At 41.7% G+C, this 288,358-nt stretch overlaps 6 protein-coding genes across 10 annotated transcripts; 3 read left to right on the top strand and 3 right to left on the bottom strand.

Annotated features, from left to right (window-relative positions):
- Nucleotides 1-149,162: 149,162 nt before the first annotated feature.
- Nucleotides 149,163-152,799, top strand: LOC124129568 (multimerin-2-like). Its single transcript, XM_046493007.2, has 3 exons — nucleotides 149,163-149,344; nucleotides 149,778-149,882; nucleotides 152,366-152,799. Exons 1-3 carry the CDS (start codon nucleotides 149,176-149,178, stop codon nucleotides 152,761-152,763), a joined length of 672 nt encoding a protein of 223 aa, XP_046348963.2. The 5' UTR covers nucleotides 149,163-149,175; the 3' UTR covers nucleotides 152,764-152,799.
- A 7,732-nt stretch (nucleotides 152,800-160,531) lies between these two features.
- On the bottom strand, nucleotides 160,532-166,418 carry LOC124136766 (glyoxylate reductase/hydroxypyruvate reductase-like). The gene is made up of 3 exons (XM_046502785.2): nucleotides 166,174-166,418; nucleotides 161,934-162,104; nucleotides 160,532-161,361 (listed from the first exon to the last, which is right to left on the bottom strand). The coding sequence occupies exons 1-3, from the start codon at nucleotides 166,397-166,399 to the stop codon at nucleotides 160,760-160,762; spliced, it is 999 nt and encodes a 332-aa protein (XP_046358741.2). The 5' UTR covers nucleotides 166,400-166,418; the 3' UTR covers nucleotides 160,532-160,759.
- A 3,438-nt stretch (nucleotides 166,419-169,856) lies between these two features.
- LOC124136768 (solute carrier family 49 member 4 homolog) lies at nucleotides 169,857-188,902 on the bottom strand. Of its 2 annotated transcripts, XM_046502786.2 has the most exons (11): nucleotides 188,269-188,901; nucleotides 187,606-187,696; nucleotides 184,082-184,245; nucleotides 180,212-180,272; nucleotides 179,694-179,788; nucleotides 179,457-179,586; nucleotides 178,236-178,344; nucleotides 177,690-177,757; nucleotides 176,708-176,826; nucleotides 175,634-175,816; nucleotides 169,857-170,426 (listed from the first exon to the last, which is right to left on the bottom strand). In XM_046502786.2, exons 1-11 carry the CDS (start codon nucleotides 188,603-188,605, stop codon nucleotides 170,302-170,304), a joined length of 1,482 nt encoding a protein of 493 aa, XP_046358742.2. In that variant the 5' UTR covers nucleotides 188,606-188,901; the 3' UTR covers nucleotides 169,857-170,301. The 2 variants fall into 2 exon arrangements, with proteins under 2 accessions (XP_046358742.2, XP_048236573.1); XM_048380616.1 differs by lacking the exon at nucleotides 169,857-170,426 and having other exon boundaries at nucleotides 175,678-176,437; nucleotides 188,269-188,902.
- A 1,339-nt stretch (nucleotides 188,903-190,241) lies between these two features.
- On the top strand, nucleotides 190,242-214,661 carry LOC124136769 (sodium-dependent multivitamin transporter-like). 3 transcript variants are annotated; one of them, XM_048380611.1, is made up of 17 exons: nucleotides 190,242-190,406; nucleotides 195,762-196,121; nucleotides 196,793-196,861; nucleotides 197,203-197,254; nucleotides 197,696-197,763; nucleotides 198,448-198,528; nucleotides 199,584-199,657; nucleotides 200,745-200,882; nucleotides 201,577-201,712; nucleotides 202,231-202,319; nucleotides 204,452-204,564; nucleotides 208,191-208,264; nucleotides 208,612-208,698; nucleotides 210,016-210,248; nucleotides 210,689-210,789; nucleotides 211,173-211,300; nucleotides 213,814-214,661. In XM_048380611.1, exons 2-17 carry the CDS (start codon nucleotides 195,774-195,776, stop codon nucleotides 213,895-213,897), a joined length of 1,875 nt encoding a protein of 624 aa, XP_048236568.1. In that variant the 5' UTR covers nucleotides 190,242-190,406; nucleotides 195,762-195,773; the 3' UTR covers nucleotides 213,898-214,661. The 3 variants fall into 3 exon arrangements, with proteins under 3 accessions (XP_048236568.1, XP_048236569.1, XP_048236567.1); XM_048380612.1 differs by lacking the exon at nucleotides 190,242-190,406 and adding an exon at nucleotides 191,224-191,377; XM_048380610.1 differs by lacking the exon at nucleotides 190,242-190,406 and adding an exon at nucleotides 192,622-192,895.
- A 7,734-nt stretch (nucleotides 214,662-222,395) lies between these two features.
- Nucleotides 222,396-240,239, top strand: LOC124136770. 2 transcript variants are annotated; one of them, XM_046502793.2, is made up of 11 exons: nucleotides 222,396-222,708; nucleotides 222,864-222,924; nucleotides 225,750-225,923; nucleotides 226,695-226,828; nucleotides 231,262-231,394; nucleotides 232,131-232,277; nucleotides 233,284-233,454; nucleotides 234,565-234,708; nucleotides 236,627-237,187; nucleotides 238,020-238,113; nucleotides 238,963-240,239. In XM_046502793.2, exons 2-11 carry the CDS (start codon nucleotides 222,864-222,866, stop codon nucleotides 239,366-239,368), a joined length of 2,025 nt encoding a protein of 674 aa, XP_046358749.2. In that variant the 5' UTR covers nucleotides 222,396-222,708; the 3' UTR covers nucleotides 239,369-240,239. The 2 variants fall into 2 exon arrangements, with proteins under 2 accessions (XP_046358749.2, XP_046358748.2); XM_046502792.2 differs by having other exon boundaries at nucleotides 222,397-222,708; nucleotides 236,594-237,187.
- Nucleotides 239,950-288,047, bottom strand: LOC124136771. The gene is made up of 15 exons (XM_048380529.1): nucleotides 287,839-288,047; nucleotides 282,522-282,591; nucleotides 280,798-280,913; nucleotides 279,551-279,754; nucleotides 278,765-278,946; nucleotides 277,282-277,441; nucleotides 274,817-274,940; nucleotides 261,174-261,291; nucleotides 258,258-258,429; nucleotides 255,971-256,146; nucleotides 254,779-254,913; nucleotides 249,267-249,311; nucleotides 244,801-244,938; nucleotides 244,129-244,242; nucleotides 239,950-242,928 (listed from the first exon to the last, which is right to left on the bottom strand). Exons 2-15 carry the CDS (start codon nucleotides 282,539-282,541, stop codon nucleotides 242,773-242,775), a joined length of 1,860 nt encoding a protein of 619 aa, XP_048236486.1. The 5' UTR covers nucleotides 282,542-282,591; nucleotides 287,839-288,047; the 3' UTR covers nucleotides 239,950-242,772.
- Nucleotides 288,048-288,358: the final 311 nt, after the last annotated feature.

The following is a 288,358-nucleotide window of genomic DNA, read 5'->3' as shown; positions in this document are numbered from 1 at the left end:
TCACTCGCTCACTCTCTCCCGTCACGTTTATCGTGTCGGTCCTTTGTCGTCGCATACTTGATGTGAATGTATTCCGGCGCACAATCATTATTGTTGCCGTACTGATACAATTCTTAACAGGCCTTTCTCATTTAATGATGATATTATTTGAATCTTTTTGTTGAAACCAAACAACGACAATTATTACTGAGGAGCAATTTCAACATCCATGTTCTAAGGCTGTCACTGTAAACATGAAGTCACACGTACTGAAGGAAACTGTGTTTACATCATTCGATGTATTACATCGTGATATTAAAAAAAAATAAGACTTTGTTATGAACCTTCATTAAACGAAGGCCAGCCTGTCTAGGGAGCAGTGTAAACTTGATGGTGGGTGTCATCTGAAATGTGTATTCAGATGGAAAACCCACATCATGATTCGCCGCGAAACGAAACGACAGTTTTTACTATAACGTATCTGTCCCCTGTGGGGAACCACTTCCACACCAGGAAGTTAACTGCATCTCATGCACAGATTTAGCCTCACGTCTGTACCATGTCTTTGGACCTTAGTCACACATCTTTACCATGTCACGATCTTATCAAGGTCCGTTCGTGCAATGTGCCTTAAATCTGGATGTTCGGGTGGTAAAGGTGCTTTTCATATTATCGCAATATCATTGCAATAATATCACACTAGTATGCCTGTAACAAAACCAAAACAATACCAGAAAAACTTACATACTGCTAAACTCGGCGTAGGTCTCCTATGCCCCATGCCTACATACTCATATTATCAGCCATGTTCACAATCCAACGTTTGAGCTATTATGTCTTGGAACCAAACTCATCCATTGTTAGACCACTGTCTGATAATGTCCTATTTACACAAGTTGCCATTCTCTTATAACATCAGATAAAGGACATTGTAGAGTACTAACTTACTTTGCTAAGTTGCTTCGTGGTTACAGATGACATGACATCCACTTTGAATATAATTCATGGCGAACCAAAATGCACTGGATACCTTGGCTTATAAAATTCCATATATATATATATATATATATATATATATATATATATATATATATATATATATATATATATATATTTGTTGGGATTTTTTCTTATGATTATCGATATAGCCGCTTACAAGCTTTAGGATCGCCTGTGTTTGTATATGCATATGTGTATGCCTGTATTTCCCAAATAGAAAACTGAACTCTTTAGAGGGATCATGATCAGTTCAAATATTAGGATCCATCGTTGAGATATTAACGTACAAATCAAGCGTTTGCATCGGCAGCTGTTGACGTGCAAAGATATATGTCTTGTTGAGGTCGAGTCCCACGTTAATATGCTTCTGATTCCAGAAGAGACATTCACTTAATCTTCCCTGAATGTGCATCACCAGGCAAGTAATTACTGACAGGTTTCGACCCAACAACCGCCCCTAACCCGGAGTTCTGTCTGTCATCATTACCGCTGCTGCACACACGGTGAGACGGGAACTGCATACCTTACATCATCTCGACATGTTACAGTGACAGCTTATTTTGTACGTAGCTACTGCTTCTCGTGGTTACTAGCGATCGATATGTAGAACAAATAGTCATAATCTGTAATCATAAGATCTCTGTTGTAAGTTTAGCCCATTGTATGACTTCTGGTAGATATGAGTAAGTGTTCATAAATAGCTATCACATAGTTATGATACCGGCGTAATGTTTCAAAATGTTCCACATTTCGCTGTTCTTGACATGGATGATTCTGACCACTTTTCCCTGTCGTGTAATTTCCAGGTAGATATTCCGAAATTTTCAAATGATTAATTTGTCCCCGAATTCACTATTGATAAATATGTAGGGAAATACAAGCAGGAAAACCTTATTTGATATCTTGGCTGACCATCAATCCGTAAAACATGTATAAAACAAAGGTATATATTCAGGGAGTGAAGTAGATATTAGTAAATTAAAGTTGTTGAAAGTTTGAACAAGTTGTATCAAAGAGCGGCTGCAGATATGAGGCGATGTCAATGTAGGTCACGTGACTGCTCATCACAACCGCCATGGTTGGATGAGGAGTGTGAACGCTCAAAGCTCTCTGCTTTAGATATGTTTAGACAATCACTGATAGAGATTTGCAAATTTATAAATGTTTTCAAGAAAAAAATAAGAAGGTTTTTAAACGAAGAAAGAAAAGTTAAAATTTTTTTATAAAGGCATGCCAGAAATTCCTATTAAAGGAAATTCGCAAGCTTAAACGTACGAGAGTAACTAGTTATATATCTGCGCATAAATGGTATTCTTATTTTCAAGAAATTCTAAATCATGTCGATGTATCTTCTTTCCTATCAGACCTGGTTTATACATAATTATATCATTATGGCCTTCCTTTGTAATGATTGCACTCCAAGTAATCCAATGATTTGAAATTGTAACATCACTAAAGACGAAATCTAGACAAATATTATTAACATGAAAAGTAAAAACATCCGCCGGATTTGATGGACTACCATTTGAATTATTTAAACATTCGCTTCACCATATCGTACCAATCTGTCATAAACTATTAAATAGTATTCTTGTCAATGGTGTGTACCCGTGTTCTGGTGTAAAGATGTTATCTGTCCTCCACATAACAAGGGTTTCACTACAAATGTAGATTACTATCAGGGTATTGCATTACTTTCTGTATAGGGAAAAGTGTTCACAGCCATCCTTAATGAAAGACTAAATACATGGACAGATGAATGTGGTAATATTACAAAAAATCAGTTTGGTTTCGGTAAAGGCTGTTCGACAACAGATCGTATGTTTACCCTTCATGGCATGATTTGTAAATATCTAACAAAATCTAAAGGTAGATTTGATTGCTTTTCCATTAATTTTAGTAAGGCGTTTAATTGTGTAAATCATACTCTAAATACTTTATTTACTTGTTTGATCTATTATGGATTACCTTGGCAACGTTTTTACTGTTTTACGTGATATATATTCTTAACTAAAATCATGTGTCAAAACTGAAAATGGAGTAGCAGATTTCTTTGATAGTTTTATCGACACTTGCCAAGGCTGTATGATAACCCCAAATATGTTCCTATTTTTATCAAAGAATTGGTTTCAGAGTTAACAACCTGTAGAGGCCTTTGTTCAAATGATGTACCACATATCTGTTCTCTTCTTTTTGCAGACGATGTTGTTAACTCACCTGATACTATTGGGCGCCTTCGGGAACAAATTGATTGTATTGACACATTCTGTGATAAATAGGGAATGAAACTGAATCTATATAAGTAAAAAACTATTGGCAATCTATCTTGGATAGAGGCAATTAAATAGAAACCGTTTCATTTTTATAAGTGTCTTCGTATTACTTTTACTCCAGAATTAATCTTGACTCTTGTAGTAAGTACTCTTTCACAACAAGCTGAAAGGGTATGTCAACAAATTTATAAAGTACACTATTTATGTGATGGTTTGTGTTTGGAATGCGCAGCAAAAATGTTTGACAGCATTGTTTTGCCCGTATTAACATACGTTGCCGAGATTTAGAGATATCAAAGATATGATGAAATGGAAAGGGTTCAAATAAAATATTGAATTTACCACATTCAGTTAGTAACGGTGCTGTCCTCGGAGAATATGGAAGACAAACGATTTATACATAGCGTGCCACTAAAATAATAAAATATTGGATAAAACTAATCTCTATGAACACTAATAAATTGCCAAAGCAAACATATTTAGTGCTCAATAGATTGGATGAATTGGACAGATCTTCTAGGGTAACATTTATTAAAACTTTTTATTCGAACATGGTTATACATGGATACGAGACTGTGGGGATTGTGAAATATTTATTAGACAAATTAAGCAACGTATTAACGATTGCGGCCAACAAAACTGGCACGATAGTTTAACACAAAACTCGAAAATAACAGCATTTGGTTGATATAAATCTTTATTACGAATAGAAACTTATCTTACTTGTGTGAAAATAATACGTTTCGGTTGTCACTTTTAAATTTTAGATGAAGCAACCGTAATATAGAAATAGATAAAGAGAGATACATGTTGAAAACAGAACCTGTACTTATTGTGAACGTTATGGTTTTAATTATGTTGGAAATGAATACCATTTTCTTTTCGTGTACACTGCATTCACGGAACTTAGACGCCGCTATTAAACCACCGATGTATCACAACAAACCCTGTTTAAATAAGTTCGTATCTATTGTGTCTACTGCAAATACTTAATGTTTGTCAGACCTACTTTGCTTTTAAACTGAGAAAATAAATACTAATTGAGATAGATAAACATGAACTGCACCTTGCTCAAATTTAGTCAGATTATTCCCATATTTGTACATTTCACCAAATATTTTATACTTTGGCCCGAGGCCTTTATAACTTTGACTTATATATATATATATATATATATATATATATATATATATATATATATATATATATATATATATATATATTGCCCAAAGTATCAGCGTATCCTGCCCCATTAGTTCCACACGCAACGGCAAGCCAATTGTTCACCTGAAACAAAAGTCAAGGGAAAGTTACAAGTGTAAATAGGTCATTGCATCAGACATCTGCTTGGTCGAATTTAGATATATCCTCCACACGCTCACCTCCAAAGTTTTAGCAAGAGTCATATGACACTCTTTGAAATCTACCTAGAAAGAGCATGACTGTACCTCAAAAGTAGATAAATGTAGACAACTGGCGCTGCTGTGAAATTGGCCAACATTAACGGAAAGTGGACGACATCCCTCTCGTCATACAATCTTGTGAATATTTTCTTGTCACGCGGAATCGTTAAGCATATGCAACCGATGACGCGGCTTCACTGGTCAATTGTTGAAGTGGATGGGAATTTGCTATTTGATCAAACACTCAAACTATTAAACTATATATTATTAAAACATATCAGATCATTGATGTGCCTGAGGCCCAATATCAACTTCTTGAGCAAATTCCTTTGTTTTGATTCTGTAAATCCGAGAAGAAATTCTGATTCACATGCATAAAGATACCGCGTACACTTAGCGCCCATGGGTGTGCCTTCTACTTGACTGAATGTCTCATCCCCAGATCTTACACAGATGTTATCTATGCGAAAGTCCCGCATTTCACATATTGTTTTCTCTCTCAATGATGACATTTGCTATTGATTTTGACACATTGTTCTGAACCCGTGAATCTAGAGATGTAACTCTATCTACGGTCCCTATGTTTAGTCACACATATCCAATGGTTCAAGCATTTGAAATCGTGTTACTCAATGCTTATCAATGTGATTATATAAAGCAGATACAAGGCTGATGATGTCATACTGGTATATATTAAGCTCTTCAGGGGTCCAAGGACGTACAAATGCGAATCGTCGCCAGTCAACAACCAGCCTCGACCATCCGCCGAAACAGATGCCACGGGGCTCACGTGACCGCCGGATGTTTTGGTCAAAAGAGAATGAAATATGATGCATGATTCGATATCAGTGTGACGCATTATACCGTCCATAAATCGTTTACAACAGCAAAACATTTCCTTTCTCTCTTAGAAACCGGGTTTGGAAAAAAAATATATCGGTCAAACAGATGAGAAAGGAAATTAATTTTCCTTCTGGGCTGACAGTCTTAAAAACTGAACTCATGAGGATTAATCAGAGGCATCCTAAATCTGTGTTATTCCAAGGTCAGTATAGTTTCAGCGTGTGATATATCGAGGATGTTTTTTCGGTCGGCTGTAAAAACAATAAACTAAAGAACGCCGTTGTCATCGAGCCTAGAATGAACACATCAGTCATCTTGTATCTTCAGTAAGTGTGTGAGACACACTGCCTCAGTTGGTGGAAACTTGCGATGTGTGTTATCTCCAGTAGCTGTAGGTGTGTGGGTATCATCAGTATGTATAGAACCAGTAGATGTAGGACCCGCCACCTCAGGTGTGTGGTGTTAAAGTGTATCACCTTTGAGCATGGCAACCATGCAAGCTCACTTCCTTCTGCAGGAATTAAGTCATCATTGTCTGGTCAGGAATCCATTTCTTAAAACAGCTGCCATATGAATGTTCTCTGGTTTCGAAAATAACGAAATAGGAACAACATCCACCCTTCATGTTATATATTATGGTATATTATCATACGTATACCTTTTCTAGATATACGAATATTTTAAGCAACACTTTAACCATATATATATATATATATATATATATATATATATATATATATATATATATATATATGGTTATAGTGTTGCCTAAAATATATATATAGTTGTAGCGGTGCTTAAAATGTTCGACCAATTCGTAATGTCTTTCAGTGAATATCGGCATAAAACGCATCATCATATATGTCGGGCCCACGGCATAACGCAATATGTCACATGTAGATAAATGTTAAACAATTGGATGCTGTTTCTTTGATGCCAAATGGTTGGAGGAATTACGGAAATTCACAGTGTCCATGTTATCTCCAAGACTTAACATGTTTGGTTAACGACGAGTCACACATCATCCGTGTAGAATGTGAATAATAATATGATGATGACATGTTTTCATAAAAACTTACTTTGTGTATTTGTTTTATTTTCACATTTGGTTCTTTTGTCAAAAAAGTAACAATCGTATCTACTGAATGAGTGACATCATAAGTAATAACACAATATTGTCATTCACAACGTTTTCGATATTTTGTTTATTGAGCATTCTGGATCAGATCACATGGTTAGCATTTTAAAACAACTGCAAAAGTTGACATTGTTAATCAACAAATATTATTAGACATGTCCATCCAGTTACAGAATACGAGACGTACGCAAGATCATTACGTGTACAGTTAGTGAGCGAATGATTATTGCTGCAACGAGAGCGTTACAACATTCTGACGTGTATTTCACATGCATGAATCTAGTACATTGCATCCACAGCTGGCAACACAACAGTAAACTGTCACTCAGCACGACCTGCAACTCAAGATCCTGAGCAAAAAGATATTACGAATCCGCTATCGATTGAGTCAATCAGCTGTACGACACGAGCTGAAGGACTCTTTGTGAGGAGGACACGTCGTCTAGATGGAACATCAAAGCATCCATATCTGAGGAGGCAAAACGTCATACCTGCTTAGTATCATTCAATCTAGACAAATGGGCTTGGCCGAAAAGTAAAGAGTCCCAGAAAATGCTTGAAAAGAAATCATGCTTCGGACTGTTAAAAAAAAGACATTGTAATTGTCTGCAACAAAAAATACATCCATGCAATATGTCTTTTGAGAAAAAATATTATGCTGATAGATTGAATAAAAAAACATATCTTGTTTTTCAGCTGTTGCTGAAAAAGTTGTCAGTCTCCATACAAAATCCCAGCCCAACAGAATACCAAATGTTCGGTCTCTAATGCTACTTACTCAATTGTGACGGTTATCAATAGGGTAGGATTTTAGCTCATTATTTAAAGGTCGGTCAGATATATGTACTTGTTATTACTACTGTACATGGAAAAATTGTTTTGAAACGTTTGTTAGAGAGAGAGAGAGAATGTCAGCGTATCCCGCATCCGTCACAAACACATGCAAAGGGACGTCAATTTTTTACCTGCACAACACGGGAACACATTTGAATCTGATATTATTTTAGTCACTGATGATGATGATGATGATGATGATGATGATGATGATGAGAGAGAGAGTTTAGCAGCCCTTCAGCAACCATGTGATTAAATGATAATCATCAAAGACTGACCTGAACTCCGACTCCCCCATATGAAAACTCCTTTCTGCCCCAACAGAACACAATTGGATCCACCTTGTGAGTGTTGTTTAATGCTGATTACTCTTCGATGCACTTACATGTATGTTCTTTATTGATTTTACTTCTGTTTTGGACGATAAAAGTTTCATGCTTATAATGTTATTGTATGATTTGTGATATTAACGTATAACACAGCAATGTGGCTCCACATGACCGTTATTATAAACAAAACAACATGATTTTATGTTACTGTCTGCAAAATTGTTTAATGCAAATCTTATACACAGGCAACCGGGCTAACGAAACGCACTGTGGGAAGGAATACTAAACAACCTGGTCTGATTATCGAATAGCATGTGTTTCGCTAGATATATGGGATGTACAGGTACTTTGCTAGGCTTCCTTAAAACGTTTAGGCTATTGCTTTTGCTGGCAACGATGAATCACTTTATCTAAAACTCCATGCTTGATAAAAGTCATTGATGAAATGAGAGTTACATGTTTTACATATTACCAATTTACATTATAGAAGGGCAATGATTAAATTTAGAAGTCGATGCAATTCTTTCCGAATACAGAAATGTCTTAGAGTCAGTACGTCATAATGGGATAGAAGTGTTGTGTCCACTGTGTACAGTGCTGACAATTTAGGTACACTCGAGCATGTTGAGAACAATTCCAAATTTGACGCATCAGTGAAAAATCATGTGCGATGCAATTCCTTATGGTGATTGTACCATATTTTCTCGTGTTGGTTTCAGATGAACAATTGACTTGCCCTTGTGTGTATTTGTGACGGGTGCCACCGGCGGGGCAGGATATGCTTACCTCTTCGCTAATACCAGGTATCATCACTATTTGATAGTGATTCATGAACACATGCTCATGATATAGTCGGAATCGTACAATCGACGATTTCTTATGAATATGGAAAGGGCTTTGTTACTTTTATTTGCAATATGAAAATGCGTCTATGTAACATGTGAGAAATGTGAATATACAACAGAATAACCAATCCTGATTATCCACCGAAACAGATTCTATTTGGCGTAATAGGAAAATAGCTGTAACAATTAAACTTGCCTTAATATAGTCTGAAGTGTAATATATGTTTCAGTGATCCATTTTGCTGCAGAATATTGAGATCGTTTATTGGCTGGCTTATACATTTATGTTATTATGGATCAAACTAGAACTGACAACACATCCCTGTCCCCTCAACAGTGTGTCCCCTAACACCATCCCTGAAAACGATCTTTGAAGAATAACTTGACCAGTATGTGTATATGTGAGAGGAAATAAGAGGAAATTATTTCCAAACATTTGTGGAATAAAATATATGACTGGAAATAAACAACTGAAATATTGTTTTGAGTTTTATTTGTTTGAGCACAGTCCCCTTGCAGTTAAGTATCAATGCTCCAACTATTCCTTAATGGTAAAAGGTCAAGTCTCGTATGTCATCCATGAGTTCACAACAGCAATCAATACACGGTGCCCGTTAAATGTCTAAACACCCAAAAATTCTTTTTCAACTTTGAAAACCGGTGGTAGTTACTTGGTGCCAGAACTGGGGATAAATAAAATGCGGTTGAAACTCTTCCTGTCAACACCCATGACAACATGTCTGGTGGAAACTGGAGCAATGTCCTAAATGAGCAGATCGCCGCGGTAAAGTTTACCGCGGCGATACTCTTTGACAGAGTTTGAATAAGTTGGTATAATATTCACGATGCATGGTTGTTCTTCATGGCAATTAAGCAGTGTGAAGTATGCCCTTGCTGCCCCAACAGTCCCACTGGATCTTGTTGCTTTACACGTCTTCTTTTAGGGAAGTGTTTCTCTTCGAAGGAATAATAGTGATGGATTCCTGTCTCATAACATGACACTTACCAAAATTATTAATCTTCTAGGGTGTTATTTTATCTGACCTACATCCGATTGCATTTATGGAACCCACCGGGCACCAATAGTTGACGTATGTATGTAGGAATGTTTCTACTGACCCATTACAGAAGTCTGCAGTTTCCTCAAAACTCATGGAGTGTAATACGTCTATTGCTCAGTAATAAATTGTGGAAGGCATCAACGCCAGCTTTTCTAGTGCTGGTAGTGGATCGACCAGCGCGGCGTAATGTTCCACACTGTGTCTCCCACTCTGAAATCCCTTCACTCAACGTTCAATAGTTGTATATGCCCATAAGAGCCACCCCAGAGACACCATGAACCGTTCATCAACATTCTTTGTTGGCTGACACTCCAGGGTACACATTTATCACTATTCTATGCCTAGTTTCTTCTTTTGAAATGCCAAATAATAGGTATTTGAGAGGCGAAGTGAGTTGTCAGCAAGTCACAGGACCGAAGCACGCGATCTCATGACAGATGGCTATGAAACACAGGTCATTACAAACACGTCACACGTGACAACAACCTAGATAGGCTCAAGACTGATATGTTCACGTCAAGGACGATAGCCTGAATCTGATATACATGTATATATGTTCCTGGAATGTCATTCTGCCTTAATGGGCACATCTAGAACATTTGGCATACTATTTACACAACTATTCATTTTCTAATGGCTTCCATTAGCGCGACATCACAATACAATAATGTACGTCTACATGTGTTTGCGTTGGTGTCAATGACCACGTCAGTAGCCATGCATGACTCAATACTGTGATCGACTTTCCAGAGAAACAGTTCCATTCCTACATGCATGCACTACATCATCAATAAGAAGACTGTCTAGACTGTTGACGTCAGACTCGTCTATTGATTACTCTGAACAAGAATTAATTCCTGCTCTTGAGATTTAAGTTTTGTTTGTGGTAATGAATTTCAATAGAATGGGGGCTCTCATATTTCTGATTGACAAATGATATCCAATGAAGCTGATGTGTTCATGTTCACACGCGTACGTTGTTTGGTGCATCGATAATTCTGAAAACGGGATCCGTTCCACAAAGAGATATAAGCACTACGATGATGGGGAATAAAGCATCATAACACTTTCCATCCGAACAATCTGGTAACGCATATTTTATCGTACGATTCTGACTAAATCACAAGCATACATGTTAATGAATACTTTTGACAATAATCACATTCGGCTTTGGCACAAAAACAGTATCCTAAGCGACATTATGGAGTGGCTCGATCTTTTTATTACCGTCTTCGCCACGTTTGTGGTTTTGTCTCAGAGGTCCGTCCATGGTACAACCCAGACTATGTTGAGGGCGTCATGGAAAATGATAAATACTAAATTCTTTGGTATAGGCTCGTACACAGCCTCAGACGTATCCGGGCCAACAAACTGACCTTGTCTTTTTTTATAAATCTAATGCAATGATTTATATCATTGAATTTTCTGTCCCTTTTGACACAAATGTGATTGAGGAAAAACATGGCAAATATGCGGACATCGCTTTCGAAATGTCACGTTTGCATCCCAAGTACCAAGTTGTCCGACTCCCCATTGTTCTCGATACCTTAGGTTTGGTACCTCCCAATCTGTTGACTGCAATTGGGAGAGCACCTGATTTGTGGCTTATACTAGAACCACGTGCCACTACTATTTGATCAATAAACATATCCGTGTCATATTTTTGGAATCGTACAATGGCCTGTGAAGATTGGTTTTGTCACTTTGATCTGCGTAAGACCAATACGCCGTGGAATTATATTCGGTTTGTTGAAAAGCCCCCTTGGTAATTCCGCTGTAGAATTTGTCCCAAATAACATAAACTTAATGGATCGCTGGTAAGGCTCAGTGACGCGACTGGCTGACAGCTTGTCAACGTACCCGGAGAGCGTGAATCGTTGTTCAAAATATCAATCACAGGTTTCTCTGGTTGATACTCGATTATTAGAATGTCGGCGTCATATGGTACTCTTATAATCGTTGATTGCTGCGTTTACCATACAGAGAGCAGCTGCAAAATGAAACTTCCCCCAGGTATAAATTTGACGGCCAATGATAAGGCATCTATTCGTATTTTTGCAGTTTGTGTCAGAGCACACACACACACACACACACACACACACACACACACACACACACACACACACAGAGGTACAAACGTATATGTATGGAATGTCCCTTATGGTCTAAATATCTACAGGTTTCTTTTGTCGCCAATTTGTCACGAGGATAACCCATTCCATATATTTCCTTGCACTGAGCACACAAGGCTGAATCATTTCTTGCCTTCTCTGCTTTGATAAAATGGCACGTATCAATCACGGAGGGCAATTTAGACATTTGGCTGTAAAATACTCTTCTTCTTTGTACGAATAACAGGTTTTATATGTCTTGAGCATTAGCTACAATTTGAACAATTACCTTTACATGTCCTCGGCAGAAAATACTTTACGGTTAACATGCGTTTGTAAAACCATACAGAACCAGATGAAAAGCACAAGTTTTACTTTACAAGAATGTCATATAAATTAAAGTTTCAGAAGTAGCAAGGTATGGTTTTATGGTTCAATCCAATTTGCAATGCTCACAGGAAGGCTGTGTTGGTATTAAAGGCTCTAATGCACATTTGTGTTTCATTTCTTTCATAAACAGTTTAAAGAATCTATACGAGTTTTCTCTTCAAAGCTGTGTCTTATATTTTTCAGAAACAAATTTGTGTTAATTCCCCTTTCAGTGACTATTACAATCAAGAAAAAGTCAAATTTGCAAGTTTCATGCGCATAACTGCTTTCACTTCGATGTTGCTTACGGTCCTGATTACAGGTCATGTGACCGAAGGAGAGAATGTCACCCTTTGGCTTGCTTCCTGTCGACACAGAGATTGCTTATAATAATTATCATTATCTCTCAGATGCATCTCTTGTGTCAGGGTATGTTCGAAGCGATATCATAATTGTGTGTTTCTGTTTTCAACTGTACAAAATCAGACAGTAGGTGAGTTAAAGTTTAGAGTCACCATGGAAATATTTCAGTCATTGTGTACATTTGATGTTTGCCCTTGAAACCAGGGATTCCTTGTCTATTATGAAAGCACAACTATTTTACAACAACTGAAAGGGCAAGATCAGTCAAAAACTAATTTGCCCATAACGGAACCCTGAGATGACGACAAAAAGGTCTGCGCGCTTATTGATTATTTTTGCAAGCTTGCCGATGCCACTCAACATGTTCTGCCACTTTTGTTCCTATCCAATTCTTCCACATCATAGCCCCACTAAATAGTTCCTGCGTTAAAACGATGTTCTTGTCAAGGCTCCCAAGACACCGGCCGACGGTATAACGTTACCCGTTATGATGCCAAGTCAGTTTGAGTTGTTGCAGTCACAATATCTACGGTGATTCTGAATGTCACTGAATGGTCCTTTGCTACACGCAAATGGCGCCTGTATTACCGATAAAAACAGATGAGCCATACAAAGTGTATGGAACTTTGAACATACGACTACAGTCGATTTTCCGATACCAAAAGGAACATCCGGTAAAATCAGCCCGTTGGAGAAACCAGATCAATGTGGATTTCAATGTGTGACCTGATGTACTGTGTCGCCGTGCCCCGACGGCGTGGCTGGTGTGTCTGGTATAAAAGAAAACTACTGAAAGGCGGTCTTGCTGCACAAGAATAACTATTCATTCATTAATTCCCTATACTGGGCTAGAGCAATGAAGATGTTACCATATGTTTGTTTTTATCGGACCCTCACAGTAGTAGTCTTTAATATAGAGACTTGTTTTCGTACATATAAATATAAAAATATCATAATATTGCTTTGTTGAAAATATCAGCAATGGTTACATAGCAACAGCTGTGAACATATGCATTGGCATACAATCTTTAAAAAGACGACAATGCGACCTGCCACTTCAATAAAGACCAATCTAATTGTAGAACGTCAACGCATGAGAACAATCAGTCTCGGCCACCCGCCGAAACAGACTCCACTCAGCCTAAAGGGCGGGCGAACTGGCAGAGAAACTTACATCAATGGACCACTGAAAGTCAGTGCAAATCAGGACTTCTATTTTCTGAATAGTTTATTGATTAAGTAGGTACACTGCGCGGACACCTATAAAAAGACAGATTGAAGACACGTACTTCACAGAAGACTTAACTTCAGGAAGAAAGAAATGTCAGAGATGATAAATGTCACTCAACAATTGTGAACAAGCTCAATGCTCTAATTCATTTTGGATTATTATGTAGTCTACATGAACATGAAGTGGAGTAGAGATCCAGTGATCAATGGACCAGCAGTCGTTTTCCGTCCCAGGGATATGTATCTTGATTTGCTCAGCGGTAGACATTTTGATCCAAGTTTGCAGTCTCAAATTATAATAAAAGTATTTCCCAGTTCATGTTATGGCTTTGCCAAGGTGATTTTGTTACTTAGCCACAGAAAAAACAATCAAAAGAGACTTTCACCGATTGTAATATATTATTGCTATTAATACAATTTTACGATACCTCTGAAGATTAGAAAATAAGAACTTGAAAGCAAAATTTACTTTGTTCACAAAATATTAGTTTGTTCCCAATTTGCCTGATTAAAATCGCTGAATTTAGAATATGATCAAACAAGAACATTCTTCAGAGAAGACGTCTCCGACTGTCAAACTGCAAAAATTCAAATAATTTGCACAATTTACATTTGTCTTTTGTCAACAATTATTACTAATTCGGATTGGCGTTTAAAGGGGGGATTAAAGTAAAAGTTTAATGTTTGATGTTTACAGAATGTTGGGAAAAAAGACATCCATGCTGCACAACCAAAGGTGAGAGGAGGAATTCGAGGAACGGCAGAATATGAGATGTTTGAAGATGAAGGAAACCATGTGTATTCATTCCAGGTTCTCGTTCATTCTGCTCAGAAATAGCCATCTGGCAGTCTGCACACTTAACACCAAATCATCGGATCTCCTTGTCTCGACCACAATGATAACAAAATTGTGTAGCGCCTCAACAGGAACCTACATTGTACGTGGCCACCGAAACTATTGACTTTTGTTGAGTTGAAAAACCCTTCTCCTCTCTCTAAATCTATCTAACGGATGCAAAATCTACGTCCGACAGGGTATGCACTGATGTAATGTTACCTGGTATAACTGGTATGGTCGCAGTGTATGCTGAAGCGTTTTTGGGTAGAGAGTGTGCGAGCAGAAAGATTTACTTCAAGATCAACTATACCTTAACGGCGACTGCGTTCTTATTTTGACAGGGATAGGCAGTGTATAACTTAACAATATATCCCATATGGACAGGCTTGATAACACTCGTTGTATGTTTAAGTGTGGGTCTCAGAAACGAACAAGTCGAGCGGTTTTGAGACAATGTTGCTACGTTATTTAATGTAATATTTTGAATCAAGATGTCGACATTAATGAATATTATAGCTACAAGGTTGCCACGTAATTGAACATAAAGCTTCAAGCAATACAATCGTGAAAGGTTGACAATGTCTATGCATAATTGTAAAACACAAGATGTAAAAAAAACATTACACTTTTTGCAAAGCTATTTCATTGACTGACGTAGCACTGGTAAGGGATCACAACTAGTGCCAGCCACTTCATTGAAGGTCCCCTCTGGGTCAGCGGAATTGAGTTACGAAAGAATTAACTAGCCATAAACAGCATGTTTACCGCATCGACTTCGTGCTAGGTGTAAATCAACGCCTGACTTAGGGTGGCCCAGTCGTCTCAGGCTCCACGATTCGCTGTGCAGAGTTGCATGCCGTGCCACAATCTGTATGATCGTGAGTCGGAATCCCGGTTCGACCAGACTGTGTTTCTTGTTTATCAGCACCATACCCGGCACGTGGCGAACATCATTTCGGGCTTTCCTTCTACATGAAGCTTACACGCCGTCATGTAGCTGAGATACTGCTTAGTGTTAAGCCAAACTCACTTACTCAATCACTTGAATCAACATAATGTTATTTCCTAAGAACTGTTGACTTGAGTGAACGATGCAGCAGTGAGAACTTTAATTTGATGATGATGATGATGTACGTTGATTATGATGAGTGAGTGAATGAGTTAGGTTTTACGTTGCTTTTAGCAATATTCCAGCAATATCACGGCGGGGGGAACCAGAAATGGGCTTCACACAATATTCCCATTAAAGGAATCGAACCCGGGTCTTGGGCCTGACGAGCGAACGCTTTAACCACTAGGCTACCCGACCGCCCCGTCTTTTTGACTACGCAAAGTCTCCTCAATGAATCTGATTTATAAGACAGCTGCTTCCATCATCCAGCGAGGAGTCAGGGTGGCCAGGTCGTCTACGGAAGAGTTGCGTCCCTTGGGCACTCTCGAAACCTATGTTTGTGGGTTCGAATCCCGGTTTGCACAGATTATGTTTCTAAGTTTGTCAGCACCATACCCGACCTCGTGGGTTTCACCAAAGTGGTAAACGTCTGAGACCCGCATCAACTTCGGCTATCCTCCCACATTTAGCTGACACGCCTTGAGATATGACTAGAATATTGTCCAAAACGGCGTTAAACTAAATTCACTCACTCATGATCGAACAGAAAATAATCAGAACGTAAAGTGTATCTGAAGGTAAGCTATTTAAAATGGCATAGAGGATTAATTATAGGATAAGCCACTCGTGGAAAATATGTCACTAGTGAAATTAATGTTTTCATTTCCGAGCTTTAGCTGACATCTTTTCGGTAATTACTGGTACCGAGTGGGTTAATCTATTTGTTACCGACAACCATAATAAGGACATTTTCAAGAAAAAGTAAAAATAATGTCGTCGATCAAGAATCAGCTGTTTTGCATCAATCAGTGTGTGACACTGTCCTCGCTCCAATCGCATTACTCATTTAACATGTTGTTACGCGTTTAACGTAAACATATAGTTCTGTTAAAAAACTTTAAGGATCACATTGTTGTTATATTTATGTTTGATTTACACAGCGAACACAGTTTTTTTTATATCAAGGCTTGTTTTGAGCAAGATTTCGTCATAGAGAGACAGCCGCCTTCATGCATGGACATGCATTTCATATAGAGAAAAGCTGTCAATTGTTTCATGTGTCATTCGACAAAAATCCCAAACCTGTAAGAACAACATAGAAGAAATGGACAGACGTCATGTTTGTCAGAGAAAAGTTACGAAAAGTAGGTAAGCTTTGAAAAGTAAGATTGCTGTCACAGTGTCGGTATGAATGACCCGACTTGACCCAGATATGAGACAGCCGAAACTAGGAACGACAACAGAACCGGTGTTACAACAAGTTCTGTTGACTACTCAGTGCCAGAATCCATGAGCATTGTCTCCTTGGGACCTGTAGATGACTGTCGACAGAGGAGTAATCCGAGTCATTAGAAATGGTAAAATTGAAAGCCCCTCGATGTATGGACCCCGGGAACGTGCCCCATGTGCAGGGGATGGAGATTGTGTGTGATTTGAGACAAGTGTGACTGATGGGAAATATGGCACTGTGCAGGTTGATGGGGAATGGGTTTATCTGGGATTTTAGGAGGATTTGTCAAACACGCTTGTGGAGTGGACATAGAAGTTAACAGGTGTTTATTGATACTTTTTTTATGTTGTGATTCGTTAATTGTCAAATAGATGTTGACAGACTGGACGTTCTTATGACCAGAAACTTGCATGATCTGATTCGCTCGGACACCGTTGTCCTATAAAATTTGGATCATTCTTTTGTCTGTGGACGGTCCATCCCTGTATGCCATGGTCTTCATAGGGGAGCCAGTGTTTACCCCGAACTGTGTGTTGGGTGCAAGATAAAATGGACTGTCGAAAGTGGCTCGGGTGGTCATCCATATACAACTTGTCAAAAGCCAACGGACAACCTTCGTCTCCAGCTTGAGCCCACGCCTTAGGTGCCAAGTCACGGGATTGATCATCCTGTCGTGTTTTTGACTGACGTGCCAAATCCTGTAAATATTCCTTTATATCGGAATCTGTTTTGCGTATGACGTCGCCCCACTGCGTGCGTCGGTTTGCGTTGCCGATCTCAGTCCACAGTAGATTGTATTGTTCTACCATAATGTGTTTAACACAACACAACAAGTGCAATAGATCCCGCAAGCAGATCTTTGTAATCACGTCGCTTAAGGTAACGCTCTATGCTACCCTTGATCCCTTTCAAATGAAACTGTTCGTATTCTGAACCATCTTATTTGCGTGCCGAAATGAAACAAATGCAAAGAATAATTGTTTATTTCACAGAGGCGAATTTCTGTCACCGTTCTTGTGTCATTTAAACTTTCCTGTATAAATTTATGAACTATATTCATGTCAAGTTTAGGTTTTTGCATTTTGTTTTTTCATTTTCATTGGCAGTTAAGAACATATCGATGTCGTCATCGTTCACAAGGCAAACCTGTCTGCATTCTGTCCGAGTTTGGATTCGGGGCTGGGGTCGAAAAAGTCGTCAAACAGCAAGTCCTCTTGCACAGACGCTGGCAAACCCGGACATAGTGGTGTTGATCTTGGCGCACTGGGACACTCGCAATCTGAATCTATGAACTACAACCTGGCCATGTGCATTTTTAACAACAAAGACATTAAATGTGTTCAGGGGTTGAATAATACGAATTACTACGTCATTTACTTAGACAGATGTCAAATGACCAGCCTTGTTTCTTTGCCACGTTGTTTTTAATGTGAAATCATGTTGTTGATATATTATTTGTTGTTTGTGTCATTGGTTGTTTGTGCATCATTCGTTGGTCGTGTATCATTGGTTGTTTGTGCATCAATGTTTGGTTGAGCACTATTGGTTTGTCGTGTATCATTCGTTGGTCGTGTGTCATTAGTTGTGTGTTCTTCATTGGTTGGCTGTGCATCATTCGTTGTTCATGTATCATTGGTTATTTGTGCATCATTGGTTGGCTCTGCATCATTGGTTATTTGTGCATCATTGGTTGGCTGTGCATCATTCGTTGTTCATGTATCATTGGTTATTTGTGCATCATTGGTTGGCTCTGCATCATTGGTTATTTGTGCATCATTGGTTGGTTATGCATCATTCGTTGGTCGTCCATCATTGGTTGGTTGTGCATCATTGGTTGTTTGTGCATCATTGGTTGGTTATGCATCATTCGTTGGTCGTCCATCATTGGTTGGTTGTGCATCATTGGTTGTTTGTGCATCACTGGTTGGTTGTGTATCATTGGTTGTTAATGCATCATTGGTTGGTTGTGTATCATTGGTTGTCAGTGCATCATTGGTTTGTTGTGCGTCATTAGTTGCGTGTGCATCATTGGTTGGTTATGCATCTTTTGTTGGTTGAGCTTTATTGGTTTGTTGCGCATCATTGGTTGCTTGTGCATAATTAGTTGTGCATCATTGGTTGGTTATGCATCCTTTGTTGGTTGAGCATCATTGGTTGGTTGCGCATCATTGGTTGGCTGTGTTTAACAGACACATAACACACAATTATTTGGATGTAACAGAAGCTGTAGCATATTGCACTGAATAAATCCTGTTACAGGAAGGTCCGAGTGAGTTAATGTTTTACACCACATATTTCAAGCCATATACCGTCAGCCTGTAAATTGTCTTTTCAGGGCTAGGTAAACAATTAGTCGCAATCCATATGGTTGGACAAGCTGACACACATCACCCATGCCAGTTCCCACATCGTAATCAGCATTTGCTCTTCAGTCGGCTCCTCCTACAAGCGGAAGCTACCTGGTCTGACCCAGTTCATGTTCCAGGAGATCTAAGAAGCAGCGGAAGCTTCTTTGTATTTCTGGAGGTGAGCTCTGTGATTTCAAAGTAACCTTCTATACATGTGAAGGAGCAAAACCATATATGCACTCATACACCAAGTTTCAAAAGGGCATAGCACTCGTCACCATTGACACTGTCGCATAGAGGACATCCAAACACATCACCAAAATAGAAACAAAGAAAACGCTTTGGTGCAAGCACTGTATTGCAGTACACAAAATAATTTAACAGCTTCTTTGTTCTTTTTTTGGGTAGTTTTCTTGCTCCTAACATTGTTGTTATGTTCAAAAGGGGCTCCCTAGTGCTCAATTGATACATCCTGCTAATTATTCAATAATTGTTATTAGTTCAGCTAATATTATTTAGTAGCTTTGGCCCGTCTACAAACATGTTGTTGTCTTGCCAGTTATGTCACTTTGACCTTTTCTTCGGCGGCAAGCTTCACTTTAAACACCACTGTGCAAACTACATTTGTGTAATAAGAAGTGCGAAAGTAAATATTTATCTTTCCAACCATTATGACCTTGTGATTGCCAAATCTCTGTGCCAGTGATTTATTAAAAATACATTTCTTTGGTTTGTATTCAATGTTACTCATCTAATTATACTTTTAGAGTTTGCATTTATAACCATACACGTTAAACTAATTGCGTGTAGCAGGACCGAAATGTATGTTTTATGTGTGAGTTAGGAGATTGATTATATGTCTGTGGCATTAGCAATTAGTTATTATTATATAAAGTCAGTTTTAAAAAAGAGCATAAAAAGGCAAATTATTTTATATCCATGACACTTCATTGATAACAGCATTTTATATGCAGATCTTGGCAGCAGATTGGAATCCTTCAGGAAATGCGAACTACGGTCTAAACAATGTATGAACGTAACAATCATCATGCGTCCATGTATTATCTGTCATGTGACGACTGAATATGTCGTCGTTGGTGTAGAGATTACTTTTGTAATCTTGCTGGGATGATTGTTTGAGACAGGAGATATTTTCGGTCCTTGCATAGCAAAATACTTCGTATGCCCTGAACTGGGAGTCAGATATTTGTTATTTTTACACAACAGGTTTTTCCAATCCAACGAAAACATGATCAGACTCAGTTATACGCCGGGATGGCTTGTAAAAGTAAAAAAGTTGTAATTATGATATCATGAAAGGATCAGTGAAAATCAGGGATGACATCAGATGTTTTTGCGAAAAGGGTAAGCATTCCCTAAGAGAAGCACACACCACTCCCACCACAATTTGCATAAAAAGTAAGTGTTTGTTTGTTGCTTGACGCTGCACAAATCCCAACGCAAAATTATGATTCCAGTATTTTCTGAAACATTTGTGTGTACGGCATCAATGCCAAGCCCCACCTGGTTCCATTGTTAAACCTGTGTGATCATGTGTACCGGGCGGTATGCTGACATGGGGAGCGCGCTGCGTTCTATCGGAAACACATCGATTTGAAAAGTACGTGAAGCTGCGATAATGATACTGTCACATAAGGAGTTATCTTTATGACACAACAATTACGACTGACGTTATCACACACAGGGGAGCGGCAACAGAGATCAGTGTTTGATAATTACAAATATATTTCGTCGTTTGTAACAGAGTTGACAGGTAACAAAACAATGGACTGATATGTCATTGTAGGCTATCACCTTCCAGGTCATTAGACTTACGTGGAGCACTTATACATATATATATATATATATATATATATATATATATATATATATATATATATATATATATATATATATTCTCAAATCGGATATAGAAGAAGAAGAAGAAGAAGAAGAAGAAGAAGAAGAAGAAGAAAATTGTTTTATTAAAGTGTCACATGCTGCAGTACTAAATATATGGACATATAAACATTTCATTAAAAAACAGCACCCGGCCAGTTGGCCTACGAGACACTAATTACATAATGGTACATTTAAAATATATAAAAAAAGAAAGGAAAAAATTAGTTGCAACTTTGTATATTACTACACCCACACCCACACCCACACCCACACCCACACCCACACCCACACCGATACACCAACACCCACAACGATACACCCACACACACATCCCCATTAAAATCCCGCTCAAAGCATTCAAACAGGTAAGCATACAAACAGGTAAGCATACAGGACGCTCACAGCAATCTCATACAGGACACTCACAGCAGTCTCATACAAAACACTCACAGCAGTCTCATTCAGAACACTCACAACAATTTCATACAGAACACTCACAACAATCTCATTCAGAACACTTGCAGCAATCTCATACAAAACACTCACGGCAAATTCATACATGTCATACATCTATACACATATGCGTCCATATACACACAACTTAATTCATCAATCGTGTATACTAACCCACATGTATAACCAGCATACATACTAACATACCAACCTACATACATACCTATATCCATCAAATATAAATCAATCCGTATTATACATACACAGGTCCATCCATACCTATGTCCGTTCAAACACACCTCAATCCAAATATACTAACACACATACAACCATACATCCATACCTATATCCATCCATACACATATCGATCCATATATACATACACACATACAACCATACCTATATCCATCCATTCACACCTCAGTCCATACATACATACACACATACAACCATGCAAGTGTCGTACTGAATACAGTATGAACATACATTAAATACAACAGATGATATAAATGAGAGGATATACACGTGAATTATGAGTGCAAAATGCATCCTTCTTTATTGCAATGTTTCAGTAATTTTCGTGAGAGATGGACACAGGTGTTTCGACGACAGAATTTAAGAATAGCATCATATAACAAAAAGATTATCAGGTTTGTTGGATGGTAAATGTCCTGTACATGTATTAGGAAAACACATCAGATTAAGCGAGGATATTATTCCATTCGAAACACAAAAGCGTGATAACCTCTATGAATCATGTATGCAAATTGCATGATACATTATCTTTCCGGGATTAAACTTGTTTTGAATGAGACGGATTTCATTCCGTATATCAATTGTTTTTCACCTGACAGAAGACACAGTAATACTCCTACTAATGAATTTATTATCAAGTAGGAACATATTTGCTTCAGCTCCAGCTCCTGTGTTGGGGGCCATTAGCATGGAGAAGACATTTCCAGCAGCGAACTACAGCATTTGAAATTGAAAATTGAAAAGTTTGAGAAATGTAAGCTCCTACAAAATGGATAGCACAAATATGCATTTATATAGGAAACAGGCGCGCAAAATTACATTACAAATAACTGACTAATACTATCCCGTAACATTAACTTCATAAATATATAGTAATGCAAATCAATTTCTGTTGCAGTTGTAGGATCGATGTGAGCCAGTTTATGCATGACAACACAAGTTGTAGTTTCATGTTCTTCCAGCGACTATAATGTTTAAGCACAACAAAGGCAAATTGATATTTACTCCTGGTCATTCTAATTGATTAGGTCAGCAGCTTAATTGATATCACAGTGTACCTAATGCAGTCTGCTGTTTACCCAGAAAGGCTAAATATGTACTGAGCCTTTCAAGGTAATTGCCTGTCTCAAGTATGTTGTCAGTGGGGCTGGCTGGGCAACACATCAATCGGCTGTAGTCAACACGATGTTTGTATTCCAGTCAGTCAACAAACTCTCACCCTTGCGAACACTGCGTTATTCTGCCACTATGCCCTCCACACAACAAAACACCTCTTTCACCGTTTCACTGTTGTGGCGCATGTAATGAGCAAACAGACTTGATGCGCTAATCTATCATCCTTTACCTAATTTGACGAGATTTGTACGTTTTAACAGCTTTGAAGTTATGATTCGATACCCTGTAGTGCAAAGTTATGACAACAATATTTTTGTTAGTGAAATATCATTTAATTCATCGATTCCTCGATGAATTAAGGCGTATTCAGGGTAGAGTACATACTGTCTGAAATATTTTCATTTATGTGCATGGGTTTACGCATTCTGAAATTCAGATGTTGATGCAACAATCATTTGATGACGCCTAACTATTAATGTTGAGGACACAGGTGACAATTGCGTTGAAAGATATTTCGTTTGAAATAGAAAGTTTCAGTAGGATTACAACGTTGATGGAGTATTATCGCTTTCATAATGGCGTTTATGGATGCAAAAACACGTGGTATGGTGCTTGAAATGTACTTCCCCTTCATAACAGCTGCCTGACATTGAAATGTGAAGCACCCCTTGGATGTTCAGCGCTGTGTGAGGAAGCTGTTGTACATTATCAAATAAGCTTTAAGCTCTGTGTGAGAGAAATATGTTGTATATTATCCAATAATCGTTCAGCGTGAGTGAGAGGAAGAGTGAGTGAGTTTGATTTTACGCCACTTTTAGCAATATTGCAGCACGGCAGGGGACACTAGAAACTGGCTTCACACATTGTACCGATGTCGGGAATCGAACCCGGGTCTTCGGCGCACGGCCGCCCCATGAGAGAGAGATGTTGTAAATTATCCAATAAGCGTTCTGCACTGTGTGAAAGGAAGATGTAGATTACCCAATAAGCGTTCAGCGCTGTGTGCTGAATACGTGGTGTAAGTGTTTAGCGCTGTGTGTATGGAGGATGTTGCATATTATATGATTTATTGTAACGTGCAATATGTGACACGTAAATAAAATATGTTTCTTATTATTATTATTTCAGCATTGATCGGGTACAAATATAGACACTAGTAACCTACGCTTGTCGTAAGAGGCGACCAAATGGATCGTCGGTAAGGCTCAGTGATTTGATTGATTGTATGTCATTGCATCCCAACGGCATTAATCGATGGCAATGATGTCCATAACGTGATATGCCTGGTCTAGACTCGATTATGTACAGGTGCTTAGACAGTTTCAAGCATTTCTAAGCATACATCTAAACACAAAGGAAACGTCTTGTTCAACATACACAGAACGAGAGATACCAGATATGATCCTCAATTATGTTGTATAAATCTTATGGAATGTACAAATATTTGGAGATCCCAAGCACACTTACAAAGCCACAGTGCAAAGGCCACTTTAACGCATAATTATGTGCTGATAGAAGAATTGGTATTAACCAAGAACAGTTTGTGTATCCAGCTGCAAGGGAGACGTACTCTGTAAACCAGCCTGATTTCAAATCGGGGGTACTGTGTCAAATGTTTTATCTTATAAGAAGATTGAATTGCCAATGAGTTTCTTAAGATGTGTCCATTCTCACTACATTGTTCAACAAAAGTCTGCTTTTTTGGTGCAAATGTATTTTTGTCCAATATTAAATCGGGCGAAAGGGAAGACCACAATACTTATAAAAGGTGTCTCACTAAATGACTTGAATATTTCCAATTTGCATATTTGTTGTCGAAGATAATGCTATTTGAGAGCATCCTTTTTACAAATGTATTTGTATGGGATTTGAATGTCTTTTAGAACAATCTATTTTTCCTCAATTGTTCAACTGTTCATTTTCTGAGCATCATCTAACATTCTATTATTCTCACTATTAACACAAGAAGTTTGACGCCCATTTATTATCCACAAAACAAACTATCCATATGTGTCCACACTGCGATCAAACTAATCATTATGGGCAAATTGCTGAACTTACTAATCATTTAAATCATCTTAATGCGATGAGAGCACGTTAATAAGCATTAAAACAGTAGGTTAAACATCACAATTAAATAACAGAACAAACCTGATCAAAAGTAAAACAAATCATTATTCAGTATATAGCAAATTCAGTTTGTGGACCACCACCAAGCAAGGCTGGATCACCATGTTTGGGGGTCATGGGGACTTACAGTAACACTGCTTCATGCATGATTCCCCAGCAGGATTTATGACACCAGTTTGGTAAGTTGTACGAAATGTCCACCAATATAAAATATCAAAGTAATGAAGCGCGATCTCGGGGATTAACTCGTTAACCAGAGGTACCACTGCCCACGATCACCCCACACCATAGCATATCAGAGTGAATAAACAATTAGTTTATTATAAACTACGGTATCATTTTATGTCAGCTTTTAACAATAGAATGTTTATAATCAATTCTTGGAGAATGTTTACGATCAATTATGTGTATGCATATGTACCAAGAACATCAGATGAATATGGTATAGAAGGATTGACATTGGTTGATACCTATTGAATTATACATAGCATGGTCTGTATTCAAAACACAACCGTTTGCATTCCATTGATTATAATATACTCGACACACTCTTACTAACACATTACCCGAGAGTGCATTCCCACAAAATACATACAATGTTAGTCACATTACATATTCCAAGGTAAACAACGTAATAAAGTTAAAAAGAAATGACATAATCACTTCACAGCAGTATTCCAACGAGAATATATAAGATATACACAAAAGTATAACATCTCCCAAAGACCACATGAACATGCACGTATTGCCAAATGTAATAGTGAATCTTTATTATAGCACAAGACAGTAACGTTTCTTACCTGAGTGGGGGCGGTCGGGTAGCCTAGTGGTTAAAGCGTTCGCTCGTCACGCCGAAGACCCGGGTTCGATTCCCATTTCTGGTGTCCCCCGCCGTGATATTGCTGGAATATTGCTAAAAGCGGCGTAAAACCATACTCACTCACTCACTCACTCTTACCTGAGTGAATAAACAGTGAGTTTGCTAGTCAGCCACTGGCTCTTCAAATCTGGACTGACTTCACAACAGTTAGGTTGGTTTGATGTGATGTGTCATTATCTACCTTAGCGTCACATTTATGTTATATTTGATCTCTGGTGTACCTTCTAATAATGAGTTTGTAGTCACTGAATGGGATCAGAAGTGAGGTGATTGAGTTGGTGAGCGCTGCGTTTGCAGCAGCAGAAACATCCGTTGTGTTACCAGAGATTCCATCATTGGCTGGGTAACCAAAGAAATACAATGTTACACCGGTCAGAAGCAAGATTATAATATGATTCAACACTTTCTAGTAAACGATGCTGATGATGTCATTAATTACATTTTCCCTCAGGACACCAGACAGAGTCGGAAACATTTGATGAGTTGTGGAAAGGTCAGATGATGATCAGACGCGATACCCAATAACTATGTACAACTTTATTTAAAACTAGCCTTTTGAAACTATTCCTGAGTCTTCTGTAAGGTATTGCATGGTCTACAAATTTGTATAAAATTAGTTTTGGATTTTCAGAATTTAGACACATTTTTAAAAAACAACACTTTTTTGCCTTTCAGCAGTATTAATTTTCCTGTTAGTTAAAGAAATGTTAAAATCATAGAGAGATCCATCAACTGAGACGTTAAAACCGTTGAGAGCTTATTTATGTTTTTTCTACCCAACATGACAGATTAAATACTACCTTGCGGGCCCTGATAATAGTAATAATGATAATTGAAGCAAACAGCCTCTCAATCTAATGTTATGTTTATATATCAAACTGCCATGTTTCCATGTTGTGTCATATGTTCTTGTGTTGATAGAAAAGGTTATACACTGCCTTTTGAGTGTTTATGATCGCATTTGTCACAAATGTCTGTTATTCTAACTAAATTGTCGACGATTGTCAAATTATTGGATGAAAGTAATTCAAACAAAGGCCGAATTGCTTTAGTAAACTTTCAATGTTTATAATGTTGAAGACAGAATATGTGATTGAGTCAAAGGTTTTAAAATGGAAGGAAAAGATCACTTCTGCAGATGTTTGCGTGGACGGGCCATTTAAACCCATTACGTCATTCTGAATCCGTAAGTATCTGTACCGGAATGTAGATACGTTTTATATCCATCATTATACATACATAAGTCGTTGTTGGAATGCCATCTTCTAAAATCTCCCCCTCAACCCGTGTGATTCTACTCAAAAGTGGATTGTCCCCATTTAAATAACCCATACTGATACAGGATTTGGGGAGTTGATCAGGGAGAGCCTAAGGATCACACTACCGAAAAGAAGGTGGAATATCCGGAGAGCAAAAGATGGAAACAGGATGCAAAGTTACACAGAATGCAACAGCCGGTTGTGAGAGGAACAGGGCTATGGGTGACGCAATGATTCATTCCGACTAAAGCCCCTCCAGCGCCTTTGGACCTGGGTGTGAAAAGAAATTGCAAGAATATTCCCACTTATATCAAATGTGTCAATGTTTTGTTTTGATAAGTATATATTTCTTGTAAACATAATTATGATGGTTCCAGGTCTTGTGCTAACAGGTGTATATTAGTCCTGTTCCCCGCTGTATTATGTTTTCTGATTGCGTCATTGTGTCTCAACTTGTAACCTCTGAAGTGAACGTGGGGAGGTAGAACTCCTCCCGTTACTTTGAGACACCTCTATGTCCAACGGAGTTGTCGGGAAATACCGAAAACAGGGAGTAATGTGCGTTTGATTTGTTAAATGTTACTGTCTCTTTCCATCATGGCATTCGTTCTGAAAAGGCTAATTCTACTGAATTGTCTGAGATAGAATCTGAGTCTCAAACGCGGTGTAAGATGCTGCTGCGAATAAGCAGTAGGAGACATCCAGCTGAACGACAGGCGTAGTTTCAGTAGGTCGGACAGATTTGAAACCATGTCCACTATGTCCGACCCACAACAGATGTAGTTTTAGCAGAACCGAGGACAGCGGCAGCATGATGGCGAGGTACAGGAGGTGTTGACTGATGACAATAAGTTTACTACTGTCTGCAAAAGAGCTCCACAAACAGGCAAATGTGAATAAATAATATTCCTCATTCTTTCTGGTAAAACATTTAACATGTTTAAAACATTGCGTTTTAAGTTCCGTCACTCTTTCTTCTTCTGAAAATGTCCTGCCACAGTCCTGTGCGCAGAAACAGCAACCTCAACATTGTTAAAGTGAAAGATTATAGATTGATTGAGGGACGTAGCTTTGTTACATCTTTTTACCTCTCCACGATATCCATGTATTGATTTCGAAATAACAAAGGTATGTAGCTTAATGTATATCTTTGATCACAAGCACTTACAAGCAATCCGCCTCATCAGGTGAACATCTGTCCAAATGTCTTCCTTTTTTAACCTGAAAGATACTGAGCAGTGATGAAAGAAATATGTTCAGCACCCAGCTTCCGACCCACAATGGCGTGTCAACAAGGACAGTAAACTGCTTTTGCTATCCAATCTTCAAACACCAGGATATTGGGGTGAAAAATGTTTTGCTCCATCAAATATGACACTAATTTCTTTATTCGTATACCAATGACATCAAACCCAGAATCCCCTCCACTGACGCAAGACCTTTACCCGCGGCAAGCGGGTTACTGAATTAAGTTGCCCGTAACGAATGTCAGCGTGGTGCTGGGGGCACATTTTACCCCTTCGTCCCCTAGGGGGTGTATATGTAAAGATTTAAGGAATGATGAGGGTTTCATTTTATGCCCCTAATGTAAATCAGTCATTCATGTATTCTCATGGAAAGAGAGCGTGATAAAGACGTATTTATCACACCTGACTAGCCTAGTGGTTAAAGTGTTCGCACGTCACGCCAAAAGCCAGGTTTGATTCCCAACATTGGGACAATGTTAAGCTCATTTCTGGTGTCCCCCGCCGTGATATTGCTGGAATATTACTAAAAACAGCGTAAAACAATACTCACTCACTCACCCACTTGTCACGCCTGCCAATTTCGTGCAATGCTTTAGAAAACAAGGGAATCTCCCATTGTAAAAGTATTGAAACTGTACAGATAAACTGCTTGATAAGCATACCATAGAAGTTGAAGGATGACAAAAGTAGACACAATTTAGGGATAACGGTAAGTAAAGAAGTTGTTGTCCATAAATTGTGTCTACTTTGTACAGATAAGCGTTTGTAAATACATCTTAAGAATTGGCCGTGCATGTTTTGTTTGTTTGTTGTTTATCGCCGCACTCAGCAATATTCCAGGGATATGACAGTGGTCTGTAAATAATCGATTCTGGACCAGACGATCCAGTGATTGTCATCATGAGCATCGATCCATGCAATTGGGATACGATGACATGCATCAACCAAGTCAGCGAGTCTGACCACCATACCCCGTTAGTCGCCTCATACGACAAGCATAGAAGTCTTTTACGGCAAGCATGGGTTGACAGAGCATGTAATGTCATGGTCCTAAGTGAATGTTGATGATTCCCATTGAAACTCACTTACTTGATACAAGTCATACAATATTAGTGTATATTTATTCAACCTCAACTAAACCAGGAGGCACGGGGAGCCAAGTCGTCTTAGGAGCCGCAATTCTCTTTGCAGAGTTGCGACCCTTGTGCACGCCAGATTTGTGCTCGTGATTTTCACCGAAGTGGTAAACGTCTTCACTTTTTACCTGGCACGCTGTGATATAACTTGACTACTGTTCTAAGTGGTTGTAAAAACCCACCTCATTCACTCAACAAAATTGATTATGCTTAACTTAAAGTTAGAATTGATGCTATGAATCTTTGCTTGTCGTAAATTGCGGGTTAATGTTTCTTGCGGTCAGGCTCCGTGAATTGGTGGGTTGCGTGTCACCAGATCCCGACAGAGTGGGATATAGTTTTAATATCAGTCACTGGCTTAATTAAAGCCAATAAATTTTAGAGATGTAAAGACCGCAATCATATGACGAGAAATGTTTATTGTGGCGGTAAACAACAAACACACAAGCTAGCCATAGCATGCAGAGGGGTATTTCGAAACAGATAGTCCCGCCCATTCCTCTATTCATTTAAGTAGTATGAAAGCAACTGTGCAAATTAGAATTATTTTCTGAAGAAAAGCTGCGTAATTTCGTTATCATAAAGGGTAAATCATTATTCATTGTAAACACCTTACTGTTATAAAAAGTCTGATACAAGGGATCATTGTGCTCAGTGTGTGTATCAAGATTGATCAATATATATTAAAACTTCAGTGCCTAAGAAGGCGTCGCTAGCCGTATACATATATATGCAATATGCATTCAGTGCTTTCACTCGAGAGAGTGAGAGTCGATATCTCAGCCACCAGGTGTAACGAGCTCTTCCACCCACTGACGACACTATACTGCCGAATAAAGAATAATGTCGAAAAATGAATTGTGCACAGGCGGAACACCATTAAGGAAAATGTCCGTACATGATATGGGTATTATCGAACAGTGGTGATTTCGACTGACATCACGTCGTTTTGGGTCATGTAATCGATATCTGACAGTATATTTCAGGAAAGAATGACACTTGCAGTCATTACACTGGCCACTTCTCATTGATATGAATTTCAGCGTGGAAGAGGTGGTTCCGGGGCAATTACCATTTTCCTCTACGACAGGAAAGTAATTTACCAAACCTTTTCTGACTCAGAAGCCCATAGACATTCCGTCAATAATATTTACCCCACCACTACGTATTTATTGCTTTCACGCCCCCGACAGTAGATAGTGCTACAGCAGCTCTAAGGGCTAATACAAGGTTAATTTTTGCAAGGCATAACGCTAGTTGTTAGATTTGACCTTAAGTGGACGAATAACATTGTTGCAAATGAATCCAATTATCAGTGTAAAGTTAAAGTGATTCGTAAGAGACGCTAATTGAATTTGATGAAACTGTGTCCCACTCCTCGTGAGACGAAAATATGGATATACCTGGGACCTGGTGATGGATGATCATATACTAAATAGATATTACGTAAATGTTCCTTGACAGCGCATGAACTTGAACGTGGCTGCTTTTGTTTGTAAATAAAAGCGACAGAAACTCAGAGTCCATTGTACGGTTTCAATTACATCATCTTCGTGTGTTTACGAACCACTGTCAACTGGTGATGATTCCACAAACACTCCGGATGAGTCTCGTTTGTTACCGGTGGGGCAGAGTGCGCTCACCTTTTGGCGAACCACTGCTGTCAGCACTATTTGACAGTGGTTTATAAACACATGCTCATGATATAACTCTGACTAATTATGGATACAACTGATACAACCAGTTCTGGTAATTATGTCCACGGGTGGATTCACTTTCCATCAAGCTGCAAGAAGAAAGAGTAGTATAAGTTTCCCTTCGAATGACAAACAAATGCATCGTGTTTCCTAAATACAGGGTAAACATTCACATATGCAAAAGTCATTGAAGAAACAGCTCACTTTAATCTATAGTGAGTGAGTGAGTATGGTTTTACGCCGCTTTTAGCAATATTCCAGCAATATCACGGCGGGGGACACCAGAAATGAGCTTCACACATTGTACCCATGTCGGGAATCGAACCCGGGTCTTCGGCGTGACGAGCGAACGCTTTAACCACTAGGCTACCCGACCGCCCCTATAGATGATATTATTATCATAAGAATAATAAAAGCGGACGTTATTCTGAATTATAAGTGAGCTAAATATTTGATGAAGTGACGTTTGGATCAATGATTCAGAATAAATTGTACAACACAACAGGTCTGAATGCACATTTGTGAACTTTGTGTCAAACATGAAACATGCACGCAGTGCTATACAGTTAAGAGGCCAGGGCGTGAAGGGCATAAAGAACGATCATAAAGTTATCGTTAACATCAGCGTCACGCAAGGAAATAATTGATGCAATTTGCTCGTGTTCGGCATGAGCCTAATGGTTATATAGGTGACACACTGGATTACTGATGAAATAGTTTGCATCAGAATACAAGCACATAAACAGGGATAAGGCACCAGGTAACTTCTGATTTGGATCTATTATGTATAATTATTTCTCAAGGGAACACTAACAGGGACATAATATGTTTCCGCAAAGAATATCAGTTACATTTTAAATGCAGGTAGCAGTCACGTGTTACAGCAATACTCCCCTGGTGTGTGTGGAGCCTAATTTGTATCCGACGTTTTACTTCCATGAATCTCACGGCGTTTGAGTTATGTGTGCAAAAACAAAGCATCATGCTATGAATCATTTCTAGGTTAATTCCCACTTATTAGTTTAATTCCTGAAAGCGGTCATTTCCACCCAACGAGACTTGTTCAAAAGGTACTTGACATATTTTGCGAACACGAATGCTTTAACGTCGATGTGTCTTTCGGTGAACACCAGGAGGAGGAACCATTTTCAATGCATAAAAAACTTCGATAACGGTTTGGTGAGTGGGGACAAAATTAAAATGTTCATTATGGTTAATCAACCTTAAATCTCGAACCGCGGATAACTCGAACCTTTTTCGATGCCTGATTTACCCATCTGACATAATAAAAGGGACAGGTTAATCCACCTCATCTGTTTTATGTTTCGATCAAATGCTTTCAACAATTGTATAGTAAACATGTTCGATTAGAAGCATCAGTGACTGTAATGATATGAGATTCCGATGTGTTCCCGCGTTTTGCAGGTGAAATATTGACGTGCCTTTGCATGTGTTTGTGACGGAAGCGGGACAATCTTACATTGCCACTATTTGATAGTGATTTCATAAATACATGGGAAATCGTATAATGGACATAGTTCCTATGATTGTATTGGAAATTATATATGACAGACCAAATATGCGGGAAGAGGATATGAACAACATTAAAAAATTGTTCGGCTTTAGGTGTGTCCCACGATTTATGTAGAACACCAGTGTTCTGTAAGTTAAAATGTTTTGATTGAAATGTGTTGTGCAAAATGTCAATCGTCAACGATATAATGACGGAGGTGAGGTGAGGTGAAATTGGGTTTAACGTCGCGTCCAAGATTATTGCACTTATGTAGTGACGTGCATGCACGTATGTGTGTGTGTGTGTGTGTGGCTGCTTGTACTACTCCGGACTAATGCTGATTTATAGTGCTAGCTCACTGAGATACCATGCCGCAGTTTAATAACATGAATACCCCATTCAGGCACAGCATACCGAGCCGACCAGTCCTTGTTTTAGCCCATTTAACAACAACAAGTTCCATCTTTTAACGTCCTTTGGTATGACGAGACCGGGCGGACGCTCTACCACCAGACCACGGAGGCGGTCATATAATAACGGGAGGAATAAGGTTGACAATATAAGCGTTAAACGACCCGTAAAGATCCATGTTAGAATGCCACCCATCTTTGTCGTAAGAGGCGACTACTGGCTGACTTCGTTGATGCGAGTCATCGTGTCCCAATTGCATAGATCGATGCTCATGATATCAATCAATGGCTTGTCTGGTCTAGACTCGAGTATTTACAGACTGCCGTGCGACGTTAACCTACAAACAAATAATCAATAAATGTAAACATATCACATATGAGATTTACATGCTTACTCGATACCCTGCCTCACATTAACCATATGTTGAGCTATTTGTCCAGAGGGCGGTCGGATAGCCTAGTGGTTAAAGCGTTCGCACGTCACACCGAAGACCCGGGTTCGATTCCCGACATGGGTACAATGTGTGAAGCCCATTTCTGGTGTCCCCCGCCGTGATATTGCTGGAATATTGCTAAAAGCGGCGTAAAACCATACTCACTCACTCACTATTTGTCCAGAACAAATTAATGTGTGTATAGTGCTGTTAGCAATAAACTCATCATCGATGTCAGTTACATTTATTTCATACAAAACAAGAAGGATTGTTTCATTTATCATCATTGATCATTTGCCATTTTAGATCAATCGTTGTATTGTGCATATATAGTCACGTGACACTGATGCGAGTCGGGAAACCTCCAGGGCATTGACCTTTTATTTTTCCATTCGTAACTGCAACATGATGACGTTTATTCGAGGCCTGCAGTCATGATTATAGTGCCGTACACACACATTCTACATGTGTCTTCGAAACCTTGGCTCTCAAATGTTATTACTCCGCAGGATGAAGACAACTGTGCACATCAGTTTCGCTGATATTACCACTCCAGTGAAATAAACCTATACATTTTCTTTTAATCACAAACATTTTGAATTTATGTTATTCCCACATGTGTGATGCTTGAATTTTACAGTGACAGCTTATTTCATCACTTCATCTCCTGGGTGGTTTCGATGACGGTGTATTGTACAGGTGAATCTTGATCAGTGTGTCTGAAGGTTCTGGGAGGCTGGGGTCCGTTCTTTTTGCTCCCCCAGCCAAACCCCGATGCATAACTTACCTTCCATCTGAATTCCCAATGCCATGTTGGGCTTCAGGGTTAATGACAGTTCATCTTTTTACATTTCTTCAATAAAGGTTAAATAGAAAATTCCCATCCACTGGTTGAAGGTGAATGTATCCTGCCTCACCTGCCCGTTATCACATGTCAAAACACGTGCAACGGTAATTCAAAACTAAACAAGGGAATGAATGAACGTGAAAATAGGGAATTGCATCGGACATAATGTTATTACTGACACTATTTGGAAGTAACCCTCAAGTGTCTATTATACAAACTTTTAAAAACTTTACTGAGGCATTGAATGTTGTGACCCTGATCAAACAACTTTTGAGCAAGAGACGCTCTCTATTTGTAAGAGCAATCCCCTATTCGTCACGAGGCACGATAACCCCTTCCATATATTTCTATGCACTGAGCACACAAGGCTGAAATATTTCTTGCCTTTCCTGATTGTGCTTTGAAAAAGTGGCACGTATCGATCACGGAAGGCAAATTTAAACATTTAGCTGTAAAATAATATTCTTCTTTCTACGAATAACCGAGTTTTTAATGTCTTAAGCATTAGCTACAATTTGAACAATTACCCTTAAAAGCCCATGGCCATGAATACGGTGAACATTCGTTTGTAAAACACAGAGCCAGATGAAAAACTAGAGTTGAGTGAGAAACCAAATCGTGCCTGCAACCTGTTTGTTGTGGATGAGTAGATGTTTGTTTTCCGCTTGTGTTCCTGACCTATCCTAAACATTCCCATAGTCATTGAGGAAATACGTTCTTGGTTTCTCCAAACAGGTAAGTGCCGGTGACCTTGACCTCAAGCGGAAAAGCCGTGGGACTGACCTAACGTTCAAAGCGTTTTGTTCTACCTCGGTCATTGACGTACTCATTATCCAATATCTTGTTGAGGTCAACTTCGCTAGATCATAAAATAACATATGTGCAGTGATTATTCATCACACTTCACGTACTAACAAGACACTTTTTTACACACAGTCTTGAATACCACCTCATATAAATGATCAAACGTCTTGTTGATTTAAACCTTCAACATGTGAGACGTAGTAATAATATATTGTACTTTAAATGTGCATCGTTTGTGATATGATCCAAGACTTGGACTACGTTGTGCAGTCGGTCACATATTTGATCGGAAAGACGTCCACGATCATCTAGTTCAAAGGAGCAGGACATTGAAAACAATGCCGTGGTGAAAGAACGTGGACAATGACTAAATACTAAGTGGTCACAAATTGGTGTCAATATAAACACCGATATTTACAATATTGACAAGCATGAAAATGTTCTGTTCAGAAGTTAAAGAACCGATTGGACAGAAGGTGGAAATTATGAACAATAACATGAAATCAAATATATTTACATGCATTTGCACTATTGTTCAAATCGAATTGAGGCAGCTATTCACACCGATTAGAGCAAACACTTAACCTCAGTAAATACCTGCATGAGAATGATCCATCAATGGCAGCTCACTGCTCCTTGTTTAGGTATTTGTTCCCAGTGCGTTTCCATAGAATTGTGTTTGCTGAGGTGTTTCAGTCTTGTGTCGGGAAAAGGACGAAGCAGGTTAGTTAACTTTTGATTGAGACATGGTATTTGTTTTCAAAGCTCTTTAACATTCCACATGTTATTGATCAACATTGTAAAACGAATGGGGCTGGTGCCGGAATATGATTGGTCGAAAATGGTTTTAATGGTATTCGAAGGCTGGGAATCTCCTGCACTATTCATTGTGCCTGAATATAGTCTACTGCTAAATTACCCCAACCCAAATTTGGAAAAACGCAGCGCTGGGCTGGGCAACAAACATACCGCATCCATTACATATTGATTTTGATCCACACCTCTCAGAAAAACTTCGATTTAGCCGATTTTTCCTTGAATTCTACAAACAAGGCTGATTGAGTTGTGTTGGAAGCATATGGTATGACTTCATAGTATTACTGATTCATTTTAATATTTTACAATGTCTATAAATGGTATGTGTTTTGAAAAAATGCGAATTTTATTGAGTATTCTTCTATTTTATTGATGGATGATATAATTTAACTGCTTATTGTTTCTAAAATGGAAGTGGTTAATGAGCGATAACCACTTCCGATTTTAGGGCCGCTTCACATAGCGTTGGAATAATATATGCATGCGATGACCGAGGCACAGAAATTATCGATAGTATTTTCCGTCGGCGACATTAATGCCATTTGAGACATGGATGGAAATTGTGAATTAGAGTCGACATGGTTCAACGAAGATATGGAATTTTCAGAATAGATGCAGACGAAAACATTGCAGGTACCATGATTTTCGTCACGCATACTTTTAACTTCGTCCAATATAAATGGCCATACATGCGTTCAGTCGAATGCAAAATTGCAAACTTGTGCATTTAAAAAACATTTAAAGTTATTCTGAATTATTTTAATTTTAGTAACTATTCATGTAAATTTTGATGTAATTCTATAATCCTTATTTCATACCTAAATTTCGATTTCTTATTAGATTATTTCTTATTCAGAATGGCGGAAGGGTCTGAGTTCGAAATTCTGTCACCGGACCCATTCAACGCTTTCTTGAAGCGTGTATATGCCGATCTGTGGAACAAGTTATTCCAAATTGTCTTATGATGGACTAAGGGCGGCTATCCACACACACTTCTGACAGCTTCCCTTCAAGCGGAGCTTTCACATTTTGCTGGACCAGGAATTTCATTTGGCGAACAATGTCTTCACTGCCATATCTAAGATCATATTGCAGTTAGCGTTGGATAATTCAACATTTAGTATGTCAACTTCTAGGTTGGATTTAGTTCACATCCGTGAACACGGAAATGTAGGCAAACCTATTCACATCCAGGGAAAAGTTTGATTTGATTTTTGGACCAAGTGTGTTTGAAACTCCGCCCGACCGCGAGTGTCGTCCCGATTCATTTCCGTAGAAACCTCGCAGGCTCGAATTTCATCCGTTGACCAACACTGAAGCCGGGGCGGTCGGGTAGCCTAGTTCAAGCGTTCGCTAGTCACGCCGAAGACCCGGGGTCGATTCCCCACATTGGTTCAATGTGTGAAGCCCATTTCTGGTGTTCCCCGTCGTAATAATGCTGAAATATGGCTAAAAGCGGCGTCAAACCATACTCATTCACAGTGAAGCCGCCTTGAATCACCCGGATTGGATTTGGGGTAAAGATGTTCGTTTATTCAGCTGTCAATCGCTTTTGTCAAGTCTCTCCAATCACGAAAAGCTTTTAATATTAAATCCCAAATTTCATGTTTTTGTCAGCACCCCTGCATGGCAGAAGAATTTATGACACAGTTTCTTATACAACCAAGCTATTAGGGCACAGCACCTTACACGATGAAGTGACTTTCTCAAGAATATATCAGACGGAGCACCATTTAAACCAATCACCGCGAAATTAGACAAACTTTGTCACCATACACCCCAGTTTCAACGGCCGCTCACAAACGCCAGTACTTGTCTATCGTGCACAATGTTGATTAAGTTAGGCCCAACAATGTACTGTTCCTGTCACAGGCCTGTCAGGCCCTTCCTCAACATCAACATCAATGTTGCCTCTTTCCATGTATTCAGACGGGAATGTCTGGCCTTCCTAAATTGCTGACAGTACTGACTACTACTTTCGCGCGGGAGTTTAAACTTCTCGCAGGTCTTGCTCTAGGTCATAGTTGATTCTATTTGAAATTAAGGGCGTTGGGCTTTTACCGATCGCGCTTTGCAAAACTAGATACATTTATCAATTGAATTTTATGTCGTTCTTGTAGGGTACATCAGATGAAATGCCTCCTATTTTAAGTTGAGTCGAGCACTTTAATAAGCATTCAGATCAGAATAGGCCCCAAATTCCCGATCCTTGTAAAGCGCAAGGACAGCCCTTAAGTCTCTGTGTCATCCTGCTCTTAAGGAAGGAACCGCCCCTTACATTCCTTGGTTTGACCTGTCCAGGCTGAATTGATTATAGGCCACCGTAACTCGCTAGATATTGCTGACTACTGTACAAACCCTGACTTTTCGCCTCATATTTGGCTTATCTTGTGATTTTAACCCTATTAATAGGAACACTATGTCATGTCAAATGACAGTAGAACTAAAATCTGGATCTACGCAATGATCATCTGATACTCTGAACAAAGGTTAATTACAATATGATAATTTATGTGTTTTAGATCAGTGAATTTTTTTTTTCAGTTTGAAAGCTTACGATGTCTTATCATAACTATGAACAGGTAGAACTGATTATAACCGTAATTATTCATATTTTAGCCCCTCAAAAAACAGTCAAAACTCGATATCGGATGTTACATGTACCTCCACAAGTCTATATTGAGTATACTTGACTAAAACATTCTCCCCATTCACACGTATTGCTCTGTAGTCATTAACTAACCCTTTAAAGTAAATCTGTCACTTTTCACCTCACAAAATCTCGCAAATCGTGACGCTACACCAAGCACAAAGTGGACTAAAACGTAACTGTGACACATACGTGAAGGGAACAAAGATTCGCATTCCAGCTGACAAGGTCAAATTAAGACCATGCGCATGGTTCTCCAATAGAGATGGCTGCACAGCCTGTCTCCGAGACATTACATTTAAATGATGAAGAGGATTCGACATTTGTCACCCTGGTAACGTTGTGATTTCCATGATCAAGATTGATGGTGAGGACAGCTTTCTATTAGCATGTAAATTTATCTTACCTATCGCGCGACTGTGATAGACTGTTCAGGAACTATCTGTACACAAAATCTGTCTGCCTGTAACTACCCTACATTTTGCCAATAACGCTACGCGTAATGCGTAAATGACGTTGACGTTGAGATAGCGTTGGTTTCCATACACCAAATATCGTGGTTCGCTCTGATTATGTTTCTTGGTTTGCCAGCACCATACCCGTGCTCCTGGGTTTCACCAAAGTGGTAAGTGTCTGAGACCTGCATCACTTTCTCCCGCATTAGGCTGACACTGGAATAACTGGAATACTGTTAAAAGCTGCGTTGAACCCAACTCACTCACTCCATAAACCTTTCTCCTTCTTCATGTTAGGAGCACAATAACGTAATGGCATTAATGTAAGTTGCATGACATTTGTACAAGTACCGTGATGAAGGAAAGTCAGGTATATATAGCAATATTTTCCTCACTTTCCACTAAAAGCAGATTGAAGAAATAATCCTCCACAGACACCGGAAACCGGTGCTCATGATGACAATCAATGGACTATCTACTATCTAGTCAAAACTAGATTATTTACAGACCGCTGGGATATCGCTGGAATATTACTGTGTGAGCGTTAAGCAACAAACAAACAAACCTTGCTTATTTGTACGTATTATTCAACAGGAAGACACACATACAGACAAGAAATATGTATTGACACATATACCATTTAAGAGTTCTTCCATTATGGCATTATCTATTTCAAAACCGAAAACCTCCTCATGGGTTCCGAAATTAGTTTGGGGAAAATATCATCAGACATTTTGGTTTGCCTTGAAAATACTAGTTTCATTTATTTATTCATACGCAGTTAAGAGGTTAATGTGTATTTGTGGGTATCGAATGATAATCGACGAGGTAGGTTAACCAATCTGATGGCGGGGACCACAATATCACAATTTACCATGTGTGACATGAGGTTTGTAACATGTCACATTTACTCACCGTGGTCATAAAAACAAGGATGACTCCAGGATGGTTGGGGTCGAATTCTCGATTAAATGACAGAGACATATTACAGAGCCAATGCGATAATTTGTTTAACTTTCAAATCACTGAGCCACAAACACGATCATTTCCTCCCAATCTATTATGGTAAGTTCGCTGGTTGTTTCATTTGTCTGAGTGACTAGACTGGGAACATGTTAACCCAGGCAGGCCCCGGAAGACAGAGTTGGATGTGGACAATAACGAAGTGAATATGGGTTTGGTGATGCATCTGTTAGATACGTAAAGGTTGAACCACGTTTTTTTTCTGTCTGAGACCTTAAACTTTCACTTCATATTTGAATTATGTTTCTGGAATTGTCATTACAGTTCTCGCCGTCGGCTTAAAACAGTAGAGCCTCGATTGCCTACACTGTAGACCAGGAGGCGCTGACGCATCAGCCAGAGCAGCGTGTGACGGAAGCTTGTAACGCTCCATCTCATGATAATGATTCTGCATATGCCAAAAAAATCACGTTTTCTCATTGTATGCTTCTTTGTGATAAGTTCAAACTAAATATGTTCAAATTGCCTTTTTACCTTTTTACGCAGGTCGCCGCGGGTAACAATCCGTTATCCCGTACCGATGTAGAAGGCTCAAATGACTCCCCAGGCTCAGACGACTCTATAGTATTTGAGCCTAGGCTCAGATGACTCCCCTTTGCCCCGACTACCCCGTCGAAGGCTTAGATAGCTCAAGAATCGGATATAGAATGGGGGAGTAGTTTGAGCATAATATTAAAGAATTGGATATAGAATAGGGGGAGTAGTTTGAGCCTGATACTCAAGAATTCGATGTATGACACAGGGTGTATTCTGAAAATAAATTATAGGATAAGAAAAGTATAGTGATTTCAGAGAGGCCCCTGGAGTTTTTTTCTCAATAAAGTTAAATATAAAACTGCAATAAAATAACTGGTACTAAAGGTTGAAAACCTTTATAATTCAAAATATGTTTGATCATTTTAGTTCAAAACAAGGGTTGGTTGGTTGGTTGGTTTGTTGTTTAACGCCGCACTCAGCAATATTCCAGCTATATGACGGCGGTCTGTAAATAATCGAGTCTGGACCAGACAATGCAGTGATTGATATCATGAGCCTCGATCAACGCATTTTTGATCGATGACATGTATCAACCAAGTCGCGAGCCTGACCACCCGATCCCGTTAGTCGCCTTTTACGACAAGCATAGTCACCTTTTATGGCAAGCATGGGTTGCTGAAGACCTATTCTACACCGGAATCTTCACGGGGCTCAAAACAAGGGGCGTCAATTGGGCCCAATAGGGGAGTTAGCCGAGCCTAGAGGGAGTATTTTGAGCCTGGCTAGAGTCATGTGAGGCCAATATGTCTCAGGAGTCAAATTTAGGGGGATTCGTTTGAGCCTACTACACCGGCAAGTTTGTGTAGATCGTGTGAGATGTGCTTCGTTACCCCGTGGAAATATGCAGGTATACATTTATTGTATGCTTAAACAGCCTAGTTGTTAAAGCTTTCGCTCATCACTCCGATTCCCTACATGTGTACAATATGTGAAGTCCATTTCTGGTGTCCCCCGCCTTGATATTGCTGGAATATTGCTAAAAGCGGCGTAAAAACCATTCTCACTCACTCACCCTATTTGATAGTGATTCGTATACACATGCTTATGATAAAGTCGAGAACGTACAATGACGTCTGGTTTCAGCTGATATTTCTTGTGATTATTGAAAGGGTTTTGTCGCTTTTTTTCACCCAATGACAGAAAGCTGTTGAGATGCAGCTTGCAACTGGGAAACAGGGCAAAACACGTACTTGTTAGAATTTGGGATTCTATAATTTAGTTGCGGTGTCACAAACCTCAACCAACCAGACATCTGATCTGTTTAATGTAGTGCAACTGCGACACAAAGATTCCCTATTGCTTGGAATTCAATCTCAGATACCAGTTGTAAACATATCAATATAAAAAATAGTGAAAGATTCTGTTCCCAGACAGAAACAATAGCGAGCCTCAAGTTACCTAGATTTATCAAACCTGATGCATCCGCAAACCCATATTCGCTTTGTTACTGTCTAAATCAAACTACCTCTTCCAGAGTGTGGCTGGCTTAACATGCCAATAGTCTGGCCACTCAGACAAATGAAACATCCAGTGAACTTACAATAAAGGATGGCCAAGAAATGATCGTGTTCGGGACTCAGTGACATGATAAGTACGAAAAATAAATCGTTGCATGAGTAATACATATCTGTCACCTGACTGCTTCCAAGAGAGATTAACTTGAACCAAAATTGAGTCTTTACTGAAATTAAGAATGTGATATTCAAGTCATTCTCAAAATACGGAAAAGCATCGTGCACTATTTTTGTCACTGATGCGTCAAATTTGGAAATATCTCACCATAAAACGATTTTAAAGATTTGATAGTTGCAACCACGATAAAACCAAATAGCGCGGTTTGAAAACATCTTAGTAGAACGAGCATATTCGATTGCATCTCATAAGCTGAAGTTGCTGGAATGTTCCTCGATATGAAGTGGAAAGGGATAGTTCTTGTCACTCTGCATTTTAATACCTTGACGTATTTATGAAATAGGTGAGGCGGTGTCAGGGGTTTCTTTTTTCTAGTTCAGGTGGGTAAATCAGTGGAAGGGAATTGCTTATTTAACTGTTATTGATCGATATGTGTTTATCGAAACACCTAAAGCTGAAGTTATAACTTCAAATTTCGGTTTCGTTCGCGCCAATACGAGTAGAAATTCCGATACATATGCATAACGAACAGGCTGCCGTTGTTAAGAGCGATCTTAGCGCTGAAGTGATCCTAACTCCAATACCTTAACATAGACTTACGACTGTCGTAGCGCTAAGGTTGTTTCGTACAAGAAAGAGGCGAAGAAAGGGGTGATGCCCATTGGGATGCTTACATCTTGTCGAAATGTCTTCTCCCCAATTGTCACCAATGTCTTGTCATCAATGAGGAAGTCTGCCATTTCGCTCGTTGTTTTCTCAGTGTACACTTCAGATGAATCATTTATCATGTGTTAAAATGTGCATCCTTTGCAATGGTATGAGAATCATATGAATGACCACAAACAATTCTTATAATCTAAATAAAGATCGGCTAAAGCAAAGACGACGGAAAGTCGCTTCCATCCCCCGCATGCTTACACAGTGTGTCCTGGAATAGTTAAGATATAGTTGCACTGATTGGCAACTCCCGCTGATGTCGACTAGTTCTGAAATATGGCGCCAGCTAGAATTGTGTCCAATTTGTATGTTGATTGCTGCTATGATTGGTGCATGACGTTGATGTCATGGCGAACTATTACAACAGAAGAAGCTTCACACAGGTTATGAGCCTAAGCTCGACCCCATCGTGTTTGTAATGGTGAACTGGTGCTGACGTTGGTGCCAGGTAGCTATTGGTTGCTTTTTTTACATTAGTGTAGTTTCTTTTTTAAAACGTTTCATATTTGACCAGGTTAGAGTGTGCATGGTTACGACAGATGATCAGTGACAATTCTTTAGTAGTCCAGGACATGATCTCGCTGTAGCCATAACATATGATGGAAAAACATGAACGCATGAATTCAAAGAGAAAATCAGGTTGCTACCAAGGAGAACAAGACTGGACCCGCCGCCAAACTCGGAGGAGTCTGGACTCATGGCTGAACATGGTAAACAGGACGTGAATTCCGGACGTCATACCACCGCAAACATTCACACGTTAACGTCTAGGCACATTCTGTTGTTTTGTTCCTGCTCTGAACTCATCGTTCACTTGTGACGATGATTTAAAGCAATACCGAAAAGGAACGAGCCTTATTTCGCGATCGTCACAGAGGCTGTTTAGGGCTTTTGTCCACGATCACGTAGCACCACATTGTCCACTAGTTGTCTATCAAGGTTCCACAGTCGTGGCACCACACTGACCGACTTCCGGACCCATGTTCCAGTTAACTGCCATTTCGGTTTGACGGTACATGTGGACATTGCATTCATGTTTACACCACATCATTGACACACAGTTTCCACGTGCACGTTCGTTTGATTGCTGCGTTTAGTCGCACTAACTGCAGTGGTATGTTTGCCATCTCCTGTCGATAGCTGGGATGTTACCATATTCATTGCTTCATAAGATATGCGTGCGTGACGGGTGTCACCCGTCGGGTAGGATACGCTCACCTTTTCGCGAACAACTGGTGTCGTCACTATTTGATAGTGATTCATGAACACATGCTTATGATATAGCCGGAATCGAGTAAAGCAATGAATATGGAAAGGGCGTGTCGCTTTTATTTACAGTCATGACGTTGGCCAAATCTAATTTATATATATCTCGACATAGAAATGATTGTTCCGGGCCAATTACCATTTCCTCAATGTCAGGCAAAGTGATCATCCGAAAGACTAATAATTAAACATGGAAACATATCAGTTCTATTGTTAAAGACTTTTAGGAGAAGGTTGGTAAAGCAGTTATCCAGTCCTCATCAGGAGCATGTAGCACTCAGCGTCAGTCTCTGGTAGTCTGTCGCCTGTACACGTGTCCTGTCAACGCTATATTAAGTCTTGTTCTTGTGACAAACTGACAGTTTGCATGGTGAACAAGTCCGGCTCTTTTACGAAATGTTTCCTTTTTGCGGAGGTGTTGTCTAGACGTTAAGCTAATGGACTGATTGTGGCTTCAAAACGATGCTATACAATAGTTGGAACTGTACAATCGACACTGCTTTCGGCAGAAATTTCTTACGAATATGGAACGGGTTTTGTCGCCTTTATTTCCATGACAAATACGTGCCTTTATTTTTTTTCCATCCGTATATACTGCCGTTGAAAAGGAAATTATAACACACTGATTAGTTACTATACTGATAATAGTATTAATAATGTTCACGTATAGCGCCATGTGTACATTCGTATTATTTTCTCATCCACGGAGTTTACAACTCAGTAGAAACGCCAGATTAGTGTTTTCAAATACTGTATGTCATGAAATGAATGCACCACCAATCATGAAATGAATGCACCACAAGCCTAAATTGCATCATGACATTACCAAGAATAAAGACGCCGTCATTCCCCGGCAACAATCATGGACCACCTTGACGCGAAACGTGGTGCTATATAAGCACTATCCAAAGCGCGCCCTTAATTGCATTGTATATTTAAGCTTTGTTATAGTGTCATTGTTTCACCAAGTGCAGTGAACCTGAAATGACAATATCTAAGAAATAATGTTTGTTCTACCCCCATGTATAGTTTAATGAAGTAGATTTGCCCTGAACTATTACAGCTAAAGCACGACGACGCTTACTTTTCTAAGATGGCGAAGATTGTTATGAGCGGTGGCCTGAATTAAAAATCCATGGCAAGGGCTAACTGACGGTGTTCCATCTAAATGCTTGTACCCTTACGGTTAGCGATATATTTACGTTCTAAACATAATGCAACGCCACTAAAATGGGTAGTTTATCATATAAATAGGTCATATTTTATTATCTGCTCAGTGCGTGGTTATCCATAAACCCATGCAGCAAAAATGGGATTTTAAATGTATTTTTGTAAATATATATTATTTTTTAAATTTTATTCTTAATAATCTCATATCACGTAAGATTCATTGTGGGGCTGAGCTAACATGTAAACACAGCCTGATTACGGTGTCGCTGGTGATTGTGAGGTGAGGTCCTTCCTGTTGTATAAGTTGCAACTTAATCTCCGCCACTTATGTCAGCAAACTGCAGCAACTGCAAGCCGTGAAATACTGTGCCAACCGAGCTGGTTGCACTACATGATACCGTAATCGACGTGAATCGACGACCCGGGGCGTGATGTGGCGTTTGACTGTCGTATATTGTTAAATGCCGTACGCTAGCAACAGGCGAACATGTGGTTACGAAACCTTTCAAGGAGTCCAAATTTACTACCCGGGTACCCGACCTCCAATTACCCGACCCTGCCCGGGTACCCACTGCAGTTTTCAAGAGTTGGGAACAAAATGTCAAAAGTCAAAAGGAATGTGTGCATCGTCAGAAAGAAATGGGATTGGCGACTTGTAGTGTAACCACTGAGCAATTGTGAGTTTTTGTTAATAATATATCACGTGACTAACCACGGGTCCGGGCATTCCTGTGGGTACGCGGGTCCTACTCAGGACCCATCCGACCCGTGCACATTCCGTTGCCCTGAGAGACATCCATAATTCTTAGGGCACCAACGCCAGCCTCGGACAGTTTTGGCTACTGCGGCACGCACATAGTGGTTTGAGCATATGTTAATAACCCTGCGGCATGGCAATTAGATGACATCACCTTGCCATATTTCTTCCCAGGAAATAATATTCAAATATTCGACAAGTTTAGAGACATTATTACACGGAAAATGAATGTGGGTGCGAAATCATGCATGAAATATGATGAAAAAACGATGTTACCAAGAAAGATCACGAGGAAGGTTATTTGAACAACGCCATGACGTCTGTATATTATGACGTAACTCAAAAGTTTACTTTTTCGCAGGCGCATTTGATCTTTTAGCAAAGCATCTTGGAAATTACAATATTTTAAGATACGAATACGTCACTGTAGTAAAGCAGGCAAGGGATACTCGCATTTTCATATCACGTTCTTGTTCGCATCATGTTTATGATGTCTCAATTACCATGACTTCATACACCGTACCAGTACCCAGTCACTGCCGTGTCGTGACATTTATAGGGTCAACTGTGCACTTTGTGATTATAGCATGAAACTTGGCACAGTTGTAGGTTACGACATTCCAAATATTTTCATATCTGGAGCCACCCTAGAAAATCCAATATGGCCGCCAAATTAACTATATCCGCCATGGCGGAATGGAACTCAAGTATATCTCATGTGAACATGACCCACAACCGAAACAAAAAAAGGAAAATGAAAACTTTTTGGAATATGTTTTCTCAACACTACATCTGTATTGTAAACGATGGCATCATAATGAACCATTAATTTTGATTTGGGTCTAAAATGTGAAAGCTACTTAGACGGATGGTGTCAGGACCAGACATTTCTGAGAAAAAGACCGGACTGTTTAAGTTCTTGGCTGAACAAGCTTTTTCATTAGAATGTTACGCACTTACAGTAAACAGGTTCTGTACAACAAAGGGTCAGATGTTGTCATTGATCTGCATCCATGTTCAGATGGAGAAGGTGACACAGGACCTTTTAGCACATGTCTAATGCTGTTTTGACAGACCTTTTATTCGAAAAGTTGATACTGATGTCATTGTCCTGGTCATTGCATTGTTTGACAGAATATATGTGTCTCACCTCTGCATAGCTTTTGGAGCTGGCAGACAATTCAGATATTTGGCTGTTCATGTTCTTGTTGGATTCCATGGACCAGAGAAAGCCTGTTCACTTCGAGCTTATACTGGCTGTGACCAGACATCTTTCTTTGCAGGACAAGCAAACGAAATCTCTGGCGGGAACGATCGAATGTGTATGATGAAGCAACAGAGGCTTTCAAATTCATTGGTGATGTGCCATCCAGACAGGTTTTGATGAACATGATGCCAGTCATTCAGTGTTTTGTGGTAGTAATGACTGATTGGCCAGTATTTGTACAAGAGTTGATGAGTAACGCAAAGACTAATTCACTTAGAAAGGAAGAGCAATTGGTTCCATTCCGCCTGTATAAGCTGCATTGTACCAATATGTCAAAAGAGCTACATTTCAAACTGGCCACTGTTTGGGGACGAAGTCTGGAGGCCGAAACAAACCTTCACACACCAACTCATAAGGGATGGGTAATATCAGTAGCACATGGCTATAAGCCCTCGTGGACTACACTACCACAAGCTTCTAAGTCATGCCAGGAGCTTCTGAGATGTAGTTGTAAGTATGAAAGGGTGCAGAGCAAGGTGTGACTGTGTTGTGCCACATTTAATCCACCAGTTTGCAAATGTGATCACATTTAGTAGTCACTTACCAACCAAAACATAAACCATGTACAAGCATATTTCAATAAATACAAAACGATATTTAAATATGCTGTTATTTACCATATGAGTATGCGATATTGGTATAGTTAATTGGCTTTAGATGTTTGTCTTAAAGATATCCCGAAAGAGTAAGATAGGCATATTCTTTTACTTTTTTGACACTTCAGATTACCTATAAATCAAAACAAATAGTCTACTAAAATATAATTATTTACTTTAGCGATATAGTGTTGTAGTAAATTCATTCCAAAATGTTAATTTTTCATAATATATTCAGGTTGTTGGCCATGTTCACACGAGATATACTAGAATTTCATTCCTCCATGGCGGCCATATTGGATATGTTTGGGTGTACCCATATCTGAAAATAGTTGGAATGTCCTTCATTACCTACAACTGTGCCCAGTTCATGTTTTTATTACAAAGGGTAAACTTTTTCACGAAACGGCTGTACTAAAGCAGAGACATAAACCTGGGGTTACACTGCTACCTTATTTCCAACCAGCATTTAGATATACGATAGATGCTGTGATTCCGCATGAGTTTAATGCTTAGATCAGTGATCAGTCGTATCGCGGCGTGTCAGCTTGATGTGCGAGGAGAGCCCAATGTGCTGCAGGTCTTACACGTTTACCACTTTGATGAAACCCACGAACACGTGTATGATGCTGAGAAACCTAGAAACATTATCGGGGCGAAACGTCTTTCGAACCCACAACCATAGGTTTCTGGCGTGCATATGGGAAGCAACTCTGCACACCGAATTGTGGCACTTAGACGACTGGGCCACTCGTGCCCCCTAATGCAGCATGATGCAAACGTAACGTCATCTTTTTATCAAATATCGCTATGATATGAGCAATAGTACTACAGGATTTAATACTGGCACAGTGTATCATCGAGAGATTTAATAGCATTACAGTCCAGATATAGTGCATATTTGATTACATATGTTATGCCGTGTCATTTATTCGTTGGAATTCGGAGTTATGTATTTGAACTATAGTTTTAGAACATCCTTATCTGCTCTGCATAATTAAGAAACCACACACAAGGCGTAGACATGTGTATATGGACGTTTAGTTTAAGGTGACATGACCGTAACCAATGTCAACGATCTAAAATGTGTATGTGTGGTATTAACACATTGACTAGCGTCTAGTATTGTACCTGTGCAATCAACACCTATTGGTGTGAACTACAGTGCATATAATTAAGCTCGTCGTTATCCGTGAAATAATTGGCAGCCCTTTCTAGAATGTAATGCATTTCTAATGCCTTTCCAATATTGATAAGTCATTAGAACAATTACGGTACATGGTTGTAGTCAAAACAGCCACAAGAAAGTTAAAATATCCACAAAGTCATAGTAAAAGAAGGCCACATAAAAAGCCATGACGGATACAACTTTTTGGTGTGGCCCATATGACCTTGGTTGTGGCCGTTTTGACTATGGGTTGTGGCCGTTTCTACGCTACCTTTTCAGGCCGTTCTGACAAGGTTTTTTTTGGCCAGTTCCCTGTAGCGTTAGTTGTAAATGTTTTCACAGTTGCCAGGAGTTAGATACTATGAATACCCGCTACACCACTTAGAAGCGTTTTATTATATTACTAAAAAAGGCTATGACATCAGTACAGTACTTTACGAATGTGAAGGCCGGTCATCCGGAATAAACCAAGACATTCTCTTATGTGTCCACACTTTCATCACAAATTCTGGTAGATTTGAACTTAACATATACTCCAAAAACTCACATACATTATATGTATCTTGTGCACATTATGTTGTCATTAATATTATAATAATAATAAAAATATGTATAATCTTACTATTCTGACTATGAAAATCGAACAGCGTTGATTATGTTTGCCATCTGACCACCAAGGTATATCTTGTAAAATCATTATGATTGCACCCTGACTATCTTTTGATGCTTGTTGTTATATGTGGAGAGGTACATGTATAAAGATAAGCGTTGCCTTGTTTACCGATCACAATTTTCAGTCGAAATGAAGATATGTTTAAATAAACTCAACTATTTCGATTTACGCTTTCAACGTTGCGCAATAGCTCCAAACATCTAAGGGTTTAGCTGATTCCATCACAGAGGTAGCGGCAATCCATTGTCTGGTAGTGTATGGGGGAGAGAGAGAGAGATTCTTTATTTCCTCCAGAAGTTAATCCGAAGATTATACATAATTAATCAAACGTATTCACACAAACTCATATTACCTGTACATATATACAATAAAAGACTGTAGCACCAGTGTCATGCCATTCACACAGTACAAAAGGCTAGATCAGATGACATAATCAAGGTAAGGCTTTAGTGTAAGTACATAAGCAGAAAATATCAGTATAACAGATTCCCATGTTAAAGCAAAATTTGCCCAGGTATTATTGTATATTGTTTTAAAAAGTATTCTTGTGGATGGCTGTCTTAATATGTGTTTTGCACGCGTTTCTACGCTGGTCTTTGATTTTGTCCCTTTAAGAATATTTTGCAATGACTAACACAAGGTAATAAACTCCTTATTTAGCATTGTCATTTAGTAGGTTTGAGACAGCGAAAATGTCAAAGGACATTTCACATTGCAGGTCATAACAAACATTCGACATGGCGGAAGTTGACACGTACGTTGTCACATAAACTGATCGTGTCACTACAAGACACACAGGAAGCTGACAGCATAAACACACACGCAGAGCACGATGTCACACAATCACAGCGAGGCAGTATGAATAAGTTCAAGAATGGCGCAGGTGTCGACACGCATGAGGGACTCGAGCCTACGACAAACGTTTACTGAGTGTCATCTTTACATTATATACCATATACATAAAACACTGATGTTAATCGTTAGACAAGTAGCATGTACAGTGATGGAAGCGTATACCCTGGCATTGCGAACTCAAAGCTAAACTGTTGAATATGTCATACTGGCATTATTGTTTCATGTCATTTGTGTGATATGTGATAGTTTTAGATGGTGAAATTATTGCTTCGGTAATAATATTTATTGAAATGTTTAGTAATATTAATGTGAAATCGTTTTTATAAACTTCAGTTTGTGTTGTGCTGGGCAATACCCAAAGTGCCTTAGGTAGTGACATTTATCACTTAGGTGAAGCCAACGAGCAGTTATGATACATGGCGAGATTCGAACTCACGACGATTGGTGTCTGGTTCAACTGATCATGAGGACGCAATCTTGTACAGCAATTGCGGCGCCTTGGTAGTCTGGACACAGATTCCCCCGACCCCCGACCCCCGACCCCCTTTGCTGATATGTATCTTTATGAAAAAGGTTTTGTACCCTTTCATTTAAAAACGAACGCCAAGCATGCGCCAGAAGGTTAATCTTAAGTAACTTGTGACTGAATAACATTTGTTGATCCGCATTGTAAAATGCACTTAATTCAATAAATAAAAGCGACAAAAAAACATTTCCATATTTATAAGAAATCTATGAGAAATGTACGCCCACCTTAGCATGCACAAATATTTTATTAAATTAAAATATGTTCACACAAAAGAAAAGTTACCGGCGCGCTTAACTTCGTGCTACAAATAGACGTTTTGTATTGATTTTGATGTATTTTGCATATCAAGTGGCCGTCAGTGGGCAGGTCGCCAGTTTGAAGCTTGTCATAAGTACTTTATGTTACAGGTTTATGTTAGAGGAAGAAATATTATTCAGTTTAGGAAAGAAGATAATGTGATAAGATTATTTATTTAATTATACCGCTGATGAACAGTGCAGTGTCCATGAATGACGTACAGTATATGGCCCAGCGAGGGGGACCTTCACCCAGACTGGACACAGGTCTGCAGATGTACTTTTCCATCCTGAAAAACCTGACGCATAATCGATGCAGTATTAGACTGCATCCGTCTCTTCATAATCTCAAAAAGTAAGTTCCATTGCCATTTAATTGCTCTGTAAATAAAAGCAACACAGCTGGAATTTTGAGACAGAATTACAATCGGCTGTGGAAAACAATATATCCTCTGAAGGCAAGAGCTAAACATTTCTTAGTGACCAACAGCACATTGTCTCTTACTACATCCATTATGGCAAACGACTTAAAATTTGGGGGTAAAACCTGACAGCAAATAATTTTTAAAGCATTTTCGAGAACGGATTACGTTTTTCAAAAAGACAAATTATAATTTCGCATTTGTTCATCCTGCATGAGTGACATATATGATTATAAGCACCGAATCGATCCTGGTAGGTCGGGCAGGATCGGATAGTTTAATTTAAAATTGTAGAAATGTCGAAGTCTTCGAGAAAAGTATCTAATTGCCATCAAACAGTAAATATCCTTCACAGTGACATTGAGTAAACAATCTCACCATTGTTGATGTCATGGAACAAACGTCTTTCATCAACACTGAAATTGACGTACTTACATCGGGTTTAGGAGTACATGTACGTTGGTGGTGTTAATACTATTGGCGTATTGGAAGACGTTTGGTGGATCCCTTTACCTTTCAGTAAATGGTAATTTGTTCCGGAACCGGAGCTTCCAGGCTGTGATTGACACGACGCTAACTGACCAACACAATGTCGGCAAGTCTCGTTCCCGAAATTGTCTATGGGTGATCGATCTTCGGATTAAATCTAATGTCAGTGGAAATCACCACTGATATATATCGCCGATGTCAAGCATGAATATTTCCCCAATGAATTCGGCGAGCAAACCCTTACATGCGCATTTGATACACTGTATACTAGCCAGAGAACGGAAATATGTGGCGTGGAGTGGAATGTTTTCGCCCTCGCCCCTAATTATCTATAACTATCTAATTAAAAATAAATATTCGAAAACAATTCCAGTTAACTCACTTACATTTTAAGTACGAAAGAAATGTAGTTTTATTTATGTATTTACTGACGTGGTATAACTTGTAGTTAAAAACGCACACAGTCATTCCCGCCTTGTTGCCATGGATAGAGTGTATTATATTTGACATAATAATGTTTGAAGCCAAGATACCAAAATGAAATAGTTATCCAGTCTTCCTAAAATAGACCGCCTTTGTGGTCTAGTGGTAGAGCGGAAGGTCCGGGGTTCGATCCCCGGCCGCGTCCTACCAAAAGACGTTAAAAGATGGTACTTGTTGTTACTTGTCTGGCCCTCGGCATTAAGGGGCTAAAACAAGGACTGGTCAGCTCGGAGTCAGTATACTGTGTCTGACTGGGGTATTCATGTCAAACTGCGGCATGGTATCTCAGTGTGCTAGCACTATAAATCGGCATCAGTCCGGACTAGTACAAGCAGCCACACACACACACGTGCATGCACGTCGCTATATAAGTGCAATAATCTTTGACGCGACGTTAAACCCCATTTCACGTCACCTCACATCTTCCTAAAATAATGTGTTGCTCTCAAGGATCGGGAGATAATTCTTTTCTACCAAGAGCGTAATACGACTCTTGCCCAGAAATTGTTAAATCAAGGTTACATGATTCACGGCCCCAGTAAAGCTTTCAAAAAGATTTATGGTGGGCATGTGCAGGGCATTTTCAGCTTCGACGTATCAGTGACAAGAATCATGTCCGATGCAATTCCCTTTTTTGACTTGTACCATATGTTCCCGTGTTGTTTCAGGCGAACAATTGACTTGTCTTTGCATGTGTTTGTGACGGGTGCCACCGATGGTGTCATTCTCACCTTTTCGCGAACACCTGGTATCGTTACTATTTGATAATGATTCATAAACACAGGCTCATAATGAATGAATGGATGAATGAATGAATGAATGAATGAATGAATGAATGAATGAATGAATGAATGATCTTTATGCTCCATCTTGTTTTCGGAGAGTACAAGTGCATATGCATGTATATGTTATATATATATTTAGACATTATATCAATACAGAGACGATTGAAAGAAAATCAGAAGCATATGATATATAACTCAATTTGTTGTGCTAGATACAGCCATCCCAGGGTTTCTCATTGGGTTTATTTACACACTGTATGTAAATGTATTGTAACGCGTCGACGATCCTGCAAAATTAGCTGTTGCTGAACCGGAAAACTGATTTAAACTTCAAGAACGTTGATGTTCAATTTCCTGGAGATTCAAAACGTGACTGCTCTAGGTGTGTTCATATTCGTACTTCCGTCACGAGAAAATAACATTTCTAATAACACGGAGCCGACAGGTGCCACTCCTTTCACCAGGCTGGTCGTAGCAGCCCCAAGAGCATCAATCTATATGGAGACGTTGTTGACAATAGTCGCATCTATACTATGTATTGGAGGCACGAATTCAATTACATGGGTAGGTCAGATAACTATGATGTTGTTGATAGTTCGCCATAACCCACTGAAATATAAACAACCCAACCCAGGTGACAATTGCCTTGCCTTTGCATGTACAGTAAACTACGGTTATAACGAACACGCTTATGACGAACTGACCGATATAACAAACTTATTTTGTAGTCCCGTCTATGTGTTGTATATATGCTATATATATGCTTATAACGAACTACGGTTATAACGAACTAAAATAAATAGTCCCTTTGAGTTCGTTATAACCGTAGTTTACTGTATATGAGACGAGTGTAGCCAGTGGGAAAGAATACGCTCATCATTTCGCTATTATCTGTTAACATTCTCTCTTTGGTGGTGATCCACAAACACATGTTCAGGATATAGTCGGAATCGTACAATCGACTCTGCTTTTAGCAGATTTCTTGTGAACAGGGGGCACGGGTGGCCCAGTCGTCTAAGGCGCCGCGATTCGCTGTGCAGAGTCGCGTCCCTTGGCACGCCAGAAACCTATGATTGTGGGTTCGAATCCCGGTTCGCCCCGATTATGTTTCTAGGTTTGTCAGCACCATACCCGTGCTCGTGGGTTTCACAGAAGTGGTAAACGTCTGAGACCTGCATCACTTCGGGCTTTCCTCCCACATTAAGCTGACACGCCGTGATATAACTGGAATACTGTTAAAAGCGGCGTTAAACCCAACTCACTCACTCACTCACTCTTGTGAACATGAAAAGGGTTTTGTCGCTTTTATCAACATTTATATGTTCAACAGCACCGTTGTTGTCCATTTAATTCTAGGATTTACATACGTGGGATTTACTTTAACATTTGTGTAATCTGTGCTAACAGTCATGATGTAACACAAAAAGGTATTCATTGCCCTACTTCATACAGTTGGGAGGTCAGTGGCTGCATCCCCTTGAAAGTATTGTAGACGTTGGCTCTGAAAGTGGGGACCACAGCAGGCGTATAAATCAGTTTGTTTTTCTATGGGATGCTTTGTGACATTTCTCAAATTATTTTTACGAGGTTGGATAACCTTCAGTACACAAATGCTGTTGACTTGGAAGGATTGATTTGTTGGTCTGTAATCTCATTCTGACAGTATGTTTGTGACAATCAATTATTATGAAGCGTCTGCACATATTTAGCCTTTCTGTGCAAGTCCCGACTGTGTGAAGGTACACAACTCTCTCAATTACATGGCCGATCTAATCAATGACCATGATCCCGAGTAAATATCAGTTAGCCTTTGTTGTGTAGTACAACTGTACCGTGGCTTGCAATTGGTGGTTCCAATGGCGACCAATCTCAACGATGACCATTTTGCTACAAGCGGAAATTGTGCACTGCTAGTGATTGTAATTGATGCCTGTTGGTTTGTTATTGATGCGTGTTGGTTTGTTATAAATGATACCGCTTATGGAATGGTTGATATAATACGATACTAGTATACGGAAATTAATTGCTGATTATCGTACAAATTACTCTTATAATCTAATCATTAATCAAAATTGTCAATTTTACTTCAGCTCTATTACTCTACTACGTTATTCTGACATGGACAATATTTACAATAAAAAGATGAATTGTGGTAAACAAACACAACACTGATATAAATTATACACGGACTTATTGTAACAAATGGTAACTTAGTATTGTATTCGACGCGTAAGTGTCATTTCACGCTTGTATTCACATGCTTATTTTAAGGAAGGCCGAAACAGATAAACAAGTCCACACAATCAATTAAAATCTAAAACACTGTTAATATGCCCTGTCATGTCCAAACCGAAATTCTAGTAACTAAGTTCCACACGACGATGCCTTACCTGATTCATGAGAAGTCCTGTAAAACCTTTGAAATTAAAGTAGTATTGAGTATGTTCATTATAGCAAGTTTGTATGTTATGAATACACAATGTCATTTCGAAAGTGACCAGATGTAACGAATGTCATATTTGGGATGTCACTTTCTCAGTAAAGTACTGTTCTTGTGTTTTGGGGGGGTTGTCGGACTTTCATTTTGTGGAAGCCTCGGTCGCTGTGTGCTGGCGATTAGGTGCCTCACTCTGAGAGTGTGGGTTCGAATCCTGGAAGGGATTCAGCCCCCAAAAGGACTGGAATCTGCACTTTACTAAGAAAGTGTTATGCCAAATATAACATTTGTGTGAGTGTGTGTGTGTGTGTGTGTGTCCTCGTCGTCATTGTTATCCTTAGACAAGTTGTCAGTGAACCATTCTGAACATAAGAATTTCATTAGGCATTCCGATGAAGATTCATAACATTTACCTTCATTTCTCAGAAAATGCATCTTAAGCACCAATAATCTATCCAGGGAAATGAATAAATGAGCATATAATGACGTACTAAACGAACCATTATTATAATTGAATGGGTAAAGTATGTTAATATCGCCTCTATCGCATGCATAAAACTTACTCGAGAAAACCTAATGATCTGTTGATGAGATTTGGGGACTCATAACACACCTCCATAATAGGCATTTGGTCATTTAGGTGACAAGTGATATTTTGCACTTTACCCTTTGATTGATTGATTGAAGGAACGGGAAGACGTACCCTAATGGACAACAACGACTCTACTCTTTGTCGCAACGAGTGTGAGGTGAATATGATCACCTACGCGTTCAGATAATATTATATATATATACACTGAACCAAATTAAAAACTTCACAATCCTTAAAATTTTAACATTTTGACCAGTTATCATTATGGGCCCTTATTGTTTATTTAAACAGTAATGGCCACGTATTGTCTTCAGATAACACCCGTTTTCGTGCAGGTGAATCGATCAAAATCATGTGCACAGCACTATAGTGGAAAAGTGTTTTTTCACGTGCAACTGGTCATGTGGCCATAATACCGCACGTGTTTTCAGCCATACTTGTTAGCAGTCATTAACATAAAAAGAAAAACAGAAGAAAACAAAAGTCTTTACGACCATTTGTCATGCCACGCCTTTCAAATGTGCAACGTTAACGTGCCATCGGCATGTTGCAGACGGGAACGTCCGTAGATGAAGTCGCAAGGACGATGGGTTGTAGTCGACAGACTGTTTATGATTTACAGACGCGTCTACAGCAAACGGGTACCACCGCTGATCGCCCTCGGCCAGGTCGATCACGTGTGACGTCACATGCAGCGGATCGTCAGATTGTCTTACGTCACCTCCGTAACCGATTTTTGACGGCTACATCAACCAGAAATGAACTGTTTAGGGGTAGACTGAGTGCGCAAACTGTTCGAAACCGTCTGAGAACTGCTCACCTTCAAGCACGACGGCCATACTGCGGGCCGATTCTGACTCAATTACACAGACGTCAATGTCAATTGTGGGCACTTACGATGGACTCAGAGGAATTGGAATCAAGTCGTCTTCAGTGATGAATCCCGATTTAATCTTCAATTTGCTGATGGTAGGGCGAGGGTGTGGAGGCGCCGTCATGAACGTTACGCCCAGTGTTGTGTACAGGAAGTTGACAGATTTCGAGGCGGAAGTGTCATGGTGTGGGGTGCTTTCTGTGGCAATGCACGTTCCAGGCTTCTTGTCATCCGTGGCAACCTCAACGCTGCTGCTTACCGCGACCAGGTACTGGCACCAGAACTTCTGCCTTCTATGGCAGCACATATGCATGGACCCGGTTTGATCTTCCAACACGACAATGCCAGACCCCACACAGCAAATTTGACAAGGAATTTCCTTCAGAATGCGGGAGTCAACGTCATGGACTGGCCGTCAAGGTCTCCCGACCTCAATCCCATCGAACACGTCTGGGATGCTCTTGGCAGAAGTCTGCACACTCAACAGAACCAACCACAGAATTTGCAAGATCTTGGCACCATTTTGCAGCAACAATGTCGTCGTCTTCCCAATCATGTGTTCACAAGTATTACAAGGTCCATGCGGAGGCGTTGTGTGGCAGTTGTCAACGCACATGGTGGCTATACACGCTACTGAACTTGTGTGCCATCAGATTCTCGTGCTTTGGACTTATGATTTAAACTGTTGATGTTATTACCGAATACCGTAGGTGCTAGGAACAAATGATGGTTACCATCGTTAATTAAAATCCTTCTTTGGACATTAATGATTAAAAATTACCTTCTCTGATTCATTTGTCCGTTGTATATCATATATGGGATTACTTTTAAAAATGTGAAGTTTTTAATTTGACTCAGTATATATATATATTATATATTTCCTGATCTGTGTACACTTTGTGTAGACTTGGTGAGGATAATGTACGGACCTTACGAGTTGAGAGTAACTGCAGATACAAGCAATCCCTCTCAGATCTTTCTTGTATACTCGCGCAGGACCGCAGTACCTTCAAAGTCATCTTCACGAGACTTTAAAAATCCAGTTTTCACCCTTGCCGAACTAGGCCGGAATTCCAGGGCTCGATCGTAGCACCACCAGCGGCTATTACGAGTTATGTCCCTTCTAAGCCTCTCCTTTGGACCAATCAGATTCCACCTCTCTTATCACTTGCATTTGCTTCAAACAAAATGGCAAGTCAAGACGATCTGATCGATAATCAAGATCTTTATTGTGATACAACGGGTCTTACATCGTGAAGTGCATCTAATCACGTGAGCACGTTGATTGGACCATGCATAGACTCGTTAGTCCAGCCGAAATATAATTCCACAATACCAGCCTTGTTTGGCAACGGTGGAAACTGGACTTTTATACTCAGATAACTCTCTTTCCCCGGGAAGAAGCTGCAAAGTTTGTCGCACTATCACTGAAAGAGGAAACGGCCTACATTATCGATCAGTGAATCCAGCATCTTTGTTAACATACTTCATGAATCCCACCCCACCGGCCGTATGGGCAACTGGAGGGTTGTGGAACTCTTCTAAACTGGAGAAGCCTTCCATCTCCTACGAGGATAGATAGATAGATAGATGGATAGATGGATGGATGGATGGATGGATGATGGATGGATGGATGGATGGATGGATGGATGGATGGATAGATGGATGGATAGATAGATAGATAGATAGACAGACCTGTATCACATAAAGCTTTCCCTCCACATTATTCTGTGATATAAATGAAGTACTGATTAAAGGGGTATTCTCACTCACTCACTCACTCACTCACTCACTCACTCACTCACTCACTACGGCTTAATGTGCTAAGCGTTCATTGATCCGGTTGGCCTCTCAGTTATCTCGTTATCTTCGTCCAGATAGATAGATGGACAGGCAGATAGGCAGGCAGGCACTTTCTCAGTATTTGTACCTCATGAATAGACAGGAAGTAGCCCTAAAACGATGTGACATTCAATAAATTAGTACTTTGTGTTATCCACTAAACTTTCGTGGCTTCTTCATATTTTTCATTTTGTACACATTTATCAGGATATGATGACGACGATCGAACAAGTTTAACAGAACTATAATACACGTTTGAAATTCAGTTGATGTTGTACCGTTTAATCCGTATCGTAGGATTCAAATTGGATTCACACAAATGTTTTATCCTGGACTTTCTAACGATCACCTGATTTGACTGATTAAGTAGTAATGGAAACTGTTTTCCATTTCAAGGGGCTACACAGTGACGCCATTATCTGCCACTACTGCACTTGCTGTGGATTGTTGGAACTGCGGATGACGTGAAAACATGTGGGCTTCACTACCGGTGTGATTTTCTAGCTGCGATCGATTGATGGATGCGATCTTCTGACAAAAGAAGATTGAGGTGGCACCAGCCCTATGGTGCAACTGCTGACATTACGCTCATTAACTGGGGGGCGTTTGGTAGTATAAAACATGTTGTTTCAGAACCAATATTTCTTTACTCCCATGCCACATCCTACGACATATATAGGGCATTGCAGTTGTCCACAACATAACATGGCAAATCTGCAACCTTTCAGTGTATGAACCGAAAATCCCAGTTCGAGCCTTACAACGGACACATTCATTGAAATTTCAAGGGTCACACTTCATGCTGTTAAACCGTCAACGTCTGGTCCACGTGAAAGTGACTATGGAGAAAGTCACAATATATATTGTCCAATTTTAGACACTTCGTATGGACATGTGAAACAAGCATGTTTTCTCCTTCAAGTCACTCGGCCTCGTTCACATGACGTGTGAATTTACATCGCAGGAAAACAACATGAACGTCTTGCAGAAGAGGGCACCAACACGGAGCCAGAAGATTGTTTTATTACCTGTGAAATAGTCAATACGGAGGCTACACACATCTATGTGAACACAGTTTAGCCAGGGGTCGAGCCAGAAAGATCAGTATGACATTACATTCCAGGCTGATGTCATGGTTGTCACACAACTGGGAGAGGTCACCAATAAATTACTGTTTAGTTTCGTATTTCTCACTGTCGCTAAACATCATGTGTGTTTCAAATGTGCGCGACTGATTGAATATTTGAAGCCAGGATGTTGCAAAGGAAATTACCGGCCAGTAATCTCAATTGAGAAATGTCGGCTGATTTATACTGGTTAATGCATATGCAATTTTCTTAATTCTTCACATGGGTATTATTGAACACAGAGCAAAAACTTATAATACTGTAAATACAAACGTCTATAAAATATTCTACACCTAATCAAATCAACTTTTGTTAAAAAAGACGCAATTTATATGTAAACCTCGATAATTATGTAAACATTACTTACAGAGTGCTTTGGAGCAGAAGAGACGGAAATGGGTTTGGGAGGTAGCTTTTCCAGATCAAAGATAACGGTAATTGGGCAGGAAACGCTGCTTTTATAAGAATGACAATCGCTTGTAATGTACTGACTTTAAAAGGCGTTCATTCATCAATACACAATCAGTACCATTAGATATCCTACAAAACGTTGTTGATAAATGTTAGACATGGCATTTTCACTAATGGTTTTCATATATCGAATGTGCTCTGGAATGGCCCATGGCAGTCACAGAAAACGATGCCATTTAATATTGGCATTTTCAGACAAGAATGGTCACGCGTCAAGATGATTGACTTGTTTCTTTATAATAGGCAGCGTGGTTATATGTTTGATGAACAGTCTATGCATTTTATAAGTAAATCTATGAACTAGATAAAACGTGTCCATGCTATGAATGGGAATAACGCTTGTTTCATGCCTGACAGGTCATTCAGTAGTTACATTTACAAAATGACGTAACTAACATTTTCTTCAAAGCAGCGTTAAAGCAACGTTTTATATTCAAGAAACGTTTATCCAGACGTCTTGTGGTGCTCCTCCATCGTGTAGGGATCACATACACAATGTAGCAGTAAGCATTCAATATAAAAAGTCATAATTTTGACGTGGAGTACTTTTTCAGTAAACATTTTCTACCCAGAAACTATCTTGCTCATACTTTATTAAATTGATAGTCATTTGCAAGTGTGTAGTATGTTAAGCGCGAGGCTTCCTTAGGATCTTCATCAGCTTTGAAGTTGGCATGATCAAACGGTGTCTGTGCAAGGAAAACATGCATAAGATAGCATGCTGTGACATATCTGCCAAGTACACCAGTGGTTGTGATCCTTCAGTTGTCTTCTAGCACCTGCCTCTTATTGGTGTTCAGAAATGCCTATATCTAGACCCGCTCACCGCCGACTGGATAACATTAACTGGTCGATATCTGCATTCTCAAGTCAATCATTTCATATGCAGAACAACAGATTTTGTTTCTCGCCATACATTTATAAATCGGCAAAAACACTTTCTTATTTGGAGAGAGTTAATGCAGATTTAGGATCGCTTCACAACAAATTGATCAAAGTGAATGGGATGTTGATGTAAGTCTATGTCCGTGTTTATGAGAGGGTTCGCATCTGGGTAAACCCTTCGTCTGTCTGTAAATATCCGTGTCTTATAGGTTGTGGAACATGACATGCTGACCTTCCTGACACTCCTGAACACCAGCTTCTCTTATGTTGACAGATGTGGCAGACAAACCTGAAGCACTGAAACATTGGTCCACAGGTAATCACGATACAGTTTCAGCATGTCCTAGACATGGGGTAAAACATATGTTGTTCTTGAAAGGAATGTTCTTAAGCAAGGGTCATGCCATTACTTGTTTATGGAGGGAGTAGGGTGGGTGGGGACTTACTTTTTTAAAGTCATACCCCCAAAATTCTTTCCCCAAATCATGGAAATAATAGCAGGTAAATAAAACCCACCCCCTACCCCCACCCCCACACCCACACCCACACCCACACCCACACCCACACCCACACCCACACCCACAACCCACTCTAGTCAATTCAGACAATATGTACAATGGCTAGGATTTTGATTTAGAGGACCAAGCTTCAATATGCGTTACTTAGATTTCGAAGCCGAATAAAACCGTCCAATAATTTACTCTGTTTCAAAATCATTTTCCATCTATGAACAGTTTAAAGTTCAACGTCACTTGTAAAGCATCGTTTTGAAGCCACAATTAATCCATTAGTAGCTTAACGTCTAGAGAACACCTCCTCAAAAAAAGAAAACAATTATACAAAAGCCGTACCTGTTCACCACGCACACAGTCTGTTTGACACAAGAACAATACTTAATAAAGCGGGGATACAGGACACGTGTACAGGCGACAGATTACAAGAGACTGACGCTCAGTGCTACATGCTCCTGAAGAGGACTAGATAACTGCTTGATGAACCTTCAACCAAAAGCCCTTAACAATAGAACTGATAGAACTAATATGTTGTTGGTATTTTGTGAATCGGTTCATACAGCCACAGACCACCAGTTAATAGTAAGTGAGTGAGTGAGTTTGGTTTAACGCCGCTTTTAACAATATTCCAGTTATATCACGGCGTATCAGCTTTATGTGGAAGGAAAGCCCGAGGTGATGCAGGTCTCAGACGTTTACCACTTCTGTGAAACCCACGAGCATGGGTATGGTGCTGACAAACCTGGAAACATAATCGGGGCGAACCGGGATTCGAACCCAAAATCATAGGTTTCTGGCGTGCCCAAGGGACGCAACTCTGCACAGCGAATCGCGGCGCCTTAGACGACTGGGCCACTCGTGCCTTCGCCAGTTAATATATACATTGTAAATAAAATATTATATACGGGCGTGTTTCAGTGCTTCTTTATCATTTCGAAGGATCACTTTGGCTGACATTGAGGAAATGGTAATGGGCCCGGAACAGTCGTATCTATGTCGAGATTTTCTTATATGAGGTTTGGCCAATGTAATGACTGTAAGTGGCGTTTTTTGCAAAAATGTATACCACTTATCTGTCAGTTGATCGGTCGCACGACTTGATGTCAGTTATAAGCACCACAGATAAATAATATTAATGTCGTTTTCATTAATGGGCTTCGTTGTGATGATAATAATCTATACTGACCCCTGACAGCGTGAAAGGGATTGCGAGGATTACGTTGTGTTAACGCTACACTGATTCGGATCAAAGGAAAACGTCATGTATTGATTTGTATGGGTTCTGATGATGGATCCACTAAGATTATCAACAAAGTCGGGGTCATAATATACTTGATTGTAACCTTTTGATTGTTCGACTTTGAACTACACAGCCACCCAATAGTTTCATGCCACGATAATCCTTGTCAATGTTGCAGAATAACCTTACATTCGTTACAGAGAATGACGCAGCAACAACAAAGCGCTTCAGTTAAAGCGTGAGTGAGATGGGTTTAACGTCGTATTGTAGACTAAACAAATATTTACTTTGTTTCAGAGTCAGTCACCCAGTTCTGGAGGACTGGCCCTCATGTCACAGATTGTATTTGTGTACAACTTTAGAAAGAGACATGTAGTACTGACTGACCAAGTTTATTGTACTTATATACTCACGTGAATGCATGTGTGTGGTTGTGCTGATCTAGACTAATGCTGGTTTTATATTGGTAACCTACTGAAAGACCATGCCGCAGTTTTAACGTTAATACCCTACTCAGACACAGTACACTGACCCATCTTTATTTCATCCCCTTCTTGTCGAGCGCCATTCAGAGTAACAACAAGTACCAACTTTTTTCGACATGCTGGGGCCACCTGTTGAACTACCGACCTTTAGCGCTCACTTTCAAACCAGAGAATTACCACGCCTCTTTAAGAAGTGTGTCTGTCCTTAGCTAGGTGAGATACACCCACGGGCAGTAATTGTAAATATATTCTACCCTGACTCTGTCTGTCCTACCCAGTTAATAATAAAAGTCAAAGCCCATTTAATATATCGCACGTTAGCTAGACAACCACCCGGTCGAACCGACGTACTAAATATAAACATAGATACTTAATTGAAAGAGATCAATACATTTGATGGTCACAGTCAGTAAATACGTAACAGAGACGTATGCTTCATTGATGTACCGTCTATGCGCTTTAGACTCTATGTTGGATCACATCCGGGACTGAGACCAAATGCTTATTGGCTCAGAATCGATGCCTCTATGTCGACATTAATTTTAATGAGATTTGACTAGTGTACTGATCATACGTAGCTTTCTTACCTGAAATAATTGATTGATCACTTATCGATCTTTGTATCAGATGTAAGACTTGAAGTCAACTGAAATAATTATCATCAATCCTCGCCATGTCTTATTAACCCTATATTGTCCTTGCGTGTGGCAGGTGATGGTGTTTTGAAGCTATCAATCTCCTTGACACTGGTAAACGACGTTTGTTAATTGACAAATCTCAACCGCGGTGTAAACACGGCAAAGCGGGAGTTGTGGCAAACATGACTCAAGTTGCTTTGAGAATATGCATTATAAAGTGGCATACTGTACTTTGATTGACTTGCAGAACGACTGTTGCATTACACAGTAGAGTACATTTGGTACAACACACACAATTCTAAACTCCATCGAATTAAGGGTATAACCTCAATGGGCACCTTGTTGTAGAAAACACAACAGTAAAATAACAATGGTGGATACACGAGAATATCAGCAATGTATCCATAGATGTAAGAGCTTAATTCTTTATATTGCTGTTACCCGTTATCTTTGTTGACCCACATGTTCCGTGCAAGTCTTGGCGAAGTACATGATTGACTGGCTATTACAAAAGAAATGCTTCAGGTTATTGTAGAAAAAAAGGTTGATCTTGCAAATCTTACAAAAAATGTTTATTATTTATGTAACACGTTAAATATTCATATCAATAGTTACAAGTCATGCCAATTTTGAATAATTGCAAAAGAAGGTTTATATTTTTTGGGTGTACTTTTTTTTCCAGTTTTAGAATATTGAATTGCTTCTCTCCAACTCCAAAGATAATACGTTAGTTATAATTAGCTACTTACATGTAGGTTGTCTATATGGAGGAATACGTACATGCTCGCTGCCCATGCCAACCAATGTGATCGGAGAATGTAAAACGACTCTATGTACAACACACCAAAGATAAACTTTGCAGAGTGATACTGTTTATTAGTTGTCACGATAAACCTCTTGATCTTTACCCAGCTGAACTGACATGTGCTACTCTGACTTCTCTGAAACCTATATTTGGCAACACACATGGTAAATATATGATATCGTGAATATTAAAGACAAACCTTCAAAATAAGAAATATCGTACGATTCCGACTATAAGCAGAAGGGTGAGGGTATTAGGGACCGACCATTTGATATTAGGGGCTGCCGGATCAGATTGTTTTATAAACTGAAACCATTAACGTAAATAGGAAAAAAATAAATTTGTTCTCAACGGTTTGAAGCATTTTCGTTAATATCATTTGAATATCCAATGGTCAGTCTATTAACTGGTCGGTGGACCGATGAAAAAACTAGCAGTAGGCAGTGTAGCATACTAATTAGTCGTTGGGGCACATGAACTAGTCGCTGGAGCACATGAACTAGTCACAGAATCATATACGCTAGTTGCTGTAACATACTGATTAGTCGTTAGAGTACATCAAACTAGTCGCTGAAGCACATGAACTAGTCCCAGAATCATATAAGCTAGTCGATGTAGCATACTGATTAGTCGTTGGAGTACATCAACTAGTCGCTGGAGCACATGAACTAGTAACAGGATCATATAAGCTAGTCGATGTAGCATACTGATTTATCTTTGGAGTACATCAACTAGTCCCAGAATCATATAAGCTAGTCAATGTAGCATACTAATTAGTCGTTGGAGTAGATCAAGTAGTCGTTGGAGCAAATTAACTAGTCACGGGATCATATAAGCTAGTCGATGTAGCATATTAATTAGTCATTGAAGCACATTTACCTAGAGGGTATAACATATTAACTGGTCGACGGAATACACTAACTAGTCAGAGGACCACATTGACTTGACAATGTAGTTTACTACTTAGTCGTTGGAGCACACAAATTAATCAGTTGAAGACATTAACTAGTCAATGTCGCATACTAATTAGTCGATGGAGCACAGATTGTCTAGATAGTCGATAGTGGAAGACATTAACTGGTCGACGGAATGCACTAAATAGTCAGAGGACCACATAAACTGGACAGAGTAGTTACTACTGGAGTTAGCTCCAGTGTTGATTCGTTGAATGTGTCTTTGTCTCTCTCTATATATTGACAAATCCACCGTTCAGTATCATGGATACGAACATTAGCCACATATCTACTTTGTTTACATGATTATCGAAATCTGGACCGTTACAAGGTACTCTTGCGATGATCTTGTCTATACTTGCTAATACGCCTGGCAGGTGACACTGAATCGAACTTTGGTCCATTAAGTGAGGTTCTGGAAGATATCAAATCTGCAATTATTCGGCAAATCAAAGCATCTGAAGTTGCGCTGTGATGTCACATGTCTGCGAAATTTGCGTTCGAAGTGTTGAGAATACAATATTAGTCGGGTTGGTGTGGGTGCTGTCTGCCAAAATCTAGACAAAGGTTATCATGATTTCGACAATCCTGATATCCTGGAGAGAAATGGTCGACGAAATAATATCATGTCGTATGGTATTCCAGAGGGATAGAGCAAATCATATGAACATTAAACTTTGTAAGTGTTGAACAAAGGCAGAAGGGAGCGAATAGAATAGATCTGCCTGTTCCTAGAGGTATTGGGTGGGTACATGGAATAGGTCAGCATATGCCTGATATTGCGCCCTCTGATCGCTGACTTGATCACTGGGAGCATAAGTTAAAGTCATTGAGTCGGAGAGCGTCCTTAAGGATATGGAATTGCACATGACTAAACTTTGAAAGGCTAGAATTAAAGAAACGAGAAGATGAAGATCCAACTAAAACATTATTTTGATAAAGGTGGTAAACTTGTGTCAGCACCAAAACAGGTTTGAACAACAGTTTGGATGGGAGAAGAGGTGGGGACTGTGACAGAAGCAATAGTCCACCCAGGGACGAGTGGAGTTCGCGTCCCACTTCCCGCCGTCAGGCTACCAGCTCCAAGGAGAGCCAGCTGGACCGTACTACATGTACCTAGGGTGTGGCTGGGGACGATACCAAGACTCGTAAAGTATGAACAGAGATGACTCTCATGCTGTAAAGCTCTTAACTGGAATATATTTGGGTTGAAGACTACATTAGAGGATTGTGACTTTGTGTTTTATTTACATTCATTTGACATTGTTGGTCTAACAAAGACATGGATTCAGAAGTGGGACTTTCAAAACACGTTTTCTGATTATCTGTACTAAAATAGACAAAGTGCAAAGCCAAGAAGACTATCTGGCAGTATTATAGTTATGGTTCGAAAACAGCTTAAAAAGTATTTTAAACGGACTTGCGAGAAAGACACTGGTATGTACGTTCCAATAGATAACTAACTATTTGGTACTTAAAAAATATGAGCTGTGCTGTTGTGTGTATATACACCATTAATGTTCAACTTCTTATCATTAAAGCGCAACTTCTAGAAAGGGTGTATTGATGATATAGCATATGGATATATTAAATGAGATCGATGACGATCGATGCATTTATTTTTTAATAGCTTAATATTTTTTTAAGTTTAATAAATCTTTGCTCTGTCTTTGATATTCATATTAGAATGGTCGCCGTGACAGTGACCCCAGCACTGGGGAGTATGCATTCATTTGTAGTACAGGATCAGCTATTGCTATCATACAAAACTGTTTACCTCTGTGAATAATGCGACAAAACCCTTTCCATATCCAATAGAAATCTATGCTAAAAGCAGAGTCGACTGAACGATTCCGACTATATCATGAGCATGTGTTTATGAATCACTATACCAGGTGTTCTCGAAAAGGTGTGCGTATTCTACTGCCCCACCGGTGGCACCCGTCACAAACACATGCAAAGTCAAGTGAATCGTTCACACGGCAGCATATGGTACAAGTCAAAATCATGGGACATACGTTTTGTCACGGATAAGTCAAATTTGGAAATGTTCTCCACATGTCCACAGTAAAACCTTTTAAAAGCTTCAGGCTTTCGACATAGACACGTGTCACGGGTCGCAACACGTTTCATTAGGAATGTCTTTACGTGCGCTTCATTCTGGCATTGATGGTAATGATGAATCATGCAAGGTTATTTGGATTCAAATTAATACTGAGAAAGAAGATTTCTTTCTTTGTCATTTGTCTTCGGAGACGGTATTACCTCTTGTTGAAGAAGCAGTTCAAGCATTAAGGACAACTATTGGTGAAAACATAGCCCATGCAAGAGGTTAACTCCAATGCCTGTGGTGAAATGAAGAAAGTAGTTCATATTTATAAGAGAACCCAGCATTGTTTCACTGGGAATGCCAATAATAAAAATATAGATGTAATGCCTCAACGAATTCAGAAGAGACAAAGATTTACAATCGTTAAGAAGAATATACAAGAACGAGAAATCTTAACAAAACCACATGCAGGAAAAAGAAACTCGTATTTCTTGAAAGAAAAAACAATACCCCCGATGCTGAACTTGTATTGTGCTGACGTGATTACTCAAGGTAAAACCTCTTCCTATCTGAGGCTTCTAATATAATTAAAGATGGAGATCGGTTGAAATTTGATAACACCTTAATCACTTAATGCCAAGTCATGTTGTGTATTATATGAACACAATTTTTATGTGTTGCTTTTGGAAAACCTATACAACATTTCACTGTGCCAATCTATAACTGAAAGCCGACCCTGACTGTAAGCCAAAACATACCAGGGATGGATGTGCTTATGTGTCCTGCTCACGTGAACCGTAGCGTCAATCGGAAATGAATCAGTTTCATACTTCCATCTCTGGGATATTTACCAGGGTATATTGTGAAAAATGTGTTAGCTTATGCAATGAAATGAGTCATAATGTCAATTAGGTCCAATCCACAATCGAACAACTAATCCTAATCGATTCATATACTATAAATCATCTGTAAACAATAACACGTTCAGCGTACATGGTATTACCGGAATCAATGTATGCCGCGGCAGACAAATCAAGTCGACACTGAAACTTTCCCTGAGGAGATGGATGTGCTACGTGCATCCGATGAGAGATAATTCTGGCAGTAATAGTTTATCAATAGTTAAGTCATTATTTACGGCACCTATTGTATGGTGGCAGCGGAAATATTATTACTGAAATGAGTTTGTGCTTCTTAGTCTGAAGACTCTTGGTGGATCTTATCCGAGGCACAGAGCGAATGGTCCGGAATCGTTGCGCCTGTATCACGAAGATTTGACCAGTGTCTGGACTGTCAGTGTTGTTCCTCCTCACCACACACTCTCGCGATCCGTTGATCTGCAGCACTTAATGTTAATGTCACAATCGATCAATACACTATTAACAGTATGTCTATTCTGTTATCCACATTGTTACAATTCAACTTTTCCATTCACACGTTTTGTTAACTTATGTTTGATTTGTTCGCCGTTGTAAGTGATATTTACAGGAACAGGACGGTTCCACTCGTTACACCCATTTGGGAAACCTTGGGAAACGTCTGAACCATAATTCAGCATAGTCGTCATTTTTAATAACTGATATTATGGTGTAAATCAAGAGAAAAAGTAACAAAGAATAATATTGTGTATAATATGATCTCAGTTTCGTTCTTTGAAACGCCTTTATACCAGTAACCTTTTCACCTTTAACAAATGTCCAATCCTAGTGTTTATAAGCTTTTCAACCAAATATTAACAATATTTGTGTCTGACTTTGGGTCATAACCGCGGCACATCTAGGATTCGAACACATGTTCTACCATCTGGTCTGAACGTCATTGCGTTTTCCTCCTATTGTGTTTCAGTTCAATTAGTGACTTAACTACACTAACTTTTCCCTTCTCTTAGCCAAGCCTTTAATCCATTTGAGAAAGGGGATTGTGAACATAACAAATTTACAAATGCAGCATTTATAGTCGTTGGTCAAAAGTCAGCATAGACGACCGGTCATTTCGGACAAAAGTATCACAATATGGGAAATATTTATCAAAGCCTGAAATAATCTTCGTTATTACAATGAAACCCCAGATCTGAGCTATTCCGCTCCCTTGAACTGTTCAGGGTTTGTATGGTGGCATTCAACAGATGCTAAAATTCAGACCAAATGCTGGTAAGCTACTCACGTTTAATATTCTTGCTTTCATACATAAATAAATAATATTAAGTCCACTGTTTCTGGGGAGAAAAGTTTGAAGGAGTCTCCACGGGAAGAGTTGTCAAGTCCGTGCGATATGCAGTAGACACAATGACTGTAGTCGATTCATTAACAATAATTAACTTTATATGCAGCTTATATCTGCATGCTTTTGGAATCACAGTCTTGACCACAATAGGACCTTACTTCGACATTTTCGCCGCCGCCATCAGGACTGTCTTGTTAAAAGTAAATATAAAATAAAATCAACTAGTGCTTCAATCATTTTATTTGTGTGAAGTACTTTGTAGTGAGTGAGTATGGTTTTACGTCGCTTTTAGCAATGTTCCAGTAATATCACGGCAGGGGACACCTGTAATGGGCTTCATACATTATACCCATACCGGGAATAGAACCCGGGTGACTCGGCGTGATGAGCGAACGCTTTAACCACCAGGCTTCCCGACCACACCGAAGCACATTGGAAGGCATATACATGTACATCCCTTGGCATGGACGAGTGTCATATCAACCCTCTGGGTACAGTTGACGTGTACTGTTGCAGTGAAGTCTGAGTGCTACCGGACAATGAAGTTGTGTAGATGTTATTAACAACAACCTAGTATTTTGTTATCGTTTGATCAATGTTTTATCATGACAAATTCAGTCACAAAACCCGTACTTGGTAACAGGAGACTTGGTAAAAGAGGGTGGTGTAAGAACGCAATAAACCAGTTGCGTTGGTACAGGCGAGGACATGGCAGTGCTTGAAGACACCAAGTGATTGTTCCAAGTGAGCTTGCGTTACAGGCCGGTTCTGATCCTGTCGTATGCGTCTCTCATTCTCATCCATTTTCTATGTGGGAGAGTGCAGCAATGGTATGTTGGCTCAAAACATCTACAACAAGAGCAACATTTTGACGGGTATTATCATCCTGAGATGTGATTTATGCTTCCACCCTCACACCGACAACTTTGCTTGTTTCGATGAAAATTAAAATGTGTGTCAATTCTTGTTGGGCCATTCCTGCTTGCAACATACCCACGGCACGAAGACGCTGATTTTTAGCAAGCCGCGGTATTGCGTAAGCTTCATTTATGGATAAACGAAAGTGTTTCTTTATGACCGCCTGTTAGCTAAACAATCATTATTTGCTGTTCACTCTTAAACAACACTTATGTGAGTACCATGCTCCCAACAAACACGCAAACATCAAAATAGTGTGCCATGCATGAACATGCACTTGCGATCTATGAATCACGACCATCACGTATATATACATATATGTTTGTCCTATGAGAGATGATTGCGTGTCACCGTACCCGACGAATACTGATTTGATTACAGGCCTGATAAGTGACAGGTGAGGTGACATGGGGTTTAACTAATATGGATTTTCTTATTTGTAATTGCTTTACAATTGTTTTTCCTTGGTGTTAATTAATGTTGCTCCCAAGATGACTTTCTTTGATCTAAACGGAAAAAGGTATCAGCCAGTTTATTGTAGTTTAAATTTTCGAAAGAAAACGTGGAACCGTGGAACCAGGAAGTACATATTATGTCTGTGGCACCACAGGGTTGGAGTCCGATCACTCTGCTGTATAAGTGTCCAAAGACTCAAAATGTGTTAGTGAGTGAGAATGGTTTTACGCCAGTGTCAGCAATATTCGGGTGATATCACGGCGGGGGACATCGGACATGGTCTTCATTCAGTAAACCTATGTGTATGTATGTTTCTGTGTGTGTGACTGTGTGTGTGTATGTGTCCATTCGTATCAAAGAATTTGTTTTGATAAATTGAAGCCTTATTTCAAGTCAAACAACTTTCACTCCCTCACTCATTCAAATCAATTACTCGTTTCAGAAGTGTACACAGTATACCTTTTCTATTGCCGGACTTAATAATTCTAACAAAGAACTTGGCCTTTGGGGGTTACATTCGGTCAGGTCACACATTGTAAGCTCCAAATCCAAGACGGGAACAGGAGATATATAAATGGTGTCATTTACTTTTAGCGATCCATTCATGTAATGTCATCATTGTCATTCATTGTAATGACATTACGGCCTATGAAATCCGTTTCGGCAGATAATCGAGAGTGATTATCCTCTGACATTGATGTTGTACATGTGGTATGTCGTATTCCCTGTTCCATGTCAACCTCATGAGATTAACGCTAAACACCCTCTTCATCATCGTTTAAAGCATCTCATCCTTGGTAGTGTGTGTATCCTCGTCGGCATTGTTAACCTTAGACGAGTTGTCAGTGAACCATGTTCAACATAAGAATTGCATCAGGCATTCTGATGAACATTCATAACATTTACCTTTATTTCTAAGTATATTTATCTTCAACATGAGAAAATAATCCAGGAAATGAATAAAGGAGACATTAACGAAAGTATAATAACGTACCAAACCAACCATTACTATAATATAATGAGTGAAGTATGTTAATATCGCACTGTAGCATGAATAAAACTTACGTTAGAAAGCCTAATAAACTGTTGATGAGATCTGGGGTCTCATAACACACCTCCACAATCAGCTTATGACCATTTAGTTGACGTATACCCTAATCTTGTTGCTCACTTTAGTCTACTTGAGTGATGTTTCGAAATTGGAAGGACATCAAGACGTACCTTAATAGATAACAATGTCTTTATTGTTTCTCGCAACGCATCAGTGTCTATTAATATGAATACGTAGGTGCTGAGATAATGTATATATACATAGATTGATATGTGTAAACTTGGTGGGAAGAATGTAAAGATATAACGAGTTGAGGGAAGCTTCATAAACTAGCAACTCCTTTAGATCTTCCTTGTATCCTCGCCCAGCCTTTTCCAAAAACAGCTCAGCATCTGCAAAGCTTGTAGCGCCATCTGGGAAAGAAGAAATGTAGTTATTATTGAGGAGCGATTCCAGCATCGTTGTTGACATACTTCATGAATTCCATCCTACAGGCCGTATGGATAGCTTCTGGTTAGAGGACCACCTCACAACATACCACCCGGAGAAGTATTCCACAGAGCAAGGTAGAGACCCCCATTAAGCAGTCAAACACCCTCCATAGATAGCAGCTATCATACAGTAAATCTGTCACATATTTCAACACTTTCCATTCACACTATTTCTACTGATCTCACAAGTCTCAAGAACAACGTTGAACATCCTCTCCTCTCAAATCCTATGTTGTTACAGGAACGTAAATCACACATTAAGATATGTTTCACCAAAGTGGTAAGCGTCTAAGACCTGCAACAGATAAGGCTTTCCTCACGCGTTATTCCGTGATATGACTTAAGTACTGTGGTATAAAACCACACTCACTCACTCACTACGGCGAAATTGGATTGCCGCTCACTGATCCCGCTGGCTTCATGTTATCTCATTATCTTTACTGCACTTGCTGTGGATTATTAAAACTACACATGACGTGTATACATGCGCTTCTCTACCGGTGTGCTTTTCTTGCCGCGATAGATTGATGGATACGACTTTCTGAAAAACGCAGTTATTGAGGTGGTAACAGCCAGGTTTTTTAAATCAAGGCTTGTTTTGACAAGATCCCGTCATTGACTGGCAGCCACCGTTGTGCATCAGCAGAGACATGCATTTCACAGTGAGAAGAGAAAACACGGAAAACCTTCCATTTTTCAATGTGACATTCGAAAAAAATGCCATAACCTCTAACAACAACAAAGACGGAATGTACAGAAGTCATGTTTGTTAGAGAAAAGTTGAGAACTTTGAAAAGTACGATTGCTGTCACAGTGTCGGAATGTATGACCCGACTTGACCCAGATATGAGACAGCCGAAACCAGGAACGACAACAGAACCGGCGTTACAGTTTTATCCGCACAACAAGTTGTATGGACATCGTGTGTGATTTGACACTAGTGTGACTGATGACAAACATGTGCATCTGGGATTTTAGGAGGGCTTGCCAAGCAAGCTTGTGGAGTGGACATAGCCGAGTAAATGACAGGAGTTTGTGATTATTTGTGATTCATTAGTGGTCGAATAGCTGTTGATAGACTAACACAGCATCTCGGTGCCAAGCTGTCCACATTCACGGAGTTTATTTAGTTCAAAATTGGACACAGGATCAGCTCGTCGGGGTACGTTTCCTTTTCCTTGTATCTTTAATTATTGTTGTTTTGATTTCAAAACCTCCCTGAGTTTAGGAAAGTGCATCGATTACGAGAGCAGATTTTTCAAATCATGTCCCGAAGGTAGGCCTAACGCTCTATGCTTGATCCCCTTCAAAGTTGACTGTTCGAATGAACCGTCTTTTTTGCGTGCCGAAATAAAAAAAATGCAAAGAATAATGTTTAGTTCCACCTTATGTGTGTCATTAAACTTTCCTGCATAACGTCGTGAACTAGGCCTAAATTCAAGTCAAGTTTAGTCTTTTTCATGGTGTTTTCGTGTTCATTGGTAGTTAAGAAAACTTACCTAAGTCATCACCGTTGACAAAGGCAAACCTGTCTGTACTGCCCGGTTTTCGATTCGGGTAGTCGAAACATTCGTCAAACAGCAAGTCCTCTAGGGTCTTGCACTTGGTGGTGTTGATCTTGGGACACTAGAAAAAGTTTCTGACAACCCTCGCAATGTGAGTCTGGTAACTTTAAATAAGCCATGTTCAGTTATAACAACAAAGACATTAAATGTGTTCAGAGGTTTAATTATACGTATAACTCAGTCAGTCAGATCTCCGTCATTTAACGAGGCCATTTACTTTGACAGATGTTGAATGATCAGCCATGTTTGTTTACAAACAACGCTGACGTAGTTTTGGAATGTATTGTAAGAAGAAAATCATGTGAAATAAATGCTTTATTGATCATAATGTGTAATCATGTTGATGATATGAAACTATGTTTCTTATCTTAAAATCTGGAATCAGTTAGTTTGTAGCAAGTAAAACATGTGAATAAATGCCTTGGATTTGTGAATGGACTCAATGACAGAAATTTAGTCCAAGAAACATCGTATGGAATATGTATAACACGCATGTTTTCGCTTGCAAGTCACTGGTCCCCCATTCATCTGACGTGTGAAAGGACGTCGCACAACAAAACGTGAACAACTTACAGAAGAGGAAATCAACGCAGAGCCAGAAGATCATCACAGGCATGGTTATTACTGACAATATTTTATTACTGATTTTGAAACACAAGGTATTTACTGACAATAATCAGAATCCTGACCAAAAGCGAGGTAAAATAGGGAGCATGTTTACTGTACTTACATCGTGATGTGAGTACATGTCTGTGTGTTTGTGTCAGTGTGTGTGTGTGTGTGTGTGTGTATGTGTGTGTGTGTCTGTGTGTTTGTGTCAGTGTGTGTGTGTGTGTGTGTGTGTGTGTGTGTGTGTGTGTGTGTGTGTGTGTGTGTGTGTGTGTGTGTGTGTGTGTGTATGTGTGTTTGTGTCAGTGTGTGTGTGTGTGTGTGTGTATGTGTGTGTGTGTCTGTGTGTTTGTGTCAGTGTGTGTGTGTGTTATCAGGGGGATCCCTAAACGGGTTGACCTCGAGAGATTACATGTTACACGTTGTGGTATCAACCAGTCATTCAATATTATCAGCAACCACTGCTATTCTTTACACAGTTTGCTACGGAATGACCCACAGTGCTGCGCTATTGTGAATACACCAGTTGCGATTAATGTATCTTCAAGTTATGCGTTGTTTAAACATACACAGGACCAGGAACCACCGACCTTTAGAGCTCATATGCAAACCAGACAATTACCACAAGTCATTAAGAAGAGCTTCTTCCCTTACTGGGTAAGATTTCAAGATTTGTCATGATTCTGATCCTTGGCATCTTGTCTCTTTCACTTTCGACTTTATCCCACATTATGCAAACGCGTCAATACATAGCTGATTACAGTTCAAATCAGTATCAGACCATTGGATACACCCACGGGCAGCAATTATAAAGGGGTTTAGTCCTGCTGAAGGCAAGGATAGTCTACCCTGACTCAGACATCATCTGTTGTCTGTCCCACCCGTTATGTACTTGTCACTTTGACAGAGTCTATTAAATAAATGACACGATAGCCTGACAACCTGGTCGAACCGACGCTCTAACTACCCATACTTAATGTTCTAGATAACGACCCACACTTAACATAATGTTCCAGATAATCAGTTGGAAGTGATCAATACTTTCGATTATCATCAAGTCAGTAAGCATGTGACAGTGACGCACATCCTATTGAAGTACAGTCTATGGGCTTCAGACTCTATGGTTGATCCAATTCGGGGCCCGGAGAAAATGGTATTTGGTCCAGAATCTATGCTTCTATGTTTCATTTCTGAAATAAGTGATCACTTATTAATCAGTTGGTCACAAAGATTTGAAGTCAACTGAAATAATTATTGATCAATCCTAGCCATGTCATATTAATCCACTATTGTCCTTGCGTGTGACAGGTGATAGTGTTTTGAAGCTAACAAGGCCCTTGACACTGATACATGACGTTTGTTGATTGACACAGACCTTAACCACGACACAAACAAGGTCAAGTAGCAGTTGTAGCAAATCAAGTTGTTTCTGAAAATATGCATTATGAAGGAGACACACTGTATTTCGAATGACGTGCCAAATATTTCTGAGATTGTTTCATGTATAAAAATGTACTTGGTACAACACTCATAATTCGCAACTCTGTCTAATTATAGATATAACTTCCATGGACATCTTCTTGCAGGATACACAAGAGTAAAGGTAGTGGGTGCACGACACTATCGCTGACGTAGTCATAGGTTCACGAGCTTTACCTAAATGTTCTTCGTGAAGTATATGATTGACTGGCTATTACAAAAAAAAACAATGCTTCAGGTTACTGTAAAAACCAGGTTGTGATTGCATGCACATGCATTGCATATTCAAGTCAATAATAAGCACGACAATATTTAATTGTTCCCAGAAAAGTTTAGATTCGAATGGTGTACTCTTTTTTTTATCCTGTGCTTAATCTTTTAATTGTTTCTCTTCAACTCAAAACATATTCCTTCAGTTATCCACCTCAGCTGTTTATATCAAGGAATAAGTGCATGTCCGTCACCCATGACAACTAATGTGATCGGCGAAAGTTAAACGACTCTCTGTACAATACACCAAAGATCAAATTTGCTAGTTGATCCTTTAGATTGGTGGCCATCATAGATCTCTTGATCTTTATCCTAGCAGAACTGAAATGTTCTTCCTTGACTTCTCTAAACCAATAAACATGTACAATCAAAATAGGATGCTGTGAATATTCCCCTAAATAAATCCAACACATGCGTTTCCATAAAATAAAGAAATACCTAACGGTTCCAACTATAAGCATGTTTATGAATCACAATCAGACAGTGATGATACCAGGTGTTCGTGGAAAGGTGAGAGTTTCCTGCCACACAACTCCCGCCCAACAAGAGATGAATAGTGTACGAGTTATATTTAACACATCATCATAAGTCCAAACCTTATCTACGGGGAATATCACAGGGCACCATGGCACCGGAATACACTAATTAGTCGGTGGGGCACATGAAGTACCACCATTTGATAATGTGGGGTACAAAACCAGATTTAAAAAAACATGAAATCATGTGCCTAAATACACAAACACACCTTGCAGCATTTGTGTTTTCTACGGTTTGAAGCATAATTACATTTTGCAAGCATATATTGGGACAAAAATAACTGGGGGGAAATACCAGTCGATGGTAATCATAATAGTCCACCGGTGGATCACATTAACCATGCAGTTCAGCTTACTTGGAGTCGTTGGAGCACACCAATTAGTCAGTTGAAAACAACAAACTAATCAGTGTATCATTGTCGGTGGAGCACATAAACAAGATAGTGAAAGACATTAACTGGTTGATGGAATACACTAAATACTCGGAAGATCCTATTGACTAGTCGGAGGGTCACATTAACTAGTAGAAGGAATACATTAACTAACAGTGTTGGACGGTGATATTGTATTGCAGTTCAACCTCAACACTTGAAGAGGGAAGTGGGTAAGCCTAGAGGTTAAAGCGGTGGCTCATGTCATGCTTAAGGTCCGGATGTCGAATCTCTACGTGGTACCAGGTTCACTTTCATTGCAAAGTGAGTTATTAGTAAAGGCTAATGTAACAAAATGTCAAGGATGTGAGAAAACTCAAATATCTTGTGCATCCTCCATTTCACTGAAACACAACAGTTACCCAGCACCCATGCGAACTGTCTTAACGGTGGAAGCGCTTTGCGTAACGAATAGTGCTGAGGGCACGCCCTTCCCCTGATGCTGAACATGTATCGTGGAAACCTGCTAACGAGATTATCCCAGATGAATCCTCTCCCCACAAAGACTGAGATCGAGTGAAATTTGATAACACCTTACAAATTTAAAGCCATATCCATGTAGTATATTATTTGAAAACATTTTTATTTTGTTAAGTGTGTGGCTCTTAGAAACATATGCAACTTGTCACTCTACCAATCTAATACTGAAAGCCAACCCTGCCTGTTAGCATTACAACCAGAGATTGATGTGCTTTTGTGTCCTGCGCAGTTGAACCGTACAATCAATCGAAAATAAAACAGTTTCATACTACTATCTCTGTCATATTAGGCAGTATATATTGTTAAAAATACGTTAGCTTGTACAATGAAATGAGTCATAATGTCAATTAGGCCCTATCCACAATCGAACAACTTCCTAATCGATCCTTATACAATAAATCATCCGTATACAATAACACGTTCAGCGTACATAGTATTACTGGAATCAATGTATGCCGCTGCAGACAAATCAAGTCGACACTGAAATTTAGATCCTCTGCATCAATGCTACTTAACTGAAATAAGTGCTCGTATCTATGTATAAATCTTATCACGATCATTTCCCGGCGGAGAAGTGTGCGCTACGTGCTTTCGCAAGGAAACAATAATTGGCATTTTTTATAGTACCTTTTGTATGGTCGAGGCGAAAATATAATTGCGAAAAAGAGTTTGTGCTTCTTAGCCCAACCCTTGTTTGATCTCAAATGGTCCGGAATTGTTGCTTCTATGTCGAGATTAATATCAATAAGAATTGATCAGTGTCATGGCTGTCAGTGCTGTTTCTTCTTACCACTCACTTCCACGATCCGTTGATCTGCAGTACGTAACGTTACTGTCACAATCGGTCAATGATACCTACTAACAACAGTATGTCTATTTTATTATCCACATTGATACATGTCATTAAAGTAGCCTCAATGAACCGTCGCATCAAGATCTGTGATGTCATATCATTTTCCATCACTACATCGAAGGCTACTCGTGATAGACAATATTTCATTTAAGTATCCTTCGTGTCACGTACTGAAGGAACCATGAACACAAAAAGGTTTTTTAAAGATTTTATTCCCTCCCTTAAGTTAAGTTATGTTTAAACCCTAATAACAATACTTAAATGCAAACTTATTCCAAGATTAATTAACATAACTAACTAAACAAGCTTAACTTATCCTAGCCTACTTCTTCTATTACGAATCGCTTACTACTTACAATACTAATACTAATATCTACTACTTATACTAATATCTACTCACAATACTAATTAATATCACTATGATAGTAAACTAATTCTAATTGTCTACTTCTAACAATACTAACACAATAGGGGCGGTCGGGTAGCCTAGTGGTTAAAGCGTTCGCTCGTCACGCCGAAGACCCGGGTTCGAATCCCGACATGGGTACAATGTGTGAAGCCCATTTCTGGTGTTCCCCGCCGTGATATTGCTGGAATATTACTAAAAACGGCGTAAAACCATACTCACTCACTCACTAACACAATACTAATACTAGTGTCCTAATAATAACAAAACTAATACACGTAATAAATTAATAATAGCACTGATGTGCATATAATACAAAGACAACAACAACAGCGCCGCTCCTCTGTCTCTTTCACATAAGCTATATATATAAATTCCAGATTTTTTATGTCACTGTACAGTTCACAAGAGGACACTTCCTCTGTATATGGAATTGGTGATCTTCACACCCAGGCGATGGTTTCCACACGGAGTTGAGGGTGCCTGTGTTACTTGGATGTCACGGCTGTGTTCATCTCACGTTACGCACTGCCACGGAGATACTTCGTCAGGGTACCTCTTTCCTCCTTACGTACTATCGGAGGTATGTCCTTACTTGGCAATAAGGATAACCGTCCAGTTCCGGGACACTACAACATGCTATGAGCAACCACGTACAGTCAATGAGGTACGTGTCAAAACCTTACAATGCACACAACAATGCGGCAATACTCCGATTTATATTTCTCTGAGCGGAACTGTTTATACTTTAATCATGTGTTGTTTTTTGGTTGTTGTTTTATTCTCGTAAATACAATCAATCTGTGAATATTATTACATGTAAAAACAATACATAATTTAAAATTCTATCCTTAATATATACAATCCTACATGAAGCAATACATCCAAACACTTACGCCGACCAGAGTGAAAAGCTTCCCCAATGTCAGTCCATGCTTTGTTTGAACAATATACTAAATATGGCTGACTGTGCTGATTTAACCATAATACTTCTATCTCAAGTACTAACAGTCGATTAATATATACAAGACTATCAGGCAAACACACCGTAGATTGGACCATGTAAATTGGTTCGTCTTTATAAAATATTGAGTGCACCCATCAACGACATACACTCTGTTTTCATACGAATAAACTTTTCCAATCAAAACACAAAATAATGATTGTTGACTTATGTTTGATTATGTCTGATTTGTTTGCCGTTGTAAGTAATATTCCAGAAGAGACAGATAACAGATGAGTCTCACACGTCACACCCATTTGGGACATCTTCGACACGCGAAGGTCAGCGCCGACAGTCAGCACAGTCGTCCTTTTCAATAACTGACATTATCGTGTATAACAGGGAATGTGGACAAGCAATAGCATTAATCAACAAATACCATATCGCGTTTAGCGTTATTGTTGGTGATTCGGAATATGCCTTTATCGTTTGGTTATGACCCATACTCAGCATCATATCCATGCACAGCATCATATCCATGCACAGCATCATATCCATGCACAGCATCACATCCACGCACAGAGCAATGTCACCTTGCATGTTGACCTCCATTACGACATGCAAGATAAGATAGGATACTGCATTATAGCCCTTTAGGGAATTCTTATATCAGAGCATCACAACTGTTACACGAAACATAATACATAAAAGTGATTAAACGAATACAATTACTCATTTAAAACACACACGTGACATGGAACATTCAACATTGGGAGCATTAAACGTTAAAAAGGTAAATAATACAAATATTGTTTCGTTGAAAAGCTTTTAAACACTAGGATTGGACATTTGTTTAAAGTGATGAGCTTAGTGAAATAAAGGACACCTTTGATCTTTCAGATTTAACTTTCGGAATGAGCTATTTTTGTCCTGGTGGAAGAAACAGAATAACAAGAGTTTGAAAAGTGATAAAAGAGATGTCACTGGAAGATTCACTCGCAGCATCTTACTCTTTGACTTGAGAGGCAGCGTAAAATACGTTTCATGACAAAATAAATCATTCAACACAAATGAATGTCAATGCTATAAACAACGAATCAGTTTTCACACTGATGTAAACAGTATTTCCTGTTACATCACAGCGTTTGATTTAGATTCGGGATGAAAATGTGACGTTTAACACTTTAGTTAAACCTCAGTGCCCACATGTTCCAGCATCAGGTCATAACGCCATTGCGTTTCCTTCGTATTGTGTTTCAATTTCAACTACATTAACATATCCCTTCCGACTTCTCTTAGCCAACCGTTTAATCCATATGAGAAAGGGGATTGTGAACAAAACATGTTTACAAATGCAGTATTTATAGTCATTGGTCAAAAGTCAGCATAGACGACCGGTCAGTTCGGACACAAGGAGCACAATATGGGAAACGTGTCTTCGTGATTACAATGAAACTGAACTAGCGTTACGGCTGGTTCTGGTCCTGTCGTATGCATGACGAGATATCGGGTCTCATAACACACCTCCACAAGAAGCATTTGGTCATTTAGTTGATATATACCCCAATCTTGTTGTTCACCCTAATCGACCTCCTTGATTGATGTTGAGAAGTTGGAAGAACAACAAGACGTACCTTTATGGCAAACACCTTCTTTATTGTTTGTCGCAACGTATCAGAGTCTTATAAGCTGAATATGAATACGTATGTGCTGAGATAATGTATATATACATAGGCTGTGTACACATGATGAGAATAATGTACAGACATAACGAGATGAGGGAAACTGCATAAACTAGCAACTCCTTTAGATAAAAAAACACAGCTCAGCAACTGCAAAGCTTGTAGCACCATCTGGGAAAGAAAGGAGAAATGTATCTATTATTGAACAGCGATTCCAGCATCGTTGTTGACATACTTCATGAATTCCATCCTACAGGCCGTATGGATAGCTTCTGGTTAGAGGACCACCTCACAACATACCACCCGGAGAAGCCTTCCGCAGAGCAAGGTAGAGACCCACATTAAGCAGTCAAACACCCTCCATAGATAGCAGCCATCATACAGTGAAACTGTCACACGATTCAACACTTTCAACTCACACTTTTTCTACTGATCTCACAAGTGCCAAGAACAACGTTGAACATCCTCCCCACTTGAATCCTAATGTTGGTACAGGAACGTAAATGAGACATTAAGATGTGTTTCACAGAAGTGGTAAGCGTCTAAGACCTGCAACAGATAAGGCTTTCCTCACGCGTTATTCCGTGATATGACTTAAGTACTGTGGTATTAAACCACACTCACTCACTACGGCTAAATGTGATTGCCGGTCACTGATCCTGTTGGCTTCTTGTTATCTTATTATCTTTGGACAGATAAATAGATAGGCAGGCAGAGAGGCAGGCAGGCAGGCAGGCACTTTCTCAGTATTTATACCGATGGAAGGATAACGTAACATTCAATAAATCAGTAGCTTTTGTGGCTTCATCCTTGATATATTTATAAAATGTATACAGTTTATTGGGATACTGAGACGACGGTCGATGAAGTTTAATTGAAATTAAGTATTAGTTTGAAATCTAGTTAAGGATATAACTTTTAATCAGTACCACGGGCACCCATGTATTTTGCAACATTTTTATTCAAATGTCTTATCTGGACTTTCTCACGATCACCTTGTTTGACGGATTATCCTACAATGGGGATTCATTTTACGAGGATTACTCAGTGACGACATTATCTGCCACTACTGCACTTGCCAGGGATTATTGAAATTACACATGACGTGTATACATGGGCTTCTCTACCAGTGCGCTTTTCTTGCCGCGAAAGATTGATGGATCCGACCTTCTGAAAAACGCGGTTATTGAGGTGGAAACAGCCACGTTTTTAAATCAAGGCTTGTTTTGACAAGATCCCGTCATTGACAGACAGCCACCGTTGTGTATCAGCAGAGACATGCATTTCACATTGAGAAGAGAAAACACGGAAAACCTGTCAATGTTTTCATGTGTCATTCGAAAAATATGCCAAAATATAGACGGAATGAGCAGAGGTCATGTTTGTTGGAGAAAAGTTACGAAAAGTAGGTAAACTTTGAAAAGTACGATTGCTGTCACAGTATAGGAATATATGACCGAACGTGACCAAGATGAAGGAGGACTTGTCAAACATGCTTGTGGAGTGGACATAGCCGAGTAGATGACAGGAGTTTGTTGTTATGTTGTTGCTGATAGACTAACAGAGCATCTGGAGTCTTGCTGCCAAGCTGTCCGCATTCACGGAGTTTATTTAGTTATATCGAAACAGGATCAGCTCATCGGGGTAAGTTTCCTTTTCCTTAATCTTTTCAATATTTATGTTTTGATTTCAAAACCTCCCTGAGTCTAGCCAAGGTGCATCGATTTCGCGAGCAGATGTTGCCAATAATGTCGCTAAGGTAGGCCAAACGCCTATTCAAATGACACAAATTGCAAAGAATAAATTCTAGTTCCACCTTTCTTGTGTCATAAACTAGGGCCTATATTAATCTATTAAACCTATATTAATGTCAAGTTTAGTCTTTTTCATTGTGTTTTCATTTTCAATGGTAGTTAAGAATAATTATCGATGTCATCATCGTTCACAAAGGCAAACCTGTCTGTACTGTCTATGTTTTGGATTAGGGTGGTCGATTCAAACACCAAGTCCTCTGGAGCCTAGCACAGATGCTGGCAAATCCGGAATTGGAGATGTTGATCTTGGCACACTTGAAAATGTTTCTGGCAACACTTGGAACTTCAATCCGGCCACATGCAGTTTTAACAACCAAGAGATTAAATGTGTTCAGAGGTTAAATTATACGAATAACTCTTCCTGTCAGTCAGATCCCCGTCCACTTTATCGAGCTCATTTGCTTTAAAAGATGTCAAATGATCAGCCATGTTTGTATATAAACAACGCTGACGGAGTTTTGGTTTTTATTGTAAAAAGAAAATCATGTGAAATAAATGCTTTGTTGATCATAATGTGAAATCATGTTGTTGATATGAAACTACCCTTGTCTTTAAAATCTCGAATCAGTGAGATTGTAGCTCTTAAGACATGTGAATTCATGCCGTGGATTTGTGAAAGAATTCAATGAGAGAAATGTTGTCTCGTCGTCAAATGAAAAGGGATCTTTGTTTAACTGACTTATCAGCTTCGAGAATCACTAACTGCACACTGCGCAAGTATATAAAACATATTACACTGCATAGTTTAGCCCATATGGGTAATATATATTATGTAGTTTCCGAGCCAATGTATGTTTACTTCCATGTCGCAATCTCCGACTTATACGGGCCATTGCAGCTGTCCATCCCTTGGCATGGCAACCGTCCAACCATTCAATGTATGAACCGAATACCCCAGTTCAAGCGTTATAACTGACACATATATAGAAATCTGAAGATGCACACTACATGCTGTTAAAGCGTCAACGACTGCCTCACGTTCGGCTGACTCTGAAGAATGTCACAATATATTGTCCAATCTAAGAAACTTCGTGTGGAATATGTAAAACAAGCATGTTTTCTCTTGCAAGTCACTGGTCCCTCGTTCATCTGACGTGTGAATTGTCGCACACCAAAACATGAACAACTTACTGAAGAGGAAATCAACGCAGAGCCAGATCATCACAGGCATAGGTCTTACTGATATCCTTTTATTACTGATCTTCAAAGACGAGAGACTGTCTGACAAGAACCAGAATCCTAACCAAAAGTGTGGTGAAATGGGGAGCACATTTACTGCACTTATAAAGTAATACCCATCTTTATTTTATCCCCTTAATATCGAGCGCCATTCAGGGTAACAACAAGTACCAACTTCTTCTGGTATGACGGGGCCAGGGGTCAAACCACCGACCTTTAGAGCTCACATTCAAACCAGACATATACCACAAGTCATTAAGAAGAGTTTCTTCCCTTCCTGGGTAAGATTTCAAGTTTGCCATGATTCTGATCCTTGGCATCTCGTCTCTTTCACTTTCGACTTTATCCGACATCATGCCGACGCGCCAATACATACCAGATTACAGTTTAAATTAGCACTAGACCAGTAGATACAACCACGGGCAGCAATTATAAAGGTGTTAGTCCTGCTGAAGGCTAGGATATTCTATCCAGACTCGGACATCATCTGTTTGTTGTCTGTCCCACCCGTTATATAATTGTTACTTTGACAAATACATAGCACGTTAGCAAGACAAACGCCTGGTCGAACCGATTCTCTAACTACCAATAGTTAATATAATTTTCTAGATAATCAGTTGAAGGAGATCAATAAATTCGGTCATCATCAAGTCAATAAGTGACTCTGTGGGCTTCAGACTTTATGGTGGATCCAATTCGGGGCTCAATGCAAATCGCTGTTGGTCCAGAATATATGCTTCTATGTTTCATTTCTAAAATAGGTGATTACTTATTAATCAGTTGGTCACGTAGATTTGAAGTCAACTGGAATAAGTATTGATCAATCCTTGCCATGTCACATCAATCCACTATTGTCCCTCTGTGACAGGTGATGGTGTTTTGAAGCTATCAAGGCCCTTGACACTGATACACGACGTTTATGATTGACACAAACCTTAACCATGGTATAAACAAGGTCAAGTAGCAGTTGTAGCAAACATAACTCAAGTTGTTTCTGAAATATGCATTATGAAGGAGACATACTGTATTTCGATTGACTTGCCAATTTCCGGCAATTGTTTCATCGCAAACATTATAAACATGTATTTGGTACAACACTCATAATTCTAAACATTCGTGACTAACTCGTGTTATTCCGGGACAAGCCGAATAGCGACTCGTGCCCTTCTGATGGCCATTTTTGCGACCGGGTCCCGTCTTAGCGGAAAGGGGCATACCCAAAACAATTGTCAACTCGTTGTGTCATGGTTCACATATATTTCCCCATATATTACAAATATATTTCAGGTGCAATTTAAAGCACATCGGGACATGCGGAATTATACAGTATGATTGAACACATTTAACTGTGTCTTGGGTATATTTTTAGTAGCAAGTCATATGTAAAATCAAAAATTATTTCTGAGGGATTCTTTGACGAAGAACTTGAAATCATACGCGCATTCTGATTGGTTTGTCGTATTTTCGCACATAACATTCATCGATGTAGGACGAGTCTTCTTGCAGGTTACGGAAAGGGGCGAGTGGTGACGAACGAATTCTAAACTCTATTTAATTATAGATATAACTTCCATTAACATCTACTTGCAGGATAAAACAAGAGGATTGAGGAAGCACGGCAATTTCGCTGACGTAGTCATAGTTGCACGAGCTTTACCTAAATGTTCATGGTGAAGCATATGATGAATGGCTATTAAATAAAAAAACAATGCTTCAGATTACTGTAAAAAACAGGTTGTTATTGCAAATTTAACGAACAAGGTTTGTTATTTTATAAAATGCATTGAATATTCATGTCAATATTTCCTAAAAAAAAGTTTAGATTTGTATGGTATACTCTTTTTTTATCCTGTGCTAAAACTTGTAATTGTTTCTCTTCAACTCAAAAGATATTTCTTCAGTTATCCATTTCAGCTGTTTATATCAAGGAATAAGTGCATGTCCGTCACCTATGACGACTAATGTGATCGGATAAAATGAAATGACTCATTACACAAAAGATCACAATAGCTAAGTGATCCTTTAGATTCGTGACCGCCTCCGTGGTCTTGTGGTAGAGCGTCCGCCCGGAGAGCGGAAGGTCCAGGGTTCGATCCCGGGCCGCGTCATACAAAAAGACGTTAAAAGATTGTACTTGTTGTTACCCTGTCTGGCGCTCGGCATTAAGGGGCTAAAACAAGGACTGGTCGGCTCGGAGTCAGTATACTGTGTCTGAGTGGGGTATTCATGTTAAACTGCGGCATGGTATCTCAGTGAGCTAGCACTATAAATCGGCATCAGTCCGGACTAGTACAAGCAGCCACACACACACACATACACGTGCATGCACGTCGCTATATAAGTGCAATATTCTTGGACGCGACGTTAAACCCAATTTCACCTCACCTCACCTTTAGATTGGTGGCTATCATCAACATCTTGATCTTTACCCCAGCTGAACTGAAATGTGTTTCTCTGACTTCTCTACACCAATATACAATCAAAATATGATATTGTTTATATTATAAAGAGAAATCCAACAAGTCCTTTTCCAAAATATTAAGAAATATCGTACGATTCCGACTATGAGGATGTTTATAAATCATAAACAGCGATGATGCCAGTTGCTCGCGGAAGGGTGAGAGTTTCCCGCCCAACAAGCGCTGAGCAGCTGTATGAGTCAGATTTGACACATCATTATCATCAGTCCGAACTTACCTATGGGGAATATGACAGGGAAATATGTAGACGAAATACACAAATTAGTCGGTGGGGTGCATTAGGGACTGATCATTTGATATTCTGGGGTGCAACACCAGATTATTAAAATTAAAACCATAAGCCATTTAAAAAAACAAAAAAACTTGCAGCAGTTCAACAATCTGAAGCATAATTACACCTGAACACTTAAAGAGAGACGAGGGTAAGTCTAGAGGTTAAGGCGTTGGCTCACGTCATGCCGAATGTCCGGATGTCGAATCTCTATATCGTATCATGTTCACGTTCATTGCAAAGTGAGTTATTAGTAAATGCTAATGTAACAAAATGTTAAGGATGTGAGAAAAGTCAAATATCTTGTGCATCCTTCATTTGCCTGAATAACAACATTGACCCTGAGCACATGCGTTTTGCCTTGCGCAAATAATAGTGCTGAGGGCACGTCCATCCCGACATGCTGAACATGTACTGAGGAAACCTGCTGCCGGGATTACCCCCAATGAATCCTCTCTCCACCAACAGTTCCTCTAAGCTTCGAATCTATAAAGACGGAGATAGATTGAAATTCATAACACCTTAACATTTTAAAGGTGAGGTGAAATGGGGTTTAACGTCGCGTCCAAGATTATTGCGCTTATATAGCGACGTGCATGCACTTGCATGTGTATGTGTGGCTGCTTGTACTAGTCCGGATGCCGATTTATAGATCTAGCACACTGAGATACCATGCCGCAGTTTAACATGAATACCACACTCAGACACAGTATACTGACTCCGAGCCGACAAGTCCTTGTTTTAGCCCATTAATGCCGAGCCCCAGACAGGGTAACAACAAGTACCATTTAACGTCTTTTTGTATGGCGCGGCTGGGGATCGAACCCCGGACCTTCCGCTTCCTTTTATCTCGTTAAATATGTTGCTATGCAGTGTGTCACTGTACCCATCCATAACTGAAAGCCAACCCTGCCTGTTAGCAAAATTACCAGAGATAGATGTGCTTATATGTCCTGCACACGTGAACCATACCATCAACTGGAACTGAATCAGGTCCTATCTCAAATCAAACAATTTCTAATCGATCTTTATACAATAAATATTCCGTATACGATAACACATTTTGCGTACACAGTATTACTGGAATCAATGTATGCCGCTGCAGACAAGTCAAGTCGACGCTGAAATTCAGATTCTCTGCCTCAAAGCTACTTAACTGAAATCAGTACTCTGTATAAAGCATATGATGATTTCATTTCAAATGGAAGTGCTACGTGCATCCGCAGAGAAACAACAACTGGTGGTAATACATTTTCAATAGTTAAGTTATTATTTATGGCAGCTTTTGTATGGTGGCGGCAAAAATAAGATGACCAAAATGAATTTGTGCTTCTTAGCCAGAAGACAGGTGGTAGATCTCATCCGAGGCAAAGAGGAAATGTCTAGAATATCTGCTTTTATATCGAGATGTACATCAATCAGAGTAGACCAGGGTCGTGGCTCGTACCACACACTCTCACGACTGGCTGATCTACATTGTGTAGTACTACCGTCACAATCAGTCAATGATATCCGGTCGGGTAGCCTAGTGGTTAAAGCGTTCGCTCGTCACGCCGAAGACCCGGGTTCGATTCCCGACATGGGTACAATGTGTGAAGCCCATTTCTGGTGTCCCCCCCCGCTGGAATATTGCTAAAAGCGGCGTAAAACCATACTCACTCACTCACTCAATGATATCCAATAATAACAGTGATTCTTTTCTATGATCGACATTGATATATTTCATTATTGAGACATTATTATGTATTGACCAATGGCAACAACATATTTGATATTTCTAACACCTGGTGAAAGGACAGAAAGAAACCAAGAAACATCGTGACATTCAAACAAGACTAGCTATTGTTTCAAACGTTTCGCAGCTTCTTCCTTAAAACTAATTTTCTCTTGTAAACAGTTTTCGAAATATTCGAAATAGTTTTGACTGAAGTCCTGTAACCTTTGAGATCCAGTTAATAATGTAACGTTTAATCAGTATCATAAGCACCTAATTATTAAAATGTCTTATCCTGGACTTTCAAACGATCACCTGGTTCGACTGATTAAACAATGCTGGGAAGTGGACACTACTGAACACCAGGTTCTCCCATGTGGATAGGTATTGTAGAAAACCTTAATCACGGAAAGACTGTCCACATTTAATACCGATTCATTTTGTATCAAGTCCTGTACATGGGCAAAACATATGTTGTTCTTGAAGGTCCTGTTGTTCAGCAAGGGTCATACCATTACAAATTTTTAGAGAGGATTGGGTTAGGTGGGGGCATACTTTTTTTAAACAATCTGTTTCCGAAAGTCCTGGAATAAATGCTTTTTCGTTGATATCTTATCGTTTTGGTTTCTTTTTCTTCTGATTAATTCTACTTGGGGCGTCGTGGTGATTCGCAATTATAATAAAATGGTTTCTCTGCAACTTTTTATGCTTCGAAAACCATGCAAATCCAACGCCTTTCGTGGGTTGCTTTAAGTCTGACGTCAATACATTGCATAGCGTCGTTTTGAAGCCGCAATCAATCCATTCGTAGCTTAACGTCTAGGCAACCCCCCACCAAAAAAAACACAATTATACAAGAGTCAGACATGTTCACCATGCACTCAGTCCGACACAAGAACGAAACATAATATAGCGTTGACGGGACACGTGTATAGACGACAGGCTACAAGAGACTGACTGCTCACATGCTCCTGATGAGGACTTGATAACTGCTCTACCAACTTTCAACTAAAAGCCCTTAACAATAGAACTGATATGTTGCTGGTCTTTTGTGTATCGATTCTTACAGCCATAGACCACCAGTTAATACATACATTTAAATAAAAGATAGCAGACAGGAGTGCTCCTTGATAACAGAACTTTCGGATGGTCACTTTGCCTCACATTGGAAGTGATAATTTCCGGAACAGTAGAGATATATATAAATCAGATTTGGCCAATGTAATGACATATTCTTTCAAGTGTGATTATGATACATGTTGGTTGTAGAGAGGTACAAGGTGTGCGTGTTCGTTAAATGGGAAAGTAACAGAGACTTTGGCAGACTGCAACGTGTAGACCTGTGACGCCACTACGCCAAAGACCCAGGTGTAGGATCATGGTTGGTTGGTTGTTGTTATACACCGCACTCAGCAATATCCCAGCTATAGGACGACGGCCAGGTGTAGGTATACAGTGACGGAGATAATCGACATGCGTTTTCATCGTACAGTCGGCTTTCCCTTTTATCACACATTTCGTATGGAAGGCTTCGTCACTTTTATTTACAGTACACAACCATGTATAATCTAAGGGTAAAACTGGGATATTCAGGGAGGATAGCAACTCCCTTAAAAAACACACATAAACTGAAATCATGAGTACTACCAACGTTTTTTAATTAATTTTGATTAACATGTATTACGCCTTCAACATGTACACAGCACCGAATATTGAAACACACATTGATTTATGTGAATTCGTATGGGAAATTGTGTTATTTAAACATGAACTCACCTGCCAACAAGTAACACTACATCTTCAAAAGCCTGACATTAAACGCCATTTTAATAATTTAGTTCTCACATCCAAACCAGACAATTGCCACAACTCAGTAAAAGTGTTCCTTTCCTTAGTTGGGCAAGATTTCTAGATTTCCCGCATTATGATCCTTGGCACATCGTCCGGGGAAGGGTGACAATATCCTGCCTCTCAAGTCCTGCTCAACAAGCGCTGAGGAGCTTAGATGTGACACATTATTATCATAAGTCCAAGCCTAATCAGTGGGGAATATCACTGGTCGATGGAATCCACTATGTAGTCAGAGATCACATTAACTAGACTGTAATTCACTACTTCGTCGTAGGAGTACACCAATTAATCAATCAGTTGATTCCACGTACTAGTCAGTGTAGCATACATATTAGTCGGTAGTGCACATTAACTAGGTAGTGGAAGACATGAGCTAGTCGACGGAATGCACAAAATTGTCAGAGGAGCACAGTGACGAGGCAGAGCAGTTACTGCTGAAGTTAGCTCCCATGTGGAGTCGCTGAATGTCTCTTTGTCTCTCGAAACAAATATATCTCTGTTCGCTCTGTTCATCAGTGATAAGAGGAAGTATACATGTGATATATTGACTAATCCACCTCTCAGTATCATGGATGCGAACAATTGTCCCACTGATTGTAACATATCTACTTTGTTTACATTTCAAAATCCGGACCGAGACGAGGAATGCTTGCAGTGTCCTTGAACAGCAACACACCTGATATCCTTGAGAGAAGAGGTAGACAAAATAATATCATGTTGTATGGTATTCCAGAGGGATCGAGCAAATCCTACGCAAAAATAAACTTAGTAAGTGTTGAACAAAGGCATGGAAGTGAATAATATAAATCTGCCTGTTCCAAGAGACATTGGGTGGGTACATATAACAGGGTTACGTAGCTCGTATAGACCACGCCATGTCATCGCTGAGCTTGTTCACTGGGAGCATAAATTAAAGTTATTACGTCTGAGAGCGTCCTTAAGGGTATTGCATTGCAAATGACTAAACTATGAAACAGAGGCTAGAATTAAAGAAATGTAAAGATGTAGATCCATTAAAACATCATTTAGATGGTAAACCTTTGTCAACACCAGAACAGGTTATGGACGCTTTAATCAGTGTTTCGGGTGGGAGAAAAGGTGGAGACGCTTACTTAAATATCAGCCCAACTACCCGCAGACAGTCTACCAGCTCTAGGGACAGTCAGCAGGACCGTACTACCTAGGGTGTGGCTGGGGGCAATACCAAGACTCTCAAAGTTTAAACAGTGATGACTCGCCTATTATAATGCTCTTATTTTGGAATATACCTGCGTTGAAGACTACATTTGAAGACCGTGACTTTGTGTCGTATTTACATCTTTTTAAGTAGGTCTCCGAAAAAACATAGATTCAGAAGTTTGACTTTGAAAACACGTTTATTGATTATCTATATAAAATAGACTAGATGCAAACCCAGGAAGACAGTAGCAGTATTATAGTTACGGTTAGAAAACAGCTTAAGAATATATGAAACGGACTTGCGAGAAAGACAGTGGCATGTGCTTTCTAATAGATGAAAAACTATTTGGTTCTGAAAACGTATGTGCTGGGCTCTTGTGCGCACATACACCAAGAATGTTCAACGTCTTCTGTTAAACACACTACTTCTAGAAATGGTGTTTTGATGTTACAAGCCCATGGCTATATCAATTCAGATCAATGACGTTTCATGTATTTATTTTTTTATTTTGGTAAATGTTTAATAAACCTATGCTCTCTCTTCAATATTCATATCAGAATGGTCGTCATGACAGTGACGCTGGCATTGGGGAATATGCATTTGTTTGTAGTACAGATGTCAGCGTAAATTCTATCATTTTTACAGTACAAAACTCAGTAAGGCAACACAGACACGTGTCACGGGTCGCAAAACTTCCATTAGCAATGTCTTTCTGTACACTTCGTTCTGGCATTGATGATTATGATGAATCATGCAAAGTCATTTCGATTTAGATGGAGAACTGACAAGGAAGATTTCTTTTTTTGTAATTTGTCTTCGGAGACGTTATTATCTTTTGTTGAAGAAGCAGGTGAAGCAGTAATTATAAATATTGATGAAAGCATCGAGTTTACTGGATAGTTTTACTTCTATGCCGGTGAAGAAATGAGGAAAGTAGTTCCCATTTATAAGAAAACCGAGCATTGTTTCATTGGGAATGTCAATTATAAAAGAATAGATGTAATGCCTCAACAAATTCAGAAGGGACACAGATTTACAATCGTTAAGGGGAATATACAAGAACGAGAAATCTTTACAAAACCACATGCGGGGAAAGGAAACTCGTATTTCTTGGAAGAAAAAAAGCAATGCCCCCGATGCATAACATGTATTGTGGAAACTTGCTGACGTGATTACTCAAAATAAAACCTCTTTCTACCAACGTTTTCTCGGGGGCTTCTATTCTAATTAACAATAAAGATCGGTTGAAATATGAGAACACCTTAAAAGCTTGATGCCATGTGATGTAGTGTATTATTTGAAAACATTTTTATTTTGGTAAATGTGTTGCACTTTTCACTGAACCAATCTATAACTGAACGCCAACCCTGCCTGTTAGCAACATTACCAGAGATAGATAGATGTGATTATATGTCATGCACACATCAACCGTAGCGTCAATCGGAAATGAATCAGTTTCAAACTTCCATCTCTGGGATATTTACCAGGGTATATTGTGAAAAATGTGTTAGCTTATGCAATGAAATGAGTCATAATGTCAATTAGGTCCAATCCACAATTGAACAACTTCCTAATCGATTCATATACTATAAATCATCTGTATACAATAACACGTTCAGCGTACATAGTATGACCGGAATCAATGTATGCCGCGGCAGACAAATCAAGTCGACACTGAAACTTTCCCTGAGGAGATGGATGTGCTACGTGCATCCGATGAGAGATAATTCTAGCAGTAATAGTTTATCAATAGTTAAGTCGTTATTTATGGCACCTATTGTATGGTGGCAGCGGAAATATTATTACTGAAATGAGTTTGTGCTTCTTAGCCAGAAGACTCTTGGTGGATCTCACATCCGAGGCACAGAGCAAATGGTCCGGAATCGTTGCGCCTATGTCGAGATTTACATCAATAAGAACTGACCAGTGTCAGGTTTGTCAGTGTTGTTCCTTCTTACCACACACTCTTCAACACTTCATTTTACCGTCACAATCCATCAATGATACCCATTAATGGCAGTATGTCGGTTTTATTATCAACATTGATACATTTCATCATATTGGCTTAGAACACAGTGACCCGTTGCAACAAGAGCTATGATGTTATATCATTTTCTATCACCACATTGGATGCTACTCGTGATACAGATTATTTCATTCAAGTATCCTTCGTTGTTTGTTAATGATATATGACACGTTCCATGGAAAAAAGAATATATTTGTCCAATGTCTGTAATATTCCTGCATTAAAAGGGGACCTTCTTATTACCAGGCAAACAAACCATAGATCGTTTGGACCATGTAATTTGGTTCGTCTATATAAAATATTGCGTGCACCCATTAACGACATACACTCTGTTTTAGTACGAATCAACGTTTCCAATCAAAGCACAAAATAATGATTGTTGGATTATGTTTGATTTGCTTTCTGTTGTAAGTTAAACTCCAGAAGAGACATGGAACATATGAGTTTCACACGTGACACCAATTTGGGACATCTCCGACATCCATAGTCTGAATTACTGGGCAACATTCGTCCTTTTCAATAACTGACATCATCGTGTAAATACAGGGAATGTGAAAGAAAAAGTTATATTGTGTACATTATGGTCCCATTTACGTACACCACAAATACCCACATTGCCTTTGGCATCATATTTGGTCATTTTGAATGTGTTCCTATTTTATAACACGAATAGCCCAACTGACACATACAGGGTTACCAGATTCAGATGACATGTGTTCGAATTCCAGAGACGCATCATATCCATGCACAGGGGTTTCACCAAAACGTCTACATGCATGGTTAGACTGTGCTTGCATTGGTGTCGTCGCCCCAGGTCTTTGCGCCATTGCGTTTCCTTGTGCTCTTGTGTCCGTTCAGTTAGTGACTTGACCACACCAACCATATCCCGTTACTACATGTACGTCTGAGAAAGAAGATTGATAACATAACATATTTTTAAATGTTCAATTGTTTAAAGTTATTGGTCAAATGTCAACAGAGACGGTCAGTCAGTTTAGACACAAGGATCACAATGTGTGCGATATTTATCAAAGTCTATCAACGTCTCTGTGGCTGCTCCAGATTGCAATGAACACACAAACCTGGCCAAGTACTCTGTATCATGTTAATTATATTACATTTAACAGATAATCCAATTCAAAATGCCTGTTGTAACAGCTACTAAATGGCAATAACCATTCTATCATGATTGTAAAAATAGTATTTAGTCGACTGTTCATAGGGAGAATTGTGAAGTGTAGTTGCGCGATATGAAGTAGACATAACGACAGCAATGGATTCATTTACCATAAATGATTAAATATGTAGCCTATATCTGCATGCTTTGTAACCATATTCCTAACTACAATAGGATGTTATTTCCACGCGAACGTCATCGCCGTCAGAGCTGTCTTGTTAAACAGTAAATTGTGATCGTACATCGGAAGGGGTATAGATTATTTGGCATGGACGAGTGTTATATTTAAACCGTTGAATGAATTTGTAATGTGTTGTCATAGCCCATATATACTTGCGGAGGAAACGTGGCTATGCTTCACATAGACTGGTGTGAATGTTATGCTATGGAAAATAACACAAAGATTATGGATCATTCGTATGATCAATGTTCTATCATAACAATTCAGTAACAAAATCTACACAAGGTATCAGGGGACTATGGTCGTTGGTCCGAATCCCCAATTCAACATTATGTTTTGAGCTTTGTCATCCTGCTTGTAGGTGCGGTCGGGTAGCCTAGTGTTTAAAGCTTTCGCTCGTTACGACGAAGACCCGGGTTCGGTTCCCGACATGGGTACAATGTGTGAAGCCCATTTCTGGTGTCCCCCGCCGTGATATTGATGGAATAATGCTAAAAGTGGCGTAAAACAATACGCACTCACTCATCCTGCTTGTGGGTTTCACCAAAGGGGTGAGCGTCTAACAACTGCATCACATGGCTTTCCTCCCACATTATTCCGTCATATAACAGAAATACTGTTTAAATCGGCATTAAACTACACGCACTCACTCACTTCGGCTTAATGTGCTAAGTTTTCATTGATCCCGCTGGCTTTTCAGTTATCTGGTTATAATTGTTCAGATAGATAGGCGGGCAGGCAGGCACTTTCTTAATGTTTACACCTGATGAACGAACGGGAAGTGACACTCAACAAAGAATCGAATTTATTTTTGTAATTTCGCGGCTTCTTGCTTTAACATTAGGAGTACCGTCGAAGCAGTTTAACTGTAATATAGCACACATTTGAAATTCAGTTAAAGGTGCAACATTCAGTCAGGGTCACAGGCATATGTATATTGTATTATATTTTATCCAAATGTCGTTTCTGTAATTTCTGATGATCACCTGGTTTGACTGATTAAGTTGTAATGGAAACTGGTTTTAAATTTACAAGGGTTGCACATTGACGCCATTATCTGCAACTACAGCACTTGCTGTAGATTATTGGGACTGCAGATGACGTGTATACACACATAGAGGCTTCACTACCGGTATGACTTTCTTGCTGCGATTGATTGATGGATGCGGTCTTGTGAAACAAACGCGGTTAGTGAGGTGGTTACAGCTCAGTGGTGCAACTGATGACATTGAGAGACGTTTGGTATTATATATTATTTAGTTTCAGAACTAATGTGTGTTTGCTTCCATGCCACAATCTCCGACACGTATAACACACTGCAGTTGTACCATGACAATGGTGCAACCAGTCAACGTTTGAACCGAAAACCCCAGTTCAAGCGTTATAGCTGACACATATATAGAAATCTGAAGAAGCACACTTCATGCTGTTAAACCGTGAACCACGTGTGGCTGACTCTAAAGAATGTCACAACGTATTAGCTATATGTATGTATATATATATATACATATAGATAGATAGATAGATAGATAGATAGATAGATAGATAGATAGATATAGATATATAGCTAATACGTTGTGAACACACATACAGATATAGATATAGATATATATTTATAAATCCACCATCCAATATTTAAGGATCCCCATGAAATATTGAAACAACCACGTTTTCCGTGGCAAGTCATTCATCCTTCTTTCAACTGACGTATAAATGAAATCGCAGATAAAAAAACACACATTCACAACTTACAGAAGAAGTAACCAACACCTAGAGCTAGAAGATTGTTTTATTAACTGTGAAATAGTCTGTACGAAGGCTATGTACATCTGTGTGTGCACAGTTTAGTCACGGGTCGGAAGGAAGATACATTGTTATATATTGTCGGATTAAGAAACTTCGTATGGAATATGTGAAACAAGCGTGTTTTCTCTTGCAAATAAAAGCGACAAAACCCACACCATATTCAAAAGAAACCTCTGCCAAAAGCACTGTCTATCACCGGTCCCTCTTTCAACTCACGTGTACATTAACATCGTAGAATCAAACATGAACAACCTACAATAACGGAAATCAGGGCAGGGACCAGAAGATTGTTTTTAACTGTAAAATAGCCATTGTGGAGGCTACGCATATCTATGTGTGCAGAGTTTAGTCACAGGTGTGAAGGAAGATCAGTTTGAATTACATTCCAAGACGATGTCATGGCTGTCACACAACTGGGAGAATTCACCAATAACATATTCTATATTTTCGTATTATACACTGTCGCTTAATATTAGGTGTGTTTCACATCTGCGATTTTTCGAATCGCAGATATGTTAACCCCGTTGGGTACAAAATAAATTTCAGGGCAATGATATCAACTCTGACTGACTGACTAAAGGTTAATGTATATGCAGTTTTTTTAATTCGTACATGGGGTATCCTGCTAAAATGATTTGATGAACCCCTAATTGTGTAAAACTGAACGCAAAGGAAAACACGTAAATATAAACGTCCATACAAAATCATAAAAATCCATCTATAAACCTCGATTGTTGTGTAAATATTATAGATGGAGGACATGTCGATTTTCCTAAGAATAACAATTGACCAATTACACTGTAATGACTATAAATGACGTTCTTTTATCAAATATACAATCAGTACCACTATATATCCTATACAACACCGTTGATATATGTTAACCATGCCATTGTCACTAATTCATGAATCAAATGAGCTCTATATATATTGGCCCGTGGCAGCCACAGAGAATGCTACCGTTTAAAATTGACCTTTACGGACAAGAATAGTCATGCTGCAAGATACTTGATTCTTTCACAAAGGGTAACATGGTTGTATGCTTTAATAAACAGGTTATGCATTTTATAAGTAAATCTATGAACACGGTAAAATATGTATGTGGATACTATGAAATGAGAATAACGTTTATTTCCGTGGTTCATGTTCCGCGCCTGATGGGTCATTCAGTTGTTACATCATGATGACATATCTTTAAATCGGCGTTGACAACAATGTTTTGTATTCAATGAACGTTTATCCAGACGTCTTGTGGCGATCCTCCTTCGTGTAGAGATCACATGGCGGTTAGCAGACAAACTGCAAGGTCTTAATTCAGCCGCGGAATACTCTTTCAGCTTACGTTGCTTACACATAACTGTCTTGCTCACACTTTACGTATTATATTGATAGTCATTTGCAAGTGTGTAGTAAGTCAGTCGCGAGGTTTCCTGAAGATCTTGATCAGCTTTGAAGTTGGCATGATCAAACGGTGTCTGTGCGAGGAAAACATACATAAAACAGCATGCTGTGAAATATCTGCCAAGTACACCAATGGGTGTGATCCTTCAGTTGTCTTCTAGCACCAGACTCTAATTGGCTTTCGGAAATTCCATTATCCAGACCAGCTCACCGCCGACTGGATAACCAAAAAAGATCGATGTCTGCATTCTCAAGTCAATCATTTCATATGCTGAACAATAGAATTTCTTTCTAGACAAACATTTATAAATGAGCCAAAACACACACTTATTTGGAGAGAGTTAATACAGATTTATGATCGCTTCAAAACGATTTGATCAAAAGGAATTTGATGTTGATGTAAGTCTGGCTCTGTGTTAATGAGAGGGTTTGCTGTATATTTTGCCTCGGAATTAACCCTACGTCTGTCTGTAAATTCTCGTCTTTTATGTTGTTGAACGTGAAATGCTGACCTTTTTGACACTACTGAACACCTGCTTCTCTTGGTCAACATTAAATAACGATTCAATTTCAGCAAGTCCAGTACATCGGCTGAAACAAATATGTTCTTGAAGGGACTGTTTTTAGGCAAGGGTCATTCCATAATATGTTTTGGGACGGGGTGGGGATGAGATGGGACTTGAAATCATCTGTTTCCCAAAATGAATAATTGTAAGATAAGAGTTTTTCCGCAAATATATATACCACTTATCTGTCAATTGATCGTTCGCACGACTTGTCAGTTTGAAGCCCCACAGATAAATAATGTTCGTTGTTTTCATTAATGACTTTCGTTGGGTTGATTATAATCTATACTGACCCCTGACAGCGTGAGAGGGGATCATGGGGGTTAAAGTTGCGTTGATGCTATGCTGAACCGGAGCAATGGAAAACGTCGTGCATTGATTTGTATGGGTTCTGATGTTGGATATCTCCTAAGGTTATCAATGGTCGGGGTCATAATATACTGGAATATAGACTTTGGATAATTGTACATGGAGCTAAAAGCACTAAAAGCATATACAGCCGCCCCATAGGTTCATGCTTCGATAATCCTTCAGTTAAACGCGTGATTGAGTTGTGTTTAGTCCGTCACCTAGTGTTGTAGGGCTGAGCTTTACGTTACAGATCGTAGTTGTGTAGTTGTGTAGAAACAAACACAAAGAAGTGACCACGAACCAGAATCCTAACCAAAAGTGAGGTGAAATGGGGTCCAAGTCTATTGCACTTATATTGTGACAAACGTAGAAACATAATCGGGGCGAACCGGGATCGAACCCACAATCACAGGTTTCTGGCGTGCCCAATGGACGCAACTCTGCACAGCGAATCGCGGCGCCTTCGACGACTGGGCCACCCGTACACCCCAAACGAATTGACGTTGAGATTGCATGCAACATGCTGTGGTATCAAGCCATCATGCAAACTGTACATTATCAGCAACATCTAATATTCTCAACATAGTTTGCAACGTATTGATCCACAGTGCTACGCTATTGTGAATAAACCAGTTGCCATAAATGTATCTTCATGTTGTTTAAACATACACAGGAACAGGTGTTAACGGTGTATTTCGTATTTCGATAAGTTGTATCGAAGTATTAGCAGGACGCTCGTGGAGGATTTCAAGAAACGTTTGAAGGATTACATAACGAACACGTCGATTGTTGGGGTCTAGAAGCTTAGTAAAGTAATATCCTTTTTTTTGTCTACACATGCCTTTAATCTTTGAAGAAGCTAACATATTCTTTGAAATGTTATGATACATGTTAGTTGAAAAGAGGTACAAGGTGTGCGTGTTAGTAAAATGAGAAAGTAATAGAGACTTTGACAGACTGCAAAGTGTAGACCTGTGACGCCACTACGTCATAGAGACTCAGATAAAAGAAATGTTAAGGCGGTGGCTTTTTCATCGTACAATCGACTTTCCCTTTATCATAGATTTCAAATGGAAAGGCATTGTCGCTTTTATTTACAGTATCATCCCTGTATAATTTCAGTGGATTACAGAGGATAATAGTTCCATCCTTGTTGCGTTTAAAAACTGGGATAGTTTGGCGTCCAAGGATAACAACGCCCTTAAAAAGGAACACATAAACTTCAATAATGTATACTAGCAAGGTTTCTTACATTAATTTCAGGATCATATAATTATTTTCAACATATATACGTCAGGCTAAAGGAAAACGTTTAATGTGAAGAAATGTCCAGCCTGGTGCATTGCACTTCACCGACAGAAAAAATACAAAATAGTACGCAAGAACCAGGTTTAGCATAAACCTGCTGAAGCCTATATGTCGTGAGAGACGAAGAATCATCCATGTGGGATAACTCATTGCATGCTTGTCTCGCCAGAGAATTGATGGCAGCAGCACATCTTATGCTCATAACACATGGGAAATATGGAGTCCAAGGATCAAATGTCCGTTGATAAGGAACAGACACGTTTCCTGCAATAACCTACACATGTCAGATTTTCCTCCTGTGCTGCGATCATCACGGAAAATGTCCTTTCACAGCAACTCCTCTTCGGACAAAAGGTCGAACAGTCATCAATTCTTACATCCCCTCTCCCCACTCCGCCATCAGTAACCTATTAAATAGCAATATGCTCATTTTTTGATTCAACGCGGAAGGTGTCGACCTTGGAGTCCATTGAACAAACATTGTCCAGTGTCGAGTCCCTTGTACAAACAGTGTCGAGTGTCGAGTCCCTTGTACAAACAATGTCGAGTGTGGAGTCCCTTGTACAAACAATGTCGAGTGTCGAGTCCCCTGTACAAACAATGTCGAGTGTCGAGTCCCTTGTACAAACAATGTCGAGTGTCGAGTCCCTTGTACAAACAATGTCGAGTGTCGAGTCCCTTGTACAAACAATGTCGAGTGTCGAGTCCCTTGTACAAACAATGTCGAGTGTAGAGTCCCTTGTACAAACAGTGTCGAGTGTCGAGTCCCTTGTACAAACAATGTCGAGTGTCGAGTCCCTTGTACAAACAATGTCGAGTATCGAGTCCCTTGTACAAACAATGTCGAGTGTGGAGTCCCTTGTACAAACAATGTCGAGTGTCGAGTCCCTTGTACAAACAATGTCGAGTGTCGAGTCCCTTGTACAAACAGTGTCGAGTGTCGAGTCCCTTGTACAAACAGTGTCGAGCAACGATTCACTTCCGTGATGTTGAACATCGTTTCCATTGCTTGATGTTGACTATCTGATAACACGAGCGTTGAGCATACCTTGACAAACATGTATGACGTCTTCAACGTGTTCACAGCACAGAATATTGAAACACACTCTGATTTTTGGAATTCGTATCCGAACTTGTGTAATGTAATCATGAATGGATCCGCCAACGAGTAACACTGCATCTTTAAAAGACAGACACAAAACGTCATTTTATTAACATTCGCATTCAAACCAGACAATTACCAAAACTCTGTAAAAGTGTTTCTTCCCTTATTTGGTAAGATTTCCAGATTCTTCGGCTTATGATCCTTCGCACCTAGTTCTAGGAAATGTGAAAGTATCCTACAATACATATCCTGCCCAACAAGCGCATCATCTTCATCATTATCATTTGTCCAAAACTTACCTATGTGGAACATCACAGCGGAATATGTCGACAGAATACACTAACAAGTCGGTAGGGCAAATTAAGGACCGAACTTTTGATATTCGTGACTGCGAAACTGTTAGCGAACATAGAAACATATTTGTTTTCAAAAGTTTGCAGTATAATTTTATTATGTCTCTCAAGCATTTGCTTGAATATTATCAGAATATCGAATGGTCGGCCCCTTAGGTAGTCTGTGGAAAGTAGTTGATGGACAAACCTAGTAGTAGGAGCACACAGCTAGTCGATGTAGCATTCTAATTAGTCGCTGGAGCACATTAACTAGTCGATGTAGCATACTGATAAGTCATTGGAGCACATTAACAAGATGGTGGAAGATATGAACTGGTCGACGGAATACACTAAATAGACATACATTGTAGGATCCCATGAACTGGACATAGCAGTTACTCCTGAAGTTAACTCCCGTGTTATGTCGTCAAATGTCTCTTTGTTTCTTGCAGCAAATATCTCTCTATATTCTCTCACTAACAATCTCACCGGTGATAAGATGAAGTATACATGTGATATATCCACAGGTCCACCTCATGGATACGAACGTTCCTCCCACATATTGTAAGATATCAATATATCGAAATCCGGACCGAGACGGGTAACGCTTGCAGTGTCCTTGTGTATCATTGCTTCTACACCAGTCAGGTGACGTTGAATCGAACCCTGGTAAATTCAGTAAATCAAAGCATCTGAAGATAAACTATTGAAACAAATTGCGCCAGTGAAAGTAGAATTAACAAAATTACGCCGTGACGTCACATATCTGCGAAACCAGGTGAGTTTGAACAAGTGAGATCACGATATTATACGGCTTGATGTAGATGATGTCTTGATGTGGATCAAAACCTTGACATGCTTATTGTGATTTTGACAATCTAGATATAGTGGACAGAAGAGGTCGAAGAAAAAATATAATGTTTTATGGCATTCCAGATGGACCGAACTAATCCTATGCAAAACTCAAACTTTGGAAGTGTTGAACAAAGGGAACATCATTTATAAAAAGGCGGTTAAATTAAGTCAACACTCAAACAAGTTACGGACGCTTTGAACAACAGTACAAATGGGAGAAGAGGTGGGGACTCTGACAGAAGCATAATCCACCGATGTACGATGAGAGTTCGCGCCCCACTACCAGCAGTCAAGCTATCAGCTCTAGGGTGAGCCAGCGTGACCATACTACCCAGGGGTTCCCACCAAGACTCGCAAAGTATAAACAGTGATGACTGTCCTAATATTAAGCTCGCTTTTTGGAATATATCTGTACTTTAGAGTCTGTGACTTTGTATATTCATTTGACATTGAAGGCCCCACAAAGACATGGATTCAGAAGTTGGACGTTCAGAACACGTTTATCTAGACTGATTATCTGTACTATAATAGACCAGGTGCAAAAAGCTGGGAGACGCTGGCTTTGGGGAATATGCTGTCATTCGTAGTAGAGGGGACAGTGTGAATGACACTGTTATTTCTTCAGCACAAAACTGTTTACCGCTGTAAGGCATTCCACATAGACACATGTCATGGGTCGCAACACTTTCCATTAGGAATGTCTTTATGTACGCTTAATTCTGGCATTGATGGTTATGATGAATCATGCAAGGTCATTTCGATTTAAATGGAGCACTGGCAGAGAAGATTTCTTTCTTTGTCATTTGTCTTCCGAAACGGTATTATTTATTTGTTGAAGAAGCAGTTATTACAAACATTGATGAAAGTATAGCTCCTGCAAGAGTATAGAGAGATTTACTCCTGTGTCAGTGAGGAAATGAAGAAAGTAGTTCACATTTATAAGAAAATAGAGCATTGTTTTTTTGGGAATGTCAATTATAACAAAACATGAGATGTAATGAATACACAAATTCAGAAGAGACACAGATTTACATTCGTTAAGGAGAATATACAAGAACTAGAAATCTTTATAAAACCACACGCAGGGGAAAAGAAACTCATATTTCTTAAATGAAAAATATACAATGCCCCGAATGCTGAACATGTATTGTGGAAACCTGTTGACGAGAATATTCAATATAAAACCTCTTTCCACCAATTCTCCCTTAGAGGCTTCGAATCTGATTAAAGATGGAGATCAGTTGAAATTTGATAACACCTAAAAAGCTGAATGCCATGTCAAGTAGTGTATAATTTGAAATTTTATCTTGTTAAATATGTGTCTTTTGGAAACCTATACAACTTTTCTCCGTGTCAATCTATAACTGAAAGCCAACCCTGCCTGTTAGCAACATTACCAGAGATGGATGTGCTCATGTATCCTGCACACGTCAACCGTAGCATCAATCGCAAATGAATCAGTTTCATACTGCCATTTCTAGCATATTTACTAGGATATATTGTGAAACATGTGTTAGCTTATACAATGACATGAGTCATAATGTCAAGTAGGTACCTATCCAAAATCGAACAATTCCCTAATCGATTCATATGCTATAGATCATCCGAATACAATAACACGTTCAGCGTACATAGTATTACTGGAATCCATTGATGCCGCTGCAGACAAATCAAGTGGACACTTAAGTTTTCGCTGAGGAGATGGATGTGCAACGAGCATTCAAAGAGAGATAATTCTGTCAGTAATACATGATCAATAGTTAAGTCGTGATTAGTGGCAACTTTTGTTTGGTGGCAGCGAAAATATTATTACTGAAATGAGTTTGTGCTTCTCAGCCAGAAGACTCTTGGTGGATCTCATCCGAGGCACAGAGCGAATGGTCCGGAATCGTTGCGCCTATGTCGAGATTTATATAAACAAGATTTGACCAGTGTCAGGACTGTTGTTCCTTCTTACCACACACTCTCAGGATTTGGTATCTGCAGCACTTAATGTTAATGTCACAATCGATCAATGATAATAATAACAGTATGTCTATTTGATTATCCACATTGATACATTTCATTATATTGTCCTAAATATACAATAGCCCGTCGCATCAAGAGCTATGATGTTATATCATTTTCTATCACCACATTGGATGCTACTCGTGATACAGATTATTTCATTCAAGTATCCTTCGTTGTTTAATAATTATAGATGACACGTTCCATGGAAAAAAGAATATATTTGTCCAATGTCTGTAATGTGTCTGCATTAAACAGGGACCTTCTTATTACCAGGCATACAAACCATAGATCGTTTGGACCATGTAATTGGTTCGTCTTTATAGCATATTGCGTGCACCAATTAACGACATACTCTGTTTTAGTACGAAGCAACGTTTCCAATCAAAGCACAAAATAATGATTGTTGGCTTATGTTTGATCTGCTTTCTGCTGTAAGTTAAACTCCAGAAGAGACATGGAACATATGAGTTTCACACGTGACACCAATTTGGGACATCTCCGACATCCATAGCCTGAACTACTGGGCAACAGTCGTCCTTTTCAATAACTGACATCATCGTGTAAATACAGGAAATGTGAAAGAAAAAGTTATATTGTGTACATTATGGTCCCATTTACGTACACCACAAATACCCACATTGCCTTTGGCATCATATTTGGTCATTTTGAATGTGTTCCTCTTTTATAACACGAATAGCCCAACTGACACATACAGGGTTACCAGATTCAGATGACATGTGTTCGAATGCCAGAGACGCATCACATCCATGCACAGGGGTTTCACCAAGACGTGTACATGCATGGTTAGACTGTGCTTGCATTGGTGTCGTCGCCCCAGGTCTTTGCGCCATTGCGTTTCCTTGTGCTCTTGTGTCCGTTCAGTTAGTGACTTGACCACACCAACCATATCCCGTTACAACGTCTGAGAAAGGAGACTGATAACATAACATATTTTTAAATATTCAATTGTTTAAAGTTATTGGTCAAATGTCAACAGAGACGGTCAGTCAGTTAAGATACAAGGATCACAATGTGTGCGATATTTATCAAAGTCTATCAACATCTCTATGGCTGCTCCAGATTGCAATGAACACACAAACCTGGCCAAGTACTCTGTATCATATTAATTATATTACATATACAGATAATGCAATTCAAAATGCCTGTTGTTACAGCTACTAAATGGTAATAACCATCCTTTCATGATTGTAAAAATATTATTTAGTCGACTGTTCATAGGGAGAATTGTGAAGTGTAGTTGTGCGATATGCAGTAGACATAACGACAGCAATGGATTCATTTACCATAAATGATTAGATATGCAGCCTATATCTGCATGCTTTGTAACCATATTCCTAAGTACAATAGGATGTTATTTCCACGTGAATGTCATCGCCGTCAGAGCTGTCTTGTTAAACAGTAAATTGTGATCGTACATTGGAAGGGGTATAGATTATTTGGCATGGACGAGTGTTATATTTAAACCGTTGAATGAATTTGTAATGTGTTGTCATAGCCCATATCTACTTGCGGAGGAAACGTGGCTATGCTTCACATAGACTGGTGTGAATGTTATGCTATGGAAAGTAACACAAAGATTATGGATCATTCGTATGATCAATGTTTTATCATAACAATTCAGTAACAAAATCTACACAAGGTATCCGGAGACTATGGTCGTTAGTCCAAATCCCCAATTCAACATTATGTTTTGAGCTTTGTCATCCTGCTTGTAGGGGCGGTCGGGTAGCCTAGTGGTTAAAGCGTTCGCTCGTTACGCCGAAGACCCGGGTTCGATTCCCGACATGGGTACAATGTGTGAAGCCCATTTCTGGTGTCCCCCGCCGTGATATTGATGGAATATTGCTAAAAGCGGCGTAAAACAATACTCACTCACTCATCCTGCTTGTGGGTTTCACCAAAGGGGTGAGCGTCTAACACCTGCATCAAATAAGGCTTTCCTCCCACATTATTCCGTCATATAACAGAAATACTGTTTAAATCGGCATAAAACCACACACACACTCACTTCGGCTTAATGCGCCAAGCGTTCATTGATCCCGCTGGCTTTTCAGTTATCTGGTTATAATTGTTCAGATAGATAGGCACTTTCTCAATGTTTACACCTGATGAACGAACGGGAAGTGACATTCAACAAAGAATCGAAGTAACTTTTGTAATTTCGCGGCTTCTTGCTTTAACATTAGGAGTACCGTCGAAGTAGTTTAACTGAAATATAGCACACATTTAAAATCCAGTTAAAGGTGCAACATTCAGTCACCATCACAGGCACCTATGTATATTGTAATATATTTTATCCAAATGTCGTTTCTGTAATTTCTGACGATCACCTGGTTTGACTGATTAAGTTGTAATGGAAACTGGTTTTAAATTTACAAGGGTTGCACATTGACGCCATTATCTGCCACTACAGCACTTGCTGTAGATTATAGGGACTGCAGATGACGTGTATACACACATAGAGGCTTCACTACGTATACCGGTGTGACTTTCTCGCTGCGATCGATTGATGGATGCGGTCTTGTGAAACAAACGCGGTTAGTGAGGTGGTTACAGCTCAGTGGTGCAACTGATGACATTGAGAGACGTTTTGTATTATATATTATTTAGTTTCAGAACTAATGTGTGTTTGCTTCCATGCCACAATCTCCGACACGTATAACACACTCCAGTTGTACCATGACAATGGTGCAACCAGTCAACGTTTGAACCAAAAACCCCAGTTCAAGCGTTATAACTGACACATATATAGAAATCTGAAGAAGCACACTTCATGCTGTTAAACCGTGCACCACGTGTGGCTGACTCTAAAGAATGTCACAACGTATTAGCTATATATATATATATATATATATATATATATATATATATATATAATTATACATATAGATAGATACATAGATAGATATAGATATATAGCTAATACGTTGTGAACACACATACAGATATAGATATAGATATATATTTATAAATCCACCATCCAATATTTAAGGATCCCTATGAAATATTGAAACAACCACGTTATCCGTGGCAAGTAATTCATCCTTCTTTCAACTGACGTATAAATGAAATCGCAGATAAAAAAAACACATTCACAACTTACAGAAGAAGTAACCAACACCTAGAGCTAGAAGATTGTTTTATTAACTGTGAAATAGTCTGTACGAAGGCTATGCACATCTGTGTGTGCACAGTTTAGTCACGGGTCGGAAGGAAGATACATTGTTATATATTGTCGGATTAAGAAACTTCGTATGGAATATGTGAAACAAGCGTGTTTTCTCTTGCAAATAAAAGCGACAAAACCCACACCATATTCAAAAGAAACCTCTGCCAAAAGCAATGTCTATCACCTGTCCCTCTTTCAACTCACGTGTACATTAACATCGTAGAATCAAACATGAACAACCTACAATAACGGAAATCAGGGCAGGGACCAGAAGATTGTTTTTAACTGTAAAATAGCCATTGTGGAGGCTACGCATATCTATGTGTGCAGAGTTTAGTCACAGGTGTGAAGGAAGATCAGTTTGAATTACATTCCAAGACGATGTCATGGCTGTCACACAACTGGGAGAATTCACCAATAACATATTCTATATTTTCGTATTATACACTGTCGCTTAATATTATGTGTGTTTCACATCTGCGATTTTTCGAATCGCAGATATGTTAACCCCGTTGGGTACAAAATAAATTTCAGGGCAATGATATCAACTGAAGTCTGACTAAAGGTTAATGTATATGCAGTTTTTTTAATTCGTACATGGGGTATCTCGCTAAAATGATTTGATGAGCCCCTAATTGTGTAAAACTGAACGCAAAGCAAAACACGTAAATATAAACGTCCAAACAAAATCATAAAAATCCATCTATAAACCTCGATTGTTGTGTAGATATTATAGATGGAGGACATGTCGATTTTCCTAAGAATAACAATTGACCAATTACATTGTAATGACTATAAATGACGTTCTTTTATCAAATATACAATCAGTACCACTATATATCCTATACAACACCGTTGATATATGTTAACCATGCCATTGTCACTAATTCATGAATCAAATGAGCTCTATATATATTGGCCCGTGGCAGCCACAGAGAATGCTATCGTTTAACATTGACCTTTACGGACAAGAATAGTCATGCTGCAAGATACTTGATTGTTTCACAAAGGGTAACATGGCTGTATGCTTTAATAAACAGCTGATGCATTTTATAAGTAAATCTATGAACACGGTAAAATATCTATGTGGATACTATGAAATGAGAATAACGTTTACTTCCGTGGTTCATGCACTCGCGCCTGATCGGTCATTCAGTAGTTACATCATGATGTAACTGACATATCCTTTAAATCGGCGTTGAAAACAATGTCTTGTATTCAATGAACGTTTATCTAGACGTCTTGTGGCGATCCTCCATCGTTGAGAGATCACATGGCGGTTAGCAGACAAACTGCAAGGTCTTAATTCAGCCGCGGAATACTCTTTCAGCTTACGTTGCTTACACATAACTGTCTTGCTCACACTTTACGTATTATATTGATAGTCATTCGCAAGTGTGTAGTAAGTCAGTCGCGAGGCTTCCTGAAGATCTTGATCAGCTTTGAAGTTGGCATGATCAAACGGTGTCCGTGCGAGGAAAACATACATAAAACAGCATGCTGTGAAATATCTGCCAAGTACACCAATGGGTGTGATCCTTCAGTTGTCTTCTAGCACCAGACTCTAATTGGCTTTCGGAAATTCCATTATCCAGACCAGCTCACCGCCGACTGGATAACATAAAAAGATCGATGTCTGCATTCTCAAGTCAATCATTTCATATGCTGAACAATAGAATTTCTTTCTGGACAAACATTTATAAATGAGCCAAAACACACACTTATTTGGAGAGAGTTAATACAGATTTATGATCGCTTCAAAACGATTTGATCAAAAGGAATGTGATGTTGATGTAAGTCTGGCTCTGTGTTAATGAGAGGGTTTGCTGTATATTTTGCCTCGGAATAAACCCTTCGTCTGTCTGTAAATTCTCGTGTTTTATGTTGTGGAACGTGAAATGCTGACCTTTTTGACACTACTGAACACCTGCTTCTCTTGGTCAACATTTAATAACGATTCAATTTCAGCAAGTCCAGTACATCGGCTGAAACAAATATGTTCCTGAAGGGACTGTTTTTAGGCAAGGGTCATTCCGTAATATGTTTTGGGACGGGGTTGGGATGAGATGGGACTTGAAATCATCTGTTTCCCAAAATGAATAATTGTAAGATAGGAGTTTTTCCGCAAATATATATACCACTTATCTGTCAATTGATCGGTCGCACGACTTGTCAGTTTGAAGCCCCACAGATAAATAATGTTCGTTGTTTTCATGAATGACTTTCGTTGGGTTGATTATAATCTATACTGACCCCTGACAGCGTGAGAGGGGATCATGGGGGTTAAAGTTGCGTTGATGCTATGCTGATCCGGAGCAATGGAAAACGTCATGCATTGATTTGTATGGGTTCTGATGTTGGATATCTCCTAAGGTTATCAATGGTCGGGGTCATAATATACTGGAATATAGACTTTGGATTATTGTACATGGAGCTAAAAGCACTAAAAGCATATACAGCCACCCCATAGGTTCATGCTGCGATAACCCTTCAGTTAAACGCGTGATTGAGTTGTGTTTAGTCCGTCACCTAGTGTTGTAGGGCTGAGCTTTACGTTACAGATCGTAGTTGTGTAGTTGTGTAGAAACAAACACAAAGTAGTGACCACGAACCAGAGATCCCAACCAAAAGTGAGGTGAAATGGGGTCCAAGTCTATTGCATTTATATTGTGACAAACGTAGAAACATAATCGGGGCGAACCGGGATCGAACCCACAATCACAGGTTTCTGGCGTGCCCAATGGACGCAGCTCTGCACAGCGAATCGCGGAGCCTTAGACGACTGGGCCACCCGTACACCCCAAACGAATTGACGTTGAGATTGCATGCAACATGCTGTGGTATCAAGCCATCATGCAAACTGTACATTATCAGCAACATCTAATATTCTCAACATAGTTTGCAACGTATTGATCCACAGTGCTACGCTATTTTTAATAAACCAGTTGCCATAAATGTCTCTCATGTTATGCGTTGTTTAAACATACACAGGAACAGGTGTTAACGGTGTATCTCGTGTTTCGATAAGTTGTATCGAAGTATTAGCAGGACGCTCGTGGAGGATTTCAAGAAACGTTTGAAGGATTACATAACGAACACGTCGATTGTTAGGGTCTAGAAGCTTAGTAAAGTAATATCCTTTTTTTTGTCTACACATGCCTTTAATCTTTTGAAGAAGCTAACATATTCTTTGAAATGTTATGATACATGTTAGTTGAAAAGAGGTACAAGGTGTGCGTGTTAGTAAAATGAGAAAGTAATAGAGACTTTGACAGACATAGAGACTCAGATAAAAGGAATGTTAAGGCGGTTGCTTTTTCATCGTACAATCGACTTTCCCTTTATCAAAGATTTCAAATGGAAAGGCTTTGTCGCTTTTAATTACAGTAACATCTCTGTATAATTTCAGTGTATTACAGCGGACAATAGTTCCATCCTTGTTGCGTATAAAACTTTGATAGTTTGGCGTCCAAGGATAACAACGCCCTTAAAAAGGAACACATAAACTTCAATAATGTATACTAGCAACGTTTCTTACATTAATTTCCGGATCATATAATTATTTTCAACACATATACGTCAGGCTAAGGGAAAACGTTTAATGTGAAGAAATGTCCAGCCTGGTGCATTGCACTTCACCGACAGAAAAAATACAAAATAGAACGCAAGAACCAGGTTTAGCATAAACCTGCTGAAGCCTATATGTCGTGAGAGACGAAGAATCATCCATGTGGGATAACTCATTGCATGATTGTCTCACCAGAGGAGTGATGGCAGTAGCACATCTTATGCTCATAACACATGGGAAATATGGAGTCCAAGGATCAAAAGTCCGTTGATAAGGAACAGACACGTTTCCTGCAATAACCTACACTTGTCAGATTTTCATCCTGTGGTGCGATCATCACGGCAAATGTCCTTTCACAGCAACTCCTCTTCGGACAAAAGGTCGAACCGTCATCAATTCTTACATCCCCTCTCCCTACTCCGCCATCAGTAACCTATAGCAATAGCAATATACTCACTTTTTGATTCAACGCGGAAGGTGTCGACCTTCGAGTCCATTGAACAAACATTGTCGAGTGTCGAGTCCCTTGTACAAACAGTGTCGAGCAACGATTCACTTCCGTGATGTTGAACATCGTTTCCTTTGCTTGATGTTGACTATGTGATAACACGAGCTTTGAGCATACCTTGACAAACACGTATGACGTCTTCAACGTGTTCACGGCACAGAATATTGAAACACACTATGATTTTTGTGAATTCGTATCCGAACTTGTGTAATGTAATCATGAATGGATCCGCCAACGAGCAACACTGCATCTTTAAAAGACAGACACAAAACGTCATTTTATTAACATTCGCATTCAAACCAGACAATTACCAAAACTCTGTAAAAGTGTTTCTTCCCTTATTTGGTAAGATTTCCAGATTCTTCGGCTTATGATCCTTTGCACCTTGTTCTAGGTAATGTGAAAGTATCCTACAATACATTTCCTGCCCAACAAGCGCATCATCATCATCATTATCATTTGTCCAAAACTTACCTATGGGGAACATCACAGCGGAATATGTCGACAGAATACACTAACAAGTCGGTAAGGCAAATTAGGGACCGAACTTTTGATATTCGTGACTGCGAAACTGTTAGCGAACATAGAAACATATTTGTTTTCAAAAGTTTGCAGTATAATTTTATTATGTCTCTCAAGCATTTGCTTGAATATTATCAGAATATCGAATGGTCGGCCCTTAGGTAGTCTGTGGAAAGTAGTTGATGGACAAACCTAGTAGTAGGAGCACATTGCTAGTCGATGTAGCATTCTAATTAGTCGCTGGAGCACATTAACTAGTCGATGTAGCATACCGATAAGTCATTGGAGCACATTAACAAGATGGTGGAAGATATGAACTGGTCAACGGAATACACTAAATAGACATACATTGTAGGATCCCATGAACTGGATCCGTGTTATGTCGTCAAATGTCTCTTTGTTTCTTGCAGCAAATATCTCTCTATATTCTCTCACTTACAATCTCACCGGTGATAAGATGAAGTATACATGTGATATATGCACAGGTCCACCTAATGGATACGAACGTTCCTCCCACATATTGTAAGATATCAATATATCGAAATCCGGACCGAGACGGGTAACGCTTGCAGTGTCCTTGTGTATCATTGCTTATACACCAGTCAGGTGACGTTGAATCGAACCCTGGTCCAATCAGTCAATCAAAGCATCTGAAGATAAACTATTGAAACAAATTGCGCCAGTGAAAGTAGAATTAACAAAATTTCGCCGTGACGTCACATATCTGCGAAACCAGGTGAGTTCGAACAAGTGAGATCACGATATTATACGGCTTGATGTAGATGATGTCTTGATGTTGATCAAAACCTTGACATGCTTATTGTGATTTTGACAATCGAGATATAGTAGACAGAAGAGGTCGAAGAAAAAATATAATGTTTTATGGCATTCCAGATGGACCGAACTAATCCTATGCAAAACTCAAACTTTGGAAGTGTTGAACAAAGGCAGGGAAGTGCAATTACATCTGCCTGTTCCATGAGACATTGGGTGGGTACATAGAATCGGTTAATAGAGCTCGGATGGATCACGCCCTGTGATCGCTAAACTTGTTTACTGGGAGCTCAGTGAAAGCAATTAAGTCTGAGAGCGTCCTTGCGGATATGGAATTGTAAATGACTTTGGAACAGAGGTCAGAATTATAGAAATGTGAAAATGAAGATCAATCTGAACATAATTTATAAAAAGGCGGTTAAATTAAGTCAACACTCCAACAAGTTACGGACGCTTTGAACAACAGTACAAATGGGAGAAGAGGTGTGGACTCTGACAGAAGCATAATCCACCGATGTACGATGAGAGTTCGCGCCCCACTACCAGCAGTCAAGCTATCAGCTCTAGGGTGAGCCAGCGTGACCATACTACCCAGGGGTTCCCACCAAGAATCGCAAAGTATAAACAGTGATGACTGTCCTAATATTAAGCTCGCTTTTTGGAATATATCTGTACTTTAGAGGCTGTGACTTTGTATATTCATTTGACATTGAAGGCCCCACAAAGACATGGATTCAGAAGTTGGACGTTCAGAACACGTTTATCTAGACTGATTATCTGTACTATAATAGACCAGGTGCAAAAAGCTGGGAGACGCTGGCTTTGGGGAATATGTTGTCATTCGTAGTAGAGGGGACAGTGTGAATGACACTGTTATTTCTTCAGCACAAAACTGTTTACCGCTGTAAGGCATTCCACATAGACACATGTCATGGGTCGCAACACTTTCCATTAGGAATGTCTTTATGTACGCTTAATTCTGGCATTGATGGTTATGATGAATCATGCAAGGTCATTTCGATTTAAATGGAGCACTGGCAAAGAAGATTTCTTTCTTTGTCATTTGTCTTCCGAAACGGTATTATTTATTTGTTGAAGAAGCAGTTATTACAAACATTGATGAAAGTATAGCTCCTGCAAGAGTATAGAGAGATTTACTCCTGTGTCAGTGAGGAAATGAAGAAAGTAGTTCACATTTATAAGAAAATTGAGCATTGTTTTTTTGGGAAAGTCAATTATAACAAAACATGAGATGTAATGAATACACAAATTCAGAAGAGACACAGATTTACATTCGTTAAGGAGAATATACAAGAACTAGAAATCTTTATAAAACCACACGCAGGGGAAAAGAAACTCATATTTCTTAAATGAAAAAAATACAATGCCCCGAATGCTGAACATGTATTGTGGAAACCTGTTGACGAGAATATTCAATATAAAACCTCTTTCCACCAATTCTCCCTTAGAGGCTTCGAATCTGATTAAAGATGGAGATCAGTTGAAATTTGATAACACCTAAAAAGCTGAATGCCATGTCAAGTAGTGTATAATTTGAAATTTTATCTTGTTAAATATGTGTCTTTTGGAAACCTATACAACTTTTCTCCGTGTCAATCTATAACTGAAAGCCAACCCTGCCTGTTAGCAACATTACCAGAGATGGATGTGCTCATGTATCCTGCACACGTCAACCGTAGCATCAATCGCAAATGAATCAGTTTCATACTGCCATTTCTAGCATATTTACTAGGATATATTGTGAAACATGTGTTAGCTTATACAATGACATGAGTCATAATGTCAAGTAGGTACCTATCCAAAATCGAACAATTCCCTAATCGATTCATATGCTATAGATCATCCGAATACAATAACACGTTCAGCGTACATAGTATTACTGGAATCAATGGATGCCGCTGCAGACAAATCAAGTGGACAGTTAAGTTTTCGCTGAGGAGATGGATGTGCAACGAGCATTCAAAGAGAGATAATTCTGCCAGTAATAGTTTATCAATAGTTAAGTCGTTATTAGTGGCACCTTTTGTTTGGTGGCAGCGAAAATATTATTACTGAAATGAGTTTGTGCTTCTTGGCCAGAAGACTCTTGGTGGATCTCATCCGAGGCACAGAGCGAATGGTCCGGAATCGTTGCGCCTATGTCTAGATTTATATAAACAAGATTTGACCAGTGTCAGGACTGTCAGTGTTGTTCCTTCTTACCACACACTCTCAGGATTTGGTATCTGCAGCACTTAATGTTAATGTCACAATCGATCAATGATACTAATAACAGTATGTCTATTTGATTATCCACATTGATACATTTCATTATATTGTCCTAAATATACAATAGCCCGTCGCAACAAGAGCTGTGATGTTATATCATTTTCTATCACCACATTGGATGCTACTCGTGATACAGATTATTTCATTCAAGTATCCTTCGTTGTTTGTTAATGATACATGACACGTTCCATGGAAAAAAGAATATCTTTGTCCAATGTCTGTAATGTGTCTGCATTAAACTTGGACCTTCTTATTACCAGGCATACAAACCATAGATCGTTTGGACCATGTAATTTGGTTCGTCTTTTTAACCCATTAACGACATACACTCTGTTTTAGTATGAATCATGTTTCCAATCAAAGCACAAAATAATTATTGTTGGCTTATGTTTGATTTGCTTTCTGCTGTAAGTTAAACTCCAGAAGAGACATGAACAGATGAGTTTCACACGTGACACCGATTTGGGACATCTCCGACATCCATAGTCTGAACTACTGGGCAACATTCGTCCTTTTCAATAACTGACATCATCGTGTAAATACAGGAAATGTGAAAGAAAGAAGTTATATTGTGTACATTACATTTCCATCTTCGTTGCTTATCACAACAAGTACACCACAAATACCCACTTTGCCTTATTAAGCATCACATTCGGTCATTTTGGATGTGCCTATTTCGTTCTCATTTATAACACGGATGGCCCAACTGACACACATAGGGTTGCCAGATTCAGATGACATATGTTCGAATCTCAGAGACGCATCATATCCATGCACAGGGGTTTCAGCAAAACGTCTACATGCATGGTTAGACTGTGCTTGCATTGTTGTCGTCGCCCCAGGTCTTCACGTCATTGCGTTTCCTTGTTCCAACTAAACCAACTATTTTACTACGTCTGAGAAAGGGGTGAGTGAGTGAGTTGGGTTAAACGCCGCTTTTAACAGTATTCCAGTTATATCACGGCGTGTCAGCTGAATGATGCAGGTCTCAGACATTGACCACTTCGGTGAAACCCACGTGCACCGGTATGGTGCTGACAAACCTAGAAACATAATCGGGTTGAGAAAGGAGATTGTGAACATAACACATTTACAAATGCAATTATTGAAAGTTATTGGTCCAATGTGAAATAGAGACGGCTAGTCGTAAGTAAGGCCCATAAATCACAACACGTGGGAATATTTATCAAAGTCTAGCAACGTCTCTATGGCTGCTTTAGATTACAACGAACCCTCAGACCTGGCCTACTAATCTCGCTTGAGCTGTTAAAGCTATCTATATTACATTCAACAGATAATGTAATTCAGAATGCCTGCTCTTACAGCTACTTAATGTTAATAACCACCGTTTCCTATATCTAAAAAATGGGATACTGGTCTATACCATAATCCACTTTGAGAATGGTAAAGTGTAGTTGTGCGATATGCAGTAGACATAATGACTGCAGTGGATTTATTAGCCATATTTGATTTAATATTCAGCCTATAACTGCATGCTTTGCAAACACAGTCTTAACTACGATGGGATGTTCTTTCCACGTGAACGTCATCGCCTTCAGGGCTGTCTTGTTAATTAGTACAGATAGTGCTTCAAGCATTCTAATTGTGTTTGTACATTGGAAGGGGTAGAGATTATTTGGCATGGACAAGTGTCATATTCAACCCGTTGGGTATATTTGTAATGTGATGCTATAGCACATAAATACCAGCGGAGGAAACGTATCTGTGCTTCACATAGAGTGGTGTACTTGTTATGGTTTCGTGTGATCAATGTTTTATAATAACAATCAGTAACAAAATCCACACAAGGTATCAGCAGACTATGGTCGTTGATCCGAATCCCCAATTCTACATTATGTTTTTAGCTTTGTCATCGTGCTTATGGGTTTCACCAAAGTGGTAAGCGCATAATACCTGCATCACATAAGACTTTCCTCCCACATTATTCCGTCATATAACAGAAATACTGTTTTAATCGGCATTAAACTACACACACTCACTTCGGCTTAATTTGTTAAGCGTTCATTGATCCCGCTGGCTTTTCAGTTATCTGGTTATAATTGTTCAGATAGATAGGCGGGCAGGCAGGCACTTTCTTAAGTTTACACCAGATGAAGGAACGGGAAGTGACATGCTACAAAGAAGTGACTTTTGTAACACAAAATTTCGCGGCTTCTTGCCTAACATTAGGACTATGGTCGAAGTAGTTTTGCTGAAATATAGCACACATTTGAAATCCAGTTAATGATGTAACATTCAGTCAGGATCACAGGCACATATGTATATTGTAACATTTTTTATTCAAATGTCACTTCTGTAATTTCAAACGATCACCTGGTTTCACTGATGAAGTTGGAAATCAGTAATGGAAACGTTTTTTTTATTTTACTTGGGCTGCACAGTGACGCCATTATCTGCCACTACTGCACTTGCTGTGGATTGTTGAAACTGCAGATGACGTGTATACATGTGGGTTTCACTATCGGTGTGGCCTTCTCGCTGCGATCGATTGATGGATGCGGTCTTTTGAAAAACGCGGTGATTTAGGTGGATACAGTTTGGTGGCGCAACTGATGACATTGAGAGACCTTTGGTATTATATATAATGTAGTTTCAGAGCCAATGTATGTTTGCTTCCATGCCACAATCTCCGACCATATATAGGACATTGCAGATGTCAAACACGAGACATGGCAACACTGCAACCTTCAATGTATGTACTGAAAACCAGATAAAAAACAGATATTTAAATCCAACATCCAATGTTACAATGTGAAGAAAATTGCTATGAAATATTGAAACAACCACGTTGTCCATGGCAAGTCATTTATCCTTCTTTCAACTGACGTATAAATGAAATCGCAGATAAAAAACATGCTCAACTTAAGAAGAGGTAACGAACACAGAGCTAGAAGATTGTTGTATCATTTATGAAATAGTCATAACGGATGCTATGCACATCTATGTGTACACAGTTTAGTCATAGGTCTGAAGGTAGATATATACATGGTTAATATATATTGTCGGATTTAAGAAACTTCATATTGAATATGTGAAAAAAGCGTGTTTTCTCTTGCAAATAAAAGCGCCAAAACCCACATCATATTCAAAAGAAACCTCTGCCAAAAGCATTGTCTCTCACCTGCCCCTCTTTCAACTCACGTGTACATTAACATCGTAGAATCAAACATGAACAACCTACACTAACGGAAATCACGGCAGGGGCCAGACTGTAAAATAACCATTATGGAGGCAACGCATATCCATTTGTGCACAGATAAATCATAGGTGTGAAGGAAGATCAGTTTGAATCAGATTCCAGGGTGATGTCACGGTTGTCACACATGGAATTCACCAATACATTATTTTTTTAATTTTCATATTGTACATTGTCGGTACAAATATATGTGTATTTCAAATCTGCGAGTTTGATTGAGTATTCAAATCGCGGATGGGAACAAAAGACATTTCCAGGCAATGATATCCACTAAGAAATGAAGACTGATTTATAATGGTTAATGCGTATGCTGTTTTCTTAATTCGTACATGTGTCATGCTAAAACTATTTGATGAAACCATAATTGCATCAAACTGAAAGCAAAACACAACACATAAATACAAACATCCATAAAAAAAACTTCTAATCGGCTTTATTGACAGCAATACATGTTGTATAAGTAAAGACAAAAATAAACGTTTCAACCTTGATTGCTGTGTAAATATTGAAGATAATATATTGGAGAGCTTTGGGGCACATGAGTCGGATGTGGTTTGGTATGTGACTTTTTCAAATCAAAGATAACGGTAATTAGTATAAATGGCGTTATACAATTAGTACCACTTGATAGCCTATAATACACAATTGATAAATGTTAGCCATGCCATTCTCACTAATCCATATATCGAATGAGCTATTTATTGTATATTCACAGCCATAGCGAATGATACCGTTTAACCTTTCCGACACGAATGGTCGATCATGATGCAAGAAAATTGGCTGTTTATTATCACAAAGGGTCACATGGTTGTATGTTTTCGTATACAGTTTATGCATTTTATAAGTTATTCTAGGAACAAGGTAAAACTATGAATATATAATATACTATGAAATGAGAATAACGTTTACTTCATGTATGGTTCATGCACTCCTGTTTAATGGGTCATTCAGTAGTTACATCATGATGTAACTGACATATTCTTCAAATCGGCTTTAAAAGCAACGTTTTGTATTCAATTAACGTTTATCCAGACGTCTTGTGGCGATCCTCCATCGTGTAGAGATCACATGGCGGTTAGCATACAATATGCAAAGTCGTAATTTACCCGCGGAATACTCTTTCAGCTTACGTCGCTTACACATAACTGTCTTGCCCACACTTTACGTATTATATTGATAGTCATTTGCAAGTGTGTAGTAAGTCAGTCGCGAGGTTTCCTGAAGATCTTGATCAGCTTTGAAGTTGGCATGATCAAACGGTGTCTGTGCTAGGAAAACGTGCATTGAAAATATGCTGTGAAATATCTCCGAAGTACACACGTGGATGTGATCCGTCAGTTGTCTTCTAGCACCAGACTCTTATTGGTGTTCAGAAATGCCTATATCAAGACCAGCTCACAGCCGACTGGATAGCATAAAAAGATCGATGTCTGCATTCTCAAGTCAATAATTTCATATGCTGAACAATAGAATTTGTTTCAGGCTATACATTTATAAATGAGCCAAAACACACACTTATATTTGGAGAGAGTTAATACAGATTTATGATCGCTTCAAAACGATTTGATCAAAGGTAATGTGACGTTGATGTAAGTCTGGCTCTGTGTTTATGAGAGGGTTTGCTGTATCTTTCGCCTCAGAATAAATCCTTCGTCTGTCTGTAAATTTTCGTGTTTTATATGTTGTTGAACGTGAAATGCTGACCTTTTTGACACTACTAAACACCTGGTTCTCTCATGTGGATAGGTAAGATTGGTCAACATTTAATAACGATTCAATTTCAGCAAGTCCAGTACATGGGCTGAAACAAATATGTTCTTGAAAGGACGATTCTTAGGCAAGGGTCATACCATAATATGTTTTGGGAGGTGGTGGGACTTACTTCCTTGAAATCATCTGTTTCCCAAAATGAATAATTACAAGATACGAGTTTTTCCGCAAATACAACTTATCTGTCAGCTGTTGATCGGTCGCACGACTTGTCAGATTTAAGCCCCACAGATAAATAATGTTCGTCGTTTTCATTAATGACTTTCGTTGGGTTGATTATGATCTATACTGACCCCTGACAGCGTGATAGGGGATCATGGGGGTTAAAGTTGCGTTGATGCTACGCTGATCCGGAGCAATAGAAAACGTTATGTATTGATTTGTATAAGTTCTGAATAAAAGCATATACAGCGACCCCAAAGGTTCATGCTACGATACTCCTTCAGTTAAATGCGTGATTGAGTTGAGTTTACTCCGTGTGTGTGTGTGTGTGTGTGTGTGTGTGTGTGTGTGTGTGTGTGTGTGTGTGTGTGTGTGTGTGTGTGTGTGTGTGTGTATGGTCCCTAAACGAATGGACGTTGAGAGATTGCATGCTACACGTTGTGACATCAACCCATCAATCTAACTGTACATTATCAGCAACATCTAATAATCTCAACACAGTTTGCAACGTATTGATCCACAGTGCTGCGCTATGGTGAAGATAACTAGTGCCATTAATGTATCTTCCAATTATCCTTTGTTTAAACATACACAGGAACAGGTGTTAACGGTATATCCTGTGTTTCGATATATTATTTGCACACATCCATTGAAGCCTAAGCAGGAAGTTAGTGGAAGGTTTGAATGACTACATAACGAACACTCGATTGCTGGGGTCCAGAAGCCGAGTAAAGTATTATCCTTTGCTTTTCTCTCCACACGCCTTTAGGCTTTTGAAGAAGCGAGCATATTCTTTGAATCATGATTTTGATACATGTCGGTTGTAGAGAGGTACAAGTCGTGCGTGTTTGTTAAATGAATAAGTAACAGAGACTAACAGTGTAGACCTGTGACGCCACTACGTCATTGGCCCAGGTGTTGGAATACAGGGACTGAGATAATGGAAATGTCAACCTCACGAAATGTACAATCGGCTTTCCCTTTGTCACAGATTTCATATGGACAGGCTTTCTCGCTTTTCTTTACATACACATCCCCGTATAATTTCAGTGTAATACAATAATAGTAGTTCCATCCTTTTTACGTATAGAACTGGGATACAATGGCGCCCAATGATGAAACATCCGTTAATAACGAACAGATACATTTCATACAACTACGTACATTTGCCACGTGTCTTTGTCGTACCTCGTATTATTGATTTACTCACCTATCCTACGATCATCACGGTCAATGAGGAAGCTAAGTCACTTTTAGTGTTCAAACTCTACATCCTTTTACATCTATAACAACCCCTAGAAAGGCTCAATACAAAGTCTCTGTTGACAAAGGTCGCACAGACATCCATTCCTATATAGAAAATTTCACCCGAGTGTCTTTTGATATCAAATATATAAACACGAGTTGATAAAAGTGGAAAAAGTCTGAGGCTTGCAAAGCATTGTGATATCACCTACAATGTAGATATCGCTTGATCTCATCCAAGCGATATCTACTGTGGGAGCCAGTTTGGGATGATAAATCCCATCTTCCTACTACCCTATAAGTAAACTGTTAAATAGCAACGTGCTCACTTTCTGATTAAACACCGAGAAAGGTTTCAATTGCCAAGTACCTTGTACAAGCAGTGTCGGGTGTTTAGTCTCTTGTACAAACAGTGTCGAGTGTCGAATCCCGTCCTTCCTTGATGTTGAACATGTTATTACTCGAGCGTTGAGCATATCTTCCTTTCCTGAATGTTAAACATGTATTACGTCTTCAACATGTACACAGTGCAGAATATACCAGCGCACTTTTATGATACACATTTATGTGAATTCATATGAGAAATAGTGTAATGTAAACAAAAACAAATCCAATACATATTCTAAAGACACACAACGTCCTTTTATTAATCTAGTCTACACATTCCAGCCATACAGTTACCACAACTCAGTAAAAGTGTTTCTTCCTTAGTTGGGGAAGATTTCCAGGTTTCCCAGATTATAATCCTTGACATGTTGTCCGTTTCAGACACTATTCAAAATACTTTTAGTCAATTAGGCACACCCACAGGCAGCAATTATCATTACATCATTACAATTACATTACACATGTTAGGTTTGATTTCTATACCACCCCCATCCCCGAACATACGCTGTTACTACCCATACTTAATATAGTGTTCTGGATGATCTGTTGAAAGAAATCAATACATCCGATGATCACCAAGTCAGTAAATATTTGATGCTGAAGTTAACTTTATTTATGTACAGTCTATGGGCTTCAGGCACTGTGGTGGATCACGTCCGGGGCTCAGAGCAAATGGTAATTGGCCCAAAATCGAGCTTCTATGTTGACATTTTATATAACTAGAATTGAACAGTGCAATGACTGTAAATGGCGTTCTCACCTAAAGTAATTGATCACTTATCAATCATTGTATCAGATGTGAGACTTGAAGTCAACTGAAATAATTATCATCAATCCTCGCAATGTCAAATATTCCAATAGTGTCCTTGCGTGTGGCAGGTGATGGTGTTTTGAAGCTGTCAATCTCCTTGACACTGGTAGACGACGTTTGTTAATTGACAAATCTCAACCACGGTGTAAACACGGACAAGTGGGAGTTGTGGCAAACATGACTCAAGTTGTTTCTGAAAATATGCATTATGAAGTGGCAATACTTTGATTGACTTGTCGACCGATACTGAGATTGTTGCATACATATCAAATACATTACACAGGACAGTCTATTTGATACAACACTCACAATTCTAAATTCCATGTAAATATAGTTATAGCTTCCATAGGTACCCGGTAGTCAGATATACAATAGCAAAGTTAAAATTTTGGATGCACGAGGCTATCTTTACCTCTTTATTTCACGGCTTCCTTTGTTAGCCTTTATGTATGTTCAAACCTTGGCGAAGTATATGATTGACTGGGTATTACAAAAAATGCATTATTATAAAACGTTCTAAAATGCATTCCATGTCTATGTCAATAGTTATTAAGTACGCCAATATTTCATAGTTGCAAAAACGATTCAGATTTGTATGGGATATTCTCTTTTTCTAGTGTTAACCTTTATATTTCTTCTTTTAAACTTCATTCCATATTCCATCAATTAGCCACTGTGGTTGTATTTCGAAACAGATACAGTAACAATTTGACACCGTCAATATTATCAAAAATATAAGCGATGACACCTTTTCCTTACCAATAACAATATCATGCGATTCCGACTATACGCATGTGTTTATGAATCACTATTAAAAAGTGAAAATTCCAGGTTTTCGCGAAAAGGTGATCGTAGCCTGCCCAACAAGCGCTGGGCAACGGTATGAGAAGAGTTAGATTTCAGATATCATAACTATTAGTCCAAAACTAATCTGTGACAAATAGTATCGTGCGGCCGAAATACACTAAATAGTTGATGAAACACACTAGAGACCGACAAATTGATATTCTAGGCTGCAAACTCAGATCGAAAACAATTGTAGTTGGAAGCAAAAGTATCTTTTTCAAGCATTTTCTGGGAGAATATATTTTTTGTATACAAATCTAAGACCTCCCATCAGATTATTAAATTGTCAATCCCTTCGCTGGGCGGGCGAATACATCAAGTACTCGGCGGAAAACGTTTATGTAGCAGAAGCTCATTAATTAGTCGCAGGATCTTATAAATTAGTCGCAGGATCTCATTAACTCGGCAGTAAGCTAATTAGTCGTTGGAGCACATTAACTAGTCGTTGGAGCACATAAAGTAGCCGGAGAAGCACATTAACTAGTCTTTGTAGCATACTAGTTAGTCGGTGTAGCAGACGGTGGAAAACATTAACTGGTCGACGGAATACACCAATGGCGGAGGTTCACAATGAATAGACAAAGTTACTACTGAAGTTAGCTCTTGGGGCCATACCAAGACTAGCAAAGTATCAACAGAGATGACTCTCCTTGTATAAAGCTCTTATTTTGGAATATATCTGGAGTATGACGGTGTTTAATTCCAGAACTAAGACGGAACCATATTTTGTGCAAGACGACATTTCAGATTATCTTAAAGGTTATAACAACTGACTACAGGCTTGGGATTTACTGATAGGCCACTGCAAAACCTATCCTCTGTCTTGAATATTCATGTTATGAATGGTCGTTCTGACAATGACACTGGGATTGGGGACTATGCATTCAATGGTAGTACGGGGGCCAGTGTAAATGGCTATATAATTGTACCGTACAACATTGTTTACCTCTGTGAGGCATTTAACACCACGTCACGAGTCGCACCACTTTCCATTCTTAATGTCTTTACGCGCGCTTCATTCAGGCATTGATGGTGATGATGATATCATTTATGCAAGTCCATCCAGATTCAAATGGAAAACTGATGAAGAAGTCGTTTATCTTTGTCATGTATCTTCAAGAACTTTGAATCTCTTGAAAAAGCACTCGATGCCGTATTTACAAATATGTTTTAAATAAAGTATCGCGTTTTTTGGAGAGGTATATAAACTAGGACATTGTGTGTTAGCTTATACAATGAAATAAGTCATAATTTGCACAATTTCCTCATAACTGAACGCAACATTAAACATCATTTCACCTCACTTCATAAATAAATCATCCGTATACAATAACACGTTTTGGGTACATAGTCTTACTGCAATCAATGTATTATCTGACTCAATGTTACTTCACTCAAACAAGTACGCGTCTCTCTGTATAAATCATATTACGATCATTTCCCTGCGGAGATGGATGTGCTAATTGCATCTGTAGAGAGACATTAACTGTCAACAATATACTATCAGTACTTCAGTCATTATTTATGGCACCTTTTGTATAGTGGGGGCAAAAATGTTATTAATATATCTTTAAACTAGAAGACCCTTGGTGGATCTCATCTGGGTTGTGAGCAAATGGTCCGGAATCATAGCTTCTATGTCGAGATTAATATCAACAAGAATTGACCAGTGTCATGACTGTTATATTTTAGTGTTCTCACGATCGTTGATCTGCAGCACTGAGCCTTCCTGTCACACTGTGGCAGTGGTACCCACTTGTAACAGTATGTCATGGTCGACATTGATACAGTTCATTATATTGTCCAAATTATACACGAAACGTTGCAGCAAGAGATGAGATGTTATATCATGTTCTATCATGTTATATCATGTTATATCATGCATCTGATGCTACTCGTGATATGCGTTGTTTCATTCAAGTAACCTACGGATATATATCATGACACACTATCAGGAGCCAGATCTCGTTCTATGGCCGAAACGATGTCTTAGACCAACGACTACATTATAGTGTGGGAACTTCTTACTGTGTACCAGGCAAACACAACAGATCGTCAGGGCCCATGTAACACTTTACGTCTTTATAACGTATTGAATGTCCCCATCAACGACATACACCTTTGCAATAAAAGAAACACAAAAAATGGTTAGACTTGTTCGCCGCTGTAGTAATATTCCAGAAGAGTCAGGGAACAGATGAGTCTCACACCTTCAACCCATTTGGGACATCTTCTACATGCGAACGTCTGAATCACCGGACAACAGTCGTCCTTTTCAATAACTGACATCATCGTGTAAATACAGGGAATGTGTATCAAAGAAGTCACACTGTGTACATTATGGTCTCAGTGTCGTTCTTGGAGACACGCCAAAGCATTAATCAACAAACACTCGCATCGCGTTCAGCATTATATTCGGTAATTTGGAATATGCATATTTCGTTCTCACTTATAACACGGATGGCCCAACTGACACATATAGGGTTGCCAGGATCAGATGACATGTGTTCAAATCCCAGAGACGCATCATATCCATGCGCAGGGGTTTCACCAAAACGTCTACACACTGCGTCACATTTCCTCCCACGTTTACCTGACGTCGTTATAGAACCGGAAAGTCTGCTCACATCCGTGTAAAACCCACTCATTCATTCATTTCCTGACATTGATATTCTTTTACAATTTTAAAAGCTGCCTCTGAAGTCAGAGAGTAAGATACAGTGAGCGAATCGTCCAGTGACACATGCTTTAAGGGAGGGCAACATGCATGGTAAGATTGCGCTTGCTTTGGTCTTGCCGTCCCAGGTCTTTACGCCATTGCGTTTCCTTATTCTCGTGTGTCAGTTCAATTAGTTACACCAACTATATCCTTTTACGACGTCTGAGAAAGGAGATTGTGAACATAACATATTTACAAGTGCAATTATTCAAAGTTATTGGTCAAATGGCAATAGAGGGAATATTTATCAAAGTCTAGCAACGTCACTATGGCTGCTCTAGATTCCTACGAACCAACAGTCCTGGCCTACTAATCTCCCTTGAGCTGTTCAAGTTATTTATAATACATTTAACAGATAATGCATTTCAGGGTGCATGCTGTTATAGCTACTTATTGTTAATAACCATCCTTTCTTATATATAATAATAATATTAAGTCGACTGTTCATAGGGAGATTGGTGTATAGCAGTGTCCACAGGGAGAATTGTGAAGTGCAGTAGACACAATTCCTGCAGTCCATTCATTATTAAATGAATATGAAGCTTATACATGCATGCTTTGCAACCATGGTCTTAACTACAATAGGATCATATGTCCAACGTTGTCGTCGTCAGAGCTGTCTTGTTAAACAGTAACGGTATACACCAACTAGTGCTTCAAGTATTCTAAATGTGTGAAGTACATTGGAAGGGGTGTAGGCTCCGTGCAATGGACGAGTGTCATATTCACCCCGTGGGGTATATTTGTAATGTGTTGTTATAGCACATATGTACTAGCGGAGGAAAAGTAGCTGTGCTTCACATAGAGTGGTGGAAATGTTATGCTATCGAAATAACATCATATTTGATCATTCGTGTGTTCAATTTTCTGTCGTAACAATTTATAAATAATGGAGACAGAGCAACACGCTTAACAAGAGGGTAGTACATCAACTCAATTAACAATGTCAATATCGGGTGTGACCACCATTGGCGTTAATACAAGCGAGGTAGCGGCGATGCATTGATGACACAGATGACCAGCTGAGTTAGTGTTACCGGCTGGATCTTGTCCAGTCGTAGGCGTATTTCAGTCTTATTCCAGACATGTTCTGTGGGGGTGAAGTCTGGTGAAACAACAGGTCGGGCAGTACAGCACTGTTATGTTGTCTCCAAACGTCTACTGCAACTGGTACAACAGGTGGGCGGGCATTACCTTCATGAGTTGTGATGCCATCCCATACCTTTTCAATTCCGATCCCACACTGACGAAGTTGAGTATCGAAAGCTTCGCAGAAACCTTTTTCCTGGCGCCCGTAGACCCTTGCATGACCATCAGGGCTGTCCAGATGAAACATGGACCCATCTGGGAACAGCCCCAGTCTTGTCTTTGAACTTCACATGCTGTCAACACCAATCTAGCGTATCTCTGGACGTCGGGGCCGGATGTTGTGCCGATTACTTACGGTTCTGCCACTTATTGGCCTCAACCCAGGAATTGTCCGAGTTGTTAATATGGCAGTGGAGTATTGATTCCGTAGATGCATCAATCAAATGTAGTTGTCTTGTTGACGTAACGTTCAGCGTTGTCGACCGGCCCGTGACAAGTCGTGGATGTTGCCCTAACATAGATGTTAACGTCTCCAAAGAGGCTTTCCTCCACATTATTCCGACATATAACAGAAATACTGCATAAAATGGCATTAAACCACACTCACTTACTCACTACGGCCTCGTGTGCAATGCGTTCATTGATCATGTTGGTTTTTCAGTTGTCTGGTTATAATTGTTCAGATAAATAGAGAGGCGGGGAGTCAGGCACTTTGTCAGTGTTTCTGCCTGGTGAAGGAACGGGAAGTGACATTCAACAAGGAAGTAACTATAACCTTTGTTGTACAAAACTTTGCGACTTCTTGCTTAAACATTAAAACGACGGAAGAAGTAGTTTAACTGAAATATAGTACAAAGTTGGCATCCAGTTAATGATGTAACGTTTAATCAGGATCACAAGCACATGTGTATTTTGTTACATTTTTATTCAAATGTCCTGTAATTTTCAACGATCACCTGGTTTGACTGATTACATTGTAATGAAACCTGTTTTTCATTTTATGGGGGTTGCTCAGTGACGCCATCATCTGCCACTACTGCACTTGCTGTAGATTATTGGAACTGCGGATGGCGTGTATACATGTGGGCTTCACAACCAGTGTGATTGTCTTGCTGCGATCTATTAACGTCTTTTGACGCGGGGATTGAGGTGGTTACAGCTCGCTGACACAACTGATGACATTGAGAGACGTTGGGTATTTTATATTATGTAGTAACCAAAGTATCTCTACTTCAAAGCCACGATCTCCGATCTCCGCAATAGGACATTGCAGACGTCCATCGCGTAGCATGGCAACGATGCAACCATTCAGTGTATGAACTGAAAACCCCAGTTCATGCTTTAAAACTGACATAATAATATATAGAATTCTGAAGAAGCACACTACATGTTGTTAAACCCACTGCCCCACGTGTGGCTGATTCTGAACAATAGTCACAATTTATTGCCAATATATATTGTCCAATTTAAGAAACTTGTGAATAGCATGTGAAACAAGCGTGTTTTCCTTTGCAACTAAAAGTGACAACACCCACACCATATTCAAAAGAAACCTCTGCCAAAAACACGAACCGTCTATCACCGGTCTCTCTTTCAACTCACGTGTACATTAACATCGTAGAAACAAACATGAACAACCTACACTAAAGGAAATCAAGGCAGAGGCCAGAAGATTGTTTTATAAACTTAAAATAGTGAGTGAGTGAGTAACAATAGTCCAGCAATATCACGACAGGTGACACCAGAAATGGGCTTCACACATTGTACCCATGTCGGGAATCGAACCCGGGTCTTCGGCGTGACGAGCGAACGCTTTAACCACTAGGCTACCCGACCGCCCCATTAACTTAAAATAACCATTATGGGGGCTATCCAAATCTGTGTGTGCACAGTTTAGTCACAGGTGTGAAGGAAGATCGGTTTGACTTACCATTCCAGGGGGATGTCATGGTTGTCACACAATTGGGAGAATTCACCACTAAATTATTGTTTATTTTCGTATTGTACACTGTCGGTAAAAAGTATGTGTGTTTCAAATCTGTGAGTTTTCGAATCACGGGTGTATTAACGCCGTTTGGAACAAAAGAAATTTCCGGGCAGTGATATCACAGAAATGTTGACTGATTTATAATGGTTTATTCATATGCAGTTTTCTTAATTCGTACATGGTGTATCATGCTAAGATTATTTGATACACCCATAGCTTGGTCAAACTGTATATATAGCAAAACACGTACATATAATCTTACCTCCTTATCGACCATATTGAAAGCAATGTATGTTATACAATTACAGACAATATCAATCTATAAACCTCGATTGCTGTGTAAATGTTGTAGATGGAGAGCTTTGGGGCACATGAGTCGGAAGAGGTTTGGTAGGTCACTTTTCCAGATCAAAGATAACGGTAATTGGTCAGGAAACGCTCCCTCTCCAAAGAATGACAATTGACCAATTGTAATGTAATGACCTTAAATGGCGTTCTTTTATCAAATATACAATCATTACCGACAGGTACTCTATCACAAACCATTGAAAAATGTCAGCCATGCCATTGTCACCAATTTATACATCAAATGAGTTCGTTTTTTACCGGTAGTAGCCACAGAGAATGATACTGTTTAACATTGACCTTTTCGGACAAGAAAGGTCATTCTGCAAGACAACTGTTTTTTCACAAAGGCTCACGTGGCTCTATGTTTTGAAAAAAAGTCCATTTATGAACAAGATACAAATATGTATGTCCACACTATGAAATGATAATAACGTTTACTTGCGTGGTTCATGAACACGTGACTGGGCAATTAAATGAGGTGAGGTGAAATTGGGTTTAACGTCGCGTCCAAGATTATTGCACTCATATAGTGACGTGCAAGCACGTGTGTGTGTATGTGTTTAATATGTATGCCCAACTCAGTTACAGTAGACGGACTCCGAGCGGACTCCGAGCCGACCTGTCCTTGTTTTAGCCCCTTAATGCCGAGCGCCAGACAGGGTAACAACAAGTACCATCTTTTAATGTCTTGTGGTATGACGCGACCAGGGATCGAGCCCCGGACCTTCCGCTCTTCGGGCGGACGCTCTACCATCAAACCACGGAGGCGGTCGGGCCATTAAGTAGTTACATCATGACGTAACTGAGATATTCTTCAAATCGGCGCAAAAAGCAACGTTTTGTCTTCTAGCATCACACTCTAATTGGTATTCATAAATGCCTATATCAAGACCAGCTCATCGCCGACTGGATCACATTAACTGGTCGATGTCTGCATTCTCAAGTTAATCATTTCATACGCTGAACAGCAGAATTTGTTTCAGGACAAAAACACACTTATTTGGAGAGAGTTAATACAGATTTAGGATCGTTCAAAACGATTAGATCAAAGTGTATGTGATGTTGGTGTAAGTCTGGCTCCGTGTTTATGAGAGGTTTCATCGTATCTTTCGCCTCAGCATAAAGCCTTCATCTGTTTGAAAATGCTCGTGTATTAAATTTGTGAAACGTGAAATGGTTACCTTTTTTACTCTGAACACCAAGCTCTCTTGCGTGTATAGGTATATAAAAGACACTGAATCACTTAATCACTGAAACATTGATCCGCATATAGTAACAATTCATTTTGTCACAAGTCCTGGACATGGGCTAAAACCTATGTTGTTCTTAAAAAGGCTTTCTCCGTCAAAGGTCATACCATAATATTTTGTTGGAGGGGGTGATGTCATGTGAAATCCCTGTTTCTCTGTTACTTCGGAATTATAGAATCGACTCGGCCTTATACAGAGATTTCTATTGGTCATAGAAATGTTTTTCCCTTTATCTAGACTGTTGAAGAAGCTAACATATTCTTTATTGTATGTTTATGTCGGTTGCACAGCGGTACAAGATGTGCGTGTTCGTTAAATGAGGTATAAAGCGAGCGTTGAGCATACCTTCCTTCCTTAAAGTTAAACATGTATTACGTCTTCAAGATGAACACAGAAACATACCATGATTTATGTGAATTCGTATGGGAAATTGCGTAATTTAAACATAAATGGACCCCCCCCCCCCCCCCCCCCCCCCCCCTACAAGTAACACTACATCTTCTAAAGACAGACACATAACGTCATATTATTAGTTTAGGTATAACATTCAAACCAGACAATTGCCTTAACTTCTAAGATTTCCAGATTTCCCCGAATAAGATTCTTGGCCATGTCCGTCACCATGGGTTTCACATGAGTGATGAACGTTTCAGCCTATTCGACTTTAATCCCACTTTAAGCTGACGCACTGACATATAATGGATTACAGTTCAAATCAGTATAAGACCGTTTGGCACAACCACAAGGGTTTTGTCCTGGTGAAGGCTAGCATACGCTACCCTGACTCAGCCTTCTTCTTCTATCTGTCCCACCCGGTATGTAATTAAACTCACGGGGATAAAACCCATGACATAAATAGCACGTTAGCCAGACAACCGCCTGGTCGAACCGCTGTAACGACCCATACTTAATACAATGTTCTAGATGATCAGTTGTAAGAGATCAATACATTCTATGATCACCAAGTCAATAAATATTTGATTGTGAAGTATACCTTATAGATGTGCCGTATATGGGTTCAGACTCTATGATGGATCACATCCGGGGCTCTGAGCAAAAGGTAATTGTTCGAAAATCGATGCTTCTATGTCGACATTCATATGAATGAACACTGACTAATGTAATGACCGTAAATGGCGTTCTTACCTAAAATACTTGATCACTTGTTTATTAGTTGGTCAGATGTAAGACTTGAAGTCAACTGAAATAATAATTGATCAATCTTAGCCTTATCAAATTATTCCAATACTGTACGTGCGTGTCACGGTTGATGATGGTATTTTGAAGCAATCAAGGCCATGGACACTGATAAATGACGTTTCTTGATTGCCTCAAATCTCAGCCACGATGTAAACATGAACAAGTGCTAGCTGTAGCAAATATGACTCAAGTGGTTTGGCAGAGATTTCTTTTGAATCTGGAAAGGTTTTTGTCGGGTTTATTCTCTTTATTGAACAATATGTTGTTTCTGCGTTTTACCTCTTTATATAGCGGTTTTCTGTGTTAACTTACATGTACTGTGCCAGTCTTGGTGAAGTACTAGTATATGATTGACTAGCTATTACTAAAAGATGCTTCAGGTTATTATAAAAAAACAGGTTGAGATTGCAAATTGAGCGGAAAAGGTTTGTTGTTCCATAAAATGCATTAAATATTCATGTCAATAATTACAAAGCACGCCAATATTTAATAGTCAGTGGAATAGTTCGGATTTTTTTATAATATACTCTCTTTTTCTTGGGTTAAAACTTGCAAGTGCCTCTCTATAATATCCCGTGTAGTTAGCCACTTAAGCTGTTTATATGAAGACATATTTACGTGTCCGCCTCTAATGGCAGTCGGTGTGTTTGGAGAAAGTTGAATGACTCTCTGTACATGACACCAAAGATTAAATTTTCACATATTGTTAACAGGTGTTATAACACAGGTGCTGCCAGGGTTGCCAGGATTTGATGTCAAGTGTTCGAATTCAGGAGACGCCCTGATTATCACCCTTAGTCAGCATCATGCTATGCACAGGGGTTTCACCAACGATAAATGTCTACATTTCCTCCAACAGTTAGGTGACACGCCGTGTTAAGAGAGGAAATACTGTTCACTCAGTCTTCCAAATTGATATACGTTTATGGGTAAGAGGTTTTGTCCTGAATCGTATTTAAACACAGCATATCAAGTCAGAGAGTCAGATACAGCGAGTGCTGTCAGTGAAATATGCTTTCATCTTCTTAAATTGATGTTCTCACACCAGGTCTTTATGCCATTGCGTTTCCTTCCTCTCGTGTGTCAGTTCAATTAATGACGTAATTACACTGACCATATCCCCTCCGACTTCTCTCCGCCAGCTCCTTCATCCTTTTGAGAGAGGAGATTCTGAAGATAACATATTTACAAATGCAGTATTTAATGTTTTTGGACAAACGTAAGCGTAGACGACCAGTCGGTTGCGACACAGGGTTGACAGTACGGGGACTATTTATCTAGCGTTGCTGCCCTAGATAACAACGAACCCCAAGCTCTGGCCAACGTCACTCGCTCAAGCTGTTCAGACTTTGTATGTTGTTTTTCAAGACAAATTGCAATTCATCCTGTTAAAGCTACTTAATTTTAAAAAGCATCCTTACATATATGTGTTAGTAATACTTAGTCCACTGTTTCTGGGGAGATTGCTGAATAGGAGTATCCACAAGTGTGGTTGTGCGATACGCAGTAGACACAATGACTGTAGTCGATTCATAAGCAATAATTGATTTAATATGCAACTTATACTTGCATGCTTTAGAACCTTTTTATTAACTACAATATGATCTTACTTCCACATGAAAGTCATCGTCGACAGGGCTGTATTGTTAAACAGTAAAGGTATATATCAACCATTGCTTCAAGCATTTCACTTGTGTGTAGTTCATTGGAATGCGTATAGATCTCTTTGCATTGGCTACGTAAGTATACACAGCTTCACCGAGAGACAAGTGTCGTATTCAACCTGTTGGGTACATATGGGGTGTAGCACATGTGTAGCACATATATGTTTGTCCTATACTAGGCGACTGCTGTATATCCGTTGTCTTCAATGTGTGACCTGGTTGATTGCGTGTCACCGTACCCGACGTCGTGGGTCGCTGGTCGCTGCCCATGCTCCCGATTACTGATTTGATGGGTACAGACCTGATTAGTTACAGGTGAGGTCACATGGGGTTTAACGTCACGTTTACGACTAATGCACATGTAAAAGGGCGTGCATGCGCCCGTGTGTTTGTGTGGTCGTTTTTACTGGACCGTACTTATGCCGGTTTTAGAGTAATTACAGCGCCCGTCGGGAATATAGCTGATGTTGTTGTCAAACATCTTTGGGTACAATGTGTGAAGCCCATTTCTGGTGTTCCCCGTCGTGATATTGCTCGAATATTGCTAAAAGCGGCGTAAAACCAAACTCATTCACTCACTCACTTAGTATTTTGGTTTTCCATCTCTACGCTTGTTTGCTTACACTAGACCTATAGAGAGGGCCCGCTATTCGCTGTGCAGAGTTATGTCCCTTGGGCCATGCCAGAAACCTATGATTGTTGGTTTGAATCCCGGTTTACCCCGATTGTTTCTGGGTTTCTAGACCTATAGAAAACTGAGAGCTCTTCGTAGTCGAGAATGAGATGACAAGACCGACACCGAGCAATAGGCAACGTGTTTGTTGCTGAGACAGACCCTGTCACTTCCGCTTCATTGCACAAGCAACACACGTCAATCACTAAATCTTGTCTTCTGTTTCGCAAACACATTAACAGACTCTTGGACATGACGTCGTCTTTGTTGACGTCTCTCTGTACCCATTTACGGAGGCATATTTCGCATAAACATATAATTGTTTTCAATTGTACAGGACACACACACACACACACACACACACACACACACACACACACACACACACACACACACACACACACACACACACACACACACACACACACAGTTGGGGGCAAGATAGACAGTAGAGTATATTAATTAGTCCCCAGTAAAATAATTTTCAAATTACCCTTGCAAGCCTCGGGCACATTGGAAATACTATCACTCGGGATATAAGCTTTTTATGTAATTGACGCTCGTGTGCTACGCTATTATTTCCCTATTGAATGACGTTTACGTACAACGCCTGTATTGCCCTGATTCGTGGGACTCGCCCACCAGTGCACTGACGTCTTTACATTAAAATGTAACAGGGTAAAACTAACTCCGCTATCGTGTGATCATCGCCGTTATTCCAGCACCATGTACGAATCAAAGTATCTTTAATCAGGTATCCCGTTAGACTTGTGACGCCACAACGTCCGATATTACAGCAAGGGAATACAATGTGGAAACAGGAATCAAAGCTGATGTTTCAAACTGTTACTGTTTGTCTCCACTGCAGAATACATGCAGGTCCCTGGTTAATTGTATTTCAATATTTCCGACGATGAATACATACGGAAAACGAAATGGACATGATTCTATTCCTTCTAATGATTAGAAGTGAGAGGATGAGGTGTATGTCCTGCGTCTTTGAACAGTAAATGTCGCATTATTAGACGTTTTCCACTCTGGTGAGCCTTGCGAGCCCGGGCCATATAAACGAACGGTTGACAGCGATAGTCAAGAACCACCCCTTTGGGGCAAAATGACACACATTCAGTCAGGCCACACACGGCAACCGCGAATCCAAGATGGGAACAGGGGATATATTGATGGAGTCATCACTGAATTTCAGTGATCCATTCAAAAAATACCAGTATTCATCACTATTTTGCTTTTAATGCCCAGTGGAATCTGTTTCTGTAGATATTCGAGACTGATTATTCCTTGGTGCTGACGTTTCAAGGAATGTCACAGCGTTGTTACTCGTTTAATCCTAATATGTGACCATGCACATGCCAGCCACTCACATGTCAAGTGTTCAAGTGTTAACTTCTGTTAAAACAAGGAACACATAGTGGTGACCATTATGCAAACCTATGTCCAGTTTCCATTCGCTGTGCTGTAACCACACTTCTAGAGTTTATTGAACGTACGATACCATTACCATGTAGAGGACACCGTTGACATATTCTTATTTAGAATAAGGGGTCACGTGCGGTGTGACACGGAAGAGTCGATATGAAGGTCACATTCAAGTATATCAGCAAGGAATAGCTTCGCTTCTAACAAATATAACACGGTCGTGATGAACGCCACAAAGAGCTGCTGTCATATACTACTCATGACGTTGTTGAGTGGATACATTATCAAACTAAAATGCTGTTTAGGAGCATGACCCGCTGGCTATCGGAGAAATCGCAACCGTAGAAAGCTGCATGGTTAAAATGCGTCGCCAAGTGATGCGAATAACGATCATAGCTTCAGGCACTTGCGTCATTGACCTCACCCCATGTCCTGTGACGAACTGAGGTTGATGTTCCACATTTCGGATTGTCTTGCTTTGAAACAGCTTTTGTTAATAATAGAACTCATGCCTTCTTAACACAGACACACACACAGTCAGTCACACACACAGTCAGTCACACACACACACACACACACACACACACACACACACACACACACCAAACACGCACACACATACACACAGAGAGATAGAGAGAGAGAGAGAGAATCGTCAAAGACAACACGATGACGAACGTGAACATACAGACCCTCTCCATCGAGTCTAGGGTGGGCCGTCTAGGGTACCCTTTGATTTGCGCCAGTCAATTATTTCTATCAACTGTGTCGCCTGTATCATTTGTAATTAACTTGGAACTGTTACAATCTGCACACACTGTCGGCCAGTGTGTCTATTTTTGGAAGTTATTTCCAATTGATTCTTAAAAGTTGCGCTGCGTCTGCATGACTACCATAGCATTACTGCAGCTCGTCATACACCAGGACTCCCCTCAACCCACACATACATACGTGATAAGATCCTAATGTTGTAATAAACCTAATCTGAATGCATCTATTTTGAGGAATAGAGTTAGAATTACCACTTGATATGTATTCAGTAAAGCAGACAAGGCGATCTCCGATGTATTACTGGAGTGGCACTTCCGATACATGTGTCAGTCCACATAGTATGGTCCGTCAAGGCCAAGGGGTAAAATCGTAATTAATACCCTCCAGACCACGCTATGCTTATCTTTGTGAAGTCCTCACCAGACATGGCTAATAGGGGCTGTGCCCTGGTCAGCGAGCTGTGCCGATAAGTGCCGCTGTGGCTGCCTCCTCGCTCTTCAAGAACAGTGCCATGCTCAACGTAATAGGGCGTGTAGCTCATGTCGCTCTACATGTATGTCTTGAAAGGGTAATGTGTACATTTACACAAGTAACGATGGAACGTGACGTTCACGCTTGATCTGATCTGGTCTATTAATGGAGGGAATTGCTCCGCTCTTTAGCGTGTTATCAATCGATTCTGAACGTCGTGGTATTTTCACTCAGCGCCAGCTGTCAATTGTCCCCAGTTTCATCAGCTAATTTCAGGTAAGAGACCGACCATTTGATATTCCAGAGGGCGGGGATGGATGGGGAGGCGTATCCTGCTAGGATTTTATCGAAAAAATCAATGTCTTAAAAAGACAATTATGTTTCAGACCTTTAACAAAAGAAATTGCCTCTCATAAACATGACATTGTTCTAATGTGTTTTTCTTAACAAAGGCTCATAGTTATTAATAAATAAACAATTTGTTTTGCGGCTGAAGCTGAAAATATCTAGTCTTGATACAAAATACCAGCAGCCTTCTATGTGTCTTCCTAAAATCGTTATCATGACAAAACAACACTATTTGTGATATATGACTGATATATAGTCCTCATCAACTTATACAAATGACCCTGTCACTGTGATTAAGCTATTGCACCTTCCTAGGTCCTGTAGCACCACCAGGAAGGTTCACAACTTGTATGAACGTGCACAGGCGCCACTCAGAGGGTCAGGGCACGCTGACAAGCGGTTCGTATCCCACCATCCCACACCCCCAAAATATCAGTCAATGTAAGAGTACTGTTGTTTCCATAGCATTGTCAATGTAAGAATGCTGTTGTTTCCAAAGCATGGTCAATTTAAGAGTACTTTTCTTTCTATAGTATCCGTTAATATAAGAGTGTTGTTGTTTTCCTGGTATCAGTCAATGTAAGAGTATTGTTGCTTCCATGGCATCAGACAATGTAAGAGTACTGTTGCTTCCATGGCATCAGACAATGTAAGAGTACTGTTGCTTCCATGGCATCAGTCAATGTAAGAGTACTGTTGCTTCCATGGCATCAGACAATGTAAGAGTACTGTTGTTTCCATGGCATCAGACAATGTAAGAGTACTGTTGCTTCCATGGCATCAGACAATGTAAGAGTAATGTTGTTTCCATGGCATCAGCCAATGTAAGCGTACTGTTGCTTCCATGGCATCAGACAATGTAAGAGTACTGTTGCTTCCATGGCATCAGACAATGTAAGAGTAATGTTGTTTCCATGGCATCAGCCAATGTAAGAGTACTGTTGCTTCCATGGCATCAGACAATGTAAGAGTACTGTTGCTTCCATGGCATCAGACAATGTAAGAGTAATGTTGTTTCCATGGCATCAGACAATGTAAGAGTAATGTTGTTTCCATGGCATCAGACAGTGTAAGAGTACTGTTGCTTCCATGGCATCAGACAATGTAAGAGTAATGTTGCTTCCATGGCATCAGACAATGTAAGAGTACTGTTGTTTCCATGGCATCAGACAATGTAAGAGTAATGTTGTTTCCATGGCATCAGACAATGTAAGAGTACTGTTGCTTCCATGGCATCAGACAATGTAAGAGTACTGTTGCTTCCATGGCATCAGACAATTTAAGAGTACTGCTGCTTCCATGGCATCAGGCAATGTAAGAGTAATGTTGTTTCCATAGCATCAGACAATGTAAGAGTACTGTTGCTTCCATGGCATCAGACAATGTAAGAGTAATGTTGTTTCCATGGCATCAGCCAATGTAAGAGTACTGTTGCTTCCATGGCATCAGACAATGTAAGAGTAATGTTGTTTCCATGGCATCAGCCAATGTAAGAGTACTGTTGCTTCCATGGCATCAGACAATGTAAGAGTAATGTTGTTTCCATGGCATCAGCCAATGTAAGAGTACTGTTGCTTCCATGGCATCAGACAATGTAAGAGTAATGTTGTTTCCATGGCATCAGCCAATGTAAGAGTACTGTTGTTTCCATGGCATCAGACAATGTAAGAGTACTGTTGCTTCCATGGCATCAGACAATGTAAGAGTAATGTTGTTTCCATGGCATCAGACAATGTAAGCGTACTGTTGCTTCCATGGCATCAGACAATGTAAGAGTACTGTTGCTTCCATGGCATCAGACAATGTAAGAGTAATGTTGTTTCCATGGCATCAGCCAATGTAAGAGTACTGTTGCTTCCATGGCATCAGCCAATGTAAGAGTACTGTTGCTTCCATGGCATCAGACAATGTAAGAGTACTTTTGTTTCCATGGCATCAGACAATGTAAGAGTAATGTTGTTTCCATGGCATCAGACAATGTAAGAGTACTGTTGCTTCCATGGCATCAGACAATGTAAGAGTAATGTTGTTTCCATGGCATCAGCCAATGTAAGAGTACTGTTGCTTCCATGGCATCAGACAATGTAAGAGTAATGTTGTTTCCATGGCATCAGCCAATGTAAGAGTACTGTTGCTTCCATGGCATCAGACAATGTAAGAGTACTGTTGTTTCCATGGCAACAGCCAATGTAAGAGTACTGTTGCTTCCATGGCATCAGACAATGTAAGAGTACTGTTGATTCCATGGCATCAGACAATGTAAGAGTACTGTTGCTTCCATGGCATCAGACAATGTAAGAGTAATGTTGTTTCCATGGCATCAGACAATGTAAGAGTACTGATGCTTCCATGGCATCAGACAATGTAAGAGTAATGTTGTTTCCATGGCATCAGACAATGTAAGCGTACTGTTGCTTCCATGGCATCAGACAATGTAAGAGTAATGTTGTTTCCATGGCATCAGACAATGTAAGAGTACTGTTGCTTCCATGGCATCAGACAATGTAAGAGTAATGTTGTTTCCATGGCATCAGCCAATGTAAGAGTACTGTTGTTTCCATGGCATCAGACAATGTAAGAGTACTGTTGCTTCCATGGCATCAGACAATGTAAGAGTAATGTTGCTTCCATGGCATCAGACAATGTAAGAGTACTGTTGTTTTCCTGGCATCAGACAATGTAAGAGCACTGATTTTCCTATTGCATTGTAAATGTAAGACTAGTGTTGTTTCTATAGCATTGTCAATGTAAAAATACTGTTGTTTCTATAGCATCGGTCAATGTAAGAGTACAGTTGTTTCCAAAGCATTGTCAATGTAAGGGTAATGTTGTTTCCACAGCAACAGTTGATGATAGAGTACTGTTGTTTCCTGGTATCAGTTAATGTAAGAGTACTGTTGTTTCTATAGCATTAGTCCATGTAAGAGTAGTGTTGTTTCTAGAGCATCAGTTCATGTAAAAGTACAGTAACTGTTGTTTTCCTCGAAATGCAGGACTCATTCGAAATGCGTGTTGTTTAGTAAACATATTACTTCTAATAAAAACTAATCCTCACCTGGCGTGTGTTCAGAGAATGTAAACTTTAATACATGCAGTGATTAGCAATAAGGTGGCCATTTGTTCGGTGTCAGTGAGTATTTTACGACTGACTCATCCACTACATGTACCTGCCTGCTTACACTGATCCCATTTACACAAACTTATGACGGGAATGTACCACGTGAAGGGCGTAGGATAGACGGCCCACCATACATGCACACCGTTAAGTAAATCTTAAATTCATGAGACAATACCAGGCTTTACACGTGTTGCAAACAGAGCGTTGCTGCAGTTTGACTTGTATCACTGTCGGGGAGACTGATGTTCCACGTCGCCCACCATGTGTATACACATTCAATGGTACTGATCGGGATGTCTCAAACCTTCTAGGGGGGGGTGTAGTTGTACTACATGATGGTGGGCTGATGATAAATGTTCTGCCTGGAATACTACATGTAAAAGTGTAATGAAAGATTGCCATTATTTTTTTCGCTTCACTTCGCATTGTAATGTCTGCTTCATGTGGATTGTCGGATTAACCATTGTGACGTGATGTCATGAGATGGGCGCTCTGTGTCAATAACTGAGCACACCAGCAAACGATTCATGATCAAATAAGTCAGCGGACTGAGAAACATATTTCCTGATCAAAAGATATTAATTATCTCAAAGGCGTATATTGTTTCATATTTACAAGCGTTTTATGCTTCACGTGCATAAAACGATTAAACGGTTGTATGTCTTCCAAAACCTTTTATGAAACTAGGTTTATGTGGCAGATATGGCTTGTTCTGATCCGCCTGTGTCACGGTTATAACGCTTAGTTGATGAAATAGTCTGACGCTTATTGCAAGTCAGTCGAGGATGATTTTGTTTCATGTGGTCTTGTGTTTAACGGCTGAGACGTGAGGAAGAGAATATACGGATGCCAGCTTCTTTATTGTGAGGAACACAACGTATCGGAGTATATGCTTACTCCTTCATCAGGCTGAGACGTGGTTATGAATGAAGACGTTCATGCTGTAGTTACCATTGTCACTGACATAATGTACCATACTGATAGGTACGACAGTTATCACACCCGTCACATGAACGTGACTGTTAGGAAATACAGCAGTATGTTAATGTAAGTTTCGTTTTAACTGTCTTTATTAGCCAGCACAGCAATTGTGTGAATGCTGGGAATGTTCAACCCTGAATGAATTTCAATCTTTGGCTTTAAGTAATCTTCCACATCAAGACGAACACTACTGATAATAACTTGTGATAGTAATTAGTTTTTAAGAAGTACTCAAAGCCATTGAAAACGCAATTGTTTTGATGAAGGCACTTGTGAAAAGAGAAATTGTCCAAAACCTTTTTAAACATCATGATAGTGCTCTGAGGGATGTGTGTCCCCCTTTGACAGTTCGGGTTCGAGCCTCAGACCATCTTGGAGCAATGAGTCTGAAAGTGAAAAACGCAACTGTTAATACTGCACAGAAAAACAACCACTGTTGCTGGCGACATGCTACACGTGAAAAGCCAGACCCCAGGTCCTTTAAAAGCATACGCGAAAATGGTCATCGGTCACGTGTTCAATATGCCAAGACACGACCAAGCCAGCAAGAACCAAGCGATCGGAATGTTGGAAGAAGGGGCAACTCAAGTGATTTAACGTTCATCCATCCACGATAACTCGACTGTAGCATCGTTTCAACACAAGATGGACAGCTGCTGATCGTCCGAGACCTGTTGCAGCACCTGTGAGAACACAGCTAGGAGGACTTTTGGGACCCGTCAACGCCGCATCAGCACCCAAACAATCAGAAGGAGCCTGGCTGCGTTTGGCATACGGTGCCGTCGACCTTATCAAGGGAAGATCCTGCAGCTCATGGGGGGAATGCAGAATGCACCATGGGAAAATTTCTTTTCTAACGAATACCGTTACAAGATCAGTTATCCTGATGGACGTCGCCGTATCTACCGACGTAGAGGACAACGCTTCGCTGACAAAGGTGTTTTGGAAAGGTATCGCTTTGGAGGAGGCGCTGTACTGGTATGGGTTGCCACCAATGCTCGTTTCCAGTCACAGTTGTTGGGTATCCAAGACAACCTCGATGATCGAGGTTATGTGAAGATTATCCTTCGTCCAGCACTATCGCTCACAATTTCCATGATGAACTGGCCTGCCATGTTATTTGACATGAATCGAATTGAGCACTTGTGTGACGAGCTTAGATGGAGGGGGCGGTCGGGTTGCCTAGTGGTTAAAGCGGTCGCTCGTCACGCCGAAGACCCAGGTTCGATTCCCGAAATTGGTACAATGTGTGAAGCCTATTTCTGGTGTCCCCCGTTGTGATATTGCTGGAATATTGCTACAAATGGCGTAAAGCCATACTCACTCACTCACTTAAATGGAGGGTTCAAGTTCAACAGCAATCACCTCGGACAGTGGTAGAACGTTTCCTGAGGCGTCTGTTTCAGTCCATGCCTCGGCTACTACAGGCATGTGTCAGAGCACAATGTGGACATACCCGCGTGGATCGATGCTCATGATTTCAATCACTGGATTGTCTGGTCTAGCCTCGATTATTTACAGACCGCCGTCATATAGCTTAGGTATTGCTGTGTGCGGCATTAAACAACAAACATGCCCGCTACTGATCCTCGACGACCCCGTCTTTTCCATTGCTATCATTTCATGTGATGGTTATGTTTGTCATTATTGTTAGTTTCATTTAGTTTTCTTTCACTGTCATAAAATGCTCCCATCTGAACATTGAATTGCGTTTTAATGGCTTTGAGTATTATATATATATTAATATTTAATAAATATCTACGTTCTCTCATCGATTTAGTAAAATTGACATTTTCTTAAAACAAATTAAACTTGTTATTTTCCATTAAAAACATGGAAAACACAAACAACGAACAATAAGAATCATGCACACTCATTGGTTCAATTTCAAGACAAGAAATGAGTCTGCTCAAATATATATCTGGCTCCAAACAAGCTGGCCACTCTGCCTGAGGCTATTTTGTTATATACCTTTCCGAGTTCATGATGTTGAAATAGTTTGTTACATCAGCTCAAGACGACAAAATGTATCACAACAAATTATAGCCCCCGTTTTATTGTTCAAGGCATTAAATTGAACTGATATCTAGTTGGAAAAAACATCCCTCGTTTGTTGAAAACGATTACGAATCGTTATCGCAGAAGATTCAAATTCAAACGTTTATTGTATGAAAGTCCATAGGCCCAAATACATGATCATGAAGTGTGTACTCTAGAGTGTTGAATCAGTTTATTAATAGATTCACATGTTTCATTGAAGTACTTTTCCGCTGTTGAATGCCAACTTAAAATGTAATATAACAGATTTCAATTTGTTGTTGCCCTATGGCGAATACATTGCTGGGACGAGTGTAGTTTTATATTCATTTAGTTTGTATTGCGTTTGAATGTCTCCCGAGGAAGGGCATATAAAGGTGAAATGATACAGATCTTCGACATTGTTTAGGTTACAATAAATACTTAACCTTTCAGATTTTTTAATTTTGTTGTGTCTCCCAGTGTCAATATTAACCCTTGTAATCCAACTCGAGCAAGAGCAAAATTAAATCGGTAGCAAATGCACACAAGGTCGAATTTGTTAAATCTTGTGTTCTGCTTAGATGACTGAAGAGTCGAGCTCAGAGCTTACCTAGTGGTATGTAACACAATGAATTTTGCGGGTCAGGTTTTAATCATAACTTTTATCTTTAACTGCAGTATTAAGTGTTTAAGTGATTAAGGAGCATCACTTTAATCTAGCTCAAACAATCTGTAGATGATATCGATTAGAAGTTTATGTGATCAGCTCACTGTCACAATACACACCAACCATGCCTCGGCTCAACACTGTTATAATGAATATACCTTTTTATAGAAGCTTTATGGAAAACAACCTGTGACTTTTTTTATAGACGTTATCAAACGGAGGTCGACATCTTACCATTTAGACCAACACTCATTCTTTGTGATTTACAAGTTGCCATCAGTTTAATGAAAAGTAATACATCAAATACGAGTCAACAGTTTTGTTCACATACCGTTTTCCCACGTTCACCATATTTGTATTATGTTTTTAAGAAGTCCAACCCGCGAGAAGGCGAGATTCCATACGAAGAAGTTGCTCTGCAAAGCGGCATGGCATCTATTACTGACGAACCACCCGGAAATCCAACTATTGCATAGCTCAGAGCAGAGTGAGCTATATCCGTACCATGTATGGAAGGGTGATCGGATTACTGTGAAAAGCAACAAAGGTCATTTAATTTGTCAGATATATTTTTCCCAAAATATTGTAAAATCACTTCTTTATGGGTTTTCATGAACTGTCCCTTAGTGTCTATGTAAATAGTTATCTATATTTACAATATGCTGTTACGTTTATTGTAGTCACTGAGCTTCAGTGTCACTACTACTGCTAAATTGTTGCTTGGAATTGTATTGTTTTTATATAGAGGGTGTCATGTGGTGATGAGACTGCGGTACTCAACTCTTCTTATAACGCCGATGACGGAAGTGTTTCTCCTTTCAAACCAGCTATGATATTGCTGACAGTGAGATTACACGGTTTCTTGTGGTGTCTGTAGCGCTGCCCAGATGGGGAATCACAAGGCAGTTATCAAGACTCAGCAGGGGGTGGTCCGCCGGAAGTGGATCGGGAGAAGTGACGTCAAGGGCAGCACCACCAATGACCCCAGTGGTCAGCGCTTCGTGGTTTACTAAGACCCCGCGAGAAACGTTCACAAATATGGCTGATGTCTTCATCTTGTCAAAACCGCCCTTGTTGAAAAGACTTTGATTTCCCTTGTTAATAGAGCAAGTTGGAATTACAAAATCTGCGTGTTTGAGGAGCTCGTCAAAAGGCACCATCCAGGCTGGCGTCATCTTTTTGTCCACTCCCACAGTGGATGATACGGGATAACCAAATGACTTTAGCCGCTTCCACTTCCGGGTGCAATTCTGCCAAGCCCAACTATTCCTACGACTCCCGATCTCCTTCCCAGCCACCCAGACGGTGTTGTCTCATCGCGCTCCCCACACGCTGTTTATCTCCTAATTTGCTTTTGTTATCTTAGTTGTAGATTTTCCGTGGTGTTGATGTTTGGAGATGCTGATTTGGAAATATACAACTGGTGAAATAATGTTTTCATTCGTGCGCTGAAGACAATTGTGATATGTGTAACCTGAAACCTGTTTCAGTTAGACCCATGCAAACAACGATGTCAAATTTTAAGGGGTAGAGGATTGGCTAATGTTTAAAGTGTTAGCTCTTCACGCCACTGGCCCGGGTTCTATTCCCCAAATGGGTAGAATGTGTGAAGTCCAAGCCTCTTGTACCCGTTGTTATATTACTGGTATATGGCTAGCAGAGTGTAAAACCCAACTCACTCACTCCAACTGTAAACAATGGAGTTAGACAAGGTGCTACAGTAGCCAAATTGACATACAACGTGTTTGTCAAACATCACTTGTCAAGTCAATAATGGTTCACAATACTCCAAGCCCATCTTATCAAATCAGTATGCCACAAATAAAACCTTTAGTATTTGGTAACGTATAGAATAACAAACGACGAGTATTATGCCATTGCCACCGTTAGTTTGATTTGATGGCAAACATAAAAATCATTGATCATCAGTAATATTCCATCATTGTCTGTACATGTTTTAGTCTCAGTTAGACTGCAGTTTCTTCAAATTACGACAAAAACATCTATCGTTGTTTTACTCATGCACTCCAACGCATACAAGTTCATTTTGCATTAATCTAGAGTGTGTGTCATCTGGAGTTCACAACATGCGCAATATCACCTATTTGGACTCGGACGCATTACAAAATCGATGTTCAATTTTCCTTTGTGGGTGTTTCATGCTTTTGAATATATCACACCCTTGCAACACGTGTGCAAATACAAAGTACCCGGAGACTATAAATGAGCCCTAGACGCAGACTGTCTGTACATACTGACATCATGGAGAAGGCCATTATTTGTTGCATATTCGCTCTGATGTCACTAGCTCTCTCTGCAGGATCTGGGTTAGACAAATCAAGCATACTGAAATCCTTGAACCTCCGAATGAAGACCACGGAACGTCAGGCATTCACTACAGCACTCCACGAAAGAACAATGGGAAGGATAAGTGAGTGTTCACAATCGTACAAGTTTTTAACATGAAACCGTTTCCAAACCTCCAGTAAGAGACCTGGAACTGATAACTGATAGTATCTGTATATTATGCATCAATGCAAAAACCGAATCGTGAGACTGACCGATTCAAAAGACTCACTAAGGGTCGGGCCATTTCAAATTAGGGGTTGGGATAGAGTTATGTTGTTTTTTCTTCATTTTAGGGGCTGAGATATTTTTTCTTCTGAAAAGAGAGCCGAGATTCTTTTACGGCACATTTCAAAATCAACAGTTTCTCACTGTACACACAAACATAATAACTGTGCAGATGTTGGGGATTTTATTACATTTAGCAGGGCATTATAAACAAAATTACCGGCTGTATGCACACAGAATAAATCAAGAAAGCCTATGTGTTCCTTATTTCCGCTCTCGCTTTACCTTAGCACAAGGTTCCAGCCAAGACAAGCAGGGAAGCGGAGAATCCATGAACGCCAGACTCGAGGCTGTGGAACGTCAGCTTTTGGCCTCAAATCAACGCCGCAACACCGGTAAGTGTTGGTAATCTGTTTACTATAGACTCATGGATATTAGTGTAAACTATCTCAAAGGATTTGCAAACAATTTTCAAAGTACAACAAAATGACATGTGAAAACAGACATAATTCACACATGTACAAACTTCGTATTTACAAATCGAATCTCTGTTCAAATTATATCAAAACGTTTATGAAATGTGAAATAAGAATTTGGTACATTTCATTGTTTATAGTTTCCATCTGTCCGTATTGATTACAAGTGTTAAAACGTTTCAAACGGGAACGAAAGGTAAGTGTTACAACATGCAAGGGAATATGAATCTAATAAGGAAATGTTTGAGTTGCAAGATAGATTTGCGTGTGTAAACATTTATGCATATTCCGTAATGTTCATAGGTTTTTTATGTTCGACCACAGTTTCAGCTGAGCCCTGTTATCACTATCCCTAGTTTGGCCAGTAACCATTCTGGGTTTTACAAATGTCCCTTGTGGACGTTGATCAAGCTGAAACTCGGCATGCGTGTTTCAATGGACATACTTCAAGGGCTATGATCAAAATTTACACAACATGCCCGGATGACAGCTTCCAGCCTTCGTCTCATTCCTCCAGTAAGTCATCTGATTTGCTGAATGGGCTACTGCAGCCATTCTCGAGAAAGAGCTGACTCCAATGTGGCCAGAGTCTGTAACGGTGCGTACAGTGCATGTACTCGAAGACCCAAGATGTCCAGCGGGTTCAGGTCGGGAATCATGGCAGGTCATGGCAGTGTCGCCACAGAGTCATTCTGATGAAAAGCTGTTACTGTCCGGGAACGATGAGGCCTAGCATTGTCCATGTACACAGGTCGTGTGGCGAGTGGCTGGTTGTCGACATGCGGCACAACAACTGGTTACAGGACGTTATGAAAGTACCGATCACCATTAAGGTTTCCTTGGATGGTGACAAACAATTACCGAACCTCCACCATACGGGGTCGTAGGTCATTATGTTCCATGGTGTATATGTGTAGGCCATATGTTATACCTCCAAACCCTCAATCGGCTCGCCGTGACATGAGGCAGGAACCCTGCTCTCAACGGACCAACGGACTCGCCAAGTCCTCAGATTCCAAGCTTTCCGGACCAAACACCATGCTAAACGAATTCTCCAATGAAGAGAAAGAAGGTAGCTTGATTACCTACCTGAACTTCATTCTCGTCGATTTCAGTAGATTCCTTAATGTTCTTCTTGATACCCCTCTATTGGTAACCATTGTTGACGACGTAAAAGTCGAAGCAGGGTCATATCCTCACGCCTTGACTTCATGCGAGGTCTTCTGGTCGTGGGAGATCCTGAACACAATTGGTTTGCCCGTGATTTCGCGCCAGTCTGCTGATTACGGTATAATGATACCTTAATTGACGACTTGCGCTCTTGCCTGTCGAATGCATATCAATGATACGTCATCTTTGCACCTCTGATAACCGTCACAGATAATGCTTCAACAACGCAAGACAATTACGTTAAATATCCACAGTTGCGACTGTACTGTCCTATCATTTCGACGAACACCATTTTGGGGCTTTTCATCACGAAATTTACAGTTGCGAATGGCGATAATTCAGTATGAATTATTTCCAGGGATGCTCAACCTTTTGCCTTGTCTAAATTAAATAAACAAAGGTAAGCAAAAAGTATAGGCAGGCCAAATCTTGCAGACACAAGTGACTACAGGAAACACTGTTGTTTTGACTGTTAGCAACGTTCTACTTCTTAAGCATACATATTTACCATACTCAAAACCGTCATATTTGAAAACATATGAGCTGCTGACAAAATGACAATGAAACGAATACCTGAGTTTTCCTTAAGCTGAATGGTTTTGGAATGTAGGCTGCTATTGGTTGATTTAAAACATATTTTATTTACGGAAAGAGCAAACTGCTCCGTTTTATGAATTTATGAAAGTTATCGGTCTTAACCTCTCCCAAAGCCGTGGGTATTGGACACCAATAGATTGACTACAGCTTCGGATAAAATAGGTGCGCATTATTGGAAGACTTGTTGTACATGATACTTCCTGACTCCCATTGTCAGCAAAGCCTAAGCGACTGAATGGTCTTTGTGTTGTGAACGCGTCTGATTGTTCCTTTTAGAACTGTCGTTCTGAACTGTGCACAAAGTTTTTCTCTGTTTACTACATGTGCGCTGGATTATATAATCTGCTATATACCAGCTTGATTTACGGCAGAGCTTTCCCGTCAGCCGATTGCCAGATTGTTAACTTTGGACGTTATATCCATGCAATTCAAACAAACTGTGTTTTGTATATGCTGCACGGAGATGTGTGGTGTTGGTTGGTGAGTTTGGGTGGCACATATTAATATTGATATTTTCAACATAAAATGTGTTCCAATACACACGATTATCGGCCAGAACGTATTCCACGGGGCGTAAAAGACACAATAAAATGGTATACCTTCTATAACAAATCTGTTGTCTTCCATTATTTCAGGAATGGTGAGGAACGATGTGTCTTTTGAGGTAACGTGCAGCAGATCGAGAACTTATACTGTCTATGGAAATCAAATCTACAGGTTCGACACAGTAACCTTAAATAACGGAGGAGGGTATCACAAATCCACCGGTGTGTTTGAAGCGCCAAAGTCAGGCACCTACCTGTTCTGGGCCAGCATACTACCGTATAATAAAAAAACTGTAAACGTGAGACTAATCAAAGAAGGAAGACAATTAGTCAACACTGGCTCCAATGATGCTTCACCTTCGAGTTTCTCCTACGTTGTACACGTCAGGCGAGAAGAGAAAGTGTGGTTCGAAGCCGGTGGCTACACAACCACCATCTACGGACATCAACACTCAAGTTACGGTGGAACCTTGATTCATCAGCAATAATGTGAATTTGAAATTCTTATGTTGAGATCTTAATAAAGCTGCACTGACAAGCTGACTTCACAAGAGTTTGTTTTTATAATGGTCACGAATCCAATTTCCACTGAGTTATTTATTTATTAGCTTCAACAGAATCAGTAACTGCACTGTCGTGTCACTTGATTGTCTGGTCTGTTATGCTTAACTCCTCACATCGATAGACCCGAGACGGTCTTCGGCAACCCGTGCTTGTCGTAAAAGGTGACTATGCTTGTCGTAAAAGGTGACTATGCTTGTCGTAAAAGGCGACTAACGGGATCGGATGGTCTGGCTCGCTGACTTGGTTGGTGCATGTCATCGATCCCGAGTGCGGCGTTAAACACCAAACAAACCAACCAACCAACCGCACATCGATATACCTGTCAATCATAAGAGCAAACAACTTACATTTATACAATGACTGAATATATTTTTTTCCGTAATGTCAGCTTAGGGTGAACTCAGTTAGCACTTGTCACTTTCAGGAATATCTTGACACCATATTGAACACTTTAATAGCACTTGCCTTTACGACCTGGGTTACAGATACTTATGTCCTAAGTGATCTATATTTATGATCTTCTTCTGCATGCTTACGATTCCACATGACATTACACAGGTAACCGGGTCGATGATCTTGTTTTAGACCAACTTCGGGCATAAGAGAGAGAATTTATGGATGTCAACTTCTTTATTATGAGGAAACCAAGGTTTCGGAGTTTTTGCTTACTCCATCAAGTCAATGAATGCTAGGGTGCAGAGAGCATATATACATATGTACATGTAAAAACAACAAAAGTAATAAGATAACAAAGATGGAAACATCAGCAAAGGAAACTAACACAGGCAGAGGATGATTTCAGTAGACTTTGGTTCCTTGGTTCTTGCTTTAACTGGTAGTGCTACAGGTTATAGTAGTTCTGCTCCAACGCCTTAAGCAAGTAATAAGGATAATGTATGTAAAACAGTATATATAAAAGCATTCAAAGCAATTAGGAGACGCTCTAGGAGAGCATGCAGGAAATGCTGCATCTGCACTTGGTATATATATTAGGACGTATTGTACCCTGGCTCTTGAATTTTATAAGTTAAAACTGCTACTTGGCAAAGTACAAACTTATGGGCAGTTATTGTAGCAATTGAAGTGATGTTGTATGGAACTGCTAAATATGAAGTCTAAGTCCAAATCATGAGTAAACCTGTTGTGACTCCACCTACTAAATGTCAAGGTTTTTCATCGAAATGTTGCTGGTTTTAGGTTACAATATGTGGAGGTTGTTCAATGTTACTGAACGTGGTTGAGATGTTACTGCTGTGTTTGGCTGAATTACTGAACACGGTTCAATTAGAGTGGAGGACTGTGGTTTGACTATTCCTGTTTCATATGTGCTTTGCTGCGTTGTTAGGGTGGTGTTATGATCTTAATCGATACCAAGTGTTTGTTTATCAGTAGCAATTACAGTTTTATTATTTTAACCTGCCACTTGTCCAGTCTGAAGTTCCATGTTACTTGGTGACATATACGGACCTATTTAAAAAAACAAAGAACAAACTTTAGAACCACTATACTGTAGTACATCTGGATATAGCTTGATAGTCGGAGGTAGATCAACAGGCGACGAAATAGCAAATTCTACGTTTGCAGCAAACCGCTTTTGTGCATCAAATGCTGTACCTACACCAATGATATTTGTATGTGTTTCTGCCTGGGCTCCAACGGGAGCCAATACATAACTTCTGATTGAGTCATTAAGTCAGTCAATACCAGGATGAGCAAATACCTCTGATTTATATACGATGTTTTTTTCTATGCATTTTCAGGTTCTTGTCGTTGCTCAATCTTTCGGACAGTGAAAGCAACACGACCCTTAAAGTTCTTAATGTCTTATATCCACTCTTGAATCCAGAGCGCAAAGTCCTGTTGAAGTATGTCCCTTTTGAGTAAATCATGGCTGACTTCTTTAACAGAGCGTGTGCCACTGTATGGAATACCTAGGCCATGGTTAACACTGACGCCAATCTGTTTTTGAAGAAATAGCAAATTCACCGTAAATACGTTCATATACCCGCTGATTATAAGGATTATTTGATGCATTTCATGCTTGATCCTGTAGTAATGTAGTAATGTGCACTTATTTCTGCAAGGATACGTCTAATCTGATAGTATACACGAAACACGAAAACCGACTTACTATGTTTGTCAGTTGCTGAAGAACGTCATGCCATATCTGAGGGATATCAAAGTGTATGCACACTCAATGATGAAAAAGCTAGTATTACACTTAATGAGTTATATGGAATAGAGGCTTTAAACTGTGAAAAACATTCTATAAAGCGTGTTGGGGACTTATCAAATACCCTTGGATTTGCACGAAAAGAAGCGATACCCAACGCAACAGTGCATGGAGTGAAATTACTGAATACAGTTCCCTATTAAGAGCTGTGCGTCCATGCATCTTGATCAGATTAGTACAGCATATATATTCAATGTGAAAGTCCTTGTGCTCGAAACATTTGACTGGCAACTAAATATCACCATTGGTCTACCAAATTTGAAGACGATGGGTAAGGTACATCCTTTAACTAAAATAATGAATAGTGGGATTATACTTGCGGCTTATATTCCATCAAAACAAAAGAGTGCGTTCGTTGCTCCTCTACCGGAGAATGAGTCGTCCAGCATGAAAAGATATTACCTCAGTTTTAGTTACTGAATGCGGTATTTCACCTGCAGTTGGATACTTTTTTCTGCTTAATGAATATGCGATATAGGGCGTTGTCGAGTTACTACTGGCAAAAGGACTTTGTGTTTGTGTTGTATTTTGACCCACTCCGACATGGTGGTGCGGAGAAGCAGGCTGACAGCAGCTTAGGCAAGCGATGATGTAGTGCACTCAGCCCTCCTCATGCACTCCTAAGACAGGTGGCACTCTGTGATTTCCTCCCACACAAACCTGAAATACTGTACAATTCGGCGTTAAACCCAATCGGTCAGATCGCACACTGAACCCATATATGGCGATCTTTGCTGTGAACATTCATAAATCATTTACTAAACAGTTTGTTTTCTCTTTATTACAAGTTTCATCCCAGACCTTTCTGACTTTCTGAGCTTGATAGTACATTATGTGTATTTCATCCTTATCTACTTGTCGATGTTCATTTCATAAAACATCCGTGGACATCAATTTTAGAAATTGACCCAGGTTTGTCGTAAGTGGCAACTAACAGGAACGGGAGGTCAGACTCGCTGACGTCGTTGATGCAGTCATTGTATCCCAAATGGGTAAATCGATGATCTTTCTGTCAATCATTTTTGATTGTCAGGTCCAAACCTGATTATTTACAGATCGCCGCTATATAGCTTGAATATTTATAAGTGCGTGTTAAACAATATAAAACGCCAATGCAAGGGAATAACCACGAAGATGGTAGCAATGTCCTGTCCTGCCCTACCGATAACACCTGCCATTCACACAATTTGCATAATTAAGTAAGTATTTATTGCCTGACGCCGAACAGCAGTACTCCTGCCATGCGACGGGGTCTGTAAACAAACCAGACAAACGAGTGATCAATGAACCAGAAAATCCAGTGCAATTACTGATTTCGTTGAAACTAATAAAAACTATGTTAACTTTGAATTACGTCTCCCGTTACAAGGTATGTATTTTGATTGTGAAAAGGGTTTGTCGGTCCCATTTAATTTACAAATATTTCTTAATATTTCAGCAAACAAACGTTTTTGTTGTATCATTTCGTTCAGAATAACGATGTACCAAAACGGTTTGAATTTAAAGAATTGCGAAAATATGAAAGGTCTGGTAAATATGCTTCATAATGGAAATGAAATCAATCAACATTTGTCATTATCATGCTGTCACGGTATGTAAATGTCAGGAGAGTGGTTCTGTGTCTTTTCTATTTACGCTGCACTTGTACCACGCGCATCTATAAAATCTGATATTATGGGAGTGCGCAGCTGTACGTGGTGTTCGTACAGGTGGTACCATGTAGTAGTTGTAGCTGAACATGTCCACGTGTTCATAGCTGATTGTATACATGAAAATATACCTGTAATTGGAAAATCACCAGAATAACACAAAACCCTTTCCAGTCGTAAACAATTATAATGCAGGTTGCCTTTCGCTTTTAATAATTCATGTTTTCCAATTGCCCGAAATTGTTAGATCTGTACCACGAGATCGGTAGGACGCACGCACACACACAAACACACATACACACGCACACACACACGCACACGCACACACGCACACACACACACACACGCTCGATCATATTTAATAACCTTTTGTTATCTGTTTATAAACTTTTTTATACAAGATACTACCTATTATAAGGAAGGTATCAATACGTTTAAGGCCTGGTTGGGGCGTTAGCGTTTATCATGTTGGCACTTCGCCTACAATTACATCTGCATTTCGTTAAATGTGAAAGTTCGGTTATGTGAAATTTTGTTGCACGTGTGCCTTCTATGAATTACTGGAAAACGTATTGTAAACATGCTTATGTAAAACAACATGGATAATAAATGTTTTTGGTAAATATATGCGTTGTGATTTGTAAGATGGGATTTGAGTTGGAAACAACAAAACAACTACTGATGATACAACTACACTGTCATGTTCCATCAGGTGAATAGTCACACAAACTTGTTCAACGGCAAAGCTAAGTAAACCATGATAAGGTCACGGGACTCACAGTGAATGAAATAATCACTTAAGTAATAAATATATGAAATATATAATTCATTGATAGGTGATTTGGTGAGAGGTGGAATCTGGAGCATGGACCGAACAGATTAGATCGGTTGTTTTCCTCGATTGTTGTAACGAAGGAAACAACCATGAGTTCTGAAAAAGAATTATTAGTTTCATTTACTTATGAACTACAGACGAACTTATCTCACGGCAACTTTGCTGTGGTGGCACATGGTCACATACACACGTCACAGACACCATCCCACTCCATACAATATATCAGGTGTGATACGTGCGGGGCAGGGAAGTGTAGAATCAACAATGGTCATAATAACGTTCCTGTGCCTCTGCAAACAATGACACACCTCAAGTGACTAACAGTGATTGCATTTCAAACCTTATGGAAAGCTTGATACCAGGTGATATAGACTGTGTTCAGACTTCGGGGACATCTAGCAAATAATGTATATTATCAATAAGTCAAATTGAAAAGATCCTGGCTTCACATCTGGTATACAACAAAGAAATAGCTTTATAGTTGTAGTTGTAGGTACTTTAGGTGATGGAAGTGCCATCCAAATGAGAAATATATTGTAATCAACACATCTATATTCACAAGCTCATTACAGTTTTGTGTGGTCACATTCCATATCACACACATTGATCTTGAGGACACGAAACACACACACGTATTACAACATTCCAATTTGTCTATTTCAGAAATACATATCCAGATGCAACAGTAATATAAATAATAACGTTCCTATTCAAATTCATTTTCAAATATATGGGCACAATGTCATTTCCCACACTTTAATATTATAAAATAAAAATCACATTTGACATAGGCATTCATATTGACCGTCAGTGTCATAGCCCTCAGCTTAAGATTCTACACATTTCATTGTGATATGCAGACATAACATGCGTCGTGGACATTTGCAAAGTAATACTGGAATCGCAATATTATGAGCATTATGCTTAGGAAAATATACAGAATATTCAGCCTTGTAAACACAAACATGCTGCTGTGTGGCTAACGTTGTGCAAGTGCACGAGTCTGAATGTCCCTTACAATCACATTACAGTCACAATATCTGAACTGAAAGTGACAAAACCATTTCCATATACGGTGAGTGCATCGTGCCCCACGGGCAACGGCAAGTCAGTTGTTCACCTGCAAACATCGCGGCAAGCTATGGTACGAGCGTAAATAGGGACTTGCATCGGACACCATTTTGGTCACTGATGCGTCAATTTGTGCCGAGGTGAAATGATGGAAGCTGTATCATATCACAAGAGGAACTGTTTTGATTTTCTACTCGTCAATGACACGTTGCATGTTAACATGAGACGCTAAGCTCCCCAATACTGTGCGAAAGGGGCTAGAGGTCGTGGCGTGTTGTGGCGTGGTGTGGCGTGGCGTGGTGTGTGTGCGCGCGTGTGTAAGTCCAGATTAATGCCAGTGTTATGGTGCTAGCCACTGAGACACTATGCCGCAGTTTATCACGGATACCCAATTCAGACACAATATACTGACTCCGAGCCGACCAGTCCATGTTTTATCCCCTAATGCCAAGCGCCAGGCTGTGTAACAAGTACAATCTTTTGACGTCTTTTGGTGTAACGCACAAGACGATCGAATCACCCACTTTCAGCTTTCCAGGCAGATACTCTACTCGTGTTTTCAACCAGACATAACCATTGACTCATTACTCATGTGAAATGGAGGATCATGGTCATTAAACTGGAATTGCACGTAAGTACCGTGTAATGAGTAATGTTCTGTTTAAAGTTGTCTTTCATTAGACGGGGCGGTCGGGTAGCCTAGTGGTTAAAGCGTTCGCTCGTCACGCCGAAGACCCGGGTTCGATTCCCGACATGGGTACAATGTGTGAAGCCCATTTGGTGTCCCCCGCCGTGATATTGCTTGATTATCGCTTAAAGCGGCGTAAAACCATACTCACTCTCACTTTTATTAGACATGTTTTTTTTCTATAGATATTCTGTTCGGTATTTAAGGCCACATGGCCCATTGTACACTTGACATTTTCAGTTTCATTTGTTTAGTCACGTGATATACATGATATATAAGAAACATCTGACAGAATATATATGTTTCAACAATACAGCTAATAAACGTTAACAGCAGAGTTCTTGGATTTTATAAGACTGATCATTAGCATCTTGTTTTTGTGCCTATTGTTAAACATCAGAATATACTTTTCTCTAAGATGTTCATACTTATCTCATACCAATAAAACATGAAATTCATCCTCAATTTCTCCTAATTGGCAGTTTTTACAGATACCCATTTCAACATCCCTTTTTTCATATCTACGTCTAAAATGTACACTGAAAGTGAATTTACCTATCGTGAAGCAATTAAACCGGAAGCGCATTTTTATTGGTTGAAAATGTGGTTACTAAACATGAGGACTCTACATATAGTCACATCCCTATTTTCAGAGTTTCAGGATTATCTGTTGAAAATGAAAGAATAGGTCACCTGAAGTAAACTCAGAGATTTTTGTGGCATTCTGGACATCCTCGTTAAAAACTGAATGTGAAATTTGGGGATAGAAGGTGCAATGAGGTGTAAATGGGGTTTAACCGCATTCAAGACATATACCGATGTGCATGCAAGTGTGTGTGTGTGTGTGTGTGTGTGTGTGTGTGTGTGTGTGCTGGACCGGACTGATGCCGATTTATAGTGCTAGCTCACTGAGATACCATGTCGCAGTTTAACATGAATATCCCACTGAGACACAGTATACCAGTCCGTGTTGTAGCCCCTTAATGCCGAGCGCCAGACAGGGTAACAACAAGTACCATCTTTTAACGTCCTTTGGTATGTCGCGGCCAGGGAACGAACCCCGGACCTTCCGCTCTCCGGGCGGACGCTCAACCACTAGACCACGGAGGTGGTATCCTAGTAACGAACCACACAGATACTGCACCATTGCATACGTGAATGATAACACTGTATGGAACGATGATCAGAGTATTGGGAAATACAACAAAGGCCATTCTATTTTACTGTTGTCGTTTTATTCCAAATTACAGTTAAGGCGTTTCTTTAGGCTTGTTCTCAACACGTCCATCCTATCTGTATTTACAATATGCTGGTACGTTTACGATAGTCACTGATCTTTGGTGTCACCAATAATGTCATATGATTCTTCGGTGTTTATTAAACGTATTGACCACTGAATATAGAGGGCGCCATGTGGTGATGAGACTGCGGTACTCAACTCTTCTTATAACGCCGATGACGGAAGTGTTTCTCCTTTCAAACCAGCTAGGATATTGCTGACAGTGAGATTACACATCCGGTTTCTTGTGGTGTCTGTAGCGCTGCCCAGATGGGGAATCACAAGGCAGTTATCAAGACTCAGCAGGGGGTGGTCCGCCGGAAGTGGCTCGGGGGAAGTGACGTCAAGGGCAGCACCACCAATGACCCCATTGGTCAGCGCCTCGTGGAGGTCCTCCTGGTTTACTAAGACCCCGCGAGAAACGTTCACAAGTATGGATGATGTCTTCATCTTGTCAAAAACGCCCTTGTTGAAAAGACCTTTATTTCCCTCGTTGATAGAGCAAGTTGCAATAACGAAATCTGCGTGTTTGAGGAGCTCGTCAAATGGTACGAACTCGGCAGCAACCTGCTTGGCATCATTCTTTGGACCGCTTCCACAGTAGATGATACGGGCAGGGTCAAATGACTTCAGCCGCTTTGCCACAGCGAGTCCAATTCTGCCAAGCCCAACTATTCCCACGACAGAACCCCCGATCTCCTTCCCAGCCATCCAGAGGGCGTTGTCCCAGCGCGTCCCCCACACGCTGCTATGTATAGCCCTCATTCCTGCAAGAGTTATTATAACAACAATCGTCAGTCATGTCGTAACTCAAGCGAGGCCTTGAAATAAGTTAACCACCAAATCCTACAGAAACGTACTTGCATGATGTGTTTGTTTGGTCTTTTACGCCGCACTAAGCAACATTCCAGCTATATGTCGGCGGTCTGTAAATAATCGAGTCAGACAATCCAGTGATTGACACCATGAGCATCGCAAATGGGAGAAGATGACATGCATCAACCAAGAAAGCGAGCCTGACCACCCGATCCCGTTAGTCGCCCTTTACGACAAGCATTGTCGCCTTTTACTGCATGCTTGGGTTGCTGAAGACCTATTCTACCCAATCGTCATGGGTCTTGCATGATGTGGAGTTAAATAGTCAAGAGAAGAGACAAACTGAATGTATCTTCTTTTTTTTAAATATACCTTTAAATTGTATACCTACCTAGACTCCTTGGAATAAGTTCTTTGTCTGATTTAATTGGTGTGATAATATACACCATAACGCAAATCGTTTTATGTCGGACTTTTCTCACAATCTTGCAAGGAACTGAAATGTGATGGGACTATGACAAACCTGGTTTGTACTTTCTGGCAGCACCCAGGACGAGGCCGACTGCGTGTTCCGCCACCGCCGACGTAAGGACGTTGGGGGTGTAGCCAACAGCCACGCCACGACGCCGGCACTCCTCCAGATCAACGTGATCAAGACCCACGGACATCGTGCCTACCACCTTCAGCTGCGGACCTGAAACACACACAGTAACACTGTACAGTGCCCCCTGATACATACGCCATGTGTCGTCTCCATGACAACTGTGCTGAAGCCCGTGATATTGATAGTATATACACCATGTACAGAATAATGATAATAATAATATCGAATTTCCTTCTCAGCTCCCTGGGAATATACAAGCCAAGCTTCCTTGTCCGGCGCTAGAAGGTTAACAGCCACAACATCCTCTCAACCTGCCCTGTAGCCAATTGTACTGCTGGTTAACAGAGGCATATATCAAACAAAGTCACTTGCCTAAGATTTTGTTTGTTTATTGTTTAACGCCACACTCAGCTACAATATGACAGTGGTATGTAAATAATCGAGTCTGGACCAGACAATCCAGTGACTGTATCGATCCACGCGATTGAGATACGATGACATGCATCAACCAAGTCAGCGAGCTTGACAACCCGATCCTGATTGTCGCCTGTTGACAAACATGAGTTGCTGAAGCCCGTGTTGTAACGCTGATCTCCACGGGGCACTTGTCCAAGAAGACATCCTGTGTGCTAAATGTGCTTCGGTGTGTGGCGGGACCGGCGCCCTAGAAAGCTGCCGAACTGTCCTCAACAGAACCTTGTGATATTGAACACAGGTAATACACCATGTGCTGTTTTAAAAGAAAGCTACATAGTATTTCGATCTTGTGTCTAGTGTAAATTGCGGATATATTGTTTATAGGCAAGCGTAATATGACCACACGGTTGTTTAACGCCACACTCAGCAATATTCCAGCTATGTGACAGTGGTCTGTAAATAATCGAGTCTGGACCAGACAAACCAGTGATTGACACGATGAGCATCGATCCATGCAGTTGGGATACGATGACATGCATGAACCAAGTAAGCGAGCCTGACCACCCAATCCCGTTAGTCGCCTTTTACGACAAGCATGCCGATTGGGTTGCTGAAGACCTATTCGACCCTGGATCTCCACGGGTCCCGGCGTCAATTGAATTGTATGCAGTCTGTTATGATAGTACAACTGTATGATTAGTGATCCGTGCAACAGATCCATTGTTAATCATGCCATTAGCATAACAAGTGTACTGTCGGAAATGCTAGAAAAGTGATTTTCTGGCTTCATTTTACAAACACGAATCAGAGGACTGTGAAAGTAGCATATATTTAAATAACGCAAATCTAGCTCATCTAGCCTACCCTATCTGACATTGTGATTAGCCTGAAAAGGTTCTTTTACTGGTGAAATGATGATTAACTGAGAAAATATTCGTGTGTTGTCATGCATGTATAAAACTGCCTACTGCCTGCATTAATTACCTGACACCTGTCCCGAGGTGATAACCTCACACCGGCTGTGCATTCTCACAGGTGCAAATTCACCTGAGTTGGGGGTGGTCTCAAATATTGCGGTTATTGGACTTTATTGAGATGTGCTCTGACCGGGGTAGCAATTAAGATATGTACTGCTTTATAATTGCTTGGAAAATGATGGAACAATTAAAAGCTATAAAACGGGATGAGTATTGGAAGATTGGGGTTTTCGAATCAAGACGTAATAATTTTGTTGTTTGTAATGATTTCTGAATTTGTTCTGTCACCAACGCGAATTATAATTGGTGCAACAAGGCTGTTCACGCCGTCACGTTGTCGGTACTGACGTTCTATTTTGAGAACATGATCTTCAGTCATTCGCCACACCTTTGGTGTGATTCCAGCAGAGGCTTCGTTGATCAACTCTTTAATTTGACATGTATGAGTTTAATTTTTTTGTTATGTCTTGCCACAAACCCTTGTCAGACCAGTTAAGTCACATAGGCTTGGGTTTACAATGTCTGGCGTACGTGACAGGGCTTACAACGGCTAACCGACAACGTGACCGTGTGGTGCCGCCAGGACATATTTCATGTACTTTACTGGGGTCTCTCTCAATGCGAATTTTCTCCATGAGTTGAACATTTGATTCAGATGGTCGACTTTGCAAGATGTCAGATATTCCTGCATGGTCGCCTTCAGACTAATCATGGTTGGTGTGACAGTATCTCTTGTAAAATTGTCGATTCGACTCCTTGTGACTGAAACACTACATAGATCGGTTGTTACTCAACTGTCTGTGAAACATTCTATCTTGTTTTAACGGGCAAAAAAACTTTTTGTCTAGCATTTCCGACAGTACTATAATTGTATAGTTTCTACCATGGTAGCAGAAAAGGCATTGCTTACACCTGAACAAAGGCGCTTATTGTTATAAAAAAAGTAAAGCCCAATTTACCATCTAGGAAGTAAGGTATTAACTCAAACTGTACACGGCGAACATGATATTTATTGTCTGACTTGAAAATCGGAATTTTTGCGCACTTTAGGATCTTAGTGGTAGATGGTTTATCAAGTTGTGAGAGTTATGTCCCTTTGTTGACCCGCGGCCCGAGGTAGACGGTCAACGAAGATGGAAAGGCCCTTTTAGATTATCATGACACCCCCATGCGGATGTATGACAAACTGATAGCCGATTAGTAGACTGCTAGTTACTTTTGTATCATAATATGATATTCTGAACTGTAATATCCTAAACTGAGCATTATAAGGATAGGTAGGCTCGCGTTAAAAATATGAAAAAAATATAACCATCACATACTACGAATGAACATGTAAAAACACATAAAAGAAATATTATCGATTCGTTTGAATATTATAATTTAAATTCTATATGTCATCATAGCTGTTTCTTGAATGAAAAACACACACACACACACACACACACACACACACACACACACACATATATATATATATATATATATATATATATATATATATATTACCAATGAAAAATATAATATAAATTACCAATATTTGTAACAGAATCTTACAAAAACGGTCCCACATTGCAGGAAGTAGCACAATTTAACAGCATCTCATTTTGAAACATTTCTGGGGGTTGGGGTTGGGGGCATGTCCTCAAACCGATGGTTGCCGTAAAAGGCGACTATTCTTGTCGTAAAAGGCGACTAATGGGATCGGGTGGTCAGGCTCGCTGACTTAGTTGATGTATGTAATCGATCCCAATTGCGTGGATCGATGCTCATGATATCCATGACTGGATTGTCTGGTCCAGACATGATTATTTACAAACCGCCGTCATATTGCCAGAATATTGCTGAGTGCGGCGTCAAACAACAAACAAACAAACAAACAAAACCTCGTTGCGCCCCTGACAGTGTCTCTATAATCCCCTGTTTGTCGTGAGAGGAGACGACTGATAATCAGCCGATAACAATGCGTGACCTGGCTGATAGTGCATCGTTGCACCCCGCCGTCTTGGGGGGTTTGGGTCCATCACTGGTTTGTCTGGTCAAGTCTCTATTACAGTTTGACTGTTGCTGATTGCATGAATGATAACGGAGATAAGTAGCATTCACTGACGTAACAATGAGGCCTTGTGATTTAACTCACTTTCTACTTTCAATTCACATCACGACAAGGGAATGTGTATGCACAATATCTGGTAAGAGAATGGCCTCAGGTTCAAGCAAATGTCGGGACGTTCGCGATATAAAACACATGCTTTGTTGTAAGACAAAACTTTACTTTTTGTTTATGTAATCGATAAAATATGTATTTTTTAAATATTTTTGTTCACATTTTCTGTAAATATTCAACTTACAGTTTAAATGTTTCAATTCTTATTCATTACGTTAATCGGCGGAGAACATCTAACAACATTCTTCGATCACGAGGGCGGGAGAAGGTCGTGTGTGGGTTTGCATATCAGGCTATCTCTGCAGCTAACCTAGTTACGGGGTTTTTCTGTCCGTCAGCTGATACGTGTACAGACAGAATACCGTGTACAGGAACTCACCTGGTACAACATAACCCCTTCTCGACCTGCATCTGAAGAAAACTGATTACACTTGTTAAAATCGACGCAAGCAACAAATTCTATTTCCCTAACATTATTATTAACCGAGGAGATTGTTCTTGCTGTCCAAATGGCCTGGGTGGGGGTAAGATATTTAACTGAAGACGATGCTTAAATCATGATGTGATATTATCACCTGTGCTGTTTTCTGTGACCTACCTGCAGAGTCCAACAATCGACGATCAACTCGATCTGGGGGGTGAATCAACACGGCGTTAGGCTTACACTGCCCCACCCTCTCAACAAACGTGTCCTGTGGGATACGCCCCGGCCCCTCCCACTCTATGACGTCACACACCTCCTTCAGGCGGGCTGCGCCCGAGGGTGGTACTCCTCTAGCAATGAAGACAACGGGACGAGGACTTCCACTCATGATAGCAGACATTGGAAACTGAGGAAGGGGGGTAACTCGTGTATGTCCCTCGTTCACAAGCGCTATATGGAGGGACTTACAGTGGTGGCTTTGAATACGCCTCGTGTTACACCTCCTGCGTTTAAACATTGGCCGATGTTTGTTTAAAAAGATTATGTCGTATTAACATGGTGTAACTGCAATCTACAAATAACATACGATTCAAAGAAAATCATACAGAATCTTCCAAACAGATCACGGAACAAATATATATTCAAGTTGCTCATTGAGCTTACATATATTACACATCATGTTTTGAATACACCATGTATAGGAGGTTAGGATGAGTGAGTGAGTGAGTGAATATGGTTTTACGCCGCTTTTAGCAATATTCCAGCAATATCACGGCGGGGGACACCAGAAATGGGCTTCACACATTGTACCCATGTCGGGAATCGAACCCGGGTCTTAGGCGTGACGAGAGAACGCTTTAACCACTAGGCTACCCGACCGCCCCAGGTTAGGATGAACGGAAACCTATGTATGTATGTTTGTGTGTGTGTGTGTGTGTGTGTTTCTGTGTGCGTGCGTGCGTGCGTGTGTGTGTGTGTGTGTATCTGCGTGTGTATGTACATGTATGTATGTGTGTGTCCGACGCAACGTGTGATCAATAAAATAACCACGTGACTACCTTATGAATTACGACGATCATGGGGTTCCTGAGGACCAAGTCTATCTAGATATATCCACGAGGTAACCTAACATGACACGTCATATGCAACATATTAATAAAACATGAACAAATTATGGAAACAAAACGAATCACGGGATTGTCTGGTCCAGACACGATTATTTACAGACCGACGTCACATAGCTGGAATTTGGCTGAGTGCGGCGTTCAACAACAAAAAAACAAAAGAAACAAAACGTGATGGTTACGAACATGGATGACATATATAACCAAACATCTAACCTAATGCCGATTTTATAGTGATAGCCCACTGAGATACCATACCGCATTTTAACATGAATACCCCACTCAGACAGTGTTCTGACTCCGAGCCGACCAGTCTTTGTTTTAGCCCCTTAATGCCGTGCGACAGGCAGGGTAACAACAAGTACCGTCTTTTAAACGTCTGTAAACCCCCGACCTGCTGCTCTCCGGGCAGAGGCTCTACCACTAGACCACGGAGGCGGTCGGACTGCGAAAGGCAAAACAGTGGTGACATTGATATGGTAAGTAATGTCAACTTCCTACGTACCTTTAGAGACAGCGTATAAATACTTTAGTTATTCTCTCCTTCATTATTATTTGCAGACATTATTTGGACCGCTGGGGGAGCGTTTATTGATCATACAGACATCTCATCGAGGTTTATCTTTACAGCTAATAGAGTAGTTTAAAATCTTATAAAGAGCTCATTTGCATATTTATTGCATCCTGATACCAATTGTATCGGATTGGTTTTATGAAAACACTATGCGTTACAAATAGGGACATTAGATAGTTTACAAATGTTTGTTTGTTTGTTGTTTAACGCCGCACTCAGCAATATTCCAGCTATATTGCGGCGGTCTGTGAATAATCGGATCTGGACCAGACAATCCAGGGATTGACATCATCAGCATCGATGTACGCACTTGGGATACGATGGCATGCATCAACCAAGTCAGCCAGCCTGACCACCCGATCCCGTTAGTCGCCTCTTACGACAAGCATGGTTTGATGAAGACCAGTTCTAACCCGGAATCTTCACGGGACGTTTCCTTACAGTGTAGTATATACCATTTGGTTACTTACAAGTATATTATCAACACAAGTCCCGTGTTACATTGGTTCTTGATATGTGTATGGCAGCGTGAAACATTAAACTCAGCGATAACCCATCATTCCTCTTGTTGATTGTACATATCGGCGTAACAAGCCAGCAATGATCAACAGCTATATGGACGTGTACATCCTGCTGCGGTGGGAAGGATGGTTAATTTGGTAAGAAAGTCTACACAGAGCACCTAAACAAGATTAAATTTATACATCATATATCCTTGATCCCTTCGAACCGCCTCCGTGGTCTAGTGGTAGAGCGTCCAACCGGAGAGCGGAAGGTCCGGGGTTCGATCCCCGGCCGCGTCATACCAAAAGACGTTAAAAGATCGTACTTGTTGTTACCCTGTCTGCGCTCGGCATTAAGGGGCTAAAACAAGGACTGGTCGGCTCGGAGTCAGTATACTGTGTCTGAGTGGGGTATTCATGTTAAACTGCGGCATGGTATCTCAGTGAGCTAGCACTATAAATCGGCATCAGTCCAGACTAGTACAAGCAGCCACACACACACACACGTGCATGCACGTCGCTATATAAGTGCAATAATCTTGGACGCGACGTTAAACCCCATTTCACCTCACCTCACCTCACCTCACCTTGATCCCTTCAAACGACACCTGAATCTCTTAATACTATAAGAGTCGACCAAACATCATGCACACTTTTGCTGACATACTGATCGTGAGACTTTACGTCTTAACTTACTTATTTTCCATATGTGTTTTGTTTCTGAGTAGCCAGCACACGTTTTCACTCAGTCATTCACGGACTCTCATACATTTTCCTCTGTGCATCCGCTGTACACATCATGATCACTGGCCACAATTTGACATGATTGTATCATTAAACTAAGTTCAGAAAATACTCATGGCGATTACTACATGAGATGAAAGCATTTTCGGACACACATTCAGGGATGTTTCACGTACACAAAATGTTAAAATCATCACTGATGCAAAACGAAAGAAAGCATACTTCGGCGATTGAGAAAACTAAAAGCCAGAAGCCTAGATTTTCTGCCGAAACAAATTCCACATGGCGTAAAGGGCAAATACAATGTAGCTGTGGAAATTATATGAATGAACCACTGAAATAATTGATGGCACCAGGTGTTCGCGAAAAGGGTGGGCATGTCCGGCAGCACCCGCCATTCGTATAATTTGCATCAAAAGTAAGTATGTAATGCCTGTATGCATGACTCATGCCATGCGACGTCAGCCTGTAAACAAACCAGACAATGAAGTGATCGACGAACCGGAAAATCCAGTAACTAAAGAGTACCATTACTGATTTTGAAAGTAATAAAAATGGTATGTTAATTTTGAATTACGTCTGCTGTGTACAAGTGCAAGTGCACACTGAGAGTGTTGAAGAAAGACAAGTTCTATGGATGAACAACTTCTTTATTACAATTAGCGCGACGTTTCGGTGTAGATCCTAACACCTTTATCAAGCAAGTGATGGATAGTGCTGGACAACATAGGTATATATACTTATTTACATCAATGTTTATACAGTTAATTGATTGATGGACACAGAGAGCTGATTAAGATCTTAATCAGCTCTGTGTCCATCAATCACTGTAAAGGTGTTAGGATCTACACCGAAACGTCGCACTAATTGTAATAAAGAAGTTGTTCATCCATAAAACTTGTCTTTCTTCATCACACCAACTTCTAAATGCCACTGGAAGAAGTTACTGAGAGTGTTGTTGAACAGTATAGTCCTTAAAACGTTTTATGTATTCCCCGACTCGAGTTTGGGTAGATTAATGAATAGGTCTTCAATCATTTTACTTCCTCGCCTTTCCATAATACATTGAACAAGGGAACAAACTTATACCACATTTTGTGATTCAAAAGGTTAAACATAATTTATCTTAATGCTTTAATGATGATATTGTCTGTTGTGAATATTTACAAACCAAATACACCTGCTGATAGTTTGATGCAAAAAACATATAAAACAGTTCAACTTGGTTTTCAGCACAGCAGGGGTATATTGTTTTTATCATAAAATATACATTTGTATTCCAAAAGCATGTCCACATGAAGGTCGTGGTCTGATATCCCCTGACGCCAGCGCTGTTCGGGAGAGACCCAGGGGAACGTTATCTGGACGAAAACTCTTTCTGCATGTCGATGTTCGTCCTGGTGTAGCCTTCCTTGAACACCACCAGTAGAGGTATGGCAGTTATCACTGTTCCGAGGAGACACCAGTTCATCCACGTGACCCCTGGAAGGAGAGTCAGATGAGTGTAGCTCTGCTAACATTTGAAGCTGAATGACTTAGGTGGCCGGAGTAAACATTCCCGGCACGAGGACCCCGCCGCGATTCGCTGTGCAGTGAGTGTTTCGTCCGTTAAATAGGCAGACAGATACCTATAATTCTGGGCAGAAACCGATGATCGTGAAGTCAGATTCGCCCAGATTATGTCTCCGAGTTGTCAATACAACGCCCTGCTCGTGAGTTTCACCAAACCGGAAACTGGAGACCTTCATTACTTCGGGCTTTCATCCCACATCAAGCTGACAGGTGATATAAGTACTGTTCAAAGCGGCGTCAACGCCACTCATTGCCAACTATACAAATAGTTCCTCTCCTACGGTGCAGCGTAACGTAACTTAGTCCTATACGAGAAACCCATTGCCGTTCGAGATAGGAATTGTTGATTTAGAAACATTTGAAAAGGTCACGCTTCTATTTCTATTTCTATCCTTTCCCGTTATCACCGTGCTCATTATATCATGGGCCCATGACAGTTAATGTTCATTTAAAATGGCGGTGAAATGTAGATGCATTATGCAGTCATAGGTTATGCGTGCTAGGTCACAGTCAGGCGTGCCCATAGTGGCTGGTGAACTGCATGGTGTACAGAGAGTTAGCCCTTCCATATCTAGTGTTGACAGAGGTAGGCATGGCACTAAGCAACGTAAACTCGACTCCGATCTCCGTGCAACAAGAGTCGTCCATCTAGATGCGTGTTGTCAGAGTTTCTGTGTAGACGTGTTCCTGGCATATAGGTCACATGTACAGTGTGTGCATGGTAACGGGCTGACAGAATGTGGGTACAATGGGTACACGAAGAGCGGACAGGTCCTATCATAATAATATTCCTGTAGAATGCACATGTTGGTACCCATATGAACTATCCTCAGAATGGAAGAAGTACCTGTTGTATGGGAAAGCCTTCGTCTGCGATACAGGAGCTTTGAATGAGATCGTTACCTTTATGAGGTGCACGTGACTGAGGCGCCATCAATGAGATGGTTACCTGTATGAGGTACATGTGAGTGACGAGGAGTCATGAGTGAGATCGCGTCCTGTGTGAGGTGCACGTGTGAGACGAGGAGTCATGAGTGAGATCGCGTCCTGTGTGAGGTGCATGAGAGTGACGAGGAGTCATGAGTGCGATCGTTACCTGTATAGGGTGCATGTGAGTGACGAGGAGTCATGAGTGAGATCGTTACCTTTATGAGGTGCATGTGAGTGACGAGGAGTCATGAGTGAGATCGTTACCTGTATAGGGTGCACGTGAGAGACGAGGAGTCATGAGTGAGATCGCGTCCTGTATGGGGTGCATGTGAGTGACGAGGAGTCATGAGTGAGATCGCGTCCTGTATGGGGTGCATGTGAGTGACGAGGAGTCATGAGTGAGATCGTTACCTGTATGAGGTGCACGAGAGAGACGAGGAGTCATGAGTGAGATCGCGTCCTGTGTGAGGTGCACGAGAAAGACGAGGAGTCATGAGTGAGATCGTTACCTGTATAGGGTGCATGTGAGTGACGAGGAGTCATGAGTGAGATCGTTACCTTTATGAGGTGCATGTGAGAGACGAGGAGTCATGAGTGAGATCGCGTCCTGTATGGGGTGCATGTGAGTGACGAGGAGTCATGAGTGAGATCGTTACCTGTATGAGGTGCACGAGAGAGACGAGGAGTCATGAGTGAGATCGCGTCCTGTGTGAGGTGCACGAGAAAGACGAGGAGTCATGAGTGAGATCGTTACCTGTATGAGGTGCATGTGAGTGACGAGGAGTCATGAGTGAGATCGTTACCTTTATGAGGTGCATGTGAGAGACGAGGAGTCATGAGTGAGATCGCGTCCTGTATGGGGTGCATGTGAGTGACGAGGAGTCATAAGTGAGATCGTTACCTGTATGAGGTGCACGAGAGAGACGAGGAGTCATGAGTGAGATCGCGTCCTGTGTGAGGTGCACGTGAGAGACGAGGAGTCATGAGTGAGATCGCGTCCTGTGTGAGGTGCACGAGAAAGACGAGGAGTCATGAGTGAGATCGTTACCTGTATAGGGTGCATGTGAGTGACGAGGAGTCATGAGTGAGATCGTTACCTTTATGAGGTGCATGTGAGTGACGAGGAGTCATGAGTGAGATCGTTACCTGTATAGGGTGCACGTGAGAGACGAGGAGTCATGAGTGAGATCGCGTCCTGTGTGAGATGCATGTGAGTGACAAGGAGTCATGAGTGAGATCGCGTCCTGTGTTAGGTGCACGTGAGAGACGAGGAGTCATGAGTGAGATCGCGTCCTGTATGAGGTGCATGTGAGTGACGAGGAGTCATGAGTGAGATCGTTACCTGTATAGGGTGCACGTGAGAGACGAGGAGTCATGAGTGAGATCGCGTCCTGTGTGAGATGCATGTGAGTGACAAGGAGTCATGAGTGAGATCGCGTCCTGTGTTAGGTGCACGTGAGCGACGAGGAGTCATAAGTGAGATCGTTACCTGTATGAGGTACATGTGAGTGACGAGGAGTCATGAGTGAGATCGCGTCCTGTATGAGGTGCACGTGTGAGACGAGGAGTCATGAGTGAGATCGCGTCCTGTGTGAGGTGCATGAGAGTGACGAGGAGTCATGAGTGCGATCGTTACCTGTATAGGGTGCATGTGAGTGACGAGGAGTCATGAGTGAGATCGTTACCTTTATGAGGTGCATGTGAGTGACGAGGAGTCATGAGTGAGATCGTTACCTGTATAGGGTGCACGTGAGAGACGAGGAGTCATGAGTTAGATCGCGTCCTGTGTTAGGTGCACGTGAGAGACGAGGAGTCATGAGTGAGATCGCGTCCTGTGTGAGGTGCACGTGAGTGACGAGGAGTCATGAGTGAGATCGTTACCTGTATGAGGTGCACGTGAGAGACGAGGAGTCATGAGTGAGATCGCGTCCTGTATGGGGTGCATGTGAGTGACGAGGAGCCATGAGTGAGATCGTTACCTGTATGAGGTGCACGTGAGAGACGAGGAGTCATGAGTGAGATCGCGTCCTGTGTGAGGTGCACGAGAAAGACGAGGAGTCATGAGTGAGATCTTTACCTGTATAGGGTGCATGTGAGTGACGAGGAGTCATGAGTGAGATCGTTACCTTTATGAGGTGCATGTGAGTGACGAGGAGTCATGAGTGAGATCGTTACCTGTATAGGGTGCACGTGAGAGACGAGGAGTCATGAGTGAGATCGCGTCCTGTGTGAGATGCATGTGAGTGACAAGGAGTCATGAGTGAGATCGCGTCCTGTGTTAGGTGCACGTGAGAGACGAGGAGTCATGAGTGAGATCGCGTCCTGTATGAGGTGCATGTGAGTGACGAGGAGTCATGAGTGAGATCGTTACCTGTATAGGGTGCACGTGAGAGACGAGGAGTCATGAGTGAGATCGCGTCCTGTGTGAGATGCATGTGAGTGACAAGGAGTCATGAGTGAGATCGCGTCCTGTGTTAGGTGCACGTGAGCGACGAGGAGTCATAAGTGAGATCGCGTCCTGTATGAGGTGCACGTGAGAGACGAGGAGTCATGATTGAGATCGTTACCTGTATGAGGTGCACGTGAGAGACGAGGAGTCATGAGTGAGATCGCGTCCTGTGTGAGGTGCACGTGAGTGACGAGGAGTCATGAGTGAGATCGCGTCCTGTATGAGGTGCACGTGAGTGACGAGGAGTCATGAGTGAGATCGCCCCCTGTATGAGGTACACGTGCGCGACGAGGAGTCATGAGTGAGATCGCCCCCTGTATGAGGTACACGTGCGCGACGAGGAGTCATGAGTGAGATCGCGTCCTGTATGAGGTGCACGTGAGTGACAAGGAGTCATGAGTGAGATCGCGTCCTGTATGAGGTGCACGTGAGTGACGAGGAGTCATGAGTGAGATCGCGTCCTGTGTGAGGTGCACGTGAGTGACAAGGAGTCTTGAGTGAGATCGCGTCCTGTGTGAGGTGCACCAGAGAGACGAGGAGTCATGAGTGAGATCGCCCCCTGTATGAGGTACACGTGCGTGACGAGGAGTCATGAGTGAGATCGCCCCCTGTATGAGGTACACGTGCGTGACGAGGATTCATGAGTGAGATCGCGTCCTGTGTGAGGTACACGTGCGTGACGAGGAGTCATGAGTGAGATCGCGTCCTGTATGAGGTACACGTGAGTGACGAGGAGTCATGAGTGAGATCGCGTTCGGTATGATGTACACGTGAGTGACGAGGAGTCATGAGTGAGATCGCGTCCTGTATGAGGTGCACGAGAGAGACGAGGAGTCATGAGTGAGATCGCGTCCTGTATGAGGTACACGTTAGAGACGAGGAGTCATGAGTGAGATCGCGTCCTGTATGAGGTACACGTGAGCGACGAGGAGTCATGAGTGAGATCGCGTCCTGTATGAGGTGCATGAGAGAGACGAGGAGTCATGAGTGAGATCGTGTCCTGTATGGAAGCACGAGAGAGACGAGGAGTCATGAGTGAGATCGCCCCCTGTATGAGGTACACGTGAGTGAAGAGGAGTCATGAGTGAGATCGTTACCTGTATGAGGTACACGTGAGCGACGAGGAGTCATGAGTGAGATCGCGTCCTGTATGAGGTAGACGAGAGAGACGAGGAGTCATGAGTGAGATCGCGTCCTGTATGAGGTAGACGTGAGTGACGAGGAGTCATGAGTGAGATCGCGTCCTGTATGAGGTACACGTGAGCGACGAGGAGTCATGAGTGAGATCGCGTCCTGTATGAGGTACACGTGAGAGACGAGGAGTCATGAGTGAGATCGCGTCCTGTATGAGGTGCACGTGAGTGACGAGGAACTATAAATAAGATCGCGTCCTGTATTAGGTGTCCATAGCCTTGTCTATGTGGGCTGTTTGTAAAACAGGAAGTTTTACGTGGCTTTATATCCAAGCCTTTATCAAGGGGTCATATCCAAGGGTCATATCTAGGGGCCATATCAAGGGGAACAACAAAAATAAACCTCCCACAGTACCGTATGTATTAATTCCATATATAGCCGTATTTTCCACATACAGCCGTATATTCCATAGTACCATATTTATCATGAATGTTGATTTATCAGATATTTTGCATGCCTTTGTATATACACACGATGATATGTAACTTATCATATTTTTGGTATTCAAGTAAAAATACTTGAAAGTAAATAGGGCGTTTCTTACCTATATCAGGTATCTGTAGGATAGAGAGGAACACGGTGCCGGTCAGAGAATTAACGAGTGTGAGCATCCCGGTCGTCACCCCCTCAGCTATAGGGTAGGACGCCTCGCAGCCCAGCTCATAGAACAGAGGTACAGAGCCATTGATGAACACTCCGATCAGGATGTAGGATATGTACAGGGACACTGGGACGTGAAGAACACGAATAGTTTAGCCACACAAGATCTCCAGGGTGTAGGATATGTACAGGGACACTGGGACGGGAAGAACACGAATAGTTTAGCCACACAAGATCTCCAGGGTGTAGGATATGTACAGGGACACTGGGACGGCAAGAACACGAATAGTTTAGCCACACAAGATCTCCAGGATGTAGGATATGTACAGGGACACTGGGGAGTGGAGAACACGAATAGTTTAGCCACACAAGATCTCCAGGGTGTAGGATATGTACAGGGACACTGGGACGTGAAGAACACGAATAGTTTAGCCACACAAGATCTTCAGGGTGTAGGATATGTACAGGGACACTGGGACGGGAAGAACACGAATAGTTTAGCCACACAAGATCTCCAGGATGTAGGATATGTACAGGGACACTGGGGAGTGGAGAACACGAATAGTTTAGCCACACAAGATCTCCAGGGTGTAGGATATGTACAGGGACACTGGGACGTGAAGAACACGAATAGTTTAGCCACACAAGATCTCCAGGGTGTAGGATATGTACAGGGACACTGGGACGGGAAGAACACGAATAGTTTAGCCACACAAGATCTCCAGGGTGTAGGATATGTACAGGGACACTGGGGAGTGGAGAACACGAATAGTTTAGCCACACAAGATCTGGGCGTCGGTTCAATTACGCAAATTAGGAGATAAACATACTGTGTTTTCAATGTAGAGCTAGGTTACCTGTAGATTTAACCCCGCTAAATGGAACCGAATGCGCATTATTGCAATTAAGAAATTACAAATCTCAATCAAGCATTATTTGTTACAAGTCAAGTTGTCAAGTCTTCTATAAACTTACTGAGACTTTTTACCTGAAGTATACACTGACCAATTAAACTCACCCATACTGAAGGGAATGAACGCGAGACGCAGCAGCACGAACCAGACGGTTGCCGATGTAGCCAGGACGAAGAGCAGCAACAACATCACCTTCATGCGACGCATGAACATATCGGCGAGCCTTTAAAAGCAGCACATTCACTCACATTCGTTTTAAGTGGATACGGCAAGGGCATTTAAAAGAACGAATGATAACAATATTTAGGCAAATGAAGGATCTTTGTGAACGCACTTGTGAAATGCTCGACTTCCTTATTGATAACACCTACGTATGTAAAACTTGGGTGAGACATTTAGGCAAGAAGGAGGCTTCCCTATGGGCACCAATTGCGCTCCCCTTCTTGCGGATCTGGTTCTTTATGAAAATGAATCGGAATGTCTGCTCGGATTGGCAAATCAAAACAAGGTATTTTGGCCAAGAAGTTTAACTTAGCTTCAGGTATTTCGATGATCTGACATCGTTCAATAACAATCAAATAGCCAGTTTCCTTCCACTTCCGCCCGAACTGGAAATAAGGGACACCCGAGAAACCACCTCATCTGTTCCAGATTTAGATCTATGCATTAAGATACAAATGAACACTCTCCACAAGGCAAGAGGGATGACCAACTTTTCAATGCTCACAACTCCCTTTATGTCGAGCAGCAATCTTACAGGTTTAACTTTTCGTGTCTACATTGAGGTAAAATTGAGCATGCCCTTTCTTCCAAGATTTCAAACAGCGTCACATGACTCTTGCTCAGAAGATCAGGGTGACAACATTCAAGGCCTCAGTAAACCTTTCAAAACGTTTTAAGGAAGACGTGTGGAGGACAATTCCAAATTTATGACGTATCAGTGACAAAAATGCAGTGCCCCAAGTGATGTTCATCTGAACAATTGCTCTGGATGGTCAACAATCCAGTCCACACCGGCAGTTATTGTACTGACCGTTTCACCCAACATTAGAAGACACGATAATTATTCCGGACAGAACAGTGTACCTGGACATGAGGAGGGCTGCTACACTGCCTCCCATCGTGGCGTAAAACCCCATCCAGCCCGCCTGGTTCTGTAAAACAAAAGGGGTTGAAAGATGGTCCTTTGGCCACAAAGAAGGTAGCAGTTGCATTGTGCCAAACCTGATCGGCACTACAGCTGTTATCCGGGAATCATGTCTTTGTTCCAATAAAGTATGTAATTAGATATATTCATGTCTATAACCTATAGCTTCGCTGAACACTATAATAACCATCAGGATTTAATTCACCAGTCGAGTGATACAATCAATGACAACAGGCAGGAAATGACACTTTACAAACGTTTTAGGAGGAAATTAATATGTAAGTGATACATTTCAAAAACGAAATTTCTAATAATCTTCATAATAACAGTATATGTTGATAACTTCTTATAGTCCAACATACATCTTTAAAACATACTAAAGCCCTGTGGTTATTTTCGTTACTGGGAAATCATTATCCGATCCTGTGAACACTGTATGTCAAAGGTTTCCTGCACATGTGACTGAGGCCGTATTCATAGCTCGCCTGCGATATATTGACGTCCTCCAGATTGACGTCTAGCACTGCCCCAAACGCAGCGAATACCCCAGTGGGTGTACCGTATGCCATCAAGATCAGCAGGAAACGCTTGTGTCTGGAAAAGTAACGTCATTTAGATATGATACCGTTTCCTTTGTCATTTCATTCTGTTGACAAAAGTCAGCGCTGTCATGCAATTGACACTGCGTGAGACGCCGACTGATGGATGAGGGTAAATAATGCCAGGGTGAAATTAGTTGCACAGTTTGTTCCCTTGGGTAGATTGGTTATTGCAAAGACGAAATGATGTTTTGTAGGGAGGATTGGGAATTATATTTGGCATGTGATAGGAAGTTCCATCCGTTTGCATCTTAAACTGTCCCTTTGGACTCGATAGGTTGTTTGTTCTCTCAATGGGTGCTGTGCGGCTTGGAGGTGAGAGGTGACTTACGTGAACAATCCATTTAGGCCTTAGAGGCAGCCGGTTCTCTCAATGGACGCTGTGCGGCTTGGAGGTGAGAGGTGACTTACGTGAACAATCCATTTAGGCCTTAGAGGCAGCCGGTTCTCTCAATGGGTGCTGTGCGGCTTGGAGGTGAGAGGTGACTTACGTGAACAATCCATTTAGGCCTTAGAGGCAGCCGGTTCTCTCAATGGGTGCTGTTAGGCTAGGAGGTGAGAGGTGACTTACGTGAACAATCCATTTAGGCCTTTGAGGTAGCCGGTTCTCTCAATGGACGCTCTTAGGATGGAGTGACAGGAGAGTTTCGTGAACAATCCCTTTAGGCATAAGGATGAGTGAGTGAGTATGGTTTTACGCCGCTTTTAGCAATATTCCAGCAATATCACTGTTTAGGCCTTGGAGGTAGCTGGTTCTCACTATGGACGCTGTGAGGGTGGAGTGACAGGAGCTTTTCGTGAACAATCCCTTTAGGCATTAGGGTGAGTGAGTGAGTATGGTTTTACGCCGCTTTCAGCAATATTCCAGCAATATCACTGTTTTGGCCTTAGAGGTAGCCGGTTCTATCAGTGGGTGCTGTTAGGCTGGGAGGTGAGCTGTGGCTTACGTGAACAATCCTTTCAGGCCTTAGAGGTTGCCGGCTCTCTCAATGAACGCTGTTAGGGTGGGAGGTGACAGGTGACTTACGTGAGCAGTCGCGTTAGGACTTGGAGGTAGCTGGTTCTTACAACGTACACTGTCAGGATTGTTGGTTAGAGCTGACTTACGTGAGCAATCCTTTCACTCCTTGGAGGTAGCCGGTTCTCTCAATGGACGCGGTGATGCTCGGGGGTGATGGGGGCCTGGCGGGGAAGTACACCACCACCAGTAGCAGCAGCAGGACACTCGCAGCACATTCTGGTGCAGAGACATAACAGTTTGTTCTGAACGTTGGAAGCTGACAGGTCAGTGATCAAACACTGAATGTATTACCCAGATCATATAGAACACATTTTAATCCGCACCTACATACATGAGAAGCATCAAACCGTCCCTCTCTGCAGAGACGTCAATGGCGTTGGTGATGTTCCAACTTTGATCGGCGTCATCTCTGGAGCAGCTGCAACCAAATGTGCGACAAAGTACAATGGAGCTGTATTCTACTACCACCAGAGAATAACACAATTTTTTTAATCATCGGTATAATAATAAGCACACAAAACAAAACATGCATTTAATAAAATATGCATTTATTGATAAATAGATCCGCGAAGATCCGGGGTAGAATAGGTCTTCAGCAACCCATGCTTGCCGTAAAAGGCGTCTATGCTTGTCGTATGAGGGATCGGGATCGGGTGGTCAGGCCCGCTGACTTGGTTGATGCTTGTCATCGAATTCCAATTGCGTGGATCGATGCTCATGATATTAATCACTGGATTGTCTGGTCCAGGCTCGAATATTTACAAACCGCCGTCATATAGCTTGAATATTACTGAGTGCAACGTTAAACAACAAACAAACAAATATCAATAAATAATCTTACTTTTGTAGACGTGTATCCGTTGTATTCGTGTCTTGATCTGGTTCAGGCACCAACAGGGGACCTTCAGGTAAAGAGACACTCGTGTATACTCAACGACAAAAGTATCTGATGACATCATTTATGATGCCAATTGCTGGTGTCCGTCACCCTTATATTACTTGCATATTACTTAAAACGTCGCAAATCCATATTTGAACACACTCATATCATTTTATTGTTAACTATAATAATAATAATAATAGTAGTAGTAGTAGTAGTAGTAGTAGTAGTAGTAGTAGTAGTAGTAGTAGTAGTAGTAGTAGTAGTAATAATAATAATAATATATAATTGAATTTGCTGTTATTTTTGACATGGCAAATATGCGGACCTCGCTTTCGAAATGTCACGCTTGCATCCCAAGTACCGACTCCCCATTGTTCTCGGTGCCTTTGGTTTGGTACCTCCCAATGTGTTGACTGACATTGGGAGAGTACCTGGGTTTGTTGCCAGGAATACAGCCCTTCTGACAACCTGGGTAATGCAGAAGGCTGCAGTGTTGGGGAGTCTTCACATTCTCCGAAAAGTTCTGGATGGGTTTGACAAGGCAGCGCTTCCTGGGAGAAGTCCCATTCACTGTCTGGGCTGCGTGTAGAGGGGGCAAGGGCCCTGAGCTGATGATGAGCCTAACCAGCCTGACTGTGCCAGGATCACCCAAACCCTCGTTGCTGCATTTTTTATTTGTATGATGAAAATAATAATATATGACGTCACATATTGGTCATTTCACAGTGGTAACATCAAAATGATTGTCACGACAGCTTTGGTAGCTTGCTTCCATATACACACCTAAATTCTTTCCCCTTTCACACAGCTGTACATCTCTCGTGGAGAATGGATATAAGAGCATATTTCACCATTTAAAAAAAATTCAACTAAAAAAAAGAGAACATTTAAAGCATACGGGTTACATGTCCAGCCCATATTGCACTGATTTACCCAGGTACACGTAAAGGAAACAGCAAAAAGAGATTTCCTGGCCATATCTACAACATCATCACGTTATGGTGGTGACTAACGTGATAACGGCTTCCCTGGCCTTTTGAATTACCCTAGCCCTGCAATATGCAAATGTTAATAACGTACATTCGAGTCACGGGCACAGTTGTACCCCATTACGTGCCCTCACATACATACAGATAAACCTTCAAAACAGGATCTGTTCAGTACATATAGTACACAACATTCTACGCCTACATATTTCCAACCTTCCTAAACAACTGGTCCTTGCAAATACATACGTCTCTGTTTGTGTCTATGTCTGTGTCTATGTCTATGTCTGTGTCTATGTCTGTGTCTATGTCTGTGTCTATGTCTATGTCTGTGTCTATGTCTGTGTCTATGTCTGTGTCTATGTCTATGTCTGTGTCTATGTCTATGTCTGTGTCTATGTCTGTGTCTATGTCTATGTCTATGTCTGTGTCTGTGTCTGTGTCTGTGTCTATGTCTGTGTCTATGTCTGTGTCTATGTCTGTGTCTATGTCTGTGTCTGTGTCTATGTCTGTGTCTATGTCTGTGTCTATGTCTGTGTCTATGTCTGTGTCTATGTCTATGTCTGTGTCTATTCATGTGTATATGTATGTGTCTATGTCTGTGTATATGTCTGTGTATATGTCTGTGTCTATTCATGTGTATATGTCTGTGTCTATTCATGTGTCTATGTCTGTGTCTATTCATGTGTATATGTCTGTGTCTATTCATGTGTATATGTCTGTGTCTATTCATGTGTATATGTCTGTGTCTATTCATGTATATATGTCTGTGTCTATTCATGTGTCTATGTCTGTGTCTATTCATGTGTATATGTCTGTGTCTATTCATGTGTATATGTCTGTGTCTATTCATGTGTATATGTCTGTGTCTATTCATGTGTATATGCCTGTGTCTATTCATGTATATATGTTTGTGTCTATTCATGTGCATATGTATGTGCTTATGCCTGTGTCTATTCATGTTTATATGTATGTGTCTATTCATGTGCATATGTCTGTCTATTCATGTGCATATGTCTGTGTCTATTCATGTGCATATGTATGTGCTTATGCCTGTGTCTATTCATGTTTATATGTATGTGTCTATTCATGTGCATATGTCTGTCTATTCATGTGCATATGTCTGTGTCTATTCATGTGCATATGCATGTGCTTATGCCTGTGTCCATTCATGTTTATATGTATGTGTCTATTCATGTGCATATGTCTGTCTATTCATGTGCATATGTCTGTGTCTATTCATGTGCTTATGTCTGTGTCTATTCATGTGCATATGTATGTGTCTATTCATGTGCATATGTCTGTCTATTCATGTGCATATGTCTGTGTCTATTCATGTGCATATGTATGTGCTTATGCCTGTGTCTATTCATGTTTATATGTCTGTGTCTATTCATGTGCATATGTCTGTGTATATGTCTGTGTCTATTCATGATTATATGTATGTGTCTATTCATGTGTATATGTCTGTCTATTCATGTGCATATGCCTGTGTCTATTCATGTTTATATGTATGTGTCTATTCATGTGCATATGTCTGTCTATTCATGGGTATATGTCTGTGTCTATTCATGTGCATATGTATGTGCTTATGCCTGTGTCTATTTATGTTTATATGTATGTGTCTATTCATATGCATATGTCTGTCTATTCATGTGTATATGTCTGTGTCTATTCATGTGTATATGTTTGTGTCTAATCATGTGTATATGTCTGTGTCTATTCATGTGTATATGTTTGTGTCTAATCATGTGTATATGTGTCTGTCTATTCATGTGTCTATGTCTGTGTCTATTCATGTGTATATGTCTGTGTCTATTCATGTGTATATGTCTGTGTCTATTCGTGTGTATATGTCTGTGCTTATGTCTGTGTATATGTGTCTGTCTATTCATGTGTCTATGTCTGTGTCTATTCATGTGTATATGTCTGTGTCTATTCATGTGTATATGTCTGTGTCTATTCATGTGTATATGTTTGTGTCTAATCATGTGTATATGTCTGTGTCTATTCATGTGTATATGTCTGTGCTTATGTCTGTGTATATGTGTCTGTCTATTCATGTGTCTATGTCTGTGTCTATTCATGTGTATATGTCTGTGTCTTTTCATGTGTATATGTCTGTGTCTATTCATGTGTATATGTTTGTGTCTAATCATGTGTATATGTCTGTGTCTATTCATGTGTATATGTCTGTGTCTATGTCTGTGTATATGTCTGTGTCTATTCATGTGTATATGTCTGTGTCTATTCATGTGTATATGTCTGTGTCTATTCATGTGCATATGTCTGTGTCTATTCATGTGTATATGTTTGTGTCTATTCATGTGTATATGTCTGTGTCTATTCATGTGCATATGTCTGTGTCTATTCATGTGTATATGTTTGTGTCTAATCATGTGTATATGTCTGTGTCTGTGCCTGTGTCTGTGTCTGTGTCCCGAGGGACTTATGTTGGTCGTACGAAGTGACTAGTGGATCGGGTGGTCAGGTTTGGTGACTTTGTTGACTGTGTTGTCATCTTACCCCTAACGAGTGGATCGTTGCCCACCCTATCGATCACTAGATTGTCTGGTACAGATTTGATTATGTGCAGACCGACGTCATATGACTTGAATATTGCCAAGTGCGAGTTTAAACAACACACTAACAGTAGCTATGGAAACAACTCTGCATAGTGAGCGTTGCACCGGAAACAAATTGAGTCCTGGACCGAATGTAAAACCACATGTGCGGACACGTTCCCCAGTATGTGTTATATCATTTTGACACAGGCGTACAAATTGTTGATGATGAAGTCATTGTATCATTTGTATTAACTTTGAACTGAAGTTCCTCTAACCTATTATGAAACCTCCCGAGATCCCCATGTAGCCCAGCACGGTGGAGACGGCCGTCGCAGTGGCCCTCTGGTGTGGCGGGAACCACGTGGCGGACACGAGGGATGGGCCAGCGAAGGATACTGTCCCAGCAACACCATTCAATATGGCTGCGATATTTATCAACCTGCTCCGAAAAACACAGAGTGTAAAATAGACATATTTCAGCTTAATTACAATTTATACAATAACACAATGATTGTGAAAGGTCATTGTTTTTGTAGTCGTGTATTATTCAGTAAAGTAAACAAGATAAAGGGTTTTATAGCAAAAATGGATAGAATTATCATAAACCGCCCCCATGTTACCAAAAATGTGCGGGCCACTTAGCTTGTGATGCCCTCATATTGCTTGACGACGGGCCATTATCACGCCCGTTGTTAGGTGACGTCAAAAGATAGGGAAAGGTGACGTCACGTTCAGTAGTGACGTCATCTGGTTTGTTCTATGACGTTTCCATATTTGTAAAAGAGGGTCAGTGACATTCGTCTTGATTGCAGTAAATGTTTCAAAACCGATATTGTTGTTTCGTTTCATTTGATAACAAATTCTATCCATTTTAGCTATAATAACGGTAACGGTAACGGCAGAAGCCCTCGGCCTTTTGAACTTCCTTCCTTCGTCGGGCAGTTAATCGAAGACCTCGGATTTGTGCAAATGATAATGCCCTGAAAAATAGCGTTACCTTTATAATATTTTCTGTTATGGACACTGTTTGTGGTGTAACGGAGCTTGGGGTTATTTTGTTAGTGCATCCAGGGTCACGTGGTTGATTGTTACACCAAACATAGCGGTACGTTTGCCTGAATCTGTCACATCAGTATACACAGACAGGGTACAGTCGAGACCACGTCCGACATTGTATCTCACAGACTCCTCGGACGTGATGCCACAATCAAGGCATTCATAATCATGTCAATAACAGTAGCACCATCACTCCACACAGCTGTCCATGAGATAAGATCAGATGCCCTTCATGTAATATGCATTCCCTTATCATAAGCATGTCCGAGGTCGAACAATGAAGGCCCTTACATGTATCTCTATAGACGATTAGGCTATCACTGGTTTATGCAAGATCAACGGAGATTACCTTTACATATTTACAACGGTGGCAGGGTAGCGTGGGTTATCGCAATAATAATTTACAAGATGCCTGTTCAATCAAACAAATATCGCGCGATGATCTCAGTATTTTATGACAGGGCGTTTTGTTGCACTGTGGCATTGGTATTTTGATAAAACGTTTTGACATCTGAAATTCACCTCGACATGCCTTCAATTGTGGCCCAGAGAAATCGATACAGTGATAATACGAGACGAGAACGCGATAACACGAGACGAGGAAGCGATAGAATGTCGTTGTTTCTTCATTTTGTTGGGAGTAAGGTGGGGTTTTCTGCATAAAAGCCAACTAAGATTTCACATTTCAAATTATACCCATGAAAAAATTGTTAAAATTGTATCACTATTTACATGAATGTAATTTAACTGCAGAAGTAGGTGAAATGTTTGTGTAAAAAGTAATTGTTTCATTTATGCTTCTATTAGGAGTTTTATGTGACCATCACGCCCGTCAGCGCGTTGCGGTTCATGACAAAATGCTCTAAATTAATCAGGTTAAAATCTAAATGCATACCTTTAAAAAGAAGTTATAGAACACACGAATCATCCATACGACTAAGGTTAATCAGTCATGGCCGTTTGTACTGCAAAACATAATCTTATTATTGTGCGTGTTCTTTACCTTGACAACGAGACAATGGTCGTTAAACTCTTTCTGTGGAGTTTTTACGAAATATAGGAAAAAATAAAAGTTTTTTTCTGTTGTAGTGTATGTGAATTTTGCTTATTTACTACAATAAAGATAAACACATGCGTGCATACACACTAAATATTTATCTACAAAAAAATGTTGAAATATAGGAATAAGAGGCAAAATAGCGATGAGAATTATAGGAAAGGATCAGTGAATATCAGCAAAAATGAAATGTGACTTGCAACATATTCAGCTCTCTTTTCTTAAAGAAACACACCTTGGCCCCCCAAAATGAAGAAAACAACAACATGACTCCCACTCCACCCACCCTTAGATCCATAATCAAACGGTCAGTCCAATAATGATACTAAGGTCAGGTTTAACAATTCGTTACTGTTTTTCGTGTATACTTTTTACAGAAACTAATAACACATGCGACACCTACAGTGGCCAAGAGGGGATATTGCTTTACCGCGAGAAAGCAAAAAGCGATAAAGCGATAACACGAGACGAGAAAACAATACATATCGCTTTCTCCTCTCGTGCTATCGCTTTCTCCTCTCGTGCTATCGCTTTCTCGGCTCGTGTTACGGCTAACTGACTTTCTCGTGGTCGTAATTGAAGGCGAGAAAGGGATGTACCCCCTCGGCCGCATTAGCTTCCGTTGCTACCAGTTGCTTTTACGAGTAATGTCCCTTCTTTGCCCCTCCTATTGACCAATCAGATTCCACCTCTCAGATCACTTGCATTTCCTTCAAACAAATGTCAAGACGACCTGATCGATGATTAATATATATTTCGCAATAAAACGGGTCTTACTTCGATAAGTGCATCAGATCATGTGAGCACCATAATTAAAAACATAAAAAGATTTGAAAGAAATTTGTCGACGCCAAGATGACGGTACACATACTTTGTAAATGCTGCAGTCGACCGAAATCTACACGTTGAAATCCATGTTGTTTACGGACCGGATGTCGAATTCATTACGCGATTTTGATTGGACTATGCATAAACTAGTTAGTCCAGCCATAATATAACTGTATGAGTGCAGCCTAGTTCGGCAAGGGTGGAAACTGAACTTTTACAGTCAGTTAACTCCCTTGCCTCGGGAAGATGGAAACTGAACTTTTACAGTCAGTTAACTCCCTTGCCTCGGGAAGATGGAAACTGAACTTTTACAGTCAGTTAACTCCCTTGCCTCGGGAAGATGGAAACTGAACTTTTACAGTCAGTTAACTCCCTCGCCTCGGGAAGATGGAAACTGAACTTTTACAGTCAGTTAACTCCCTTGCCTCGGGAAGATGGAAACTGAACTTTTACAGTCAGTTAACTCCCTCGCCTCGGGAAGATGGAAACTGAACTTTTACAGTCAGTTAACCCCCTTGCCTCGGGAAGATGGAAACTGAACTTTTACAGTCAGTTAACTCCCTTGCCTCGGGAAGATGGAAACTGAACTTTTACAGTCAGTTAACTCCCTCGCCTCGGGAAGATGGAAACTGAACTTTTACAGTCAGTTAACTCCCTTGCCTCGGGAAGATGGAAACTGAACTTTTACAGTCAGTTAACTCCCTTGCCTCGGGAAGATGGAAACTGAACTTTTGCAGTCAGTTAACTCCCTTGCCTCGGGAAGATGGAAACTGAACTTTTGCAGTCAGTTAACTCCCTTGCCTCGGGAAGATGGTTGTTCCAGTGATACAGTCTAGACCTGAGTACTGATGCACTGACCATGTTGCGGGGACAGGCTCACTCGTGATGCATCTCATCGCCGTCGCCAGCACTATCAACACGGCACACAACAGCATCGACGTCCGCAGGCCTGAAAAACGTTGTTTACATTGTCAATATGCCCGTATACATGAACACGCCATGTGCTTTACACCTGCCCACGTTATATTTAACGAAGTCTGACGTTAGAATGCATATGTTCAGTGATTCAGACTGGAGAACTCCAGGGTAGGAATGAGGATGCAAACATCCTTTTGGTAGGCGGGATTCAGAGGTCTATTTAGAAGGTGTTCGGGACTCAGCAGTGCGGTACGCGGGACGCACGTATAATCGTATTTGGTACACAGATTCATTTTTTTTTAAATAGTGTTCGTAAAGATTTCCTTGAACTTTTTTTATTGTTATAATTACTTCTCAATGCTTTTGAAATTTGAGTAAAGTAGTATTTCGGAGTCAGGTATGATCAATGATTCGGATTCAGGGCAACTCCGAGATTGGCATCCTTAGAAATTCCCACATGGGTACGATGTACTAAACTAATTCTTTGAATCCCCCGCCACGGTAACGCTGCGACACTGATAAAAGGGGCGGATACGGTTGTCATCGAGATAAGATAAACAGTAAATCTTCCACGGGTGATATCTGTCTTCTCGTCAAGCTTACCTTTGACATCCATCAGCCAGGCAACAGGGACCATAAACACAATGTACACAATATTCCCCCAGTTGTTCAACATGCCTATTTCAGCGTCCGTCCACCCGAACACAGCCTCGGCAGACTGAGCTATAGGTCCGAAACAGTTCCACACCGCGGCCTGGAGCAGTGCGGCATAGGAAAAGACCAGGACCACATACCACCGCCTCTTGTAGGACTTGATGTCCCTGGAGGAACCAAGCAGAGGGGAAGCTTCATCAATGACCGACTGTATTGGACCGCAGTCTGTATATCCTTGCGGGTCACTCAATGGTGACACCAAACTCCTTTCTTCTGTATCTGCCATTCGGCCAGATTATAGTGTCTTATGATGACGGATTCATTATAAAGTCATGAAAAGTTCACCAGTTTCCTGTGGGAGTACCATAATATGCTAGGCTTGCGCCCTGTGACTCTTCGGCTTTCAACAGTTGGCTTCCGGCTGTGCCTTTGTCCCTAATAGTTAACGTAATTCAACACTACGTAACGGAGTGTTTTCCACACACTCAACAGTGTATATCAACCAGGTTGCTTGTAGTCGATGTGGTAAAGGCGAGCTTGTTATCACTTATCGTAATGAATGCAATTTCATCTCTATGTCAAGGTTCACGAACTGAACCAACGCATGACATGTGATTGAGCTGAGGTGAGGTGAAATGGCATTTAACGTCTCGTCCAAGATTATTGCACTTATATAGCGACGTACATGCATGTGTGTGTGTGTGTGTGTGGCTGCTTGTACTAGTCCGGACTGATGCCGATTTTATAGCGCTAGCCCGTTGGATACTATGAGGCAGTTTTACATGAATACCCCACTCAGACACAGTGTACTGATAAGGTATCTTGTTCTAGGCCCTTTATGCCGAGCGCCAGGCATGGTAACAACAAGTACGTTATATTAACGTATTTTGGACAATCCGCTCTCCGGGTGGACGCTCTACCACTAGACCACGGAGGCGGTCATGTGATTGAGATTGAGGGCAAACCCTGTGTTGACGACACAAATGCAGTCGTTATTGACGATGTTGTCGACTCAAAATGACGCGTCGAACAGGAAGTCTTGCTCGTAGATCTGCTGCTCTTTAACGGTTTCGCACGGTCTTGTCGGAGATTCTGCGCAGTCCTGGTATTTGGGATGCGGTTGAGGTTGCTGTGGTCGTCCTTTCACGTAGGTGGCGCAGTCGGATGTAGCGATCTTGTGTGGGGGTGGTTACCTTTAAGTCGTCCCCATTTTGGCCGATCACGTGTTGACCCATGCTGATGAAACCGATCCAATAGCTTTGTGATGTGATGGGCGCTACATTGAAAACCCTTGCTACGGCTGATCTGGATTCCCCTTCCTACACGCGACCTTTGACGTTGTTTCTTTGCACTTCTGTTAATATTGGCATGTTGTTCAACTGTCACTGTTCGATTGACCAAGATGCCAGGCAATCAAAAATCCTGCTCTTTAACACCGTTCATAGCGCTGATGTACGTGCAGTACGTGAAGCTCCATGGCCCTTTTGTTGATGCACAGGGTGCGTTTTTCCGAATCGTACGTGTTTCCTGACTAATGGTTTGCATGTCCTTGTTGTGATCATTTTGATCCGGAAAATTTGTCACTGACACTATAACACATTAAACTTCTTCATTTTGCACCTCTTGGTCCGCTAGTTTTGCTTTAGGGCCAAAAAATTCCGTATTGCGTTTCTTTTTTTAGGAGTATACGAACTATCGTCATATCATTGGCGACACCGCTTTGTAAAAGGCTTTCCCTTCTTTGTGACTTTGCCAGCACAGTGCCGAGGACTGCCAATGTGGGATGAATAACATGGTGTACCATTTTCACCTAACGGATAAACTGTCATCAAACATCACTATGTGGAGACACGGAGTCATTGCCGGCGTCGACTGTGTCGAGACGTGGTACAAGGGCAAGGTTACCGTTAGACACGATCAAAATTATGTGGCAACATAAACAATAGTGTCCACGCAATTCTTATCAGTCTTCTTACGGAACATCGACGTAACTCTAGCCTCATCTATTTGATAAGGACTTGCGAGTTTCTGTGTTGCTCTTGCGAATACTCTATAATACACAGGTCCAACACACATCAGGACAACAGGTATGCTGTTTCTCTTTCTCATAAAGGGTTCGTTAATGAAGTAATGCAAATTTTATTTGAAACTTTGTGTGAATCCGCCAAAGGAAATGTTGTTTGTGTCACATTGATGGAATTAGAAATGGATTTCTTTAATAACTGAGGTGAGGTTTGTAGACAGTTGTATGTGTTTGATAATAATCACAAATACATACTTGTAATTCTTCGTGTCCTTGTTGAGAAGATTTAAATACCTTATACCAATCAGCGTCAATCACGACACCTTACCCTTTCAAACGATTATGCATCTTGCCAATCATATGTATATTACAAGCAAGCCCATACCATACGAAGCCCTTGTGCTGCTAGTTTCTTCTACAATGTTTAATTTATGTTTTAAAGGGAAAAAAATCACGTATACATAAGTGAGTAGAATATCACTCAATTTGAATAGTACATCAGGTTTACACTGTTGTGTCACCGGAATACAGGGCGGAGACCCATAATAACTATGATTCTAGCAATCCTTGGATCGTAAAAAGGGATCATTAAAGGGAGGTGTTCCTAAGAGCTAAGAGTGTCGTAGCTTGACACATGTAATTACAGAGACGCGTGGCCCCTTCGTGCGTCTCGAGTTATTCTTAAGGGTTTTTCTGCCCTTGTGTTGGGAGGGGGCGATATTGGGAAAAAGTCAGGAAACGTGGTGTCGTGGCACTGGATTATGTCATCCACACTCGCTATCACTGAAATGTCTGTCCCGAACCAGATCGTTTACAGGCCGTCGTCGTGTGGCAGGAGCATTGCTGGTTGCGGCGTTAGGCAACAAATAAGCACATAAATTGTTGGATTAGCAGGTAATACGGGTGTGGCAGGCAATGCTCGCTCTTTTCGCGAGTACTTGGTGTCGCCACTGTTTTTTCAGTGATCTACTCAGATACTTTTCATCACTTCGTTGCCTTTTGATGATTTCCATCTTTACCTAACAATGCGATGATGTGAGTATGAAGATGATTATGATGACCAGCATATCAATTACATAAAGTTCAAATGTTGTGAAGCTGCGTTTGCAAAATCATGGAAAGCACGTTCAACAATAGAGTAACGTGGTGTCTGGAATCAAATAATTTAATTTCATTATGCAGTGTGGTTTACGAAAGATCGAAGTACGGATGACCATATAGTTTGTCAGGTTGATAAAAATGCAGTCAATTTGCAGTGTGATCTTGTTCAATCTAGAAATAGCGTACGACACAACACGGAAACACTGGTAATAATTTACATGACCTTAAAAAGTCTCATTGTAAGTCGTAGTTATTTTTGTTATATGTTCGTTTGGTTTGAAGGGCGTCGGATCATTATACGCAGGTTCAGCGTGTCCTACATAGCAATATTTTTTTCTGTCACACTACTTACAATCTGTCGTATGTTACTTTGTTTATCATTATATAGACGGGTCGCTTTTCGTTGACGATTTTAGCATATCTTGTCGTCGTAGAACTATACAGTCAATAGAAGGGCAGTAACAGTTATGTCCTAACAAAATTCAAAATTGGGCAGTTGAAAACTTTCTCTTATTCACCCTCTTCGAATAAGACTAAAAATTGCAATTGACGGTAGATGCTACATCTGAGATGTCATGCAAAAGAAGATGTGCGACGATGTTATAGTAGGTGATCTAACTTTCGTAGCTGGCGATTAATAGACCAAATGGGCGTCCTTGTATGATAGTGAAGTACTAAGCCAGCACGAGCCAGCGCGCACGTAGTGTTTTAGCTCTACTCAGCGCTAATAAGCGGTGCTATTTGGTGTGTGATTGGATTAATGTAAGGTTGGATTAAGGTGAGGATTCTCCTGTAAACCTGACAGAGGACGTTTTGTTTCGTTATTAGATATAAATCCACTGATGCTTGAGAGGAGGGGTTGTCGCATTCATATTGAGTCGCATTCTTGGCTAGGGGCCAGCGGTCGCATTCTTTTGGAGACGCATTAATTTCACGTTTTACAATATTGTAAGCCTCCTCCAACCTGTTTTAAATGTATTCTGCAATATTTTAATGGGTGTGTACAGGTTTGTATATGCTATAAAGTCAAACATGATACCTATAAGCTATGTGAATTGAAATCCGAATTCACATATTCATGTATATGCTATGCACATGCACAAATTATTCAAAATACGAACCACCTGTTTTCTCCATATCTGTTAAATTAACCCCTTTAAGTACTTTCCTATCTGACAGTCTTCACCGTTAACATCTAGTGCATGAAACAGTCCAGCTGAAACCTGTAGCCATAACAATAGGCACACCAGCCTCAACATGTCGCCATGAATATTGATGTCACTGTTCATATCAAACCTATCCATGCACGTGGAATGGCCGTTGTTGTGAGATAAGGTGTCGGAATAGATGGACTGTTGGATTGGGTCAACCTACACTAGATCTTCCAGCTCAGTGTTCAATTGGAACCATTTGCAACGAAACATTGCGGGAGTACCACGGCTGCTGATCAAGGTATGTGAGTCAGAGTCACCATATTTCTGAAAGTTTATCAAACTGATTGCTCCAATTCGGGGTTAAATCATGACCAACATCGCTGTGACATAGAGCCCATGAACATATTTAATATTTAATGCTGGTCTGATTCGAAACATTATTCTGCTTTACGTTCTTTAAAATACTGATGGTAAAAACAAACTTTATAGAAGTAGCCACTGAAAACATAAGATGTTTATTTTGTGAGTTGATAACATTTATCTTTAACATTTCAGATTTATAGTCCATATTCAAGAAAGGGATATATGTTGATCTTAACTTGGAATACTTGTTACACTTAAATGAGACATGGAATTCATCTTCAATTTCACCTTTCTCACAATCGGTACAAACACTGTTAACAACATCAATATCTGTCGATTTACGACACATATTTACTTTAAAATTATGTAATGAGATTCTAAATTTACAAAACGATCTTATTAATGACTTGCCTGGTAAAACAGATATATGCATTTCCTGTTGAAGATGTGTCTTTAGGTTACTATAATTGCTTAGATAATGCGAAGATGAAACAGTTTTGCACCAGTTTTGTGCAAATGTACCTTTCACTCCCTGCTTGAATATTCCCATAAACACTTGAATGTTACCAATTTCCTGTGCAATCCACACAAAAGAAAAAACACATGTAAATAATAAATTTCTAACTTCAGATTACCCAGTTATGTTTACCTATATCATCTAACTGCTTTGACAATTTATAACATTAAAGGGGATATCTACTTTATTCCATTCTTAGTAACTTTATCCAGTATTTAACTATCACTGACATTGATAAACATATTTAAGTAACAGTTATAATCTTCTCGTATATAAATGACGTATGTTTGTAAAAATAGCAAACAAGCAGTTTCCCTGAATTCATTACTCATTACAAATACCCCATGGTGCTATTTCGGTTAAAAAGCGACAAAAACATTTTCATAATCATAAGAAATATCTACTGCAAGCAGCGTCTCCATTGCATGATTCGGACGATATCATAAACAGGTGTAAATGAAGCACTGTCAAATAGCGATGATACCATGTGTTCGCGACCAGGTGAGCGTATCCTGACCCAACGGTGGCACAAACACACACAAAGGCAGGCCAATTGTTCACAAGAACATAACACATGTCATTGTAGATGTTATGACATATGAAAACAGTACAGCAACACAATGCTGTATTTAATCAGGCAAGGTATGAATCACTATACCAATTACATGAGAGTAGTGACATTATCGAGTAACTGTAAACTACACACTTAACTTACACACACTACATTGCACCATATGATGAGGTGTGTTCAGATGAGGATTGCAACCCGTCATCGTCTTCAAATATACATATGTTGATCGATGTATTGATTCGAGGATGGGAAATGTATTTCTCTGTAAGTGTTTGACAATGAATATACCACAAAGACTAAAGCATTGTTGCCTGATCAGATTCCACAAATATCACACGCAGATTTTATCTTCAGGTGACTCTTAAAAGCGCCAGTATCGATTATCTATATGATGATGATAAGAAGAATTCTTACATGTTTCGCTAAAAAATCAAAGGCGCCGAATCTTTTTTATCCGGCGTACACTTATTCTAGTTACGCCACTATGGCCTGACATATCCTTGGTGACATCGTTCTTTTATTACTGTCAAGCAAAATAGCGTAGCCACATCAATTATAGACCGGTGAAATAGTTTCTTTAAACTTGTCGAATATTTGAATGTTATTCCCTGAGAATAAATATGGCAAGATGATGTCAATCATGTATGATACCGCAGGGTTTTCCCCAACAAATTCAATCCACTGGGTTGTGTCACATCTGTACGAGTCGGGCGTTGGTGCACCAGAACTTAGGCCTGCCTCTCGACACAGATATAAGCAATCCTTGACGAGCGCCATAAGCAGTCTGTGACGTGCACCAGTAGCTCGATGTGGGTCATTTAGCAACATACTGCAGTTGAACAAAGCGACCGCTGTTGCTCTTCCTCCGCCATGTTCGTACCACGGTGACGCCACATCACGCCCCAGGCCGTCGGTTACGGTATCTCGTTGTGCATCCAACTGGTTAAACACAGAATTTCATGTCTTTTAGTTCCTGCAGTCTGCTAACATTAGTAGGGGAAACAAAGTTGCAACTTTTACGCCAGCAAACTCACAAAAACAAGCGACACCGAACTTCGGCCATGTTTTACATGATTGTTAGTTTCGAGTCACGTTATTACACTAAATCTAAAAATCATTAAAAATACATAAATATAACTCATTATTATTGCTTCATAGGGTTATGGATAATCACACACTGAACGGATAATAAAATGTGACTTCAACCATATGTGACCAATTTAGTCGTGTTTTATTAGATTTAAAACGTACTTGGTCTCTTAACAAAAGGACTCAGAACTCAAAAACCATAGGAGATGTCTTAACCAAACTTGGCACATAGATAGGTCTAGTGGTGTACTGGTGCCTTTTGATAGGTTGGGATTTTTATGAAAAATTACTTTTCGAGTTTCCATGGCAACGAGTTTGACTTAGACTGAAAATGGCGGTAGTGCTTCTTCCCTATGTTATATTGGCGCGGGATATGAGTATTTCATGCTTGTTACAACTACTTTTGCGCCCAATGGAATATGTCTCGGCAGATAATCGAGAATGATTATTCTCGGTAGTTGACTTTTTTATATACTTAATTACAACGTTTCTTAGAGAGTTACTTTTGTAAAACACACACTTTCTTCGCAGCAATTGGCATGCCGCCCGAACGCTCAATGTAGCATTACGTACTACCAATATTGCTGACCGTCACGTTGTTCATACTCTACCTTCTGCCGACAGATCTGGTCCAGAATGATGGCGTCGTCCCAACCCGGCTACGGCACAGTCGACTACGTGGTGTTCTCCTTGCTGCTGCTGCTCTCACTAGCTATAGGTGTCTTCTTTGCTGTTCGATCACGTCGTCGTCAAACCACGTCGGACTTTCTCCTCGCCGGCCGGAAAGCCCCGTATCTCCCTGTAGCGATGTCGTACCTCGCAACGTTCGAGTCGTCCATCATGATGCTGGGCAAGCCATCTGAGACTTATGTGTATGGTTCGCAATGGTTCCTGTCCTCAGCCGGGTTTGTTGTCGCTCAAATCTGTGCCACTTTCATGTTCGTCCCCATGATCTACCGACTCAATATCACAAGTATTTACGAGGTAATACACGAGACTGGTGATTTTGTTACATGATCCTGAACAATATATCAATTAGTTCTGTTTTGTTATTGCTGAAATAGCTCACCCGTGAGGATCCCGGTTCGGAGAGGTCGTAAGAGGGGACAATGCTTGTCGCAAGAGGCATCTAAGGGGATCGGGTGGTCAGACTCGCTGAATTGGTTTCTGAATGTCATCATATCCCAATTGCGTGGATCGATGCTGATGATGCCAATCACTGGATTGTCTGGTCCAGATTCGATTATTTACAGACCGCCGTCATATAGCTGGAATATTGCTGATTATTTTACAGACCCTTGATAGAACAAAAACTACGAACAGCCTACGAGACTCACGTGCTGAGGTCACCGGTTTCATTGAACCGAGTTCACGACTGCAGGCGATATTTCACCTCCGATACAGATTATACATTTGGGAGTTTTTATTACAGTTATTTAATTAAAAAGCGATGAGTTGGTTTATAAGTTGAACAAACCATTTCTCCTATACATAAACGCAGCATGAATGAGGCACTTTAGAAGTAGGGAATGCTGTGAAAGGTCCCGTGGATTATTCCCGGAAAGACTTATGTGTAGTAAAGCGTATGACAGCACAGTATTTCCCCGTGAACCTTCATTTCGATTGATGTAACTCTCCTATATCTGTATTCCCAGTACCTGGAAGTAAGGTTCAAGTCGAGGCTAGTCAGGATGATTGGAGCTGCACTCGGAACCATGCAACAGGTAACACTTGAATAACACCCGGATAATTCAGTTACTTTGTTTTGTATTGAAGACACTCATCACTGTGAAGTTTGATTCCTCAGTTGGACGCAATATTGGGAAACCCTTCTTGGTATGGGCTGCCGCTATGTGGTTGGAATATTGCTAAACACTCACTCATTCACTCACTCAGATTATTCACTCAGATCATTCACTCACTCATTCAGATCACTCACTCACCTACTGAACTCACCCACCCACAAACTCAATCACTCACTTGAAAAAAACACTAACTCCTTCACTCACACGTGTCTGTAATTATGGTGTCAAAGTGGATATAAAAGGAGGTTTCTTATTTGCAGATAACCTATATCGCCATCGTGATCTTTGGTCAGTCGCTGACACTGGAGGCTGGTAAGGGCAGCGCGAAACTTAGATATACGATTTCGGTTTCGTTAAGAAACAGTTTACTGGCAAATCTGTATATATGTATCAATGATGCTTTGTCTCGTTCACAAAATGTTCATTTTTAAAACCTCACTGATGCAAGATATCTATTTCCCAAAATGCAGATGTCGTACTCAGACGAAATGAATAATAATTTATTTTTTTTTAAACTAGGCTTGGTCAAATGACAGGACGCTGTGAAATGAGCTACACTAATCACACACCTCGAAATCTTCCTATTAGGAATCAACGTTAACTATGATTTTCTATAATTATTATTCTTTTGAATACATCAAAATGAATGTCTTTACGTTATCATTGATCACGTATGCCATCCGAGAACTTTCAAGCAGGTCACTTTACCAATCGCACTTACGTTGTTGACGATGACCTTTGCGTTTGTTTCAGCCATCGGAATGCACGTGGAGACGTCTATGCTGGTGTCGACTGTCCTCGCCGTAGTTTACACCTCTCTGGTGAGTCGTAGATTTACCTTGTTATGAGATCCTTGCCGTTATTTCTACCCATTGTTGTTCTGTGCAAATATACGAGTTCTACATGGAGATTGTGGAGGCCAAAATTTATTGTCCTGTAATGCGTCTATTTTGATGTCGATTAAGGCGGTTAATATGCTGAGCATAGTTCCCCCTAAGTATGTTTCTAGGTTTGTCAGCACCATACCCGTGCTCGTGGATTTCACCTAAGTGGAAAACGTGTAAGACCTGCATCACTTCGGGCTTTCCTCCCTCATTAAGCTGACAAGCCATGATATAACTGGAATACTATTAAAAGCGGCGTTAAACACAACCTACACACACTATTTTGCTCGAGGGCGGAGAGATAGCCAAGTGTTTAAATCGTTCAATTCGCTCCCCACGGCGAAGACACGGGTTCGATTCTTCACATGAGTACGATATATGAAGCTAACATTTGGTGCCTCTTGTTGGGTTTTCGTTTAAATATTGCTAAAAGATTATATTCCCCCGCGCAGTCACGTAACGCCTCAATTGGTAATCACTGTTAAAGTCCCTCCTTGTTGGACCTGTGACACTGCAGCATTGCATTAATGTAACGTTATTATTATCACTGTTGTTGTTGTTGTTGTTGTTGTTGTTGCTGTTGCTGTTGCTGCTCCATATTTCCATAATGTTTTCTTTCAGGGAGGAATGAAAGCTGTCATCTGGACCGACGCGTTCCAGTGTGCGCTCATGTTCATTGGCATGATCGCCATCATCATCAGGGTGAGTGGCTGATGCTGACATATGGTTCACACTGCCCTGTTGTTGTGCATGCTCTGTTTCAGCTTTAGATTTGTGCATAAGGATTCAGAGTAACACAACACTCTCCACTAGACTGTGTGACAAAAGGGATGACTTCAACTTTCCAATAGCCAACTTTTCCTTCATGTCGAGCATTAATCCAGCAGCTCCAGCCTCTGGTGTTTACATTTCACAACTTTTGAGATACGATCGGGCAGGCTCTTTCTACCAAGATTTCAAAGAGCGTTCTGTTGCCCAGAAGTTGTTAGATCAAGGCTACAACATCCAAGGCCTCAATAAAGCTTTCAAAAGGTTTTATGGTATACACTTCCAAATGTGATGCACCAGTGACAAAAATGATGCCCGATGCTATTCCCTATTTTGACTTAAACCATTTGTTCCCGTGCTTTTTCAGTCGAACAATTGATTTGCCTTTGCATGTGTTTGTGACGGGTACCATCGGTGGTGCAGGATACACTCACCTTTTTGAAAGCTCCTGGTGTCACCACTATTTGATAGTGATTCAAAAACACATGAGTATGACATAGTTGGAATCGAACAATTAAGTCTGCTTTATGCATATATTTCTCATGAATATGGAAAGGGTCAATGTCAATTTAGTGATGCTCATTGTTCTGGCATTGTTTCTTTAAGACCGCCTCCGTTGTTCAGACGGTAGAGCGTCTGCCCTGAGATCTGAAAGTCGGTGGTTCGATCCCCTGACGGAGTCATACCAATATACGTTAAAAGCGGGGCCGTGTTGTCACCCTGCCTGGAGCTTGGCATTAAGGAGATAAAATAAGGACTGGTCGCCTCGTAGTCAGTGTACTGTGTCTGAGTGCTGTATCTACGTTAAACTAGCCACGGTATCTCAGCTGGCTGGCTTCATAAAACCGGCATTAATCCGGAAGAGTACGAGCACACACGCACGCACGCACGCACGCACGCACGCACGCACGCACGCACGTATGCATATCGTTGTATCGTGACTGTGTTGTGTCACGTTCAGTGAATGTCATGCACATGCCATGTTGCAGGGATGTGAGGTTGTTGGTGGCGGCCACGAGGTCATGGCACGGTCAGTCGCAGGTGGCAGAGTGAACTTCTTCAAGTACGTAACTCTTTGTTTTTTTGTTTTTTTGTTGTTTAACGCCGCATTCACCAAAATGCCAGCTATGTGACAGCGGTCTGTACATAATCGAGTTTAGACAATCCGGCGATTGACAGCATGAGAAACTGTCCACGAATTTGGTATACGATGACATGCATCAACCAAGTCAGCGAGACTGACCACCCGATCCCGTTAGTCGCCTCTAACGACAAGCACAGTCGCCTTTTACGGCAAGCATGGGTTGCCGAAGACCTATTCTACCCCGGATCTTCGCGGATCTTGCCGGGTTGTAATTCTACGTCAACCATGACAGATGCTATTGTAATAACTTTAACGTTGGAGGTATGCAGCATAAAATACCAAGGGTGCCACGTGTTGCCCAGTCGTCGTAAGCTGTTTGTTTGTTTGTTGTTTAACGCCGCACTCAGCAATATTCCAGCTATATGACGGCGGTCTGTAAATAATCGAGTCTGGACCAGACAATCGTATGATTAATATCATGAACATCGATCCACGCAATTGGGATCGATGACATGTATCAACCAAGTCAGCGAGCCTGACTACCCGATCCCGTTAGTCGCCTTTTACGACAAGCATAGTCGCCTTTTACGGGTATGGGTTGCTGAAGACCTATTCTACCCCGGAATCTTCACGGGTCTCGTCGTAAGCATCAGAATTTGTTGTAAAGATTTCTGTCCCGTTGTGCCCGAGTGCTATTATCGAAGGTTCGAATCCTTAATTCCTTTTAGCCCCAAATTGCTTGTGTAAAGATGTTAAATTGATAAAACGTCTAATACTTGCATTACGTCCCCTTGGTGTTGACAGGCCGTGATATCATTGGAATAACGTTTAATTCGGTGTTAAACCTAAATCATTCACTGTAATACAAAGAGTGAGAAATCAGCTGTGCTGGAAGAGCTTGTGAAATGGAAATATCTAAACTGAATAAGAAATAACATTGTTATACATGGATATAAATATAATCATGATTCGATATGGATGTAAGAGAGGGAGAGAGAAAGGGGGGGGGGGGGGGGTGTTCGTGATTGACATACTGTGTTTATTAGTTCGTGATCTTTTCTTTCAGCTTTGACCCCGACCCCACAGTTCGACACACCTTCTGGGGACTGTTTGTGGGGACAATCTTGAGGGAGTCCGCATTTGTGTTCAGTCAGTCTTCAGCGCAGAGAGTCAGCTCCACATCTTCAGAAACACAAGCCAAGAAGTACGTCTTTTCACATGTACAGGGGCATACACTTGCACTGTATACATAGGATATATGCGACTCAAAACCAAAGAAAGACACTCACAAATGATTTAAATATCCATTTTGCAATGATGATGTTTAGTGTTAATGGAATGATCATATACTATCGTGAAGGATCAGCGTACAGTTACCTATCTCGTCGCATTTATGTTAGTGGACAACAGTCACGGTCATAGAAATCGTAGGATTGACAAATACGCTCACCTTTTCGCGAACACCAACGCGAACCGCAAAGCACCACGGTAAAATAACAATATACAGTGTTATTCATACAGCAGCTAATGAAGGGCAGCCAAAACATCGTCTTAAGCTTCCCTTGGTGTAAGACAAGTCGGTTCATACCAGTAGGTTTCATCTGAAATGATGAACAGTTTAAGTATATCAATCGGTTTGTGTATGTGACGGGTACCACCCGAAGGGCAGGATACGCTCTCCTTTTCGCGAACACCTGGAACCATCACTATTTGATGGTGCGCCATAAACACATGCTCATGATGTAGTCGGTTCGTACAATGGACTCTGTAGAGATTGCCTATGTGTATGGACAGGGTATTGTAAAGCTTGTATAAACTCCCCCATGGTCATGGCTGACAACTGACGCAGGCTTCCAGATCCATCAGCAATATTACATGCAACCCTTCTTCTATCCTAGAATGATGCTTGTGTCTGCGCCGGCATTTCCCTTGATGACGGGGCTGGCTTTGCTGATGGGACTGGTGGCTTATGCTTACTATGACAAAATACAATGCGACCCATTACAGTCGGGACAGCTGTCTAGCCCTAATCAGGTGATAAGAATGAGTGAGTGAGTATGTTTTTTAGCCGCTCTCAGCAATATTAAGCAATATCACGGCGGGGGACACCATATCGGGAATCGAGCACAGGTCTTCGGTGTGAAGAGCGAACGCTTTAACTATAGGCTATCATTAAGTCATTAGTAAGTGATGTTTGTGTGTGTGGCGGGGTTGGGGTGATTTGTTAAGGTGGCGTTACACTCAACTCACTCAATCACTGACTTAATCGATTGTATTATAGAAACTTAAGTTTGTTTAAAACGGGCAGACGGTAACCCACTTACCAACATTTATCATTTCCCTTGACTATAATTTCATGAACTTACCGTAGATGAGGGATTCCTTACTCAATCCTTTGAGAGCCACGCCATGTTTTAGTGGAAACTATTACATGGTGGTAACGTTTCACGAGTACACCTCTCTCTGTCAACTCTTACCTGAAACAAACACATCGATATCTCGTGACGAAATATCAAATATACCAGTGCATATTACTATCTGTCGTCTTGTAGATTATTCTCCTGCTGGTGAAGGATTTGTTCTGGGATATACCAGGAATGTCCGGGCTGTTCCTTGCATCTCTGTTCAGTGCTGCTCTCAGGTACGTGTCTTCCTGGAATGTCCGGGCTGTTCCTTGCATCTCTGTTCAGTGCTGCTCTCAGGTACGTGTCGTCCTGGAATGTCCGGGCTGTTCCTTGCATCTCTGTTCAGTGCTGCTCTCAGGTACGTGTCTTCCTGGAATGTCAGGGCTGTTCCTTGCATCTCTGTTCAGTGCTGCTCTCAGGTACGTGTCTTCCTGGAATGTCAGGGCTGTTCCTTGCATCTCTGTTCAGTGCTGCTCTCAGGTACTTGTCTTCCTGGAATGTCCGGGCTGTTCCTTGCATCTCTGTTCAGTGCTGCTCTCAGGTACGTGTCTTCCTGGAATGTCCGGGCTGTTCCTTGCATCTCTGTTCAGTGCTGCTCTCAGGTACGTGTCGTCCTGGAATGTCCGGGCTGTTCCTTGCATCTCTGTTCAGTGCTGCTCTCAGGTACGTGTCTTCCTGGAATGTCCGGGCTGTTCCTTGCATCTCTGTTCAGTGCTGCTCTCAGGTACGTGTCTTCCTGGAATGTCCGGGCTGTTCCTTGCATCTCTGTACAGTGCTGCTCTCAGGTACGTGTCGTCCTGGAATGTCAGGGCTGTTCCTTGCATCTCTGTTCAGTGCTGCTCTCAGGTACGTGTCTTCCTGGAATGTCAGGGCTGTTCCTTGCATCTCTGTTCAGTGCTGCTCTCAGGTACTTGTCTTCCTGGAATGTCCGGGTTGTTCCTTGCATCTCTGTTCAGTGCTGCTCTCAGGTACGTGTCTTCCTGGAATGTCCGGGCTGTTCCTTGCATCTCTGTTCAGTGCTGCTCTCAGGTTCGTGTCTTCCTGGAATGTCCGGGCTGTTCCTTGCATCTCTGTTCAGTGCTGCTCTCAGGTACGTGTCGTCCTGGAATGTCCGGGCTGTTCCTTGCATCTCTGTTCAGTGCTGCTCTCAGGTACGTGTCTTCCTGGAATGTCAGGGCTGTTCCTTGCATCTCTGTTCAGTGCTGCTCTCAGGTACGTGTCTTCCTGGAATGTCCGGGCTGTTCCTTGCATCTCTGTTCAGTGCTGCTCTCAGGTACGTGTCTTCCTGGAATGTCCGGGCTGTTCCTTGCATCTCTGTTCAGTGCTGCTCTCAGGTACGTGTCTTCCTGGAATGTCAGGGCTGTTCCTTGCATCTCTGTTCAGTGCTGCTCTCAGGTACGTGTCTTCCTGGAATGTCAGGGATGTTCCTTGCATCTCTGTTCAGTGCTGCTCTCAGGTACGTGTCGTCCTGGAATGTCAGGGATGTTACTTGCATCTCTGTTTATTGCTCTCTCAGGTACGTGTCGTCCTGGAATGTCAGGGCTGTTCCTTGCATCTCTGCTCAGTGCTGCTCTCAGGTACGTGTCTTCCTGGAATGTCAGGGATGTTCCTTGCATCTCTGTTCAGTGCTGCTCTCAGGTACTTGTCGTCCTGGAATGTCAGGGATGTTCCTTGCATCTCTGTTCAGTGCTGCTCTCAGGTACGTGTCGTCCTGGAATGTCAGGGCTGTTCCTTGCATCTCTGTTCAGTGCTGCTCTCAGGTACGTGTCGTCCTGGAATGTCAGGGATGTTACTTGCATCTCTGTTTATTGCTCTCTCAGGTACGTGTCGTCCTGGAATGACAGGGATGTTCCTTACATCTCTGTCCAGTGCTGCTCTCAGGTACGTGTCTTCCTGGATTGTCAGGGCTGTTCCTTACATCTCTGTCCAGTGCTGCTCTCAGGTACGTGTCTTCCTGGAATGTCCGGGCTGTTCCTTGCATCTCTGTTCAGTGCTGCTCTCAGGTACGTGTCTTCCTGGAATGTCCGGGCTGTTCCTTGCATCTCTGTTCAGTGCTGCTCTCAGGTACGTGTCGTCCTGGAATGTCAGGGATGTTCCTTGCATCTCTGTTCAGTGCTGCTCTCAGGTACGTGTCGTCCTGGAATGTCTGGAATACCTGAAAATCATATGAGTTGTAATCCCTGATATCTCGTGAAAGGCTTGCGGCGACGCATGCGATAATCAGCCCCAAAACAAATTATATGTTTGCTCAATAATTAGATGCTGACGGTCCCGACATTGCAGCTCGAGGGAGCCTACCCTGCCTCATATATGTCATGGTTACTACAGGTCCGACACGGTACTCATAATGGCGCATGTTGTATTCCAGTACCATCAGCTCCGCCATGAGTAGTTTCTCTGCCAACATGTGGCGGGACTTTCTCCAACCCTACCTGCCCACTATGTCGGAGAGAAGAGCTGTCATCGTTGCCAAATTAGCAGGTGAGCAATCTAACGTGCGATACATGACAGCCTGGGCTAAAATAGTATTTTACCCTTTTTGTTGGCACTATAACATTTGAATGACATCCACAGTCACTTGTGGATGTTTAGTCAAGCTTAGCCAAAACACTAAACGTTACCAGCAACATTGGTGCATTGTTAGAGGTGTGTGTTTTGTACCATCCTTGCCCACATGCTTGAACATGTGGACGTTTAGTCAAGCTTAGCCAAAACACTAAACGTTACCAGCAACATTGGTGCATTGTTAGAGGTGTGTGTTTTGTACCATCCTTGCCTACATGCTTGTACAGTTACTGTTTTCAGGAATTGGTTCACATATCCCGGTAGGATAAATAATATGTGTCTGATTGACATATCATGGTAGCGCAGTTACGTACCTTTGCTACCATGGTCTGCTAGACACGAGATCGAATCCCGTTTTATGATTCTTGGTCTATCAAACTGTTTATCCGCTCTGGAAAGCGCTAAAAAATCTAAGTATGCCTGTTAAAAAATGGTGTAGCTCGATCATTTTATTACCGTCTTCGCCACGCTTGTGGTTTTGACACAGAGGTCCACCCATGGTACGACCCGGAATATGTCGAGGGCGTCTGTTAAAAAATGGCTGTATTAATGTTTATATGTTGTTTCACGCCTGACTTAGCAATACTCCATCTATATGACGGCGGTCTTTAAATAATAGAGTCTAGACAAGACAATCCAGTGATTGATATGTGCATCGATCTACGAAATTGCGATACGATGACATACATAAACCAAGTCAGCGAGTCTGACCCCCGATCCGGCACAGCATAGTCGACTTTTACGGCAAGCATGGATTGCTGAAGACCGGATCTTCACGGGTCCTGTATTAAGGAATTACGTTTATGAAAGAAGTTGCGTTTGTGTATATAAAGACAAGAGTAGTCGTCTAGAAATATGCGTTGTGATATGAGTGAATTGCTGCTGGAAGCGACGTTCACTATATACGATAATAGGCTGGCAAATTGGCAACATTGTATAAATACCTGTCAATGATAAATTTATGTTGAGGTGAAAGCATAAATCTTGTTTATCGTTCAACTTTGTTCTCAACTTTATAACGTATCAAATACAGTTCCACTCACTCACGCACCATAACGGTCACTCACTTGTCAAAATACTAACTGTCAGCAGTTTTATATGAATCCTTGATTCTGCCTATCTGTTTACATACCAGTCGGACTCTCAACATAACAACATCCATATAGGCCAAGGTAAATGGGATCACTCCGCTAATGGAAAATGTATAATGCTCCATTAATGACGTCGGTTTAACATTTTTGTATGACATGTTTGATCCCAGTCATGGGGCAGCATGTTTATAGCTATTTGTTTTTAAAACAACAAAATACGTTATGACCTTTTTCTGGCATTTAATTTCAACACAATTGGAATACAAAAAATTGCCACAGAAGCTTTTAATTCAGTTGAGTAATTAAAACTCCTTAAAAAGGTAGAGACAGAAACCCAAGTTATAATTACCCTTTGACTGACTTTCACAGTCACTGAAATAATGTCGATGCGACGTTAAATTTTACCTCACTCACTCACTCACTCACTCGTACTTTCACAAAATATGTTTTTGTCATTTTCCTTTATTTCACTTGACCGACAATTAATAAAAGTTATTAAAACTTACATGTAAACACGTTTTATACTTTAATATATTAGACTTTATTCTTACACTCCAAACATTCGGTCGTGGGAAAAATCAGATAACCATGAAATTTAAAAAGATCTAATGTAAAAGTGAACGCGACCAGGCCTTTTCCACATTCATAAGACTTAAATGTTGAAATCAGAGTCCATTGTACGATTCCGACTACACCACAAGCATGTGTTTAGGGATCACTATCAAACAGAGATGATACCAGATGTTCGCGACAACGTAAGCGAATCCTGACACACCTGGCGCCCCAACACACTTAAATGCCGCCTTTTTATGTTCTCACTTCTTCAAGACTTACGAATGTGGCACCTACTATGTACCTACTCTCCATTGTTACATAAGCAATAAATAAAGTTGTGTACCAAATAAATGCAGTTTTACACTACTGAAAGCTGTTCAATATATTCCCTTAAGGATGCTATGTAGAAGTATATGCTGTGGCTTTGTTCGAAATGTGCCTCTGTTCACCAAGCAGTCAATATGTACCCGGTAGAATGAGAGTGGTTGTCAACCTTCTACCGCCTAACAGGCAGTCTAGGTTGTATACTCCCCAGGGAGCTGAGAATGATTGATGAGTGCACACTGATCCAGTGACCGCGGTCTATAATCGCGCTTTGATGATGACCATGTATGGTGTGAAAATATGTGCGATATAAATAGCCTTGTAGTAGTAGTAGTAGTAGTAGTAGTAGTAGTAGTAGTAGTAGTAGTAGTATCAGATTAAAATAAAAAGTGCAGCAAAGAGGGTTTGGGTGACCCTGGCACAGTCAGACTGGTTAGACTCATCATCGGCTCAGGGCCCTTGCCCCCCTCTACACGCAGCACAGACAGCGAATGGGACTTCTCTCAGGAAGCGCTGCCTAGTCAAGCCCACCGAGAATGTTTCGGAAAATGTGAAGACTCCCCATCACTGCAGCCTTCTGCATTACCCAGATTGTCAGAAGGGATGTATTCCTGGTAGCAAACCCGGGTACTCTCACAATGTCAGTCAGCAGATTGGGAGGTACCGAGCCTAAGGCAGGGAGAACAATGGGGAGTCGGGCAACTTGGTACTTGGGATGAAAGCGTGACATTTCGCGATCGAAAGCGAGGCCTGCATATTTGCCATGTTTTTCCTAAATCTTGTCAATCACATTAGTGTCAAAAGGGACAGAAAATTCAATGATATAAATGATTTCATTGGATTTATCAAAAAGGACAAGATCAGGTTTTTTGGCCTGAATACGTCTGAGGCTGTATACGGGCCTATTCCAAAGGATTTTGTATTTATCATTTTCCCTCTACATATTCTGGGTCGTACCATGGATGGACCTCTGTGTCGAAACCACAAGCATGGCGAAGACAGTCATAAAATGATCGAGCCACCCCATCATGTCGCTTAAGATACCGTGTCTGTGCCAAAGCTGGGCATCCACTCACAATGTGTTGGACAGTCTCATTAAATTCTTTACATAATCTACATTTCATATTTACATTTTGATGCAAAATCACACATTGACGGTTTCGAGTTGGAAGTGACTGGTCCTGAGCAGCAAACAGATAGCCTTCTGTTTCACTTTTGAGGCCAGACGACTTCATCCAGGCGAAGGACTCTGCGGGATTGCGGATCTCTCAACACACTGCACATAAACTAGATGCAGTGGTCGTTCCGATAGCCTCTCCCTGAAAACTGCGTCTGGGCCGACTTGATATGGCACTTCGCTTGGTTGACACTCATTTTTGTACCGTCCAGCAGTACAGAACCATCAACAAAATCAACACCGACATTGAGATTATGTCCCACATCCTTGGCTCGTTTAAGAAAACTGTGGAATGCCTTGTTTTCACCATGAGTCTTGACATGCTTCACAAGAGGATTATCAGACAAATAAATCTGTGCAATTATTATTATTATATATTATTATTATTATTTCAGTGGTGTTGTGCGGTGTACTGTCCTGTGGTGTCTCCTACGCCATCATGTCGTTGAAAGTCACAACATTACCACAGGTTAGTCATATATAATGTACATATTTCTTATGAAAACATTGTATCTGATATTTGCGAAGTTAACAGTTTAGACACATGTTATAGTTTTCCTATCATATTATACCTGATGACACCCATTACAGTTCCGCCTCGTTCTTATGACGTTTAGATATCAGATAACCTTCCGAAAAAGTGAAAGACAAACTATTGATAGGACTTATGTCATGACATATGCCCAATGGTAAACGATCAGTGAGCTACAAGGTAATTTGTTGTGCCATATGCAGTAATATAACATTCATTATTCACATAACATTGTATAATCATACAACATAATATGACATGGAGATTACGTTGCTTGTTGACAGATAATCTTCACTGTAAGCACGTTGACGTACGGACCTCTCAGTGGGCTGTTCCTCCTGGCAACGCTGTGTCCTTGGGCCAACTTCAAGGTGAGAATCAGCTACATACCCGTGGCCTGTCAGGATCTTATCCCTGTCAGGTTCGAATCCCAGACTGGTTCTGATTATGATCCTCACTGTGCCAATGCCATACCCATGCCATACCCGTGGCTTTCATCAATACCATACCAGTGGATATCATCAACACCATACAAGTGGCTTTAATCAAGTCCATACCAATGGATATCATCAATACCATACACGTGGCTTTCACCAATACTATACACGTGGCTTTCATCAACACCATACCCGTGGCTTTCATCAATACCATTCCCGTGGGTTCCATCAATACCATACCCGTGGGTTTCATCAATATCATACCCGTGGCTTTCTTCAATACCATTCATCAATACGATACCCATGGGTTTCATCAAAACCATTCATCAATAACATACTCGAGGGTTTCATCAATACCATACACGTGGCTTTCATCAATACCATACCAGTGGATATCATCAATACCATACAGGCTTTCGTTAATACCATACACGTGGCTTTCACCAATACCATACACGTGGCTTTCATCAATACCATTCATCAATAGCATACCCGTGAGTTTCATCAATACCATACCCGTGGGTGTCGTCAATACCATACCTATGAGTTTCATCAATACCATTCTTCATTATTATAATCCTAATTACATCTTGCTAGTTTTCCACCACTCTGTGTATCTACACTGTACTTGGATCTGGGGCCTTTATACTGAAATGCACTGGTTACTTTTGGGTGTAGATACCATGGTGCTCAGGAACTGTAGGATATATACATCATAGTGCTCACATATATACACTTATTTTAGCACTATGATATTATTATTAAATTTCCTTGAGGGTCTTTCAGACTGAAAGAAAACCATGCAGTAATGTCGGGGTGTAAACAAAACTCAACACTGTGCTAATGCCCTTGGCTATCCAATTTAAACAAGGAACAAATTAATGTCCATCCCATTGTCTGTACACATGATCCTTGTTCTCACGACTGTTTCATGTATCTTCATGGAATTGCAATTTTTACCCACTCGTATTCAAAGTTACTTTATTATTACATTTAAGATTTTTTTTTTTCTCTCTCTCTCTCTCTCTCTCTCTCTCTCTCTCTCTCTCTCTCTCTCTCTCTCTCTCTCTCTCTCTCTCTCTCTCTCTCCTCAACGTCTGGCTCTGTGTCTCACTATCTCCCTCTGTTTCTCTGTCTCTGTGTGTATATCTGTCTCTCTCCCCTCTCTCGCTGTCTCTCCCCTCCCCCTCTATGTCTCTCTCTCTCTCTTTCTCTCTCTCTCCACGTATATAAAGTGTAAGCGTGTTACAGGGGGCGGTGGCAGGCTGTGGCAGCGGCATTGTCGTCACCGGGTGGATCTTCATAGGCGCCACCTTCTCCAAGGCAATCAAGGCGACGCCCTGGTTGCCCGCTGTCTCCACTGCTGCCTGCTCCAACTCCACCAACATGTTCAACACAAGTGCAGACAACATGACGGTGTTGGGAGACTACGTTACGACATCTCCAACTACACCAGGGTCGGCCATGGCGTGGAAAGATAACGTGTAAGACGTAGTGTACATATAAGTGTGCTTCCCCTACACGGAGACAGATTGTGAGGGTGGCATTGCAGGGGGACTCGCACAGCTGGAACCTGCACTGCCAGTAAGCGGACGATCGTCTACCCGGACGAGTACCTCTGTCGAGTGCGCTTTCGATGTTTTCGGGTTGGTTAAAAGAGATCAACTGATTAGCAAAACATTTTCTTAAGACTGTAAAAAATGTATGTTCTTTCTTGTTCACACGAGAAGCGATTGTGATTCTTAATTCATGAAGTATTATTTTCTTCGTATTGTCTCGAGTCACGCTACGTTTGGTGGATGAACACACGGGAAATATTGTAATACGGGAAATATCACTTTGAGAAATAGGAATTACACATATAGAACACATATGCCTTTCACGTGAATTAACCTTAACATGTTTCTATTTGCATTTCTTCTAGGACGGGTATCGCGAGAGTATACCTTTTGTCATACACATGGTATGGTGTTGTTGCTATAGCAACGGTGATGCTCGTGGGCTCCATTGTCAGTTTGATTACAGGTACGCATGTCCTTAACAACATGGCTGTGACGTATCTCTTGGCAAATCGTCATTCGTTTCATTGCTATCAATTTTATCAATAGTATTATGCGTTTGTAGTGTTCTCGGTAATCTGGGTGCATCAGTATCCTTCACACCACGGATGCAGCGGCGAGCTCTTATATGCTTTCCTCTGCACTGTTTGACGACATGTTTGACCTGTGAAGTTCCGGGTTAGGTCTTCAGATCCCAGTTGCGTTGATCGATGCTCATGATTTCAATCCCTGGATCGTCTGGTCCTGACTTGATTATTTGTACAGACCGCCGTCATATAGTTTAAATATTGCTGAATACGGCGTAAAACAACAAATAAATAAACAGAACTATTGACGATATATTTGCAGGTAGCAATACGAATGACCCTGTTGACCCCTCTCTCCTGGCAACGTACCGACTCACGTGCGGCCGCAAACATGGCGGACCGGACAAACAAGCAACGATACAACCCGACGCCGTAGAGGTCACAGAAAAGGTCAAACAGAATATAACTCTCGTATAAGACAATCACACTCAAATCTGTCCAATTTAATTAAAATCGGACATTTTACTCAGATACGATCATTTGCATGAAGATTTGTATGAATGAGAATGGCTTTATGCCGCTTTTAGCAATAGTCCAGCAATACTACGGCGGGGGACACTAGGATGGGCTTCAGCCATTGTACGCGAGAAGGTCGGGGGAAATGTCAGTACCATTGAGCGAAGTATTCACACAAGCATATCTCATTTCTGTTTCCCGATAACAAACATAACCGGGCAGTTCCGAATGCAAAATCATAATCTCAATTTCTATCATAAGAAAAAAAGGGGAACACTTGATTTATGACAATGATTTTTGACGAAGATAATAATGAAGATGAAGTTTAGATATGTATCTTATATATAGACAAGTATATTTTAAACACAGACTTAAATAATTGCAGACGTTCGACCCTTGAGATAGAGCAGCAGTCCGGTCTGCGCCATGTACGAGATCCTCCTGGTCAGTCTCGCGTCTATATGCCTTACTACTTTGAACTTGTATATCACACAGTAGAGCTTTCATCACAACCGTACAGTGCTGCATGGTTTAAACAACTTTCAAGAATATTCAGAAACCCATGCTTGTCGTAAGAGGCGGCTAACGGGATCGAGTGGTCAGGCTCGCTGACTTGGTTGATGCATGCCATCGTATCCCAACTGCGTAGATCGATAAGTATATAAAGTGGTATTAAACATATTTCTTTTTTTGGCACTTTAAATATATCTAAACAGAAATCATGTATTGTTTGTGTATCTCGAGTGTTCATTATATTTATGAATATGTTTACTGCACTTTCATTTCCGATGTATTTACAAATTATATTTTTCCTCTAATAGAGGTATATGCTTCACATACAGGTAAACATGAATTTCATCTTCTATGTACAATTTGTCATTAAGCCTCCAGTGAGGCCATAGTTTTGAATGGTATGGTACATTTGTGTATATTCCTGTCTGTCATAAGTCCAACATCACCACATCTAAATTTTGGGGAACACATTCTCAAATGTAAAGGAACAGAATTGCGTATACAGTTTTCCACATCCAAAAGTGTATTAGATAACAGGTAGTTGGAACATTTATGAGTGTGTTGTGTAGAATACAGGTTTTGAATAAGATTATCAAGGAGTTTTATTTTAGATAATTTTATAAAAATGTTAATTTTCCCAACTTCCTGTCTTATGCATACAAAACCAAACCCAAATTAGAATACGTTTGATATGTGGAGCCCATGTGACTCTAATAGCATCATCAAGAGATTTTAACATTAAATAACATTGGTGAGGTAGCCTATTTCTGTCTCGAGTGGAATCAGTTTATTTCAGTTTATCATCCAAAACTGGCTCCCACAGGAGATATCGCTTGGGTGAGATCACTCGTTGATATACTATTATTTGATATCAAAAGACACTCGGATTCTCTGTATAAAGGCCACATGCCCAAGTACATAGATATATGGATTACTTACAAAGTGTGATACAAAAAGAAGATGAAAACCTTTCAAAATAGTACAATTAGAATATTAATAACGAATAAGGTAATCACAAAGTATCGTTAATGTATTTAGCGCATCGTGACAAGGTTTCAATGTTACATTAGTGCTGCAAAAATATATTTGTCTGCAAATATCATACAATTGGCATACTAACATAAAAGACCCGTGAAGATTCCGGGGTAGAATAGGTCTTCAGCAACCCATGCTTGTCGTAAAAGGTGACTAAAGGGATCGGGTGGTCAGGCTCGCTGACTTGGTTGATGCATGTCATCGATCCCAATTGCGTGGATCGATGATCATGACATTAATCAGAGGATTGTCTCGTTCAGACTCGATTATTTACAGACCATTGTCATATAGATGGAATATTGCTGAGTGCGGCGTTAAACAAGCAACCAACCAACCAACCAACCAACCAACCAACTAACATGAAATGCAACTCTGCTATAGTACATTTACAAAAAGGACAAAACATAAGGTTTCAATCAACTCCCATCAGGTGTACTGTAGAGGGTGTGTTTGTGTTTTGTGCAGTAGTTGTATTGATAAGAATGAATCGTTGTCGTCAAGAAGGGTTCACCTGACGCGATCTTTTCAGGAGCTGCCCTCGGGACTTCACACCCAGATGTATCGTTATGGAGTAAATTTGATTTAAATTACATTGGAAACGTCAAAAAATATGCAAATAAAAGCCACAAAAAACGTTCCACATTCATGAGAAATATCTTTATTTTCCTTTATTCTGAATCTCTGAAAGCAATCGTTACTATACTTACATACACAGAGTTAGGTCTGGGCTGGAACGGACACTTAGGTGCTTTCTCATTGGTTACAACTTCCATTTGTCATGTGTCACATCCAAAGAAGATGGGCTGCAGTCCTTGTGTACTGAATATTCAGCGAGACCTACAAACCTGAAAACACTTTACGTTCATCTCCTGTTTCACCTTCCTCACTTTCATTTACAGTCTGACCTTGCAACGTCACAAGAATGTCACCAGGACTCATTCACCAAGACTGGCTCCCTCCCTCTGTATGATACCAGAATATGACGAGATACTACTATACGGCCAGCTGTGTTGTATCCGAGACATTCCTTCACGGAGGTGCTACCGGCAGAACACCTGGTGTCTTCATGACATTTCATACTTATCAATGAGAGTAGTTTATTTGTCACTTCAATTTCATTTCATGCAGCTGATATAGGAGTGTGATCTCCCTGACACGTGCACAGGGCGACCATCCTCTGTAGGATATTGTTATAGGACATTATATTACGCCAACGCCAGAGTAACTAATCAGTGCGATCCGCCGAAACAGATTCCATAGGGTATTTAATACAGAATAACGGTGAATTATATTAACGGATCACCGAAAATCAGTGATGACACCAGGTGTTCGAGAAAATGGATAGCATGTCCTGCCCTACCGTCAGTACCGGCCATTCAGACAATGTGCGTCAACAGTAAATGTTTGTGTGTAGCCTGACCTTCCATACGACGGCCGCGTGTAGGCAATCGACCAGACAATCAAGTGATGGACCAGGAAAACAAGTGACACGATGGCGGATCTACTGATTTTGCTTAAACTAAAAACGATATATTGATTTTTAACCAGTGTGCAGTGTACGAGTGCAGAGATTCTACTGTTTATATGTAAAGATAACTTACAAGAAATATGTTCGTTTTATCCACTAGGGTAGCCTGTTTGACACACTACAGACGATCTGATGTCGTTCGATAATGGTCAAACAGCCAATTCCCTTCCACTGATTAATCCACCTGAACTAGGAATAAAGGAGACCAGTGACACCGCCTCACCTGTTTCATTATAAGTTATGTGCATAAAGAGTCGGATCCAACTTTCCAAGAGCAATATTCCATCAGCTTCAACCTTAGGTGTCTACATTTCACAACATTTGACATACACTGCAGATGTCTAAGAGCGATATACGACTCTTTCTCAAATGTTAGTTGGTAAAAGTTGCGATATTCAAAGCGTCACTAATGCTTTCAAAATGAAGGCATTTCAAAATTAGACGCATCAGTCACAATTTAGCTTCCGATGCAATTCCCTATTTTGACTTTAACCATGCGTTCCCGTGTTCTTACTGTGAGTAATTGACTTGTCTTTGCATGTGTTTGTGACGGGTGCCACCATAGGGCTAGGATACATTCACCTTTTCGCAACTGGTATCGCCACTATTTGGTAGTGATTCATGAACACATGAATATCATATCGGAATCTTACAATCAACTCGTTTCGGAGAAACTGTTTATGATTAGGACCGAAAGACTTTAAGAGATGGTACTTTTTGTTATCCTGCCTGGCGCTCAGGAAAAAACAAAGGACTGGTCGGCTCGAGTCAGAATACTGTACGTGAGTGGGGTATTCGTGTTAACTGCGGCATGGTACTAGTATCTCCGTGGGCTAGCTTTATAAAACACACACACACACACACACACACACACACACACACACACACACACACACACACACAGACTCCCTCACACACACTCCCTCACACACACTCCCCCACACACACATGCATGAAAGTCGCTATGTAAGTGCAACCATCTTGAAGTCGACGTTACAACCCATTTCACCTCATTTGTTATGATTATGGAAACAGTTGTTTTCGTCGCTTGACTGTATAACAGCACAGTTTCTTTACTGAAGTTAGAACTAGAGTTCTTTGTTTCTCCCTGTGTTGGTTACATATAGATGACATGTTTCCTTCACCAATCAACTTCAAGGGCGCCGTACCAGGAAGTTATGTGCGAGGTTTAGTTTCAGTGCCCAGAAACAATAATATGACTCTCCAATGGACGAAAACAGCATTCCAAGGTTCAACCCTCCTTTACAATTTTCTCATCAGAATTAATGTATCCTATGTATATTCTTCTTAGATTCCAGTAGACACGTCTCCTCTGTGCGCCGTTGCTAAAATCAATGGATACGTTACAGTCAATGTCGAAATTCTCAGTCAATTTGAACAGTAACGGTCAAGCAGTTTATCCTTTGCTTGATGCTCTGTCACGTTACAAATTGTTACCGACTAATTTGACGAATTAGATGGACGAATTCTACAAGTAAAACACGATCAGACATGAAGATGAAATAACATTTGCTCCAGCTGAGAGAAATGCACGGTAAATAGTATAACAGTTATGCTGTTTGTTAGCAATATTCCATCTATAAATAAACAATTCTGGTCCAGACAACCCAGTGGTTGACATCATGAGCATCGACCTACGCCATTGGGATGCGATAACATCGATCAACCAAGTCAGCGAGTTTGACCACCCGATCCCGTGAGTCAACTCGTAGGTCAATGGGTTGATAAAGTAAGACTGAGTATAATACATGGTAAACATGGTACCACATGGCACTCAACGCTCCGGCCTATCTTGTAGAGGACATGGGTGGCCTAGTCGACTAAGGCGACGCAATTCGCTGAACAGCGTCGCATCCCTTGGGCACATCGGAAACCTGTGGTAACGGGTTCGAATTATGTTTCTAGGTTTGTCAGCACCATACCCGTGCTCGTGAGTTTCACCAAAGTGGCAAACATCTAACACCTGCATCACTTTGGGTGTTCCTCCCACATCAAGCTCACACGCCTTGATACAACTAGAACACAGTTCAAAGCGGGGTAAAACCCAACTCACTCACTCTTGACTTCGTAATCTACGGTGTTGTCATACACTGAATACTTAATGAGTGAGTGAGTATGGTGTAACGCCGCTTTTAGCAATATTCCAGCAATATCACGGCGGGGTACACCAGAAATGGGCTTCACACATTGTACCCATGTCAGGAATCGAACCCGGGTCTTCGGCGTGACGAGCGAACGCTTTAACCACTAGGCTACCCGACCGCCCCGAGTACTAAATTGGATCGGGTGAACACACCATTGACTATCAGAAAAACATTTTTAATGCAGGGTTATGCAGGACCAGTCTCTGCTGTGGTGTTAAGTGTAATAAATGAAGTTACTGTACATTTAACAGTAAAATATAACAAAATTGCAAAGACTAAATAGTTTTTTAAGAGGTTTAAAAAAATCATTCGGTCACACCAATTAAGTGAAAAACAACAAGATCTCATTTTGTTTAACTGACATTGCTTCAAGTCTGAGGCAGATCATGTTCTGGTATTTGAAGAGCACACATGACCCGACTCGTCACAAACACGCCTCTAAACGGTCTTAATGGAGCTGTTATTGTTTCCCGATACAGATATACTGAAGGAATGGGCAAGGCGGGACACATCCCTGCACATACTGCTTCAATATCGACACATATACAGGTTATTTCCAAGAGGTATTTTAATATATTGTTATAGTTAAAGTTTTAATGTAGTTTAATAAAATTATAATGGTAGCGGGGGCACGGGTGGTCCAGTCGTCTAAGGCGCCGCGATTCGCTGTGCAGAGTTGTCAGAAATCTATGATTGTAGGTTCGAATCCCGGTTCGCCCCGATTATGTTTCTAGTTTTGTCAGCACCATACCCGTGCTCGTGGGTTTCACCGAAGTGGTAAACGTCTGAGACCTGCATCACATCGGGCTTTCCTCCCACATTAAGCTGACACGCCGCGATATAACTGGAATAATGTTAAAAGCGGCGTTAAACCCAACTCACTCACTCACTATAATGGTAGCGTTGGCTGTGCTCAGATTGAAGTAACCAGTTAAATATATAACGGGCAGATATGGCCCCGTTCCCAAAGCGATCTTAGCACTAAGATGATCGTAACTCTCATACTTTAACACAGGATTAAGACAATTATAGCACTAAGATCGCTTTGTGGAACGGGCACAGGTCACTGCCAGATCACCCGAGTTCTACAATCTATGCAGAGTAGACATGGTGCATGTGATTGAATGTTTCATCATATTTGAAGACCAACTCTCCGCGATCGATAAAATGTGGATCAATCTTTACGCTATCAAGCACTGGTCCAAACACAAACCGTGTGAATTCAGTACTCAGTGGTGTTCGTATGACGTGAATGTTTTGACCCATTGTTTGGCGAAATAGCCTATAATAAGTAATTAAAGTTGTTTTATCAAGTCAATTCTTCCCATAACGTATGAGGACACGTGATCTATGAGAAACCATAGCTAACATTGCCCCATACTCGGATACACAGATATGTCGGTTATATTGACACAGAGGCGAGTAGTTATGGAAGATGTGGCTTCAGGTGGATTGTGTCGTTGTAGATAGGGTGACGTTGTTTAGCAGGATGAAATGTATCGTCTATCCTGCTGCTGTAGCAATGTGGGTCATGTCAACACAAGCATAGATGAGACACAACTACAGCTCACAGAGGAGGAAGCACAGTCTCGGGAAGGTCGAGAAAACCTAGTTTGCTTTGGTAATCCACACAAAATAATTATTCCCCAAAATGGCTTTAACCTTCATTTTATATTTTTGACACAGGCCTTCTCCACGTTTTGAGACATTCCTGTGTTAACAAGGCATCGCGTACAAGTCTCAGTATTAAATTAGTGAGTGAGTGAATGAGCTGGGTTTAACCCCGCTTTTAACAGTATTCCAGTTATATGTCGGCGTGTCAGCTTAATGTGTGAGGAAAGCCCGAAGTGATGCAGTTTACCACTTCGGTGAAACCCACGAGCACGGTATAGTGCTGACAAACCTAGAAACATAATCGGGGCGAACGGGATTCGAACCCAAAATCATAGGTTTCTGGCGTGCCCAAGGGACGCAACTCTGCACAGCGAATCGCGGCGCCTTAGACGACTGGGCCACCCGTGCCCCCCAGTATTATATTAGAATGACACATACTGCTATACAGAGAGTTACAGACGGGTAGTCAGACACGCAGAGAATGTAACTGACCTGACTTCTGGCATGACGTGTACATCCTGCACCTCATGCCTTAACGTCTGAATGATATTTAAATCATGTAAAAGTTCCATCTGTCGTAAATAAACCATTGTACCAATGCGGCGGATACTAGTCCAAAAAAGAAATAAACAAATTATGTTTTCATTGTAGAGCTAGATTTCCTGTGGATTGAACCGCTCTATATTGAAATTAGAACCGAAGTACATGTATGCCTATGGCGTTGCATATATGCTCAAACAACTCTCACATTATTATTAAATACAACAGACTATGTGTGCCACGACCGCTTCGTAAGCCAACATGGAGTGGCTTCTATTATGGTGAGACATCGGCCGCTGCGAAATTAATTTTTACGTCGTAGAAATACACCGAATGTGTCGTCCCTAAAATCTGAAATACACTCCTTCCGTCGAGTTATATCCAATTATCTGCCCAACATGTAACTTTGAATTTTTAAATCACCACCATAAATATTGTATTTTGTATCCCATAAAAGTACATAGTATTTCCCAATTATACTGTCAAGGAAGACTTCGTGTTCACATAAGTCGCGATAACCAACCCAAATCAACTAATCCGCCAACAATAACGTCGATATGAATAAGTGAGTGAGTTGGATTTAACGCCGCTTTTAACAGTATTCCAGTTATATCACGGCGTGTCAGCTTAATGTTGGAGGAAAGCCCGATGTGATGCAGGTCTCAAACGTTTACCACTTCGGTGAAACCCACGAGCACGGGTATGGTGCTGACAAACCTAGGATTCGAACCCACAATCATTGGCTTCTGGCGTGCCCAAGGGACGCAACTCTTCACAGCGAATCGCGGCGCCTGAGAAGACTGGGCCACCCGTGCCCCCCGATATAAATTAAGGTTCGTACTAATGTACTTACTTCTTAACATGAAACACCTCTAGAGAGATGCTAGAGATAACCTAGGTTGTAATCTCAATCGGCATAAGTTTCATAGTGATGAAACGGGATAACTGCGCTTATCAGTAGCAGACATAACTACTGCATCTCACGGCCCTCTTCCATATAGTCCGTACCGCGGGTGAGAATAACAAACTTTGAAGTTGACTTTATCTTTTGAAACTGAAGTAAGGGGTCGGTCATGTTATTTCCTAGGTAGATGGGGGCTATGTATTCAGACACAAACAAGGAACAAGCATATATGTTTCCTTTTTTACGTTTAATTACTATTTGCTTGAAGTAAACGTCGTCTGACAGTTTTTATTTTTCAAAAAGTTACGAAAATCATGTTTTGTTTCAGTACGTGTTTCTGTCCAGTCACATGCGTTAATATGGCAACAATAATCAAGAAAATCTTCAACGCACTCATATCTTAAAAGGATGTTTGTAGGGACAGTGGTTGCCTGTTGTTTGTTCTTATGGCCATGTTTGGGACATTTTGCACCTTGAGTGTGTTTGTCAGGACTCTGGTGATAACAAGTTCTGGATAAGACATTGTTACCATCCTATATGTATATTAATCATTGAAAGTAATAAAATCATCAGGTCATAACTATGTCCTCCCTCACTACATAGACACGCCTTTACCCGGAGTGGCAACGCCAGAGACTGTTGTCGTCACAACTGCCCCACATTACGAAGGTGTGTCCGAGCAAGCGTCTGATGATTGATTGGGGGCAGTGTTATAGAGAGAGATAGGGGGGATACGACAGCCCTGCATACCTCCAGTGTGTTTGTGGATGTATCTGTGGTAGGTGGTGAGTGGAAGCGGGTACAGTATCGGGCAAAAATCAGTGGCAAATGTCTTGGGTATGTCACACGTATCAGATAGGTTCCGTTTGCACCACGAGGACCTGTCTAGCCTACTCCCAACGTCGCAATACTTTTTAACCTAAGAATGCCAAAATAACTACTTTATCTCCTTGTAACTTGGAATCAATACAGCTTCGCCTGTTCCTTACAATGCCAAACTGCATGTTCACAAAGGCTGATTAATTTTATGAATAATACAAATTCCAGAAGAGGATTCTTGTAACCGAATCATCGATCATATTTTGAAAATCCGGATGAATAATTTCCTTTAAGTTTAAAACTCAGATAATAATCTTAATGGTAGGTTTGGATTACATACTTCTCCAAGGTATTTGACTCTGTCCACAGAAAAAAATTATGGCATTTTGTCAAATCACATGGTCTTAGTAGTACAATAGGTAAGTTGTTGTGTTACGTGTATCAAAGTGGAAATGTTTGTGTGCGAAATAATGGTACTATATCTGCTACCTTTGTAAGTAATGTTGGCGTGAAGCAAGGATGCATATTGAGTCCTTTTCTATTTTCATTCTTTATTAATGAATTAGCACAACAAATCCAAATAAATTGTAATAATGACATCTAGCTTCATCCGAAGCAGTAAAGATATTTCTCCTTTTGTTTGCCGATGAATAGTAATGTTTTCAAGCACAGTTCCTGGTCTACAGAAACATATGAATGAATTGGAAAATTATTGCCAAGCTGGGGTTTGTCGGTAAACCTAAATTAAACCTAGCCTTTAGTTTTGAATAAAGGTGGCACTTGATCTAAGAGAGGAACATGGCATCACCAAGAAAATGAGATGTGTATCATCATATAAGTATCTAGGTGTTTATTTTACCGGCTTTCATGGACTTTGCATGCAAATACTGCTGCAACGCAAGCAAATCGGATTTTAATTTGAATTCTTATATAATATTAAAACATTTGGGGATGTTTCGTACACCACGTACTTAAAATATTCGACACAAAAATCAGTACGATTTTACTATATAGAGCCGCAATTTGGGGTATGGAACTATATGATTCAGTGGAGAAACTACATCTCAATAAATGTAAGCGATTCCTTGGTGTTAAACCTAGTACCCCAAGTTTAATGGTGTATGGAGACAGTGGACGATATCCCTTACATATTTTTGCAAAGATTAGAGTAATTCAGTATTGCTTAAAATTAGTACATATGCCATTTGAAAGGTACTTGAAGAAATGTTATAATATGGTGCTACCTTTTGACACGCAGGGTTGTTGTAATTGGGTAACTTACGTTAGAAGCCTTCTTAACTCGTGTGGCTGTGGAAACATATGGTTAAATCAGCATATTGGCATATCACCAAACTTTATTGATTGTTTTTCGCAAACCTCGAAGGACATGTATATTCAGAATTGGCACGCGTCTCTTTCATTGTCTAGTAAATGAACGTGCCATTCTTTGTTCAAAGGCGTTTTAGTACTGACAAATATTTATTAAATGTAAACGTTAGTAACTTCAGAGCACAACTTGCAAGATTGCGTTGCATAAAATATACAGGTATTCCACGTGAAAACAGAATTCGTCAGAGCAGCAACTTACAAAAAAGTAGAAGACGAATACCATTCTATTTTTGTTTTCCCTACATATTCGGACCTACAACGTAAGAATATTAATAAGTTTTGCAGTTCCCTTTAACTGGTAAACTTAAGTGTACCCATGTCAACGGAAAATGTTATACATTTGCGAAACCTATCGATGTATATATATTCCATGCTGTGAATTTTAGAAAATCTGCTGGATAAAAGATTGTTTGTAACGCAAGACACACACTACTGGACAAATTGTAATGTGCTGTAGGCCTGTAGTCGTTAAGTATGTGAAATAAAGATTGAAGTAGTTCATTTGCTGTGATCTAGCCGGTGTTTATATCACCGGACTGATTCTTGACTGTGTGGTAAGTACTACTTGCTTATGATTCTACCTGTATCGTTTGCAACACCCAGCTTCCTTCACATACTTCCCCCTTGCTGGTGTGTCAACAAGGACAGTTCTTTTGTTTGGATATTTTATCAATTCTTGTTTCTGCTCACATGGAATGCGGATTAGAATGTCCATTCTGGGGTTGACATTGACCTACTGTTGACCAGAGAGGGGTTACTGTTTGTCTGACGCGCCGCACCTCCAGTCTCCTGATACTTACACAACCCTCAGTATTGCTGGAACACACAGCCAACAGTAAGTAATAATGGGTACATGGATACACTTTCTACAATACACCTGAAACCGGTGACTATGATTTTAAGTTTTTTAGGCATTTGAGCTTATAATATTTATCATGTTTCAATCGTGTCATATTCGTTTAAATTACAAATGGCAGCGTTTTATTTCAGATGTTATCACCTGTAACGATACAGACAGCGTTCGGCTGGATTTTTCTTTCTATCACAGTCCGTAAGTAGCTTTTATGTCATATTGTATTTGTGGACATTATTTGATGAAATGGTACTTTTGACATAATTGCACTTCGAGTGGCAGACAGTAAGATTCGGTTTGATTGTTGGTTTTCTTCTAACTACTATTACAGTTAATATTGAAGGAAGGTTGGCATGGTCCCTATTATACGAATAGGGAAGAGCAGGTCGCGTCTGGTCTGGTATGTCATTACATGTGTCTGTACCAATGGGGAGGACATGCTTTAGTGATATGGACCACGTCTTCAGGACGTTAGAAACCATCGTAGGTTATTATACCCCGCCAGGAAGTTGAAGGGGAATATAGGAATAGGTTCTGTCCGTCCGTCCCTCCGCCCCTCCGTCACGTTTCGTTTCCGGACTTGGCACATAGACAGGTTTAGTCACTTACTGTTTACATTTCTCAACTTTAGAGATACAATCGAACATGGTCTTTCTACCAAGATTTCAAAAGCGCCATACGCGTCTTGCTCTGAAGTTGTTTGATCAAGGTTACAACATTCAAGGCCTCAGTAAAGCTTTCAAAAAGTTTTATGGTAGACATGTGGAGGACATTTCCAAATTTGACGCATCAGTGACAAAAATGATGTCCGATGCAATTCCCTATTTTGACTTGTACCATATGTTCCCATATGTTTTTGGCTGAACAATTGACTTGCCTTTGCATGTGTTTGTGACGGGTGCCACCGGAGGGGCAGGATACGCTGACCTTTTCGCGAACAACTGGTATCATTACTATACTCACACGCAAAAGAAACGCAAGTCGAGTATGCAGTATACATGTTATTTATTTTCAACAGTAAAGACAAGAAATACTAATAGGGCAATATTGACAAATATTTGACTGAAGACAGTTTAATGGATTAAAGGGCAGATAGCATAATCGGGTTTTTTTTAATGTTAAGGGCTTACACAGTTTCGGGACAATACCCAAAATGTCAGTCAATACCTGGTGTGACCACCATTAGCATTGATCACTGCCACACATCTCCTGTACATTGAGTGGATCAGACGATTTGTGAAGGCCCTAGGTTCCTCCCGCACACATCCAGAGCAGCTGTGCGTAGTTCATCGGCAGTTGTAGGGACTGGGCGTACATTGTGCAGACGCCTTTGAACCTCATCCCACAAGTGATCGATGGGGTTCAGATCAGGACTGAGGGCTGGCCACGGTAGAACACGGATGTTGTGTTGTTGCAGAAAGGCCATGGTAGCTCTGGCAACATGGGGACGAGCGTTGTCCTGCTGGAAAATGTGTTCTTGATGTTGCGCAAAAAATGGAACAACGTGGGGTCTGATCACTTGGTCGATATACCGCTGAGCAGTGACGCCGTGTCCCCGACCTTGACCAACATTCAGAAAGCACATGGGTCCAAGTCTCGCATTAAGTCCAATCCCTGCCCATATCATGACGCTAGGTCCACCCCATGGATCCCTTTCCACAACGTTTCTGTCAGCGAAACGATCACCTCGACGCCGCCAATTTCTGACTCTTCCGTCTGCATGGGAGACACAAAAGCGACTTTCATCAGAGAAGATGACATGCCTCCAGTCACGATGACGCCAATTGTGATGACCCTGTGCCCACTGAAGTCGGGCTTGTCGATGCCGTGGTTGGAGAACAGGACGACGTGCTGGTCGGCGACATCTGAGGTTGATGGAACGAAGACACCGGATCACAGTGTCCCGGCTAATGTGTCGATTATGTGTTCCTATGGTCTGTCGAGCACTTTCACTTGCAGTTAGGAACGGATGTCGCTGGTGTTGACGGGTACTCTGCCGATCTTGTCCAGGTATGGTGACCCTAGGACGACCGCTCCGAGGAAGTCATCTGTGGTCTGTGTAGCATTGTATTGATGCAGGAGACGGTAAATTGTGGTTATGTTAACGTTGAAATGACGAGCAACATCTTGGACAGACTCTCCAGCTTCCAAACGTCCGATAGCCTGGTTTCTCTGAATTTGAGTTAGGCGTGGCATTGTTGACAAAGGAGTGGTAGGTCCAAGAATCGTCCAGAGTTTTATACCCACTACAGTTCGCGAGAAATGGGTGCATGATACCCACATATTCATTGAAATTGTACGTTTTGGCGATGCGTTTTTTATGTTGCGTTTTTACTCGGGGCTTCCAAAATGCAACCAAAAATATTGATAACACCATCAGGCTTCACTACATGCGACAACTCGTATCAATTTATGGTTCCGTGTTTGTTACCTATTTGCTTAAAACAACTTGCGTTTCTTTTGCGTGTGAGTATGTTTGATAGTGATTCATTAACACATGTTCATGATATAGTCCTAATTGTACAACGACTCTGCTTTATGCAGATATTTCTATTGGAATTGAAAAGGGTTTTGTCGCGTTATTTATAGTATTATTATTTGGATAGTTTTGGATTTTGGACAAATGTATTTTTCGAGTTTCCATGTCAACGACTTTGACGTAAACTGAAAATGGTGGTAGTGCTCGTTTCCGGAGCAGATCTTGAAAACCGTACAACATTTCTTCACCAAGCTTGGCATATTGATAGGTCTATTGGTATACTGATTCCTTTTGATAGTTTGGGATTTTAAAAAAAAATAATTTTCTAGTTTCCATAGCAATGGCTTTGACTTAGACAGAAAAGGCGGTTGTGTTCATTTCCGGAGCAGATCTTGAAAACCGTACAATATTTCTTGCCTTGCGCACAACCGGACATGTCATATTGGCGGGGGATATGAGTATTGTATGCATGTTGTGAATGTCACATAAACCTAAGGCACCCGTGTTGCTATCGATGTTAATACACCCGTTCAATATGTTCCAGGGTGTTCTCTGCTTCCTACCCGGACGTGGGATCAGGGACAGGATCTCTGCGCGGACAGAGCCGGGATGATTGTTCCGCGTGAGAGGACGCTGGAGGACCTCCGGGGAGTGGTTGATGGCATCCCACCTGTGTGGTTGGGAGGAAGGAAGATGCACTCCTCGTGGGCGTGGCAAGGTAGTAGGGTTCATTGACACATTCAGTATTGGGCGTTTGTGTTGTATCAAAGTGACCGTGGGTTTATTTTTAAAAGAATTGTCTCTTCCAGAAAATGCTGGGAAAGACTATGACCCCATTTTTGCCACATACAAAATATTTGTTCACTTCACCTCGTTGGATGTCCTAAGAAAATGTCTTGTGAAACAATATATTTATTCCACTGTCCTCGAGGGTGACAGTGACCGGCAACACCCTAATTACAATATTTTTTAACAATTAAAATACACAAAAGCTTTGGTAACTATTCCTAAGTTGGAGGACGGCTTACCTTTTGACTACATGTGTGAATGATACCGTTACATATTTTCATACTCTTGATTCTGTCACCTCGCCCACTTGAAACACCCGTCACGTTATGAGAAATAGTGTGGAGATAAACGGTGTGACCCGTGAAGATCCGGGGTAGAATAGGTCTTCATCTACCCACGCTTGCTTGTCGTAAGAGGCGACTAGTTGGATCGGGTGGTCTGGCTCGCTGACTTGGTTGATGCATGTCATCGTATCCCAATTGCGTGGATCGATGCTCATGATGTCAATCACTGAATTGTCTGGTACAGACTCGATTATTTACAGACCGCCGTCATATAGCTGGAATATTGCTGAGTTCGGCGTTAAACAACACACAAAAACAAACAAATAAACGGTGTGTCCCGACCCTCTTCATTTATTCTATCCATGGAAATAATCTGGTGCTTCCTACACGCTCCCAACGGCCTGCTTCTGTTTCAGATGGGACCCCACTATACACGCACGTGGGGTGCTACGTTCTGCCCCCGACCCTAACGCTGATCCATGGTGGGGTGACAGAGGTGTTCGACTGCTACCTCCGGTGCCACCAAGCCTACAAGTTCGCTGTCCTGAGTGTGAGCAAATATTCGAAGTGCCACATAGCATATTACAAAGACTAATAACATTATTAACGCTGTTACAATAAGTATGTCCCTGTCCCTATGCTGGACTAGCGTCATACTGCACGTATAACGTACGCATGTCTTGTGGCAATGGTCGTACGGGACTAGCGTCATACTGCACGTATAACGTACGCATGTCTTGTGGCAATGGTCGTGCGGGACTAGCGTCATACTGCACGTATAACGTACGCATGTCTTGTGGCAATGGTCGTACGGGACTAGCGTCATACTGCACGTATAACGTACGCATGTCTTGTGGCAATGGTCGTACGGGACTAGCGTCATACTGCACGTATAACGTACGCATGTCTTGTGGCAATGGTCGTGCGGGACTAGCGTCATACTGCACGTATAACGTACGCATGTCTTGTGGCAATGATCGTACGGGACTAGCGTCATACTGCACGTATAACGTACGCATGTCTTGTGGCAATGATCGTACGGGACTAGCGTCATACTGCACGTATAACGTACGCATGTCTTGTGGCAATGATCGTACGGGACTAGCGTCATACTGCACGTATAACGTACGCATGTCTTGTGGCAATGGTCGTGCGGGACTAGCGTCATACTGCACGTATAACGTACGCATGTCTTGTGGCAATGGTCGTGCGGGACTAGCGTCATACTGCACGTATAACGTACGCATGTCTTGTGGCAATGGTCGTACGGGACTAGCGTCATACTGCACGTATAACGTACGCATGTCTTGTGGCAATGGTCGTGCGGGACTAGCGTCATACTGCACGTATAACGTACGCATGTCTTGTGGCAATGGTCGTGCGGGACTAGCGTCATACTGCACGTATAACGTACGCATGTCTTGTGGCAATGATCGTACGGGACTAGCGTCATACTGCACGTATAACGTACGCATGTCTTGTGGCAATGGTCGTGCGGGACTAGCGTCATACTGCACGTATAACGTACGCATGTCTTGTGGCAATGGTCGTGCGGGACTAGCGTCATACTGCACGTATAACGTACGCATGTCTTGTGGCAATGGTCGTACGGGACTAGCGTCATACTGCACGTATAACGTACGCATGTCTTGTGGCAATGGTCGTACGGGACTAGCGTCATACTGCACGTATAACGTACGCATGTCTTGTGGCAATGGTCGTGCGGGACTAGCGTCATACTGCACGTATAACGTACGCATGTCTTGTGGCAATGGTCGTGCGGGACTAGCGTCATACTGCACGTATAACGTACGCATGTCTTGTGGCAATGGTCGTGCGGGACTAGCGTCATACTGCACGTATAACGTACGCATGTCTTGTGGCAATGGTCGTACGGGACTAGCGTCATACTGCACGTATAACGTACGCATGTCTTGTGGCAATGGTCGTACGGGACTAGCGTCATACTGCACGTATAACGTACGCATGTCTTGTGGCAATGGTCGTGCGGGACTAGCGTCATACTGCACGTATAACGTACGCATGTCTTGTGGCAATGGTCGTACGGGACTAGCGTCATACTGCACGTATAACGTACGCATGTCTTGTGGCAATGGTCGTACGGGACTAGCGTCATACTGCACGTATAACGTACGCATGTCTTGTGGCAATGGTCGTACGGGACTAGCGTCATACTGCACGTATAACGTACGCATGTCTTGTGGCAATGGTCGTACGGGACTAGCGTCATACTGCACGTATAACGTACGCATGTCTTGTGGCAATGGTCGTACGGGACTAGGGTCGTACTGCACGTATAACGTACGCATGTCTTGTGGCAATGGTCGTACGGGACTAGCGTCATACTGCACGTATAACGTACGCATGTCTTGTGGCAATGGTCGTACGGGACTAGCGTCATACTGCACGTATAACGTACGCATGTCTTGTGGCAATGGTCGTACGGGACTAGCGTCATACTGCACGTATAACGTACGCATGTCTTGTGGCAATGGTCGTACGGGACTAGCGTCATACTGCACGTATAACGTATGCATGTCTTGTGGCAATGGTCGTACGGGACTAGCGTCATACTGCACGTATAACGTACGCATGTCTTGTGGCAATGGTCGTACGGGACTAGCGTCATACTGCACGTATAACGTACGCATGTCTTGTGGCAATGGTCGTACGGGACTAGCGTCATACTGCACGTATAACGTATGCATGTCTTGTGGCAATGGTCGTACGGGACTAGCGTCATACTGCACGTATAACGTACGCATGTCTTGTGGCAATGGTCGTACGGGACTAGCGTCATACTGCACGTATAACGTATGCATGTCTTGTGGCAATGGTCGTACGGGACTAGCGTCATACTGCACGTATAACGTACGCATGTCTTGTGGCAATGGTCGTGCGGGACTAGCGTCATACTGCACGTATAACGTACGCATGTCTTGTGGCAATGGTCGTACGGGACTAGCGTCATACTGCACGTATAACGTACGCATGTCTTGTGGCAATGGTCGTACGGGACTAGCGTCATACTGCACGTATAACGTACGCATGTCTTGTGGCAATGGTCGTACGGGACTAGCGTCATACTGCACGTATAACGTACGCATGTCTTGTGGCAATGGTCGTACGGGACTAGCGTCATACTGCACGTATAACGTACGCATGTCTTGTGGCAATGGTCGTACGGGACTAGCGTCATACTGCACGTATAACGTACGCATGTCTTGTGGCAATGGTCGTACGGGACTAGCGTCATACTGCACGTATAACGTACGCATGTCTTGTGGCAATGGTCGTACGGGACTAGCGTCATACTGCACGTATAACGTACGCATGTCTTGTGGCAATGGTCGTACGGGACTAGCGTCATACTGCACGTATAACGTACGCATGTCTTGTGGCAATGGTCGTACGGGACTAGCGTCATACTGCACGTATAACGTACGCATGTCTTGTGGCAATGGTCGTACGGGACTAGCGTCATACTGCACGTATAACGTACGCATGTCTTGTGGCAATGGTCGTACGGGACTAGCGTCATACTGCACGTATAACGTACGCATGTCTTGTGGCAATGGTCGTACGGGACTAGCGTCATACTGCACGTATAACGTACGCATGTCTTGTGGCAATGGTCGTACGGGACTAGCGTCATACTGCACGTATAACGTACGCATGTCTTGTGGCAATGGTCGTACGGGACTAGCGTCATACTGCACGTATAACGTACGCATGTCTTGTGGCAATGGTCGTACGGGACTAGCGTCATACTGCACGTATAACGTACGCATGTCTTGTGGCAATGATCGTACGATGACAGTGAATGTGCCGATAGTCGCGAGTACTCGGAATGCGCTGACATCTGCAAATGAAGAGCTTAGAGTCATGAGGGCCAATGTCACGTGGAGTCCGTTTGGAGAAAAGTAATGAAAACCATAACCATAATTATGCATGCAAATGAACATTTTTTATTTACCTATAAATTCCTAAACTTTAACACATTCTGACAGTAGGCATATAAATGTTGCTATAAAAAATAACATCCCAAAAAGGATGGGCTAATGGGCTAATGTCTGTATTTTGGCCCTTTTGGCCCTTTTTGCCCTCAGGCATTTACATGGGATTTAACAGGTGCGATTGATAAACTACTACTGAAAGTATAAACACATACTATTGAAGCTCTTTTAAATGGTTTAAACTAAAATATTTTAAACATAATTATGATGTGTGAAAACTTTCAAAAATCTCTTGAACAACCAGTCTCAACAACACATGACAATGAGAGCTGAAAGGGCCAAAAACTTGTCAATGCAAACATACAATATTTGTTCTGTATGTAGACAAGAACTCATAGATATTATTTATGCAATAATATGTAAAAAGGGCCAAAATGCGTTTGGGCCCCTTTTAGCTCTAAGCTCTGCAAATATATTTCAGATTTAGATTTAGATTTAGAAGAATCTACATGATAAAATTGATGTAATAACAGTAAATGCCTGATCTTCATCTCGGACGATTTATACTGTATACAAGTACAGGTGGTGAATTGGACATATTCAGACTGGTATAACCGATTCAGACTAAGGGACATGACTGATCCAGACTCAGTGATATAACAGATTCAGACTGTAATATAATATATTCAGACGATGTAATATAACTGATTCAGACTTTGTGATGATAACAAATTGAATGGATTCAGTAAGTGAGTGAGTGATTTGGGTTTAACGCCGCTTTCAGCAATATTCAAACAATATCCCGGCGGAACAGCAGAAATTGGCTTCACACATTGTACCCATGTGGAGAATCGAACACGGGTCTTCGGCGTGACAAGCGAATGCTTTAACCACTAGGCTACCCAACTGCCCCTCAGACTATGTGATATAACAAATTCAGACTATGTGCAATTCTGGAAGGAAATGTGTTTTTGCAGATTCTAACAAAACTATGTTGTCTTGTTAGGAGACCAGCTGCGCCTGCGTGGATTTCATAGGGAACCTGTCCAAAGCGGACATTGGGAAGTGTGACCAGAGATGTTCCCACAACGTCGGGGAGCGCTGTGGAGGTTCAGGCTACGGCAGCATCTACCGCCAACGTAGGCTTTACTTCCTCTACCATGGGCGCATTATTATGTCTCACCAGAAGTGTTCCATAGATAACTTACAAGTGACCGTTTGTACGCCTACACGCCTCCTTGTTTACCACTCTCAAGCCCAGCGACATCTTTTAAGAAGCGTGCCCTCAGAAAATCGAAAGTCGGGGGGGGGGGGGGGGGGGGGGGGAGGTCGATCCCGAGGACGCGTCATTCAACAGACGTTAAACGATTGAATTGTTTGATAGGCATTACTTAGAAGTGGACGAATACACGGATAACATAATGTTATGTTATCCATAAAATGTGTCTTCGTTGACGTGAAACGATTATACTTACTGATACCTGGTGCTGGGCACGACAATACGGATACAAAGGGATACGACAATGATCGGGCAAGTCGGAGTGCGTATACTGTGTCGGAGTGAGGTATCCATCTTAAAATGCAGCATGGTATCTCAGTGGGCTAGCAGTATAAACCCTGCTTAGGTTCGGACTAGTATAAGCACACACACACACACACACACACACACACACATACACACGTGCATGCTGTAATCTGACAACGGGGTGTTATGTCCGATTTCACCTCACTTCATCTCTGTTAAGAACACCGCCAATACATATTCTTTTCCCTTTTAAGTACGAACAAAATCGTAATTATGCATCTGTAAGTGGAGTTATGTTCGTTGTAGCGTCAATGTGAAATATAATCTATGTAATAATGTTCTGTTGCCAGCCGAGGACATCTATCCCTGGTCCACCGCGAACACAGACAGCAGCCTGTGTGGGTACCTGTACAATCTACCATCATACGATGTCGTCATGAAGGCAGACAGGTGTGGATCCCAAGTCTCGACCAACAAACAAGCGTTTTGTCAGGAGGGTAACTGTTTTCTGGAGTTGAATCCTAATGTTCGAATCTATGTTAACGCGAAATCAAGACAGGTTTCATACTGCTCTGAATATATTTACTCTGAATATGTACACTTTGACATGGGTTCCGACCTGTGATTTCATTACCGATGTGACTTTGTAAATTCACTCACTCTGCATTCAAGTTCCACCAGTTTTATTAATAGTGAGTGAGTATGGTTTTAAGCCGCTTTTAACAATATTCCAGCAATTCACGGCGGGGGACACTAGAAATGGGCTTCACACATTGTCGGGAATCGAACCCGGGTCGTCGGCGTGAAGAGCGAACGCTTTAACCACTAGGCTACCCGACCGCCCCGTTATATTAACCTGTGCTGGGGGAGCTGTTGGGTTCTGTGACTGGTGCGCCAGGTATCCGAACTTTGATTTCCGAAACAGATCTGCGCCAAACTTGGCAGGTAAAGTACTCACGGAAATGAAAAAAAACTGTTTTTCTCAATTTAAAAATCGACACAAAGTGTTACGTAGCTGTAAATACGAAATGATAAAACAACTCGAAAAGTACTAGTCTGGATTTGCTTGTTTGATCTCAGTGAACAATACAAAATGTACTTTACAGGAGGTAATTTGTCGGCACTTTCAACATTCAAAAATAAAACTAAGTCCAAATTGACATAGCAGAAACAGACTATAGGCATTATGCACCTGTTCTCACCTGTCGTCAAGGTGTCATAGGTCACCTTGATCTACTTACACCTGGTTATGCCCTGTTTCACAATAGTCTGTTTTATTCACATTTTTACACACTTTTACGTGTAAAAAGGCATAAAAACATTTGATACGCTGTATTTGTGCCACGGCCCAATTAGTACTAATTTAGTTGTTTGAATATTTACATATTTATTTATTTATACATTTATTTAAGATCTGAGGTCGAAAAAACAGTTTTTTTTCATTTCCGTGAGTACTTCAGTTCCATACACACATGACTGGAATATGTGCACTTGTCTGCACAGGAGGCAACCTGACGGTGGACGAGACGTACAATACCTGGGAGCAGGCTTGTCGTGGACTGAAGAAGGCCGACGTGACGAGTAAGGACAACCCACCGTTTAGGAACTCTCAAGGCACACAGGAGTACTACTGGATCGGTGTCAGGAGAAACACAGAATGGCGGTGGGTTAATGGTACGTGGCAAGATGGCAATGCTAGGCGATTAGGAGAGCTATTTGCTGTGTTTTGCATTTAAGGTATACGCGGTTAATGTGATAACGAGACCTCTAAATGTCATTTGTAACATAACGCGTTAGTCCATATTGAACTAAAAATTATAATAACAAACCTAACGGTCTACAGCACAGTATACCAAGGTCACATCTTGATTCCAAGGTAATAAATAAAAAAATTATTAATGATAACAACCATTAACATAATTTCCAAGTTAATCTACATTTCAAGGTCATGAGTGATATAGTTTTACACCTTAAGCAGTTTGTGGATTAGCCTTTAAGGATCTCACGGACATTCGCATTGAATCGACCGCCTCCGTTGTCTAGTGGAAAAGCGTCCGCCCGGAGAGCGGAAGGTCGGGGTTTGTTCCCCGGTCGCGTCATACCAAAAGACGTTAAAAGATGGTACTTGTTGTTACCATGTCTAGCTCTCGGCATTAAGGGGAAAACAAGGACTGGTCGGCTCGGAGTTAGTATACTGTGTCTGAATGGGGTGTTCGTGTTAAACTGCGGCATGGTATCTCAGTAGGCTTGCACTATACATCGGCATCTGTCCGGGCTAGTACAAGCAGCCACACACACACGTGCATGCACGTCGCTATGTAAGTGCAATAACCCCAGTTCACCTCACCTCACCACCTCGTACTATACGTTTGGCTTCATCCAATAATCTGCTTGTTATCTATTACCGTTGTTGTCTGTGTTAGTCTGCTGCTTATCACAAAATGTTATGCATAAATACCTCTCTTCACTTGGCCCTTGTCACTCCAGTTTCATAACGGTGTAAGAATCGACATCGAAACATCGCTTTATGCAGTAAACCAGAAGTTATTATCCATAAAGTTGCACGTCTAAAGTCAAGGTGCTTTCTCTTAAAATAAAATGGGTACAATATGTGAAGCCTATTTGTGGTGTCCCCCGCCGTGATATTGCTGGAATATTGCTAAAAGCGGCTTAAAACCATACTCACTCACTCACTCACTTAAAATAAAAAGAAATAGATGACTAACCTCCAAATTGTGTCCCCTTGTACCTGGTGTATATCCTGTCACAATGTCCGCGATTCAGGGAGCAGTGCCGAGGACGTCGTGCAAGGCATTGATTCGGTTGACGAAGGTGGTGACTGTCTTGCTGCATACAAAGACGTCGGAGAGAAGATACACCTCAGCACGCGACCCTGTTCCGCATCAGCCATCATCATGTGTGCTTCAGGTGAAAGATGTCATACGTCACAACGCACTTGTTGACGTCTTTTGTTTGTTTGTTTGTTTGTTTGTTGTTTAACGCCGCACTCAGCAATACTCCAGCTATATGACGGCGGTCTGTAAACAATCGTGTCTGGACCAGACAAACCAGTGATTGACATCATGAACATCGATCCACGCAATTGGGATACGCTGACATGCATCAACCAAGTCAGCGAGCCTGACCACCCGATCCCGTTAGTCGCCTCTTACGACAAGCATAGTCGCCTTTTACGACAAGCATAGGCAGCTGAAGACCTGGTCTACCCCCGACCTTCACGATGTTAGATCTTGGGATAAATGTGACCATGCAGGACCATGGGCTGACGTTGAGATAACTGTCTTGAAGTAATCTACCCTTTGTCCCGTATCAGTACGGTATCACTATACCATGTCCCGCATCACGATCCTATGTCCCGTATCAGTACGGTCTCACTATCCTATGTCCCGTATCAGAACGGTGTCACTATCCAATGTCCCGTATCAGTACGGTGTCACTATCCTATGTCCCCTACCACTATCCTTTGTCCCGTATCAGTGCGGTATCACTATCCTATGTCCCGTACCACTATCCTATGTCCCGTATCAGTACGGTATCACTATCCTTTGTCCCGTATCAGAACGGTGTCACTATCCTATGTCCCGTAGCAGTACGGTGTCACTATCCTATGTCCCCTGCCACTATCCTATGTCCCGTATCAGTACAGTATCACGATCCTATGCCCCGTATCAGTACGGTATCACTATCCTTTGTCCCGTATCAGTACGGTATCACTATCCTAGGTCCCGTATCAGTACGGTATCACTATCCTTTGTCCCGTATCAGTAAAGTATTACTATCCTATGTCCCGTATCAATACGGTGTCACTATCCTTTGTCCCGTATCAGTACGGTAACACTATCCTATGTCCCGTATCAGTACGGTATCACGATCCTATGTCCCGTATCAATACGGTGTCACTATCCTTTGTCCCGTATCAGAGCGGTATCACTATACTTTGTCCCGTATCAGTACGGTGTCACTATCCTTTGTCCCGTATCAGTACGGTATCACTATCCTATGTCCCGTATCAGTACAGTATCACGATCATATGTCCCGTATCAGTACGGTATCACTAACCTTTGTCCCGTATCAGTACGGTATCACTATCCTTTGTCCCGTATCAGTACGGTATCACTATCCTTTGTCCCGTATCAGTACGGTATCAATATCCTTTGTCCCGTATCAGTACGGTATCACTATCCTTTGTCCCGTATCAGTACGGTATCACTATCCTATGTCCTGTATCAGTACGGTATCACTATCCTTTGTCCCGTATCAGTACGGTATCACTATCCTTTGTCCTGTATCAGTACGGTTTCACTATCCTTTGTCCCGTATCAGAGCGGTATTACTATCCTTTGTCCCGTATCAGTACGGTAACACTATCCTATGTCCCGTATCAAAACAATGTCACTATCCGATGTCCCGTAATGTTATTCCACACTGTGCACTGTAGCTGAAGTGACCGCGATCCGCCAATGAACCGCTATGTCCAAGTCACCTTCACCTGGTAAACGACATCCTTCTGTATTGATACGTTTCGTTCCGCACATCAGATGGTATTTTAACTGGTAGTGCTCAGCAAATGGACCTGAGCATGTGCTCAGGTGTCGAGTCGTATAAGGTCCTGCAGTTCGCTGTGCGTGCCAGGATCGCATGGGACCATCCCATCACCCGTGTTGTCTTAAAAATCATGTGCATTTGACATCGAAAAAATGATATTGAAAATATTCACTTCTGATTTGCTGTGATATGAAACCTATACATGCATTGATAGCATTTAACACTCCGATCTGTTCTCTGACACCAGATTTACTACCAACAACCCATACACTGCTTCCAGAACCTTCATCCACACGATTTTCGTCGCCACCTTCACCAACAACTTCCACAACTATTCCAACATCTTCATCGACTACGGTGGTAGCATCCACGAGTCACACATCGATAACGACTCCTTCGTCTCCCTCGACCACGGGGACTTCTTCTTGGTCAGCAACAATGAGGACGACGACGTCTTCTGAAGCAGCAACTTCCAACCCCGCATGGACCTCTGGTCAGAACACTGAGACTGGGGCGATACATGGAGACACATCGACGGGAACAGCTGCAGCTGCAACTACAACACACGGACAAACCGACACTGCAGAGATTACAAGTGTCCCAACGACGGGAACAGTGACCTCAAGGCCCTCCATTCAGTCGACCCGTACGTCGGTCACTACTGGGACGCGTGTGTCTGGATATTCCAGTAACCAGAGCAATGGAGCTGCTGTAACTCCTGCAGAAGGCTCTCCTAGTGCCAGAACACCTCCACAATCTACAACAATGGAAGGAAGCAAAACTACGGTCGGAGCTAGCCACGTTACCAACAAGCCCAATGAAGATCCTACTGACCTGCGGGGTAAGGTGTCTTAATATATTTCTATTCTGAAATAGTTCAGTGGCTGTGATCAAATTATTTTGAATGTATACTTACGATCACTGCTGTTAAGCGTGGAGACGGATCTCCGTGGGTGATTTAAGTTTTAGCAATATTCCAGCCATATCGCGGCGAGGGACACCAATAATGTCCTTCAAGCCCTGTATCCTTGTAGACTGTAGAGGTCATTGGATTGGATTATATTCACTCCAGTCTAGATTTCACGGTACATAAATAATAAGTTCTAATTTTGATAAGAACGATTAAGGTAATATTTTTTGGCGTTCATGGACATATGAACGTAATAGCGGTGTAAACACTATGTAAATCCCATAACTCCATAAACGCGAAAAGATATTGAAGTCAATTCTTACAAATAAATGCATTGACAATAATAGTGAGTGAGTGAGTGAGTTGGTTTTAACGCCGCTTCTAACAGTATTCCAGTTATATCGCGGCGTGTCAGCTTGATGTGGGAGGAAAGCCCGAAGTGATGCAGGTCTCAGACGTTTACCACTTCGGTGAAACCCACGAGCACGGGTATGGTGCTGACAAACCTAGAAACATAATTGGGGCGCATTGACAATAATAACTTCGCAGACTGTTTATTGTATCATTGACACTATAATGACTGCAGACAATACCAAATCACAGACGTCACTCAGAGCAATAATGAAACACAAGCCCCGCCCATTCTATTACCAACCAATGAGGAAGCAGTAGTTCGTTAGTGATTGTTCAACCAATCAAATGCTTTGTAAACACTTGCAATAAATTCATTGACAATTAGTGGCCTGGTCGTTACATTGGACAGGTCTGTACATTGGCTTGGGTGTGGTCGCCGGTCTCCTGATGGTGGGTCTAGGTGTGTTGGTGCTGGTGCAGCTGTTCTGGAAGAAACACAGAGGGTACGTCATATCGTGGTTCAGGGGATGTGTCATACTCAGCTACATAGGGCATATCGACCCGTGAAGATTCGGGTGAAAATAGGTCTTCAGCAACCCATGTTTGCCGTTAAAGGCGACTATGCTTGTCGTAAGAGACGATCGATGGTCAGGCTCGTTGATTTGATTGATACATGTCTTCGTATCCTTATAACGTGGATCGATGGTGATGATGCCAATTATTGGATTGTCTGGTCCAGACTCGATTGTTTACAGACCGCCGTATAGCTGGAATATTGCTGGGTGCGGCGTTCAACATCATAGGATCCCTGGAACGGGCATTACCTGAAGTCAATAATTTATTGTATGTTTGCGAATACTGGTAATACCCGCGTCACTATTTAAAAGTCCGTGGCAATATAACGCATACCGAAGTAATTATGGCTATGCAGTATGGTGTCCTATGCTGATTTGATATTTACTCCTTGTATATTCGTGTGTTGAGTGTTTGAGATATTAACATCAATTATTTACCCTCAACATGAATACTTTATCAGTTTGAGTGAGCATTGTTTCACGCCGCTTTTAGCAATATTCCATCAATATCACTGCAGGGGACACCAGAAATGCGCTTCACACACAGTACCCATGTGGGGAATCGAACACGGGTCTTCGACGCGACGAGCGAACACTTTAACCACACGGTGATGTGCGAGATGAAGTGTTAAGTTGTCCCTGAGCGCTTCTCTAATTGTAAGCACAGTTCAAACTCCTTTCCTGTTTACAGATTTGTGGTGTCCCCCGCCGTGATATTGCTGGAATATTGCTAAAAGCGGCGTAAAACCATACTCACTCACTCACTCGTGTTTACAGCGGACAGTCCCAGGTATATCGCGTGCGGAATCTGACAAAGCGCCACCTGTCGAGCAGCAGCAACAAAAGTCCCTCAAGAGAGAATCTGGTCCACCAGAAGCGGAACTCCGTGTGGGGAGACACCGAGAAGCGAGTCCGACTCCAGTCCGTAAAAGATGCACCGGCAAACAACAGTGTACGATGGAGAGATGAAAACTGGGGGTTTGATGTTGACGACGGTAACGACTCTGTATTTGAGGACGGCTCCCCAACAGGCTTGCCACGACTTCACAGCGGCGGCATGGCAACGCGAGCCTCGCTGGGTGTCCCAGACCCCGTCCGCTCAGTACATTTTGAAGATGAAGCTGAGTACCCACAGACGGGGACGGACTTGACACAGATACAGTCCATTTACCCCCGCTTGTGAACTAGTCAAGGATTTGTGTTACTATCTGTTGTGACCTATTTGCCCTGGCGTCGAAGTCATTGTCTGGTTCGTTCAGCACGAGACTGTGAGATGCTGTGACATGGCTGGTGACAACCGTTGGTACTCGTGTCATTCCGGACAACCCGAGTGGTTGCGGAAACGGACGAGTGTTTACGGTTGGCCAGGCCATTCAGTGTCGTGGGTTACAATGCCAGACGTGTAAACTTGTGAATATTGTACAGATGTGTTGTGTGTCATGGCGTTAGCGGTGGATGGGAGGACACGTGACATGTAACTTCACTCATAAATCTATGTACTGGAATCACAGGAACTCGTTATTGGTCAGTAAATAAAAATATATACCCCCCTATATGTAAGTAGAGTATAGGGGGTATATATTTTTATTTACTGACCAATAACGAGTTTTGTGACTGGAATATGGTTCAAATAATTTTTATTTTCCAGTTTGACAAATTACCAACGCTTTGCATTGTAGCCATTGGCAGTCCAACATTCTGGTGATATCGGTTCTGTTGCTAAACAACTAAACACACACAGGTTCAAGATAATAAAGCAAAACATATGATTAAATGTTTATTTGGATCATACAGTAATTGGATGACAAATGAACTCCAGCTGTAAGGGCTTATAGGGCTGGGGCGAGTCCAAATTTACTACCCGGGTACCCACCCCCTATTACCCGACCCTACACAGGTACCCGTTGTAGGTCTCAAGAGATATGTCCGATTGGGAATAGTTTAACTGTCGCCCTGGCAAAATGTATTTAGATACTTGTGTAAAACGATCTGGTCATGCATACACTGAATTTGGCTTAAGTTTTATCTATACTCACACAAATCCTTCAGCTACCCATGCTTGCCGTAAAAAGCGACTATGCTTGTCGAAAGAGGCGACTAACGGGATCACTGGATTGTCTGGTCCAGACTCGATTATTTACAGACAGACCGCTGTCATATAGCTGGATTATTGCTGAGTTCGGCTTTCAAGAACAAACACAAACAAACGATAGACAAACAATTCAGCCTAGAGGAAGAAAATATATTTGAGTGTCAGCTAGAATATTTGGATGAGGTTGAGAAACAACCAGTATTTCATCTGACCTAATGTTGTGGCAGTGTGCATAAATAATTGTGAATATCCTGATTTTAGTTGTCACTTTCATAAACCAGTCATCATCCTCTCCTGGATATCACCATGGTAACCGGATCAGAAATGGTACAACCAGATCTAACAAAGCAAACTTCTAATTACAATCATAACTGAAGTGAAGAGGAATATCAGGTATAAAGAAGAAATTAAAAGAGTGAGTGAGTATGGTTTTACGCCACTTTTAGCAATATTCCAGCAATATCACATCGGTTGACACCAGTAAATGGGCTTCACACATTGTGTCCATATGGGGAATCGAACCCCGGTTTTCAGAGTGATTAGCGAACTGTTTAACCACTAGGCTACCCCACTGCCTCGGTATAAAGAAGAAATTAAAAGAGTGAGTGAGTATTGTTTTACGCCACTTTTAGCAATATCACAGCGGGGGACACCAGAAATGGGCTCCACACATTGCACCCATGTTGGGAATCGAACCTTTGATGTGACGAGGGAACACTTAAACCACTAGGCTACTAGGCTACCTGGAAATTAAAGAGTGATTTGTGTCCATAGAAAGAAACGTGAGTGAGAGCGAGTAGGTCTCACACAACATTGACCATTGTGTGAGTTATATTGCAGCATGTCAGCTTAACAAGGAGTAAGCCTGAAGTGATGGGTAGAAACCCACAGCAACATGTGGCCCTGACAGTATAACATGCATAGATGAGAGTACTAGGGCTGGGACGAGTCCAAATTTACTACCAGGGAACCTGAGCACCCGACCCGGCTCTACCTGGGTACCCACTGTAGGTCTCAAGATGTGGGAACAAAATGTCTGACTCGGAATAGTTTTACTGCAGCCCTGGCAAGAACTGTTTAGATACATGTATCAAATGATCAGATCATACATACACTGAAGTTGACTGAAACTTTGTTCACTCAAACATATACTCGTCAGAAGGAATGTGCTTTGTCAGAGAGAAATGCAAACATTGGCGACTTGTAGTGTAACCACTGAGCTATAGTGAGTTTTGGTCATCAAACAATATATCACATGACTAACCACAGGTCCGGGTAGTCCTGTGGGTATCCAGGTCCTACTCAACATCCACCCAACCAGAGTTCCCGAGTGACCCGTCCCAGCCCTCGAGGGTACACTTTATATATGAGACTACGACAATGATACAAGGTAAATATATATTCAACACTTCATCACAGAAAGGATCTTAACAACAATAACAATAATGACTATCACATCAAGAGTATTACAGTATCATGTAACCATGGCAACAGGATGTATGGAGAAAACAGAGCCGACCTTGACTTGATGGTCCGTCATCGGCTGTGGTGGGACAAAAGTCAGAAAATACTAATACTTACAGTACAACATAGATATCTGAATATATGGACATAATACAAACCTAGTAGGTTTAATGTGCAAATATAAAACAATGATGCCAAGGTGAACTAAGAATGTACTTGTCATGTGAGGAGGAATTTTCAGTAATAACTGATTCTAGATTCTCTTGTTCCTGAGTTATTTTACAAACGATAAACTTGCATTATCTATAAAAAATTAATTCAGCCTGTACTAGACACCCTGTCTGTGTTTCTGTCCTCCAGCCTTAGCCACGGAATATTACTTTAGTATGTCAGCTTGCCACCAGTAGGCAGATCTGCTGACAATTCCTCTCCCCAACTTTATGAGGTCACACCTCGGACACTTTCAGCCAGTTCAGCCTGTTGTCTGTTTGCTAGAGCATGAGGATAAGCCTCCGACAGAATCTCAGCCAGTGCAGCATCAGTCTGTAGTCAGTCCAGCAATAGCCTGTATTGCTTGAGTTGTCCTCTACGAGTCCAAACCTCCGACAGCCTTCAGCCAGTTCAGCATCAGTCTGTAGTCAGTCCAGCAATAGCCTATATTGCTTGAGTTGTCCTCTACGAGTCCAAACCTCCGACAGCCTTCAGCCAGTTCAGCATCAGTCTGTAGTCAGTCCAGCAATAGCCTGTATTGCTTGAGTTGTCCTCTACGAGACTAAACCCCCGACAGCCTTCAGCCAGTGCAGCAATAGTCTGTAGTCAGTCCAGCAATAGCCTATATTGCTTGAGTTGTCCTCTACGAGACTAAACCTCCGACAGCCTTCAGCCAGTTCAGCATCAGTCTGTAGTCAGTCCAGCAATAGCCTGTATTGCTTGAGTTGTCCTCTACGAGACTAAACCTCCGACAGCCTTAAGCCAGTTCAGCAATAGCCCGTAGTAAGCGCAGCAATAGCATGTATTGCTTGAGTTGTCCTCTACGAGTCTAAACCTCGGACAGCCTTCAGCCAGTTCAGCATCAGTCTGTAGTCTGTGTTTTCAGCCAATCGGTTCTCCCTCCTGGACAGATTCGACACCAGTGTGTTGAACTTGGCCCTGGCCAGTTTATGCAGCGTTTCACGTTCCAGGTCGCCCTGAACAGTAAGTGAGTGAGTGAGTTATGTGTAACAAGGCTTTGGACAGCATATGTGACCCAGGAGAAAAGGGACCTCAAGGGTGCTAGGATACAACTCTGCTGGGGCGTCATGAAGAAAGACGTTTGACATCAACTTACTTCTGTAAAAATCACTGTGTGCAGACTGTAAAAACAGTATCATACTTTTCTCTCGTTAATCCGTAATGTAATAAAAACAATATTCAAAAGCATTTCAGCAAACATGTAGACTTTCAATTATTCAGACAAATCTAAAAACTGCAATTATCACAAAAACAGTAATAAGCCTGAAAAAGGGAATTTGCAGACAATGAATCCAAATGTTCGAAGCCATGTCACGCTGTAATAAACATAAGTTGAAGCTTATCAAATGTATTTTTGAAGTCATACTATACTGTAGTTTTAAAATAGAGTAAGAAGTCAAAATGTGATTTTTCACCCTTAAAGGGCAAGTTCACACGGAAATTAACCTATTTTTCTTGCACTTTTTCCACATTAAAAGTGTTAACCTAGAAGTGTCATAGACAAAAATATAAAAATATCACAATTAATTAACATATTTTTCGCATTAAAACGATATATATTTTTCACATTTACCAAGTGTTCTATTTCCACAACAAAAACACCATGGCTTATGCCCCTTGCAATATGACGTCATTGGTGCCAATTGATAAACATTATGACGTCATCATGCTTTGTTAGAGCCGCTTCACGTGGTGTAGGTCTAGGTGTGTGATTCTAGCGTCTCAGATGCCAGCCAGCATAGTGTTATGCTGAGTCACCACTGCGCCGGAGTGTGTCGTAGGCCATGTTGTTTTACCGCAAACTGGTACTTGATATCTTTTGCGTTGAGAATAGACAGGGACCCAGTTGAATTGGCACCAATTACGTCATAATCTAAGGGGGATAACTCAGGCCTGTTTAGCTCGAAAAACGAAGGCCTCATAACGGCATATCATTTTCACACTATTGTGAGCTTCCTACTTTCACTGTGAAAAAAATGAGTGTATATTTTCAAACACAGATACTAATTAATTCTAAAATTGCGTTTTGTTTAGAAAAAGAAAGAAAGTGATTTTTGCGTGTACACTCCCCTTTAAGGTCCCTTATCTCATGGTTGGTCACATATATCATTTACATCCATAAGTGTCGGCTTAACATACTATTTTATCACTGTTACCTCCAGTGGGAGTGTCCGGACCCTCATGATGAAGTCTCGCACCTCCCCCTCACACTTGACCGGGGGGCAGTCCCCTCGAGCCATGTAGTTCAGACTGTCCAGTTTGTGGAAGATCTGTGGAGACAAACATGTCAGTCAGGAGCCTGTTATACAAGGATGTTAATGCTTGATATCACCCCCACACCAAGTGCACACTGACAACAATGTCAAACAATGACAAGCAATAGCTACATGCCAGTTCTCATTACAAAACAATGTTACAAAGCTTGATTTATATATTTTGGTATCAGTCTGACCTATTTAATGTTTATAACTTTAAATTTGTTCAATATGTCATGTCTCGCATTAGCTTACTATCCTTTGCCTTGTGAAGATCCAGGGTAGAATAGGTCTGCAGCAACCCATGCTTGCCATAAAAGACGACTTTGCTTGTCTTAAGAGGTAACCAACGGGATCAGACTTGGTTGATGCATGTCATCGATCCCAATGCTCATGATGCTCATGATGTCAATCACTGGATTGTCTGGTCCAGACTCGATTATTTACAGATTAACGTCATATAGCTGGAATATTGCTTAGTGTTGGGTTAAACAACAAACAAACGAACAAACATACTGTCTATCCTTTGCTGACAAGTAATCACACATATCATTCTGATACAGCTGACCTCACCTGGTAGAAGAGTTTTCTGTCCCTGCCTGACCCAATGTGTTTCTGGCTCTCAATGATGTTGAAGTTGTTCTTGATGAGGCCAAGGTACTGCTGAATGCCTCTCTCTGTCACAAAGCTTGATTTCTTTTCTGACAGAGCCTACATATCAGGACAGAAACCACACATGTGTCATGTTTACTAACAAATATACTAACCGCCAAAAGAAACGCAAACCATAGAAACATACGAAGAAGTATGTAAGTTAAGATGTTTCCAATGTCTATGAATTAAAGTCAAAACTAACAATCAGTCAAGTGTTACCACAGCGTGTCTTTATTCTTATCACGATATACTGCACGTGATTTCCAAACTTTACACGCTTATCCTGCATGAGACAAATGGTGCTTTTCTAGTTATGGATTTACAATTGGATATGTTCATGTGGGTCAGTTCATGCAACATAACAGTATGGTCGTTCCTGCATCAAACCAAACTAACATCTCCTGAATATGAATAATTCTTCATATATTAACCAACATGTATGGTTTTTGGATTTCTTTTGGGTGTGAGTATATATACAAAGATAAATCATTTTTTGACCAGTGAAGATCCAGGAGTAGAATTTGTCTTCAGCAACCCATGCTTGTCATAAGAGGTGACTAACGGGATCGGGTGGTCAAGCTCACTGACTTGGTGGATGCATGTCATCATAATCCAATTGCGTAGATCGATGCTCATGATATCAATCACTGGTTGTGTGGTCTGGACTTGATCATTTCAAACCATCATTATAGAGCTGGAATATAGCTGAGTGTGATGATAAACAACAAAAAAACATCAGTTTCAGACTTGTACAGACTTAGTAAAATCTAAATATTTTTTACATTTGTGTACTTATCCTGCATTACTCCAATGCATTCACTGCTGACGTTACGACAACAAAAAGGACAGTGCAACAGCAATGGTCCTGGGTGAAGAAATAAAGTTGTTGTTCTGAAGTCCCACTTTTACTGACCACCGCCACTGTCCTGTGAGCTTGATGACACCTAAGGTCACCTTCTTCACACCACTGCCTGTTGCCCGAGCTCTTCATCTTCCAAGGCAAGAGAGTTAACTGACTGTAAAAGTCCAGTTTCCACCCTTGCCGAACTAGGCTGGTATTATGGAGTTACATTTTAGCTTGACTTACGAGTGTATGCATAGTCCAATCAAAATCGCGCACTGAAATCGAAATCCGGTTCGTAAAGTGTCATGCATAGTTCGGTCGACTGCAGGATTTGCAAAGCATGTGCACCGCTAACTCGTTGTCAACAAATATTTTCTATATCTTTTCATGTTTTTGATCAAGGTGCTCACGTGATTTGATGCACTTCGCGATGTAAGACTCGTTTGATCACAATATAGATCTTGATTATCGATCAGATGGTCTTGACTAGGCGCCACTGTTTTGTTTGAAGCAAATGTTAGTGATACGAGAAGTTGAATCTGATTGGTCAATAGGAGAGGCATAGAAAGGACATTACTCGTAATAGCCACTGGTGGCGCTACGATCGAGCCCAGCAATTCCAGGCTAGTTCGGCAAGGGTGGAAACTGGACTTTTAAAGTCAGTTAACTCTCTTGCCTCGGGAAGATGGAGCTCTTAGAAAAATATACTTTTGAAATTTCTGAAGCCAAAGTGGGGAGGCAAGTCTGCAATGGTTGGGCCTTAAACGTAGTAATGCAGGATATGTATGCACATGTAAAAAATATTTAGATTTTACTTATCCTGCATTACTCCTTAACGCATCAGAATCGGACGGTTTGGAAATGGGTCAACCTTCAGAATACAGAAATCTAAATACGACACCAGTTTGTCGATAAACAATAAAGCGGAAAGGTTCAGAAAAACATCATTACGGTAGGTTTGCTCAAATATCAACCCGACTGAACATAGGAATTGAAGTGAAATTCCCTATACACATTTAGTGATAAAGAAAATAATAGATAATCAGCTAATTCTTTACTTACTATGTCATAGAGCTGGTATTGACAAACAAGATTGTTGCGGTATTCCGCTAGGAACTGTTGTGACGCAATCGTATGGTCTTGATTCTTTTGCCTTGCACAAAGTCTCAATGATCCCCACTTGTCATCGTATAGTCCACAGGGAGAGGGACATATGTCATGCGTTAGTGGTTTAGGCAAGTAGCAAACAAGCCAGTGATTGGTTGCCTGAACTTCTGAAGCAGTAACTGGAATGCTTCTGTGCGAAGTTTCCACTCGGTGGGAGCCACCCTGTCTGTAAGGCATCGGCCAGTAAGTTCCGACATCCGGGGATGTGCTCAACTATGAACTGTATAACTTAGTTCCAGACGATCCACTAGATGTAAACACCTGAATGTCTGTTGAAGCAGGGAGTGGGAGTGCGTTGTTCCCTGATTGCACTGGCACCACACCACAGTGCTTTTGTCTGTGGATATTGCGAGTTGGGCAGACTGTAGCTGATACTGCCAAAGGGATATGGCCAGAATTAACGCTCCCAAGTCCATGTTGTTTCTGTGCCACTTTCGATGAGCGCCTGACCATAGCCCTGAGGCTGACTGGCCTTGCAGGTGAGCACCCAAACCCTGAAGTGAGGCATCTACGAACAGGTGTATACTCAGGATATCCTGGGTAAAGAGACTCCTCCTAAGACATTCGACTCTACCGTCCACCAATGGAGGTAAGGCCTTAGTTGAGCAGGTAGAGGGATGGCCTTGAGTAGATCCTGACGCTTGATGTAAGGGTTCAGGAATTGTAGAATTGAGCAGTTGTCAACGGCCTGTGCTGGTTAAGTCCTGTGCCTAGGTGAGTAACCCTTGCAACACTTGCCATTGGCAAAGGGTGCATGGTTGGTATAGCGCAGGTGACAAGAAGCGTAGAATCTTGTGCCATCTGTCCCTCGGTACTGATAGGAGATCCTGGTCTGTCTGGAACAGGCCTCCTATGAACTATGATCTATGAACTCATTGACTATTCATCCCAGTTGATATTGTAGCCGTCTGCATGGTGAACTCCCGGTGGCATACTAACGTTGGCGTGTGTTGATGACACAGCAGACTGTCCTCTATCTACGACTCGAACCAAATGTTCGTCAGGTGTATATACATAGTTATTGGCTCCATTACTCCTGTAAATAGCCATAGGGTCACTGAAATGCCAAATGGGAATACTACCCACTGGTAGTGAACCCTACTGAACTAGAACCTGAAGAGTCTGCGGTCAGAGGGATGGATAGTCAAGACTGATCAAGGATCGAATGCATTGATGTTGGTTCTGAGCAGTCTCACCATGGTGAGGCGTCAAGAAGGTGGATGCTTCAGATAGCGTATGTTGAACACGGAGAGATTGTGGATCATTCTTATCTTATCTGAGTCCCTCATGGGTACCATGTGAGGATAAAACCCCGGTGTTAAGTCTGGGGTGTGCGCCATCTCTACAGCTCTTTTTACCAACAGCATGTCTATGTTGGATTTTCAAAGTTGGAGGAGCTGTGGTCAATGGTGGGGTTACCCCTACGTGTAGACGGAATCCGCGCTGTAGTATGATGAGTATGTAAACGTCCCTGAGACTTGCCACTACCACGCCCCTTCCCATGCAGGTAATACTGGTCTTCCTTGAGAGATGCGCCTCTAGGCTTATAAATGCCTGAACTGCCAGCCCGCTGGGATAGACTGAAAGAGACGTGCTCTAGAGTCTTGAGGGCAGTGTCATTCCAAGCATCTTTGGGAACTTTGGCGTGCGGGTCTGCGATCTGTTCATTGAACAGGGAAGTAGATGACCAAGATAGACATAGCAGCCTGCGCTTGAGTCCCAGTTGGAAAGCGCTAAACAAACAAGTCTGCGTGTGACGGTAATCTCCGCCATAGCGGCCTTAAGATGAATTTTCATGTGGTCAATCTGACACTGTAGGAAAATCACCATATTTTGGAAATGATCTAATCGGATAGGGTTATCCTCTGATAGATCCAGATCCACCGCATGCATTGACGTTGTTGGTGGCTTAAATGACGGAGCTTGGAGAAGTTTTCATCCAATGACCATCACTGACACGAGACGATCTGCTACCCAATTGGGTACTTGCGCTAAGCTGAGATGCATATTCAGTTCCACAGAGTCTGATGAGTCAGAACAATGTTGACGCTTAGACGATGATCTGCTCCGGAGTCTAGTGTTTCCTCTATCAGAAGGCTTTGATGACCTGCCAGTCTGCTGGGACACTTGCTGTAGCGAGACAAGCAGTGATGTGAAGAAGGTGACCTTAGGTGTCATCAAGGTCACAGGACAGCGGCGGTGGTCAGTAAAAGTGGGACTTCAGAACAACAACTTTTTTTCTTTACCCAGGACCATCACTGTTGCTCTGTCTTTCTCGTTGTCGTAAGGTAAGCAATGAATGCATTAAGGAGTAATGCAGGTTTAGTAAAAAATATGATTTTCGTAAAACTTCAGCACACAAGAAAGAACCTACCTTCCATGCTGGACTCATGTATTCATGGCTATCTGTGAAGATCAGCTGAAAAATAAACATTGCAAGCACTATCAGGTCAAGAAACATTTTTTTTTTTTGACATGGGAAATGTGTAAATTATTCTTATTTCTTTGAAAAGGAGGTGAAACTGATTTCTTTCATAATGATATTCCTTCCTGTATCTGATCTGAGGCTTCACCAAACATGTCAACCAGCAGGTAAGCAAGAAAGACTTGACATGGCTTCAAAATAACCACACCAGCTTCCGTCTACTGACCTCCTGAATAACCACACTAGCTTCCATCTACTGACCTCTAGAATAACTACACCAGCTTCCGTCTACTGACCTCCTGAATAACTACACCAGCTTCCGTCTACTGACCTCCTGAATAACCACACTAGCTTCCATCTACTGACCTCCAGAATAACTACACCAGCTTCCGTCTACTGACCTCCTGAATAACTACACCAGCTTCCGTCTACCGACCTCCTGAATAACTACACCAGCTTCTGTCTACTGACCTCCAGAATAACTACACCAGCTTCTGTCTACCGACCTCCTGAATAACTACACCAGCTTCCGTCTACCGACCTCCTGAATAACTACACCAGCTTCCGTCTACTGACCTCCTGAATAACTACACCAGCTTCCGTCTACTGACCTCCTGAATAACTACACCAGCTTCCGTCTACTGACCTCCTGAATAACTACACCAGCTTCCGTCTACTGACCTCCTGAATAACTACACCAGCTTCCGTCTACTGACCTCCTGAATAACTACACCAGCTTCCGTCTACTGACCTCCTGAATAACTACACCAGCTTCCGTCTACCGACCTGAATAACTACACCAGCTTCCGTCTACCGACCTGAATAACTACACCAGCTTCCGTCTACTGACCTGAATAACTACACCAGCTTCCGTCTACCGACCTGAATAACTACACCAGCTTCCGTCTACTGACCTCCTGAATAACTACACCAGCTTCCGTCTACTGACCTCTAGAATAACTACACCAGCTTCCGTCTACTGACCTCCTGAATAACCACACCAGCTTCCGTCTACTGACCTCCTGAATAACCACACCAGCTTCCGTCTACTGACCTCCTGAATAACCACACAAGCTTCCGTCTACTGACCTCCTGAATAACTACACCAGCTTCCGTCTACTGACCTCCTGAATAAATACACTAGCTTCTCACTGACCTCCAGAATAACCACACCAGCTTCCGTCTACTGACCTCCTGAATAACTACACCAGCTTCCGTCTACTGACCTCCTGAATAACCATACCAGCTTCCATCTACTGACCTCCAGAATAACCACACCAGCTTCCGTCTACTGACCTCCTGAATAACTACACTAGCTTCCGTCTACTGACCTCCAGAATAACTACACTAGCTTCCGTCTACTGACCTCCAGAATAACCACACTAACTTCCGTCTACTGACCTCCAGAATAACCACACTAACTTCCGTCTACTGACCTCCTGAATAACTACACCAGCTTCCGTCTACCGACCTCCCGAATAACCACACTAACTTCCGTCTACTGACCTCCTGAATAACTACACCAGCTTCCGTCTACTGACCTCCAGAATAACTACACTAGCTTCCGTCTACTGACCTCCAGAATAACCACACTAACTTCCGTCTACTGACCTCCTGAATAACCATACCAGCTTCCATCTACTGACCTCCAGAATAACCACACCAGCTTCCGTCTACTGACCTCCTGAATAACTACACCAGCTTCCGTCTACCGACCTCCTGAATAACTACACCAGCTTCCGTCTACTGACCTCCTGAATAACAACACTAGCTTCCGTCTACCGACCTCCAGAATAACTACACCAGCTTCCGTCTACTGACCTCCAGAATAACTACACCAGCTTCCGTCTACTGACCTGAATAACTACACCAGCTTCCGTCTACTGACCTGAATAACTACACTAGCTTCCGTCTACTGACCTCCTGAATAACAACACTAGCTTCCATCTACTGACCTCCAGAATAACCACACCAGCTTCCGTCTACTGACCTCCTGAATAACTACACCAGCTTCCGTCTACTGACCTCGAGAATAACCACACTAGCTTCCGTCTACTGACCTCCAGAATAACTACACTAGCTTCCATCTACTGACCTCCAGAATAACCACACCAGCTTCCGTCTACTGACCTCCCGAATAACTACACCAGCTTCCGTCTACTGACCTCCAGAATAACCACACCAGCTTCCGTCTACTGACCTCCCGAATAACTACACTAGCTTCCGTCTACTGACCTCCAGAATAACCACACCAGCTTCCGTCTACTGACCTCCAGAATAACTACACTAGCTTCCGTCTACTGACCTCCCGAATAACCACACTAGCTTCCGTCTACTGACCTCCAGAATAACCACACTAGCTTCCGTCTACTGACCTCCAGAATAACTACACCAGCTTCCATCTACTGACCTCCAGAATAACTACACCAGCTTCCGTCTACTGACCTCCAGAATAACTACACCAGCTTCCGTCTACTGACCTCCTGAATAACTACACCAGCTTCCATCTACTGACCTCCATAATAACTACACCAGCTTCCGTCTACTGACCTCCTGAATAACTACACTAGCTTCCATCTACTGACCTCCAGAATAACTACACCAGCTTCCATCTACTGACCTCCAGAATAACTACACCAGCTTCCGTCTACTGACCTCCAGAATAACTACACCAGCTTCCATCTACTGACCTCCAGAATAAACACACTAGCTTCCGTCTACCGACCTCCTGAATAACAACACTACCTTCCATCTACTGACCTCCTGAATAACCACACTAACTTCCGTCTACTGACCTCCAGAATAACACTAGTTTCAATATACTGACATCAAGAATAACAACACTAACTTCATTCACACTAGCTTCCATCTACTGACCTCAATAATAACCACACTGGCTTCCATCTACTGACATCCATAATAACCACACTGGCTTCCATCTACTGACCTCCATAATAACCACACTGGCTCCCATCTACTGACCACAAAAATAACCACACTGGATTCCATCTACTGACCTCCAGATAACCACACTAACTTCCATATACTCACCATGCTCACCCCCAGAATATTCATTCACACCAGCTTCCGTCTACTGACCTCCAGAATAAACACACTAACTTCTGTCTACTCACCTCCGGCATAACCATACTAGCTTCCATCTACTGACCTCTGGCATAACCACACTAGCTTCAATCTACTGGCCTCCAGAGTAACCACACTGGCTCCCATCTACTGACCTCCTGAATAACCAAACTATCTTTCATCTACGGACCACCAGAAAAACAACACTGGCTCCTATCTACTGACCTCCAGAATAACAACACTAAATTCCGTCTACTGACCTGAATAACCACACTAGCTTCCGTCTACTGACCTGAATAACCAAACTATCTTTCATCTACGGACCACCAGAAAAACAACACTGGCTCCTATCCACTGACCTCCAGAATAACAACACTAAATTCCGTCTACTGACCTGAATAACCACACTATATTCCGTCTACTGACCTCCTGAATAACAACACTAACTTCCATCTACTCACCCCCAGAATATTAATTCACACTAGAGTCCATCTGCTGACCTCAAGAATAACCACACTGGATTCCATCTACTGACCTCCAGAATAACCACACTAACTTCCATCTACTTACCCCCAGAATATTAATTCACACTAGAGTCCATCTGCTGACCTCAAGAATAACCACACTGGATTCCATCTACTGACCTCCAGAATAACCACACTAACTTCCATATACTCACCATGCTCACCCCCAGAATATTCATTCACACCAGCTTCCGTCTACTGACCTCCTGAATAAACACACTAACTTCTGTCTACTCACCTCCGGCATAACCATACTAGCTTCCATCTACTGACCTCTGGCATAACCACACTAGCTTCCATCTACTGACTTCCTGAATAACAACACTAACTTCCATCTACTCACCCCCAGAATATTAATTCACACTAGAGTCCATCTGCTGACCTCAATAATAACCACACTAGCTTCCATCTACTCACCTCCGGCATAGCCACACTAGCTTCCATCTACTGACCTCCTGAATAACCAAACTATCTTTCATCTACGGACCTCCATAATAACCAAACTAGCCTCCATCTACTGACCTCCTGAATAACCAAACTATCTTTCATCTACGGACCACCAGAAAAACAACACTGGCTCCTATCTACTGACCTCCAGAATAACAACACTAAATTCCGTCTACTGACCTGAATAACCACACTAGCTTCCGTCTACTGACCTCCTGAATAACAACACTAACTTCCATCTACTCACCCCCAGAATATTAATTCACACTAGAGTCCATCTGCTGACCTCAATAATAACCACACTAGCTTCCATCTACTGACCTCCAGAATAACCACACTAACTTCCATCTACTGACCTCCAGAATAACCACACTGGCTTCCATCTACTGACCTCCATAATAACCAAACTAGCCTCCATCTACTCACCTCCGGCATAACCACGCTAGCTTCCATCTACTGACCTCCAGAATAACCACACTAGCTTCCATCTACTCACCTCCGGCATAGCCACACTGGCTTCCATCTACTGACCTCCATAATAACCAAACTAGCCTCCATCTACTCACCTCCGGCATAACCACGCTAGCTTCCATCTACTGACCTCTGGCATAACCACACTAGCTTCCATCTACTGGCCTCCAGAGTAACCACACTGGCTCCCATCTACTGACCTCCTGAATAACCAAACTATCTTTCATCTACGGACCACCAGAAAAACAACACTGGCTCCTATCTACTGACCTCCAGAATAACAACACTGGCTCCCATCTACTGACCTCCTGAATAACCAAACTGGCTCCCATCTACAGACCTCCTGAATAACCAAACTATCTTTCATCTACTGACCTCCAGAATAACAACACTGGCTCCTATCTACTGACCTCCAGAATAACAACACTGGCTCCTATCGACTGACCTCCAGAAAAACAACACTGGCTCCTATCTACTGACCTCCAGAATAACCACACTGGCTTCCATCTACTGACCTCCAGAATAACCAAACTAGCCTCCATCTACTCACCTCCGGCATAACCACACTAGCTTCCATCTACTGACCTCTGGCATAACCACACTAGCTTCCATCTACTGGCCTCCAGAGTAACCACACTGGCTCCCATCTACTGACCTCCTGAATAACCAAACTATCTTTCATCTACGGACCACCAGAAAAACTACACTGGCTCCTATCTACTGACCTCCAGAATAACAACACTGGCTCCCATCTACTGACCTCCTGAATAACCAAACTGGCTCCCATCTACAGACCTCCTGAATAACCAAACTATCTTTCATCTACTGACCTCCAGAATAACAACACTGGCTCCTATCTACTGACCTCCAGAATAACAGCACTGGCTCCTATCGACTGACCTCCAGAATAACAGCACTGGCTCCCATCTACTGACCTCCAGAATAACCACACTGGCTTTCATCACCATCTCACAGAACAGCCGGGCCTCGTATGCTCCGTACTCAAACTGCTTCTGGGGCCCTCTGTTTTCCACACTCTCAGACAGCTGGCGACATGCTGACAGCACCGTCTAGGAAAACAAATAAATTTCAAAGTAGATTATTTTTACCAATTAATTTACAGTGTTTGTGAATTTATCTAAAACTAAAACAAGACTTTCTATATAACCTAGAGCAGTCATTGTGGACAATCAAGGTAAGTAAACAAACAGTGGCTGAATATTTCTTCCTATTTCTATTTATCACAAACTTTATGTCCAATGTTTTACATTTATTTACAGAAAAACATAAAAAAACACATGTGAGCCGTGAAGATGCGGGGAAGAATAGGTCTCCAGAAACCCATGCTTCCAATTAAAAGGCGACTATGCTTGTCGTAAGAGGCGACTAACGGGATCGGGTGGTCAGGCTCACTGACTCGGTTGATGCATGTCATCGTATCCCAATTGCGTGGATCGATGCTCATGATGTCAATCAATGGATTGTCTGGTCCAGACTCAATTGTTTACAGACCGCCGTCATACAGCTGGAATATTGCTGAGTTCGGCGTTAAACAACAAACAACAAGCAACAACAACTAAAAACACATGTAATCATAGAGAGTGAGTGAGTGAGCGGCTAACTTGGTTTTAACGCTGCTTTGAACAGTATTCCACTTATATCACAGAGTGTCAGGTTATTGTGGGAGGAAAGCCCAAAGTGATGCAGAACTAAGATATTTACAACTTCGGTGAAACCAATGAGCACCGGTACGGAGCTGACAAACCTTGAAACATAATCATAGAATTCTGGGACACTTTAAATGTCTGGGTTGTCCTTGTGACCTAATCATAGAATTCTGTGACACTTTAAATGTCTGGGTTGTCCATGTGGCCTAATCATAGAATTCTGTGACACTTTAAATGTCTGGGTTGTCCATGTGCCCTAATCATAGAATTCTGTGACACTTTAAATGTCTGGGTTGTCCATGTGCCCTAATCATAGAATTCTGTGACACTTTAAATGTCTGGGTTGTCCATGTGCCCTTATCATAGAATTCTGGGACACTTTAAATGTCTGGGTTGTCCATGTGCCCTAATCATAGAAAGGACAACACTTGAGGAAAGCAACATAAAATCTCCCACCTACCATGTTTGGTTCAGCATACACCACCATGTAATCGACATCACTGTCAGGGGTAGATAACCCATACATGTAGCTCCCTGCCCGGGCCACCAGGAGTATTTGGCTGGGCTCCATCTTCTTGACTGGTCCTCCGATCATCTCCATCAGCTTCACCAGACTCGAGCGCTCATCCTCAATACCTGCACAGAGAACGACTCTCTCACAACTATATTACACATGAGGGCTGGACATAGTGATCACTGTACTTAAGGTGGACTTGTATAGCCGATATGCTGGACATAGTGATCACTGTACTTAAGGTGGACTTGTAGAGCTGATATGCTGGACATAGTGATCACTGTACTTAAGGTGGACTTGTAGAGCTGATACGCTTAGCAGATTGTTTGGATCCATTTAACAATGGTCACAAAATGAACCCCTCCTTTTACTAACTTCCTCTTCCACACATGCACGGCATCAGGGCTAGATGGTCAGACTGGTGACACATCGCGACCCCTAATCAGAGATAGATGATAAGACAGGTGGCACATCACGACCCCCAATAAGGGCTAGATGATAAGACAGGTAGCACATAGCGACCCCTAATCAGAGATAGATGATTAAATAGGTGGCACATAGCAACCCCCAATCAGAGATAGATGATAAGACAGGTGGCACATCGCGACCCCTAATCAGGGCTAGATGATAAGACAGGTGGCACATTGCGACCCCCAATCAGAGATAGATGATAAGACAGGTGGCACATCGCGACCCCTAATCAGGGCTAGATGATTAGATAGGTGGCACATAGCGACCCCCAATCAGAGATAGATGATAAGACAGTTGGCACATCGCGACCCCTAATCAGGGCTAGATGATAAGACAGGTGACACATAGCGACCCCTAATCAGAGATAGATGATAAGACAGGTGGCACATAGCGTAACCTAATCAGTGCTAGATGATCAGACCGGAGACATGTTAAGACCCCAAATCAGTGCTAAATGGTCAGGCAGATGACACATTGCGACCCCCAATCAGGGCTAGATGATCAGACAGATGACACATCGTGACCCACCAATCAGTGATAAATGGTCATACAGATGACGCATCACAACCTCCAATCAGGGCAAGATGATCAGACAGGTGACACATCGTGACCCACCAATCAGTGCTAAATGGTCATACAGATGACACATCGTAACCTCCATCAGGGCAAGATGATCAGACAGGTGACACATCGTGACCCACCAATCAGTGATAAATGGTCAGGCAGATGACGCATCTCAACCTCCAGTCAGGGCTAGATGATCAGACAGGTGACACATCGTGACCAACCAATCAGTGATAAATGGTCATACAGATGACGCATCGCAACCTCCAATCAGGGCAAGATGATCAGACGGGTGACACATCGTGACCCACCAATCAGTGCTAAATGGTCATACAGATGACACATCGTAACCTCCAATCAGGGCAAGATGATCAGACAGGTGACACATCGTGACCCCCAATCAGGGCCAGATGGTCAGATAGATGACACATCGTGACCCCCCAATCAGGGCCAGATGGTCAGATAGATGACACATCGCAGCCTCCAATCAGTGCCAGATGGTCAGAGAGATGACACATCGTAACCTCCCAATCAGGGCCAGATGGTCAGATAGATGACACATCGTGACCCCCCAATCAGGGCCAGATGGTCAGATAGATGACACATCGTGACCCCCCAATCAGGGCCAGATGGTCAGATAGATGACACATCGCAGCCTCCAATCAGGGCCAGATGGTCAGATAGATGACACATCGTAACCTCCAATCAGGTCATCAGGGCTAGATGATCAGACTAGACAACATAGTGTGACCCTTTCATCCACAAGCATGCCATAAGAACAGTGATGGTACTTGGGTTTAACAATGCAGCTAAGACTTGGATGTATTCGCAAGTGCATGATTTTAAAATTAGGCACTTATTCTTTGGTATCTATGGTATTTATGACAGGGTTCCTGTGCAAACACACTGGGCATAAATACATGGGAACATGTCTTGTCAGAGACACAACAAAGACAAGACACAGCGTACATAATCTTAAAGTGTCAGAACGGTTGTGTGTGAGACATGATATTTCCTAAAACAAACATGGGACAGAGAAAACTATGTATCCCTGATCTTGCATTTCACGTGTTATGTTTAACTAAGGAGACTTTGATCTACGACTGTTAAACAAACTACATCTGAATCACCGGTCGACAGTCTCAACATCAGCCCAGCAGGCACATCTGGGAACTGTGTCCAGGAACTGTGTACATACATGTGAGAGGATGGAGTTGTCTCCCTTGTAGCCTCATCGACGCCATCCAGCCACCAATGACTTGTTCTAATTCTGCTGGCTTTGAAAACTGGAATGACTTGAGCTTAGCATCAAGTTCCTCTTTCCATTCGACGAGGATGGGGAAGAACTCGTGTTTGGTACCCCCACCTTCCTGTAAAACACAAACATCCAACAATCATGATCACACTCATCAGCACTAGGAAACTAGGCAGATGTAAACAAACCTTTTACAAATTTCATCTTTGATTGGGAATTAAATATTTTTCATGCGCCTTTGGCCCTATGTGGGCCAATTTTAACATGTATGTTACATAAATTTTACCCTGTGTTGCATTGGTAATTGTAACAGGCCATAAATTAATTACAAGAAAACAGCATATTATCACTATCCCCTGCCATGGGGCACACGAGAATTTTATTTGTTCAATTTAAGTGAATATAAAAAATAAACAAAGAGTCCGAAAAAGTCTGAAGAAGAGATAGGCACAAGGGTTGTGTAGAAACAAAGTTGAAAAGCATGGAGCAAGGGACATAACTCTGTACAAAAAATATGTTACCGCATCAAATTTCGAACTCAGTCTTGACAAGTATTTCTTATTTAAGAAAACAAACTTTCATTCATATAGTTTCAATAGTTTCTGAGAAAACATGTCCCCATTTCATGCAGTATGCACTAAGTTGAAAAGCACACAGCAAAAAATATTTTTTATTTCCTCTCACACTACGTTAGAAGTTTTTAAGATAAATTTTCAACAGGTTTAATTGTAGTTTTTTAAATAATGTATAAAGTAATTGAGTTTGGCTAAAACATTTTACTTATTTCTGGTCAGCGGATTAAAGTCATTTCATTGTTAGTCATTTCATTGGTCTGTCGTAGTTCCCGAAAGGTAGTCTGACGTGACCTGTAATGGAATGTCCTCGGCGATAGTGAGAACTTGCATCTGATTTTAATGAGATTGAGGTAATCTAAGCATTAATTGTTTATTGTTAAGCAGGTTTATCTCTGCAGCGGTTGTAATATGTATATATATTATGTGAATACAACATGACCTTAACCACAGCATCACTTCATGATGTAAATCTATGGTTCTTGGGTATATGGGTGAGTGAGGTTTAACACCGTTTTGAATAGTACTTCAGTTATATCATGTTAGCTTGGTGAGCGAGAAAAGCTCTGAGCAACGTAGGTCCCACATGTTGACCACTTCAGTGAAACCCACGAAAACGAGTATGGTGCTGACAAACCAAGAAACATAATCATGACAAATGTTGGATTCAAACCTATAATCACAGGTTTCTGGAATGCCAAAAGAATTCAACTCCACGCTGTGCCCCAGATTACTTGGACTACAGTGACCAGCCGCTCTATTCATGCCGTTCTCGCAATTACTGCTCATGGCCATCTATAGTACGAGATTTTAGTATCTTGCAGTGGGGTAGAAGAGTGGGGGCGGAGTGGGCAAGCGGTCAAAAGCCCCATGTTAGCAAGCACCAGGTGCTGAGATCATATCCTGCTAGTGTCCGGGTTGTTATTCAGCCTTGGAACCAACAATGTTTACAGGTGTTTATAGTGTTGTCACTACCCCTAGTGTACAGTACATACACCCTGTGCACTCGAAAGAACCCACTTGTCCAATGGTAGATGACCAGATGGTGGAAACACGAATACGTACATATACCCGAAACACAAGTGTAAACACGCGTGGTGTCCCTCTGGGCAAGTGACTTGGTTCAAATGTGCCTCTGGTCACGCAGCTGGGAATGGTTACCCGATATGTGAGGTTGATGTAAAAACCTCTAGTAACCCTGGGCAGCTTGGGTTGTACTTCCTTAGGGAGTTGAGAATGATAACTGGAATGCAAACGGATCCACTGGTCGGGGATCAAATAAAACCGCATTTGAGCAGACACTAGTACCTGGATATCTGCGGTATAAAAATGGATAGTATAAAATTTTAAATCTTACATGATTTTACTAGCTGTTTCAGATAGTTATATACAGTATCCCAAGCCATCACTATTCTAAATATATCGCTGGATCAACTAGTTTCATGGAGTCACAGGATCACCTTCATAGCGATAGAATATCCGATATTCTGAACGTCATAAACCACCTGTCATGACATACCTCAGAGCTCCAGATAACTTTTTGAGCAGTTGAGTTTTTACTCTAGGGTTTCTATCTTAATTGGGTTTTTTACAATTTTCATTTGGTAACCAATATTTTTTCACTCATCTATTCATCACTCTATTGGGTTTTTTGCCAAATTAGTGAACGTTTTAAGATTTAAAAAAAAATGAAATAATGTTTTTAGATGTATATAACTGTGCAAAATATAGAGGCTTGAAAGTAAATTAGCCCCTTTGTACGTATCCTGAAAAAGCTTTATTGGGTATTTACGCACGATGTTTTTATACCTTTGAGTTTTTCATTTAATGCATGCGATTTTGAACGCAAGTTAATTGAAAGTAATTGGGTTTTGAATATTTGTGGGGGAGTATTTTACGCAAATACGCTTCTTATCTGTAGCTCTGATACCTACAACTCAGTAAACATCAGTGTCGGAAATAACTGCCTGCCGCCTGCCCATAGCTGGTTACTTTTCTGTCGGGCTGATTGAAACCTTCCACCTTCCCGAATGTCTGGCAGATAATTTTAAGATTACTTACGCATTCAGTTTTATCACATCTCCTTGTAGATTCTCAAATAATTGTTTGCATTATTTCAACAGAATCAAGATCTTATTTGTCTCTTATTTTATTGGACATTCTTTAATATTTAAAATGTCTGAATGCTTGTAGGTAACTTTGAAGATGGACAGGCAACACTAATGGGACATTTGACTGACTGTCTTGTTGGGTTTTAAAATTTCAAACACTGGTAAACATGTCTTACCTGATACATTGACTTGAGGATGTCCAATGCTTTCCTGCCTATGTCAGACAAGTCTCCCTCCACCACCTGACTACAGACAGACCGCCCGGCCAGGACCCGCTCAAGGTGGTGCAGGAGTCTACACAACACAGTAACAACGTGTCAGACAAGTCACCCTCCTCCACCTGACTACAGACCGACCGCCTGGCCAGGACCCGCTCAAGGTGGTGCAGGAGTCTACACAACACAGTAACAATGTGTCAGACAAGTCTCCCTCCTCCACCTGACTACAGACAGAACGCCCAGCCAGGACCCGCTCAAGGTGGTGCAGGACACTACACAACACAGTAACAATGTGTCAGACAAGTCTCCCTCCTCCACCTGACTACAGACAAACCGACCGGCCAGGACCCGCTCAAGGTGGTGCAGGAGTCTACACAACACAGTAACAATGTGTCAGACAAGTCTCCCTCCTCCACCTGACTACAGACAGACCACCCGGCCAGGACCCGCTCAAGGTGGTGCAGGAGTCTACACAACACAGTAACAATGTGTCAGACAAGTCATCCTCCACCTGACTACACACAGACTGCCTGGCCAGGACCCGCTCAAGGTGGTGCAGGAGTCTAAACCATACAGTAACAACGCATAAGACAAGTCTCCCTCCACCACCTGACTACACACAGACCGACCGGCCAGGACCCGCTCAAGGTGGTGCAGGAGTCTACACAACACAGTAACAATGTGTCAGACAAGTCTCCCTCCTCCACCTGACTACAGACAGACCGACCGGCCAGGACCCGCTCAAGGTGGTGCAGGAGTCTACACCATACAGTAACAACGCATAAGACAAGTCTCCCTCCACCACCTCACTACAGACAGACCATCCGGCCAGGACCCGCTCAAGGTGGTGCAGGTGTCTACACAACACAGTAACAACGCATAAGACAAGTCTCCCTCCTCCACCTGACAACACACAGACCACCCGGCCAGGACCCGCTCAAGGTGGTGCAGGAGTCTACACAACACAGTAACAATGTGTCAGACAAGTCTCCCTCCACCACCTGACTACAGACAAACCATCCAGCCAGGACCCGCTCAAGGTGGTGCAGGAGTCTACACCATACAGTAACAATGTGTCAGACAAGTCACCCTCCTCCACCTGACAACAGACAGACCGCCCCACCAGGACCTGCTCAAGGTGGTGCAGGAGTCTACACAACACAGTAACAATGTGTCAGACAAGTCATCCTCCCTCCTCCACCTGACAACAGACAGACCGCCCAGCCAGGACCCGCTCAAGGTGGTGCAGGAGTCTGCACAACAAAGTAACAACGTGTCAGACAAGTCATCCTCCACCACCTGACTACACACAGACCGCCCGGCCAGGACCCGCTCAAGGTGGTGCAGGAGTCTGCACAACAAAGTAACAATGTGTCAGACAAGTCTCCCTCCTCCACCTGACTACAGACAGCCCATCCGGCCAGGACCTGCTCAAGGTGGTGCAGGAGTCTACACAACACAGTAACAATGTGTCAGACAAGTCTCCCTCCTCCACCTGACTACAGACAGACCACCCGGCCAGGACCCGCTCAAGGTGGTGCAGGAGTCTACACAACACAGTAACAACGCATAAGACAAGTCATCCTCCTCCACCTGACTACAGACAGACTGCCCGGCCAGGACCCGATCAAGGTGGTGCAGGAGTCTACACAACACAGTAACAATGTGTCAGACAAGTCATCCTCCCTCCTCCACCTGACAACAGACAGACCGCCCAGCCAGGACCCGCTCAAGGTGGTGCAGGAGTCTGCACAACAAAGTAACAACGTGTCAGACAAGTCATCCTCCACCACCTGACTACACACAGACCGCCCGGCCAGGACCCGCTCAAGGTGGTGCAGGAGTCTGCACAACAAAGTAACAATGTGTCAGACAAGTCTCCCTCCTCCACCTGACTACACACAGACCACCCGGCCAGGACCTGCTCAAGGTGGTGAAGGTGTCTACACAACACAGTAACAACGCATAAGACAAGTCTCCCACCTCCACCTGACTACACACAGACCACCCGGCCAGGACCTGCTCAAGGTGGTGAAGGTGTCTACACAACACAGTAACAACGCATAAGACAAGTCTCCCTCCTCCACCTGACTACAGACAGACCACCCGGCCAGGACCCGCTCAAGGTGGTGCAGGAGTCTACACAACACAGTAACAATGTGTCAGACAAGTCTCCCTCCTCCACCTGACTACAGACAGACCACCCGGCCAGGACCCGCTCAAGGTGGTGCAGGAGTCTACACAACACAGTAACAATGTGTCAGACAAGTCATCCTCCACCTGACTACACACAGACTGCCTGGCCAGGACCCGCTCAAGGTGGTGCAGGAGTCTAAACCGTACAGTAACAACGCATAAGACAAGTCTCCCTCCACCACCTGACTACACACAGACCGACCGGCCAGGACCCGCTCAAGGTGGTGCAGGAGTCTACACAACACAGTAACAATGTGTCAGACAAGTCTCCCTCCTCCACCTGACTACAGACAGACCGACCGGCCAGGACCCGCTCAAGGTGGTGCAGGAGTCTACACCATACAGTAACAACGCATAAGACAAGTCTCCCTCCACCACCTCACTACAGACAGACCATCCGGCCAGGACCCGCTCAAGGTGGTGCAGGTGTCTACACAACACAGTAACAACGCATAAGACAAGTCTCCCTCCTCCACCTGACAACACACAGACCACCCGGCCAGGACCCGCTCAAGGTGGTGCAGGAGTCTACACAACACAGTAACAATGTGTCAGACAAGTCTCCCTCCACCACCTGACTACAGACAAACCATCCAGCCAGGACCCGCTCAAGGTGGTGCAGGAGTCTACACCATACAGTAACAATGTGTCAGACAAGTCACCCTCCTCCACCTGACAACAGACAGACCGCCCCACCAGGACCTGCTCAAGGTGGTGCAGGAGTCTACACAACACAGTAACAATGTGTCAGACAAGTCATCCTCCCTCCTCCACCTGACAACAGACAGACCGCCCAGCCAGGACCCGCTCAAGGTGGTGCAGGAGTCTGCACAACAAAGTAACAACGTGTCAGACAAGTCATCCTCCACCACCTGACTACACACAGACCGCCCGGCCAGGACCCGCTCAAGGTGGTGCAGGAGTCTGCACAACAAAGTAACAATGTGTCAGACAAGTCTCCCTCCTCCACCTGACTACACACAGACCACCCGGCCAGGACCTGCTCAAGGTGGTGAAGGTGTCTACACAACACAGTAACAACGCATAAGACAAGTCTCCCTCCACCACCTGACTACAGACAGACCGACTGGCCAGGACCCGCTCAAGGTGGTGCAGGAGTCTACACAACACAGTAACAATGTGTCATACAAGTCATCCTCCCTCCTCCACCTGACTACAGACAGACCACCCGGCCAGGACCCGCTCAAGGTGGTGCAGGAGTCTACACAACACAGTAACGATGTGTCAGACAAGTCATCCTCCTCCACCTGACTACAGACAGACCGCCCAGCCAGGACCCGCTCAAGGTGGTGCAGGAGTCTACACAACACAGTAACAATGTGTCAGACAAGTCATCCTCCCTCCTCATCCTGACTACAGACAGACCATCCGGCCAGGACCCGCTCAAGGTGGTGCAGGAGTCTACACAACACAGTTACAACGCATAAGACAAGTCTCCCTCCACCACCTGACTACAGACAGACCGACCAGCCAGGACCCGCTCAAGGTGGTGCAGGAGTCTACACAACACAGTAACAATGTGTCAGACAAGTCATCTTCCCTCCTCCACCTGACTACAGACAGACCACCCGGCCAGGACCCGCTCAAGGTGGTGCAGGAGTCTACACAATCCAGTAACAATGTGTCAGACAAGTCATCCTCCCTCCTCATCCTGACAACAGACAGACCACACGGCCAGGACCCGCTTAAGGTGGTGCAGGAGTCTACACAACACAGTAACAATGTGTCAGACAAGTCATCCTCCCTCCTCCACCTGACAACAGACAGACCACCCGGCCAGGACCCGCTCAAGGTGGTGCAGGAGTCTACACAATACAGTAACGATGTGTCAGACAAGTCATCCTCCTCCACCTGACTACAGACAGACCGCCCGGCCAGGACCTGCTCAAGGTGGTGCAGGAGTCTACACAACACAGTAACAATGTGTCAGACAAGTCATCCTCCCTCCTCCACCTGACTACAGACAGCCCATCCGGCCAGGACCTGCTCAAGGTGGTGCAGGAGTCTACACAACACAGTAACAATGTGTCAGACAAGTCTCCCTCCTCCACCTGACTACAGACAGACCACCCGGCCAGGACCCGCTCAAGGTGGTGCAGGAGTCTACACAACACAGTAACAACGCATAAGACAAGTCATCCTCCTCCACCTGACTACAGACAGACTGCCCGGCCAGGACCCGATCAAGGTGGTGCAGGAGTCTACACAACACAGTAACAATGTGTCAGACAAGTCATCCTCCCTCCTCCACCTGACAACAGACAGACCGCCCAGCCAGGACCCGCTCAAGGTGGTGCAGGAGTCTGCACAACAAAGTAACAACGTGTCAGACAAGTCATCCTCCACCACCTGACTACACACAGACCGCCCGGCCAGGACCCGCTCAAGGTGGTGCAGGAGTCTGCACAACAAAGTAACAATGTGTCAGACAAGTCTCCCTCCTCCACCTGACTACACACAGACCACCCGGCCAGGACCTGCTCAAGGTGGTGAAGGTGTCTACACAACACAGTAACAACGCATAAGACAAGTCTCCCACCTCCACCTGACTACACACAGACCGCCCGGCCAGGACCTGCTCAAGGTGGTGCAGGAGTCTACACAACACAGTAACAATGTGTCAGACAAGTCATCCTCCCTCCTCATCCTGACTACAGACAGACCACACGGCCAGGACCCGCTTAAGGTGGTGCAGGAGTCTACACAACACAGTAACAATGTGTCAGACAAGTCATCCTCCCTCCTCCACCTGACTACAGACAGACCAACCGGCCAGGACCTGCTCAAGGTGGTGCAGGAGTCTACACAACACAGTAACAACGCATAAGACAAGTCTCCCTCCACCACCTGACTACAGACAGACCGACTGGCCAGGACCCGCTCAAGGTGGTGCAGGAGTCTACACAACACAGTAACAATGTGTCATACAAGTCATCCTCCCTCCTCCACCTGACTACAGACAGACCACCCGGCCAGGACCCGCTCAAGGTGGTGCAGGAGTCTACACAACACAGTAATGATGTGTCAGACAAGTCATCCTCCTCCACCTGACTACAGACAGACCGCCCAGCCAGGACCCGCTCAAGGTGGTGCAGGAGTCTACACAACACAGTAACAATGTGTCAGACAAGTCATCCTCCCTCCTCATCCTGACTACAGACAGACCATCCGGCCAGGACCCGCTCAAGGTGGTGCAGGAGTCTACACAACACAGTTACAACGCATAAGACAAGTCTCCCTCCACCACCTGACTACAGACAGACCACCCGGCCAGGACCCGCTCAAGGTGGTGCAGGAGTCTACACAATACAGTAACGATGTGTCAGACAAGTCATCTTCCCTCCTCCACCTGACTACAGACAGACCACCCGGCCAGGACCCGCTCAAGGTGGTGCAGGAGTCTACACAATACAGTAACAATGTGTCAGACAAGTCATACTCCTCCACCTGACAACAGACAGACCGCCCGGCCAGGACCCGCTCAAGGTGGTGCAGGAGTCTACACAACACAGTAACAATGTGTCAGACAAGTCATCCTCCCTCCTCATCCTGACAACAGACAGACCACACGGCAAGGACCCGCTTAAGGTGGTGCAGGAGTCTACACAACACAGTAACAATGTGTCAGACAAGTCATCCTCCCTCCTCCACCTGACAACAGACAGACCACCCGGCCAGGACCCGCTCAAGGTGGTGCAGGAGTCTACACAATACAGTAACGATGTGTCAGACAAGTCATCCTCCTCCACCTGACTACAGACAGACCGCCCGGCCAGGACCTGCTCAAGGTGGTGCAGGAGTCTACACAACACAGTAACAATGTGTCAGACAAGTCATCCTCCCTCCTCCACCTGACTACAGACAGCCCATCCGGCCAGGACCTGCTCAAGGTGGTGCAGGGGTCACACAACACAGTAAGAATGTGTCAGACAAGTCTCCCTCCTCCAACTGACTACAGACAGACCGACCGGCCAGGACCCGCTCAAGGTGGTGCAGGAGTCTACACAACACAGTAACAATGTGTCAGACAAGTCTCCCTCCTCCACCTGACTACAGACAGACCACCCGGCCAGGACCCGCTCAAGGTGGTGCAGGAGTCTACACAACACAGTAACAACGCATAAGACAAGTCATCCTCCTCCACCTGACTACAGACAGACCGCCCGGCCAGGACCCGCTCAAGGTGGTGCAGGAGTCTACACAATACAGTAACAATGTGTCAGACAAGTCATCCTCCTCCACCTGACTACAGACAGACTGCCCGGCCAGGACCCGATCAAGGTGGTGCAGGAGTCTACACAACACAGTAACAATGTGTCAGACAAGTCATCCTCCCTCCTCATCCTGACTACAGACAGACCATCCGGCCAGGACCCGCTCAAGGTGGTGCAGGAGTCTACACAACACAGTTACAACGCATAAGACAAGTCTCCCTCCACCACCTGACTACAGACAGACCGACCAGCCAGGACCCGCTCAAGGTGGTGCAGGAGTCTACACAACACAGTAACAATGTGTCAGACAAGTCATCTTCCCTCCTCCACCTGACTACAGACAGACCACCCGGCCAGGACCCGCTCAAGGTGGTGCATGAGTCTACACAATACAGTAACAATCTGTCAGACAAGTCATACTCCTCCACCTGACAACAGACAGACCGCCCGGCCAGGACCCGCTCAAGGTGGTGCAGGAGTCTACACAACACAGTAACAATGTGTCAGACAAGTCATCCTCCCTCCTCATCCTGACAACAGACAGACCGCCCGGCCAGGACCCGCTCAAGGTGGTGCAGGAGTCTACACAATACAGTAACAATGTGTCAGACAAGTCATCCTCCCTCCTCCACCTGACTACAGACAGACCGCCCAGCCAGGACCCGCTCAAGGTGGTGCAGGAGTCTACACAACACAGTAACAATGTGTCAGACAAGTCATCCTCCCTCCTCCACCTGACAACAGACAGACCGCCCGGCCAGGACCCGCTCAAGGTGGTGCAGGAGTCTGCACAACAAAGTAACAATGTGTCAGACAAGTCACCCTCCACCACCTGACTACACACAGACCGCCCGGCCAGGACCCGCTCAAGGTGGTGCAGGAGTCTGCACAACAAAGTAACAATGTGTCAGACAAGTCTCCCTCCTCCACCTGACTACACACAGACCACCCGGCCAGGACCTGCTCAAGGTGGTGAAGGTGTCTACACAACACAGTAACAACGCATAAGACAAGTCTCCCTCCTCCACCTGACTACACACAGACCGCCCGGCCAGGACCTGCTCAAGGTGGTGCAGGAGTCTACACAACACAGTAACAATGTGTCAGACAAGTCATCCTCCCTCCTCATCCTGACTACAGACAGACCACACGGCCAGGACCCACTCAAGGTGGTGCAGGAGTCTACACAACACAGTAACAATGTGTCAGACAAGTCATCCTCCCTCCTCCACCTGACAACAGACAGACCGCCCGGCCAGGACCCGCTCAAGGTGGTGCAGGAGTCTGCACAACAAAGTAACAACGTGTCAGACAAGTCACCCTCCACCACCTGACTACACACAGACCGCCCGGCCAGGACCCGCTCAAGGTGGTGCAGGAGTCTGCACAACAAAGTAACAATGTGTCAGACAAGTCTCCCTCCTCCACCTGACTACACACAGACCACCCAGCCAGGACCTGCTCAAGGTGGTGAAGGTGTCTACACAACACAGTAACAACGCATAAGACAAGTCTCCCTCCACCACCTGACTACAGACAGACCGACTGGCCAGGACCCGCTCAAGGTGGTGCAGGAGTCTACACAACACAGTAACAATGTGTCATACAAGTCATCCTCCCTCCTCCACCTGACTACAGACAGACCACCCGGCCAGGACCCGCTCAAGGTGGTGCAGGAGTCTACACAACACAGTAACGATGTGTCAGACAAGTCATCCTCCTCCACCTGACTACAGACAGACCGCCCGGCCAGGACCTGCTCAAGGTGGTGCAGGAGTCTACACAACACAGTAACAATGTGTCAGACAAGTCATCCTCCCTCCTCATCCTGACTACAGACAGACCATCCGGCCAGGACCCGCTCAAGGTGGTGCAGGAGTCTACACAACACAGTAACAACGCATAAGACAAGTCTCCCTCCACCACCTGATAAAGACAGACCGACCGGCCAGGACCCGCTCAAGGTGGTGCAGGAGTCTACACAACACAGTGACAACGCATAAGACAAGTCATCCTCCTCCACCTGACTACAGACAGACCGCCCGGCCAGGACCCGCTCAAGGTGGTGCAGGAGTCTACACAACACAGTAACAATGTGTCAGACAAGTCATCCTCCCTCCTCCACCTGACAACAGACAGACCACCCGGCCAGGACCCGCTCAAGGTGGTGCAGGAGTCTACACAACACAGTAACAATGTGTCAGACAAGTCACCCTCCACCACCTGACTACACACAGACCGCCCGGCCAGGACCCGCTCAAGGTGGTGCAGGAGTCTGCACAACAAAGTAACAATGTGTCAGACAAGTCTCCCTCCTCCACCTGACTACACACAGACCACCCGGCCAGGACCTGCTCAAGGTGGTGAAGGTGTCTACACAACACAGTAACAACGCATAAGACAAGTCTCCCTCCTCCACCTGACTACACACAGACCGCCCGGCCAGGACCTGCTCAAGGTGGTGCAGGAGTCTACACAACACAGTAACAATGTGTCAGACAAGTCATCCTCCCTCCTCATCCTGACTACAGACAGACCACACGGCCAGGACCCACTCAAGGTGGTGCAGGAGTCTACACAACACAGTAACAATGTGTCAGACAAGTCATCCTCCCTCCTCCACCTGACAACAGACAGACCGCCCGGCCAGGACCCGCTCAAGGTGGTGCAGGAGTCTGCACAACAAAGTAACAACGTGTCAGACAAGTCACCCTCCACCACCTGACTACACACAGACCGCCCGGCCAGGACCCGCTCAAGGTGGTGCAGGAGTCTGCACAACAAAGTAACAATGTGTCAGACAAGTCTCCCTCCTCCACCTGACTACACACAGACCACCCGGCCAGGACCTGCTCAAGGTGGTGAAGGTGTCTACACAACACAGTAACAACGCATAAGACAAGTCTCCCTCCACCACCTGACTACAGACAGACCGACTGGCCAGGACCCGCTCAAGGTGGTGCAGGAGTCTACACAACACAGTAACAATGTGTCATACAAGTCATCCTCCCTCCTCCACCTGACTACAGACAGACCACCCGGCCAGGACCCGCTCAAGGTGGTGCAGGAGTCTACACAACACAGTAACGATGTGTCAGACAAGTCATCCTCCTCCACCTGACTACAGACAGACCGCCCGGCCAGGACCCGATCAAGGTGGTGCAGGAGTCTACACAACACAGTAACAATGTGTCAGACAAGTCATCCTCCCTCCTCATCCTGACTACAGACAGACCATCCGGCCAGGACCCGCTCAAGGTGGTGCAGGAGTCTACACAACACAGTAACAACGCATAAGACAAGTCTCCCTCCACCACCTGATAAAGACAGACCGACCGGCCAGGACCCGCTCAAGGTGGTGCAGGAGTCTACACAACACAGTGACAACGCATAAGACAAGTCATCCTCCTCCACCTGACTACAGACAGACCGCCCGGCCAGGACCCGCTCAAGGTGGTGCAGGAGTCTACACAACACAGTAACAATGTGTCAGACAAGTCATCCTCCCTCCTCCACCTGACAACAGACAGACCACCCGGCCAGGACCCGCTCAAGGTGGTGCAGGAGTCTACACAACACAGTAACAATGTGTCAGACAAGTCATCCTCCCTCCTCCACCTGACTACACACAGACCGCCCGGCCAGGACCTGCTCAAGGTGGTGCAGGAGTCTACACAACACAGTAACAATGTGTCAGACAAGTCATCCTCCCTCCTCATCCTGACTACAGACAGACCACATGGCCAGGACCCACTCAAGGTGGTGCAGGAGTCTACACAACACAGTAACAATGTGTCAGACAAGTCATCCTCCCTCCTCCACCTGACAACAGACAGACCGCCCGGCCAGGACCCGCTCAAGGTGGTGCAGGAGTCTGCACAACAAAGTAACAACGTGTCAGACAAGTCTCCCTCCTCCACCTGACTACACACAGACCACCCGGCCAGGACCTGCTCAAGGTGGTGAAGGTGTCTACACAACACAGTAACAACGCATAAGACAAGTCTCCCTCCACCACCTGACTACAGACAGACCGACTGGCCAGGACCCGCTCAAGGTGGTGCAGGAGTCTACACAACACAGTAACAATGTGTCATACAAGTCATCCTCCCTCCTCCACCTGACTACAGACAGACCACCCGGCCAGGACCCGCTCAAGGTGGTGCAGGAGTCTACACAACACAGTAACGATGTGTCAGACAAGTCATCCTCCTCCACCTGACTACAGACAGACCGCCCGGCCAGGACCTGCTCAAGGTGGTGCAGGAGTCTACACAACACAGTAACAATGTGTCAGACAAGTCATCCTCCCTCCTCATCCTGACTACAGACAGACCATCCGGCCAGGACCCGCTCAAGGTGGTGCAGGAGTCTACACAACACAGTAACAACGCATAAGACAAGTCTCCCTCCACCACCTGATAAAGACAGACCGACCGACCAGGACCCGCTCAAGGTGGTGCAGGAGTCTACACAACACAGTGACAACGCATAAGACAAGTCATCCTCCTCCACCTGACTACAGACAGACCGCCCGGCCAGGACCCGCTCAAGGTGGTGCAGGAGTCTACACAACACAGTAACAATGTGTCAGACAAGTCATCCTCCCTCCTCCACCTGACTACAGACAGACCACCCGGCCAGGACCCGCTCAAGGTGGTGCAGGAGTCTACACAACACAGTAACAATGTGTCAGACAAGTCATCCTCCCTCCTCCACCTGACTACAGACAGACCACCCGGCCAGGACCCGCTCAAGGTGGTGCAGGAGTCTACATAACACAGTAACAATGTGTCAGACAAGTCTCCCTCCTCCACCTGACTACAGACAGGCCATCCGGCCAGGACCCGCTCAAGGTGGTGCAGGAGTCTACACAACACAGTAACAATGTGTCAGACAAGTCTCCCTCCTCCACCTGACTACAGACAGACCGACCGGCCAGGACCCGCTCAAGGTGGTGCAGGAGTCTACACAACACAGTAAGAATGTGTCAGACAAGTCTCCCTCCTCCAACTGACTACAGACAGACCGACCGGCCAGGACCCGCTCAAGGTGGTGCAGGAGTCTACACAACACAGTAACAATGTGTCAGACAAGTCTCCCTCCTCCACCTGACTACAGACAGACCAACCGACCAGGACCCGCTCAAGGTGGTGCAGGAGTCTACACAACACAGTAAGAATGTGTCAGACAAGTCTCCCTCCTCCACCTGACTACAGACAGACCGACCAGCCAGGACCCGCTCAAGGTGGTGCAGGAGTCTACACAACACAGTAAGAATGTGTCAGACAAGTCTCCCTCCTCCAACTGACTATAGACAGACCACCCAGCCAGGACCTGCTCAAGGTGGTGCAGGAGTCTACACAACACAGTAACAATGTGTCAGACAAGTCATCCTCCCTCCTCCACCTGACAACAGACAGACCGCCCCGCCAGGACCCGCTCAAGGTGGTGCAGGAGTCTACACCATACAGTAACAATGTGTCAGACAAATCATCCTCCCTCCTCCACCTGACAACAGACAGACCGCCGTGCCAGGACCCGCTCAAGGTGGTGCAGGAGTCTACACAACACAGTAACAACGCATAAGACAAGTCTCCCTCCACCACCTGACTACACACAGACCGCCTGGCCAGGACCCGCTCAAGGTGGTGAAGGTGTCTACACAACACAGTAACAACGCATAAGACAAGTCTCCCTCCTCCACCTGACAACACACAGACCACCCAGCCAGGACCCGCTCAAGGTGGTGCAGGAGTCTACACAACACAGTAACAATGTGTCAGACAAGTCATCCTCCCTCCTCCACCTGACTACAGACAGACCACCCGGCCATGACCTGCTCAAGGTGGTGCAGGAGCCTACATAACACAGTAACAATGTGTCAGACAAGTCTCCCTCCTCCACCTGACTACAGACAGACCACCCGGCCAGGACCCGCTCAAGGTGGTGCAGGAGTCTACACAACACAGTAACAATGTGTCAGACAAGTCTCCCTCCTCCACCTGACTACAGACAGACCACCCGGCCAGGACCCGCTCAAGGTGGTGCAGGAGTCTACACAACACAGTAACAATGTGTCAGACAAGTCTCCCTCCTCCAACTGACTATAGACAGACCGACCGGCCAGGACCCGCTCAAGGTGGTGCAGGAGTCTACACAACACAGTAACAATGTGTCAGACAAGTCTCCCTCCTCCACCTGACTACAGACAGACCACCCGGCCAGGACCCGCTCAAGGTGGTGCAGGAGTCTACACAACACAGTAACAATGTGTCAGACAAGTCTCCCTCCTCCACCTGACTACAGACAGACCACCCGGCCAGGACCCACTCAAGGTGGTGCAGGAGTCTACACAACACAGTAACAATGTGTCAGACAAGTCTCCCTCCTCCACCTGACTACAGACAGACCTACCGGCCAGGACCCGCTCAAGGTAGTGCAGGAGTCTACATAACACAGTAACAATGTGTCAGACAAGTCTCCCTCCTCCAACTGACTACAGACAGACCACCGGCCAGGACCCGCTCAAGGTGGTGCAGGAGTCTACACAACACAGTAACAATGTGTCAGACAAGTCTCCCTCCTCCACCTGACTACAGACAGACCACCCGGCCAGGACCCGCTCAAGGTGGTGCAGGAGTCTACACAACACAGTAACAACGCATAAGACAAGTCACCCTCCACCACCTGACTACACACAGACCGCCCGGCCAGGACCCGCTCAAGGTGGTGAAGGTGTCTACACAACACAGTAACAACGCATAAGACAAGTCTCCCTCCTCCACCTGACAACACACAGACCACCCAGCCAGGACCCGCTCAAGGTGGTGCAGGAGTCTACACAACACAGTAACAATGTGTCAGACAAGTCTCCCTCCTCCACCTGACTACAGACAGACCACCCGGCCATGACCCGCTCAAGGTGGTGCAGGAGTCTACACAACACAGTAACAATGTGTCAGACAAGTCTCCCTCCTCCAACTGACTACAGACAGACCGACGGGCCAGGACCCGCTCAAGGTGGTGCAGGAGTCTACACAACACAGTAAGAATGTGTCAGACAAGTCTCCCTCCTCCAACTGACTATAGACAGACCGACCGGCCAGGACCCGCTGGTGAAGACCTATTTCAGCCTGCATGACATTACCATGATTATTGAGTGCTCACCTGCATGACTCACACAGCTGGAAGAAGGTGGTCGTGTCCTTCAGCTTCAGGCCACCAGTCTTCCTCTTCTTGCTGATGCCTCCAACCGCCTGCCCCCGCGACGCCTCCACAAACCCCCGGGAACCTGACACAAACCACCCATATGCATATACGGACATGTAGAATGACTACCGCCTAGCTAGAGATAAGCAGTGTATTCGCGTAAAATATCCCCCACAAATAATCAAAACCCAATAACTGTCAATTAACTTGCGTACAGAAACGCATGTATTAAATGAAAAACTCAAATGTATAAAAACAGCACGCATTAATACCCAATGACGCTTTCTTCAGAATGCATACAAAGGAGTAAATTTTCGAAACACGATTACGAACTTTATTTACTTTCCGAGTCAAGCCTATATATTAAGAAAGTTATGTACATCTAAAACATTATTTCATTTTTTTTCTTAAATCTTAAAATGTTCACTAATTTTGGGAAAAACCCAAAGAGTGATGAATAGATGAGTGAAAAAATATTGGTTACTCAAAAAAAATGTAATAACCCAATTCAAATAGAAACCCTAGCGTAAAAACTCAATTGCTCAAAATGTTATCTGGAGCTCTGGTACCACCACAAACCCACATGACCAAGGGCAACATCTGGTGTACCATCCATACCTTGTAGATACTTCCACTTTCACAAAAGAACTGAATCCTCAACTCCAGCCCCAGACAACCCCATGTTTGACACAAACCCCCAGGAACCTGCCACTAACCATCCACATACACCTATAAGGGATATTTTATGTGTCCAGTGAAATACGATGTACCTCTCATCTCATGATGTGGAAAAGGATATTTTTCCGCAGCCATGAGTGAAATATCTTCTCTTCCACGACAGATGTACATCATATTTCACTGGAAACATGAAATATCCTACCTATTTTATACTTCATTTGTTGTTTGACAGTTATTTTCAATGAAATTCCCAAAACAATAAAAAAGCAAATTCTAAATTCACCCTTGCATACACACTGGCCTTTTCACACATGGCTTCCTACATGCAAACAAGATATAGTGCTAATTAAAAAAATATATAAAAAAAGTAATTAAAAATAATAATAAACTCCATAAAATACTTGAACTATTTTTTTTAATTAATGGAGTGCTGAGATTCTATTTTACACTTTCTGAATTAATGAACACTTATATTCTGTTTGAGGTATTTAATCTAATCACGGACGCTCTAAAATATCAAATTTTGAACAGCAAACATGGCGCTGAACGAATCCGGGAGTTGTGATAAGTTAGCAATTCATTTGAAGCACAGCTGTTAAAACAGGAAGAGTTTCAAACAAATAACACATCAGAAGAACTGTTATCCAGTAAATCTTTTACTGGATGTAAAATATCTTCACTGTCAACACAGAAATGTAAGTGTTCCGAAACCCATGACAGACGCACCGGCAGGTAACTTCATTACCTGTAGTTCCAGCAAAGTGGTATTTTTACTGCAGTTAACATACCGTATTACTTTTCTGTCACTGTCGTGAAAATATTACTTTTCTGTCACTGTCGTGAAAATATTACTTTTCTGTCACTGCTGTGAAAATATTAAAGTCTTTCACACTTAAGTATATAATAAATTGTGAGATACGGGACACACCTTCACAAAGTTGGAACAGTCACAGTGCTAAGATGGCCTTGTGGAATAGATTCCATACATTATAAATTTTCAATTATAACAATTATGTAGTCATGTCTATTGTAAAACAAGAACAACAAAATATATACTACTACATAGCATGTTGGGTTGGGACGGGTAACTCGGGTACTCGGGTTGGGTGGATCCTGAGTGAGACCTGGGTACCCACATGACTCTCCAGACCCGTGGTTAGTCACGTGACATACTGTTTAAGGACATTAACAATAAAACTCAATGGTTTAAATACACTACAAGTATAGCTAATGTTCACATTTCTTTCTCACTTTGCAGGCATTCGTTCTGACTTTTACATGTTCGAGTAAGGATAAAGCGTCTATCAAATGTAGAGTATACATTATCAGATCATTTATACGTGTATCTAAATAGTTTTTGCCAGGGCTGCAGTAAAACAATTCCCATTCGGACATTTTGTACCCAGCTCTTGAGACCTATAGCGGGTATCTGGGTAGGACCGGGAAATGGGTGCCGGGTACCCGGGTAGTAAATTTGGACTCGCCCCAGCTCTAACAGCATGGATGGGTGAGTTAGTGAGGGAGCCAGGTCTTACTCCTGTTGAAGCAATACCTAAGCAAATTTGGGGATTGCCGGATATGACCTTCACACATTGTATCCATGTGGGGAATCGAACACAGGCCTGACTTGAAAAAGCATGACAGGGCAAGATTAACTCTGTGTGTGTGTGTGTGTGTGTGTGTGTGTGTGTGTGTGTGTGTGTGTGTGCGTGTGCGTGCGCGAATAAAATGTAGATGATGCGTACCCATGACCTGTGTGTGCTGCAGTGTCGTGGTGAGAGCGGCCCACTCTGTGCTGTCATACAGCACTGCCTGTGGGCCACACAACAAAGATTCCACAAAGCGAGTCCGACCCTTGGCCACAAAGTGTCCGAAGTGAGACAACTCCACCGCCTGCAGCCAGCCCTGAAACCAAGGAGAGGACTGTCTGGTGCGTGGGACACTACAGTTGTGAACATGATACATCAATATTCAACACTTGTTAAGCTTGGGAGCATCTGAAAACCATCCAGTTTACAGTGATGGCCCAAAAGAACATATTTAGTGGTGATTTGACAAGAAATAAATGGAATCAGGACATTTTCATAATCTTATCAACTTTTGATAGAACATACTTCTACACTATTACCAGATTTAAACTATGTCCTTAGAACAGTTTGATGACAGTCAGGGTCCTAGAGAATGAAATGATATGAAACCATGATTTGGCAGTGAGTGAGTGAGTATGATTTTACACCACTTTCACCAATATTCCAGCAATATCACTTTGTGGAACACCAGAAATTGGTTTCACGAATTGTATTCATGTTGGGAAATAAACAATTCTCTTAGTCTGTTAAACCGAGACTACTAAATTGTACAGAGGACAAGTTAAATTCCAGTAATGGTAGTCCTCATGGACTACTCGCATTTAAGGGCTTGTTTATGAACTGGTTCTCAATGTTTCAATTTTGCTAAAAACATGACAAATTGGAAATGAATAAAACTGAAAGAAAATGTAATCATAGTAAACATGGTAGCAGGACAAGCTACCAACTCCTCGGACTTGTGAAATAAGGATTACAATACTCCTCTGGATTTTCTTAAAAAAACAAATTTATAAGCCCCTAAGCAACACAATACTTTGGTGAACCTCAGCGTCTGAAGGATAGGGCATGTTCAAGAGAATCCTGTTTGTCTGGAGCATCTAGATATTTCACAGGTTGTCAATACATGTACCCTGTAACTGTAGGAGTCATGACAGACCTTCCCTTGACATGAGTGAGTGAGCATGGTTTTATGCCACTTTTAGCAATATTCCAGCAATATCACAGTGGGGACACCAGAAATGGGCTTCACACATTGTACCATTGTACATTACATGTCGGGAATCGAACCCGGGTCTTCGGCATGACGATGGAACGCTTTAACCACAAGGCTACCCAACCGCCCCCCCTCTTGCCATGAAGAAACATTGTCGAGATAACTTGTTCACATGTTCTGGCCATGATATTGCAGGAATAAAAAGCGTCATAAAATAACACGAGATTTTTTAACAATAAAGGATCAGGGCGCCGTTGTACAAAACAACCTATCAGTACGACTGTCGTAAGTCTGTGTAAAGGTATGGGCTCAGATCGCTTTGTACACTCGGGTATCTCAAGTCCCCCAAGTTGTTGTCACATGACCCCTTGAGTATTGAAATGAATCTGAATATCACGGATATGATAACATTGTGATGGTTCTCACCAGGTCGATGACCTTCCCTTCTATCTGATTATGTGGGTTTGCTGGTGTGAAGAACTGGTCATCATGCCCAACATAAACCACTAGAATAATGTTGTGTCGAGCTTGCTCCCCTCGCTCTCGCTGGGATGCTGCGTACCACGGACATGTCAACATCACTGCCGTCAGCACCTTCCGGGCCCGCCCTGGAAGAGATCACAAGTTGTTTACAAGTTACAACTCAGGCCAGGCTGCACCAGAAGCAGGGTTTTGCCACAAAATCAGTGTTCCTGTTTAATTACCAGTTTTTTACCGGCAAAATTGCTTGGACCGGTAATTCATTTGACTGCCAGTCCCTGTGGACCGGCAAATAAAGTACCTTATAATGTTGGTTGTTGAATAAAACATCAGCTATATTCATATAAGTATATTTTCCAACAAAGTTAGCTTGTCTCTTACCATCAGGGTTTACCCTTGTTTATTTTTATTGCAAGAAAATAACATTTGACGTGTAGATCTAACTATGTTACATCAGAAATGACATCATTGCATTTAACATGTTGTTGAAAGAATTAAAACCTGGTGATTTTCATACATTTTTTTAGCTGTTGAAAGTTGGGACTGACAAAAATTAGGGGGAACTGGTAATTTTTAGAGTTGCCAGTCCACCAGGACTTGCAGTTTCAAACGCCAGCAGGAACACTGAAAATACCCTTTGTAGTAACTTTCATATTTTGTGCTGAATAACTTTCAAATACTCTTTTTCAATAACACAACTTCTTCCAGAGTTGTCTTGCATGTGATATTTACCTTCAAACACCTTGGACAACAAAGCACCAAACTTGTCCTTGACCTCTGACGTGAGTGAGGTCGGTACATGCATCAAGGTGAGCTGTCGGAGCTCCTGGAGCGGGAGCTCATTGATAGACATTGCAACATAGTTGTCAAAGCTCCCCTCAACCTGAGATTTGATGTCACGCAGCTCATCCAGAGTTGACCGGATCTTGACGGACACTAGAAATAGGGATATTGTTATCAACTTCATTTAAAATAAGTTACATTAGAAACAGGGTCTGTTGTATCTACAGGAAAATACCAGCTAGAGCTTGACACCGATTAAATACAAGTGTTGAATAAGCATTACCAAATCATGCTGTAATTTACATAACAACCAAGAAGCTTATACTAGCTATACATTTTTCATCTATTGTCAGTAAACTATTAAAGTTCACAGATGCCTTTTTCATAGAAGTGAGGTGAGGTGAAATGGGGTTTAACGTTGCTTCCAAGATTATTGCACTTATACAGTGACGTACATGCACATCTGTGTGTGTGTATGTGGCTGCTTGTACTTGTCTGGACTGATGCCAATTTATAGTGCTAGCCCACTGAGATACCATGACGCAATTTAACAAGAATACCCCGCTCAGACACAGTATACTGACTCCGAACCGACCAGTCCTTGTTTTAGCCCCTTAATGCCCAGTGCCCGACAGGGTAACAACAAAACCATCTTTTAACATCTTTTGGTATGACGCGGCCAGGTATCAATCCCTGGACCTTTCGCTCACAAGGTGGACGCTCTACCACTAGACCATGGAGGTGGTTCCTATTTCATAAATCCTTTGTTTATCTATACAGACAATCTGGAGGGAGAGTAGTATCGGTTGTCAAAAATGAAGTAATATTTTGAAAATTTTACATTAACTTAGACTTTTATGATACTTATCCTATCTCACACTTTGCATTTCTTCCTTCTTCACCTCTTGATGTAGAAACATGCTTGAACAAAGTTTCCAGCTTCCATTTGTATTGGGGGTGACCATGGTGATGCTGGGATGTGTTCAGGCGAAATGTTCTCAGAAGCTGAAAACTTTGTTCAAGTATGTTTCCACATCCAGATCGAAAGAAGAAGGAATAAATGTATAGTGTAAGATAGGACAAGTTTAAAAATTTACTAGTTATTTGAGCAATGTTTGACAACCTCTTCACCATGGCATACAATATTTCAGTAGACTAATAACCTGCTTTGAAAGTGCCCTGCTTATTCCACAAACCTCCATCACTGTATTGCACTGGTGAGCTCTTCACCTTCAGTCGAAGTTGTTCAAGGCTTTGTAGAGACTGTGTGGCGAGCTTCAGCGCTTCAGCATCTACATCCTTCTTCTGGGGACTGACCAACATACACAGAACTTCATGTGATGAAGTGGAAAATATGGAAAACAATACAGCGTTCTTCAAGGAGTAGAATGAAATCAGTTATAAATATCACAGGAGGTTCATGTGCATTAGGGCTTGGACAGGTTTTGTTGTTTAATGCTGACCAGACAATCAAGTGATTGACATTAAGAGCATCGATCCACGCAATACGGATATGATGAAATGCATCAACCATTTCCTTTTAATCATGAAATTATGGCACGTGTGACGCCTTCTATCGGTCAAAAGTTCAACCCTCGGAAACACGCTAATATTTTTTGGAGTATTTTAAAAAAAATCTATTGATTATATTTTTACGAGGAAGATGATTTTTTCCTGAGGACTGCTATTCTAAAAAACGTGATTTTCCGTGTTTCCGCTGAGATTCCACATCCCTGTAAATATAAGGCCATTAAATTAATAATCCCATTTGATCTATACCTCAAATACCCCACCTCTTATGTTTTTATTGGCCCAAGTTCCAAGAGATGAAGAAAGTTACATTGTGTATGTGGCTAGGCGTAGATAGTAGAAGATGTTTGTTTTGTCGATCCCTTTAGTCGCCTCTCACGACAAGCATGGGTTGAAGATGTACATGTCCAGTTACTAGGCTGCTGGTCAAAATGTGAGGCAGGTTTGGATGATGATGAATTTTATTTCTTAATGAGGTGAAGTGAGGGATGCTGTAAATCAGTGTCATCCTCCAGTAGGAGAATGCAGGGGGAGGGCAGGGGAGATAGGAAGTAGAAAGAAGATAAGGAAGAGAATTTATGGATGTCAACTTCTTTATTATGAGGAACAGGACGTTACGGAGTATATCCACCTGATAAAAGAGTAAGCATATACTCCGAAACGTTGTGTTCCTCCTAAACGTTGTGTTCCTCATAACAAAGAAGTTGACATCCATAATTTCTTCCTTATGTGTATCACTTCTAAATGCCTTTCAAAGACTTATAAAGCTGGGGTAGAAACTAACAGTTTCAGTCCACTGGTCCTTATAAGGATAACATATAGCAAACCCCTTAAAAATGACAAATTTCTACTAGTCCTTATGATACCTTAACTATTGGGCAGTTTGGGTAGGACTATAGGACTAGTGCCAATTTCTAACTCTGTAAAGAAGATGACCAAAGGGCCAATTAGAATACAGACAGCACAGTTCAGAAAGGAAGTCAAATTTGGAGACCTGGGACTCCCAACTGAGTTTGAGACAACCAGGAATTCCACATATTCAAAGTCTGCCACAAAGAGGTTTGACTGTAAGTGACAGATGTGCTTTTATTGTTTCCTTAAAAATATACAAAATGAAATGCTTCTCTACTCACATTGTCTAAACAGTTTATTTATTTTAGTGAGTGAGTAAGTGAGTATGGTTTTACACCGCTTTTAGCAATATTGCAGCAATATCACGGTGGGGGACAACAGAAATGGGCTTTACATCTTGTAGCCATGTCGGGAATCAAACCCAGGTCTTCGTGTGACAAGCGAACGCTTTAACCACTTGGCTACCCGACTGCCCCTATTTATTTTAACCTTAATTAATGTATCTAAGTTTAGATTTAAAGATAGGCTCAAGTTCTACCTTGCAAACATGAAGTCCATCTCATATCGCTTCCTGTGCTAATAATGTGTACTGAAGAATGTGAAGGAATCTGAAAATTTAAGAAATAGATTAATGTATTGTTGCATGAATTTGCAGTTGAGTATACATAAATAAAACCCATTATGCTACAAGTAGTGCCTTGTGGATATTGATTACATGGATTAAAATATGAAATCAAAACTTTCTACGACCCACCCAAAAATATATAGGTCTAGATCTACAACAAGATCCAGTCTAGAGCGGAGGAGGCAGTAACATAACAATCATAGCAATACAACACACAAACTTATCGTCAGATTTGAATGGAAAATTGCTTATACAAAGGGAGACAACTGCTGGTGGTTTCACAATTGACCAACAGGCAAAGAACATCTAGATCAGCCTGAACCTGGATACTGTTAGCTTGATGACAGCTTAGGTAGTACTCGGACACAGTAGGTAATACCCGGACACAGTAGGTAATACCCAGACACAGTCTGCTGTACCCGGACACAGTCGGCAGTACCCGGACACAGTAGGTAATACTCGGACACAGTCTTCTGTAACCCGGACACAGTAGGTAATACTCGGACACAGTCGGCAGTACCCGGACACAGTAGGTAATACCCGGACACAGTCGGCAGTACCCGGACACAGTAGGTAATACTCGGACACAGTCGGCAGTACCCGGACACAGTCGGCAGTACCCGGACACAGTAGGTAATACCCGGACACAGTCGGCAGTACCCGGACACAGTAGGTAATACTCGGACACAGTCGGCAGTACCCGGACACAGTCTGCAGTACCCGGACACAGTAGGTAATACTCGGACACAGTCGGCAGTACCCGGACACAGTAGGTAATACTCGGACACAGTCTTCTGTAACCCGGACACAGTAGGTAAAACCCGGATACAGTCGGCAGTACCGGACACAGTCGGCAGTCCCCGGACACAGTAGGTAATACCCGGACACAATAGGTAATACCCAGACACAGTAGGTAATACCCGGACACAGTAGGTAATACCCGGACACAGTAGGTAATACCCAGACACAGTCTGCTGTACCCGGACACAGTCGGCAGTACTCGGACACAGTAGGTAATACCCGGACACAGTCTTCTGTACCTGGACACAGTAGGTAATACCCGGACACAGTCGGCAGTACTCGGACACAGTAGGTAATACCCGGACACAGTCTTCTGTACCCGGATACAGCAGGTAATACCCGGACACAGTCGGCAGTACTCGGACACAGTAGGTAATACTCGAACACAGTCTTCTGTACCTGGACACAGTAGGTAATACCCGGACACAGTCGGCACTACCAGACATAGTAGGTAATACTCGGACACAGTCGGCAGTACTCGGACACAGTAGGTAATACTCGAACACAGTCTTCTGTACCTGGACACAGTAGGTAATACCCGGACACAGTCTTCTGTAACCCGGACACAGTAGGTAATACTCGGACACAGTCGGCAGTACCCGGACACAGTAGGTAATACTCGGACACAGTCTTCTGTAACCCGGACACAGTAGGTAAAACCCGGACACAGTCGGCAGTACCGGACACAGTCGGCAGTCCCTGGACACAGTAGGTAATACCCAGACACAGTAGGTAATACCCAGACACAGTAGGTAATACCCGGACACAGTAGGTAATACCCGGACATAGTAGGTAATACCCGGACACAGTAGGTAATACCCAGACACAGTAGGTAATACCCAGACACAGTCTGCTGTACCCGGACACAGTCGGCAGTACTCGGACACAGTAGGTAATACCCGGACACAGTCTTCTGTACCTGGACACAGTAGGTAATACCCGGACACAGTCGGCAGTACTCGGACACAGTAGGTAATACCCGGACACAGTCTTCTGTACCTGGACACAGTAGGTAATACCCGGACACAGTCGGCAGTACTTGGACACAGTAGGTAATACCCGGACACAGTCTTCTGTACCCGGATACAGCAGGTAATACCCGGACACAGTCGGCAGTACTCGGACACAGTAGGTAATACTCGGACACAGTCGGCAGTACTCGGACACAGTAGGTAATACTCGAACACAGTCTTCTGTACCTGGAGACAGTAGGTAATACCCGGACACAGTCGGCACTACCAGACATAGTAGGTAATACTCGGACACAGTCGGCAGCACCCGGACACAGTAGGTAATACCCGGACACAGTCTTCTGTACCTGGACACAGTAGGTAATACCCGGACACAGTCGGCACTACCAGACATAGTAGGTAATACTCGGACACAGTCGGCAGTACTCGGACACAGTAGGTAATACTCGAACACAGTCTTCTGTACCTGGACACAGTAGGTAATACCCGGACACAGTCGGCACTACCAGACATAGTAGGTAATACTCGGACACAGTCGGCAGCACCCGGACACAGTAGGTAATACCCGGACACAGTAGGTAATACCCGGACACAGTCTTCTGTAACCCGGACACAGTCGGCAGTACCCGGACACAGTCGGCAGTACCCGGACACAGTAGGTAATACCCGGACACAGTCTGCTGTACCCGGACACAGTCGGCAGTACCCGGACACAGTAGGTAATACCCGGACACAGTCTGCTGTACCCGGACACAGTCGGCAGTACCGGACACAGTAGGTAATACTCGGACACAGTCTGCTGTACCCGGACACAGTAGGTAATACTCGGACACAGTCTGCTGTACCCGGACATAGTAGGTAATACTCTGACACAGTCGGCAGTACCCAGACACAGTAGGTAATACTCGGACACAGTAGGTAATACCCGGACATAGTAGGTAATACTCGGACATAGTCGGCAGTACCCGGACACAGTAGGTAATACCCGGACATAGTAGGTAATACTCGGACACAGTCGGCAGTACCCGGACACAGTAGGTAATACTCGGACACAGTAGGTAATACTCGGACACAGTCGGCAGTACTTGGACACAGTAGGTAATACTCGGACACAGTCGGCAGTACTCGGACACAGTCGGCTGTACTCGGACACAGTAGGGAATACTCGGACACAGTAGGTAATACTCGGACACAGTAGGTAATACTCGGACACAGTCGGCAGTACTTGGACACAGTAGGTAATACTCGGACACAGTCGGCAGTACTCGGACACAGTCGGCTGTACTCGGACACAGTAGGGAATACTCAGACACAGTCGTCAGTACCCGGACAGCAGAGAGGCAGAAGTCGGACACTTCATATGTTGCTTTTTTTTAAAAATGCAATGGAATTAGAATGAAATGGCGACATTGAAAGATACACCTCATTATTAATCGTATCATACATGACTGGTTATTTTCCAGACGCTTAGTTTAACATAGCTGGTCCATCAATCGAATGTTTGCAGTAAACAATAAATATGAACAATTTAAAAAATGTATGATCAAATGTCACCCACAGTAAGCTGTTAATCATAATCTACACTGACGACATAGAATTGCGTTCAATACGTTTCTTCAACAATATACCCCGGACAAAACGTGAAAACAATATAATCCTGCTTATGACCACCGCCTCTAGTTTGGGCATCATGAGTCACCCTCTCAGTGTGAAATAGGGTTATACTGATAACGTTGTTGTCCTAGCTATTGAGCTAAAAACCTCAGTTAAGGTCTTGTTACACAGCCGATATGACGCCAGCAATACCTCAGACTACTGGTCTATGTGATGGTGGTCGCACCTCTGCACCTACATCACATCTCTGTGTATTCCCATCAAACCTGTTGTCGGGTTCAAGAACCACCATCAAGGACATGAATGTAAGTGGTATCACATGTAAAATGTGAAAAAATAACTATCTAAAGAAAGAAAATATACAAGCATTTAAATTTACAATAGCGAATAGCTATACCTTGCACTCAACATACATATGCTACACTATAATCATGTTAGGTAATTTATATCAATGTAAGATGCAAATTTATAATACTACAGTTAACTATAAATGATAGATATGTGTATATGTGTGTCTTGATAACCTGACATTATACATGTATGACCAACACTATAATGAGTCTATTTTGGCATGACCACACCCAATCTTTGAAATTTGTATAACCCATTATTGGACGAGTTGATCCTCTTCATCTTTTTGATATTCCATTGGCACTTTTAGTTTTATTTTATCACAGAGTCTAGCTTGAGGAATAACATAAGATCCAGGTGCTTTTCCTATGGACATTCTTCGAGTGGTGACTGCTTCATTTGCTTTTTTCAGATTTCAAGGTTAAGCAAAGGTTTACGTTCATGATGGCTCACTTCCTAAATGTTGTAAAATATATTAGTAGATCGAAATAAATAGAAAAGATTCTATAGATCTATATTTTAAAAATCCGTAAAATTAAAATGCAATAATAGATAATGACACACAGATAATTAAGAACATTTTTGAAGAAAATCTACTTTATTTTATGAATAGGTTGAATATGTAGACATCTAAATCTAATTACTTTATGATATACACAAATAAAGATTCCATAACTCATGCATTAAGTTATATTAATTTATATATCACTATGTACACCAAAAATAAAGTATTATACATGTATGTTAAAATGTGAAGATCTTAATTGATTCATTTAAAAAATACATGTCCGAGTACTTCCTTACCACTTTTTTCATCAAGGTATAGAACCCGGACATCGCTTTAACAGTACCTTAAAGTCCTACCTTACACCAAAGTTAAGTTAAAATGAGTCGTTTGGAAAACTCTATTTTAAGACCGAAAACAGCATTACTGAGCCATAATGTATGGAAACGTACCGTGGGCGTGGCAGTCATGTTTGAAAGGTGATCGTGGATGGTTTGTTTAGAAAGTTATCTCCAGCAGAAAAAATTATAAATGACCTGTTGGGAAAACGGATTATGCTTGCCTGTTTAGTTTGGGTATGAGCAGTTTACCTAATTTAATTATTAATTAGCTATAAATCAATGATTGGTGAGTGTCCGTCTATTACCGCTGTCCGTGTACTGACTCCCCCTCTCTGAGGGTTTTCGTACTTGTTGATCAAATGAAGAACTGTAAAACACCTCACTCACTTAGACAACTAAAGACAACTTTATCTTAAAAACAAGCCATGATCATCTGAGTACAAATAATATTACAATGTTTGTGTGACGCCACCCCTCCCTTGCTCCCTCGCCATACCGGCACCCCACCCCTCGTTATAGCGCGAGTAATCGCGATGAACATGGCAGTCCGAAAGAGTATGATGTCTGAAAGATATGTTCACTTAAAAACGATTGTCATAAATGCTTCCCTGGATGAAAGAAATCTTACCGATGTTTGCAATACGTACCGATATATGAAGCGTATGTGTGGCACCTGTATGAGATGGGGATCACAGATTGAGGCAGTACATTAGAACAGATTTCGGCTTGCACAACACCGGAATTTCCACTCCTTGCGTCACTAGTTGACTGGGTTCCTGTCTACATAAAACTAAAAGCGTTAAGCTTACGTACCAACAGTGGAACCAGTTTACACCTGAAGTTCTTGCCATCTACTGGGGAAATCCCTAATTATTGAAGAACGATAACTCTACGAAAAACTAGTGTGGCCAACCACTATCGAAAATCTGCAATAATTTTCAGGACACGACTCGCCTATAAAAATGCTATTTCATTGAATATGTTATCTTATACAGCTCATCATATAATATCCATGAGATCCAATGAAGAGCTACGCCTGTATTTCATAAATAATTAACAAGAAAGGGAGGTTTTCTTAGTAACAAGAAATATTACTCCCAGTTGTTTTCAAGATTTGTGTACGGATCCGCCAAAATATATGTACGGATTTCCGTGGGTACGGATTGT

This window comes from Haliotis rufescens, unplaced genomic scaffold, assembly GCF_023055435.1.
Source record: "Haliotis rufescens isolate VD_foot unplaced genomic scaffold, xgHalRufe1.0.p SCAF_31, whole genome shotgun sequence".
Classification (NCBI taxonomy): Eukaryota; Metazoa; Mollusca; class Gastropoda; order Lepetellida; family Haliotidae; genus Haliotis; species Haliotis rufescens.
The sequence above is the reverse complement of the archived record's forward strand: the minus strand, read 5'-3'. Positions and strand labels throughout refer to the sequence as shown.

What these genes read in the sequence shown, in the direction of transcription:
- LOC124129568 (XM_046493007.2), top strand. Translation starts at nt 149,176, where the DNA reads ATGGAGAAGGCCATTATTTGTTGCATATTCGCTCTGATGTCACTAGCT. An exon ending in AAGAACAATGGGAAGGATAA is followed by an intron (nt 149,345 to 149,777) that starts GTGAGTGTTCAC and finishes GCTTTACCTTAG; the next exon opens with CACAAGGTTCCAGCCAAGAC. An exon ending in AAATCAACGCCGCAACACCG is followed by an intron (nt 149,883 to 152,365) that starts GTAAGTGTTGGT and finishes CCATTATTTCAG; the next exon opens with GAATGGTGAGGAACGATGTG.
- LOC124136766 (XM_046502785.2), bottom strand. Translation starts at nt 166,399, where the DNA reads ATGTCTGCTATCATGAGTGGAAGTCCTCGTCCCGTTGTCTTCATTGCT. An exon ending in TCGATTGTTGGACTCTGCAG is followed by an intron (nt 162,105 to 166,173) that starts GTAGGTCACAGA and finishes TGTGTGTTTCAG; the next exon opens with GTCCGCAGCTGAAGGTGGTA. An exon ending in TGCCAGAAAGTACAAACCAG is followed by an intron (nt 161,362 to 161,933) that starts GTTTGTCATAGT and finishes TAACTCTTGCAG; the next exon opens with GAATGAGGGCTATACATAGC.
- LOC124136768 (XM_046502786.2), bottom strand. Translation starts at nt 188,605, where the DNA reads ATGGCAGATACAGAAGAAAGGAGTTTGGTGTCACCATTGAGTGACCCG. An exon ending in GGAGTGAAAGGATTGCTCAC is followed by an intron (nt 178,345 to 179,456) that starts GTAAGTCAGCTC and finishes TTACTTTTCCAG; the next exon opens with ACACAAGCGTTTCCTGCTGA. An exon ending in GCAGCCCTCCTCATGTCCAG is followed by an intron (nt 176,827 to 177,689) that starts GTACACTGTTCT and finishes CTGCTTTTAAAG; the next exon opens with GCTCGCCGATATGTTCATGC.
- LOC124136769 (XM_048380610.1), top strand. Translation starts at nt 192,791, where the DNA reads ATGGACTGTTGGATTGGGTCAACCTACACTAGATCTTCCAGCTCAGTG. An exon ending in TACCACGGCTGCTGATCAAG is followed by an intron (nt 192,896 to 195,761) that starts GTATGTGAGTCA and finishes TTCTGCCGACAG; the next exon opens with ATCTGGTCCAGAATGATGGC. An exon ending in ATGGCGTGGAAAGATAACGT is followed by an intron (nt 210,249 to 210,688) that starts GTAAGACGTAGT and finishes CATTTCTTCTAG; the next exon opens with GACGGGTATCGCGAGAGTAT.
- LOC124136770 (XM_046502792.2), top strand. Translation starts at nt 222,864, where the DNA reads ATGTTATCACCTGTAACGATACAGACAGCGTTCGGCTGGATTTTTCTT. An exon ending in ACAAGTTCGCTGTCCTGAGT is followed by an intron (nt 226,829 to 231,261) that starts GTGAGCAAATAT and finishes TTGTCTTGTTAG; the next exon opens with GAGACCAGCTGCGCCTGCGT. An exon ending in TTCTGGAAGAAACACAGAGG is followed by an intron (nt 238,114 to 238,962) that starts GTACGTCATATC and finishes TCGTGTTTACAG; the next exon opens with CGGACAGTCCCAGGTATATC.
- LOC124136771 (XM_048380529.1), bottom strand. Translation starts at nt 282,541, where the DNA reads ATGGACTTCATGTTTGCAAG. An exon ending in GTTGTCCAAGGTGTTTGAAG is followed by an intron (nt 278,947 to 279,550) that starts GTAAATATCACA and finishes GATCTCTTCCAG; the next exon opens with GGCGGGCCCGGAAGGTGCTG. An exon ending in TCCTCAAGTCAATGTATCAG is followed by an intron (nt 258,430 to 261,173) that starts GTAAGACATGTT and finishes TGTGTTTTACAG; the next exon opens with GAAGGTGGGGGTACCAAACA.